This window comes from Polyodon spathula, chromosome 3 (genome assembly GCF_017654505.1).
Source record: "Polyodon spathula isolate WHYD16114869_AA chromosome 3, ASM1765450v1, whole genome shotgun sequence".
Lineage (NCBI taxonomy): Eukaryota > Metazoa > Chordata > Actinopteri > Acipenseriformes > Polyodontidae > Polyodon > Polyodon spathula.
This window is the reverse complement of record NC_054536.1, coordinates 54631652-54920009: the sequence shown is the minus strand read 5'-3', so window position 1 is coordinate 54920009 and position 288358 is coordinate 54631652. Positions and strand designations below refer to the sequence as shown.

General features: G+C 38.1%; 7 protein-coding genes and 1 pseudogene across 14 annotated transcripts; 4 read left to right on the top strand and 4 right to left on the bottom strand.

Moving 5' to 3' along the window:
* Positions 1-4880: 4880 nt before the first annotated feature.
* On the top strand, positions 4881-20362 carry LOC121313194 (nibrin-like). The gene is made up of 16 exons (XM_041245498.1): positions 4881-5116; positions 5924-6057; positions 7205-7353; positions 9275-9434; positions 11198-11301; positions 11653-11770; positions 12633-12823; positions 13442-13539; positions 13669-13801; positions 14943-15254; positions 15606-16074; positions 16427-16516; positions 16622-16774; positions 17216-17329; positions 17551-17600; positions 20313-20362. The coding sequence occupies exons 1-16, from the start codon at positions 5083-5085 to the stop codon at positions 20344-20346; spliced, it is 2343 nt and encodes a 780-aa protein (XP_041101432.1). The 5' UTR covers positions 4881-5082; the 3' UTR covers positions 20347-20362.
* Positions 20363-21757: 1395 nt separating this feature from the next.
* Positions 21758-36816, bottom strand: LOC121309125 (annotated as a pseudogene).
* Positions 36817-61048: 24232 nt separating this feature from the next.
* Positions 61049-79073, top strand: LOC121313192 (GTP-binding protein 10-like). Of its 2 annotated transcripts, none has more exons than XM_041245496.1 (10): positions 61049-61252; positions 62938-63131; positions 65676-65767; positions 66230-66374; positions 66670-66743; positions 67039-67091; positions 71151-71258; positions 72541-72618; positions 73978-74101; positions 75502-79073. In XM_041245496.1, exons 1-10 carry the CDS (start codon positions 61220-61222, stop codon positions 75696-75698), a joined length of 1098 nt encoding a protein of 365 aa, XP_041101430.1. In that variant the 5' UTR covers positions 61049-61219; the 3' UTR covers positions 75699-79073. The 2 variants fall into 2 exon arrangements, with proteins under 2 accessions (XP_041101430.1, XP_041101429.1); XM_041245495.1 differs by having other exon boundaries at positions 75478-79073.
* Positions 79074-79176: 103 nt separating this feature from the next.
* LOC121313191 (disintegrin and metalloproteinase domain-containing protein 22-like) lies at positions 79177-178303 on the bottom strand. Of its 5 annotated transcripts, XM_041245491.1 has the most exons (31): positions 178165-178303; positions 176315-176391; positions 150580-150646; positions 142465-142547; positions 137638-137701; positions 128351-128405; positions 128084-128151; positions 126254-126328; positions 125700-125771; positions 123846-124012; positions 122451-122535; positions 117644-117734; positions 117234-117285; positions 108731-108830; positions 107265-107336; positions 106728-106820; positions 106191-106271; positions 105189-105239; positions 105023-105086; positions 104780-104885; positions 104064-104183; positions 102524-102692; positions 99496-99592; positions 96673-96763; positions 95053-95070; positions 94154-94261; positions 91884-91984; positions 91107-91173; positions 88740-88826; positions 79911-80034; positions 79177-79248 (listed from the first exon to the last, which is right to left on the bottom strand). In XM_041245491.1, exons 1-31 carry the CDS (start codon positions 178231-178233, stop codon positions 79228-79230), a joined length of 2595 nt encoding a protein of 864 aa, XP_041101425.1. In that variant the 5' UTR covers positions 178234-178303; the 3' UTR covers positions 79177-79227. The 5 variants fall into 5 exon arrangements, with proteins under 5 accessions (XP_041101425.1, XP_041101424.1, XP_041101426.1 ...); XM_041245490.1 differs by lacking the exon at positions 88740-88826 and having other exon boundaries at positions 94061-94261; XM_041245492.1 differs by lacking the exon at positions 88740-88826.
* Positions 131198-134678, top strand: cldn12 (claudin 12). Its single transcript, XM_041245497.1, has 2 exons — positions 131198-131351; positions 132445-134678. The coding sequence occupies exon 2, from the start codon at positions 132475-132477 to the stop codon at positions 133225-133227; it is 753 nt and encodes a 250-aa protein (XP_041101431.1). The 5' UTR covers positions 131198-131351; positions 132445-132474; the 3' UTR covers positions 133228-134678.
* Positions 178304-184290: 5987 nt separating the features above from the next.
* Positions 184291-198214, bottom strand: dbf4 (DBF4 zinc finger). Of its 2 annotated transcripts, none has more exons than XM_041245488.1 (13): positions 198120-198214; positions 197616-197711; positions 197106-197281; positions 196523-196717; positions 196365-196415; positions 191826-191895; positions 191376-191449; positions 190477-190522; positions 190275-190320; positions 189519-189644; positions 188674-188818; positions 188382-188497; positions 184291-185717 (listed from the first exon to the last, which is right to left on the bottom strand). In XM_041245488.1, the coding sequence occupies exons 2-13, from the start codon at positions 197659-197661 to the stop codon at positions 184634-184636; spliced, it is 2175 nt and encodes a 724-aa protein (XP_041101422.1). In that variant the 5' UTR covers positions 197662-197711; positions 198120-198214; the 3' UTR covers positions 184291-184633. The 2 variants fall into 2 exon arrangements, with proteins under 2 accessions (XP_041101422.1, XP_041101423.1); XM_041245489.1 differs by having other exon boundaries at positions 188674-188815.
* A 1088-nt stretch (positions 198215-199302) lies between these two features.
* Positions 199303-236527, top strand: slc25a40 (solute carrier family 25 member 40). Of its 2 annotated transcripts, none has more exons than XM_041245487.1 (11): positions 199303-199595; positions 199836-199947; positions 200496-200555; positions 200637-200743; positions 206193-206260; positions 206718-206842; positions 209578-209751; positions 210196-210305; positions 210882-210963; positions 211568-211648; positions 236445-236527. In XM_041245487.1, the coding sequence occupies exons 2-11, from the start codon at positions 199851-199853 to the stop codon at positions 236447-236449; spliced, it is 909 nt and encodes a 302-aa protein (XP_041101421.1). In that variant the 5' UTR covers positions 199303-199595; positions 199836-199850; the 3' UTR covers positions 236450-236527. The 2 variants fall into 2 exon arrangements, with proteins under 2 accessions (XP_041101421.1, XP_041101420.1); XM_041245486.1 differs by lacking the exon at positions 236445-236527 and adding an exon at positions 215789-216482.
* Positions 225123-287694, bottom strand: rundc3b (RUN domain containing 3b). Its single transcript, XM_041245485.1, has 11 exons — positions 287093-287694; positions 260192-260307; positions 250749-250882; positions 247847-247932; positions 244912-245001; positions 238575-238655; positions 236521-236689; positions 234323-234480; positions 231758-231904; positions 231353-231474; positions 225123-228006 (listed from the first exon to the last, which is right to left on the bottom strand). The coding sequence occupies exons 1-11, from the start codon at positions 287287-287289 to the stop codon at positions 227843-227845; spliced, it is 1464 nt and encodes a 487-aa protein (XP_041101419.1). The 5' UTR covers positions 287290-287694; the 3' UTR covers positions 225123-227842.
* Between the last annotated feature and the right edge of the window lie 664 nt (positions 287695-288358).

Below are 288358 nucleotides of genomic sequence, written 5' to 3'. Positions count from 1 at the left end.
AGTCAGACGAACCAGCGTAAGAGAGAAAAGAACCTCAACGGGCACAAGCCTGGAGCTAAATGGCCAAGAGCTTGTGAGAAAACAGAGTGTGACACAGTAAACATGGACCTCTGTTTTGTGTTGGAAAGGTTAGGTGGAACAGTCGTAAAGAAGCTGGATAAATCTGGGGATACCATCTACACATATGGAAGTGAGTTTGGAGTAGAATAAAGAAAGGAGAAAGTACAAACTATTTCTGTAAACTCTAGATGGCTACAAGAGATTGGGTACTTAGTTAGAGAAAGGAGGCAGCTGAAAAGGCAATGGAGGAGAGCAGAACAAAGTCAGAAGGAGGCACTAAATTTATTACAAAGGGTCATAAAGATTAGCTTGCAATATTGTGCTGAGCTGAGCGCTTAAGGACACACTGCAAAAATAAGTGTGCAAGAACTAACTTTTATAAAGACCCATTCATATTTGCAAAAGAGTTATTCACCAAGGAGAAAAATGGCACACTAAAAGCAACTAAGTCTGAGCTGAGAGATATCTCAATACAAATTTAAAAAGGCAGGAGCCTATGTCGATTCCTTCAGACGTCCCGTCTATCAATCCACCAGAATACCAAATGTAGGACTGCGCACCTAAGTGAAAAGTAGAGCAAGGGCTTAATCATCTCCTGGGCCTAATGGAGTTCCATACAGAGTGTCAAAGGGTGCCACTGGTGTTCTACAAATCCTATGGAAATTGATGAAAGTAGCATGGGAAAAGCAGGTTATACTAAGAACAAGGCATCAAGCAGGTGGGGTCTTTCAAACTAATCAATAACATTGAATGGGCACGATTGCAACCCCACTAAGTCAAGGAGCATCTCTATAATTAAAAGGTAAAGTAGTGGATAAGAGGTTCTACATTAATGGTGAGGCAATGCCAACAGTGTCTGAGAAGCCTGTGAAAAGTCTTGGGAGATGGTATGATGGGGACCTAAAGGACACAATTCGTGTGGGAGAAGTGAGACAAGCTTTGGAAGGGTTGAAGAGCATAGACAACAGCGCTTTACCGTGCAAACTTAAAAACTGGTGATTTCAGTTTGGTCTACTGCCTAGACTTCTGTGGCCAATCACTGTGTATGAGGTTTCCTTGACAACAGTAGAGAAGCTGTACACGTTAATCAGTTCAGAGTGGGTCTGTATGATAAAGGGATACTGTAGCTGCCAGTCTCAGCTCTAACTGAGGAGTTTAAGTGTGCCAAGGTTTGACTGGATATGACATTGATAGAATCACACGACGAATGTGTGAGGGAGGCAGCACCTGTGTTGAAAACTAGAAGAAAGTGGGCGGCAAAGGAAGCTGTGGAAGATGTAAAGGCTACCCTTCGTATCAGTGATATTACGGGGCAAGTACAGCATGAAAGAGGAGGCCTTGGTCTCAGTTCAGCTCCTCCTACATGGCACAAAACAGCCCGAATTCAATGGAGGAAGCTTTTAGCCAATGAGGTGCAAAAGTAGGAGGAGGGCATGAGATATGTAAAGGCAGTTACCCAGGCCAAGCAGGGAGAATGGACAAGTTGGGAGAGTGTGGAACAACACAAGATCAGCTGGCGTGATCTATGGACAATGGAACAGAGCAGGGTCAGTTTCCTCATCAGCTCAACATATGATGTTCTCCCATCACCACAGAACTTTAATCTACAGGTAGGAGAGGATCCGCGTTGTCCTTTGTCTTCATCGCCAGCTACATTAGACACATTTTGACAGGATGTAAGGTGGGTCTTAGCCAAGGACGGTTTACTTGGCGTTATGATAAGGTGCTGCGATGTTTGGCCTTAGCATTGGAAGACAAGCGCAGCATGACCAACAGGTTGCCTCCAATGCCAGCAATATGTGACACACGAACATTCCTCCGTCCAGGGGAGTAACCTCCAAGAAAATGTATTAAAACCAAAACTTATCTAGGACAACTGGAAGCTGCTAGAGACTGGCAGATTTTGGACAACGGCTTATTTACCACATGAGATTGCCACCACAATACTTCAACATGATATTGTCTTGTGGTTTGGATCAGCAAACCTTGTTCACCTGGTAGAGTTACCAGTGCCATAGGAGGATGCTGTGGATGAGGCATATGACAGGAAGAAACTTCACTACTGCCTGCTGAAGCAGAAAAGCGAGGATGGATAGTCCAGGTTTACCCAGTGGAGGTTGGATGTCAAGGATTTTTGGCACAGTCCACAACAAATAACAATCAGAGACATTGGATTCAGTGGTCAAGAGTTGCAACGCATAGTGAAGAACTTATCTGCAGCAGCAGAAAGAAGCAGCAACTGGCTCTGGTTGAGACAAAAAGATTCTGGGTGGGGACCTCAAACATAGTAGAAAGAAAGCAACATCAACGTAAAGGAAGGTTAGTAAGCTGGGCTTAGCTGAGTGGGGGACAGGAGGGGTGATGCTGGAACGCCAGAATCACTGTTGAGCCCTCTTATGGTGTTGTGGGCTAGTCGACGAAACCCCACGGATGGAAGGTGCCCACTTGAAGACCCCAGATAAGTACCCTGCTCAGCTCAGTCCAGGGAGGCCGCACTGTGGTTAATCCCTGGAGCCAGCATTACAGCCGTTGTGTGTGCCGATGCGACAGGGAGGCAAAATAGACTGAAGGATAGCTACATCATCAGTTGGAAGGAAACGCAGATGGATCACATTAGTTTACAGTAAAAGAAGCTATGTCTTAGTTGGTGCTTTTCTTGGCGAGAACTGAGTCCAATATCAGCATGAAGTTTTAACACCAACTCTCATGTAATGGAACTCATACAGCAGGGTCCACAAGAGCTCTCACCTCAGTGTAGCGAAAGTGACATTTGTTACCCACCTGCTAGAAATCACACACGCTGCATCCAGACTGGAGAATGTTGTTGTTATTGCCTTCCCCAGCTCTGTGCCTCCATCTATGATGAAGGCTACTTTATTCTTGAAAGCCTGAGGTGGCAACATAACTCCATCCACAGGTGGAAAGAAACTAGCTTGGGGCCGGACATAACTTTGACGTACAACCTGTGTTACACTGCCAAAAATAAATAAATGAATAAGTATGAGGAAAAAAAGCAATAATTGAAAACGCTTGTTAAAAAACTTTTGCTTGTCAAAATGTTGGATATAGTAGTACATAACACAGCGCGCTGCTATCGAGACAGAACAGCAGCTACAGTGACAGCCAAATTGTCCACAATAAAAGCTACAAATAAAATCTGAAATACAGACAATGGAAAAAACTAGCACAAAAATATCTTATGCTGGTTCAATTTCTAATCATTTTAATTTCACTATCACTACAACTAATCATTGCTACTCTCTCCCTCCACCCAACACCTCGCCCTTCAGGGGAAACAGTAACCAAAAAAATGTTAATAGAATGTCCTGTTTTTGCATTTTGAAAAGCTCACCCTACCTAGACCTAGTCTGTGAGTGTATAAAGTATGCATGGAAAGTACTTTATAAAATACACAGGGGTTAATTTTTATTATTATTATTATTATTATTATTATTATTATTATTATTATTATTATTATTATTATAATAATAATAATAATAATAATTTTCAAAACGATTTAAAAACTTGGCACAGTAGGTTGCTGGGACACTATGGGCCAAAGACAACACTGACTTGACTTTGAACTTTATATTAGCATAGCCTACGACCTTACAACAAGTTTAAATTGTTAGAAACCTTCAGTTTTCATTTTTTTGGGGGAAGACGTAACACTTAAAACGTACATTTTTGTTAAGGGTAATTCTTAATCCTGACATTTAATGAACAACTCGGAATACTTCCAACAACATCGCTGCCATGATTTTAAACTTGGTTGTACTTTACGACTGACTCTTCCCAGGACACTTCAAAAAGCCTTCAGCAACACCGATGAAGCAAGACAAACAGCTTAGAAATAGTATGCTTTGCACAGCTGTAGCAATATTTGATAAGTGAAAATAACTGTGGAAACGAACAAACTCAATAAGGTGTAAACCTTAGTGCAGTGGCATAGACATGTTTAGAAGTGGCGCCTCCTTATGGTAGAACATTTAATACAAAACCTACCTTTTTGGAAACAGTAATGTGTCTTTTACAAGAAAATCATGGTTGCATTAATTAAAATTAGTTTAAGATGTGTTTATAGCTTAGTTGATTTCTATGGTATATGCTCCCGCTCCATATATATTAGCTAGGTAACCAATAACTTTTGTTTTTATATGTGTATAGGTATCAAATTAAAGGTATATGCTTTCAATATCAAGGCATGTATGAATTACATGAAATAACGTATTCCTTTATGCTCTATTACGCCAAAAAGCAACTACTGTACAAAAATAATATACTTCACCATTTGGGTCTGTGCTATGCAAATGTCCCACAACTAGCTAATTTAGTTGTTTCTCGGCTAGTGTAATAATTTTAGTCTCTGAGTTCGTTTGTTTATATTCGCCAATAGTTCTTGTTGAAGTGACCTATATTTACCAAGATCCTCATGCAAAAGACCTTCTCCTTGCGTTATAACTTGCAGCAGAGAACATTGCTTCCAGAAGCTATTATTATACTGTAGCCGACAAGCAAAACACTATTAAAACTGAGTATTATAACAAAATGTAACCTTTATTGTTTAAAAAAAAATAAGTGTTTACAAAGCAAGGCCGCCAGCTACTCGGCACCAGAGACACGTGCCTCGGTCATCCACGCATTTTCATATTAAAATATTTTTCTGTTCTTCCTGTAAATCTTTTTTTTTTTTTTTTTTTTTTTTGTATCCGTACATACAATTGTGCTGACCCTTTCTTGCAGCAAGCGGCGCTGTCGAATTAGTACTGATACTCTTGACACCACAGGAAGTAGGAAGCCATAGTAGATAGACGAAAGAAACCAGAAAGCTCGCGGCAGAATTACGGACGCTCACAACACAGTGGTGGTGCATTGTAAAATGTATTACTTAATTTAGTGTTACTGTAGTCAAATACGTGGTGAAGCGATAAACAGTAAGTTGTTTAGCAGAGCAAAATATAGACATACAAGTATCTGAGCTATACGAGTACATTTCATTTGGAAAATCTGACTGTGCAAGAAATGTGGCAATTGATTCCTTTGGCCGCAGATGGAGGTATGAGAAAAGATTAACCAGCTAATTAATCTTGGCCTCGCCTCTTATTGCAGGTGGACCTGTGTGTAACTTTAAAAGCAAGCATGCATGCATGCATGCATGTGGTAACCATCCAAAAGCCATGAGGTTGTTTCATATCTGATAACACAGATTGAAATCTATATAGTGTTATGTTGTTCTTTAGAGGTTTTGTAGATCTGTTTATTATCAAGCAAGAAGCAGCACCTGCAGAATCCCCAGCGACTATGAGGTTTACAGTTGTGTACAGAAGTGGAATTGCACCCACCACCCACAGGCATGGTGGCATATTTTAATTTCAGTGGTTTTCTTAGCAATTCCAGAAACTGATGAGACTTCGATGGAAATGTTCAGCAATGCAACCACTGCAGTGAGGGGAAAAGTCAGTTGCAAAGACACATTGTAGCCCTTGTGATGTTATTGAGATCCTTCAGTTTTTAATATTGTTGTTGCTGAATAGTTGCACAAGCTCTTTTGTATAAGCCAGGTGGATCACATGACACAGAGGGGGCTCAAAGTCAACAAACAAGATTTTCACAATTTCTGGATGGCTTAAGGATTTTTAAGGAATGCTTTTGTAGAGTGTTTATAAAACAGTAAACAATGCTTTGAAAAATTAGATCAAACTAATAAACCCCTTTTTTAAAAGTGTAAACTTATTTAAAACAGACCTATACTCGTCAATATCACTTTCATCCAGATGCTTTGTCATGTTATTCATTAAGTATGTAAATCCTGTACGTCTGAAATCAGTTTTACAGTCTCTTTTGTTGTTTGTTTTCCTTACAGGAGAGCCCTATTATTTAACAGTGGGGGTGGAGTATGTGGTTGGGCGGAAAAATTGTGCAATCCTACTTCAGCGTGACCAGTCCATTAGTCGAGTGCATGCTCATCTGACAGTTAACAGCCCTGCTACCATCCAGGTGATTGCTGAATTGTGTACTCCTTAATTACAATATTAATTTCATAATTAATGTGTTTCAACACTTAATCTATCAGCCTAATAATAATAACTTGTATAGTGCTGTCAAAAATACTAGGGTATGTACTATTCTTAGTTTATACCAGTCATGTGACAGCATTTCCATGAGTTATTTTTGTGTTCATGAAAAGTTAAGTGACCAGATTGTTTAAATAATGTGGATGTTGGATGAAGTGCTCGTGGACACTATGCTTTGGTTTCTCACTGTATGCTTGTAGTGACCCACCCTAAAGAAGCAATGAGTCGATTTGCTAAAACCTATTGTCCGATTAGGGACACTTACCCTTGCTGTTGTTAAGAGGAAATCTGCCACTGGAGATCTTTGCATCCTAGAATTTCAATACATGCTGTTAAAACAAGAGCATATTGACAGACAGTCCTCCCTGTCCCATTCACAAGGTGTCATTGCAGCCCTACTTACTGTATTTGCAACCTTGTTTTGTTGCTATGTCCACTAACACAGGGGCTGACATATTGTACAGTATTTCAAAATGTCAAATGTTGAGATTTTATTTAATACTAATTTGTATACTTATTGTAGAAGTCTTCGAGTATAAAAAAGGTGGTTGTTCAGTTGACCACTTTACAATGCCCCAATCTATCCGATTTGAGGGGTGACACCCATCAAGAGGTGTTTTCTGGGTCCCTGTGAAAAGCCTCAGCGATGGAACCCTTTAACAAATGGTGCCTGTATTTAACAGTTCTAAATAATAAAAGTGAGCACAGGACCCTTTATGATACTCACATTTCGTTCTCCTTTGAATAGTTGTTGCATTGCGAAGGGGCCAATTGTCTCTCTATCCGTCCTGCACATGTATGAGTTATTCTACTGCAAACAGTTTTGTGCCAGTACTGGATTACAAGCTGCAGATAAATATGGAGGCAGTGCCAGGGAAATGTTTCCAAATGAGAAAGTAAAGTGGGTTCAACATAGTATGCCATCATTCATTTTAATATTTTATCTAACGATATTTTCATTTTGTATTAGATTACTTGGTAATTTTTTCACAATTTTTGGATGTCAAAATTCTAAATGTGAAATTTCAAAATTACAATGATCCTTTTTTTTATTATTATTTTTGTTTAAGAGCCAAGCTTCACCAACACCTACATTAACACTAAAGGACACTTCAAAGTATGGAACATTCGTGAATGAGGAGCGCCTCCAGAATGACACTCAAAGGATATTACAGCCTGGAGACAGGGTAACATTTGGAGTCTTCCACAGCAAATTTCGGTGAGAGGCACTGCTAGTTCTTCCTGTGATGTGTGTGTGTATGTATGTATGTATGTATATATATATATATATATATATACATACACACACACACACACACACACACACACACACACACACACACAGTGCCTTGCAAAAGTATTCAGACCCCTGACCAATTCTCTCATATTACCGAATTACAAATGGTACATTGAAATTTCGTTCTGTTTGATATTTTGTTTTAAAACACTGAAACTCAGAATCAATTATTGTAAGGTGACATTGGTTTTATGTTGGGAAATATTTTTAAGAAAAATAAAAAAAACTGAAAAATCTTGCTTGCATAAGTATTCAACCCCCGTGCTGTGGAAGCTCCCAGTTTGCACCAATGAAAGAAATTGCCGTAACGAGGACACAATTACCTTACCGTTGGCCTCCACCTGTGAACCATTAAAGTTGCTGTCACATTTTCTGGATAAAAACCCCACTGTTGAAGGATCATTGGTAAGGCTATGAATCTGAAGGAAAATGAAGACCAAAGAGCATTCTACAGAAGTTAGAGATAAAGTAATACAAATGCATAGATTAGGGAAAGGGTACAAAATAATATCCAAGTGTTTGGATATCCCAGTGAGCACAGTTAGATCAATAATCAGGAAGTGGAAGCTGCAACACACCACCCAGGCACTGCCAAGAAAAGGCCGTCCCTCAAAACTCAGCGCTCAAACAAGAAGGAGACTTGTGAGAGAAGCCACAGAGAGGCCAACAATCACTTTGAAGGAGCTACAGAGTTCAGTGGCTGGGAGTGGAGTAATGGTGCACCAGTCAACCATATCAAGAGCTCTGCATAACTGTCCTGTATGGGAGGGTGGCAAGAAAGAAGCCGTTACTCAAAAAGCACGTCTGGAGTTTGCCAGAAAGCATGAGAGTTATCCAGCTGCAATGTGAGAAAAGGTTTTTTGGTCAGATGAGACCAAGATAGAGCTTTTTGGCCAAAACTCAAAGCGCTATGTGTGGCGCAAACCTAACACTGCCCATGCCTCAAGACACACCATCCCTACAGTGAAGTATGGTGGTGGCGGCATCATGCTGTGGGGATGCTTGTTATCAGCAGGGACTGGGCATCTTGTTACAATTGAAGGAAGAATGGATGGAGCAAAATACAGGAAAATACTGCAAGAGAATCTGCTTCAGTCCGCTAAAAAACTGAAGCTTGGGAGGAAATTCACCTTTCAGCAAGACAATGATCCCAAGCACAAGGCCAAAGCAACATTGGAGTGGCTCAAGAACAAAAAGGTGAATGTCCTACAGTGGCCCAGTCAAAGTCCTGATCTCAATCCCATTGAGAATCTATGGCATTATTTCAAAATTGCGGTCCACAAGCGTCGTCCAACCAACCTGAACAACCTGGAGCAAATCTGCCAAGAAGAATGGGCCAAAATCACTCCGACACTGTGTGCAAAGCTGGTACATACTTATCCCAAAAGACTTAAAGCTGTTATTGCAGCGAAAGGTGGCTCTACCAAATTTTAATGTGTGGGGGATGAATACTTATGCAAGTGAGATATATTTCAGTTTTTTATTTTTCTTAAAAATATTTCCCAACATAAAACCAATATCACTTTACAATAACTGATTTTGAGTTTCAGTGTTTTAAAATAAAATATCGAACAGAATGAAATTTCAATGTACCATTTGTAATTCAGTAATATGAGAGAATTGGTCAAGGGTCTGAATACTTTTGCAAGGCTCTGTATGTGTCTGATTATATATTATATATATATATATTATATATTATAATATATATATATCTAGTATATATATATATATAGAAATTAAAGCACAAAATTAGATCACATGATTACGCAAATAATTCCCCCTCCCTGCCAACACTAGCCATTTCTCATTGCTATTAAAGTATAAAATGTTTCCCTCCCTCCAGAGTAGAATACGAGTCTCTGATTGTCTGTTCGTCCTGCCTGGATGGTCAGGGAAAGATCGCACTCAGCCAATCAGTCCAGCAGCTTGGGGGTTGTGTTGTTAACAGCTGGACACAGGACAGTACTCACTTAGTCATGCCATCAGTGAAAGTTACAGTTAAGGTAAGGGAAAATAAATCTGCGTTTGTTTTTGGCACACGTTCTTTACCAGATTCTTTACCATAGGGGTCAGAGTGATGCTGCTGCCGAAACATCGGCCCATCTGTCCTGCTGAACGACTGGGTTCAGGCAACTAAGTGACCACCTGTGGCAAAGTGGTTAACAGTGTGCAGGTGATCAATAAACAGACAGACAATTATAATCCAGGTGCAATGTTGTTTAATGGTTGTAAATAATAACAGTGTCATTGAGAAGCAATACAGTGGCGTGTATTGCTTATCTGTAATCCGCGGGTTGGCCCCGAAATAAGTCCCGTTTTAATTCACCCACACGTAACACAAACACTCGTCCACAGTGCGTGCTCTTGTGCTCGTGGTGAAAATACAGTACTTTAGTGCAAACAAAGTGCAGTATTGTCCAGGTTTGTGCTGGCCTTTAGCGACAGCTCCTGGATCGTGTTTCGCTGTCTAAATAATCACAAACAGTATTATTTTGACACGACAATAAACAAAACACAATTTTCTCCACACAACGCAGGTCCTTTCAGGTTGTTCTCTAAACAAAACAAAGGAACAGATTGCGTCGCTCCGTCCCCTACTTATACCTTCACTCATGACCCCTTGGTAAACGATTGCAGCCGCTCCTCTAATCCGCGGCTGCCACATCATTTCCCTTCTGGGTCAATGGAGGGAGGGAGTTTTACCACCAAGAATCATTGTCTTTCTGTCACACCACCTCTAACGGTGGTCGTGTGTATATGCGAGGTTGGGGTTAGGTGAACTGCCCGAGGAACAGGGAGTTAATTTCGGGATAGTAGATCCCACCCAGTATAGCAGACAAGTGTGGAAGCACAACCTCCATTTTGTTAGCGGAGTAGCTTGAGCTGTCTAAACTGCACCTTTGTAGTTTTTGTACAGTGTTTCATTTGCCTTTTGTACGTCGGGCTGTATGCCCCATGTGAGGTACCTTTGCTGGTAGCGTCACGTGGGGTTCCAGTATGTTATGTAACATATGTAAATAAACATGCACGCCTGCAGGGCGTGTCAAGCCCAACCTTCTAGTCTCCATCTCCTGTCAATCACGCAGCGATCACACATCCAGGTCATCTAATCAGTCATCCTTTAGCCAGGTGGAGTAAGAACCCTGTTACACATGGCTTAAGTGAAGTGTAAAACTCCAGGGTATTACAGTTGGAGGTGTGTCCCAATTTGTGAAAGTCCTAAAAGAAATAACGGTTAGAGCTGTAGGCTTCATAATTGATACACAACTGTATCCTATGTCGTAAAAGAAAGTTTGTGGCTGTAATTGTACAAAGCTGACTCCACCACCTTGTTTCTGTTGAAACCATCAAGTCTATGTTTGAAATAACCTGTAGTTTTCTAGCCCACATGTAGCAATTTGTCATGGAGACAATGTGTGCATTTACCTTTATGTGACGCCCTTCCATTAGGAAAACTTACAATAGAAATGTAAAAAAAATGATCGCGCTTTCCATCATGCTGCTTAACCGTTCACCCAGGTCAAAACATAGACTTTCACATCTTCTGTCCCCAGATCACTCTGGTAGGCTATGAAAGTAAGACTGACATGGCAAGAAATAATACACCAGGAACTTTAATTTCTAAAGCAAGACGATGTTCAGCACAAACAAACAGACATCAGTGGTAATTTGTAAGAATTTATTTTAGGGCTTAAATTAAGGAGAATAATACAGGTAGCTGAACTTTTTTTTTTTGTGGGTTAACACAGCATTTTCCATATTTCAGACCATCTGTGCCTTGATTTGCTGCCGGCCAATCGTGAAACCTGAATATTTTACTGAACTCCTAAAAGCTGTGCAGTTAAGACAGCGCTCACCAAAGACTGATAGGTACTATATTGTTTGTTATTGTCATAGAAATTTAAATTCCATAGTTTGTCTTAAAACAGCATGTACACCCTTTAAATGCGAGTTACATATGTTGTTGTAGGAATTTTTTTTTTTTTTCATCCACATCCTAATAAAATGTAATATATAGTAATAGAAATATATTCTGAATGGGGCATTGTTTTCATGCTGTAATTTACTCTAGGGGATAATTTGAAATACAAAAAGTGTAGTTTTATGTGTTTAGTATTATTAATTCATAAATAGCTGTTGTAAACAACGATACGTGTTAGTATGTGTTAAGTGTTGCCCTGTGAACAATAACAAACAGTAACAAGGATTCATCTTTCACAGTTTTCAACCTCCAGTTGATGAGCCCGGTATAAATTCAGAAGACCTAGATCTAAATGCAAGGCCAGTCCGTAGAACTGTCTTCAGGGGGAAGACCTTCCTTTTCTTAAATGCCAAACAGGTAAGAGAGGGTTTGTTTTGTTTTTTGTTTTTTTTTTTCAACCAATTGGGACAGTATCTCACAAACCTTTTATTGCCTTCTTCCAAATAAAACATTTTGTATTGCTATGTATATTTTTAAATTGTATTTATTTATTTTATTGTGTGGTAAATAGTCCTGTCACACAGAAGCAGTAGTGCATGTGGTGGCTTCTTACACTGTTTTATGATTGTTTTGTTTTTAATTATCGTTGTCATATTTTATTTGCCTGCCATCTGTCCACGTTTGCCAAATGGGAACATTTGCTTCCCAACAGGTGTCCATTTTGCCAAAGAGAGGATATGACATACAGAAAAACTCTCCAAAACCATTAAATTGTGGTGGTCCTGTTTAGTTTTTCCTTTTGAACTTTTTTTGTTTTTCATTAATAGAACAGCATTAAAGCATACTGAACTGCAAACTTAAACTGTAGTAGAACAAGGAGTCGGAAGAGTAGAGGTTAAATGGAGCAGCCATTCTGCAATAGGAATGGACAGGGGTTTTGGTTCTTTGCTTTTATTTTATACTTCAATATGCAGATATATGTAAGACAATGCTGTAGATGAAGTTGCTGCATCTTTGAACTTTGTGTGTTGTTCAAACTCACTTCAGTGGTCTAGCTGCAGTCTCTCCGTGTCACCTACAGCAAAAGGCACAGGAATGCAGCAATTTATCCATCGCATTGTGTTTGAAAGATTTCCTTATGCTAAACATAATGTATAACTTTTTTTTGTGTAATTATTTGCGATGGTGCAGTCATGAAAGGTCCTTTTCAAAAATCTGTATCTCTGTAATAGAGAAGCTTCTGAAATGCATCGCCCTGATCTGTCCAATTTGTCTCCAGCACAAAAGACTGAGTTCAGCAGTGGTCCTGGGGGGAGGAGAGGCCAAACTTCTCGATGAGGGCATTTTGAATACATCTTTACTGGAGTCAGCAGGAAGCTGCGTTGTTGACGTGGGAATGGCACACTCTCAGATGCTTGTTTCTACTTCATTAAATAAGTGGATTGGTTCTGTAACAGAGATTGTACAGAGGTACAGTAGTATGCTTAGATAGCAACATTTCAGTGCAATTCTAGATCGCTGATTTTCATAACTGTGTTGTATACTTAAATGAGGAGTTTACTGTTCTCTTGGATGTGTTTCTCAGGTACAGTGATGAAATTACATCATTGTTACAGTCATAGACAAAAACTATTGTCACCCTGCGCTTGTTATACCTGAATTCAAGGTAACAGATTTCATTGCGAGTGTAATTCTGATTGCATAAACAATATGGCCTGAATTTGTCTCCCAACCTCCTTGTTCTAGTATACAGTTCAGTTATGCACCTTGAAGAGGTTGTTATCCATATTAGGTCTATTCTTGGTTTGACATCAAGACTATGCGAAGGATCGATTGACCCAATGCACAGTGTATTCTCTTAATTTAGTACTATGTTTTACAGCATGAATAATTGAATTGAGTATAATAGTTAAAAATAAAGGGAATGAATTCAATACATTTTTTGTAGTTTTTAGCAATGTGTTATACAGTAGTGAAGAAACAACTGTATTATTGTTATAATATTAGCCCCCTCAGCTTTCAGTTAAACAGCACAATGAGTTTGCCATCAAGCACTGCAGCTAATTTTAATTACTGTGTTTCAAACAGAAAAGGTCTAAGGCTCATATCGGAAGCAGAAATTGGACTAGCGGCCATTTACATGTCGACAGATACTTACTGCAACCCACTCTCTCAAGTGGATACAGGTGGGGATATTCCTGAATAAACTCCTCAAATATGTTTGTGTTTGGAAGTGTAGCATTTCTTTGCATACCATATGCTAGCAGTTGGGTAGTAATATTGCAGTAACATTGTGCTATTTCATTATTTTATAGAAACATCCAGAACAACCATTCCTGGTGCAACACTTTCCCAGAGCACTGCAGTGGAGGAAACTATAATGCCTGCAGCTACATTAAACATCACCGCCTATGCACCTGACACTGAACCTTCACAGCAGTGTACCAGGTAACCCACAGCTTGAACTGCATATCATTGTTGTTAAAAAAGAGAAACAAAGGCTAACACACATACTTTCAAAGGGAAAAACATGGATTTGTTAATTAAGATTAATAGAATACATTGATTTTTTGTTGGTAACATATTCAAGTCACTTGACCTGTATTTTCTCATTAGGGCAACACCTCGCAAATCTGCAATTCATGTTTCATTGTGCAGTCATTTTTTATTTGTTTTCATAATTTTTTAAGGACTCCATGTGTGGCAACTCATATTTTTGTTTTTCCATTGATTATTTATCCCTCCTGTTATGTTTAGAATTTAGGTACATCTGTTATGTTTTGGGTCATATTGACCCGATGCAATTTCAAACTAATTTAAACAGCTTTAAATTGAATAAATATTTTTATTTCCAAAGGTTTTACTCTTCTATGCTCTTTTACTCCAAGAGCTTTGATAAAACTTCTTTGACTGCCAACCTGGGAGCTCCTCGTTTTGGAGTGTCTTTACCAGTGAGATGCTGTTGCAATACTGACAGAGAAAATTAGGCTCTGCCTTGTAGTGATATATTGTTTGTTTTTTTGTTTATAAATATCTCCAGACAGGTGCAGCCATTTTCAGAAATAATAATACAAATATAATAGTCAAAATAACAAAGAAGTTTGTTTTATTCCTGCACACAAATCTACATAGATAAATGCCACTGGTCACAGTGACCCAAAACATCTTATTTGTATACATGACCTGTTCTAAAAAAATAAACAACTCAAGGGTTCTGTTTTCTGTTATAAGTTCATGACCCCAACTTAGGAAAAGTCATAAAATATTATACAGAAAATGAAAAGAAAAATAGTATTTAAGCTAATTGGAAACTAGAGTCGGTTTCAATTGGAAGGTTAATATATTTGAAGGGGTTTATGTACAGTATGTGTAAACATTTATTTATATTTAACCTCCCTTCCTAAACTACAAATCTGTAGCTATTTTGGCTGTGATGCAGGTTAATTTCAAATGATGGTAACAAAGGTTTCTTTATGGACCCGTATAACATTTCAATACAATTTAAATGCTGTTGATAATTGAGCATGCCTATGATGAGAATCCTGTACAAATGTAAGAAATCTACAATCATACTTTTCTTTGTCTCTAGAATGGAAACCAGTGGTGTAAGGCAAGTAAACGAAACACCAGAAAAAGACTTAAGAGGCCGCAGACAATCACAGGTGAAGGAGACTTTTATTGGTACGTGCACAGTGGCAGAGACGGCAGCAACATTGTTCAGCACTGATTGTGGCTCAAGCAATGTGAAAGAGAGAGAGAAGACAAGAACTTCAACTAAACTGGGCAATAAGAATCAACCATCTGCAAGCAATACCGCTGTGACCAGTGGAAACAAAAAGCCGTCTTCACAGCAACAGTCAGATTCCCTGGCAAATTACTTTCAGCCAGTGAGTAAAAAAAGGTGAGCGAAAAACAGGACACCAGGCTCTTGCTAATCTGAACAAGTTGGAAACAGACCAGGATCAGATCAGTGATTTGTTCAGAATACTGATCATAATTTGTATCATACTAGAAATGCCTCATCTGGCCTTTATGTAAAATAGGTATTGATTGTTGTCTTAGGGTTACACAAAGGTTAACCTGGGTTCATTCTATTTCTGTGTACTGCATTGGAACCCAGGTTCATCAATCCTGACGGTTTATAAACTATGCAAAAGTAACTCCAAACAAATTTGGCAATATATCAAATTATGCATAACATACACATATTAAGCTATTGTATACATTGGTATTGATTTCCATTTTATTGCAGGGAAAGAGAAGAAAATGAAACGGTTGACTTGTCTCAGGCCAAGCAAGCAAGAATAGAAGAAAACAAAAAGAAAGTACCAGCATGTCCAGTGTCTCAAAGAAGCCTGACCAGGCCAACAACTGAGACAAGACAGTCGCAGATCCAGTTTCCTGTGGAAACCTCTCGGACGAAAAGCATCACAGTAGCAGAACACTCTGGGATGGTCAGTACCAGTATGACAGAGCTGACCCGTGCCTCTGGGGATTCCAGCCTGAGGGACACATCCAAGAAGAGAAAGGAAATGGATGAGTTGTTTGCTGAGACAGTAGCAAGGATTGAGGACCTTGAAGACATCACATTTCAGCCCATGGAGCAGGACCAGGAAGAAGCACAGAGTGTCAGTAAGAAGAAACGGATAGAACCAGCTGCTGAAGCAGTGCAAGTCAAGCAGGAAGATGTAACTCTAAGTGAATATGGAAACATGCCAGTGGTAAGCACATCTCGTGTCTGCTGATGCATGGGAATTCTCTTTTTAGTTTAGTCATTTCCTCAACGTGAATAAAAACAATGGGACAAACTATAAGGTCTTGGTTCCCAAATAAACTGAATAACATTATAAAAGTAGTCTTTTATTATACAACCAGACATTACCTTCTGCGAAATCACCTGTTGCTGTGGCAGCCGTGGTTATTTTGCAGTTGGTATTGCATGAATATTGTTCATAAAACAGTCAAGTTTCTGCACAACCTTGTCAATTTTCCTATAGATCAGTAAAACAGTTTAACAAGCATCTTGTTTTTTACACTGTTTATTGTCAATATTTATATTTTGTTTCCACATAGGGTTCTATGAGAGAAACTGCTAGTCAAACACAACAAAAAGAATTTGAAGCCAAAGAGAAAATCCCATCATCTCTAAAGAAAGAAAGTGGTGTATGTTATGTTTTTTTTTATTTTTTTTATTTTGTATTTATGTAACATTGTGCTGTGTGTTGTGACTTCATTCAGATATAACGATTCTAGTTTGGTCTGTTCCAGCGGTCAGGATTAATGGTTAAAAGTGATGACATGGATGACACCCCCCGCAGCCTCATAGTGACAGAGTTCAAGTCCTTGGTTGTTAGCGTGTCCGCACGGCCTACTGCAAGGTCAAGCCAAGCAAGCGTAAAAAACTTTAAAAAGTTTAGAAAGGTAAGTCCTGGCTGTCTCACAAAAGGTAGGTGCCTGTCATGTAACATGTTGTAAGATTGATTCGTAATTTTACTCCCACATAGTTCCTAATAATGACCATATCCTGTACAATGTAATTTTAAATAAACAACATTCAGACATTTCTCTGGTATTTCAATGTTAAGGGATCACAATAGATAAATCAGTGAATCATGTGACTACTGTTGCAATCTATAAACATCAATGTAATGGCTGTTTTATTACTGGGAGAATTAATAACTTCAATATAAAAGCAACGGCAATACTGACGTTGGTGCCGGTATTGTGGGCTTCATAAAATCGAAGTGGCAGGATTTATTTTGCTGTTCATAAAAAAAAAAAAATTTAAAAGGTCCCATGGTAATAATTAAGCAAAGCAATGTATAGATTACACCATCGTAATGAAATGCTCTTGCATTGCAGATCCCTTTTCCTGGAGCAGTGGGGCTCCCCAACATTATTGGAGGCTCAGACTTGGTGGCACACCAGGCAAAAAAGAACTCTGAACTGGAGGAGTGGCTAAGGCAGGAAGCAGAGGTGTGTGCTGTGCGTGGGGTCGGGGGAAGAAAAATACAATTCAGGTTTTTTCCCAGTTGCCCATAATATCTTTCTTGGAGCAGGGTTCCAGTGTTAAGAGTTGTGTAAAATCTTAATATTATTGCTCTGAAAAGGCATTGTGAGCAACTGAAAGTCTATTCCAGTGGAAAAAAATATCAGGCATATAAAAGTAAATACATTTATATTGTTTTTCTTTGCAGGAGCAGAGCCAGTATGCTAGAGAGGACTCCATTGCAGATGATCTGTTCAGGTATGGTTTTCAGTAATCCTGTGTGGAAGCTCAGACCTGTTCTGTTTACTACATTTGTGGCACAAAACCCTTAAATCAGAAAGCTGCAAGATACATTTTTAACCTCTTTCAGACTAATACGTTCTTAAAAATAGATGGTAACTGCTCTATGTGTGCTAAAACTGTTCCTCTGTTTATATGAAAACCTTTTAACGATGTACGTATAGGCTTGAAAATGTAAGCAATTCTCCACTATAGTGTATTCTGGTCACCGGGGATATGCATCTGCAGTGAGGTAGACTAAAATGTTATGCCTTCTATATAGAGAGAATCATTCCATTGTGTTACAAAAAAAATATGGATAGAATGAAAATCCTACAGCATGTTAAACTTTCTTAAAAAAAAAAATAAATAAATACAAACGAAACGCATGTAGTTTATTATTATAAAGGTTTAGTAATTGAGTATTAGAGATTTGAGATCCAGCCATGCTCAGTGAGTAGGACAGTATTTCTATTATACAAAGTTACTTCACAGGGTATTTTTAAAGCTGTCTTGTCTCCACCATGCAGACCATTTTACATTCTACATATGGTGGCGCGACAGCATGGACAAAATAATTGGGGCAGACAGTCTGGTTTATCCAGACCGCAGTCATTGGGGCATAGAATCAAACCGGGTACTAGGACATGCAGCTATGGACTGCATTTCAGTGCACTTTAATCTCTTGTTGCAGCTCTTGTAGGGAAGCTAACTTCCATGTAGCAGATATTTGAGGAGATCACTTATTTCTCCGGAAGGGAAATGTCTTTGTTTTTTTATGCTAAAAAAAAATAAAAAAAAATGTAAACCCCAAAATGATTTTGCAGTAAAGCTTGTGTGATTGACTAGAGCATTTGGTGGAATCAAAACACCAGAATCTGTATCCCTGAGTGGCTCAGCAGTGGTGTGCAGGGTGAGTCATGCAGTCAGGGGAGTGCATATTTGTATCCAGGATGTGCTAAGTTTCTGATCCAACTGGGCCTGACACTCACAGAGTTTGAGAGGGAAAACCAGCAGGGGCTGCTCCACCTCACAGTGATGCATCAACCCCATGCAGACCAGGTGTGTGGTGAACTTGAGAGGACACGTGCATGGCTGGCCTTTGTCCTCCAGTGTCCAGAAGCTCGCTGCCATCTGCTTTTGAGCTCCTGGGGTTAAGGAGGTAATTGGCTTGGTGGGGATTGGAGGACAGCCGCTAACTTTGTTTTCCTGTGCCCCTGTGAAGAGTAGCAGTGGAAATAATATAATTTGGGTATTTTAAATTTAAAAGATTTGGTTGGACACTGAAACACGGTTGCATTGTAGTTGGAAATACAGTATAAAACAATTGATTAAGGTGCTATGTTATGTTTTTTTTGTTTGTTTTTTTAAGTCAGAAATAACAATTGCATCCTAGTATTCTAACCCTTGTATACATTTGTCCCGGCCCAGATTGTCACTTCAATTGAAATAACAACACAAAAATTGCCACTAAAAATCAATTCTCAGAGTAGTAATTTGCTACACCATTCAATTTCATTCATAAATAAAGGAAGTGTAAGTAAGCGTCAGCCATGAAATATTCCTGAAGAACATGTATTCCATTTCAAACAATAAAAACTAGGTCATTTCACAGATACCTGTAACTAAAATAGCTACTGCAGTAATTGTTGCTTTTTATGTTTGTAGACATGTACACTGCACTGATTTATTTGTACGCTTATCCTCTACTACTAATACCTTTAAGCAGATGCTGGAAAAATTGCTAGCTACGTACATGTGATTTCTTCCTGTTCTATGGGTGATAAGTGAGAGTTGCCTGGAGACAGTGTTGGCTTACAATTGGAGTTCCAGTTAGACAGTGATTTAATTTGGCTCAAAAGCAGTGACATTTTCCTGCCTAACAAAAACACGACTGGTGAATGAGATCTGATTTTAGCGAAACAAAAATGTTTGATCATTGAGTCGTTGTTCCCACCCATTCATGCGTGAAGAAAGAACGTAACACAGGAGTTTCAAAGAAAAACAACGTACTGTGTTTTTGTTTTTGCAGATAGTAAAAACATTTCAGACACTACTGTCTTTGGAGGGAAGACCTTTCTTCCTAAACCATCAGCTATTTAAAAAGAAAAGGTGTTTTAATCAATCATTTTGCTTCTAAAATAACACATTTTGACCAGTAAACCTTTTTTTTCATGTCAAATTTACAATTAACTAACTAAAAGTAGACCAACAATTTGGGGTAATGATGCTTTTACTTTTCATTTAAATATCTTATTAGGCTTACATAGTAGATATATAGTTGATATCTTTCCCAAGAATTATTGATTTATCAACCTGGCAACTTACACAGTTGTTTTCATGTTTAACTTTGAGCTGGAAAATGATCTTTGTGTGTTGGAAAACCTCACAAACATGCACAGATGCACACATACATGGAACATGTGTTTGGAGGGGGGGGGGGGGGGGGGGGGGGAGGGGGGGGGGGGGAGGGGGGGGAGGGAGGGGGGGGGGGTGGAAGACAGCATCAGATCAGGTGACATAAAAGAAAGGCCAAACATATAATTAACAATGTGTAAAATGTTATTACAACAAAGGTTTTTTTTTTTTTTTATCAAAACAAGTTCACGTAGGTCAGTTTATATATTCATTTGGCAGTTCATTTGATGGCCACAATTTCTATATTAATTGTAGAACTCTTTTTGTGTACAGGTACAACCCCAAATCAACAAAACGAAGAATATAAAGACTAAATGGCCCAGGCAACCTGGTCAGAAAGAGAAAAGTTTTTTTTTTTTTTTTTTTTTTTTTTTTTTTTTTTTTTTTTTAAGATGTTTTATTTGTTCATCACAATAATTAAAAAATATGTATACAAAACAAAGTGTTTCTTATTTTAGCATGTTGCGGTGCCCTTAAAAATGAAACGTATGACATTTTTGTCATGACTTTTAAAAAGTACTCTTGTTGCAAAGCAATATTGGTAAATTAAAAGCTTGTTAAAGTATATTACGTGCTTCCTAAAAGGAGAATTTAAGATTTCCAATAATAAACTGATTTTATGCACCTTGTCTTGCAGTTTTACTGTCTTTGTTAGATTTCAGCAAAGTGGTTATGTATACTGTTTGGCTTGGTAAGTGTTAACCAGAACATTTATATGGACAAATGGCACACCTCTACAAGTAAAACCTTTTTGGGTATGTAGATTTTTTTCTTACAATAATGTCGGAACAAACTTCTTTTTGGATTAAATGAAGCAAAATGGTATGGATGTAGGAAAAGAGGCATTATACATGTATATTCAACATAATTTTGTTAATTACATCAAACCATCAAAATTTCAGTATTTTATTTAGTTAAAAAAAAAATACATAAAAAATTTATACATATATATATATATATATATATATATATATATATATATATATATATATATATATGGTAAGTATTCCCCATTTATGAAATCCACGTCAATATGATATTTCTAGTATAAATATATATTCAATTTGTTGTTAAAGTTGTTAATAGATTTTGCATAGGAAGATTATTCGGTAATTGTTTGAAGCACTACTACTGTCCATTTTGAATGAGTAAAATTGTATAAAATATGTGACGTACAAATACATTGGAGCACTTTTCAAGTGTTGACAAGTTTAAAGATATTAAAACACCAACATGACATACTGGTTTTATATTGTTATGGCTCAGATCAGGTTTGATAGACTTTAGTTAAGCGTGTAAATCAGTTAAAAGATCTAGAATTGAAAACAAACTTATTTGTTTTCCTTTTTTGTATTTCTAAATAGTTTGTGTTTGGCACCTATATTTTCAGTTTTGTTTATTACAGTTTAGATAGTTGTTCATTGATATGTGTTAAACAAACTTAACTTTTTCATTAACATACTGTAGCAATTACAGTATGGTTTGGTTCCGATACATCTTTGAAATGATCAAATAAATGTATTTGAAAATGGCACTTTTCATGTATTTTTTTTAATAGCAGCTGAAGATAAACATGTTTTAATGCATGTTTGTCCCCATTATTTTAAGTCGGTGAACAATTAATAAAAAAGTAAAAGTGCTGTAAAAAATACAGTATAGCTTGTATCGCTGAGTGCAAGAACATTACGTTGCTGCAGTTTACTGTGATCAAGTATGCCTCATGAGTAGACAAGAGTGCAATTGCCCTTATGCTTTTCCACACTGCCTCCCCCATCTGCAATCAACTTCCCCTTCTTAAGCCTTTTTACCAAACAACTTTCGATTCCCAGTGCACCTCCTGTAAGAAAGCGTACAAAATTAGCCCCAGTCAGTGGGTGAAGTAACTTTTAAAAAAATTATGGTGATTAAGTAGATTCAAGAAAATGCACTCCTTTTCTTCAATCAGTTGCCAGGTTTATTGAAATATGCAGGGAGTCTGGTCCCAGGTACAGAACAAACAGAATACTCTTCATTACAATGTTTGCATGACATTAAATACCTTTCTGTATAGATGGTCCACCTCCTCTTTCTCTGACATTAACCAATTGCAAAGGTCATTTAATTTATTGTGTGTGTGTGTGTATGTGTGTGTCCGTGTGTGTAGTCCAGTGTGACAACCCCTGAACTCAATGCATTCTTCACACTCCTGGAGACAAAAGGTCCATAAATCTGCCTTTTGTTATCTTGTTAGCTTGCAGTCAATGTTGGGCAAGAAGCTTGTAGACGCAACGTCTCTATCAATTGTTAGCAGTACATGCAATTTGAACCAAACAGTCTGCTATCTGCAATATTAGTCTCCTTACAGAAAAGAACACCAGTATAGCTCTGCCAGTCCACATGCATAGCAAACTGCTAATCAATTCTCGATCCATGTTTTCCAACAGCGGGCCCATTGAGAAAAGATTTGCCTCTTTTGTGCACTCAAACGTGTAAGGATGAATGTCTAAGGGATTATTTTTACAAGAAATTGCCTTGTTGGGGTCAAGGCCCACGTATTTCCCTTGATCTTGCATGAAAAACAGGTTGGGATGGGTGCCGATCAGCACCAAGGCCATGGAGATCTTGAACACCTGGCACTTTGAAGGACACACTTCATGTTGGATTGAAATGAGACCACGCAGTGTTCAGGGAAGCTGCTGTAGTCTGAATATAAACGGGAAGCGGCAGCAGGAGACTGCGTGTGGTAGACCTTGTGGTATTCTGGATAGAGTGTCTGTGGAAGCTGCTTGAAGATTAAGCTGGGGTTATCCACCGGTTTTCGAAAAGCGTGAAGGATAGAGATGTCATTGTTGTAGGCACATAATACTGCATCTGCTGCGCTGAGTCCTGCCCCAACAATCAACAACGGATCAGAAGACTGGTTTAGACTTTTTTTTGCTAATGGCAGCTCCCAAGTCAGAGCTGCAGTGGGATATAAAAGGTAAGTCTTCCCCTTCTACATCCAGCCTGGCAGGAGAATCAGATGCCTGTTGCAAGGACGCACATTCTCAGCACAAAAGCAGAAAGGCATCTGTGAACCAATAGCCACTCACTTCCCAGGTGTTCTGAGAGAACTCTGTTGGGTCATTCTCTTTCTCTGCCAATTGTGGTTTGGACTCGACTGCTTCTCCTCTCCCTTCATTCTCAGTTTCTTCCTCCTGACCTCAAGATTTCAGGATAGACGTGACATAGGTGTTGTTCACAAAGTTCTGGAGATCCATCAGCTTTACATAGTTCTTATAGTAAGATGAGATTTCCTCTGGAGTTACTGTGTCATTGGTTACATTTCTACAAAATAAAGCAAGAAAGGATTATCCTTTAAATACATATTTATCTTGTCCCATAACAAAAGTTCACAGGCTTCAAAAATAATGTTGATTTGCTAATACATGAATAATTGTTGATCTGAATAATCCATACAGTACAGTGTTTTAAAACCTAATTTCATGTCTCCTTTCAAATACCCAGTAATTTAAATTATTTTACTAAATAACTAATCTATTCTGTTTTTTTTTTTTTTTTTTTTTTTTTCATTCTTACAACAGGCAACTCCATAAATCTAAATCTTTTGTCTAAAAAAAGCTATTGCACTATTGCTCTAGGAGAATGGCTTCATGAGAAAATATTTTTTTTGATTTATGGTGCATGACTTTAAGGCAAAAAGGTTGTACAGATAGGATAGGCAATTTAAATACAGGTTTCATGTTTTTCTATTATGATTTAAGTTCCTGCTGAATACCATATATATATATTAATAAAATGAAAGATTTTTTTTTTTTTTTTTTTTTTTAATTTTAACCAAAACACTAGGAGGCAAATACTATGGAGCGCCATTTGTACCAAAACTATCCAGCCAAATTCATTTGGTTGATTGGAAATTTGCAGGTCAAGCGCCGAGCAAATGCTTCAAACTAAAGTCTGTACAGCCTTTTGTATTAATTAATTGACAAATTAATTATTAGATTAATTAACAAATATGTTTATGAATTAGTGTATGAATTGATGATTTTATGGACAAATTGATGGACAAATGGACCAATTCATAAACTGACAAACAAATTGACAAATGAACTGGCAAATTAATGGCTGGATAGTTTTGGCACAAATGGCGCTCCATACCGTACAGTACTTGCAATGGCAGATGACATCTGAATCATAGCTTTACTGATATGCTGGAAGGAGATTTTGACTAGAAAAAAAAAAAAAAATCCATCAAACAGTGAAAAAAAAAAGAAAAAACATTTGGGACAGAAAATAAACTGCATCACTGCTGGATAGCGTGGAAAATCCCTTGACTCTAATCTTATTAAACTAAAGTTAATCAAAGCCAGTGTTGTTGGCTGTGTGGTACAGGAGTTGTAGTTTTCTGTTTAATTGAAACACTTTTCAGCTTGTACCAGATAAACTACTATTCCCAGAAGACACTGCACACTTGTATGTCTAATGCGAATGTGACACCGGTGTAGTGTTATTTTCAAGTGCGCACTAAAAAGTGGTACGCAGCAAACTGTGCTTGCTCGCGCATGCCTAAACAACTTCCACTAATAAAGAAGGTCAGTGCCATTCAAATCTGGTACGTTATGCTGTTTTCAGTCTTTTTAATTGAATTTATCATATTTTCCAATCTCTTACATAGTTGTTAATGTAATTTATAATATTTTTTCACCACTAAGAAAATAGTATGTGAATATTTGTCATGTGCAATACATTGGGTTTTGTACATTTTTTTTTTTTTACTTCTTATTTTGTCTTGTTCATCGTGAATTGTTTTTTCTTTTTAGAGAAATTGTTTCCAGTTTAAGTTTGCATAATTAATGGTATAATGTACCTCTGTTTGACAATAGGAAAACACCTACCAGATCACAATTGATTGTACCTGTACCAAAATATGACAGCGTACCACTTTCAATGTGACATGTACAACTTTCTGACATTACAGGGGTAATGTTTTGGTACGTGTACCTTATTCTGACGATGTACCACTTTCTAACACTATACCGGTAGCATCTGTTAATGTTTGTCGTATTTATATTATTTTAGCCATTCCCCAGCAGTGTTTGTTTCTTTTCCCCAGCGCAGACACAACTTGTTCACTCTCTTTCTGCCTGTATGGTGTATAATTATTTTGTTGTTCATTTATTTAAGTTTAGCAAATGAAGTCGATAGGATGTGCTTGGCTTTTTATCTGCCTTTCTCCTGCCTTAACCACTTTGTTTCGAAAATGTTGTATTCAAAGTATCTTAGTGACGTGGTCTTGAAATCGAAATGCTATATAGTTAGATTTCACCGTTACTTTTATTAGAATAAACTATGAAGGTCTACTGTTTTTTTTACTCTGTTGACTAGTGAAGAAAATGTGTTTAACAGCCTAATTGGGGTAAAACCTGTTTAACTTGCACGTGTAGATCTCTTGATCTACCCCTAAGCACTGGACTTACCTAACCTAACCATCATGTTACTGGATCCTCAGCTGATGCACTATCCTTGCACTAGTAATATGTCATTGTAGATGTAACTTATTGTAATTCTAACTTGTTGCATCCTAGCTCATATTGTATTTCTGTAGTATTATTTGCACTTACTGTACAATATACTGTATTTAAATATTAATCTTGCATTTTAACCCTGTAAGTCACTTTGGTGAAGATGTCTTCCAAACAAATAATAATAATAATAATAATATGAAAAGTGTTATCAGTCAGAATACAGTAATAAGATTCTATTTCTTGCTGGGGGCTTAAGGGGACCACAAGCCCTTTGCCCTTTTTCTGCCTCCCCTGTCTTTAGGGCCACCAGTTGCCACTGCCGTGGTGGTATAAAATTTGAATAGATGAGAAAAACTTATCATCCTTGTTTTAACAGACCTGTAACCTACTTGGCATTGCAATACTGTTTTGGTTAAGGCAGGCTTAAAATGTATATGCAGATGGAAACACAATGCTACATCTCGGGATGTATTTTTAGCAGGTAGCAACAGACTGATGACAGTATAAATGTATGAAACGCTTTAACGCTTTAAGGTTGTTCTGACAGGTCTGTTTCTGAAACTCAAGATACAAAACATACACAGCTACAGTGTGAAAAAACTCTTCAGCAGCTGCTGTTTCTGAAATCCAAAATGTGTGTGTTATCCCTGTTCCATAGTGTTTTCACATACATTTTAACAATAGTTTGATTTTATGTGCGTGTAAAATACTTCAACAGTGATTAAGAAATGCAATGTGTACCGTGGCATAGCAGGCGCCACTAACACTCTAAAACTTAAAAGCTCATGAAGGGTTATAACTGTACAACCGCTACTGTACCTTCGTTTTCCTTGTGCCAGGTCTCTGTAGTTGAAGCCAGGGAGCTCCATCCAGATACCCAGACTGATGGTCAACATGGAACCTTCCATTGCCTGCAAACAGAGAATTGTTAAATTACAGCTGTAACAAATGCAATTCTGATGATTTTTACCTACTAAGGGGTTGGATTAAAATCCAGCCTTGTTTTATGATTTCCATTTCTCTGTTCTCTGAGAAATTGTGGACGTTGCTTCAAAAGTTTCCTGCTGATTGGATTTCACACCTGCTACTGTTGCTAAAATACATTGAACAATAATATAAACGCAACATGTAAAGTGTTGGTCCCATGTTTCATGAGCTGAAATAAAAGATCCCAGAAATTTTCCATACGCACAAAAAGCTTATTTCTCTCAAATTTTGTGCACAAATTTGTTTACATCCCTGTTAGTGAGCATTTCTCCTTTGCCAAGATAATCCATCCACCTGACAGGTGTGGCATATCAAGAAGCTGATTAAACAGCATGATCATTACATAGGTGCACCTTGTGCTGGGGACAATAAAAGGCCACTCTAAAATGTGCAGTTTTGTCACATAACACAATGCCACAGATGTCTCAAGTTTTGAGGGAGCGTGCAATTGGCATGCTGACTGCAGGAATGTCCACCAAAGCTGTTGACAGAGAATTGAATGTTCATTTCTCTACCATAAGCCGCCTCCAACGTCGTTTTAGAGAATTTGGAAGTAAGTCCAACCAGCCTCACAACCGCAGACCATGTGTAACCACGCCAGCCCAGGACCTCCACATCCGGCTTTTTCACCTGCGGGATCGTCTGAGACCAGCCACTCGGACAGCTGATGAAACTGTGGCTTTGCACAACCAAAGAAATTCTGCACAAACTGTCAGAAACCGTCTCAGGGAAGCTCATCTCACGTCGTCCTCACCAGGGTCTTGACCTGACTACAGTTCAGTGTCGTAACAGACTTCAGTGAACAAATGCTCACCTTTGATGGCCAATGGCACACTGGAGAAGTGTGCTCTTCACAGACGAATCCCGGTTTCAACTATGCCGGGCAGATGGCAGGCAGCGTGTATGGCGTCGTGTGGGTGAGCGGTTTGCTGATGTCAACGTTGTGAACAGAGTGGGCGGTGGGTTATGTTATGGGCAGGCATAAGCTACGGACAATGAACACAATTGCATTTTATCGATGGCAATTTGAATGCACAGAGATACTGACGAGATCCTGAGGCCCATTGTCGTGCCATTCATCCGCCGCCATCACCTCATGTTTCAGCATGATAATGCACGGCCCCATGTTGCAAGGATCTGTACACAATTCCTGGAAGCTGAAAATGTCCCAGTTCTTCCATGGCCTGCATACTCACCAGACATGTCACCCATTCAGCATGTTTGGGATGCTCTGGATTGACGTGTACGACAGCGTGTTCCAGTTCCCGCCAATATCCAGCAACTTCGCACAGCCATTGAAGAGGAGTGGGACAACATTCCACAGGCCACAATCAACAGCCTGATCAACTCTATGCAAAGGAGATGTGTCGCGCTGCATGAGGCAAATGGTGTTCACACCAGATACTGACTACAGTGGGTATTGTTATTGGGTATAATTGTTATTATATCTTCCTGAAGTTCAGACCATTGACATGTAATCTACATAACTTTAAATGCAGTTTTTGTTATTAATTAATATGTCATAGTGAAAGTTAGAATGGAATTTTGCCTGTAAAATTTTACTGCAATTTTTGTTTTTTATAAACATCTTTATATCTTACCTGATCAATAATAGAAAGATGTTTAGCTTCTTCAAGTTTACTCAAGAGAATAGGGTTTGGATGCACAGCTCCTGCAGCTAAATAGGGCCGGTATCCTGACAGCAAGTAAGCCTATTCCTGATGGTCCACTGCCTTGAGAAGAAAAAAATATGTATTTTAATTGTATGCACCAATTATGTTGTTTTACCTGAAGCACTTTAAATAGACTTTAGAGAAGTTCCTAGAAACAGTAAAAAGAAAGAAATAGAGATACTATGTACTGTTGACAGGTCTTCTCTGGCAACTCCCAGACAGACATGAATTTATATTACTAAACTACTGAAATGCTGACTACACTAAAACACTTCCCATGGTAACACTGAGATTAACATCTTTTTAAAAGTGATTACCCAGCAAGACTCTCTATATACCATATGCAGTACATCAGTTTTTTATAATTCAAATGATTTAAATGTTAGCTAGCGTAGTTCAGGGAACGTGCAGCAGGGGGCTTCCAATTTCCTGTCAATTAGTACCTATTCTCTATTTAAGCCCTGGTCACTTGCACCATCGCTGTCTAGTGTTTCATTTTTGTAGCAAACGCTCACACTCCGTCTTTTCATGCTTCACCGCTAATCTACACTTCGTTGCCTTTCACTGGAGGTCAATTCTCTGTGCAGCGTTCCCAAGATATTATCGAATATTTTCTTACCTGCTCCGGTCTTTCTAATCATTCAGCTTCTCCATTCGGTTGCAGGAGCTCCAGCGTTAGTCTTTCCAGCTCTTTCCAGCTTCCAGCCCAACAACAGCACCGTCCAAACCGCAGCTTCATTACTCAACTTGTCCGCGTCTTTATTAGACAGAATGGCCCTCCACTAAAACCACCAAAGCTCCTTCAACAAGACATCGACATTTCTGTCATCAGCATTTACCTTGCCATAGCGCCTCTATTTAAATCCACCACAAAGCTCTGTCAGCTGAATCTTTCTTTACTCTTCACTTGCAATCCAAACATTCCCTCCCCCGCTCTCAGAGCCAGCACAATTTACCGTTCCTTCAGAAGATTCTGCCCTGGATTTCTATTAGCTACGTTCAACGTTTTAAAGACCTATCCAGTCCATTTTATACTCCATTTCAACCGTGGCAGCTTGTGCTTTCGAATGGTCACAACATGCTCCAACAACAATGCTGTTCTGCAACTTTCCACCGGCGTCTCTGTCCATGGTTACCACGACAACGCCGTCATTGAGTGACTGCGGGGAGTGGTAAATCGCTATGTTGACCAGGCAGCTTCATCCGGCACTGCAAGCTCCGTGCCTCAGTACTGCAATCTTCTGCCTTGCTGCTGCAGCACTTTCACAATTGTCCTCCCTCCATTTCTCCTGGCTCTCATCGTCCGTGCTAGAGATTCTCTCCATCTCCCTCCAGTCGCTCCATACCAGCATTCCTCCTGACCCTCTGTGGAATTCTTAAGAGCTTTCCCCCTGCCTCACCTTCCTGTCTGTCTATATTAACATACATTCACCATTTGCTAATTTCCACTCTTCAGAAAAGCCGCTTCTCCCCCTACAAGGATGTACCCATGGAGATCAACTGTCTCTCGGCTGCCTTCCATGCTTACTCCATCACTTGGCTGCATACCTCAAGACAGATCAATTCAGCGCAGTCCGTCCACTCACCCGTTAAGTATCAAGTCCCCTATTACCCTTTTCAAGGTATCTCCCCAGCAGGAGCCCACCCACCCACTCAGACCCTCTGTTCATTGATTCCTGTCACTCCTATCATCACCTGCCTCCGAGCAGACCTCCCTCCTCTTCTCCAGCCTTGCCTCCGAGCAGGCCTCCCTTCTTCCTCTACTCTGGCCTCCCTCCTCTCCACCCTCGACTCTGAGCAGGCCTCCCTTCTTCCTCCACTCTGGCCTCCCTCCTCTCCACCCTCGCCTCCAGAGCAGGCCTTTCTCCTCTTCTCTACCCTCACCTCCGAGCAGACCTCCCTCCATTCCTCCCCCTCACCTCTGAGCAGGCCTCCCTCCTCACCACCCTCGCCTCCAGAGCAGGCCTCCCTCCTTGACTCCACCCTCTCCTCCAGAGCAGGCCTCACTCCATCCTCGCCTCCGAGCAGGCCTCCCTCCTCTACACCCTAGCCTCCAGAGCAGGCCTCCCTCTCGACCACCCTCTCCTCCGAGCAGGCCTCCCTCCTCTCCACACTCGCCTCCAGAGCAGGCCTCCCTTCTTGACCCCCCCCCCCCCCGCCTGATCACAAATGTGGGGGAGATGGTCCTCCTCCACAGTGGATTCCTACATTCATTCATCCTTCTCCGATAAGGTTGCTGTTCCTTCTAAAATTGCTAGCATGCCCAGAGCGGGGGCTACCTGTCTGCCGAGGCCACTAGTGATTTTCCCCTAATCAGCCTCAAGGGGTTTTTTCCTCTCCACTGAGCAGCAGGTATACACATAGTCTAACATCCTCCTGTTTGTCCCATTTGTCCTTCTAGTCTTTTGTTTGTTATGCGCTGGCATGTGCTGTCTTTTGCTCGTCTCACGGTGTGGGAGATTTCATGAGGAGCCGGGGGTCCATCCTTTGGGGGGCAAGTGAGTCTCACTTCCCCAACCTCAGGGCTAGGCATCAGCCTCCCTTTACCTTCAGGTGGGTTCTCTCCATGTGAGTCAGAGCGGACCCCCGGCCACACTCTGTCCTTTCACAGTTACTGCGCTTACCTTGCCTCACTCAAGGCTCTCTTCCATACTCAGCCTCAATTCGGGACATGGCTACTCGTGCTCGAGTCCCATATTAACCTTTATGCCTTGTTCTTATCTCAGGTCCCAGGCAACGTGAAGTTTCGGCCAATTGGGGGTCTAACGAGCGCCCCTTTAGAGAAGTCTCAGACGCTGGGTACCTCTCCCTCTCTATCTCCTTTTGTGTCCCGGTCTTCTGGGACCATCTTCCTCCTGAGGGGAGGCTCCCCGAGTCATAACTCTCATATGTTTTCGGTTGCTGGGTCCTTTGCCCCTGGGTTGTGTCGGCATCACCGCCCTCAGTCAGTGACCCTCTTTCTATCCGGTTTTGGTTGCTGGGTCCTCTGCCCCGGTGATGTGTCAGCATTGCCGCCCTCAGTCAGTGACCACCTTCTATCCTAGCTGGTCTGCTATTAGAGTGGGCCTCGCCCGTTCTTCTATCCTAGGTCCGGTCCTTTCTAGCCGGCACTCTGTCCTACTAACCGCTCCGTTTATGTTCCTGTGTTGGCGTTCATTAACCCAACCGTCTCCCTGTGCTCTTTAACAAAGTAATCTGATCTATCAAGACGCAGATCTTTTAAATGCACGTGTCCCATTGTGCCATGACAGAAACAAATCCCTGTGCTCACAAACTGATTTGCTGAATAATCCTCCCAGCTGTGTTTATTTCTTTTTTCTTTTTAATGTAATGCTGGCGCGATGACAGTTTGCACAAACCCAATGACAAGTGTTTTTCTTTGCCCAGTTTAGCTTTTTCCATTCAAAGGGCGAGGCTGCTGTACATGTGGAAATGCTTGGAACTGCATTATCCATAATTATCTAATCGTAAAATGATTACCCCTAGATTCAAATGAGAATAATGTGTATCCAATTTAATAATAAACCCAATTCTGCAGTGGTATGATGTATGCAGTATTTCAGGTTCTAGAAACTGGATGAAAAAATAAATAGATAACTAGATAACTGGGTGAACTAACCCCAACCAATAATACTGTCTCAAATGACAATGAACGATTGCACCCTTGTATTAAGAACCTCAAGATCACAATTTCAATTTGTATAATGTTTTTCACTATTTAACATGTAACTATAATACTGTATTGATTTGACCTGCTATATTGGGACAAATTAGTGGGAGGAAAACCAACAGGGTTGATTCTCTGAAACATAGTTGCAAAGAAATAAAAACAAAACAGTACTGCAACAGGTAAAGCTCAACCACGTGATTAAAAAGTAACCAGCTTCAATTCATTCCTTTTTTTTTTTTACTTTACTTTTGTATGAATTTTGCTGTCATTCTGATTGGTTCCTATTGTGTGTTATATGTATACTGCCTGCCACATACATATGCAACATAGGCTGGATCAGCCAAATGTGTCTTTATAGAAATAAGAACCAGCGCCATCTAGTGATCAGCTACTTTGGATCAAGTTTCCCTTTGTATTGCTGGCGATATATAGCGGTGCTTAAAGACACTGGACTAGCCTGTTACATATGTCAAGACCTTATTCACAGACTACATTAAAGACAATATTTGAGTATGTGCAATAAGAGACGCTCATCGTACATGTAAACATCACACAAAGATAATGGGGCAGCAATTAGAAGCTATTTACTCTTTTTTAAGCACATATTTGTTTTATGAATGTATAGGTTGGTGCAAAACCAAAACTATAGTACTAATCTTAATAAAAAATAAATAAATAAATAAATCCTGTTAAACGTTGCATTGTCTTAAAGGTGTAATATTAATAAAACATTACATCTTACCGTTCCTTCAGAAGATTCTGCCCTGGATTTCTATTAGCTACGTTCAACGTTTTAAAGACCTATCCAGTCCATTTTATACTCCATTTCAACCTGTGGCAGCTTGTGCTTTCGAATGGTCACAACATGCTCCAACAACAATGCTGTTCTGCAACTTTCCACCGGCTTCTCTGTCCATGGTTACCACGACAACGCCTTGTTACTACCTTTTTGAACGCAGTCATTTATTAATTGGGTTCATCTTAATTTCAACACGTCCCACAGGCATTTTTGCATGCAACGTTTTAAATTAGTTTATGGAATAAATTATTAAATTATTTGGATTTGTTTTTTAGTATAGCAAACTAGTAGTCAAGTAATAATAGTAGTAATAATAATAATAATAATAATATAATAATAATAATAATAATCCAGAACGATTAACAGTCAGGTTAAATTGTAAATTTTCTCTATATTTGTCTGACAAAACAAATATATTACTTTATAAAAAATTTATTTTGCACGTGTGCACCGTCGCATATATATATATATATATATATATATATATATATATATATATATATATATATATATATATATATATATATAATATTCTATAGATCCTCTACTAAGACAGGTCTGTCCACTTACTTTTTTAATATTTATTTCCAAAACTCAGGTATCCTCTCAAACTAAGCCCCTCATCACAAATTCTAAACTGCATAAACAGACACAGTCATTTTAGACACAGTCAGAGATTGTTGTTACCGCCGTGTGCAGCACGGAAACTTACAAATTCTTAAACCACAATATCAAACAGAACCAGGGGTTCAGCGATCCAGACACAGGCATTAAAGAAGGTCAGGGGTCTGTATGACCTGATGTACGAATACAGAACCATTAACACTGGGATATGGTGCTTTAAATGCAGTTGGTGTTTCACCAGCAGGCACCAAGCATGAGCACAGATTCACAGATCTCAGTTGTGGTACTGCAAACATCAGTGCAGGGATGTATTTGACAGTTGATTTGTTTTTATCAATCTTGGAGACTTTTTGAGTTCTCACATTTAATTCTGCATATTTGTCTAAATCCTGTTAACATTTTAACTATCCCATCTAACTGATGGACCGGTGTTAGTATTTAATTTAATACACATAAGCGTTTAAACATAAAATAACCAGAAGCCTTTTTAAGTAATCCAGGAAAACGTCAACATGATATGCAGGAAAGTCTGCTTTCGAGAGGAATGTCCTATGTAGTTATACCATTCTTCCTTTAATAATAGCAGACTGGTGTGTGGAAGCACCTGCTAACCAAGCTCCGTCCATCAAAATCTGTCAGATCTCCACTGTGACTGATATGCAGAAATCCACCTCTTGTTATAGGCAAAACATCAGCTAAGTGATAGTACTTATATGCCCATGCCTTGAACCACAATATAATAAAATGGTTGCATTGTTTTTGGTTAAATGATAATGAATGAGAAATGGAGCAACCTCACTAATTTCCATTAGATGGCAGCAAAGAACACTTCAGCATTAAACTTCTTCAGACCCCTCGGGTCTCCACAGCTATGGCCAAAAGTTTTGCATCACCTCGATATTTAGGATTTAGACATCTTTTTTTTTTTTTTTAACAGTATGATTACACTTTTTATGTTTTATCTATTGTATAATCTCTGGTGAGCATTTCATTCCTGCCAAGGTTCTAAAGTTCTGTGTTGCTCGTTGTGGAAATCCTTTGTTTGGCAGCTCACTCTGGGGTCGCGCTCTGTTGCTGGTGTTAATGAGCGCGTGCTCACAACTTATGTAAGCAATAACACCCAGCAGGGTGGGCAGTATTGAGAAATACCGGGCTGCCCCAAGGCGTAATTAGGCCCGACGTCCCAAGAAGAGGAACTTATAGCCTGTGGAAGGTTCGGTATTTCCCAATACCACTCATCCTGGAGGGTCTACCTGAGATTAGAAAATGGACAACTGTTAACCCTCCTATTAGGTTTCGGATCTATATGATCCAACTCTAGTTTCCTATTAGCTTAAATGCTATGTTTCTTTTCATTTTCTGTTTTTATGACTTTTCCTAAGTTGGGGTCATGAACTTATACACAGAAAACTACCATTACCATAACCCTGGTTCCTTGAAAGAAAATGACAACCATTACCGAATGGGAAAGAGCCATCTCTGACCGTCAATCACTGAGCATATATAAAAAAGCTGCCCTATCAGGGCCCTGCTGTGAGGGGCCTCCTGCTGAAGAGGGACGTCCTCTCAGTAACATATCACCATTTTCTTTCGAAATCAGAGGTCAGCTGGGGACATGACCTCGAAGGGTAATGGTTGTCATTCTCTTTCAAGGAACCAGGGTTATGGTAATAACCTAGCGTACAATCAATGAAATGACAACCATTATTGAACAGGAGGCTGTACCAAAGCTATCATGGCTCCAGATTACCGACAGTACAGACTCACGACGATAGACACAGAGCCCACAGGAAACTTAAGAGCATGCCGTCTGCAACACCCTAGAGCCCAGAGAGGGTCTGGCTCAGTTTACAACATCAAGGCGGTAAAAACGCACAAATGTCTGACTACTTGTCTATGTAGCAGCATTGCACAGCCCCTTTAAGAAATTGCACTGCCAGGAAATGTGCTCCAGGGGACACCAAGTCAATTTTGTTGTAGCACACTGGTATTGCTGCCAGATATTCCTTTAAAGTGGACGCTGATTCCCCTGCGTCAAACAGGTGTTGCAAGAAGGTTAATATCATCTCAATAACGCAGGTCACAAGATCGTGACCTTTGGCAATGCACCAGTCTTGGAAAACTTTCCATTTGTATGAGTACCGAGCTCTAGTGCTTGGCACACTAGCAAACTGTAGTGTTTCTACTATCACATCTGGACAGAACCTGTGCTCTCTCCACCCTGATGCTCTCTAGTGTCAGGTGTATTAATGGTAGCAGAGGGAACGCGTACAAGAGCCCCTGTGGCCAGGGGTGAGCTAGCGCGTCTACTCCTAGGGGGCCCCCTTCTCTCTCCATGGAGAATCAAAGGGGGCAATGAATGGACTCGGCTGTGGCAAAGAGGTCGACTCATGCAGGTCGAAACCTCTCCCAAATCTGTTTCACCACTTGAGGATGAAGTCTCCATTCCGAGCTGTCTGGAGCTCTTCTGGACAGGAGGTCTGCTGCCTTGTTGTCCACACCGGGGAGGTGAACCGCCCTGATGGAATGCAAGTTTCTGTGCGTCCAGGACAGGAGTCTGTGCGCTGCGTGGTGAAGGCCCGGCGAGCGTAGGCCGCCTTGGTGGTTTATGTAGGCTACCACTGTAGTATTGTCCGTCCGGACCAGCACATGTTTGTGCACAAACTGCTGGCGAGAATGAGATAACGCCAGGTTCACTGCTTGCAGCTCTTGGGAATTTATGTGCAGTCGCTGCCAATGTCCCTTCCACTGACCTCTTATTCCTCTCCCATTCCAGACCACTCCCCAGCCCGGGCTGGAGGCGTCTGTAGTGACCACTTCCCTTTTGTGAGGGGATCGGCGGGGAGATCCAAGGTGCAGATTGCCAAGGATGGAGCCATCACTCCATTGTCTTCCGGCATTGTCTGGACACTCGCACCAGCCGGTACTGATCTCTGCCTTGAAAGGCGAAGCGCAGATATTTTCTGTGCACAGGACGGATCGGGACGTGAAAGTAGGCGTCTTGCAGGTCGATTGATGTGAACCAGTCGCCAGGTTGGACGGACTAGAGGATATGCTGTGCTGTCAACATGTTGAACTTCTTCTGTTTGAGGAAGGATCCTGAGGTCCAGAATTGGTCTGAAACCACCGTCCCTTTTGGGCACCGGGAAGTACCTGGAGTAAAAGCTGCTGAGGGCATCGCTTGGACTTACCAAGCACACAGGGTTCTTCTGTTGAAAACTGGCGATCTCCTGTTGAAGGAGCAACGCCCTCGCTGGTTCAACGGTGGTGTGGAGCACACCCTTGAAGGGTGGCGGACCTATGCGAAATTGTAGATCGTATCCGTGTCTCATTGTCAATAGCACCCAGCCGGAGAACCGGTTACCCCTGGCCGGCTGTGGTCCCTTGCCGTCAGCTCTGCCTCTGCCTGCTTGTCTGCTCTGGGGTGACGGGCAGTGTTCAGGCCCTTTTGCCCTAGCAGGCTGTGAATACCTTGGGTGCTGACGGTAAGCCGGAAGGCTCGAGAATTTGAAGGCAACATCCGTGGCCTTGTGGGACCTCTCAAGGCTCACACAAACGGTCCCCAAAATGTCTGCCACGGTGTAATAGGGGCATCCACTAACGCCACCCTCTCAGTCTCCACGACCTCGGCTTGCATCAGTCACAAATGCCGGCGAGCAGCCACCATGGCCGCCAGCGACCTCCCTGATGCCTGGCCTAACTCCCTGTAGCAGGTGGAGATCTGTGCTGACTCTGCTGGCGTGTTTACGGTGCTGCAGGAAGAGGACGGCAGTCGTCCAACAACCGCCTATGAGTCAGAGCGAGCCAGTGAGGGCGGGGAACCCTTGGGCAGACCCCGGAATATTGTAGCCGAGCAGGCTAGTTAGCCGGCAGCGTAGGTCGGTGATCCGGGTCGCACGGGCCGCGGCGACCAGGATATTGCTGAAAAGTGCAGCACCTTTTCTTTGTAGTTTTGTTACCGTTTTATTTTCCCTGTTTCTTTGTGCCTTTGATTTTTGCATTATTGTTTTGAAGCACCTGCGAGTGTGCCTGGACTGTTTACTATTGCTTGGTATTCCCGTGGTTCTGTTTACCATAGTTGATAAGCAGACCAGGGACCCACAGCACCCTCTGCGGGCTAAAGAAACCCAAATACCCCTGAAATAAAACTGGGCACCTATGCGGTGTTGTCAAGTTCACCTGTCTGTCTCCTGAATCAGTAAATTACCCACCGTCGGGCTGTAGACGGCTCTGAAGCTATTCACCGGTCCAGAATCAGTCAGTTCTGGGGTCGGTGTCAAAGAGGACGCTGTCGGTGCAGATTCAATCAGTGCTGAGGTCGGTGCCAATGGGTAGCACAGTTGGTGCTGGGCTGTAGACGGCTCCGAAGAGGTTCACCAGTGCCGAATCAGTCGATGCCGGGAATGGCGCAGAGGAGAGCGCTGTCGATGCCGAGTGGTCGGTGTCGAGTCAATCAGAGCCGATGTGTAGAGCGGTCGCCGCTGGGCTGTAGACGGCTGTGAAGCTAGTAACAGGTGCCGAGTCAATCGGTGGCGGGATCGACGTCGAGGAGAGCGCTGTCAGTGCCGAACAGTCGGTGCCAAGTCAAACAGTTCCGAGGTCGGTGCCGATGGTAGGCACAGTAAGCGCCGGGCTGTAGGCGGCGCCGAAGATGGTTACATCGGTGCCGAGTCAATTGGGGCCAGGTAGGCGCTGTTTTTCTCTGCCCAAGAAAGAAAACCGCGGTTGATGCCGAGGTATGCAGCCGATTCAGTCGGTGTGGTCGCCAAGGGCAAGCGCAGCCACGCTAGGAGAGCCCGAGGTTTGAGAGAGGCGCTAGGCCTGAGCTGTTTTTTTTTTTTCTTTTTGGTCGCTGTGGCCAATTAAATCAGCACAGAGGATGCCGCCACGAGCCTGTGGCGTCTCCTCACAGCACCTGAACAGCTCTCAACACGGTATCTGGAAACTACACAAAGCCTTGTGCAGTGAAAAAGAGAGTAATGGTCGCTTACCAATCCCCAAGAGGGGTCGAAACCAGCTCTAGTCAGTAAAGTGACGTGAGAATAATGTAGCAGCACTCTCAAGAATGCTCAGAAGTGTGATTCTACCGTGGAAAAGTGAAATTTGATGGTAAACACCGACAAACCAGCCAAATTCGAGCAAAGAAAGCACAAGGCAGTGAAGTGAGAGAGAAAATGACGATGTGCTACTGTGAGGATGTCCCTCTTCAGCAGATGGTGGGAGGGACTTTCCCCTCACAGCAGGGCCAATAGGGCAGCTTTTTTATATATGCTCATTGATTGGCGGTCAGAGAGGGCTCTTCCCATTCGTTAATGGTTGTCATTCAATCGAAAGGGAACTAACACAGACCCATTTTTCTGAAATACAGGCTACTTGAAAACAAAAAATAGCAAAAAGAGGAACAATTCTATTTTTCTTATTATAATTGTGATCATGTTGAGTATATGTCTTTGGTTCTTTTTTGATCAAAAAAGAGGGGTTGTTTTAAAGAAGCAGTGTATGGTTTTATAGGGTACCTCAATATGTGGGAGGAGATAATTTAATAAAAAAAAATTACCACCCATCAGAAAACCCTCTGCAAAAGATAACTGTATTAAAACGCATGTTTTATTTAATAGAAAACGTACTTATCATACCTATTTTAAATTATAATTAACAGGAAATTGTTTTTAAAGGCCTTGGTTACCAGGGATATGATGAATTTGATAAATGTATGTTTATTCTTATAAGTAGTTGCTCAGTTATATTTCCCTTTGATGTACAGTAAACAAAAACATGTTGCTCTGGCATTTTGCCTGCAAAGTGTGAGAAAACGACCAGCACAAGATGATAAGAGCTTTCAAATGATACATTGTTTTTAAGTGTTTTCCAGTGAAAATGCATAAGTGATGTCGACGTTGTGTTTTAAATAGTTCAAAGAGGAGTTTTATAAGAAAATACGACCTGACCACGGTGGAAAAAAATGGTAGTATGAATGCAGATGAGATTATATTATCCATTTTTTGGAGGAGTAAAAATAATGATCACATGTTGTACAATGTGTTGTAGCTTTTACAAAGCTTTGTAATTTGTTCTAAACATGTTCCATCATAAAATAGATGCCAAGAAACATTTACTCTGCTCTTACCCAGAAGAGGAAAAGGTGGTGTCTTTACAGTGCAAGTGCAGCAGTGATGGATGTATCTGAAAACATGAGGGCAAAGATTTCCTATATCCATGTCGTCCCCTACTAGCCACAACCGTTCAAGCAGCTAATGGATCTTCAAGCAGTAGGGCACCTGTCCTGTCTGTTCGACTTTGTCACTAACACTCTGTCGCCCAAGTCCCACAAGCACTCCATTCCCCTTCCGCCTTTGCAGGTGTTCCGTGAAAAGCATGGAAAAAGAATGGCAAGCTACAAATTGCAAATTCAGCAAAACATATGCGTCTATAAAACCCTAGTCATTATATTAGCACTCATATTACATCCCTTGTTTGCCCTCTCTATGTTTAATCTTAAGAGCCAAATAGCTGTTTGTAAACTTCAACAGAAATCCATGATCTAGCGCTCTGCAGTACCCTGAGAGCTCAGATCAAGTTTATTAATGCACACTAAAATACAGCTGCAGCTTTCTGCAGCCGGTATACAGTAGGATGATCAAATCTATCCCTTAGTAAGCTATCGTTTTACAATTTAATTTAAGAAGTTAAATAGTGTTAAATAAATTTATATAATCATTGTGTGACTAAACAAAGGACAACACTGTGCCATAATAACTACTGTATCTGAATCTTGACTTTTAAAATTGTTTTCAGGGTTTGAAGACCTGGCTGGTTTAACAACAGAAGAGTATATGTGTCACACTTGCTATCATAAACATATATCTGAATTTTAAGGTAGTATATATGTTATGCCATTGTGTCAAATTAAAGTATGACTATAGCAGCATAAGGTAATACAATTCTCAATGAATTAAATTATTGCGTGCACTGTACATACTTCTGGTTGAAATGCCTGCATTTTTCGCAATAACTGGCAACAACCTTTGCACTCAGTTTACTAACTTTCGCAAGTTATCATAAATATCAACCTCAATCGAGACTCAAACATCTCGAGGTAAAGTTATCATTTTGAGAGCCTTCTTGTAAAACATAAGCATATTTCCGCCTGTCTTGCAGCTGATTCTCTGATTTCGTGCAGAGCCCGCTTGGGTGCCGGCGAATCTATTAAGGAGGGCCAAGCAGGCGTCTGGTGATTCTGCCGCTACGTGTAGTGTTGGTCGGTGCTGCTAGTGAACTTTGCGGTTTTTAACTTGTCGTATAATTGAATACTAATCCACGAAGCACAATCTTTCTGCATTATTTCGAAGTGTAAATACGCCGTGTAAACAGAAATAAAAACAACAATACTCATACAATGACAATTTCAGAAATATCATCATCTCAAGCGTTTTTAAACTGGTAAAAATGTAATCAAAATATTAATTTAGAGTAGAAAATACACATGTAACGATAATAACTGAAGAAACCAATGTGCGTTTTTTTATTTTATTATTATTTTTATTTTTTTGCAAGTTCAGCTTATTCTCATCATGTGATTTCACTCCCGTATCTTCTGCAAGTCAGTAGTAAGTAAGCCAAATTAATTGCGTGTTTAATTATTGTTTGATGTATTTATTTCCATGCTACCTGCCTTTAATAAAGCTATAATTAACAATACAGTATTAAACCATGGCTGTTACTTAAATTATATTTTCTGACGATGAAGAAACGAGCTCAAAGATATTTTTCTAGCTACATGCCTTATGAGAAAATGATCGCTTTACTGTACTGTAGTCACTACACTACACACATTTTGTTGAGAAGGGGTTGTAGCATTCTGCGGCCCGCTCAGCTGTGATGTCACAGTTCTCCGGACCCCTCGCTGCCGCTGTTATATTCTGATTTCACAGTTGTATATTCATGTTCTTTATGACTAATTATTGTTTCATTTTCTCATACTTACTTTACAGATGTTTATAATTAATGCAACTGTTTATATCTAATAATAATGGACAACTCAAGCTGTTCTCATTCATTGTCTGTGTAACTTCCCAGATGTCCCTGGGACCATTCGTATGCTGCTGTTAGGCTAGATTATGATTTCTCAGTTTTATTATTCATTTTTCTTTCAGCTAATTGTTGCTGCATTGTATTCTACTTAATCTACAGTGATATAGTTAATGTACATGTTTATGTTTAATAATAATGGGCTAGGGGCCACTGCAGCAGTTGCCAGTCATTCATCCATCACTTGGGGCTATTTAATAGTGTGAGTGGAGCTGATTTTTCAGTTGTAGGCAATTAGAAATTAGTAGAAATTTTCTTTTTTCCATTGGGTAAATATCATCATTTTTTTAAACCAGCTGGCTATAAAAGGGTTGTATTTCCATCACAAAAGCTAAAAATAATAATGTTTAATATAGACATGAAAGATTGGCTTTAATGGGTTTAACCATAGACACACTCGTCTAATTGAATGGTTCGTACACTGTTAAAAAGTCTGAACTTGATGAAAGAGATCAAGCCTTGTGTATTCTATATAACTTGTTTTTAAATCAATATACAAACCTCTCGCACTTACGAATATTTGTACAAAAGTTATTCACAAAAAATATGTGATTTAAAAAATCACAAAACACAAACATGTTAAGAATGTAAAATGACTGGTCAGTATTGTGGTTGCACAGTTTATTTAATTTCCTTTAATGTTTACTATTCTGTCTTTTATAACTTTATTATGCATTGTTCAATTATGTGACAGTATATGTTAATTGTACCATGTCACTTATAATGTAGTGTGAGATCCCTGTCACCTCCCAGTAAAGACAACACAGCTCAACACAATTTAAGGCCACATTTTTATTAGATTAAATACAATTAAATGAACATAAACCCTAAAACTCAACTATATACAGAAATACAACAATATATTGTTTTACCACAAACCAGTGAAGCAGCTTCAGCCGTGTATTTCACCACCTTTGGAGCGTGGTATGGTCTGAGATAAATTATTGTGCATGGCACTGATATTGCTGAAATGGATGAGGTGGTGATATAATTTTCCTCTACTACAGGCCTAGCTGTTATGCCAAGTATGCATGCTGCTGTATTAAACCACATACTTACCTTCAATCGTGCAAGAGACCCATGAAATTGCAGGCTAGGGGATAGAATGGTACTGCACCAACTAATGATATTAAATCAATCTAACGTTGTGCAATGTTTTTATTTCAATCACAGTATATTTAAGATCTTTCATATTGGACCTGCCGATGCTAATGCCACTTCTGACTAAAATCTGCAAAATCCTTCATGGGTTTCTAAAATTTTGATTATGATCTAAAGAAAAATGAAAGAATCAGTATTTAGTAAATTAGGTGTATTCTATGTAAACAACTTCAGCATCATGCATATAGTTTTCACGGATCATTAACAATAAAACTTTTTTTATTATTATTGAAGAATGACATTGTTAGTTTTCACTTTATTTTATTAAAAAAACAAGGACCCTTAAAGTCAATTATAGAGAGTGATAATCCTAGCGGTATTCAAAATGCCACATGTAAAATGCATAGTCATATACTATTTGTGATATTTCTATAGCTTTATTCTAATATATTTCCTAATCTATTATATGTAATATGAGCTCATAAAAAATATTGGGACATATTTAGATGTTTATCTTAAAAGAAACACATCTAGGAGTAACAAAATATTCTGAGGATTCATTTCCCTCTTCAAGGCACTCTTGATATTATCATAATGAGCAATTGTCTGTAGAAAAAAAAAAAAAACATTGGTGCCCTTTTCCACTTTTTTCTTTTGCAGTAAAATACTTACCATTTATTAAATCAACACAATGAATAGGATGCTTTGGTGTTCCATGCTGATGCAGAGCATGGCATCACAAAAATGCATGACTTCCAAACCTTGCTTTGCAGGTATTGCATTGCAATGGTTTATCTTGTGTGAAGGTTTTTTTTTACTCCAGGACTGATTTTGGTGTCTCTAGGTTCATTTCTCTTTGGATCTGATGTTTTTAATAAAAGAAATTACAGTCTTTAATTATGATACACTTTGTATGACAATATATGTTGGGATGCTCTACTCACATGATAGTTTTGAAATTACATTGTGCTTATTTTATCAGCATGTCCTAGCTCGCATTTTTAAAACTGTATTTCCTAGTAACTATTTTCTAATAATCATTGAGCAGTTGAACATTCGATTTCAAGTATGTTCAGGAAGGTTTAAACATCTTTTGCATATACTGTGAGAAATTTGGTGCTCCACTAAGTAACAGAGCACAGATGTCAAGAGTGTTTGGGCTTGGGGACACTCACTCAGCCCCCAACTCGCAAGTGAAGCAAAATATGCATTCCTGACATAGCTGTTAATGGTCAGAAGTCCATATGACCAAAACCATTGCATAGAAAGCACCTTTTGGTAAAAATCAATGTTTGTGATCAAGTAGAATGAAAGTGAAAGAGAAGATTACATTGGTTCAAGAAACAGTCAAATTAAAATGCTTATTGTGATGATCAATCTTGGCTGGATTTCAGTCTACAGATGAAGTACCTACTGCTGTGGATATTTGGTTAAATACTGCAGTTAATGCGAAATGAGTATTATAATCACCTATCAAGACATTGGTTTTATGTTGGGAAATATATGTGACTAAGCCATAACATTGACCTGATATTACTGACTGAATGGCATACTTTTAGTTTACATTTTTGTATCCTTAACATAATAATCTGTAGTGGTAAAAGGCTTCTTTTTTTTCTTGGCTAAAATTGAATGCCTTTTCTGCTTAGTTTCTAGATTGAGAAGTGCCAAGACTAGCTTACAGGGTTTTGTGGATCCACGATATTCAGCCGATAGAACCATGTAAAAATGTGGGGCATAGCCCATACCGCTGCACTGTAAATGTCTGACAGTTGCGCCTTGGAATAAAGCCCACAAATTTGCCATGCCTCTGCAAGAAGGGGTTGTGAGCATCTCTGGAGGGGGCAAGTTGGCTCGATCGTATGCAGTCTGAACCGTATTTGTGATCTATCTTGATAGCCTCTGTTTAGACAGAGCTTTCCCATGGGACTAATAGATAATAGATCAAAACTGTTCAGGCTGCCTCCAACTTTTGGTCTTGTCCACATAATACGCTAGTGTCTGCCCTGGGCAAAGCATATGGAGCCGCCGCTCTCTATCAAACTGGAAAGGAGGCAGATGAAAAGCCTCAAGCTCCACCATCTGGTTCATGTGGAATGAGATGGTCAGCTCTGTCGAATGCAAAGGCTTAAAGGGAGGCTTCATAAGGCTTCCAGCACCACATTAAGCCTCCAACGAGGGACAATGTCCTCTGCCGAGCATCCTTTAAAGTTGCCCAGCCAGGAAATGAGCTCCTGGGGAGACTGAATCAATTTTAATATGACAAGCCGAAATGGCAGCCAAATAAATCTTTAATGTAGAGAGGGATTTCCCCTCATCAAATAGGTCCTGTAAAAATTGCAGTTAAATGCTACAGGACAAGGTTGTAGGGTCTAATCCCTTAGGCAGGCACCACACTTGAGAAACGCCCCACTTGTACCCATACTGGGAACGTGTGGATTGCGCTCTGGCATTCTGTCGAGTGTCAATGACTCTATTAGAAAGCCCCAGATGGCTCAAATAGTGCATTTCAGGGGCAAGACCCAGAGCTGCAGGCTCAATGGGTTGGGATGCCACAACGTTCCCACGTCTGACTGAGCAGGTCACTGTGTTTCGTTAGACTCCACGGCTGGCCTCTGAGGAGCTGTATCAGGGTTGAAAACCACAGTCTCCTGGGCCAATAAGGGGCTATTAATAACACCCTGGCCTGGTCCTGACTGATCTTTTCTAAGCACAGCGGGAGCATGGCGAGTGGAGGAAAGGCATACAGAAGCTGTCTCGGCCACTGGTGTGCAAAGGCATCTATTGCCAGCCGGTCCCCGGCTTCAGTTATTGAGAACCAATGGGGGCAATGGGTCAATTCTTGTGAGGCAAACAGGTCGACCTGTGCTCTCCCGAACCATTTCCAAATGAGGCTCACCACTTCTGGATGAAGCCTCCATTCTGAGGCACTGGGCACTGTCCTTGAAAGGAGGTCAATTCATCACCCCGGGAAGATGTACTGCCCACAGTGAAGGAGGTGATGGTGTGCCCAAAGCAACAGCTTACAGGCAACCCGGTGGAGACTTGGGGACCTGAGGGCGCCTTGGCGAGACACTATCAGCAGACGGTTGAAAAACCCTGCTGTTGTACCAGCCTTGGAGAGGGCTCTTGTGCTGAAGACCCAAGGGGAGCGTCTGGGAAGCTGCTGTCATCAAGCCCAGAAACGTCACTACTGTGAGTTTCTTGCTCAGCCGAAAAAGTTTCAGACAAGTGGCTATTCTCTGCACTCTGTCTTCCGACAGAATGGACAACATGGTCCTAGAATCCAGACACACGCCTAAATAGGTGGCTGTCTGTGAAGGTGTGAGTTGACTTTTTGCATTGCACTGACAGACCTAACTGGAACAGGTGATTTGTGACGAGTTTCATGTGAGCCCCTGCTTGAATGGTCCTGACCGAGCTCATTATTATTATTATTATTTATTATTATTATTATTATTAGTAGTAGTAGTAGTAGTATATTATATAAACACTTGCATTCATTATATCACTGTACATAAAGTACGAGACAGTGCAACAATAATTAGAAGAAAGGAAAATAAATAATAAAACTGTGAAATCATAATCTAGCCTAGCAGCGGCGTATGAGTGATCCCAGGGACCACTGCGCAGTACACAGACAATGAATGAGAACTGCTTGAGTTTTCTGAAGCCCTTTATTATTAGATATAAACAGTTGCATTAATTATATCACTATAAAGTAAGTATGAGAACATGTGAAATCAACTGTGAAATCAGAATATAACAGCAGCAGCGAGTGGTACCAGTGGTCCGGACCACTGTGACATTACAGCGCTGAGTGGTACCAGTGGTCCCTGTGGTCCCATGGAGTGGTCCGGACCACTGTGATGTCACAGCGCTGAGTGGTCCAGACCACAGGCTACCGAATGCTACAACTCCTATTGTGTTTGTTTCATAAAGACATTCTGTCTGGTGACACACCTCTTGTTAAATTTAGCAAATAACAAGGCAGAATTAGCAAAGAAACAATTGGGAAGATTAATGATGCGTTTACCTTAAAAGGGGAGCTTTTTAAATTACAATCATGTAATACACAGCAGTGAACCTGTTTAGAGCAACGTCAACACCCTTTTTTTTTGTTGTGTGTTTCATATTTTGTCCTGGTTATTGTAATGTCAGTAAAATGCTAAACTTAATTTTTCAAGTACTGTAAATAGGATTACTCTCATATGACATTGCTGGACTGTTGCAAAACTGTTTAATATTTTTTTTTTTTATTGTTATTGTAATGCCAGCGATTGGGTAATATTGATTAATTTACTTATTTTAACTATCAACATTATGTTTATGTTCAAATGCCATGTTTAATTATTATTATGTTGAACAGAAATAGTGTGTGTGGGGGGGGTGGGGGGAGGGGTGGAATTAGACATTGTTGTAAAATTAAATTGGCTAAGAATGGAAAATCAGTAGCCCTATGGTTGCAGTTGAAGGCAGTGCAGATGCCAGAGTATAAAGCAATTCTATGCAGGCCACCAGTTAAGCATGCAGTCTATCTAAACATATATAAAAACACATTAAAAGACCAAGTTCTGTCCCAGGCTGACCAGTATGTATACAAGCTTCAGATCTATTTAAAAGATTATTATTGTTGCGAAAATGTATTGTTCAATCATTAATATGTTTTCGTTGGGGCGCTGTGGCCACTTTCTAGGGGGGCGCTGGGAGTGTTCTAATAATACAGTAATTATAGTAATAATTACAAATTTTAAAATGTACACAAGTCTAAATATGGATTGTATGAACTTTTTTGTTGGTTTTTTTAATTATTTGTTTTTTGTTTACCTAAGATATTGGTACTTATTTAGTCTGGAAAACCACGCCTAAGAAAGCAGAGACCCAATTACTGGTGATTTTGTGTAAGAATCAGTGACACTTCTTCTGTACATAAAATGAATTGGATTGTGGTACGTGAAAAAAAAAAAATAGCGATGGTGCAGGTGCATCACCTTCTAAAAAACTAAAACATCTAAATATGAACAAAGTTGCTTGGAAATTGGATTTACCTTTGTTGGCAGACGAACCTTGTCCTCAGTGTGTCAGCTATGGTGATGTACTGACTAATGGCAGATTATTTATTTAAAAAGAGTTTAGCCAGAGAAGCATGTGTTTTTAAATGTTTGTAACATTTCCGGTAATATTTTCTTTGAAAAAACTATTGTCAAGTTTAAGACAGAGTGATGTTAATAGGATCGTCCATTTTACAAAAGATACAAGGTATGTTTGTTTTTGTTTTGTTCTAATTACAAGGTATGGTGTAATTCAAAAAAGGTTGAGTACCCTTGATCTACAGGCAGTTAGCACTCCCTAAATCTCACTTCAACTTACAGTACATACTGTAGGTGATGTACAGACAAAAAAGCAACTCATACCTATATGTTGGGGAATTTTAGGATGCTTTTATGGATACAAGTCTGAAGGAGAAAGCCATAGAGTCATCCAAACCCAAGATGAAACAGTAAGATGCAGTTTTTCAAGATACAGGTCTCCATATAGTAAGTGAATCATATTGTGACTCAATCTTGTGCATACAATCAACTCTCCTTTTCTGAAGAGTGGCATTTGCAACCAAATGAGTAGGAATACATTTTGATTTGTCTAAATAATGATAAATTGCCAATACACTACTTTTCAACTCCCAATAGCATTGGAAATGTACGGTACATCTATGGTACTGAACCTGACAGGGAAAATATTAATTGTCTAAATCTTGGTCATGATAATATAAATTCAGTTTTATAGACAAATGAACACTAAATGGTATGTTGCTTTCATGCTACATTTAAGTTTTATGTAACTGTCACAATTTCTTCCTTCTCTCATTTTTTTGAAAAGTTTTGTTGCTTCAATTACTTTTTAGAACATGACACAGTGCCACATAATGTCAAACAATACCATCTGGTGTACAGCCAGGTCTTTTTCTAAAGAAAAACGCGTCACCTTTGGTTCTTTGGTTTTTCACAAAGGTAGTTGATGCATGATTAAAAAAAAAAAAAAAAGAAGTTTCCACAGCACCTGACTGTATCAGGTACCACACCCACTGCTGTACAGGGGACATTTTACATAGAACCAACCTTGCACACTGAAATTATTTTGAGTATATTTGAGAAACAAATCATAGTTTGCTGTTGAAAATAAAAATCAAGACCAGTTCTGCGAGTGAATTTAATTGGTTTGCCTTTCAGAATTTCTGTGGCCGCGTGGTAACGGTGGACAGCATGCCAGCCCAGCTAACAGGAGGACCTTTGGCAAACACAGACCTTGCACTGGAGCACGCCTCCACCAGAGGAACAAGAGAGTTGGCGCAAAACCAGATGCGTTCGATATCTGTCAAATAAATTATGTATTAGAAATCATATAATTCCTTAGTGTTATATATCTTTAAGTACTGTATTTTTGTTGTCTTACTTGGCAGTGCTTAATGAATCTTTAATACATTTGTATGGAGTGCGGTGCATGTCATTGTCAGCAAGGATGGGTAAAGTAGTAAACTGTTCCAGCTTCTAGCCAGATATATTCTTGGACAATGTGAAGCTTTACTTTTTAATTTGTGGGATACTTTAAATAGCTTTAGTTTTGCATAGAACATTTTATTAATAAAATAAAGTGATGTAGTCTCACTGCATTTACATGATACTGTCTTTGAAAACATAAAAAATGACAGATGCAAATGCTTACCTCATTAACAAAATATACATTTTTACTTTGAATTGAGAAATACATCTATACAAAATATGTTGGATCCACATTACAATGGTCGAATTACAGTATAAAGTTAAGCTCAAACAAGGGAATGTCTGCAAATAATACTGCTGGTATAGTTTAGTTTCAACTTTGGCAGGTTTCCGGAGACATTATGTCTGCCTCAAAGTATACAAAATGTGTGGTTTTTAATAGAGCTACTTAAAGGGCAGGATAAGCTTGCATTTTTGTATTATTGATAATAGGTAATAAAAAATAAGTAATGCTTTTAATACTGGTATTCACTGTACACTTGATATTAATGGTGTGCAGTACCATCTCAGGACTACTTTAATGAAAATGTATGGTGTCTAGTCTACAGTCCCTTATTTTTGAAGCAGACAGTCATCCTTAAAGAACATTTATTTTTACTCATTTATTTCTTAAGTATTTTCTTCACTATTCCGACCATACGTTTCCCAGTAAAACCTTTGAAATCTGAAAAGAGAAAAGGAAAAATCAGGTTAGGGTTACTTTTAAACAATTGCTAATAATGTATGTATTTCAAGTGGTTCATCTCAGTTTCTTATATAAATAATTTAATTAGCTGAAGTAAATTAGACTTCGAAACCATAATTAACTAAACCTGTTTCCTTTAATATAATTAACAAGCTAGGGTCCTCTTTTAGTGATTTAACAATTTAATAGAGAGCCCAGATTGTTTAAAGTGTGTAACTAGTGTAACTATACAGTAATATAACTATATATTTTTTAGTATGGTGATATTCATGGCCACATTTTTTACTGTGCATTTAATACAGTTTAAACTTAAAGTATCAGGTGCCAATATTGTTTTTGTCTGGAAAGTTGGAACTTAAGAGAATTTCAGTATTACAAAAATTAGTGCACCTACATACAGGGGTCCTCATAATTGCAGACTACATTCATCTATTTACAGTAGGTTTAACATTTCAAAAAAGTATTACATCAGTTTATCAGATTATACCCAAATGCCATAAAAAAGGTCTATAGGCTAGGATTCTCAGATAAAAACGTTCACCATTTAACTGTTAGACAGAGAGACGTACAGAATCAGTGCATACTACTGGCCTACATTTAAAATGAGGCCCTAAGTTAGGTATGTACTAAAGAAAATCATAGAAAATAAAACACATACTTTCTTTAAAATTCTGTGTATATTTTGTGTATTTCTTTGACACAATGTATCGCCTGCCAAGTCCATGGGACCTAGATAGAACACAATCCACATAGATATCCCAGAAGAGCTGGGCGAGGTCATTGAAGAGGGCATTATGCTTTGGATACTCGGACAACCTCAGGAAGATCATGAAGTCCCAAAGACCATTGACAGAATCTGCTACTCTGAGTTTCTTCACTTCAACAAGGGCAAGAGATGAGGAATCCCAACACTGTGGTTCGATCTCACCCAAGCTTCCTGGGTTATTGCTTCCTCCTGCTTGGTTACTTTTTAAAAATCCTGGCTTGGCATGTGCCACAGCAAAGATCAGCATGCAAACGAGCTGAACGTACCACCTGCATCTCAGAGATTTCATGATGTTGATGGGTAACGCTAGGAACAAAAAGAGCAGGAGACAGATTATAGATTATCTGGATATAAGTAAATAGCATACTTCAAGAAGCAGTTCTTATTACACTTAATTCCTAACCTCATTTCTGGAGGGTGAATTTAAATAACTTCTCCTTGGGTGCACATCAGCCAAATTAAGTAATAAACATGGGCTATTTGACAGAATGAATGGGATTCATATGTGATGCTACTGAAGGGGATATGCCTACTATACAACTACACTTGTTATAAGATTTTATATTGTCGTTTTCTGTTAATATTAACACAGTTTTATATATATTTAAATTTTAGACACACTTGAGGGGTTAGTGTACACCATTTGACCTGAATGAATAAATATGACCCTACTCTGTTCCAACTTCCTCCCAGCCATCAATCCCAAGGTGTAGTTTTAGTTCCCCCCTTCAAAGTAATTAACTTTTTAAATTGGATTTGACCAATTCCCAATTAATTCTTCCAAACTGACTTTAACTCTGCATAACAGATTCTGTAACAAACATCAAGAATCAGAGGATTATCCTTAATGCTTTCTCTGCTATGACTGTGTGGTAACTGATTAAATCATGTTTTTTAAGTGAGGGGTGGTACTCATCAGTAAGCGCATAAAAGAATGACAAAAAACACATGATATATACATACATACATAGAGAACTAGGAGACGGGTTACAGGCTGAAAAAAATAGCTTTGATAACTATTTTTAAAAAATACCTTTGTCAAAGAATATAATAAATAAATATAGAAGACAATTCCTTAATAAGTTTTGGATTTATGCAATTCTTAAATATAATGCAAATTAATTTGCAGAATAATGATTTTCATAGTAATACTGTACCTTGCGATACCTGTAAAACAAATGAGGTTTCTAAATTGACTATAAACAAACATTGTATCAATCACCTTGTCAAATGATAGTGAAACATGAGTAAAAAGGTTTTACTTACTGTAGTGTCCGTGTCTCCGCCGTGTGGTAAATAGCACCAGCAGATCAGGAAACTAGCGTTGCATGAAAGTTTGTCTGAAAACCCGGTTACTCCACACTGCTAGTCAAAATGTGTCATTTTAACTGCCCGTGTGGCTTTATAGTGGCTCACGCCCACAATCCCACCGTCACAGTATGAGCAACGGGTGGAAGTTTATCAAACAACAATCGCTGAAAATAAAGTGCAGTTAATTAAAAAAAATAAATAAATAAATAAAAAACGAAATAAAAACACGTAAAACTGATTTGATTAGCCATTTTAACGAGCTAGAGCCATTTCATGTGCTGTGATTCTAATAGGATCGAACAGAAATATTACAAAGGCATTTGTAATCCATATTAAAGTTAAAATTACTTGGCAAAGTCAATGATGAAAGGTCCACCATAACTTTGCCAGGGTGGTGGATCATACACAGAACACGAAATATATAGAGGAACTATACATCCGATGTTAACTACTTATCTTTAAGTATGTTTATTACAACGCCTAAATATCCCTCTTCACAGACGAAAATAACTCCAACACAAAATTAGAGTTATCACGTCTAATAGTTTGCCTTTTATCACTAACGGACAATTTAAGTGAACACCTCGCACTGTGTATATATATATATATATATATATATATATATATATATATATATATATATATATATATATATATATATATATATATATATAGACACACACACACACACACACACACACACACACAGTTTTATCGTGTGTTAGGATTCTCACTATATAAGCAAAAACACCTAAAACTGTCTTCATCCAATGATGCACTTGATTAAACACGGTACCTATCCTGGTCCACCTGCTCACTTTTTAGAAAAAAAAAACTAACGCTGATTCAAGGTAAACAAAACTAATGAGATAAACGCATACATTACGACAGTGTAATGCGTTCTTTTCAAAACTGCAGAGACGTGTCCCACCACTAGTGTACGCCCAGTCTTCTATTTTATTTTTTTAAAAGTTTGTTTTCAATTTAGGGACACAAGAAGCTTCCTCCCTCAAAATCAACTTCCCTAATTCTGTTATCAAGTTTTATTTTTTTTAAATTGTGATTTTTTTGTTATACTGATAAGATTTTACTTAAAAAGGTGCTTATTCAATTTGGTACCTATATTAACTGTGAATTGCCTCATATCATGCGTGTATCTTGTTTCAGGAAGTTCTTACCTCACAATTCCATGTCGACAGTGTTAGCTATAAAGGAGTTCCCTTTCAATGGAATGACAACCATTACCAAATGGAAAGAGCACTCTCTGACCGTCAATCACTGAGCATATATAAAATAGCTGCCCTATCAGGGCCCTGCTGTGAGGAGGAAGTCCCTCCCATCACCTGCTGAAGAGGTTCGTCCTCACAGTAGCATATCGCCTTCTATCTCACATCACTAAGATCGGTCGCAGATTCCCTTATGCATCTTTTTCTGAAATTTGCTGATTTGTTGGTTCTGAACATACAAATTTTTCACAAATACATGGTAAAATTACGCTTTCGAGCTTTTGTTGAAGTGCTCTTGCCTTAGTTTCGCGTCAGTTTTCTGATTAGAGCTGGTTTCGACCCCTCTGGAGATTGGTAAGCAGCCATTACTCTCTCTTTCACTACCTACACTCGGTACCGATCCCACCTGCGCTAACTGAAGCTCTGCACCGAGGCGCGCCATGTCAGTGCGCTCCACAGGGTCATCAGCTGGTTTCCACCAGTGTGAGGCAAAGCTTCCCGGGCAGGTTGAACATTCATCTTGCGCCAGATGCTTGGGGCCAGACCACGCAGCCAAGGCACTGGCGGGCGAGCTGGACTGCTCTCCATGCATAAAGTTCTCAAAACGAACTAAACACAGGAGAACAGCCCTCTCCCCAGTAGAGTCTCTGTTCGGATCAGGGGAGATTGAGATCTGTGGTTCAGGGCCCTTCACAAAAGGTCCTCTAGGACCCCTCCCGTTACTGTGACCAGGGAGCTTCCCATACCCCTGGGTCACCCTCCCCTTCTCCACCACCGGTGCAGAGGGACGGTTGGCAAATTTGCACACATTCCAAAGCACACGCTAAGGCTAAGGCTCTCCATACATCAACAGAAGAGCAACTTCGTACCGTCTCAGTCCAGTGTTCCTGGGGATCAAACTGAACTCTGTGAGCATGCTTGCCTCACTGTTGGAAGACAGGATTCGGTCATTGGAAGTCACGCTATCCCAATTCAGAGAGGATGCACTTCTACAGGTCAGAACATATCAAAAGGTGGTTGGGGCTGATGGCAACCACCTCGAGAATCCTTCCACAAGGGTTGCTGAGAATGCACCGTGCTTCAAGCCTGAGTAAATACACTCAAGGTGCACCAGGTCCGAGATCAGCACTGGTTGGTGCAAGTGTCCAGACAATGCCAGAAGACACTGGAGTGGTGGCTCTGTCCCGGCAATTTACTCCTCTGATCTCCCCTCGGGCTCCCCTCACAAAAGGATGCCTCCAGCACGGGCTGGGGACATGTCTGGAATGGGAGAGGAATATGAAGTCAGTGGAAGGGACATTGGCAGCAAGCGCATATTAATGCTCAAGAGCTGCAAGCAGTAGCACAGACGGTTTCTGATTTTTGCCAGCAGCTAGCGTACAAACATGTGCTGGTCCGGACGGAGAACACTATGGTGATAGCCTACATAAGCCACCAGGGCAGCCTAAGTTCACCAGGCCTTCACCACGCAACGCACAGACTCCTGTCCTAGACGCATAGAAACTTGCGTTCCATCAGGGACATTCACCTCCCATGGTGTGGACAACAAAGCAGCAGACCTCCTGTCCAGAAGAGCTCCAGACAGCTTAGAATGGAGACTGCATCCTCAGGTGCTGAAACAGATTTGGAAGAGGTTTTGTACTGCACGAGTCGACCTCTTCGCCACAGCAGAGTCCACTCATTGCCCGCTATAGTTATCTATGGAGAGAGACGGGGGGCCCCCCCTCTGAGTAGACGTGCTAGCCCACCCCTGACCACAGGGGCTCTTGTATGCGTTCCCTCCGCTACCATTATTACCCCTGACACTAGAGGATCAGGGTGGAGAGAGCACAGGTTCTGCTGGTTGCACCCAGATGGCCGAGGCGCCCCTGGTTTGCTCTCCTCTCTGACACGGGTCAACCGTGGCAGCTCCTGCTACAGAAGCACCTCCAGAGCCAATTGGAGAGGTTATTATGGCACTTGAACCCAGCCCAGCTCCAACTCTGGGTCTGGCCATTGAACGATGCAGTCTATCCAGATAAGGTTTGCCAGATGCAGTGGTAGAGACACTACAGTCAGCCAGGGCGCCGAGTATTAGAGCCCAGTATTCATATAAATGGAAAGTTTTCCAAAACTGGTGCATTGCTGAAGGTTATGATCCAGTGACATGCCCTACTGAGACAATATTAACCTTCTTACAACACGTTAAGGCTTTGAGTAAATTGTTGATGCTCACAATGCATCAGAGTAGAAAAATGCAACATTGATGCGGGAAAATCCGCTTTCACTCTTGACGGTATACCTGGCAGCAATATTAGAGTGCCATGACAAAATTGACTATTTGTCCCCTGGGGCACACTTCCTGGCAGTACAATTTCTTAAAGGGGCTCAGCGGCTTCGTCCTCCCATGAAAAGCATGGTCCCCAAGTGGAATCTGGAACTGGTATTGCAGGTCCCTATGGGTCTCCCTTTTGAGCCCATGGCATCAGAGCTGTCTCCTTGATGGTGGCCTTTTTAATAGCCATTACGTTTTCCAGGTGAGAAAGTGAGCTTCATACGCTGTCCATCGATGACACATGTATGGCTTTCACTGGAAATGACTCGCGGGTAACATTATGAACGAATCCAGCATTTTTGCCAAAGGTGGTCTAATCGTTCCATATTAACCAACGGGTGGTTTTGGAAACTTTCAGACCTCCCCAGCACGAGTCAGAGGAGGATCGTAGACAGCACATGCTTTGCCCAGTCTGGGCTCTGAGTGGTTACCTGGATGGGGCAGCATCCAGGAGACAGTCCAACCAGCTGTTTGTCTGCTATGGGTCCCGCTCTAGAGGTCAGGCCCTATAAAAGCAACATCTCGCGCACTAGGTGGAAGATGCTATACGCTTGGCGTATGAACAGACAGACTCCCCCTTGCTGGGGGATATTACGGCTTATTCTACCAGGGGCCAAGCAACTTCCTGGGCTTTCCTTCATGGCGCCTCCCTGGATGAGCTTTGTAATGCTGTTACATGGACAGGTAGTCAGATATTTGCGCGTTTTTACCACCTAGATGTTGCAAACAGAGCGAGGCCTTCTCTGGGCTCTAGGGTGTTGCATAGGCGCAATTAAAATTGTGTTTGTTTTGTATTGTATTATTACAGACTACAGATTCATGGTACAGTCATATACATGTATTGTACAGAAGCCAGCATCGCTTCCCTTCTATCCAATGAAACCATTTGCACAGCTAACCAAATGTAACCAATGAAAACCACATTTAGCTGACAAAATGCAACCATTTAAAACTATGTTTGTAGGTGATACCAACATTTTTCTATTTAGAAAAATACACGGACTAGTTTAAATTGAATCTGAGGAAAAAACACTAATGTAATTAGCCTTATTAGAAAGTTAAACATTTGATTTTGCAGTTGAATTTTCTTTCGAGCTCAACATTATCTACTGCTGAGTATATCCTTACTGCATAAAAAGTAAAAAAAAAAAAAGTCTTAAAAGTTAAAAGCTATTAATCGAGTCAAAAGTGGGGATAAACAACTGTTTGTTGTTCATGACTTAAGTTGGCAAAATGCGAACCAACTGTGAGAGGAAGGATAAAAGCGTTTTGTCCCAACATTCGTGTGAACAAGAAAAAAAAAAAATAAAGCTGAAACAAGTAACTGAAATTACCCCTGTACACCGCCTGACTGACTAACAAGTTAGTCACAAGTCACAGGTTTTATTTATTATAAGAGGTATTCTTAATTTGTAAAGAAAGAGGTGCCAGCGCAAGCAATGAAAATAACGGCATCCTTTAGAACCACACATTCAAAATCATAACACGTTTGAGTATGTATTGTACGAACAGAAAGGTAAATGTTCGAGTCCAATCAGAGCCCCGACCTTAATCCTATCAAATCTGTGGCATGACTTGAAGATTGCTGTCCATCAACGCTCCCCAAGGAACTTGCCAGAGCTTGAACAGTTCTATAAAGAAGAATGGTCAAATATTGCCAAATCTAACTGTACAAAGTTGGTAGAGACCTACCCAACAGACTCACAGCCGGTTTCCACGAAGGCTTTCATAATTGAGTCGTCAGCAGCTCTGGAAATTTTGTGTGTGTGTGTGTGTGTGTGTGTGTGTGTGTGTGTGTGTATATATATATATATATATATATATATATATATATATATATATATATATATATATATATATATATACACACACACACACATTATATATATAAATATATATATAATATATACACATACATATATATATATATTATATATATATATATATATATATATATATATAATATATATATATGTATATATATATATGTATATGTATTATATATATGTATGTATATACATATATATACATATATACACACACACACACACACACATATTTATATTTTTTTCTCAAAAACTTTTTTCTCCTTAACATTGTGGTTTAGGGTGTGTAGATAAGTGGAAAAAAAATCCTCATTTAAATGCATGAAACTCTGAGGTACTGACACAACAAAATGTGAACAAAGTTCAAGCGGGTGTAGACTTTCTATAGGCACTGTATATTGTAGCAACTTGAGGGACTGCAGAGGGTGCTGGACCCTTAAGGGACTCTTCTATGTTGTTTGACTGTTTGTTATTGAATAGGTGCATGTATTGTCCAGGATGGGACCATGTTGGGGGGGGGGGGGGGGGGGGGCACTAATATAGGGCCTTCCCTCTCAGTATAGTTCGAAGGGAGTATGTGTGTCTGTGGGGAAGGTTTGTGAGTTTATAGCAGTCTAGTCGAATCACCCCCACCGGTGAGGAATGGTGCAGCTTCCACAGTTGCCAGGCAGCTGAGGAGTGTGCTGCAGTGATTGGCGAGAGAGTGGGTCAGGAGGTGGGCTTAGGCTGGGGGTTATAAGGTAGGGGAATACATCAGAGCAGTAGTGATGAATGGGAACAATTGAAAGCAGACAGAAAAGTACAATTGCAGTAAATAAGCCTATGAGCGTTAGCCAGAACGAGAGCTGGGTAGTGGCTGTGAGAGTGTCTGGAGTAGGAACTAGAATAGAGGGAGCCGGTACTGACTCTAAATTATATAAGCAAAGTGGCTTTATTGTTTTGGTGTTATATCAGCCCATTGGGACCGACACAATGAAACAAAAACAAATGCCTATTTCCTTCAGAGCACTAACTAAATATCTGCAGGTTCCCTGAATAACTCGCAGAATGGCTAAGCCGCTTACCTGACAAATAACAAAACACGGTACCTTTGAATACGACTGAGCAGACTCATCAATCAGTCTTCTTCACACAGCAGAGCTTCAAATGAACGAACGCTGGGGTTTATATGCCCAAGAGAACAAGTATAGGCAGCTAGCACCAATTTACAATTATTACCAACTGCCAAAACAATTAACAATTTACAAATACAATAATCAAAACAATTAACACACGTTTGCATGTGTATTTTGGCAGGGATGTGAAAAAATTGGAAAAGGGACGGTTGGTTTTGTCCATGTTGCCCATACTATACAATAATATTGACGCACCTATATTATATATCTAATATATATAAATATATATATATATATAATATATATATATATATGTACTGTATACACTGCTGTGCAAAAGTCTCAGATATGTTGCATTTTTCTACTCTGATGCATTGTGAGCATCAACAATTTACTCAAAGCCTCCACTAGTGTTTTCTACTATCATAACAACCTTGACTTGCATAAAGAATAAAAATATTGAGTGAAATAGTTTGCATCACTCAATTTTTTAAATGTGGTATCCGAAGCATAACACTATGTAACACAATTTTTGTTCCTGGGTAGTAAGTGTTATTTCCTAATTGCTTATGCCTCAAAAGTATAGAAAATGGTTATTATTCCCCACAAACTTTGCTTTTGTGACCAGGACAGTGATATTTTGAAATTTACCTATTTCCAATGAGAAAACGGTCTTTTCGTTCACATAAAGTCAGAAAAAAAACAACATATGAATCCAAATTAACATGTATTTATACTAAAGTAATACAAAAATGACTACACAAGATTTAGAAGTGAGTAGTTTTTCAGGATTTACGATTATACTGTAAATCACTTTCACGAATCAGCCCCCAAATGTAGTCTCCCATCATGTTCTCGTTATACTGTCCTTGGTAGCGGTGTTCAAAGTCCAGTATATCCTGGTGGAAGCGCTCACCTTGCTCCTCCGAGTACGCTCCCATGTTCTCCTTGAATTTATCAAGATGAGCATCAAGGATATGGACTTTGAAGGACATCCTAAAGCCCACTGTGCCGTAGTTCTTCACCAGAGTCTCAACCAGCTCCACATAGTTTTCGGCCTTGTGATTGCCCAGGAAGCCCCGAACCACTGCGACAAAGCTGTTCCAAGCCGCTTTCTCCTTACTAGTGAGCTTCTTGGGGAATTCATTGCACTCCAGGATCTTCTTTATCTGTGGTCCGACGAAGACACCGGCTTTGACCTTTGCCTCAGACAGCTTAGGGAAGAAGTCTTGAAGGTACTTGAAGGCTGCCGACTCCTTATCTAGAGCTCTGACAAATTGTTTCATAAGGCCCAATTTGATGTGCAGTGGTGGCATCAGCACCTTCCGGGGGTCCACCAGTGGCTCCCACTTGACGTTGTTCCTCCCCACAGAGAACTCGGTCCGCTGTGGCCAGTCCCGCCTGTGGTAGTGCGCCTTGGCGTCCCTGCTGTCCCGAAGGCAAAGATAGCAGGGAAACTTGGTAAAACCGCCTTGGAGACCCATCAGGAATGCTACCATTGCAGCCTCTTGATGCCATCTCAGAAAAATGCAGATATGTATCCACTTAGGCAGCTGGAACTAAACTGAACTGGTGGGCTTAAGGCCCCTGTATTTATACTACTATTACTGGAAAGTTCTAGAAAGTTCTAGAAGTTACTCCAAGTTTACTCAGCACTGAATCTATCTGGAATGTTCTGGAAAATAGGTACATTTCAAAATATCACTGTCCTGGTCACAAAAGCAAAGTTTGTGGGGAATAATAGCCATTTTCTATACTTTTGAGGCATAAGCAATTAGGAAATAACACTTACTACCCAGGAACCAAAAATAAATTATAAAATAATTTGTTACACGGTGTAATCAACAAGTACAGAGAAACATCATCTGTATGACAGTTGTTAAGAAAGGGGAACAAGACTAAAAGGTAAAATATGCACACTACTCAGACTCAATACAACATGGACTTTACAACAATGGTACAAGTCCAGATAAATTATAATAAAAAAGAGTAAGGCCACAATAAATAAATATGTTATTAATAATAATAATAATAATAATATATAATAATAATAATAATAATAATAATGTTTTCTCTATGTGTATGTCGTTTTTCTGTTTCTAATTATGTTAGGAACTATTTTCCTCAGCGGAATGTTACCTGGCGAAATATGTAAAGTTCAAGGTAAATATAGGTTTTAAAGTTTTTTTTATGAGAAAATAAAGCGATAAACTTTATTTTTCTAATAGCGACAGAGCCCGATCGACGCTGGTTGTACCGTGCAGTAGATGACCTTGACTTTCGTTAGCGCCCTCGCCTACGGCTCAGGATGTATAACTCCAGTCGCGGTTATGTACCACACATCGCTTAAATAGAAACCCGCTAGATCGACCTGATGGACTAACCGACACACTCAATGTTTATATATATATATATATATATATATATATATATATATATATATATATATATATATATATATATAGTTTGTACATTTTGAATAGTTAGTGAATTAAATAGTGACAGGATTGCACAGAACAAAAGTTAACATGATGGTGGCACAGCAGCTTTAAAATCAGAGTTTTGCTTTGACTCTGTCCAACCAGTCACTGAAAACACTACTACAGTAGCTGCAACAGTACAATATAGCGCTGTGTCTTTAAGTATAACGTAAAACCATTTCACTGTATGATGCTGTAACCAGAATATGCGGTTGGTGCGTTTAGCTGGGATTGACATCCTTGTTATCCAATAGAATTTCGTTGAAATGCGGCATTTCCTGTTTCTGAATCAACGTGTTTTGGGTGTCATGCGGTAACATTTGGAGATGTAAACCTTATTTCAAAAACTTATTTTCAAAGATCGTTATTATTAGTTATCTTCAAGTGACAAAATACTGCTTTAATGTGTTATTGACACACGGTAGGTGTGCTCTGTGTTGCAGGTGCATACAGCATGGTTTGGTGCAGCAGAGTTTTGCACAGGAAGGTTAGTAGTTTTGTTTATACAATGATGTGAATTAGTTTGTGCTGAGGTTAATAAAGTTACGTATTCTGGCTACAACGAAGTTGTCGGATCAAATACATAAGAATTAGTGGCATGTAACTAGTTGTGGCTGGCAGTCATTCGCTGAGGACATAAAATATAACGGAAAAAAACAAAACATTAGAATCTAATTTAATTTTAATTGTGCAGCTGTGGTTGCGAAGCCCTGGAAATATTACGCCAATTAAATAAACGAGTTGGATATTTGAAATGTTTTAATGTGTACAATATTAATGATGCCTTTTGCATCGAGTAGTAGGACGGGTGAAGGTCAGAACTTCTGTGGTAGGGTCGGTCATTTCATTTACAGCTCAGTTGTGTATTTCAATTACCGAACACGTGGAAACCGTTTGGACATGTTTTGAGATTTTGCTTTGGTAGGCCAATTAAAACACTGTGCAGCTACACCTTTCAGTTTCACTCAGGATGTAGCCTCTGAAGACTACAATATTTAGAGACTAGTCTACAACAAGCGAGTTGATGCAGCAGGATTTTAACAGAGGGAACACATGACTTTTGAGATACACATTTAATATGTGCGAAAATGTGTTGTTGGTGATGATTCCATATTTAAGTTTGCTGCGTTGATATTTTGTTAGTTTACATGTAGGCTTTACATTTCATAGATGGGTATTCTTATGATTCTCTCGAACTTCATACCGGGGTTGTATGTTCCATTTTACGTTAGATATTGGATAATTTCACTTGAAATAACCGACATTTTTGGTTATTTTAAATTTAGCATTCTTACCTGGGAAAATAAAATAAGTAAATCAAACATTACATGTTTTTTGTTTTTTTTTCATCAGAATGTTTAGAAAACAAACAGTTGTCATAGAGATGCAAAGACCAGTGTGTAGTGGATTTTTTATTTTTTCCAAATACAGATTAGCATGATTTAACATCGTTTTGTAATAGCAATATCAGCCTTGCTTAAAGGCAAAAGCGCATCAATGTTTAAATCCCCAGCTTTGGGGTTAAAGTAGGTAACCTTATTGAGAGAGTGAAGCGTTGCTCTTGGGAGCCTGCAGGAGGTAACTTGTTATTTTACAGTAACAGCAACCATTTAAAGCCCAGGGTGACAACTCTGATGGGTTTTTCTATTTATTTTCCAATTTACTTTTTAATGCACCGTAGTAAACCAATTACCACAGAGATTGATTTTTTTTAATATGCTAAAAACAAAAGCTATTCAATATTCTGTACAGTATGGTTAGTAACCAGCCCTCAGCAATTAGCTTTGGCGATGAGCACTTGTGCAAAGCTTGCAAATTAATGTGAGTAATGCTGTAGAGCCCTGTTTGCTTGGTGGACTGCTAAATAAATACAAGTTTCTAATTAAAAAGAAACACATAAATGTTAACATTTTTTATTGTCAATGATAAAAAATATGTAAAGCAGTAATGACTAGTTACTGTTTTTATTTTTGTATCCAGTAATATTACAATATAAATATTTAGTTGGGAGAATAAAGACAATCAGGTTCACTCACCTCTCACTGTTGAAAAGTTTTTGTGCTCATAGTCAAAGGGACTGACCATGAGTTTATCGCTGACCAGTACCAGCCCTGGGTCTGACCATTGAGAAACACTGTTGTATTGTAGCTGTCTGTTTTCTCTTTCTTGCAGTATGGAAACTTTGTGGATAATCTGAGGCTCTATGTCAGAGGTGGCAGTGGTGGCATGGGGCTGCCACGACTGGGTGGACAAGGTGGTAAAGGAGGTGACGTCTGGGTTGTTGCCAAAGATGGTATGTCCCTGAAGAAAATCAAGGACAAATATCCACAGAAGAGGTTTGTAGCTGGTGTTGGGGCAAACAGTAGGTAAGTAGGCAATGTTTTCAACTTTGTGGGGCCTCTTCACAAAGGGTTAACTCAGGAGTTATTCAGACAGTGTTTTTATGAAGTCTGCTTTTGATTAGTAAAATAGTTTGATATTCATGAAAGTGTTGTAGGCTGTTAAAGCCTTCTTAAAAAGCCAGTGTCAAATCCAGTTAGGTTGTTACTGTACGAGTAACATGTATTGGACCTTGCTATGCTGTTTCCTAAAAGACTTGTAAACACAAGTTTTGAATTATCAAAATATTAACCATCTCTGAAAAATGACCCTAAAAGTATGTGCAGACTAAAATTATCTTTTATATTTTGTTTTTCCCATATCCATCCTTTTATTCTCAACTGTGTCCAGGACCGCAGCTCTTGTAAATGCTGTGCTTAACAAACAATTTGAAAATATTTATGACAAACACGATTTTAAGAAAAAAGTTAACCAGCGCTCCATTGACACGGTGGCAGTATTTGAATGACAGGTTACTTCTATGTAGTGAATCCTACAGCCTTTTGAAAACAAATTATTTCAAGATGCACTTTGATTTCTGGAATTTAAATCGAAAATACACAAAGGATTCGCTTAGGTAACCCAGCAAGAAGGCTGGTCTCTCTGAAATTGGAAAACGAGAGAAGGGCAAAGCACAGCATGAAAACTTTGTAAGCTACAATTATTTATAATTGAAGTAAACTACATGTATAGCCCGATTCACACAGGACAAAAAATCACTGCATAAACGGGATGTTTCTGAATTTCTACCGACATTGGTAAAATTTAGTCCCGTGCAAACTTTCCATTTCTTTTTTTTATACCAGGTAATAATTCTCAGAGGTCCTCTGATTGTATTGCAGGACGTCAGGACCTGTAAAACATCTAACACAAGCGTCGTGTGTCTTTTTGCTCCCGTGTGAATCCACCAAGTCAGTGTTTTGTTAGAATTTATATAAGCATTTACGGAGTATTCGCCCTGATTGGTACGATCTGCTCTGAGATTCTAAAGGAAAATGCTACGGTTGGCCATAAAACTGGGGACGGGCGAAAGTACAAAACATAATTTGCGACTCTTAAAAATGAATGCTTTGAACGATGAAGACATATATAAAAATACAGATCACTCAAGGGACGAAATGGTTAGCCTTTGGAAAAAGAAGGTACAATGAAACGAAAAGGTGCTCCGTTAATACGCCTTGTTCTTACTCCATCTTTGGTGAGTTATTTACATCTGATTCATGTAGAAGTCATTCACAAAAGTCCCTTCTCTGGCCACAATATCATATTTCATTTTTAATTTACCAATTTTTCCCTGATGAAAGTGAATCCCCGTCTGGGAGGTTACAAGACGCCCTGTGCTTTTGACCAAATCTGAGGACAACTGATTTTTAGTCCTGTGCAAATCATACTTCTGACAGTTAAACTATGATACTTGAATAGAAGAAAGTTTCATGAAAATCATACAGATTTCTATTAACAAAACAGACTTTATGCCGCATTACAACCTGTGAATGGCAGTTAGTCAATTTATAGTCCTTTGAGACTTTTGTCACCCGTGCTGAACTTGCATTTCAAATGGGCTTTTTAAAAAATTCTATGCGAGTAGTTTAAATAATTAAAGCTAATTGGCTAATTAATCCCATAATGTTTGTGAGTTTTGAATCTCAGGAGGATTAAATGATGTTGGGAGCACATATAAAATAACATTTTATTGTTAGTTTTATGCAGCTGGTTTCACAGACCCTAATTGTCTGAGTAACCACTTGATAATAGTTTATTGTTTACAGCCTGTCTTGTTAAAATGTTATGCTATCTTGAAATTGAGGATCACTCATACATTCATTCTAAACTAGGCCTCAGAATGTAGCTCAGTGTCATTTTTCTTTACAGTTGAGTCAAGGCATTCTCGGTGAGCAAAACACAGTACTTCATGCTGTGCATTTTTGCTGATATAAAATGTGTTTTTCTGATGGTTGGTGTTCAAGTGTTCAGTGAAAGCACTGTTTTCTTAGAAATGTCTGCTGTTTTGTTACATGTGGTATTCTTTATTATTCTCTAACAATTCTCTAAGCCACTACAATTGTCACCTCGCTGACAATTGACAGGAGGCAGGCGCTCTTCATTACCTTGCTCCGCTGTTGACTGAGGGAGTAAATGATCAGTGAAAATTACATCTTAAAAAAAAAAATAATAATAATTACTAGGTATTGTAAGAAAATATCCAACCACTTACTGCCTCTGTACCAAAACAGACATTATCCAAAAGTTCATGTAAAATGTTTTGAACATTTCGGAGATTGATGTTTTAATGGGTTGATTAAGACTTCCTGTAGCTTCAGAATCTGGGGCTAACCAATTAAATTGAGAACTGAACCAGTTGTGATAAATACTTGGTTACCCCCTTCTTTGCCATAGTTACATACGGTATAAGAATGTGGGGATATATGTAGGAATTTGTCCATATTATTGTCACACCTACATTATTCTGTACGTAAAGCGGTCACGGTGATAATCTTTTTCATAATAATTGTCATTTCATCTCGTTTCAGTATCCGAGCTCTGAAGGGAGATAAAGGACAGCACTGTGAGGTCTATGCTCCATCTGGCATTTCAGTCACAACCGATGATGGAAAGGTCATAGGTAGGTACTATAATAGCATAACATATACTTGGTTAAATTTCACGAGATATTACAGTTATTTGGAAACTGTACATACATTTAGGAATGCTAACTAAGATTTTCAAATCTTTTACATGCCTCTTATCAGCACTGTCAATATTATTCCTCCTCTCTTTTGTTTCTTTATTTGTATCTTATGCAGATGTATCAAAGACAGCGCTGTAGGTGAAAAGTTGCTACTACTTTCTTGTACCTAATCACTGAACGTCTTGTAATTCAAACTCACTCCAGTGGTCTAGCTGCAATCAGACCAGCATACCAGGATGCAGCATATTTGATATTAGCATGAAAAAAGTGAAGGATCAAAATATTTTGAGCGAGTAAAACGTGGGATGAGTAATACTGTTAATAAAGATAATTGAGGTAAGAATGTATTTTAAAACTTTCTTCGCTCTCATTTCAAATACTGATTAATGTTTTCAGGTGAACTGAATCAAGATGGTGAGCGGGTACTTGTAGGACAAGGTGGCTGTGGTGGATCTTTTGCAACTGGCTTCCTGCCCAAAAAAGGTCAGGCAAGACAAATACGATTGGACTTGAAACTCATCGCAGATGTGGGCTTAGTGGGGTAAGTGACTGTTGAGTTTTTTGTGTGTGTGTGTGTGTGTCTGTCTATATATATATATATATATATATATATATATATATGTGTGTGTGTGTGTGTATATATATATATATATATATATATATATATATATATATATATATATATATATATATATATATATATATATATATATATATATATATATATATATATGACACACACACACACACACACACACACACACACACACACACATATACACACATACATACACTTGGATTCAAATTAAGTGTTGCTTTTTCCTCTTTTTATTTAGGTTTCCAAATGCTGGCAAATCATCTCTATTGAGTTTACTTTCACATGCCAGACCTCAGATTGCAAGCTATCCTTGTAAGTACAAACTGCATACAGATCCAGTGCTTGCAAGATCATGTTGTCTTCAGCGATCCCTGCCAGTCGGGCTTCACCTCCAGGGTTCACTCGAGTTGCTTAGATTCAGTGGCTGGAAAGCTGGAATGGAGGCTACTTGTTGATTTATATAATGATTTGATTTACTCTGTTATAGTAGATGATACAACTCACAATGTATTGTATCATCTAGGTGATACAACTGTATTATGTTATGGTCAATAAGGTAAAGAAAAAAAAGATGTGTGCATTACTGATATGTGATGTTTTTTTACAGTCACAACCTTGAGGCCAGAAATAGGAAAAATAATGTTTGAAGATTACAAACAGGTTGGTATTTTACAGTGACTAGAATTAAGTTTTGACCCTCGACAGACAGACACCAATACCTTCTGAGGCACTTCCTTCTAGCTAACGCATCTAAAAGTCATTATTACCACCCAATGCACAGTAAAACAGTAAGAACTTTAGAAATTGAATTTCGGTTATATGCGTAATTAAGTACTACGCATCAACAAGAAGTAATTTACAACCTGTGTTTTGCAATGGGGGTGAAAGACTCATCCTTTGTTTTTTATAGAAAATACTGTAGCAAAACTCAAACTTTTATATTTGCTGAATAGACAGAGTGAAATGTTTGTTGCTTTAACTTTATAAATTTTATTTTAGCATCAAAAATCTGCTTCTGCTTCCCTAGGCTGTTAGCTTGAAGTTTACTGTAATTATTACAGTATAATGTATCTAAAAGTCTCCATTTGACAATCGGGTGTGCCAGTTGACATGGTGAACCGTGATATTTTTCTTGACGTTACGATTATCGATACAGTGAGCCCTGTATCGATACACTGTTGTGTGTGTGTGTTTTTTTTTTTTTTTTTTTTTAAGTAAAATTTAATCTGTTAAATCTCAACTACCAATCGCTGTGTTCATGGTGTTTTTGTCAAGCCTGTCGGCAGCTGAGCGAAACGGAAGCTGAGTGGAGGCGGGTTATTAATATTTATAATCTCATCAGGGTGATGGCGAAATTCAACCTGCTCCGGCCGGTTTAAAATCCAGTGGATTTTTGTGTACCAGAACATGTAAATCACTTAACTTTCCTCAAGCAAAACCTCAATATAAAATAGTTACGTTTGTTTTAAAAATAATTTCCATTTGGAGAACTGCTTTTTTTATTGTTGTTGTTGTTGTTATTTACATGGCTCCAGGTTGCAAATGTGGCAAAAAAAAACTAAAAGTTTTTTTTCACGGTTAGGTGCAACCAGTATTGTATCGAAATTGTGGTATAGTAACGAGAGCTTTATTTCAAACAAAATGCATTAATTAAATGAGTGCTTAGAAATTGAGTCGATGAGGTCGTTAGTGAACTAATTTCTTGTTAAAAAGCTTAATTGTCGCAGGTCACGTACATCACTCCCTTTTTCAAAAACTAAATAAGGGGGAATTTGTTTATCAAAATGCATGTTAACTAGATCAAAAAAAATGAATGGAAGCATATTTCGCTGTTATGGAAAAAAATTTGATGGAGTTTGTAGATAGATAAGCTAAGAATCTATCTGTATTGGTTGGAATTTATTTTCTTATGTTGACATCTACTTTTGTAGTATGATTGTAGGCTATAAATAAATTAGTTGGAAGTGTCATTTGTGTTTGTAGTTGTTAGTTATTATACATGATACGTAACGCTTCATTATACATTTATTACGATTTTAAAATTACGATAGAACTCCCAAACCAAATCCCAGTTTGTTTATAGTTAATTGCTCGGTGAATTCCTCTAATCATGCATTTTCTCTGGTACTGTTTGCTCGCCTCCGTGATAAACTCAACATGAATATAAGTAGATATGGAACATTTTCAGTATTATGAGATGTTATAATACGTGCATACAGACGTGTGGAGGTGAGAGTGTACACTGTACATACAATGTGGGGGGAGTCTGACAACATTACAGATACGTTAGGCAACATCCATGCCAATGATCTCGATCACATTAAGTATGCCATTTATGTCTGTGGCGATATCTATTGAAAGCAAGCCCCATATTGCACTTTAACTGTTAGACAAAATGTTTACAGCATACTTAACAACTATTCGGACCATGAGGCATGATTTGTTTATTATTAATAGCATTATGATTAAACTATACCAAATCACGTTTTTATTTACACCGAAGGGAAAGTATATTTTTGGACGATAGGTTACCTTCATTGTAAATAAAAAAACGTGATTTGGTATAATTTAATGATAACGATATTAATAATAAACGAATCATGATTATAGCAGCAGATTTTAAGTATTCTTTAACTATTTTATCATCATTAAAAAATACAATGTGGGACTGTCAGGTCTTGTTTTCAAAAAAATATTGTCACGGACATTATATACCAACCAGTGGAATACCATGTGTGTATGTATGTTTGTGCGCGTGTTTAATAGAAAATACAAGCATGTCTCCAGTCATTTGGTTTTCATGATCACGTCACCTTAAGTTTTAGCCAAAATTGTAGATATTTATTACTGCCATAGCCTTATTTTTTCGCCTATTGATTCGCCCCATTGCCATTGTACTTTATGCATCCATGCATCCCTTCCTGTGATGTCATCAGGCATTGTGTTCCGGGCTGAAAGTTACAAATTATTAAAACAAGTGAACAAATCTCATTCATAACCACAAGTATATAAAAGTCTAAAATATTTTCATAACTACAAATTCGGAATTATCTAGGTAGTCTCTATTGTCACAGCCGCGGTCTGTTTCAAGGTGAGTTATAGTCTTTTGTTAATTAAAACCTTCCTTTTCCAAGTGAAAATTCCCACGCAAACAAAAGAAATAGTCTCAAGAAGCCCTGCTTGTTAAAATATTAACATAATTTCAGAAATCACGTTAGCATGATTATTTAATAACGAGATAGGCATACAACCTCTTGAAAATGCCAACATCAATGCTGCATAACGATTTGTTGATTAACACTGGAATTATCATTTACAAACTTTTGAAAATCCTGCCCAGTAGGTCATTTTAAGAACAATAAGATGAGGAAAATACCAAAATTATGAATTTATTTATGAACTATAGGTGAGAACATTAATTAATGCGTATTACCTTTGTGAGTATTGGATGTTGTAGCCACTAGAGGCCGCTAGAGGTTGCAAAAGAACTATACACTTAACTTGCACGCTCAAAAACACAAAATTCTACCAAATTTCTCATCCTTGAATTTTTATTATATTAATTTAAAGAAAAAAAAGCGTAAAAAAAATTATTCTACAGTTATTTACAAAAATATTGTAAAACAAAATACAGCTGTACCTTTATAATGCGTACGACTACAGCTCTCGTTGTGCTCGCACAGCTGCTTTTATTCTTTATCCAAAAACTGAAAAACTTCTTCAACAGAACTAATTGAACTAAACGCCATGTTACTCCATTCACCTTGCCTCATTTACAATTACTAACACCATTTATTTCTCCACTGGCAACTTCAGTTCACACCACATCATATGCGACTTAGACCTAACCCCTAAACTTAATCCCTAAATCTAACCCCAAACCTAATTCTACGCCTACCCCTAAACCTAACCCATAAAACTAACTAACACTGTCAAACTAAATTTTACTATTATTTCAACACCGTTAGCTTTGCACCCTCTCTAGCGGTCTCTAGTGGCTACTACAGCCGACGCTGACCGCCTTCAACTGAAAGGTAATACGCAGTAATGTTTTCACCTATATTTCATAAGAAAATTCAACATTTCTGCATTTTCCACACTTTATTGTTCATAAAACGACCTATTCAAGTTACGTATTTGAGGACTCAATTCCAAGACCCTTTATGCATCCTGAGTTCAAGCAGGAACCTGTGTGGGATTTTAATCAGATTCCAGTTTATAGGTTCAGAAGCATTAACTCCTCCGAACACTTCGAGTTTCTCACGTCAGCTCTGTACATTAATTTTTTTTGCGAGTCAATAGAATTCATTACAGATATTTGTATATCTGTATTTCAGTATTGTTCTGTATTTCAGAACAGTATTTCATATTTTGGAGTGCCTTGTAAGACTGGGCTATTTTAAAATTCAATATAGTATTACTGCTAATAGTTTAAACACACAACATATCATAGTAGCTGCTGTATTAAAGGGCCTATATTAAGAAATACTAGAGAATAAAATAGTTATGGGCATGCTAGTATTGTATACTTGGTTAAAAAGCACAGCAAATAACGTTTCTGCATTCCTTTTGAAGTTATGTTAATTTTGTATCAACTTCACTCGTACTTTGGAAACAAGAACATTCATTAAACTAATATTTTCAAGCTAACATGGAAGTGACCCTTTTCCAATGTAAAGCTCATTCATGCTCGTGTTTACAATATGTGTTCCTCCTCAGATATCTGTAGCTGATTTACCAGGTTTGATTGAAGGCGCCCACATAAACAGAGGAATGGGTCACAAATTTCTCAAACATGTTGAGCGAACAAAGCAACTGCTCTTTGTGGTGAGTAGAAGCTGCCGTTGATTCTTATTTTGTTTGAAATGACAAAATGACTCCTCATCAGGAGTCCTAGTTTTCTGCAATAAAAAGAATACAATTCTTCAATAAAAAAAAAAATTAAAATCCCTGTTAGTCTGCAATTAAAATAAAAGGCTAAAAGTGAGCAGCCCTTCCCCGTCACATTAAGATAAGCAGACAGCACTGCTGAATATCAGTTAACACAAGAAGTATTTATTGGTACACTTTTAAATTCTAAGTTACAAGCTCACCAGTGCCATCAATCAACAACATAAACAAACAAACTAGTTTACTTAAACATTACAAATGCGTCTGTGTAGTAATAATTAAAAAAAAAAAAAAAGAAAAAAAAGAAAATGGCGCTAATGTTAGTTTATCTCGGATGGCTATTGCCAAACTCATTGACCTGCTCGTTTTCAGCATCTTTAAAGCTTGTTCATTAACAGCAACGCACGTCTGGATAGCTGAAGTAAACTGCAGCTACGATTCAGCATGAATCACAACGAGGCAGTTCAACCTTGAGCTCTATTCACCAGAAGCAGTTTTATTGAACAAGAATATTTACAGAAATTTAAAGCACAATTGGCAGTGTTGATGGTTATAGATGATAAGTGTATTGATTTGGTTATCATCCCCGCCCCAAGTGTAAAACCAAAATCTTTTCCGCCAGCGTAGAAAATTCACACTATTCCGCAGCAAGCAGATTCCCAGGGTCCCTGCTCATCGTCGACATCACTTGAATTTGGGAATGACGTGGCGGTACTTTTATAAATCTGCCACCTGTCTTTGACATTAAACTCATATAGAACTCATTGGTTTTTCAGCACACTCTGAGATACTGTCTTTTCACTGCCAAATGAACCTCTGGCCATATCGATGGCAGAGAATTTCACATTAAAATGTGCCATAGGGAATGCTTGCTTTGTGTCCTTTGTAGAAACCTAAGATTGGACAGGATGTTCATAAAAAAAGGGTGAAAGGATAATTCGCTGCTGAAGCACGGTTGTACGTACGGAATTCCTTTTTTTCAGTACGGACAAATTGGGGTTACTTTTTATCTTACCGAGATCTTTTGAAGGCCACCGTGTCATTGACCACCAGGGTCATAACACAACATTACAATAACACAGTGCTACATTGTGTTGATTCTAGAAGTAAACTAGGCCAATGACCCTTTGTATTCAGGAAATTGTTACTACAATTGAGAAATTCAAAATAGAAAGCAGAGCTGATAAGTTAAGATTGTTTCATTATGTCTGTATTTCAGGTTGATGTAAGTGGATTCCAGCTTTCTTACAAAACACCATTTAGAACAGCCTTTGAAGCTGTACAGCTCCTAACGAAGGTAAGATGGTTGATATATATCAACTTACAAAGATTTATCATTCACTTTAAACATTTTAAGCCTGATCGAGACCCTTACAATACAATGACAATAGAAACCAGCAGAATGAAAATAGGGGAGTAACTGAGTCCATTTGAGAATGATCAATCCAATGAACGAGGAAAATAACAGGCAAATAGTATTTCTGAAAGCAGACAATACATGTAAGAATAGCAGTGAGGCAGACCAACTAGACTAAGAAATGTTTATACGTAATTTGGGTCTGGATGAGCAAATCCACCACTTCACTTCAAGAGCTCAAACAATTTCCAACTTTTTGTTGGAGAAACAACCGGCGCATTTTGCTGTTTGTTTACATGCCATTTTGTACCGATGAGGTCCCTCAAAAGACTCTTGCGATGACAAATCACTTTTTTGAAAAGATTTAAATCTATTTTAATTAAAATTTGATGATGATGAGTTATCAGGTTACAAAACAGAACTGTATCAGTTGTGTTCAAATTGCTGATGGTGCCAAAAAGGTGCTCTTTTAAGCAAAGTTCCTGTTCCTTTCGGTGGAGCACTTAGTGGGAAAAATCAGTTTCATGGCAAGGTTATTCTCTTAGGAGGTGTTCCTATACACGGAGACTACTGTACATAAAGCAACTCAATAGAAGTCTTGTATAAATCAAATGTCATGGCCATGGGCATAGGTACCCCACCCCCCTCACCAGGAATCTGAATTTACAAAAAATCTATAGTTGTACAGTGTTTTTCACTAGTCATGCCAATCAAGACTAAGGTTTAGCAATCCAGCAGCTGGTTATAATCAGCAGTCCGAGGACAAGGACATTCATATGGTGAGGTAAAAATGTTATTTCACGTGACCCTAAACATGACGTGACATCTGCAAAGTGTGGTGCATGTTTATTTTCCAAACAACTTCAATACAAAATAATTAAACGTAATAAACGGTCATGGTGGTCTGTTGTTAGTTACGGTTAAAATAATGTACATTTGAAATCACCTTGGATCATTGTGTGCATCATAAGTGTTATACCTGTTCACCTTCTCTGTTTTGTTTAAAGCACTGAAGGATTTTTAGCATGAATAGATTATGCTCCTAAATGCATTTGGGTCACTTTCTTATTCCATCAATGCTGAAGCTGTGTAATCTGCTTTAATAGTGGCTTTGTGCCCACTTCTGAAGCAAGCTAAGCGTTGCGCTGCACAGTTTTCATCTTAGTAAAAGCAAAATGCCTTGTAAATTGCATGTAAACCTACGCCTTTTACCGGGCTATATAGGTATTCCCTTTGAGAAAAGGAACGCCTGGTTTTAAAATTCCAGTTAAAAGTAAATGTGTCCCGTTGTGTGTCCAGGAGCTGGAGTTATACAAAGAAGAGCTGATGTCAAAGCCAGCCCTCCTTGCTGTGAACAAAATGGATTTGCCAGACGCTGAAGAAAAGCTAAAGGAACTTGTAGAACAACTACAACATCCCCAAGGTATGGTAGTAAACAGCCTCCTTTTGTGCAGCTACATGTAAACCACCAGATCAACATGAACCCCTCTGCAGCCTCCGTCAACGGTTCAATTCCCTAGATGTCTTTGGGTATTTGTTTTATATCGTGTTTATTTTATTTTATTTTATTTTCTTGTAGTAGTGTCCAAATGCTAAGGTGGGCATGATTAATACTGTGTATTTTACAATAGTTTGAATATCTTGGGTAGGTATTTGACACTTAAGGAAATGTTGGAGTTTGTATCAGTTAGCTAGTTGTTTAGAATTTCAGATTCTATAGTGACATGTTTTCCATGAGTTCTGACCTCTGACAGGACACCATACATAGGCTGAAGCTCAACTGTCCCTTGTCCCTTCATTCGTCAAGCTGAAAAGGCATGCTATATGTTTACTTGTCCAAGATACTGACCTGTATTCTGCTTGTTATGCCTTTGTTGAGGGGTATGTTACATTTGTTGTTCTTTTATTCAATCACTCGGTCATACAATTTTTGGTAGAACTTTGGATTACTGGGCTAACATAACCATGTAAGAATTAGGTACCTTGCTGGTGGATTTACATGTCCAACTACATGTAATCACACAATGGATGCAGTGTAATACAGAAACCATTGATAATAACCCAGTTATGTACAAAACAAAATCATAACCACGTTCCCTGTAATCTAAAGTGCTACCGAATTTTCGGTATCTTCACCGAAACCTTTTTCTATGGCATTTAGGTGTCTGATATAAAACTGATGAATGGCCTGTCACTTTTACACATTTTTAGACACCATTAAAGCATCTTTTTAAAAATGTTTGTAAAATGCCAACTTCAGCGGTAATTGTATGCAGTGAAATACCAAATTGTGAGCTGAGGTCAGAACCAGTGTTCGCTTGTCATCTTGTGCCCTTTTCCTATCCAGAAGACTGGTCATTCCATACTGTCATTCCAGCATTTTGCATAGGCTACCCATCTATTTATTCATTCATTCATTTTTTATGTTACGGTAATGTTAGTTTAATGATAGAACCAACTCTGAATAAAGTCCCAGTGTATTGCGACAGCAAGAAATATAACAACAGCATTTTACTTCTTTTTTTTTTCTTCATAAATGTATGGTGGAGGTGGTTGTTGATATTAGGACTACAAAAATAAAATAGCTGTCACTTTGACTAGTATATGTGTTGACTAGATTTTATATCCAGGAGCTAAATTGAAAATGCACAAAATATTTGATCAGGTAACCCTGCAGGTGAGTGTCTGTGAAAATGAGAGAACGGCAAAACACAGCACAGAAACTTTTAAAATGAAAGTAAAATTGTTTATAATTAAAACAGAATGCATGTACAACATATGAACACATTTCTATTCTAGATTTTGCACACTTGTTTCCTGAAGGTGCGGTTCCAAGGAGCACAGTGCACTTTAACCATATCGTCCCAGTCTCAGCATCCAGTGGATATGGCATTCAAGAACTAAAGAAGTGCATCAGAAACTCACTTGATGAGCAAGCAACTTCACAAAATGAAGAGGACCACAGAGAAAAGCTGCAGGAACTTCACAGCTCAAGTGCTTCCAAAGCTGTGAGGAGATGAATGAATGTAGAAATGTACAAATTGCAAGCCCTATGAAAAGAAACTAGAAGAACACAGGATTCAGTAGAAGCAACTCTGTGTGAACTACTAGATCAGGTGTGACCTTTTTGTGATGTTTAATCCGCTAATGTGCTGTCTGAGCTTCTCTTTTGTAGTTTCAAGCTGTGGGTTTATGTAACACAGGCTAGATTATCCTAAATGTCTTTATGTAAACCCCAGCGCTGTGTAGCAAACAACGACTGTATTGTCAGGAATACCAACAGCAACTCTGTGTACAGTATGTGTTCACTAGATGTGAATATCATCTTACAGCTCTTTTGTAATCTTTGTACTGTTTGTTTGTCTCAGACTCGTATCTGAGCCGATGGGAAAAGTCCTGTTTCAGGGTTAAGCAACTGGCCCCGAAGGGCCTTTCCAGACTTCAAAGGTACTTTTGGGACTGGTGAGGGGTATGATTGGTTCAATTTTATAATTAAGTACATGGTTGTAACAAATGGTCTATTTGAATTCCCAAACTATTTTAAGGAGTGTGAGTGAAGTGAAAGGAGCAGTCTTCCACAATGTAAACTAAAAAGACAAATTGTATTGATATAATTAATAAAAAATACTACACATTTTTTATTAATGTATTTATTTTGGATTAGCAATGCAAAATACAGGAGGGGAGTTCGTGGATGCATGAGGTAACAAGCTATGTATAAGTGAGTGTGATTTGATTAACTGGTCAGCACACTGTTTCAAGGGAAATTAGGCACAGCAAAGAACAGAACTGATGACAATTTTTTAATTTGGGCACCAGCAGCCTGAAGCTTGCCAGAATCCCCCCCAGACACACACAAACACACACACACTCACTTATGTTATCAAGGGAGGTTCAAATCATTTTGTTAACACATGCACTGTATTAAATTACATCTTTTATTTATTTTTTTTATCAGGATCTATAAACAAATATGCAGTAGTGGTGTTTAATGTAAAGTGAGAAAGGGTTTATTATTAAACCTTTATTTTACTAGGAAATCACATTGAGATTAAAACCTCTTTTGCAAATGAGACCTAGCCAAGAAAGGTAGCAGCAGTACGATAAAACGTATTACAGTACAAAAATACAAATACAGAAATAAAACAATTTAAAACACAGACAAGTCATACTCAATATAATAAACAATCCGTTAGTGACAATCAATTAGTAATAGGTGTAATCAACTACATAAAACAAGCACAACTCTCAATTAAATAATCACACAGCTTACTCTTGAATTGTACTAAAGTTAGTTGGGAATGCAACTTAAGTTTAGACTGTAATTAATTCCAAGACCATGGAGTAAAATAAGCAAATGATTTTTTTTAGCAGCCTCGGTGCATACTTTAGGAACCATAAAAATACAAAAGACTGTAGATACTACCAGCTTGATGGTGCCTTTGATTAATGGGGGCTCAAATTTCCATGTGCAGTAGCTGAGTAACTTTCTGGGTAAGGATTTTTTTTAAATTAAAATATGTTTCTCAGTCATAGTGCATTAGGGTGTCAAATAAAATATAATGCAAGAGCCAGGGTGTCACTGAAAGGTAATGTTTTATTAAATATATTACAAGATTAATTAATATTTCAGAAAAAACATGGCCATTGATTTACAGTGTTGCTCTATTTACAATACAGAAAAAAATAAGGTTTACAGTTGCAAATCATGTGTACCTAAACAAAATAAAAAATGCAAGTCAGCAGATACTAGCAAGTTAAAGATGCAAGTGTTATTGCAGCCAGTCACTATGGTGAAAACACTTTTCAGACTTTGTAACATGAGTTTAACCCATTTGAGCTCGACTGTTCCATTAAATTTCTTTTTCTTCTAACAGTTTATGTGAAGTCACTCGCTTGCATGGTAATGAAAAATGTTATCAGGTCTTTTAAAAAAAAAAACGTCCTCTAAAAAACAAGTACAGCTGTATTATTTCTAATACTGAAAAAAAAAAGCAATTGGTAACTTACTCTCAAAAATAGAGCAGCAACATATTTAGAGTCCATTATAGTCATTTATACTTATAAAGCAGCACTCAGTCATTCAGCTATTTTTTTTCATGTTTATATATTTGATTTAAAAAAATTACATTTAACAGTAATAATATTCATAATGCTATCTTAATCTATACACAAATCCACATTCTTGTGGAACTGTGCTATAAAGCATATGGTATTATCGATAGGATGTACTTGATTTGTAATCTGTTGCCATGTTACAAAATTTGTAACAAAGCCAGTCCTATTAACACAGGTTATCTGCATATGTTGTGTATTAAATATTATTTCAAATGCTCTATTTAAAAGGTTGTGCAGTAAAACGACTATTCTATGTGTAAGTGCATTCACTATCTGACCGTGCAAGATGTTTAGCTAACCCAGGCAATAGCATCAAGAAATAGGAAATTAATTATCTTTCTTATAAACAAGATAATGCTGATTCTTTTACCAAATATGTATTTTGTTGTCCCATCAGATTAGAACTGTAACCCCTCCTAGCCAGTATTGAATATGTAAATATCTAATATGATTCACTATTCATTTCCATTACATAGCTATAATTTAGATCCCGTTGCACACTTTCCATCTGAGATCCCTGTTTCTTACAGTACTGTGATAAATGTTTTGATTCCCCAAATAATTAGTTACATGCATAAGGGGAAAGCATAAAGCAACAAGCAGTAATAGTATACAAGCTTAGTAATACTGTTTTTTCCAGCTTTTAGACAAAGCCCCTAAAGTTGATATTGCCAAATTTTGTTATCAAAGTAAGACATTTCTGAAAGTAATCGTTAAAAAAAAAAAAAAAATATATATATATATATATATATATATATATATATATATAGTAACGAATGAAAAAATCCATCTGATGATTGTTTCAGAGCTGTACATATTTATAATTCATTACTGATAGCAAAACAAAACATTCAAAACAACAACGCAAGACTACAACAGAACTGGGCTCATATCTTGCCTGTAACCGCTGAAATGAGAAAGACTGTGTTGAGTATCACATTAGTGAAAATATACATTTTGTTTAAAATCCTACATCATTTCCGTCTCCCACGTGCTACAGTAATGCATTTTGTTCTTTAAACACTACAGAAACTGATAAACAGGTTTCATGCATACAGTTTTATTTCTACAGTGATCACGTGCTTCAAAACATTAAATAAATCCTTCTCACGGTGTCCTGTTTTAATCGCATTCGATACAACACCAATCAAGAGAACCCCTCAATATTTTTTTGGGGGGGGGGGCTTGGTGGTGCCATGCTGATTGTTTTTTATAATGTATTTATATTTATGTATAGAATGTATATGTTCTGTTTCCTTCGGATATGCATTCTGAAGCTGAGAATGTGCTCATGGGGGCACGTCCTCTCAGAAAGGTTCATTGTAATGAGCAGGTCATTCTTGGAGTTCCACAGTGTGATCCTGGGTTTTTTTTTTTTTCTATAAAAGTGGAAGAAAATGGAGTCTAGTAGTTCCGGAGAAAAGAAGAGCTCTATATTGATGTCTCCCATAGCTGTGTGGGGGCAACAAAAATTAAATACTATTAAAGAAGTCAACACTTCACAGGAATTGTGCTTGGATAGGATTTACTGGCATTTGAAGTGCAGGCTCTGACACTTTGGCTATTCAATGTGGTAGTATTTTACCTTTAAAATAACAAGAGATATCTAATTACAAAATTGTTGAAGTTAAAATTGTTTGAAGTGCTTTAAAACAACAGATCATAATTAGATATGGGGCAACAGCTAGAATCAGGCCTTTGACAAAAGCATATTCAGTATATTAGTTTTTGTCAACTGTCAGCTTCTTATTTTTTGTGGGGTCATTTTAGATATATTTCTTGCAGCTTTCACTTTAAAAGATTTAAAAAAAACATAACCAAGCACTTTTTAAAAACACGTATTAATGTTTTACCTGGATATATTTAAGCAAAAAAAACCTGAGGGCTTTACCTTCAAGCAGTTGACTGCATTGAGTCTGTGGCAAGGGTTTTCTTGCAATACAAAACCAGTAGACATTGTGTATATACTTTGAATCTTAACCCTGTGTATTTCGCTTTGCAATGTTTCGCTTTCATTTCATTTTTTGTTTTTCTTTTAAAACTAGACATTGTATCTAAATGGGGTAGTGTCCTGGAATAGAGTTCTGAAGTTTGTATATACGAAATATTCTTACCCGGGCACTTTGCCTTTTAGCTTTCCTCTCCTCGTCTGGAAGGGGTGGCATGGGGTATGGATACTTCCTACTTGATGCAATGGAGCCAGTCGACGAAGTAGGGGATTTGGCTGGAGATAATGTCCTAGAAGGGATAAAGAAACAGTGTCACTGAGCACTATTGTACACTTCAGCAATATAAATACCAAGTACATCATAGCCACAGCACTGGTCTGCTACATGAGAGCATTGTTCAATGTGTGAGGATAGGCGCAGTATGAAACTGTGCAGTCTGCAATGATTAACCATTGTCAGATGGTAATATTATAAGAGAACTATATACATATTATTAATCCTTGTAAACCCGCATTTGAAATAAACGTGCATCGAGCATGGTTGTGTCTGATAACTGCAAACTTCTATACAAAAAACCTAGCTCCCTCACAATGTATCTAGTTAAGCACGTGATATATGATAAACATGTAAACCTAATTCACTTCCTCCCATGTCAGGGAATAGTGTGATTAAGTCAAGCCCTAAGCCTGCTGGTGCTGTAGTTGTAGATAACCAGAAGTCTTCCACCTACTAAAAGAACATGTCGCTCTACAAAACCATTATTTCAATGTATTTCACTACATTTAACAAACTGTGTTCTGCTCTATTATACGTCACGTTGGGTTAAAAATTAAACACTAATTGGCTGTAATAAAATCCCATTGGGTTATGTGCCATTAAAGTTTTTCTTGCAGCTTTCTCAAGACATTAAATGAGACATGTACCTCTCTTCGGATCTCCATTCCCAAATGCTCACAAAACATCAGCTGAAGTGGCTGGTCCAATTTTAAAAGCTGCTTTGTTTCTAGTGGGGTGTCCATCATGATGTTTTATGTAGACCCACTGAGGTTTATCCATTAACCTCCTAGTAGGTGATAGAGGATACTGCATTGTTCTTTATGCACTGCAAGTCTAATGAGTGCACCATGAACACCCATGAAGGATTCTTTTCACGATTCTATCACAACTACTGTTTTACTTAAAGTTCCTTTTTTAACCACGTGATACTCATTTGTGGAACACATATTGTAGTTGCAGCAAAGGTTTTTTTTATTTTTATGTTTTCTACAAAGACATTTTCCATTTCATGGCAAAATATCAAGATAAACTAATGGTTGTTTTTCAATGAAAATGTCAATCCTACAATACTGTAGGTTTAGGTTGGCTGGGGAATCCTAGGCTTACCGTGCACCAGCGACCCCTGTGGCTGGCCGGGCGCTTGCAGGCCTGCCTGTGTGCTGTTCAGAACTGCGTGGTCCTCCAACGCTTTAGTTCTGTAATGGCTTCACGGCAGGTTTGCAGAGCGAAAAAAAGCAGGTGGCTGACGGCACACGTTTTGAGTTAGTGCAGGGGTTTCAGCAGCGAGCCGGCTTGAATAATCGGGGGTAAAATAATTGGCAATTCCAAATTTAGAAGTCACCGCCAATGGCGTGTGATGTTATGCAGGAAAGCAGGCATGAACAAAAGGAGTTGGTGCAAACTTGCATTTTCATTAAGAACAAGCACAAAATAAAAAGAATAAAACTACATACACTACTAATAACTACTGTCATCTAAAGTAGCAGACAAATTAAAAAACAAAAATAATAATTTAACTGCATCAGTTGGGCTTAGTATAGTAAGGCTTTAAGCTATCCCTTGGCTTCTCTCACTCCGACTGACCAGAAATGCCAGCATTTATACATGAAAAGGTATAAATGATTAAACCAAGTGAGTGGTTGCTTCTATAAAACTGTTAAACATTTAGAATAAATAAATACATCCAATATATTTAATAAATCCTAAAAAAAAACATTATAAAACAAACACACAAACATGCATGTGTATCAAATATATAATAATTTAGCACAAGACAAACAATTTAAAAAACACTTCCCCTTTATTTTTACCTAACAGTGCTGCCCTGACTACAGGAAGTCAGCACAGAGGTAAGTATCAAAAGACCCCTCACCCAAGATCTTGACTTCCTCCCACAAAATGAAGGACAGCACTACTCTATGCAACTCAGGTAAGTTAAACAGCGCATGCAAGCATATATATATATAAAACTTGCACACACTGAGTGTACAAAACATTAGGGACATCTGCTCTTTCCATGAAATAGACTGATGAGGTGAATCCAGGTGAAAGCTATGATCCCTTATTGATGTAGCCTGTTAAATCCACTTCAGTCAGTGTAGATGAAGGGGAGACAGGTTAAAGAAGGATTTTTAAGCCTTGACACAGTTGAGAGATGGATTGTGTATGTGCCATTCAGAGGGTAAATGAGCAAGACAAAAGATTTAAGTGCCTTTGAACGGGGTATGGTATAGGTGCCAGGCGCGCCGATTTGAGTGTGTCGAGAACTGCAACGCTGCTGAGTTTTTCATGCTCAACAGTTTCCCATGTGTATCAAGGATGGTCCACCACCCAAAGGACATCCAGCCAACGACAGGCCAGTGGTCGAAAACGGCTCATTGATGAAAGAGGCCAAAGGAGTCTGACACAAATTGTGCAGAGCAACAGACAGGCTACAGTTAGCAACTGACAGTCCAGTACAACATTGGTGCCGAAAGACCCATAAAAGAATGCACAACTCGTCATAACTTGACACGAATGGGGTATGGCAGCCGATGACCTAACAACAAAACACAAGAAACTGGTTGCAGTGGGCTAAGGAACGAAAACACTGAACACTGGAGGATTGGAAAAACATTGCTTGATCTTTTCCTGCTGTTTAACGCTGATGGGAGGACTAGGGTATGGAGAAAACCACGAGTACATGCATCCATCATGCCGCGCGTCAACATTGCAGGCTGGTGGTGGTGGTGTAATTGTGAGGGGGGTGTTTTCAATGCACACATTGGGCCCTTGGTAAAAGTGGAGCAACGTTTGAATGCCACATGATATCTGAACATCATTGCCAATCAGGTGCATCCCTTCATGGCAGCAGTGTATCCATCTGCTAATGGATTTTTTCAGCAGGATAATGCCTCATGCCACAAGGCTAGGATTGTCCAGGAATGGTTCCACGAACATGACAGTGAATTCAACTTACAGCAGTGGCCTGCCCAGTCACCAGATCTCAATCCAATTGAGTGTCTGTGGGATGAGATGGAACGAGCTATTCGGAGTAGAGATCCACTACCAGCCAACTTGACACAACTGTGGGAAGCACTGGAGTCAACACGGGCCAGCATCCCTGTGGAATGCTTTCGACACCTTGTAGACTCCACGCCCTGAAGAATTGAGGCTGTTCTGAGGGCAAAAGGGGGTGCAACTCAATACTAGGAAGCTGTCCCCAATGTTTTGTACACTCAGTGTATGTGTGTGTGTCTAATATATATATATATATATATATATATATATATATATATATATATATAAAATCATAGTAAAGTATATATAGTATAGTAAAGAAAAAGGTTTGAAGGTTTCCAACAACTAGATCCACGCAACACACTGAAGATGTGCACCTTTCCAGTGTTAGCATCTCAAAAGTGGCAAAACCCAGTAACCCCTTTTCCTTCTTTCCAGAACACTCTGCTGCAGGACAATGAATTGCACACAACAGGTAAGTAACAAATTTGTTTCTTTTTTCTCTTGTGAGTGCAGTTATATATACTTTTTAAAGTTACAGTATTTAATTAAAGTACAATTAAAAGAAAAATCCAAACCAGTCCATTGCTGGTTTTATAATGTGAAGGACCTTGCCCAATCACACAAATAAAAAAAATTAAAAAAAGAAATTTGTTATGAGATAACAAGTTAAATCCCTGGTAACTTGACCTTTCAAGATCACAAAATAAATGACCTCAAGTACATGATCTCAGGCAGCATTTCAGTGTAAAAATAGGTATTTCACAATTAAACTTAACAGATTCTGCCGAGTCAACGCCCCGGTTTGAATGGTTTTGGAAATCCGTAAGAAATGCTTAATGCTTCTCCTGCAGAGTGATTGAAACACAATAGCTATTTTTCAAGAGCAGCCATAGACAATGTATGTAAGGTTCTTTAGTTATAGTATAGCATAGGTACAACACAAAGTGTTCTATGTGAAACACATAGTCCTAGAGATAAGTAATTCCTACTGAGTTCTCAAGCAACTTCCGCCTTGCTCTAACACCAGAAGCCAAGCCCGCAGTCAACCTAAATGCAACACTTTAATTTGTAATTACATTGATTATATAGATAACTCCAGGATCACATCACTGCACATTATAACACAGAACATGGTCAATAGCTAAGGTGTATCACCATGCAAACTGGACAGAGTAAGCACTGTCAATTTCCATAGAGAAAATAACTAATAGAAAGAGAACATTCAAACCATTCATCCACAACTTCAAAACTAAGAATAGTAGCCTAACCTTTCTGCCAGATGTCCTCGTTTTTTTTAAATCAGAGTGTTGAGCCACACTTACCTTGAGATTTACAGGTGTAAAGAGTATAACAGTAATAGCTCTCAAAGTTGATGTCGATTGAATTCCTTCATCATAGCATACTTTTTCAAAAGAGAAGCATGCAATAATGGTTTAATATAAATTTACAGTGCATATGTTATAGCATGGTAAGTATCAGAAAATAACTAATTAGGTCAAAAATAAAGGCTTAGTTATCTGCCATATATAAGAAATATAATACTGTTTACAAAACAGACTTTGTTGGACAGTTTCTTTGCTTATATCAAAGTTATGCAGATGTTTTAAGTGAGGGAATTTTGCTGCCTTTTCAAATTGACACATTATATACTGTAATATACAAACCACCCATGTGGACTTTTCACTCAGCCATACCAACAAGTAATGAAACAAAAAACACAGAATGATGTTTGTCGATTGCTTAATGTAGCCAGACATATGTAAAGTTAGCTTATCAAATGGATGTGGCAAACATGTACTCCGAACAGACCAGGCATGTGAATACTTGCACTTGTTGACTTCCAAAAGGTGTTGACATTCTTAAAACACCTTTGAAGTCTGACTGACACACATAAACACAAGGAAAGTGAGCTTAACAGACAGAGGCAGCCCAGGTAAGCCACAGTGGTGTATGGATTTAGCTGGCAATGATAGCATTAAAGAAAGCAATTCAATAAACCATGCACACACTTGATAAGAGCTTATACAACATGAGCCACAGCAACCAAAGCAGATGGTAAAAAATAAAATAAAAAAACAGTAACAATTGTTCTGTTTTTTTAAAGAGGCATGTACAGTACAGTGACAAATCACACGCTTTTATCTACATTAAACTTTCTAAAAAGTAAATGCAATTGTTTACAAGACTATACAATATAAAATAAGTCACTCCTCTATCTATTTACTCTACAGTTTTATAAACAGGTAACCTCAATTTCTCATTTTTTAATGGTAATTTAATCATCTGCATGGAAAATTACACCTGCAGTTTAATATTAACATTTTGTTTAATTGCTATCTGACTCACCCAGCCAATTTGCTAGGTGAACCGTTTTCAATCCAAACAGCTTGTGGTCAGAATCTTAATAGGGTACGCAAGCTGAAACTCCAACTGCATAAAGGTCACTACTAAAGGTTCAAAATACAACTGCTCACCCAAACACAAATACATGCATTCAAATTATAAATGAAATAACTAATTTGAAAAAAAAAAAAAAAAAGGCTTACAGAGAGTGAACGTGTGTTCTATCTCATATCGCATAGACAGTTTATTCCTTTATGCTGAATGGCTGGCAGCAAAGTTATTTTACATGGTATTAAATCCTGATATGAAGATAAACTGACATACAAATAATTAAATGTAGTTTGTATATTTTTGTATTTGTAATTACGAAACAAAAAATACCCAATTTGTTGCATGTGTTGTAGGCTAGAGTACAGTAAAGTACAAAATGAAACGTTAAAAAATTCAAATACATTAACATAACGTACAGATTTAGTATTTATTTACTTATTTTATTTAGTGGTCGTCAATTACTTTTATTGTTTTCTCCCCAATTTAATAATGTCCAATTATTTTTACCATACCATCCCTGCGCTGACTCAGGAGGGGCGAGGACGAACACATGCTGTCCTCCGAAGCGTGTGCCGTCAGCCGCCTGCTTCTTTAGACACAGCGGACTCACCATGCAGCCACCCAGAGCTACAGCATCGGCGGACATTGCAGCCCTGGGCAGCTTACAGGCAAGCCCGCAGGCACCTGGACAGACCACAGGGGTCGCTGGTGCGTGGTGAGCCAAGGATACCCTGGCCGACCTAGCCCTCCCTCCCCCTGGGCCAATTGAGCGCCGCTCCCTGGCGATGTACAGACTATACGGCGTATCCTGCACTCCACGTGGAGCGCCTTTACTGGATACACCACTCGGTATTTAAAATAGGATTTTTTTTTTTTTAGAAACACAGGCGCTGCAGAAGGCCCTTGCATGACTGAAGGGATGTTTAGCCATCTGTGTATTAACAATCTCAATGATTTTGTGCATGTCCAACTGATCACTTTATGGGAATCTTGTTTAAATATTCGAGGAGAGATGCTTCAAATGATTTGAATGCTAAAACTGCATAGGAAATTAATCAAGTAATATGAATATTAAACAAAGCAAAGTTAAACTTCCACGCCTATAAACAATCACTTTAAAGACTCTATTTTATCAAGAGACTCCATTCACATGTAAGCATCTTGTTAAGTATCCTGTTCTAGGATCAATTCTAGGATCAATTCCCAGTGGTTGGTGTAGTTCATCTAGGTTATATGTACACTGCTGTGCAAAAGTCTTAGACATGATGCATTTTTCTATTCTGATGCATTATGAGCATCAGCAATTTACACAAAGCCTCCACTAGTGTTTTCTACTATTATAACAACCTTGACTTGCATAAAGAAGGAAAAACATTGAGTGAAATAGCTTGCATCACTCGATTTTCAAGGTGTGGTATCCGAAGCATAATCAACAAGTACAGAGAAACATCATCTGTAATTGACAAACCCAAGACTTGAAAACCCAAAAAGCTGTCTAACAAGGATGAGCAATACTTGCAGATAATATCCTTAAGGAATAGAAAGAAGACAAGCATTGAATTGACAACAGAACTGACAGAAGGCACAGGTGTTGTTGTCCATCAAATTAACAGTACAAAGGTCACTCTTGAAATCAGGACTTGCAGAATGTGTTGCAGTAAGCATTCCTCTGTTAAGAAAGGGGAACAAGACTAAAATATGCACAAGAACACAGAAATTGAACTATGGAACAATGGTCTAAGGTGTTTTGGATGTTGATGGATGGACAACGACACCTGTGCCTTCTGCCAGTTCTGTTGTCAATTCAATGCTTGTCTTCTTTCTATTCCTTACAGATATTATCTTCAAGTATTGCTCATCCTTGTTAGACAGCAGTTGGGTCTTCAAGTCCTGGGTTTGTCAATTACAGATGATGTTTCTCTGTACTTGCTGATTATGCTTCAACCACACCTTGAAAATCAAGTGATGAGAGCTATTTCACTCAATGCTTTTCCTTCTTTATGCAAGTCAAAGTTGTTTTAATAGTAGAAAACACCAGTGGAGGCTTTGAGTAAATTGATGATGATCATAATGCATCAGAGCAGAAAAATGCAACATGTCTAAGACTTTTGCACAGCAGTGTATTTAATTATCCTCAATTATTTTAATTGATCTCCATCCCACCACAGCTCTGTTCTGCCAACCCCATTTGCTGGCATTTGTCTCAAACTTTCACTTCACGGTAGGAAAAATCTACTTTTGGTCAGGTGTTATCTTTTAAATATCAAAACCAATATTAATCTTGATAACAATTAATGATATTTGACCAATCTTAATGTTACATGGGCCAGATTTCAAACTGATAAAATCTGCTCATGACTAATCATTTAGAGGAAGACAAATCCCAAACAGATGGTCTTTAGATTAAAGAACTAGGATACGGCACTTAATTAAGAGATCTTGGCTTCCACTACAGCTCAAGCAATACCACGTTGTTTTGTCAACTGTTAGACCCTAAGCAGTATGAAGTCAAGGATTTGTTACGTACTTTCATGCACTACACCAAGGTATACAGTGGGCAGGATCGTACATATGGTAGCATCTTCTCTAAGTGTGTGGGAGTGTTGACGAAATTGCAAAGGAGAAGAAAACATGACCTGATTAATCATTTAGTATTTGATCCTTCTATAACTTCAAACACTCAATACAAGTCGCGCTAAAAACTAAATAAAATCAAATAAATACATGCAAAATTATGCAAAAGTTCCAGCAAAAAGTGATTAAAGATCTCTAGTTGTAATATACTGTACCCCATAACTTCACTGACACAGAAATAAACTATATTGTATGTCTTGGTCTTTTTTTTTTTTTTTTTTTTTAGCTTTGTGAAACTTATGGATTCATTATTTTAATTCACTTTCTGATTTTACTATGTACCTTCCTTATTCTGTTGATTTAAAATATGATGGATTGTGGATAGAGTTAAGTTATGTGATGGGCTTCCATATTTCTACATTAGCTACCCACAAGACTGCAGATGAGGGTTGTAACTTCACGCTGTTAGTGGCAAGTGAGTCACTTTTGGTGTTATGCAGAAAAGCCAAAGGCAGTTTTTAGGGGAAGCATGCTTCATTTTAAAAGAGGGCAAGGGGGGGGTGGGGGCTTCAGAATATGGTGCACATGAAACCAGCACATGATCCCAGGACCTTGTATTTGAATACAAGACAGCATGTCCAGCAATATTAGTATATGTGCTGGTACTGTTCTGGCTAAAACAAAAAAAAATAAAAAAAAATAAAAAAAATAAAAGATATATATGTATATATATATCTTAGGAAATACCTAATATCTGGTCCATCAGTGTTTTTATTCACATCTTCTACCCACTTAGCTATATTATATTCTCTTTTGAACCATGGGTTTAAATACCTGCAGAAAGCAATGATGAATACAGAGAAAGAAGAAGTTGTAGTAGTAGGGTTCAGAGAATCAACAAAGCTCAGCAAATAATGTCAGTTTCTATTAATTTTTTGGAAATAATCTTCAGTGGTTTAAGTGGTACCAACAAAGTGCGAATAGTTCATTCAATACATCGTGAGTACAAATTTTTTAAAAATCAATAGGCAAATTCATTACATAGAGTGTGTGATGGTTTTTAATGAGGGAGGGATTCTTGAAGTACAGAAACACAACATTCTCAGAATTTTAATATGGGTTTAATGGGGCACCATTAGGACATAAATCCTTCTCTGATAACAATTTCTCCTCTACATTTGTTTTTAAAAACTGTAAGAGGAACCCTACTGCAGACCACACATGAAAGGCACTGAAATCACCATTTTCTTGTTCTGTATTATTCATTTTAACATTAGACTCAATAGCTGCATTAATTCATTTCTGTGGTATTCCATGATTACATAAAAAAAAGTCTATTTGCGTTCATAAATGAAACCAATGCTTTTGACAGCATATCATTTTTAAAAAATCTACAACTAATTGTGTTTTTCTTTTGAAACATCTGAGCAGTTCAGTCAAACCAAAAACCTTTAGCTGCTACTGTAATTAGGACAAAAGTTACAACACGCTTACACAGAACTTACAGAAACTCTGGTAATTAGGAAGATCATTTCCATTCTGGTCCTTTTCAAGCAATGCTAGTGCGGCTCATCCATAAAATAAGAAGAATTTCCCAATGACAGTGTTGTTAAAAAGAATCTCACGACAAAAAATCTTGTATGAAAGCTTGGTCATTTGACAAACTCTTGTGAAGAACAGAAATTAGCTAATTTATTCTGCGTTCCCTTTCAAATATGTTTTTACATGCATATCTTAGATACACATTATAATGTAATTCTAGCATTTTGAGTATACGATTATTAATTTTATGCATGTATGTACATGTAGTAAAGAACAGAAATTTAGGCTTAGCCTTCAGTTGGGCTACATGTTTGTGTATTTGTGTAAGTTTCAGTATTTAAGTTACCATTAGGCCCTAACATTTACTAGCGAAATAAATAAAATACAAAGTTTTACTGTAGTAATTAAATATATCTAGTTGTCTGCAGTATGTGTTAATCCTGATCGTCTTGTTTGTCCAGTATCTTGTTCACAGAGTGTGTTCATAAAGTCAAAGCCTCCTTCTCTTTGCTCAGATGCGATGTGCCTGTGTTGTTACTGTGATATGCGTAAATAAAGTTGCTGAAAGTAAATCAGACTGCTTCAAGTTCTTTGATTTCAACTCGTCATTCAAAACAGGAGACTAGTTGATATGGTGGTTACTCCATTGTCGCTGACAGCAAACACTAGTTTTGCTTATTTATTTATTTTATAATTTATTAGCTGTACTAAATTTAAATAGATAGGACAGCAAGGATGCAGAATAGTCTTTTTTGACAGACAACATTCAGCGTGTACAATTTAAGAATGGAGATTTTCTTTCAACAATAAAAAAAAAGTAAAATACATGAATACTGTATTTACGTATTTTCAGGTGGGTTTACTAGAACAGTGATTAAACACTGTTAGTTTGAAAGATAACACTTGTGGCCCTTTATCAGAGATTTTAGCCCTCGTATTGACCAATCAGGTTAAAGAAAATCTCTGACTCTTTTTTCCAATGTGTATTAATGCCCACTATACTGATTGGCTGATGATACTGAATTATTTTTGAATACATTTTAGAATGTGGAATGTTTACCTTCATGTTCCACTTTACTTAAAAACAAGTCATTGGTAGAATACACTTTTACTTTATAGACTAAAACCTTCAAACATTGTTTGAAACATTGGTTACTTTCTTTTAATTCTTGAGTGCTTGAATAAATCTGGACACTTGCTCTCTTCTGCGATGGCCTCCACGGGTGATGCAGTGTTTCTCTCACCTAAACTAGTTCCATTTCAAACACTACTACAGGAATCAAAAGCTGTAGTTTATCACACATATCCTACAGCAAACAATATCATTATGGAAATTAAAACAGGAAAAAAGGTGTTTATCTTCAAACTGCCTTGTTAAAAAAAAAAAAGAAAAATCAACAGCTGTGATAAACAGAAGCCAGTATATGTGATGCACACAAATTTGCCTTAGGTTGATTTAAAATACAATTGAATTTGGTCAGGCAGATCTAGAACTAAAATAATTAATTAGCACTCAGAAATACTCTTGGCTATTCAAAGCAAAACAATTTATAATTAAATATTTATACTTACTCAGTTGAGTTTGAGCGTTGCCTGCATTTTTTTCCTTTGATTTTCTTTCGGTTGCCTCCTAGGTTTCCTAGAAATTGATACTGGAGTCATATTCATATATATATATATATATATATTATATATATATATATATATATATATATATATATATATATATATATATATATATATATATATAATATGACTCCAGTATATATATATCACAAATAAACCCGCATTAATGAGTTCTGAATGACATCTCTGACATGTATTCCGTATTATAAATCAGAAATCAACCACAGTGAAGTATTTGCCAAAACTTCAAGTACATCTTCTCCTGTGTACAGATGCATTCCATGCATAGAACACCACACTTAATTCCAATGTAAAAAAAGTTATGTTCTTTCAAAATAATAATAAGAAAAGTTTTAAAGCTATTCCTGACTATAATCTTAATTTGTGAGGTTTATAATAACATTACATGTAGTGTGCCTCTTATTATATCAACTTCGTCTCGCCGTCCTCTCGTCCAAACTGCATGAGATGACATTGGTCGTACAATAAGAGACACCATACACAGGTCGTATTAACCGGTACCGCTGAATGTATTACCCGATACCGCTGAATCTCTCTGGTGCAAGTCAGTGTGATCATGGCAGCAGACTAAGCTTTCCTCAAGGAATTCGAGTATTTAATTACTGAAGAATCACTAAAGTGTACCTCTAGACTCCCTATACAAAGTGCACTGGCAGGTGCTTCCGTTTTGGTTTTGTAATACAGTAAAAATAAAACAATCACCTTGCCAGGAGTTACTTCGAGGGCGTCCGTTTTCACAGATGTCAGAGATGTTTTTGGAGTCTGGGATTCTTTCACTCCATGAATGAGACAACCCATTTGATCTACAGTAAAACAGAAAGCTCCAGTCAGTTTTATGTGTGCATAATTAAATGTAGTCGACATCACTATATATTTTTTATTAACACATTATCTACAAAAAATGTATTGTTTTCCTCTACTCATCTTTCAATATCATCCTCAGAATCCATGAAATTACAATACTTTTGTCATCAGATACATTCAAATTAATGTAACTTGTAATATTTTTTTTTTTAATACAGTGCTAAACTTAAAAAAAAAAAAAAAACAACAATAGTATGTGTGTGTTTATAGCTGCTTTGGCTGATATGGTTTTCAACAGATGAACAGAACATTTAGTAGAGTTGACCTTTTTTGAGAATCGCTGAAGTTCAGAGCAAGTGAAAAATTCACCTACTTGGGGCGTTATACATAATCCCATTTCAATCAACAGCTTTTTTTTCTGGGTTAGCGACTGTTTCAGAAAAGCAACTGGTTTGTTTTCATATTATTTGCTTCTGAGCAAGCAAATCTAACCCCAGAATCTAATGTGGTACATTTGTTTTTGTTTTGCTTGTCCTAAAACCAACAGCATGACTACATTATACTGTAGAAGACATACCAACACAGTCAGGTGACAGGAGGACAGTGTAGGAAAGCAAAATGAAATACTGTATAACAAGCAGAGAAGCCAGAAAAGCCCAATGAATAGCATAGACATACATTAATGTTTCTGCACACAGATACACATTTGCCATTCCATTCTTTCAATCCGTTTAATGTAATGGTACATAAATTAAATATATCCAGGATGTTAAAATATAATGGTAGACAGTCCGTTTTTTTTTTTTTTTTTTTTTAAGTATTACTAAAAAGAGAGTGCCAGTCCCCTATTAAATTTACTCTGAATTTAACAGATTTATTACAGGAGTTACCCAACCCATAACTAGTCTGACCTGATGTCAGCCAAATGACACATACCTTATCATTTTAGGAACATTTCAACAAACGGTTAGTAAAAACACATGGTGAAAGTAATGAAAATTAAATAAGGAATGACAATTCATTAAACGTTAAATTTAAGCACGTATCGAATATTGAATTTTAGCATCAAACAATAAATACTAGCATTAAATATTAAATTAATGTACCAAATGTTAAATTTTAACATCAAATAATAAATTCAAGACTGAATATTAAAAATCAGGACTGTTCAGTCTTTTACTGCTTTTCACTGTCTTCTCAAAACTGACTTATTCAATCTTTAATTTGTAAATTCCTATTTGTATATCTTTTTGTATTTTCTTTATTTCTAATTATTTTGTATATATTGTTTAAGTGTGTTTTGCATTTTTAATGTCTGTAATTTATATACTTTTATATTTTGTTGCATTTTCTGTAAATTGCTTTGGATAAAAGTGTCTGCTAAATAAATAAATAAATAAATACATACATACATACATACATACAAAGGCCCCATGGTGGCTAATCAGTAAAGGTCTTTAAATGTGACTTTGGGAGATGTTCTAAATTTTAATTATTAAAGTAATGTTTGGATTGAGAGACTCACTTGCCCCTGACGTCAACATCTAAGAAATCTGTAGTCAACACATTATCACAATCTTTTGAAAAATACTGTTGTATTTCTAAAAAATAACCTTCTCCAGCCACATTACTGCAGGATTTCAGTTGTATAGTAGTCAATAAAATGTGATTTGGTCTTTCATTAGGAACTATCACTGGTTTCCAAAGCTTCGTCTCATTATCAAATAACATACTTTCTTTGCAAATGTGTATGGCGAACTCCAAGTCTAGATCATGCTGTTAAAAAAAACACATTCCATTAGCGAGAAGCATTCCTTTTTCTTGGTGTGAGGGTGTTCCATAAATGTGTTAGATTTGCTCAATAAAGGCTTTTAAGCTTTGAAAATAGTCCCAATCTTTACTATTATGCAGGGGTAGTTGATGAATAATAAATAACTGCACTATCAAACGTTAATTCTTAGACACACTTAGTACTTGACTTGGTGTTACAAGAACCAAGATTCAAACCCAAAGAGCAAGAAAGAGGGATGCTTTTGGTTTCAACTCACAAAACAAAAGGGAATAAATGCTCAAACCTGAGGCCAAACAATGAAATGTTCTGACTAATGGAGGGGATGGAACGAGTGAAGGAACAGGTATATATCTGAAAATGCGACAGACAAGCAGACCTCTTCTTAGAACTAGATGCAGAGTTTGTGCTGACTCCAGGAGGCATGTCACTATAGAAGGAGTCGGCTTCCCCAGGCTTTTTAACATAGTCGCCAGGTGGCATTTGTCTACAAACAAGTGAAAAGAAAGGACAGGAGAAGAGACACAGATCAAGACAGAGAAGCCTGAGACAGACAGTTACCCTCCTTGAAGAGAAGGCATTTGAGCTATTTCCCCTTAGCTATGTTTAAGCTTCTTTTCATGTGGAAAATAATATAACCCCTTTAATCAGAACTGCTTTGGGGTAATGAAGTACAGCAGTTTGTACAAAGGAGAGTTTACATTACGACTGGACTGCAAGTTTTACTTTGAAAATCAATCACCATTCATTGTAAAAATTTGAAAGCACCAGATTGATTTTACTCCACATTTGCATGTAAATAGATTCCACCAAAATGTCACCTGATAATGAAGAACATGCTTTTCAAATGGCTTTCAAGAGTGTCGTTTGGATAAATGTGGTTTTATTCTAATTTGTAGAATAGGTACTAGTTTTGGTGTTCATATATAAATACTATGTATTTTTTATTCTGTATTTTATTTTTTTTACATTTCATATTGCTAAGGGGGATATTGATTGACGGAAAATCCAAAAACAGTTTGTTAGCAAACAAACGAAAAACTATGTTATACACATTAGGGCCGTTAGTAAATTATTACATTCATGTCATTTTGTATAACAGTCAGACCAAAATTCTTTGAAACTGCTGTGAGAAAATAGATGGGATAATATAATTGATCTGGAATAAAATAGAAGGACTAATTTTGATAGTACCCGGAAAGACACCTTGTTAACCATTAATTCTCAAAATCATTCAAACCATTTTAAATAAAAAAAAACATTTTCCTTTGTACGTACCTTCGTGTGCGATAGTTTCTTTCCGAGTTGGAGAACAGAAAAAATAAGAATCAGTTACCAATGTAAAGACTTTTGAGAGGCTCCTGCATTAATAAAACAGTGTTAGTGCCATGAGCATGATTTCTATCTAAACAATTACTAACTGGTCATTTAGCCCTGAAAACTATGGTCATGCAAAAATATCCTGGAGGAGATATTTTTTAGGAAATGTTTATGCAGTTCACGAAACCCTTTCCAAGGGTTTGAAGCATCTTCATGTTCAGTTTAAACAAATGTAATGAAGCTAGTGTTACATGAATGATTCAGTTCACTTCAGTGCTGGGACAGCAGGAGCACAAACCCATTTCCCACACTTTTATTGAATGTTCTAAAACAAATATAATACATTGACTTCTAGGAAGGTTTCATGGTTGCCCAAGACAAATAGATGAATGTATTCTTTTGACCTGTAATAAATATTTCAGAACACTTTTTTTATACAATAAGTTAACAAAAAACATATACTTCAATGTATATCTAATTGTACTGGCTAGATGTTAATTGGTTAGAATGTACTGACTATACAGCACATTGCAGAAAATGAATAGTATAGTCCAATTCATAAATGCTACCATTAAAGGACACAATGATAGCGTTTACATGGACAAGTCATGACAGTTTTCCTGTTTTTGCTGTACTTTTCAGGAAATGCGTTGCTATGCTGTTCTGATTTAGGAAAAAAAAAGTCCTCTGTGCCAATGCAGCTTCATGCACTGGCAGTTCTATAAGTGGAGTACCAGGCTGAGCATCCTAATGTTCCTGTGCACATCTGCCAGTCCCTATACCCTGCCTCTGCTCCGAGAAGCCAGTGACTGCTGCTCAGCAGCTGCGGTAGAAGTGCTAGGCGCAGAATCCGCTTAACACACACATTACAATGAAACGTGGATATCTTGTAATTTTACATAGATTCAAACTAAAGTATTTATTTAAAGCAATAGGGTACATTTATGTTGTTTGTTAACTATATCCATTACTTAATACACAATATGCCAATTGATGTTAATAATTCATTCCAGTTCTGTGCGGTGGAGCTCCTGGTTTGAGTTGTTCCTGAGACATCTTAAAAGGTTTACATTTGCAGTGTCTTTTGTGTTCTTTCTTGTGTGTTCTTTCTTGTCTGTCTCTGTGCGTGTGTGTGTGGTTTGGTACGGCTTTGCCGAGGAGTAACGTGAGATTCTGCCAGTTAAACGGGATCTTGACCGCTGAAATCTTATGACACACAAGCACGATTCTTGCTCCGGTTTACATGGGTTTTACAGCTATTATTATTGTGAGAAAGCGATTGACCCTGCCCTTAAAGTCACTCTGACCAAAGGACATTCTTTTGCTGTTTCACGATGTATTTGTCATTCATACAGGGCTTGATACTATTTCTATGACCTACATTTATACGTATTTTAGATTTTCACTGATTTTAGGAACATCCTTAGCAATGGACATTTTTTTATATTTTAAAATGTAACAGCATACGCTTTCTTGGTGAGTAAAATATTAACTAAAATGAAAAGTATGCTTTAGTGTTTTCCTTTAAATGACAGGCCAGGCTGTTACATAGCTGAACTTACAGCCTTTTTTACTTACTTATAACCCCATGCTGCAATTCCTAAAATGAGAGCCAGCACCAGGATGGTACCTGCAATGGCACCGATGATGATATTTGTGCTGCCGACACCTGTGAGGAAAAAGGGAAAAAAATCTAAGATTTATTTGAAGCAAATGCTTTGACTGGACACACATGCTAATAAAATGCTATCTCAACACCCCTCGTTTCAAGACATGCTCTTCATTTTCTCACTAATAGACGATTATGGTGGCTCAAACAAATAATCTCTGTCTGTCGATGAGCCCTTAATGCAGTTAAGGCCCCCCAAAATACATCAACAAACAAAAGTGTTTTAGAAAGCTATATACTTGCGGTGCTAATCTATTTATCTTTCTATCTACTTTTTGGGTATCCTTCTGTTAGGAACGTGCATAAAATGTAGATTGAATTTTTCCTTTAAGATCGTGCAGCATATTGTTTAGCTACCTGCTGGCATTGCATGCTCTGGAAATGCCATAATAAACACTGTACAAATTAATGAAAACAGTGTAAAATCAATATCAGCCACAATATTCTGTTTTAAAGCACACATATGTTCTATTTTTTTAATTTCTAAGGTTTGTCCACTGAAAGAAATCCTGACAACACATCAAAGACTCCACATAAAAAAACTGTGCAATTTCTATAGGTCAAAATGATCAAGGGGACAAGAAAATCACATTGCTTAATTATTTTTTTAAATAATTGCACAGAGCATTTTGCATTACAATAGAAACTAAAAGGATATTAACCGTAACATAAGACATGAACGTTACAGACAAAACAGCACAATAAGCTCACAGCAAACAAGAACTTAAATCTAACCTCACTTTTATACCACTCAAGAATTCCAACAAAGACAAGCCCCTGTTAACAAAAAATGTATGTGAAAACAGTTTTAACAGAAAGCAAAGCAAAAAAAGTGATACATAATTCTGCACATCTGTTAAAATAATTCATTGGCAGACACAATGATAATACAAATGGGAACTGAAAAATGGCTTTTCATCAAACTATGATATTTGTGTTATATACACAAACACTGTGTCAGTAGTACCATACAACTGAATCAGAATACCGGACCCTTTTATCCTTTCTATTGTAAATAAAACCCAAACAAATTAAATTAAACGCCACCTTTAGCTGACTTATTATCATACTGCTATTGAACCTCTTGAGATCCTCAAAATAATTTCATTTCAGAATCATGTCCTTGCAGTGGAAATCAAATAGGTAGCAGCTCTGTTTATTGATAAAGAAACAAACAACTGAACTGATTTTAAAGGACTATTAGTTACTAGACTGATACAGTATGTTTTAACATTACGCAGCACTAATTGGTTATAATGCTTCTAATCATCTAATCTTACACCTCACTTTATTTTGTGTTGCGGAGTGGAAGTGGTCACTTGCTTCCCTACACAGACACTTTGACCTACTGATCCTATTACATACTGTGTGAGTTACCATAGGTGTTTACATCATAAATGCCTGTGGCCACAAGAACCAAAGCTTTTCAATAGTGGACCCTTTCCTGACATAAAAACAGATAAAAAATAAAGCAGCTCTAGGTTTGCTGTCTCTCACAATCTTATATATGCAAGGTACAAGGTATCAGTAGATTTTTTATTTTGGTTCACCAAAGATGCACCTAAACCATTTTTGCTGCTTAATTAAACTTAAGGGACTCATTTTACAAAGCTACGCAGGGAAGTAGCCTCAACTGGGTCAACCTCAGGAAGAAACTTCAAAAAAAAGGGGTAAAATAGCTATGGTGTGCAAGGGGCGTTGTCCAGGCAAAATATTTATATATGCATGCGCTCAAGCTGAACAAATATGCAATAGCAAGACACATTTAATTTTGAAAATCAGGTCAAACCAGCTTGATGCTTCAGACATTCCCTTTGGTTCTAGTGCAAGTTATTTTAAACTACTGTAACTTTTTTTTTTTTTTTTTTTTTACTGCGCATTATTTTGATATCAATACCCTTGTGTTTATTTTTGCCTATCTACTGCAAATATTCGATAAGGAAACTATTTTGCATTTATAATTTTAAAAAAAAACTATAAAATCAAGAAAGAAATTAACCATATAGACCTGGGGTCTCCAATCCTGGTCCTGGAGGGCCAGTGTCGCCCTGGTTTTTGTTCTAACTGTATCCTAAATTACTTAATTGGTCCAATTAAGTGCTTATTAGAAGCTTAATTGGTCCAATTAAGTAATTTAGGGTACAGTTGGAACACAAACAAAGGGGGACACCGGCCCTACAGGACCAGGATTGGAGATTCCTGATATAGACAATAGCACCCTGTAGATCAATGTTTCTCAACCCTGGTCCTGGGGGCACTGTCTGCTAGTTTTTACTCCAACTCAGCTCTGAGTATCTAGCTACGTGACAATTTCAAGAAAGACCGAATTAATGCTACATTGTAGCGTGCTTCAATAATAACTGCATACTTTACAAACTCTACTTTCAACAATATTTAATTTCTTACCTGTTTATTATCATTTTGTGTGTTCTGGATTCTCTATGATTGTTTCTGTTTTGCTAGTTAGTGGTCTTGTTGTTTCTGAAAAGGCAGATTTTTTGCAGTCCACACAATTCTGTGTATACTGTTTCATGTGTAAAATATCCCCTCTGCTTTACAATGTATTTTGATAGCGCATATTACTTCCAAAAATATTTAATGGTGGATCTGCAAACTAGAACATCTGTAGATCAGTGATGTTTAGCATTAACCAGCTATAGTTTTAGTATATGCTCAGAAGTTTTAAAAGTAAATATACAGATTATCAACCATACTTAAAATAATGTACCTACCTCTGGGTGCAACTTCTTCATCAATGGGGGAGTAAATACCACAGTCATCCTCAGTCCAGTGTCTGTGACAAACACACCTCAGCTCATTACTGCAAATCTGGAGCACACATTAAAGTATGTTAATAATGGCTGTAAATTCAAAAATACGATGATAAAGATGATGATCATGGCATGATAATAAGAGAGAGACAGTAATAGTATGGAGTAAGGGCTTTTTATTTTCTTAAGGGACTGAACAACAGAGGGAACTGGACAGATGGTGTGAGAAGAGATTTTAAAACTAAACAGTTATAAGACAATATTGTGGGTTTAATAAAAACTATCCATTGCCATGCGGAAATTGAAGATATTTCAATGTTTTTAGTTTTTTTTTTTACCCCTTAAGCTGCTTCTGTTTCCAATTTTTACACACAGGAATATATCAATTGTATAAAATTAATCTGTATAAAAGAAGCTTTCAAAGCATATATTTTATTGTTCCCCTCAAATTGTTCACAACCCAATACCCAAAACAAATAACACCAGAAAGTGAAAACGATGATTTGGTGCGGTCAATAGAAAGTCAATTGAAAGACCACCCTTACACTGGTAAGGGTTGAGAACCTCAGTCGATGATATGTGTACCATACGGTACGAGGGAGGTATCCTTGCTAATGAAAAGCATATTAGCAATCTACTTCGTCTTTTGATGTTAATAACAGGACAAATGAGCAATGCAATATTTCTGAAGATCAAACCAGTCTGGTTCGGTTTGTATACCTAATTGGCAGCCAATTAAATGCAGTTCAAACCTGACATCACAGAAAATCATAATTGACCAAGCAAAGCAGGTAAATTAAAAATATATATATATATTAATAACAGCCCAACAGAGGACACAGGATTAGTGAAGACACAAAAGCTAAACACTTAACAGAACCTTGATCAAGGAGCAACTTAGGTTTGTTTTCTAAATTAACAGTAGCTAACATATAGTTTCTTCAGAATGCCACAGATGGTATTTATATTCCAATTTGATACAATATTTTATTTCGCAATTAAAAGAGCGTACAATTTGAATTTCCTTTGGGGCCTGCTGCAACCTGTATTTGCTGTTGCTTCAAGTATCTGTAACTGTCAGATTGCACTTTAACATTTAGCTGGGGTATAATACGTAACAAAATACATGTTATTATATAAAATTACTACATGTGCCAGTACCAGCATTTGAGTGTAGTATTGATAATGAATTGTGTACTTTACAGCCATGCCCTGCCATTTGTCTTGGGCTCCAGTAGGAGCACAGAGCACCTAATCCTCTACAGTTCATGAGTTATCACATGTGTTAGATGGAGAAGGAGAAAGAGAAGGCTGAAAATAGCATTTCTTCCCTTGACGGGCTACACAGAAGTAATCATTTGTCCCCAGAAAAGTCATTTTACTGTTAAGAAATAACATGCTTTAAATTGCACGTAATGCATCTGCATTGTAAGGTATGATGTCTGTACATTGAATACAGTAGTTCTTCATGCTGTCTCATTTACCACTGCACTTGAGCCACAAAAATGTTAGTCAAAAGCATTTTTTAACTATGTATTTCCAACTATGAGCGGAGATACATGTCTGAATTAGTTTCAAGTCATTTAGCTTTATATGACTGCACTGATCAGGTCAGAGAAGTTCTTAGCCCTTGTTGACACCACTAGCTTTGTTGACATGTACATTCTTTTAGGTTTCACAGAGAATAATTTTCAATCAGATGTTGCATCTCAGAATACTCTGCCAGTATTATGTTTTTCTTCAATTTAGAATGAAGTACAGTAAAAGTTCAGTCAATAACACTGCTTTACACATCACCTGGGGAAGAACTAGGATTTTGTTTGGAATGCTGTTTGCAATATGTCAAGAACACCATAAGAAAATGTAACTTGCTTAAGAAAAGTAAGCGCGGGGGGTCCCTGAGGGGCTCATCCAGTTAAAGCACTTCTGTGGGGAGCGCAGGATGAGTCAAACAGCTTGAACAGTGCCGGTTCACGTCCGGGCTGTGCAAAGAGGCTGAACTTTTCTGGGGACTCCGAAGGGGGCATCACATTGGCTCTGATGGTAGGGATGGGAAACCAGCAGATATTTATTCTTATCGTGCAACAGCTGACCTTACTGGCCAGACACAAAGCATATTCAGAGTGGATAAGAATCAGGGCTGATCTTTGTCTTCCAGGATCGGTAGCCCACCCAATTCTGCTCTAGATTGCTTGGCATAAAAATGATTCTGGCTTTAGGCTTGTGAGATCAGAGGATGCTCACACACCCTCAGAATATCCATGCTACGTGGGGACTCGCTGCGGTGAGGAGAAAAAACATAACTGGACATTTCAAATTGGGGGAAAATAAATAAAAATAATAAGTGGTCACTCAATTAATTTTTTAAAAAAGAACATTTTCAATATTTTGTAGGCAGTGTTTATGAGAGAAAGCGGAGCAGAGACTTAGTAAAGAACAGCCTTTTTTCACAAAAATAAACCGTCTTTGAATTACTCATGAGCTGCAACTTCCAGTTAGAAAAGTAGCTGAAAAAAGCTTATTCAAAATATGAGAAAGAAACAACTCCAAACCTCTAATTACGTCAACTATAGTAGGTGGCTCTTTTAGCTCATTCCAAACCCAGACCTTGTCCTGAATTAAATCAAAGTGCTATACTTAATAATGGATATGGCACTGCCATAATTCTGATTTAATAATTCCCTTGTTCCAACCAGATCTGATTATGTAACTGAAAACCTAGGTTCAATTAAACAATTAAAGACTGGGTTGGAATGTTTGCTGTTCTATCCGATAATTAACTATAGTGTGTATATAGCCGTGGTGCAAACAAGGGCCATTCTAGCTCAGATATAGCCTTAACTACTTCACAAACTAACTGCACCTCTGTTAAGTTTTTCATACATGAATTATTACATTGATAACCTGTAAAACCAGATTTGTGCATTTAAATTATTTTTCTTTTTTTTTTGTAAAATACAACAGAGTATTAATAGTATATTAAACATACCCCATGCCCTGAACAGATTCTCGTATCAGAGGTACCAGGGCAAGTGCTGAAATTAAACGCTTGTACAGAAACACATCTGTGGTCAAAACACATCTTATCAGCTCCACAAGGTGTGCCATCTTCCACATACCCCAGGTCAGTATCACCCTCAAGCATCACATGGCCACCACTGTAGAAACAGAATGGGGGAAAAATTAAAATGTATAAAATGATCTCATGAATTACATTTCTTTCCTTGTGTAGTCTCTTATCGTTTTAAAATACAACTGTGGTTGGTACATAATTGCACGGTGTATTACAATGCTTTATTTGGGACTGCTTTTGTGAGGGTACAGTTTATAGAGTTACAACTGAATCTCTCTGAGCAAAAAGATTAAATACGGATTCTAAAACGTGTTTAGGTAAATACTACTACTTACTGGATGATAATGCTTTTTTCAATACTGGCAATCTGCTGGATGGCACTGACCACCTAGATTTCGGGGTCAACCCGGGATAACCATTGGTAAGTGGTAGATGCAACCCAGGATAACCATGGGTAAGTCATACATGCAATCCAGGGTGATTACCCAATGCTCTAATTAAATCCAGCTGTGATCCGGTACAGTACAAATTGATCAAATTACTTAGAAGCAAATGTGTCTGTGTCTTAGTGTGAAAACACTGTTGAGTGAGCTTGTGGCAGGGTGAAAGCCTTGCGTGTTAATAGTGTGCTATTAGGTGTAAATTAAGATATACTATTTTTTATTTAAGTTTGGCAGGGATGGGGTTAATTCCACCCCTGCCAAATGTGGAACGTGGCTGGGTCTTGATTGAATAACTGATCAATCAGGTTCCTGTCACATGGTATAAAAAAGATGCCAAATCCTCTGTTTGGAACAGGGTTCAGTGAAGGCAAATGCCCAGCCTGAACAGGAGGAGTTTGGAAGAGTTTTGAACACCCTTTAGTGAAAGCCACTGACCAGTTTGAAGGTACCTATTGTTATTGACTTGTGTTTGGTTTGAACCTTTTTTTTTTTTTTCTTTACCCCTGTGCCTTGTTTATTTGTTGTTGTGCTGTTTGTTCATAAATGTGAATATTAGTGCTTTAACTGCAGCTTCCCAACCGAGTCTTCTTCCTGGTGGTAACCAGCTGCAATGCTACCCTTTCACAGAACTATATATTACTGTTATGTTACAATCTGTTCTAATTGTACAGCTAATAACTTACAATAAACAAGCTGTCAAACAACAAATCGATAAGGAAAGATCTCAATGACTTGGCTTAACAAGCCATTTAAACTTATTTATAATGTATTTCTTAAACATGATCTAAATTATTTGAAAACAAATGAAGACACAATTGAACTCTCTCTCTTCTATAATTAGTGACTCGTGTAGATTAGCCAAATTATTGTCCGAAAACAGAAAATGCATTTTTCTGAAAAGTTATAATCAATCTGTTACAAAGCTTAATGCACTTCACTGCAGTAACGAGATATAAACAGGAACTGTAGAACAGTGCTGCTAATGCTTTCCAATCTCAATGAAAGTTAATTACCTGCAGTCCAAAGCTGTGCTTTGTTGTACTACTGAGAAGGAAGTCAAGCTGCCCTGAAGCTCCCCCAGTCTGGGAGTAGGGGAGATATTGGAACACAGGAGATAACCACAATGCACATCTCTACATTGCAAAAACAAAACAAGATATTGTTTTCACTAGGTTTGCTTCACAATACAGAGCAGTATGAAACACTTACTACAAATGTTCATTTAAACCAATATAAAAAAAAAGGTAAATGATGTCACAAGATTGAAATAAAAAAAACTGGGGATGTAGTAGAAGCCAGGGTAAGTTACCAAATATTTATTATCTTCATGTAAAAAGTTTCCTGTTTAAGATCTTGTACAACACAAAAATACAATACAATACAATGATTAATATATTTTAAAGCTTTGTTACAGAAGTATCACAATACTCCAGTAAACTCAATAACATCATGGGCATGGGTTAAGGGGTTTGTAAGCTGACCACACACCTGCTAATGTTCAGGCCCGGTAAAAAGGTCTGGAAGTTTTAAACAAAGGTCTAAAAAGACAGGTAACCACCTTCTTTTAACCAAGCTGTCTGGATCTGAGCCATGAACATGGGTGGGCCATGCAACCCAGGCAGATAGTGTTTCAGGCTAAAAGAGGCTAAAAACCAATTACTAGATGTTTATACACTGTTAAAATTGAAGACTTATAATGACATTTCATAATAGGAGAACCATTCCTTACTGTTTATTGCACTGAATCCAAGTGTCTTTGTCTTTGCCACAATTTCCTTTTTCTGTCCCTTCTACATTCAATTTCTCGTAACAAAATTTGTCTGCAGATGTTGCTTCTGAAGAACAAACAAAAAACAACGTGTCTTAGAATTCAAATGTACAACCACATCCCAGCAGACACTGACATTTTCTAGGGTTTTTTTTTCTAGAATTAAAGACATATAATGAATATACAGAAGGCTGTTGTACTTACTTTCACCCCAAATATATTTGCATTGTCGATCTTTAGTTTTACAACGCCCTTTAAAACAACGACCCTGACAGAAAAAGGAAAATGTAATTTGTGTACAAACAGAAATATCTGCAAACTGCCTTGAAAAAACAAGACGTATAATTAATGAGTATAACATTAAAATTACCTGATCTCTCTCACAGGTGTACCCATCCATTTTATGAACATTTGCAGGACACTATAAAACAAAAACATATACCATATATTACATTCTATTATTAAAAACCTTGACTTGGAAAAGCCACTCAATACAATTGATGTTCCCTATAGTTACCAGTAAAATAAACAAAAAACAAACAAAAAAACAAACAAATAATGAGAGATTTGGCTACAAATGAGTCAAAAATGAAATCAAAGGGTTTGGAGAGACCAAATGTCAAGTCAGTTGTGAACTTTATCCCAATCTCCCACTTACTGTATATTACTGCTTTGTGCTAGGCTATCCTTATAATTTAATATACAGTACAACTTATGTGTTTGTTCAGTGGTATAGAGTTTTTATTAGTCATCATGGTTATTTTGCAAGTTACAGCAGAGACGTTCTATAAATACTACTGCCTCGATCGATGACCCACACGGATTGGCTAGTGAGGTGGATAAATCTCAGAGGGGCTACCGGTTGACTCATTACACAAACAACATTTGAAAACTTCACTCCCAGCAAACTGTAACTTATTGAACTATAACCAAAAAAAAAACAGTCCAGGCTCAATTTAAAACCCAGCTATCATTCTACATTTTCTATCCTATGCTAGCAATAAAATGTCCAAGGTGTTTCACGAACTATGCTTTATAGGTACTGTAAGTGGGCTTTATTCTCTGTGGTATGCAGGTGACAAGTTTAAAAAAACCACAAATTTATTCCTGACTGTGTTTAGTTCTGCAGTCAATATGCAATCTTGCCCCCAAAGATAGCCCATCTGTGCAAGGCACAATACAAAAGGCTTCAGTGTTTGAGAGGCGCCGATAGCGTTGTAGTTATCCAGTGATTGAGAATGTGCTTATTGAATCGACCAGTGCTTCGTGTACAGTATGCTCCTGGAGTATTCTGTTTCTATAACAAGTACATTGTGTGTTTAAACCTAAAAGAAACTCAATTTGTGAATCTGTGTCTATAAAAAGCTATCACCTGGCTTGAATTCCCAGTGCAGTTCTCTGGAATGTCACAGTCGTTCACAGCGTCTCGGCACACAGCCCCCATTCGTTTCAGCTGCAACGAATAAATAATACAATTCAGTGGAAGATTGTTCTGTTATAAAGCAGAACCATCCCACAGTATAATAGTTTTTAGTTACAAAGACCAGAGAGCCAGCATTAAGCTTAGCACCAATTGCAACCAATTACTAGTATGCAATGAATATATCAAAATAACCATTCTACCGAGAACTACACTACATGGCCATACTAAAAGAAACTTATGACGACATTGAAAAAACTTCTAATCCAAATGTAAATATCTTTTAGTATTACTATGCATACCAATGGAAGCAACCTTGTGCTGTAACTGCCTCTTAGAACTAAGACCCTTAGAACTGCTATAGTAGTCCTGCTACAGTACATTGCTATTGATAATCAATCGGTAAGGGCATTGTCCAGGGTATCCTAATGTAGTATGCTATTCACGATTCACACATCACTATTCTTGGAACTGGACTTTTAACATTACCTGGCAGTTCTTACAACAGAGGCCATCGCTGCATGTTGAGCCCTGTGTTAGTGTGCACATTTTGCAGCAATCTCCTCCTTCCTTCAAGCAATCCTGTAAATGAAAAGAAAGTAATGTCTTTGTAAAGGAAAGTCACTGAATAGAAGGCTTGTAGAAAATCAGTTAATAACTAGGGGTGTCCCGAGTCCGAGCACAAATGAGTACTCAAAGATTTTGGTCATCACCCCCCCCCCCTCCCCCACTATCCCCCCCAAGGGTTCGTGTTTTGCTATTATTCGTTGTTTAGATAATTAAAATAAATAAATAAATAAATAATTGAATCAGCTCTGGGCTCCAATAAAGCAATGATGACTGTCAATCTAAAGTCTAGAGATAGAGAGAATCCTGGGGGGAAGGAGGAGGAATCAGTGTGATACAGTCTGACCCAATGGAACTAAGCCAGAACTATTCAAAGTAAATTAAATAACAAATTAGATAGGCATTACAGGTATGTGGTAATTAGGTATTTGATCATTTTGACATATGCATGGTCCTTACCGCAGGACTACCACAGTCACACTCTTCCCCTGGTTCAATGAATCCGTTACCACATTCAGGAGGGTCTAACAGCTGCAAAGAAAAACATTTTTATTTACTGCATGTTGAAGTGTTAATAAACAGGCTTGTAGGATATAAAACACAAGCATTACTTTCCCTAACTTTTTGTTTTGTTGTATGTGTTCCTGCAATATCATTTTCAATATTTAACACATTAAGATATATGTTAATACAAATATAAAATCAATTGTGGTTGTTGAAAAATATGTTGCAGGAATACATACAACAAAGCAGAAAGCTAGGGAAAGTGATTTGTAGTGTTTTAAACCCTACAACCTGTTCAGAAACATTTTGAGTCGATTCTGAAGACACTCAAACAGTGCACCTAATTAGATAATGAAGGCAAAGGAAACCCCAGATTGGAAGTAGGGCCTACTATAGCATGTTTACAGCTTACATCTTTTATGCCAATATTTTTCAAATTTGGAATGAAATTCAACAGTGTTTTTTGACCGAACACAAAAATTACATAGAAAATCCTTATATGTTAAAATTAAAGAAACTCCCTATTCATCTGAAGAAATACTATAAAATGTTTCAAGTTTTGTTCTCCAACATGACATATTTAGAAAACAAGTTTTGAGACAGAAAAACAACAAACTTGTAACTGTTTTGAAAAACATTTTAGAACAGAGATTCTATTGGCTCAGATTTTTTCATATGTTTGAAGATCTGATTATACGTTTAATTAGCAAACATTTCTAAATATTTTCAGTACACATAAAATGCAATCACTATTTCAAGCTTGTAGGACTTTGTTGATTCATTGCAAGCACATATTAAATATCTGCTTCCAATTAATTTGCTTTATGAAAAGGTTTATCTAAGGAATCTACTATTGAACAGGATCACCAGAGTTAAGCAAAACACTTAAACCTGGGTTTCTCTTTGATTGGGCTAATGGCATACTGATTAAATGAAGTCTCTCTCTATTGATAAGAGCACTTACCAGAAGTTTCTGTTATGAGATGGACAAAGGGAGATGTTGCTAATTGCCATTAAACATTCCTTACAAATGCAACCTACAATCAACAGTAGGCTGGTATTGTTCTTAGGCAAATTTACTTCTCCTTCCATTCCATATTTAGATATTTCTGAATACAGCCTAGTTGAATCAGTCTTAACTAACTGTACACAAGTAGTTAAATGAATCATAAGCCCACTTTCCATTTTAATAACTGTCACAAAACGATTTACAAAAAAAACAAAGAAATAGCATCTGCCTTCCAGCTATACATGAAAATTAAGAATATATACACATAACATACACTACAGTATACGGTACAAAAGAACCCTTTTTATCCACAGGGTAAAGGCAGGTGGGGGGAAGGGGGTGGATGGGACTCTGCCGAAGTTTGGACAGAGGATTATAGGAGAATTGGATTTTAAAGTACATTTTAGTTTACCTTTGACGGTTTATTGAAGAGACAGGCCCCGCCTCCACTGTTTAAGAAATTATTGTATTCTTCAATGTTACACTGGGAGAACGTTTTAGGAAGGTAGTAGCTGTTACGAGCAATAAAAAGATAATCTGGTAAGCAAATAACATTGCTGGTTTAAAAAAAAGGATCATAAATTAGAACAATATGACACTCAAACTGTGGCTCTGAGTTATTAAACTTACAAAGTAATACATTTCACACAATTCAAACATATTGTAAAGGCCTGAAGACTTAGGAGTCCATTTACATAGCACGTGCTTAAAAGACTGTATAGCAGGGAAAATGTGAATGCTGAAGAATAATCAGGGGTCATTTCGGACAGTAAAGGCACCACCCTGCTGGTGGGAACATGAGTCAAACGTTCAGAAGTTTACTGATCTGAATCCTGGCCATGCTGAGTTTCTGATCTTGTCTGGGGTTCATAGAGAGAGCTGCATTGGCCTCCTGTGCTCCTGTGGGTTATCAAGGCATAGTTCACCTCACAGCTCGTCAGCGACCCTTACTGTTCAGGAACCCCCAAGTTTTCCATGCAGTGGATCCAAAGCTAAAAAACTGGTCTAACCGCCTTAAAAATATGTTGGTTTCCTACTTTTTTGATCCAGGAAGAGTAAGAACAATACATTTCAAGTGAGCAAAACAGCTGCTTGTCAATCGGTGCATTCATTGGCGTACTGGAAATGGCGCATCTTAAGGTGCAAACATTAAAATAAAATATAAAAACTTACCATGTATCACAGTGCATATATAGAGAACTCAAAATCAAATAAACAGAAACTGAACAGTACTGACCATGCACAAAAACTGAAATTTGGTATTAGTACATTGGTGCCAGAAAGTGGTAATGCCATTTTCTCAGTGAAAGCGGCATCTGCATGTGTTGGTTAAATTACTGGACATGCAACTTATTTGTTATGGTGCCGTTCTTATATAGTAGATGTTACTGCAGCACCCATTTCATTCAGCATGTAATGTTTCCACACAAGGCAATGTCGAGTTTGAAGAGCCTTCTGGCACTTAATTGCTGCTTTAATTTCTGAATTATTTCCTTTACCAACTGGTGTAAAAAGTTTTATTACACATGATCTCCAGTTTAATAAATTACTCTGTGAATTAGGTTTAAATCTCTACAAATGGAGTTTCAGTTGGGACAGAAATCACAGCTGCACATCCCAAGTGGACATTTTTCAAACCATTTCTGCTTTTAGAAGCGTTTAAAAAATGGAAGTAAAACAGAATAAATAACAATCTAAGAAGGAACAACAACAGAGAATGATGAAGAGAACACATATTAAAGAGATAATTAATTAAATGTTATGAAAAGGTACAGTGACAGTGTCCCTTTAAATTGCCAGTCGCACACAACAGCCAATTGGTTGCTTTGAAATCAGTGGTCTGTGACATGGCAAATATTTACCACATTTTAGTTGTTTTTTTTTGATCCTCTAAATAAAAATAAATAAAAATCAGCAACTTACAAGCTCTATCAAAGCAGCACATTGACCAGAAAGTACTTAATACCTTTGTTGTTCCTTTATTATTTTATCTGTTCATAGAAATAAAAAAAAAAAAACTTAATTGCTGTCCTTCACTTCTTGACAATGTGTTTGAAATATGATCAAACCACTTAATGTAACAGTAATTAATGATATTATTTTAGTAAAGGAACATAGTGCTACTGCATTTTAGCTTGTTTACATGCACAGCATGAACTACAAAGACAAAAGGAATTGTCAGAAATTTGTTTTGGGGAATTTTTTTCTAGGTTCTCCAAAAAAAAAAAAAAGTTGTACAGAAGTTTGCAAGTTTCCTTAGTATACTGCATAATAATAATAATAATAATAATAGATGGATAGAGGGTCTCAGAGGATACATTGTGTACATTTTTTGAGGTTTGGGATTTTAAATTTCCATTTTGAGGGGTAGCCATGATTAATGTGTTGAACAAAGTCTGTCAGCTGGAGAGAGGGTAGCATAACTGTATGGTTGTTATACAGGTCAGTTCAATCACGCTAAAGACTCGGCAGTCATCTATGTAGGGAGAACCCACCTGTTCAAAACAGAGTCGTTGCACCTACCAACTAGCTACATTATTATCAAGATCATTAAGAAAACTAATGAACCGATGTATTTAAATCATGTACATTATTTTATTATCACATCAAAATAATAGACAATTGTTTCTGTATTTGTAAAATATTAATCTAGTCAATTGATACTTAATACTCCAGCTTCAAAAGATTTACTTTATTGTTGTATAATAAATGTTTTCTTAAAAAATGCTTTTCAAATAAAAACAAAACACAGAAATAGATATTACCATATTTTTCTTCCTCCCGTGCATTATAATTGTTACATGGTTATTTTGTCTTTAAATTTTAAACCACTAAACACAGCAGTACTTGCTGGTAAAAACAATCTGAATCCTGTGCCAGAAATTCACAAATAGGAGAGATATATATATATATATATATATATATATATATATATATATATATATATATATATATACACACACACACACACCACAAAGTACACAATATAATGTATATAGAAAGCAAGACAAATACCATCTTAGAAATCTGTTTATAAAAATGGCTCTAGTCTATTTTTTTTTACCACTGTTGTCTGTTTTACAGACTATTTGTTAATTATTGTTATGCTGCTTTCTGAGAAATAAAATCTGTATTATATTAATGTATGAGTGAAATAATTGTTGTAATTCTACAGAAAACTACAATAATAATAAAAATGGAGATGTTCGAAAACCTACCTCTGGAAAGAAAATATGACTGCACCTGTTTTGTATTCTCAATATTGAGTGTCACACTAATGGTTGGCATAAACTGTATTTTCTGTGTTTGTCTAAAAACTAACTCAGGCCTTTTGTGTATTCAAACTGTAAAGCAAAATATGGACAGCAGCTTGGCAATAATTCTGTTTTAGTTATTAAAGCTTACAAGGTCTGTCTGTAGTACAGTACAAGACGACACAGATGACCACGTTCTTTAATTTAGTTGGTATTAGGTAAGTGGAAGAATACATTAAAGGAAAGATTCCACTGGCATTTATTTCAAAGTCAGCAAAGCAATGCATGAATACCATCTTACTATAAGATAATGAAGAGAAAATCGAAAGAACTGAAACTTGGGGTAAAAGCAGCATGGTTAGCGATTACTTTATTACACAGCAATAGCACAAACCCAGTTCACTCATAACTGTACAGACCAGCAACCATATACTTACTTTACCCTGCTAAATTGTAATTACAGTGCCGAGAAAGTTTGTGATTTTCACATATTTCAAACCTAAAATTAGATTTTAATCTAAGTATTAATAATAAAGATAACCCGATTAAACAAATGACACAAAAACATGATACTTTTTCAACATTTATTTATCCACAAATGATTAAACATTCAATAGCAGCAATGACTTCAACTAAGCGTTTCCTGCAACTGTTGGTAAGTCTCTGTGGCAGGCTGGCGAGTGGATAGAGGCCCAGAGACAGTCTGTAGTTCAAAAAAATTACTATTTTATTATAAAAACATAAAAATGAAAGGGCACAAGGGCCAAAATAAAGGGATTTAAACACAAATAAAGCAAGACAAAAAGCAAAAATAACAATTTCCAGGCTGGGCAATGCCTTCACTGGATTCAAACTTTCAAACATACAAACAAAACACCAACCTGCTTCCTCAGCTCCCTCTCCCCAAATGAGAAGCAGAGGCCTCCTTTTATGTCAGGTGGCTGGGCGCCGATTGATCGTTAATTAAACTAATCATCTAATCAACCCCAGCCACCTGAACACAATGAACCCAGGCAGGTAGGGGAATTTAACCCCATCCCTGCCAATTTCTAAAGGGCAGAGCTGTGCTCTGCCACACACCTCCCCCCATGTACAAGGTACACCGGCCGCAATCGGGCGGTGCAAGGCAGGCATCCTTGGGCCATAGCTTCTCCCCTCTGGGCTCTGAGAGCGGCAGCTCCTCCCCTCTGGGCTCTGGGAGCGACGGCTCCTCCCTCTCAGGCTCTGGGAGCAGCGGCAGCTCCTCCTCCCTCTCTGGCTCTGGGAGCGACGGCAGCTCCTCCTCCCTCTCTGGCTCTGGGAGTCTCTCACATCGCTTTTGAGGAATTTTGGCCCATTCCTCCTTGGAGAACTGCTTCAAATCTGTGACATTTGAGGGCTTCCCTGCATGGACAGCTCGCTTCAGGTCCTGCCACAACATTTCGATGTGGTTTAGGTCCAGACTTTGACTAGGCCATTCTAAAATGCTGAATTTCTTCTTCTGCAGCCATTCTTTTGTAGATCTGCTTGTATGTTTAGGATCATTGTCTTGCTGCATGACCCACTTTCGGTTCAGCTTCAGCTCACAGACGGATGGCCTGACATTTTCCTCTAGAATATTCTGTTACAATGCAGAATTCATGGCTGTGTCAATGACGGCAAGCCGTCCAGGTCCTGAGGCAGCAAAGCAGCCCCAAACCATCACACTCCCACCACCATGCCTGATGGTTGGGGTGAGGTTCTTCTGTTCGAACGCAGCGTTTGGTTTTCGCCAAACATAACGTTTTTATAATTGAGACCAAAAAGTTCTACCTTTGACTCACATGTCCAAAGAACATTGTTACAGAGTTTTTGTGGATCATCTATGTGCTCTTTGGCGAACTTCAGACTGGCAGCAATGTTCTTTTTAGAGAACAGTGGTTTCCTCCTGGATATCCTTCCATGAACACCATTTTTGTTCAGTCTTTTTCTGATAGTAGATTCATAAACTCTCAAATTAGCCAAAACGAGAGTGGCCTGCAGATCCTTGGATGTTACCCTAGGGTTCTTTGACTTCCTTGATTTTAAGGTTTGTTCTTGGAGAGATTTTGGTAGGACGACTGCTCCTGCGTAGAGTGACTGTGGTCTTGAGCTTTCTCCATTTGTAGACTGTTTGATAGTGAATTGATGGAGCCCAAAATCCTTAGAAATGGTTGTGTAACCCTTTCTAGACTGATGAGCATCAATAACTGTTTTCTGAGGTCCTCAGAGATGTCTTTTGATCATGGCATGACGTGTTTCCACACACCTGTATGGTGAAGACCAAACTCACAAAGTTTCTGATTTTTATATAGGGTGGGGCCTCCCTAACTCACCCCTGAAGATCTACCTAATTATTTAAACACCTGATTCTAATTATCCCCTTAACTGGGCTGATAAAACCAGAGGTTCACTTACTTTTTCATATACCATGAATCTTAATTACTCATTGTTTGTCTAATTTATACTACATTTTGTTTCAAAAGACACGGAATTGGTTAATATAAACCCTACTGAATATTTAAGAAAAGACTGGTTTTGATTCAAGAAAGCTATCATGGTAAAACTACGGAATTTTCATTCATTATCATTGGGGTTCACAATTTTTTTCTCGGCACTGTATATATCAGCCAACAACCCTGAATGACCTTGCATCAAAACGGAACTAGAAGTCACAGCATGTCATGGTTTATCTACTTTTGGTTATTCCAAAGCATTGTGTAAACACTTTGTTTTTTCTTGGTTTCATAAACACACAAAATTTATCAGGTACTTTCACTCATGGCTACAAATGACAAAGGTTTGTTACTGTAGGTTGCGGTTTTGAGGGTTTAATAGTTGCAGGAATACATTTTCTAAGAGTGTAAAATAATCTGAATGAGAAATGATAATAAACTACAGAAAAGGGATATTGGTTTTGCAAAATCAAAACATATGATTATGTTTAGGCAACATTTGTCTCTTGTGCACCTTGCATCCTTCAGCTAGAGCTTGTGTCACATTAATAGATGAATACAAAATGACCAATTTTTTTAAATCATTTTTATGGATTAGCCTAATTTGCATGTCCAATTACAACTTGATAGACAATTATTGTCTTTCTGTCCACTGCATGTTGATTAATGTGCCCCCCAAACTGTTCAATTACAAATCGGACGTGTAACTGGCACCTAATTCATTTGTCATGTAATTTGTAGTGTTGTGCTGCTCAAGCCAACTCTGGGTCTAATTCACAAAGCTTTTTCAACAGCACAAAAACTTGCATCTACAAAAATGTATATTCATATTAAAAATTAAAAAAAATAAAAAACTACAATGCATAATTCAGATCATCAAGAGGACTGTAGAATTGCAGATTGCCCTGCTGCAGAAATGTAGTACATTGGGATAGGTTTGTATTTCAGTACATACCCCGAAAGGTTGATGCAAATCTATTATGTCCATTGAAATGTAATACTTTATTATAATTAGATGGTAATTTTATATTAATTGGTTTAAGGAATCTACTTTAAATCTTTATTATTATTATTATTATTATTATTATTATTATTATTATTACTACTACTAATAATAATAATAATAGTAATAAATACATGAACTCTCATTTTCAAAGTGGACCCAGGCACCAGGAGCTAATCCCCTTCACTTTATAGACAAAGCTTTGATATCTTTTACATACATATCTGTATCTCACCCAAATTCACTGTTCAGTGTACTTGACACTGTGCAGTGTCTGATTCCTTTTGTGCCCATGCTGAGCTGGGATATAAACAGCCTGCATACTTGAGTTGATCTTATACAGACCACTGTCCTTGGTGCTGGGGTGGGTGAGTAAAGGACTCGGATGACTTAGTTTGCTGCCAGGAAGTGACACTCCATAATTTGAAACAAGTGCAAGGCAAAGGCACATTTTCAGAAAGATAATTGTAATAGAGTAAAGAACAATAACTGCACCACTTCTTCTAGGTTTTATACTGGTACGATAGGTTTAATTTCTTTCAGAAATGCTGACTTTGCTATTTGCCTGCTTCAAAACAGGGCCCCGTCTGTGAGGAAGCTGTCAGCCCTAAAGTTAAGTGCAGATACTGCCACGTTGTGGGGATTTAACAGAATTACAACAACATAAAATCCGTTTACATTTGTCATTTCATCACCTTGTAACTATAGACATGTTGAGCAACCAGGAATGAGCATTCAGACCAGCAATATTTCCTAACACAACAATGAACCATAGATAATGTCAATTCTTGTCCCAATCTTGCTCCTGTTTCACTGTCCCTCCCAAATGAAAATGGATTTCTAAACTGATTCAGTATCCAGTGACTCAACCCTAAATTAGCCAACATTGCAGATTGCATCAACCTGATGTAAATGAAGAGTAATGGAGCTGGCTCAAGTGTCATACTGGCTACTCCCCATAATCATAAACAGCAAAAGAAATTATTAAATCTGTTCAGCCTTATAGTCATTCTCTCGTGTGCCTTCAGCCCAAGAAAATAAAATTAATAAAAAATACAGGACTATTGACTAGCCCATATTTTTTCGTTAATAAAAACAACATAGCAGCTAGGCAGAGCAACTATCCGTGTTCTAACTCTAGTTAATGGAATGAGTGGTTGGCATGATGCACCAGTCCTGTTAAAACAACACGCTCAAGCAGTTGATAAATCAAGCTGCATGAGGAGAGTTTCATAGCAATGCTTCCGCTCACCTGCTGTCCCATTTAGGATTTGGGGAAAAGCAAGAGGTATTATTAAAACAAACAAGGAGAAACTGTGGTGAAAAAGACAAACATATACTTAGCAATTAGAGGCTAACATTTAACTTTCATATATACCTGACTGGACAACCAACATTCAAAAACACAATGATTAATTTATTATTATTATTATTATTATTATTATTATTATTATTATTATTATTATTATTTACTGGCAAGGTTGTTTTGCTACTGTTGGGTTTTATTTATAAAGCTTACAGTAACTCTTTCAACACTGAGCAATTCTGAAAAACAAAACTACTGCCTACAGTACTAGAACTTATTAAATTAAGAAAATTAAGTCACACAACGATGACAGACCTGGCGCGGTAACTGGTCTGTAGTGTTGAGTTTTCTAGTTTTATTACATACTGCTGTATTTGACAACAAAATCTCTTGCAGCTATGCAGCACTCAGTACTTGCTACAGCATGTACAGTACTACCAGTACACCTATACCAATTTAAAAGTATCTGCTGACCTCATGTGGTTGGAATTATGAATCTTCAAAGTCTAGGACAATGTTCACAAAAAACTAATCTGTGTTTTCAAACCTACTTTTTACAGGTGTTTTTTTTTTTTTTTTTTTACTAAAGCTTTTCTCATTTGAGAAAGTTTGGGTACAGTGAAATCTGTATTTCTCTCAGCTACTTATTTAGGGGTGCTTATTTAACTCCACATGCAGTGGTTTATAAAATACTACCTATGTGTAAAAGAGTTTCAATGTTTTAGTTTTTTTTTAGTTTTTTTTAACATGCATATTTTCTATTTCTCAATAAATCGTGGAGCCATTAGTTTTATGCAATCATTCCGTAAAAACAAGACAATTGACATTTTTAGACAAAAAGGACCATAAAAATGTGCATAAGCTGTCACTATGGTGATACATTAGATGTAAAAACTCACCCAATGTCTTCCATTATGCAGCCAGACCATGCATCTTCACACTTGCATTCTCCTGTGAAATTTAAGACATAACAGGTAATGGATGACATATTCACCAATGAAATATCCACCAACTAATGACATAAATCTCTACCAGATTATTTTAAAAGGTATTATTCACACAAAATACTAGCTATTTGACATTCTTAAATGTTATTAAAAAAATGTGTATACATGGGACTTTATTAAGTGTAAAGTAATAATTTCTAACTGAAATAACCTTTTGTGAACCTAAATAAACTTAATTATTACATATGCCCAGCATTGGAATTTCCATTGCTATTTTTGACCAGCCAGTCAAGCAATTCATGCCATGGGCTTCATTTAAAAATCACGTGAGAAACATTTTGGGAACTTCCACAAACACGCACCATTGATCATTTTTTTCTTGTCTGAAAAGATTCCAATGTTTTGCCCCAAGGTCTGTGCCAATGTAATAGCCATTTCATCTGCTTTTCCATACTGAAACAAAACACAAAACATCCATTTATTGCAGATACTGTAGTGAACCGGGGGAGGGGACAGCGACTCCTCCCTTGTGTTATCGCGCTAAAACATCTGTCAGTCAATATTTAATTCCCTGTCGGTCACCCTATTTAAACCATAGCCAGCTTATTAATTCTCGTCTTGCTTTTCAGTTTGCGGTTACCATGCAGACTTGCAGGCCCAATCTTAAAACAAAACCTTTGTTTTCTATCAGAACAAAATGACTACTCACCCAAGGCAGCTTTCATTTTCATCTGACTCATATAAAGAATTTCTCTCTTTCTGACTGTCTTCCTCCAACAAATTATCCACCCAAAAAACTTTCAAAACAAATCCGCCCATCCTGCTTCTCCTCCATCTGACAATGCTGCTGATTCAACCACTGCTTATCCAGCTGTGTCCACTGCCATTCACTCTTTGTCGCTGTAAACGCACCAGAACTCAGGATGATTCTCCAACGCAACTTTACTAAGATTGGCCCATCAACAAACTCCTGAAAACTCTATTTAAAAAAGTGAATTAGGAAGGGAATCGGGGTGATTTATTAATTTCATACTGCAATTCCATATCGGTCTAGCCTGTTTTTACCCTTCAAAAGGCACAGCAGAGATCCTTACTTGTCAGTTCATGCTCCGTCCCCACAGTGCAGGCTCCATTCGCTTCTGATTCAGCTACCACACCACCTCAGCTCTCAGTTTCTACTGATCCTTCCTCCAATTTTAAGTTTTCAGATTTGATGATATCAAGCAACTCATTTGTCCTCTTTCTACCTCCATTTCTACAGTTTCTGATTGCCTTGATGTGCTTGATGATAGAATCACTTGCTTAGAACCAGCAGCCCTTTCATCCTCATCAGGGACACCAGCAGCAGTGCTCGTTTCTCCCACTGCTTCAGCCACGCCCACACCTGCCCTCGAGCTGCCAATCTTCACTCTAGCAACTGCCTCTAGTTCAGGATCCGCTTTTGCTCCAGTTGTTCATCACAACTCTCACTCTCCTCAACTGAGACCCAATATTATTGATGTTAAAGACGTTAATTTGGTTCTTTGTGAAGTTTATGCTCACCGACAACAAGAACTGGACTCATTTACTTAACACTGTTACTCTCTCAGTCAGATATGGTAGTACCATTTTTTATGAGTATCATAAAGCCTTTTCAGCCAAAGCAGCTTCTCGGTTAGCATTGAACAATACATTGATTGACTGGTCTTAACCTGATCATGACCTCTTTAACAGATTCTTCAGTGGTCTCCGTGCTAAAGCTTGCAGTGTTTGTGCTTCCACCGGCCATTCTACCTCTCTGTGTCTCTTCTTCAGTCTCCTCATCAGCCTCAAACTATTCTTCCCTACTCTCGACAACACTTTCTTTTTTTTGGAATCATGCATCTGCAGCTCCTCCCATCTGTTCTTCTGCTCTGCCTGCTTTCTCAGCAAGCAATGGAAGACCCATCAAATATTCTGGAGGCAGACAGCTGTGCAATAATTTCAACTCGTTATTATGAGTTTCCAAAAAAATGCATTTTTATCATTTTTTTTCATATGTGCAGTTTCTGTGGCGATGCTCATTCATGTCTCCATCCTACGCTTGGCTATTCTCTATACACTGGGGTGGCCAGAGTTCCCTGTATATCTACATACGCTCCCTCGGGCTGACTTCCTCAGCCGTGCTTGCCTGTTTCGTCCTCTCTTCAACCGCTGGCGTTCCTGCCTGGTCTATGTTGTTGAAGCTGACACCCTGGGATCCTTCAAGAAGCTGCTTGATGAGATTTTGGGATCAATAAGCTACTAACAACCAAACAAGCAAGATGGGCCGAATGGCCTCCTCTCGTTTGTAAACTTTCTTATGTTCTTATGTTCTTATGTTTACACCAGCCTTCTCGGTCAGCGTCTCCGTGTATTCACAATCACGGCCACTCGAATGCATAACCAAGTACAGTACTTATGGGCCGAGCAATCCCCCAAGGCCCGCCTCTCACAGAGAGGGAAAGCCAACATACCCTCTTCCCCACCTCTCTGTGTCATCACCATAACTGACAGGCAGATCTTATGAGGCTGCTGCCCTCGTCCTGCAGTACCATGCATGAGCCAAACAGTCAGCACAGATCTCCTTTCCCTCAATCCCGCATTAATCCTATTGGAGTAGCTACAAGGAAAATGTCAAGCGCCTCATCATTAATCTCTCTGCCCCTCGCGGCTCTTTTATCAGCAGCATTAATTCTCTCATTCCCTTGGATCAGTTTTCTCTTCGTTACATCACCATATATGGTGCTATCCATTCCATCAAAATATCAGGACGGGGTTCCTGGTTAGCTAAAGCAGGAACACTTCCAATGCCTTTAAAGTCATGCCTATACTCCCTTCTCTCTGTCATCTTTTTGGTATCTGTTGGAAGAAACTTTTACTTAGCTTCTAAATTAATTGTTCGTTGCTGAAGTAGCCCTCGGATCTTTGATTTACTCTCCGAAGCCCTGTGCTGGATTCTACTCAATATTAATCGCATCCCCTTTCTGCTGCACCTATTGGACGACTTTCTCCTTATATCTCCTCCATCAGCCCCTCCAGCTGAAGCAGCCTTAATACTCCGGTCTCTCTTCTCAGCAGCTGGCGTCCCCCTTTCACAGGAGAAAACCATCGGTCCAGTTCATTCGAGTTCCTAGGCATACTATTCGATTTGAAGCCCAACTGCCTCCCGATAAACTGGAACACATTCGCTCTCTCATTCAGTCTTCTGAGATCAACCATTTATAACAACAATAATAATAATAATACATTTTATATAGCACCTTTCAGAAATAAATATTGCAAAGCGCTTAACAAAAGTGAAAACAGAAAATAAATAATTAAATAAAACACAAAATATATTAAAACAGTTGGAGTTAAAAATGCAATGACAGTAAAAGTCATAAAAATTTAAATAAATGTGTTTTGAGGCGGGATTTAAAAAATAGACAGAGACTCAGAATCACGGATCTCAGAAGGAAGTGTGTTCCACAGCCTAGGAGCATAGCAGGAAAAAGCCCTGTCACCCACTGTACGCAGTTTAGTCAGGGGAACAACCATAAGGCCGGCATCGGAATCTTCTTTCACTCCTGGGGCATTTCAATTTTGCAATTAGCATGTTACAGCTGAAGCCAGGAAAGACATTAGGTTGCGGTCCTCTTTCCTACAGCACTGGAACGACCTGTCTTTGTTTTACAATGTTTTAATTTCTGCCCCCTGGCCCCTTCCAGCTCAACCTTTCCCACTACCCATTCCTCCATTCAGCGGACTGGTTTTCAACTGAAGTCATACATTTCGCAATCTTTTGTCTTCAGCTCATTTTAAGCTGTCCTTCCTCCCCAATTGCATTGTCCCATTCATCCATATAGGTGTAGCAACATCAGCAGCCAACATTAAAATCAACCAGTCTTTCCTCAGCGGTCGAATATTACATTCAATCTTCTCTCCTCGATATTATTCTACTAAACAAAGAATTGCTAGCATGCCTGGAGTGGGGGTTCTCTCTCCACCAGAGATTTCCTCCCACAAGATGGGGTTTTCCTCTCCGCCGAGCTGTTAGATTAGTTAAATAAAAAAAAAAATCAATATAATAAATCAATAATCGTAATTAATATTTGTAATTAATCACAAACTTTCTTTTCTAACTAACAATTTTCTCTTCCTTGCATTGGTGGTGCAGTTGCGGGGAGCCAGGGGTCCTCTTTTGGGGACAAGTGAAGCTCAATTCCCGACCTTACAGGTCGACTACGTCACATTGCCCTCCAAGAGGATGGTATCCCGTTGGCCAGAGGGGATGCCCAGCCAAATAACTGAACTATATTCTGTCTTCCATTTTCGTGATAATCTATTAATTTGCACCCATGACTCCAAATGCTTGCTCCCAATTTTTGAACTAGTCAATTGACTCATCTTATCGAAGGTGGCTCTTATAGCTGGGGGGGGGAGACCCCTGACCCTCTTTATGTGATTATTTATTATTCTCTTTTCCAGTGCTTTTGTTCTCCTTGCATAGATCGAGGCTCTCCATGCAACCTAGGAGCGTCAGCAGAGTCTGACTTCTCTAAGCCATGGAGACCTTGGTTTGTCCTCCTATCCTTCATTAGTTTCTCCTCGGGGGAAGTCCGTCTCTTCCTGGCCTTGGAGGTCGATCGGTTCGGCCTCACCTCAGCAAGGGCGGTTCTCTGAGTAGTCAAGGGGAAACCCCTATTCTATTACTAAGTCACAAGCACTTTGTCTTTATTCTAGTAGCATCTTTACAGAGGCCTGGCTCCTGCCTTGTGAATATTGTATTATTTTACATTCAAGGCTGGGCTATTGAATGGTAACCAAATCCTTTTCATCCAATGCTCAACTAATTGTACCACTCCCATTTTAATTATAGGACATTGACTGACATACAGTGGCCCCCTTATAATTAAGTAAACACTGTTCTCCTGTGTGATGGATTCCTTTTCCTTGTTTCCTGGACTACATTTACCTGTGTTCCCTATGTGTGATTGAGGCCATCTATATAACCATCTCCACCAGTCCAGCGGCAGCAGCGTGAAGCTGTGCACCAAAGAACTCTGGTACCAAACATCAACAGACAAATTTAAAACTAAAAGTACCCTTTTTTAAAAATATATATATATATAATAAGATTTTACTCAAAGAATATAGAGAAGTGTGTGTCACTTGCAGTGATCTACGTACCTCATTGACTCCTCCGCCTTTAGTTAAAGAGCAAACGCCGCCCAGGTATGCAGCCCCACCCAGACTGCTATGGAATCGGCTTCCTCTATTAAGCAAATAAATACCATTCAATGAACAGATGAAAAACATTGGGTTCAAGCTTTACAAGCCTGTTTTGAGTTTCATAATTGTGAAGCTATATAGACTGCTGGTGGTTTCCGTGAAGAAGAGTTGAATGCATTTAGAGCTTTATTAAACATATTATCCACTCTGTGCTAGACACCATTTTGTATGCTTTAGCAGCAGCATAACTTATAATACTGTACATGCACTGCCATAAATTAGTTAAGTGCAAATCACAATAGGATTAGTGTGGTCAAGCTGTAAGTTACACTTTACCATGCACACAATGCATTAATACAGACAAATGTATAGTTGACACAGTACAGTATGGTAAAAAATAAAATACAAGGAGGCAAATTGTTGCATCACTGGGGGAAATATATAGCTTCAATAGGAAGCATGGTGTGTGTTAATCTGTGCATACAATGTAAACTTACAATATTGGCAGGTTTATTCAGAAATTTTCCTTTAACGTCGAATTTCTGGCAACTACACACTCATAACATATGCCCCAATTAATAATAACTTCAAAAGCAATGGACATAGACAAAGAAACCATCTAATCTTAATCCTTATTATCTGCATGCTAGGTGTCCCATGGCAAGTAAATTATCTGATTTAATATCAGACTACATTTGATAATGCTGGCAGGATTTACCATTTTTTTTAAAACCACTTAAATGTAATTATTAAAAAATATGACTACAGTACTGGTATTGGGTTAAACAAGAAATGGCATGAGCATATCGCCTAAGAAAGATACAAATACTATATTCAGTATTTACTGCGGTATACCATGGTTAAACACAGGTGCTGTATAACATTAGCAAAGCAAAGCATGGTAAAACACGGGCAAGCACAGCAATACACAGATAAGTATTGTAAAGCATTGTACAACCAATGCTTAACCATGACAAAGTAAAGAAACTCATAGTTCAGCCATAGGAAAATCATGGGAAAAGCTTTGTAAAGTAGGTCTGATCTGATGTGTAGTAGGTCTTGTTATTTCACAACTTGATAATTCACCAATGTGGTTAATTCAGGGTTGGGCCAGGTTGAAACTCCATTGTACTGTACATGCACTCTATCAGTACTTTACCATCTAGAACTATTAAACACTCCAAAGTGTTGCATTTAGAAATATTAAAAGCAACTAAAACTGACCCTTATTTGTACTGTGTTGATTTCTATACTTTGCAATGGGGTGCTGCATATTACTTAGACACGCTGTCCAGTTTTCAATGTAAAGTCCCTTGTACGGAAGGCAATTCGCAGATGTCCTCAGTTACTTACGAAAACAGATGAACAGAGTCACACTTTTCTTTGATGAAATCTCTTCTGTATTTCATGAATTCCCGCAAGGTTATGAGTGGATTGTCATCAATGTTGAATTTATTGTCAATAGTCCAGGTGACAATGGAAACTAAGACAATCCTTGTGTTCAGCTGTTCTTTGAATATCTAGTATTCAGTAAATAAAAAGGAGAACAAACATTCACATATTAAGGGTAAAAATAGATAGTATTATAAGTGGTCCTATATATATACACACACACACACACACACAAACACACACACACACACACAATGCAGAGAAAAAGTTTGTGAACCCCTTAGGATTTTCACATATTGCAAACCTAGAATTTTATTAGATCTTAATCTAAGTCCTAATAACAGATAAAGATAACCTGATTAAACAAATGACAAAAAAAACATGATACTTTAACTTTTATTTATCCACAAATGATCCAACATTCAATATCCATGTGTGAAAAAGTATGTGAACCTTTAGATTCAGCAACTGGTGGCACCCCCTTGAGCAGCAATGACTTCAACTAAGTGTTTCCTGTAACTGTTGGTCAGTCTCTCACATTGCTTTTGAGGAATTTTGGCCCATTCCTCCTTACAGAACTGCTTCAACTCGGTGACATTTGAGGGCTTTCTTGCAAGGACAGCTTGCTGCAGGTCCTGCCACAACATTTCGATGGGGTTTAGGTCCGGACTTTGACTAGGCAATTCTAGAACGTGGAATTTCTTCTTCTGCAGCCACTCTTTTGTAGATCAGCTGGTATGTTTAGGATCATTGTCTTGCTGCATGACCCACTTTCAGTTCAGCTTCAGCTCAAGGACGGATAGCCTAACATTCTCCTCTAGAATCTTCTGATACAATGCAGAATTCATGGTTGTGTCAATGATGGCAAGCCGTCCAGGTCCTGAGGCACTCCCACCACCATGCTTGACAGTTGGGATGAGGTTTTTCTGTTCGAACACAGTGTTTGGTTTTTGCCAAACATAACATTTCTCATTGAGGCCAAAAAGTTCTACCTTTGACTCATATTTTCAAAGAACATTGTTCCAGAAGTCTATGTGCTCTTTGGCGAACTTCGGGGACGAGTAGTAATGTTCTTTTTAGAGAGCAGTGGTTTCCCCCTGGCTAGCCTTCCATGAACACCATTCTTGCTCAGTCTTTTTCTGATAGTTGAATCATGAACATTATCATTAGCCAAGGCAAGAGTGGCCTGCAGATCCTTGGATGTTACTCTGGGGTTCTTTGTGGTTTCTTTGATTATTTTCCAATTTGTTCTTGGAGAGATTTTAGTAGGATGACCACAGTGACTGTGGTCTTGAACTTTATCCATTTGTAGACTGTCTGACAGTGGATTGGTGGAGCCCCAAATCCTTAGAAATGGTTTTGTAACCCTTTCTAGACTGATGAGCATCAATAACTGTTTTTCTGAGGTCCTCAGAGATTTCTTTTGATCGTGGCATGATGTGTTTCCAAACACCTGTATGGTGAAAACCAAACTCACAAAGTTTCTGATCTTTATATAGGGTGGGGTCTCCCAAACTCACCCCTGAACAACTACATAATTATTAAAACACCTGATTCTAATTATCTCCTTAATTGAGCTGATAAACCAGGGGTTCACTTACTTTTTCACTACCCCGAATCTTAATTATTCATTGTTTGTCTAATTCATACATCATTTTGTTTCAAAAGACATGGAATTGATTAATATAAACCCTATTGGATATTTAAGAAAATACTTTCGATTCAAGAAGGCTATCATGGTAAAACTATGGAATTTATATATACATACACACAACACACACACACAAACACACACGTAAAAATGCTTATACTTACTAGATCAGCCATGTTCACAACTGATTTGGCATAGTTATTAGTATGACCAAGAGAGAGGCGATGTTTTTTAAACTGCAAAATATAAGAAAGCTGTTTTAAAGCATCTACTTTTTCTGCTTGGTTCATTATTTACCATGGTTACTACAGCAGCTATTCCAGCATAAATATCCCTTTTCAGACAATGGAGTTGCTTTTTAGAAGCAGACTCCATGGTTGGAAGATGACATTGGTTGGTTAGCAAGTCTGTTAAATTAGGATCAAAGCAGAAACAACTACAGAGAATTATACAAAGCACATATAACAGTATAGTAAACAGGTAAGACAAAATTACCTTAAAAATGTAGGAGAAACGAAGTATTCAGAAATGCCATTACAACAACATTGACTTGAGAACAGCCTGATCATTTAGCAAGTGATTACCTCCTACCTCCCACCCCCATGGTGGGGGAACATTATCCACATGTTTAGAGAAATCGCATCATACAGTAAAATCCAAATCACTGTCTTCTCTGTCCCCGGTGGGACTGTAACAGAGATATACATTCTCAGCTTACCATCAGGTGATCATTTACAATCATTAACTCAACATATTTCTTCTCATCCTCAACATTGCGTGGAATACGAGACACCTGCAGGGCAGAAATAAAAGCCAATATATCAGCTGACAGTTTAAAAAAGTGCATGAAAACTAGCAGACAAGAATGGGGTAGGGGATGTTAGGTTACAGAATCTCTCAGCTAGTTTGAATAGAGCAGGTTACAGCTCGATCTTCAAGTAACTGTCACCAGAATATACAGGTTTTTAAGTTATGGCGTCTATACAGAAGATTCAGTTGTGGCAAAGAAACGCAGGGCTCTATATTTTCTCCTTTCCTAAATTTGTAGTTAGGAAACTCGATCTCTGAAGGCAAGATAAGATTGTTACTTAAGCCCCTTTCACACTAGCATGCTCTACCCGGATCGGAACTACACAGGTCAGGACTGGGTGTTATGAGGGTCAGGTTCGGGATTTCACACTGCTTTTGACAAAAAAGGGTTGACCTGGGTAACAGATGCAAGACAATGCGTGTATCAATGCCCTGGAAGCAGCTTGTTACAGATGCTTCCATCCAAGCTTCTCTGGAATGAACCATCAGCCCAAATGTTGACTACAGAAATGCTTCTTCATCCCTGTTGCAATCTGGCTCATGGTGTGTCTCAAGCAAAGCGAATAAACAAAAATGTTCTTGCGGAAGTGAAACCTTCACGCAGGCGTGGCTGTTTGTTATTTCGTCCGCCGTCATGCATTTTGTCTCGCTCAACCAAGGTCAAAGAATCACATCCTGAGGTGGGTCGCTGGGTCCCAGGTTAACCCAGGTACGATCCAGGTATGTTGTTTCACACTATGCAGAATTGTGACCCAGATAGGCAGAACCTGAGTCCGGATCCAGGTAGGAGTGCCAATGTGAAAGGGTTTTAGGATAGTTTCATAATATGGCCCCAGGACAGTATCGAGTGTTTTAATGCACTATTAATTTTTCAAACACCCTGGGGAACATTATAAAATACTTGAGAAACCATACAAACTTTTCCTTTTTTTTTTTCAACACAATGTATATATACTTTAAGTATTTTTTATTATGAATTCTGCTTAGAGATACATGTATAAAAACATGTTATTCTATGACTCGAGGGACCTTACAATACTTCCTGAAAGTTTTGTTGAAAAATATTGATGTTTCACCTGAATGACTGCAAAGACAATCACATTCATTCTCAGGGTCTTTATAAGCAATAATGGATACTACTCTCGATTATTTTGAATTCAGCTTATAAAGAAAGAGTGGAAAAAACAGGCAGAAGCTATTTTTATATTTGAATAAATCCCAAGTATGGCTTTCTATAGTTATACTCTTAGTATGTTACTTAAATTTACTAGCAAATGCGTTCCAAACTGCACTGAAAGAAACATTTCCTTAAAGTATGGTATAAATTTGTTGAGGTGAGGTCGGGTCACGGGGAACCTTTTGTGCATCTTGAAGAATTTATTGAACCCGTCAAGTTACAAGGCTTGACCCGCCCCTGTTAATCACTACTCGATTGATTGTGTTCACCATTAAATTAAACCAAAATCCTACAACTTATATTCTACTTATTTTTTGTGTGTTTTGTGCGACGGGGAGAGGGCAGGTATTTTGAAGAAAGACAAGTAGATTTTTAAGAAGGATGAGTAGATTTTTCTAACTTTTTATCCCTTGGACAACAAGTTTTTTAGGCCACCCCTAAACTGTTACCTATTGACTTTATTAAATGTACCAATTAATATTTGTATATCTCTACAAGGTCTGCAATTTTAGGGTGAAGTAGAGCTATTAAAAAGAAATGTGATGTTGCAGATACACTTACCTGTCTTTTCCTCCTTAAGTGTACAGGTGTAGCAGAAAATGTTGGCTGAGTGTCATTACTTTCAATATCTAGAGAAAAGTATCACAGGTATAGGTAAATGATTGATTATTAAACTTTTAGAAGAACAGAAGGGATGACATATTGGTTTCTACTCCTGGCTAAATATCAAATCAAGTAAAACAAACTAGCAGGGCTTTGCCACCAAAGTTTAAATATTTGCAAAGATTAACAACTATCAAATATTTGTCTTATTGCTGGAAATCTTACCCAGCGGTACGTCTAAACCAGCTGTTTTGTATACCATGTGGAAATTAGAATCCCCCTGAAGAATGAAACACAATATTAGTATAAAATCAATGGAAAAATGCAGTTAATTCCCAGTTAGACCACAGTGAGAGTAAATTGTACTATACTTTGTGGGGACTTCACTAATTCTTTAATCTTTCAAAAAAATTTGTTAAAGTCAGATAGTGAAATAATAATAAGGGGCTAACTTGGGGAATTAAAAATATTATTTTAGAACTTTATTTGATCATTACATAATTGTTAATACTGTTCTTTTTTTAACATTGTTATGGACTTTTTTTCGTTAATCTTCAAAATGTGTGATATGATTCTAAAGTCCTATGTTGTTCTTTTTTTAGCCAGAAGGGTCAGTATAATCTAAAGAAATATAAAAGTACAAAATTCCAGTACAGTAGTCTCCGCCTATAGAAACATCTCCTAAGAGCACACTTCGCCCGTCAAGAACATCCTTGTCGCCAAACTGATCCCCCCCATTGTAAATGCTCTGCCTAAAGGAACAGGAACTTTGCTTAAAAGACCACCTTTTTGGCACCTCTAGTGATTCATGCACAACTGAAACAGTACTGTTTCGTTACTTGATAACTCAAATTTAAATTCAAATTGTTTATTCCATGTTTTCAAATGTGACTTGTCATCGCAAGAGTATGCTGAGGCACAATGACTAGGTTATTCAATATTTCCACCGTCATATCATTGCACCATTTTGTATTCTGATTTCCACGAGTACACCTCATTGTTACAAAATAGCATGTAAACTTTTTAAGGAGTTGTTCCTTTCCCTTTGTATCACATGTAAATGCTGTAGTAATTGTCTTCTGGGATATTTGCCACTCTTAAAATAGTCCACAGTGGCTTTTCTATTTGCAGTTTAAATCCGGGGGTACCAATTCATGACTTGTCAGACGCCAACTGTTGTGTCCCTTTAAAACTCTGACACATTTTTACAACCAACTAATTAACAGCTACTGTACACAGCACAGTCACTATCATCACACACAGCATGTAATGACATTGCACAATGACATGCCTACTTTGTTTCCCAATAGTTCTTAAAGAAGTGACCACACTCAGCACCTACAGTATTAAAAAGAAAAAAAAAAAAAAACACACTTCATACTATTAGACTCTCGTTATAGTTTGAATAGTTCAAACTGCAAGTACAGCAAGCTGCTGTGATCTTGGCCTGCTAGATAATAAGAAACTTAGAAGCTGAGATGAGTAATCTGGTAGAGGAGCACAGATTCACTTATTCCAAATCCTCAAAAGCATTCAAATAAGACTGACAAGTGGATAGAGGCCCAGAGACAGACTGCAGCTCAAAAAAATTATACTTTTATTCACAAATAAACACAAAATAAAAGGACACAAGGGTCAAAACAAATGTATTCATACACAAATAACAAAACACAAAGCAAAACTTACAAAATAAAGGTTTCCAGGCTGGTCAATGCCTTCACTGGATCAGAAATTAAAACACAAAACAGCAAGCACACAAAACAGCTTGCTTCCTCTGCTTCCTTCTCTCCCTAATGGCAAGCTGAGGCTTCCTTTTATGTCAGAAGGCTGGGTGCTGATTGATCGTTAATTACTCTAATCAACCCTAGCCACCTGAACACAATAAACCCAGGCAGGTAGAGGAATTTAACCCCATCCCTGCCAATCTATACAGAGCAGAGCTCTGCTCTGCCACAAAGACCTACAAATTAATCATCTATATATTCCCTGGTCCCCTCGTCAAAGTCTCCTCTAATATACTCATCTACTGTGGGTTACACACCGTATCTTAAATAATTATTAGTGCCAAACTATCTGCACTGCAAGTACACACAGCTCCCTTTATGAATCCCTATCTTTTGACTGGATTCTGTGGTCACTCACTCGCTCCCCAGATCTGCAATCACACTGTTCCAGCAGGGTAATGGATGAGCTATAAGACAGCAGACACACACTGTTTAATATAACACAGTTTCAGCAGGAATTAATTAAATACTTTCTGCTAACCAAGTCAGTCAAATACAATACGAAGAGAGCAGGGTGTGCTTTACAGCAAAGAAAGGTTATTGAACAAATTTTTATTTGAGCTAAACCCATCCTCTTCAGAATTGTTATTTAAATATTACTGTAACAATACAGACATGGAGAGACCAGGGTTTCTGCTTTAAAACTTATTTTGAATGGCTAATAAAGTCCACATCATACCTTATATTTTAGAAGCACTTACTGTGGCCCTAGTCCCTTTTCTTTTTTCAAAACATAGTTGATATAAATAGATTCCAATTAGCTAGAAGTGTTACAGACTAAATGCAGTTGACCTAAATGTACGATAAAATACATGCGGTACATCTACTTTGGTGTATTTTAATCACGATTTTATTATAGTACAGATCTTTTTAACATGTGAAAATCTTACTTTCCAGAAGTTTAAAGCCCTGGGGCTGATTTGAAAACCTGCAAAGCTCAGTCTTGTTCTCCATTACAATTTGGCTCCTCTCTACCTTAGGCTGTACACTAAACCCACATTACATATATATATATATATATATATATATATATATATATATATATGTGTATTTGTGTGTGTGTGTGTGTGTGTGTGCGCTGCAGTTTATTTGGGTAATCTTCACATTTATAAGGATGTTTACTACTGACTAACTTCGGGGTGATTGCTAAGAGAAATTATTATCATTTTATACAGCTCCTCATGTGAGTGTTCCTCGTTACTTAGCAACAGGGAATAAGGTGGTCCCCATCTCAGCTCTATGAAATATACAACGAGAGAGCGCGCTTGACGTCACACGTTTTCAGGGAAGGACGCTGTTTGAAACAATGGGATGTGCCAGACCATGAGTATATTCAGACGGGAGCTACGGAAATGCAATAGTTTTATTACTACGACGACTAGTGCTGGGAATATTTCAGGAACGTTGCAACAGTACACAACGTCTACATTCAGTGATCAGGGGTATGTATTTCACCCTTTACTACGCCATGGACTAAAACCAAGTTGTGTTTCAGTAGCTAATCAGGACTAGAAAGGAAAAAAAAATGGAGACCAACAGGTAGGAATATCTCCTCTTGAACGGAAGGTACTGAAGAAAACTACAGTAGCCTACATTTAAAAAATAAAATGAGTCGTTTGTGTTTTCTTAATTATATAACCTAACCGGTGTCCACAAATAATTTGAGAGTTGGTTTTTATACGATTATTCGGAAGCTTAAGGTATAAGGTTTGTTGTTTACATGCTGAACTTCCGGATACGAATACGTTGCCAGCTATGCAAGTATAAAAACCAACACGTTGTCTAATACGACTACTCTTTAGGTAAAGCGGTTTTCTTTAGGCAAAAAAAAAAAACAGTTGGGCTATACCTACTTACACCCCCAATCTCTCAAGAAAATATATTCAGTGTTGCCTTTGATCGCGGCGCGGCAGGAATAAATTAAACAAATAAAGATGTGATGCAAGTTAATACATTGAACCAAAACAGCAGCCTCTGAAAATACTAAAATTGACGTTAACTATTAAAATGTAGTTTGTTGGGGTTGAAGAAGCAATTTAGGTAGAAACCCAAACTGCTAGTGTAGGCTACTAGGTTAATGTTAGCTTTACTTATAATAATATTAACATGGTGGATTCTGAGCGTGTACATTCAAAGTTTGCACATTGCTTCAACTTAGTTGATAACTAAGAAATGTGCAGTATGCTTCTGATATTGAGTTTTAAAAAAAAAATTAAAAAGTTAAATACCAGTACAGTATGTTTAACGTGTTGCAGCTCTGGCTCTGACAGTTGCACAGTAAGGTCCGCTGTCTAGAATTAATAAATTACACAGAGTAGAATTAAATGAATTAATAGCTTTTTACAATAGTATCTCTGGAAATACAAACTATGTACAGTTAGGACAATTCACAGCTGTCTGTAAATTCAGCAGTACATATTTAAAACCTACTAGTTAAAGTAACACATGTTCACTTTTGACTAAGTTTAGTCACTTAATGTGTTTTCTCGGCTTCCATTTCCCTTTCTCATACATATATTTCCCCCTCATCTCAAGATACCACTGCAATCAAGATTTTAAGCTAGAATGGCTTGCCGCAACATACATGCAATGACAGTATTTGCATTTCTATTTGGAATGGCATCAGTAGGAGGACTCATTGCAGCTACCCTCATTCCTCAGTGGAGAATTACAAGACTAATCACTTTCAACAAAAATGCCAAGAATGTAACAGTCAACGATGGACTATGGGTGAAGTGTGTTCGACTGGACGGAAGCACAGCCTGTCTTGTATACGACAAGGATTGGTATTCCACAGTGGACCAGTTGGATCTACGAGTTCTTCAATTCGCCCTTCCCATCAGCATTTTGATTGCCGTCTTTGCATTGATGTTGTGTGTCATTGGCATGTGTAACACTGCTTTTGGCCCAGAAGTCCCCAACTTTAATCTTGCCAAGTGCCTTGTAAACAGTGCAGGGTGCCACCTCGTAGCTGCTTTACTTTATCTACTGGCAGGTGCCTTAAGCATAATGCCTTCAATCTGGGTCATTTTTCATACTGCCAATATGAGCAAGAAGTTTGGCCCTTTGTTTTCCCCAGCTATTTCTGTTTATTTGGCAATTGGCAGTGCAGGAGGAATGCTTCTCACATCATGTCTTTTGCTTTTGTGGTACTGTGCTTGCAAGGCTTTGCCGTCGCCATTCTGGCAACCGCTTTATTCACCACCTGCCAGCGTCTATAGTTACCCAGCTCATTCTTACGTTTCTCCTCGTTATTCATCGCGCTCCAGATTGTCAACTATTGAAATAGACATCCCAGTTGTCACACAGGTCCCTTAAAAATAATGCAGCCTTAAGCCACTCCTTAGGTCACAGTTAAAAAAAAAAAAATGGGAACAGGACCAAGGGGATTTCAGTGTCTGCAGAAAAAGAATCATAACCTGGAATCTGTCCCGCTGTATTCCCAAAAGAATAGTCTTCAGAAATCAAACTTTGGCATGCTGCCATAATCGCTGTTCAACAACTGTAGCAGTTTCTAGTCTGATATGTGTAGAAACCCATAAATAATGCAAAAGGTTATTAGTTATCATAATTCAGAATAAATATTCCCTTGAATTCCAGAGGCAGCCTTCTTTTACATAAAAACAAGTTATAAAAATGTTCCCAAAAGGAGTAAAGCCTTTTCCACAACAGTCCACAAATGCCAAGTTTGAGTATAGTTACGGTGCTGCTCTGTAGGTTCCCAGACTTGTCACAAATCTTTTAAAAGGGTTATTATTTAACATAGAAGCTACTGGGTATCAGAATATCCTAAGACTCAATTATGACCAGCAGCATTTTGACTAACTAATTCAGGCCATATGTAACTTCAGATAGCATTAGTAGTTTACTTTGTAACAAGAAATGACTTGTGCTTGTATTTTAAAATACCCTGCATAATACAGTAACCTGGGACCAGGTCTATTACAATAGACTTAGTTATGTAGTGATTGCTTTTTTCATGTTACTGAAACCAGAAGTTTTATTCTGTGGACATCTGTCCAACTGTTATATGTTTCAGTGTCAATAACTTTAGCATGTTATTTGTTCCAACTAAATGTTCTAATCTAGTGTTAAATCATTAATGTGTGTCATTGATATTTGCTTTTGCCTTGCTCCTCCAGCCTGTTTACTATTGAATTGCTGTTAATTCCGTCTCTATTGCTTTACTGCTTTTTAACATTGTAATCCACAGTTTTGCTTGACATTTATTAACATGTAGACAGTATTTTTGTATGGATTCATGGGAAGTTCATCCTAAAAACTAAAGCTTATAAACACTATGATTCTAAAATGCGTAATGCATGCCTTAGATGTTAAAACACGATGCAAATATATTTGTATATGCATTTATATAAACACTGTAAACCTTGATGGAATAACATTGTACTTTGAAATACATAGTACTTTTTTTTTTTTTTTACTATTTCTTAAAAGATTTACATTTGCAGTTGTCCTTGCCTTTTGATTTTTGTCAGTATTTGCATTGTAATGCCCGTATAGGGGAACACTACCTTTTTATTGTATCTGCCAGTATGCATTTTACTGTGTGGTATGATGCGCAGTAAGTTACCTGCTGTATTTATTCAGTTGCAATTAAACTATTTAGTGTTGGGCAAGCATAAAATGATTATACAGCTTCAGGGAATTCATAATCTGTAATTCACGGTTTTCCTACATGAAGAAAATGTTTACTGTAAATAAAGGGAATAAAGATGCATCAAATTAGTGCTATGTGCACAGCCTACATATACATTAATTGTTCTCCTTTTGTTGCATAGTTTTAATACATTTTACCCAATTCGAATGTCGCCTTATTGCCACAACTCATTTACTAATCTGGAGGAGTGACCAATATTTGACAACCTCCATTCTCATTCAAGCCATTTGCCTATTTTCACCCCCTCAAACCTAAGTAGAAGATTTCTCAAAGCTTCCTGACCATGGCAGCAAGAGTCCAGTATGGGAAGTACCTAAACTGTAGTGATGGCTGGAGCCTATCTAACCCAGCAGGAGCACAGTCTAATCCAGGACTCACATTGCACTAAGACATCAATTATTTACAGGTGAGACATGGGGGACCAAACTTAAGGGCATTTTTTTTTTTCAAACATAAAGAAAGTGCTTTGACTGGTGGAGAAGTTACATCTTCTAGCAGTTCGGGACTATATTTTTTAAATGCAAATCATGAAAAAAAAAGTGAAACGTCTCAGCAAAAAAGTTCAAAGAATTCCCCAAAATTTGGAGGTTTTTATGTCATTAGATTGTCAGATCACATTTTCTAAAAGTAAATTTTGCAACACGTCCCAGAATAATCTAAAAAAAATGTTTTAATGTTAATGCATTTATTTGATTATTACCACCCTTACAAATTAATTAATAATAAAAAATAAAAAAATCCTATAAACATGTTCATATTTTAATTTGTTTTGGCAGAAGAATGTCTGTTTACTTATAAAATTTCTTATTTCTGTAACTTATAACTAGTGATTAAGAACCGTTACATAATGTGTGTGCAGTGGGATGGTATCATGGATGCCCTGCAGGCTTATGAATATAAAACAGGAGAGGCTTCACACTGCTCTGTATGTTCTGATGCTGTAGAGGCAGGCTCCGATATTGAAAGCACTCCAAAAACCAGTGGAGACTTCGAAGTTGCTGTAAATACTACTTTCAACTTGTTAGCAACCAATATTTCTATGGTAATCCCTAAGACAGAAACTGTAAAGCATCTAACATTGTTATATTTTTTTATACTGAAGCCAAGACTTTCCAGCTTGTAAAAAGTAGAAAATGAAAGAAGTTTGGAAGCATTATATTTAGCTTTTTCTTTGCCTGCAGGTGTATAGTGCAGCAGTGTAATGTACAGCTGCATCTCATGCTGTGCTGAAGAACATTTTTAGCTCTGTCACTTGATGGATGTAGTTTGTGGAGGCATGATGTCTTCACAGTATGGAAGCCACAATGCAGCACAGATATTGCTTCCTTCTGCATACAATAGTGTGAACAGGAATAAGTTAAATTACCAGCAAATCAGTTAACAGGGTTTCTTAGTGTGGCTCAGGGCATCAGTGAAACGAGACAGCCACACTGATAATAAAGTTATTTAGTCACAGTAGTCAAGTTTTAATAAAACATAGGTCACTATGTTTGGCAAAATCACATGTACTGCACTGACTGATCAACAGTGAAGTCAATAATATTACTACCATGTTGCAGGGTAACATGCTTGGAGTTCAAGGAATTGGTTTACAAAATACACTGATTTGAGTCAGAACTGTTTGTACGGAACATTTCTGTCCTGGATAGCACCTTCTGAATAATGTATAAGAACCAGAGCCCTAAAATATGGAGAGCCTGTGAGGAGGGGAGGAGGGGAGCAAGGAAACGGGGTAAATAAGCAAACAGAATATCACCATAGCAACTGAGTCATTAAAAACAATTCCAGCATGTATTTGGGTCTAAATTATGTAAATTAAATGGTTATGTACCTGAATGACTGACATACATAAATAATCATGTTAAAAATATAATTAATACTGTACTGCCAATATTGTATGTTTTGAAAGCAGGACATACTGTAGAAACTGTCAATAACGTGGTAAACAGAACCACTACAATTGAAATTCATCATCATTTAAAACCAAATCATAACTTTAATCTTTGAGAGTTAACGTGGATAAAGTAAAATAGATAATATTCTATACAGAACTTTCTTTTGAATGGATATGAAAGCCATTTGCTCAGTCGCTTCTGCTTAAAATATTTTGCACTAACGTTAGCCAGACCATGTCAATAGATGTTCAATATTGTTGATACAGGGCAATTGTGATGTTTTGTCTTAACTGTGAAAGTACAGTAAGAAAGTGTACTGTAGGGGGCAGTAACAGTAATGTTCATTGAGAACTGCAAGCAATTACACCGTGTAACAAATTTTATTTATTTTTTTTGTTCCTGGGTAGTAAGTGTTATTTCCTAATTGCTTATGCCTCAAAAGTATAGAAAATGGCTATTATTCCCCACAAACTTTGCTTTTGTGACCAGGACAGTGATATTTCAAAATATCACTATTTCCAATGGGAAAACGGGCAAATGTGTGTCTTCGTTCACATAAAGTCAGAAAAAAACAACATATGAATCCAAATTAACATGTATTTATACTAAAGTAATACAAAAATGACTACAAAAGATTTAGAAGTGAGTAGTTTTTCGAGATTTATGATTATACTGTAAATACAGTATAATCGTAAATCTCGAAAAACTACTCACTTCTAAATCTTTTGTAGTCATTTTTGTATTACTTTAGTATAAATAGTATAATCGTAAATCTCGAAAAACTACTCACTTCTAAATCTTTTGTAGTCATTTTTGTATATGTTGTTTTTTTCTGACTGTATGTGAACGAAAAGATACACATTTGCCCATTTTCCCATTGGAAATAGTGATATTTTGAAATATCACTGTCCTGGTCACAAAAGCAAAGTTTGTGGGGAATAATAGCCATTTTCTATACTTTTGAGGCATAAGCAATTAGGAAATAACACTTAAAAAATTGTGTTACATAGTGTTATCCCAATTCATAGATTTGTGGATAAGTTAGCCAGTTTCCAAACACAAGAACAAACTTCAAACTGACTTTATCAAAGGGTCCAATGGGTGTACATAGCAAAGAAGCGTTAAATTTGACTGCAAATGCAAAGTGAAACTTACAGTTGAGTCGTTGCTTTCACCTGGCTCGATCATATAGGTGTGGTTTCCATCAAAGAACATCCCGCTGTTGAAAACAAAGAATATTCGGAAAATGCTTTTTAAAAAAAAAGTTTTTTATTTTACCTGAATAAAAGATGCAATGCCATATATTGAAAATCAATCAATGCCACCTCCACCTGATGAAATTGCACATCTTTTGTACATAACATCAGTACACATTTAACAAGATAACAATTCAGTTGATATATGAAGAAAACAGTTCACTGAATGACACACCAGCTGGAACTCTTGTCTACCGCATATGCAGAGAAAAGCCTGGTGTGTTGCTACTGGCATACATAAGCCTTAATGGTTTCTCATATTGAAAAAGTGCACTTCAGTGACCACCTCCAGTCTATGGCTGAATCTAGGATTGTTTTTTTTGTTGATTTTTTTTCAATTTATGCTTGATAAATGAAGAAAAAACTAGGTCTAAGGTAAATGTAAAAAAAAAAAAAAAAAAAAAGTCTCTTCAGATAAATAGCTGTTAGTTTAAGATGGCTAGCATGATCTCTGTGATATTCGTGCATAAATGTCTTGAATATGCTTTGAGTGAAATAAATACTGCAGCATTATTTTTCATTACATATGAACAGTCAGTTTCCTTCTGAATGTTTTAGCTTGTGCGCTATGATAACTAGAGTTACTGTTGAACAGTAAACTATGTACTGCAGTAGAGCTGAAGAAACTGTAAAGAAGTGCTGTGTGTTATATTGGTGAGGGATGACCTAAATATTTGAAAATTGTTTTAACAGCTACAAGATTTAAAGCTTTTTTTTTTTTTTTTTTTTTTTTTTTTAAACTAAAAACTGCCATTTCTGTTTTTTTTTTTTTTTTTTGTGCTTTTGTTTTTTTTTTTTTTTTTTGTTTTTAAAACATAAAAACTGCCCATTTTGCCTGCTGTGTTCAGAAAATGTTTGGAAACAGATTACATAGTAAAACCTGTCCTCCTTTTTAAGTGACATTTGACTGCTAGTCATCATTTGACCATTTTGTTGTACAGGCCCACGGCTTTTACTTTCACTTGTACATAAATCATACTGAAACTCATTCACCTTAATCATTTCAGTGCTGCCTTTCTCCTCCTGCCTAATTTGTGTTAAATATAATTTTGAAGATGGCCTGTGAGACTAATTCAAAATAATGCCAGCAAACCCAGTATTGTGGTATAACTGCTCTGACCAAATAAGTGTTTTGAGCAGATTTTGGATATTCCTGATGTCGCAGGATTTCCTGTGCAGACAAGGGAGTGATTGACAGGGAGCCCCAAAGCACAGTACTTTGTAACCACTGTAAAAAAGATCCAGTGCTTTCATTTGAGAGCTTATATAGACCTGGTCTATTTATTTGTGTGCATTACTGTACCTTATTTATGACACAGGGATCAGTCTCCAACTCATCTTACCCAGTAAGACTTCCTTCATTTCATCAGTAAATACATTAAAATTCATGTACCTGGATATTAAGGGACAGCTAGGCATATTAGTAATAAAATACATTGAAATGATAATCAAGACCTTACTATGAAAAGGGTAAGAATGTACTTTTAGACTACGTACTTAATGAAAAAAAGACAGGCCTGTAATAAAGACAAATCTAGTTTTAGGTACATAAACCTATACTGGCACGCCTGCCACCCAATCATTGACAAACAGATTCCTCCATACATCTCTAGATTGCGACAGCCTCTTAATCAAGTTTTATCACCAGGATACCAGTAAGCAGTTCTCTAGATACAAGTACAAATGGAAATGTAACAGAAGACGTCACAGATGTCTCTAAGATTCTGAAAACATGCCTCCATGATATTCCTGTTGCCACAAATACACACATATATACTGTAAAGCCATAAATATTTGCCGAATCACGCCCATAAACCTATTTTGCTCTAGAAATGTTGCCGACCTGTTACAATATACAAAGTATTTATTGTTAGTGGAAGTATTTATGGCTTTACATACATATAGTTATTTGGGATTTTAATCGATTAATCACACCGGTGGGCTTTGATCAATTAAAAACGAAATACTTGATTAATCATGTCTCCCTGAGTGTGGTATCAAAATACAATGCTTACAGGAAGGTATACCCAGTATTTCACAATATTTCAGAATGAAGGAAAAAACATTTGCTCATCAGTGCTTTGCTTTCACAGCAGTACTACAAGTTGATCGTATCATCGTTTTTATTCAATGTATTTCTTTCAAACAGTATCAGAAAATTAACATTGAAAAACGTTTTTTGTCTGAAAAACTGTTTCGCTGAGTGGTTTAACTGCAGTGTATATAGTTGGTGCTTAATGTTAGGAGCATTAATAAGTATGTTTAAGAAAGTTAAAGAAATGTCCAATGCTGGACACTATTATTATTATTATTATTATTATTATTATTATTATTATTATTATTATTATTATTTACTTTTAAATGTTTCTTTATTACACTCAGTCAAAAAAACGCAAATTAATCAATTTTTAAAAACATGCAAACAAGAGGAAGTCAAACAAATATCTTGACATTCTAAACAATAATACTTTTAGCACTTACACTTTTTTTTAACCCAGCACCACTGATTAGACAGAAAACCCTCCACTTTTAGTTATCCCTCTCTCCCCTTCCAATTAAACGTTAAAATTAAAGCCATTAAAACACCATAAACAGCAATTAAAATCCATGTCAGCATTTTAAACGACTCACTTTAGCTAGCTTCCAATTGCATGTTATGTAACCAAATATGTTCCAACTGTCAAATGACATGTAAGTAAATATATGTATATTCAACATTTGCTGGCATTATGAAACATTTGCAGTAAACAGTGTAAGTGACATATCATCTAAAAGCTAAATCCAAAATGTTATCACTAAAGCACATTTTGTATTATAGTTGTGTTACTGATTTATAATTGCGCTGCCGTAGCTTAAAAGAGGGGGGGATGTTACGTGCCGAAGTGCTTACCGGGACAGTGGAGGATTACAGTGCGTATAATCGGAAAAGCCATTATTAAGTTACTGTATATCCAGGGGACACAAGAATAAAACGTTACCTGGATTGGTTTCACATCTAGAAGTAATTTTCTTTCACCGTTTGGACGGCTACAATAACATCGTTTTACGGCAGTACTTTGTAATTGTTGTACTAGTACAAGCAAACAGGTGTGATTAATTTATTGGACGACTTATCGAACATTAAGGGCAAACTGGTAGATCAGCAAAACAAACAAAAAAAACAACTCTAGAAAAAACAAAACAAAACAACGATCCTTAAAAAGGGATATCTTTGGCAAATTTGACAACTCATTTTTAAAAGCTTCTTTTTTCCCCCGTCAACAGAACTAATTGAACTAAATATCATGTTACTCCACCATTCACCTTACCCCTAAACCTATCTCTGTCGTTAAAACTATTTCACACCCTCTAACGGCTTTTAGTGGCTACTATATCCGACATACACCGCCTGAACTGAAAGGTAATATACAGTAATACGCAGTTATATCTTAACCTATATTTCTTAAATAAATTAACAATTTATGTATTTGCCTCACTTTCTTCTTCTTGACCTATTAAAGTTTAACGACAAAAGTGGCAATATTTTCTATTTTTGATTGTGTGAGTTAAATGCAACCTGTTATTCCTCTCATGTTGTATCACTTTAGTACAGAGCAGCTCCACAGAGGTGTAAAAAAAACGGGGTGTTAAGCTCTTCTGAAGCTGAAATAAGCTGCTTATTTGGAAACTAATTCAATTCCTGACATGTTAAAAAACAGATTGGGTGGTAATAGATTAAGGGCCCAATTTCAAGCAGCAGCAGCATAATTTCTATAACATTACAACTGGAGGAGAGAATTACAAGGTGATTTTCATGGCTGTGAAATCCTCTTTAACATTAGGCAACTCTTACTTAAAAGCAGTAGTGTTTATTATTTAATGGTAACAGTAAAAAAACCTCAAACTTAAAGCTGTGGGAGAGTTATAAAGGATTAAATTCAAGGCTTTTCTAATCTCTCTTTTTGTACTCCACAGGGAAAGGCTTGCTAGCCAAAGCTGGTGACGGTGGCTTTTAAGTTTTTAAGCTGATGTTTTTAAGTATAGTTGGCAGAAATGTCTGAAATATTATAACACAGAGGTCGGTCTAACCACGTCTATCACTTGGCAGTCTGCCCACTATAAAACTACTTTATACCTGTTCCACAAAACCGTATTTCAATTTAGAAAATGGCAAGAATAAAAAGGGAACAATCTCATTGGTTAGTGAGTGCTCCAACCTGTGCAAATATGTCACCATACCAGCACAGCCTGGAATTTTCAGAAGCACTGCATGAGTCATCTGACAATCATTCACTTTGGTAGGTTAGGATAGGGTGGGGGTGCCATTTTCTAAGTGCAAAAAACACACTCCAGGGTGATTTAAATATAGTCCAGGCCTAGACTATTTAACATCCTTCAGATATTATACCATTTTTTAACACTCTGCTGTGTGTTATTGCTTTTAGCGAATTGTATAGTTATGCAGAAACCAGTCAGCTAGTTTAATTATCAAAATATAAATATACTCTCTTTTGATTTATGTTGTTCTATAGAAATAAACTGAATGTAGTAGTCTGCTACCTAGAAGCACTTTGTGAAACTGAAGGCACAGGATTGGCACAGGACTGAATGTCGGGAGATGTTTTTTTTTTGTTTCGTTTTGTTTTATGTGGATGCCTTTTTAAATTGCTGCAACAATCATTATTGTGAATAAATGGACTAAACAACTGGAAACAAAGAGCAGAAATCTGATAAATAATAAACTCACTGGAGTCCATGACATGTTGAAAGAGCCACAACCGATCCTGGCAGCCCTCGGATTGTGCCTTGATAGTAACAGTGCTCTCCACCCTAAAATTGGAGACAAATAACATGATCAAATAAAAGGATACATTTTAGGGCATTTAAACATTCTTTCATTGCTCAGTTTGAAAAGCATTACTGAGGAATGGATTTACAGCTCCTTGTGTCTGACCTGGTATTTCAGCACTTCATTTTTCAAAAAGGAATACATTTACAGCTCCCTGTCTCTGAATTGGTACATCAGCGCTTCATTTTACAAAGAGGAATGCATTTACAGCTCCCTGTCTCTGATCTAGTATATCAGGGCTTCATTTTACAAAGAGGAATGCATTTATAGCTCCCTGTCTCTGACCCGATACTTAATGTTACTGAATGGTTTTGGGTTAACTGTTGATGCAGTTTCATATCGTAATGTATGGAATGTCTCAGTTCTCAAAGAAAAGGCAAAAACGCTATAAAGAAAAAAAACAATCCTTTCCAAGCAACTATGCGATGCATGAGTACTTTGTTTCTGTATCCTTCAAACATATTCACTTAAGTGAGATTTATTCATACCCATTTAGGATAGAAAATTGGGATGCCAAGACCCGCCCAAATGTCCAACAACCCTTCTAGGCTTCCTGAGGTAAAAGACTATTCCTAGAACCCACTACCCATTCCCCCCACAACCAACTCAATTAATATTCTTACAGTAGGACACAGTTTGGGTCAGTTTCAGCCTTGACTGTATTGCTGGGTTTGAGTCCAACTGAGCCGATCATAGAAAAGCACCGGGTTGTGGAGAATAAAGTGTAATACAGTCATGCTGCCCACCAAGGACACAGCTTTAGCTGGCTCAGTATAGAGCAAAGACTATAACCTTGTCCAAGGATAAAGCACAGATCTGTAAGCTACTGTAAGAGGGCAAATCCACAAAATAAAAATGTAAGAACTGTGTTTAAAATGCAGAAGCATGCATTGCAGTCTTACTTATTTATTGCCAATTTGTCCTTAGATTTGACCAATATGAATTATATATTGTGTGTTTGTCAAAACCACACAATTCCTTGTTGATAGATAGTGTTTTTGCAAAGTTACCCATGCAAAATTGTGAATGTTCTTTTAAAATAGACGCACATACAGTACACATGTTCCCCATCATCTAGAAACAAAGTCACAAGATAGCAATATAGCAAATATAAAATCTATAGTGCTATATGAGATACTGTCAGTGTGTTAGAGGTGGCTTTGTTCATAAATGCATTTTATCGTACAATAACCACCATGAACTTGATCAGGAGAACCAGAGAAAACAGTTATGTACCAAACGAGAAACACATATCTCAAAAAATTAGGCCAGAGGTCAAAGTTAAGGTCATAACCACATTTTGCCCAAGTTGTTTCTACAACCCTGTAAATATGAAGTCTGTAGCCCAAAATGTGTTTTCATGTGGTTTTATGAATACCAAACTTTGTTAAAAGGATCCAATGGATGCAGAAGTATTTTTGTAGAGTAGTAAGAACTCTGTGTTAGGAAACACAATTTCCATTTGATTGTTTTGCCGTTGATCCTTGACCTTTATATGGATAGATCCTGATCTCAAAAGGATTTTCAACTGCCCCTTGTTTTTTCTTTTAAAGTCTCCTCAAAGTACTGTACAAACCAGGCCCGGCCTTGCTTCTAAAAACAGGCGAGGGCAAGGGCAGAGAAGATTGATAGAAACCTAAGTATTAAAGTTATTTTTAAACACAGTAATCTTTCTCAGAGACCATTACTGGGTTTACATCATAAACATGCTTTACTGTTTCACACACCCCTGGTGAGTTCTAGGTCAATCCATGTCTTTTCTGTCATTTCTTTTGTAAAGCCTATTTAATAAGAAAACACCTTCTTAGAAAACAGCATTGGCTTCCTGTTGAACACAAACAACTTACTTAGCTCAAAGCTTTCCAAGTACATATTCTGAAAAGTGTGTTCAAGGTCAACAAGACTCAACCTTGAACGAGAGGAATGGCTCACTTTCCACCACACATACTGGGAACACAAGCTACATACTAAAACTTAAGAGTATTAACTGCAGTAGAAGATGACCTCAACCCACTCTACTCACCACCACAAAAACATATTTTTGAGTTATTGGAATTCAAGAAACAAAAAACCTTCTACTGTCATGGGATTTATATTTTTGGCAACACACTCACAGCTTTCCTGTAAACAAATAAATCCCCTGCTGTGTTGTGAGGTTCTGTTTGTTAAATGATAATCACAAAATATTGTGCATTTACTGGAAACCATGTCCACTCTGTCATCTCCTGACCTTCGAATAAATAATGTGTAAGTTCAGGGCTCTGAATAATACGCAAAAGGGAAAATAACTGTACTAAAGCTGTGGTGCACTCAGACTGAAGTGAACTGCTCTTTCATTTCAGATTACAGAATGATAATATTTCTGCAGTTAAAGTGTATTTGTACCTTAGTAGTTTCTTATATTATCCTTTGTAATAACAGTTGCAGTTGATGCAGTTCAATTGTGGGGGCAGGACAAACTTTGTCCACAGGGTATACATACATTTACATGGCTTATACCCACGCAAGGTTGGTAATGAACTGTTTGTTTGTAGAACTGGACCAACAAACAAAAAAAAAATGCTTGCGCACAAAATAATAGAAAACTGTCAATATGGTGTAGGGCAAACATACATAACTGGATGCGGTCAGTGAGAATATATTGTAGTACATTTGGTACAGGACAAATAGATCAACAAATGAAACTTAGAGCTAAGTAACGTCTAACAAGTACATCATAACTGCTGTAAATTCAAAATTATAACTATAGGTATGATGGAGAAGTTGTTGTATGACCATCACATATATCAACAGTATGTCAATAACTTCATGGTATTTTAATACAAATTTTTATGACCACTGGATAAGTGATTTCCAGATATATGCAAAAATATTAGTGTGACATGCCAATGGCCAGATAGACAGACAGGCATCTCCATAGATCCCCAGAATCTGATGTTCTTTTTAACATGCTATATGCAGTTCCATGACAATTTGATAAGCAGTTCACTACATATTTGGAAAAAAATGTGTGACAAATGTATGCTTGTACAACCGCCTCCACTAAAAATGCAACCTAGCCCCCTGTTATTCAACACACATTCCTACTGATAACCATCAATGACATCAAATATAGGTTCTCACTTTGTATACCATTGTACCAAAGATTGGGAAGACCATCAATGTTAACTTTATCCCCCCCCCCCAATACATTAGTATACCATTATCACCCCCAGGGCATTGCTTGCTTGAGTTGTAAGCTATGCCAAACTGCTACTGCTCTAATTAAAATCCACTAGATTAAACATAATGACAATGTGCCTTATGTGTGCCAGGTAACTCATAAATATTGCAGTTCACTAGGAAAATTAGAGAACCATGCTGATTTTTTTTTGGAGAAAAGAAATAAAATGTGTGAATGGCTGTCTTTATCCTTCCAACAGCTAACAGTTTTACAAGCAGCGAATAGGAATAGAAATATGTTAATGGATAACGATGCCACTCTAAGAAACACTGGTGATCTGCAATGTGCAAACTCCACCTCTGTTGTTTAACCACAATTTCATTGAAACACAACTTGCAACTACATTCAAAAAGAGGATTCTAATAAAGAACATCTATGTGTTTGTAATGGACACAAAGAGGAACATAGGGCTGCCTCTTTTGGGGGGGAGATCTGAAAAGATAGTTCAGTTTACAGAAGAGTGAGGCAATAAAGTAGATCCTGAAATGAATGATACATTCCCATTGAATTTATTCAAGAGGACAAGCCTGTTCTAAAAGACTGCTATTGTCATAAAATCCAACATGAATATGTTCTTTCAATCAGAGATGAACACCCCCACCCCATAGTACATTTAAATATAAAATTAGAGCAAACAGCAACATAAAAAAGCAGATCCCTGTAACCTACTTTACATCTATTGCATGTACATTGTACCTCACCCCACTGAATTAAATGGAGAGGCAAAGGCTGGGCACAGACTGGTAACCTCACTGCTCAAAGACAAAAGTCTTGCCATCCAACTTAATATCAAGCTCTGTAGTCAAGAGGTAAGGACTTGCCTTGTGCTAATGTCAGTATTAACTCATAAAAATATGTGTCATACTGTACAATACATATGGATATCCAGACTCACTACATCACAGCCTCCAGTTGCCAAGAATATGCATTACCATGGGGAAAACAAAACATAGGCATACAGACAGGAATAATTATGAGAGAGACACAAAGACATATTTTGCAGAGAACATTTCTATCACTTTTTTTTTTTCTGAGCAAATGTAATTTTTATTTTTATTTTTATTTTTTAACCCAATTAAGGAATAGCTGAGCAAAAAAGAAATACAACATGCTTGAACATTGCTGATTAAAAAAAGAGCTTACTGAGAATATTAGCAATGTGTAGAATGTGAAAGCCCAAATATGGATGAACCCAGGAATATCTGATATATTATGTTGCCATCTTTCCACAAAGAAATAAAGACATTTGGGCTCTGAAAAATATTATCTCCTGATGCATACTTATGCACAAATGCATGATTTACAGACGATGGTTGTACGGACAGTCTGATCTGATTTTCCAATAATGTACGTTAAATATTGTGAATACCAAGTTTCATGACAACTGAAATAGTGCTTCTCCAGAAATATGCAAACATTAAGTGTAACATACAGGCAAACAGATATTTGAACAGACAGACACCCTCTTATACACCCAGATTATGATATTTTCAATATGTTAAAACCTATTTTTTTCATGCTATATCTCCAGCTATATGTAACAATGTGAAGTGTGACATATGTACATACTTACATGAGTATGACTGCCTTTTTAGTAACAGACGTTTACAGTTCTTTTCTCAACCGTACACTGACATCAAAAATATGTACTGTACAATGGTGATGACCCTGAGGACAAATCATTGACCTAAATAGCAATGAATCTTAATATCATCACTGTTAGAACTATAAAAAGGCTCTTTGTGTAGAAAGGATGTGAAACCAGCATCTCTTAACAGTGCGGTTGGAGTCATGTGTATTTTTATTTTCTTTGCAATTGTACCATCCCCATTTTATGAGAGCTTCAGAATCTTTGTTCACCCACAAGCACAGTTAGTAGTCTTATACCATAAAAAATACTTTCTAAGCAGAATGTTCAGTGCAGATCCATAAAGAAAATGTTCTATGTTCTATGTTACAAGAATATTACAAGAAATGCTGGAAAGGGTAACCAGGATTCCCCAGTGAATGATATCCTGTTACCTCTATTGATTAGCCGACTTGCAGCATCATCTTAATCTCTGTGACCTGCCTAAGGAATAGCATACAGAGGAATCGATCAACAGGAAGCAGGAGCAGCCCTCCCCCTTGTTTAATGCCCACACCCACCATTTACTGTTCCATTAGGCCCTTGCCTTGGAATTGCTTCCTCTGGGGATGCCTAAATGCAACTATGTTAACCAAAGAGGAAATACTGTGCTTTCCTCTTGGGCTAATTATGTCAGTGGTCTGCCATTAAATTCCACTTCTTCCTTTTATTTATTTGATGAAAAGTAGCCCACTGCAGCTGAGGACACCTCTACTCTACATCTGACAGAATCAGCTCCTTCACAACTGAGTGAGCCAGCTTCCATTCACTTCACAGTCCCTCTGACAGCAGCAACGTGACGGAAAAAGACATTTTCATTCTCTTTACGGACGAGCATTGTGATAGCTACCTCTGCCACAAGAGGCATAGACTGCACAGGCTTGCTGTTTGAGCACACCTATTGAGGCCTATGTTCCTCTAGGTTCAATGAGTAAATGGAGGTCAAGATACCACTAGGAGGGGACTTTAATAAAGCAAGTCCAATATAAATATACCGTCGGTCTCTATTCACAAAGCTTTAACTCGTGAGTGAGGCCAGGGGCATCTACAGCAAAGGGACGGATGCAATCAACTAAAGCATGGCACAAAATGCTTTAAAGGTTAGAGATAAATAGTACTTCATACAATCCTCCAGTAAGTAAGCAAGCAAGGAAGGTGGAATAAAAACTCTGCAAAACAAACATGTTTCTATGGTAAAGAACATTTGGGCAAGTACATGGCTAATTTGAATACAACAAGATTTTTAACTTCACTAAGTTTAAATCAATACTTCCACACTGTGGAATGATTCTGATTACCTCAGTTTATGGTAGCATAAGCATGGTATTTAGTTTTTTATGCAATTGTTCCCATTGTGACCGAGGGTTGAGGGTACAGTTTAACAAGGGAGTCCCATTATTACCTTGTAACATGCCAAAATAATGCAATTTCCCATATATATATATATATCATTGGCCTGCTACCATTCCATCCTAAACCTTACAGTACATGTATACCACCTTGAACCTGGTCAATGCTTGTGTGTGAGATCTCATTAGAACACCTAGGGTTATAGAAAGACTCAGGAGGGAATGTTCTTTCAGGTAGAGCTGGATATTAAAAATCCCAAGGCATTTAACAAATAACTGTATTCCAATTAGAGTTAAACAATTGTGGCTTAGATAAGCTCCCAATTCCCCAGCTAACTGAAGTCTCCACAAACCACAGCCCCCTATAAAAGTGGATTGGAAGTCATTATTAAACAAGATATTGTATCTCACTGGACAAGCTGTATAGAATGTTAGGTATTCTGCAGAAGCAGCTGTGTGTGGACCCTTTGAAGATCACGTGAAGGTCATGGATTCCTTCACCACCTCAGACAGTTTGCTAGGACACTATGTGCAAACTAATAGGTTCCTGGATCACATGTCTAGCCATGGGTGGGGAGTGAGCTGTTCCTGCAAAACTGCTGACCAAGTGAGGAGGGTTGATTAATCTTAGAAGATATTAATGGAGAACAAATCTCATTAAAATGTGGATGAGGGCTGATGGGCTTCTAGATGAAAATGTATAAATAATTATATATAATTTTAGTGCAAAATATAACCTTCATTGGCATAACCATAAGCTTATCACAAGCTACTAATCCTGAATGATACTCTCAAATGTCTATACCACCAAGGTTATAGGATCTTATAATTAAGGAAGAGTGATAGCATTTGAACTCTGCTGTATGTGTAATATTACTGTGTGTTTTATTATAAATACAGTTGCAAGTGAACTTTTAAAAAGCATATATTGCAAATGAACTGCACCTGAAACCTGAAAGTCCCATTCTGATCACAGTCATTTTTAAACCACAAAATCCTCAAGATCAGGGTATTGAACAAATCAGAAACACTGATGACTTGCATCCACCGTTTTGCTGTTCACAAGGCTGTATTACGGTACCCCAGTTTTTCAGAATGGTTGACAAAGTGTTTGCAGTAATGTTGAAGCAATCTGAAGCAACATCTTTTTCTTTTACAGTGGTGCATTATGCACCGCTTTCAAGGATAGTGTATGTTTTTTGTGCTGCTTCATGGAAATGGCATTGAAACGTGCAACGGCAACTCAAAATGCATCATAGGATCAGATGTCCCAAAACAAAATACAGAACACAGACGCTAATCTGGATGCAGTGCATTTCCCAGCATTGTTTAAACTCAAACTAAGGCAATTTCATTTTATGAAAAATATTCTTCCCCACGAGGGGTTCCAAAATAATTTGCACAAACAGGAAATTCGTGTTAGGTGAATTTGTAATATAAGATGCAATTTACAATAAGCAACTGCTAAATTTGTCTGGGACAATTTAGAAAATGAGTATAAATCAGAGCATGTTTTAATGAGATATACTGTATGTGGTCCTCCCAGCAGATCTGGTACCTGAGGGAAACATCTTTAATGTTTTATGCTAATGATAAGTATGTTTGCTATACCATTTTTATTGAAAAAAAAAAAAAAGATTTTTAAATCCTCCTATGTTATTTGAGATTTGTACTGCACATTTTTAGATGAACACCAAAGGCTTGTCCACTGACAGCAACACCATATACAATACTTAATCAATTCTCATATCCATCATACAAAAAACTCTTATGTCCAAAAGGTGGGAGGCTAGTAATTCTTAATTCACCCTTACCTTAGAACTTACAGACTTTCCTCCTTCTGCAATATGCCTTTCAACATACTTGGAAGAGAGCAAATCACTAAAAGACAAAAACATATAACAAGAAAGAATTACACTTTTTTTTTTTTTTTTTAAGAATAACTTACTGGCAGATTGTTATATGAAAAATACTAATACTCATTTTTCACACATTTGATGTATGGCAATATGCTAATAAAATATAATGGTCTCTTAAAATTACTAAAATATTAATGAATCATGTAGGACTAAGGGGTCATCAATTCTGATACATCAGCAATTTTGCAAAGTGTTTCTTTCAGCTTTACAAATTTCAGTGGAGCTGAATTGTTGATTTTGACTTTGACTATTGCCAAAGATGTTTGTGACCTTGAAGGGATTAACTTTACTGTCATGAACTAGAAAACAGGCAAGAAATACAAATACATTTAAAAAATACCACTACTAAATGTGTGTTAAGCAGCCTATATAAAATGTCTTGGTTTCCTATAAAAAATGTCTTGGTTGCATAATACTAACTCAATGCATCCCACACCCATGTATTATTACTGCACAGACAACAGGTTACGTTACAAACTTACCACTCATCAAAATCAACTAATACAGAGTACAGTATTACAGATTTAAGGCATGTGAAGGCCAGTACAAGACAGTAATGTGTACAATGCAGCAGCATGATTTAATTGGTTTTATCAGTAGCTTGTAGGCTAAAGTAAAAATAAAGTGTGCCAGATATTCATTTAATTTTACTATTGTACTGTATAGGCCTACTGTACAGATTTATGTTTTTACATCGTGTAATGTGTACAGAGAACACATTTATGTTATTTCAGTGCAATGGTTTATACATTTCAAATAAATTGAGTACTATAAATGTATGTGTGTGCACTTTTTTTTTTTGTAAACTACACACCTCATTACGTGTCTGTTTCCTGCATTGCCCCGTTTACTATAATTTCACTGAGCACAGAAATGCAGTTTTAGTTTCATAATCCATCATTTGTTTGTACCACTCCTTAGAAGAGAATATCGACCAATTTTAAATCAGGTTAAAGTTTATCTGATTTACATTTCATGAAAGTCATCTTCAACTTTGAAGCTGATACCTTTGCAACATTTGCTACCCAATAGCTATAGTGCCATTGCTTATCATTGGGTCTGCCAATTCTGCAAGGGAGACTAAAATGGTTCCTGATTAATCAATCTTTAATCCAATTTTGACTTTAAGTATTAACGAAGAAATGGTCCAAAAAAGATATCATACTTAGTCAAGGTATGTTTCAAATTCAGTTTTGACATTACTGCACTGTAATTAAAGCATGTGGTAATCCCAGTCAAATGAACACAATTACAACTCTTGTCAACAGGTGGAACTGTGAACTTTTTAGAAGCGAACACTGAGTCTGGTTGTCTGACTTTACACAGTTACAGTGAACCATATCTTCAAAAATTTACTAAAAAAAAAAAAAAAAAAAGTGAAGTAAGTTTTAAAAGACTAAAACTTAACACCAAAATACAATGAAATCAAAGATCTGACTTCAATAGAATATTGGGTCACAAAGTGGCACCAAATAAGTCTGGTACGCAACACTATCTTAACAGTGTGTTGATTTTAGCCACACATTGATCATTTTCTGCTACAGTATATTACACTACAGTACAACAGTATTTCCATGCATCCTTTTGTACTGCATTATGTTTTTGTAGCTCATATTGGTTCAATCATTATTACACCAGAGTAAATATAACATCACTCAATTACAATTTCAATGCATTTCAATTGATTTATTTCACAGATTTAAACATCATGCACTGCTTTACATGCCTTATCCAAACAATTACATGGGGTAACTGCAGCAAGTGAATGTGTACCTAAAATGTGCTGTTTATCACTTTACAACAGCGTGTGGAAGATGTCTTGAGCCTTTTTGTTGTTCTGTCTGGCCTGTGCAATTATTTATGTTTAATAGAACCAGTTGGGCTAAATAGGCTGCAATTGTGAATCCCTATCAGCACTGCTTACAGTAAGTGCAAGATGCAAATACAATGTTTGAAAATGTAAACTCTATTGAGATAGACACCAGTGATCGTTGCAATTGACAGTTGAGCTATATATATATATATATGTATATATGGCTTTTTATGACCCTTTATGACTTTAACTCAGGATGGGGTAGGCTCCAACTCATCTGCACTCTTATAAGCTCAGCACTTGACGTCTTCTTCGTATCATTTTTCAATATGAAGATTTTAGCGAAAAAAGCAAACCTAATTAAGAGAAATGCGTTTCTCAATGAATTCATTATCACTATATAAAAGCACAGGCTTTCATTAAGAAACTGAGATATATCTTCAGAAGAGAGCTCTATAAATAAAAACAGATAAACCTATCTTTCTGTCTGTGCATAAACAGACCTCAGCTCAGCCTGCCGTTCTATAATTCTATCTAATATACAACAGTGGTATAATGTGTGCAGCAATCGTTTGCTCTCTTTACAACAAATAACTGTCCTAGTTTTATGGAGCTCCAGAGTGCTGAACTGTATGTCACTGCTGTCAGCAGTACTGTAGAGTGTTGAATTGTATGTCACTGCTGTCAGCAGTACTGTAGAGAACTGAATTATATGTCACTGCAGTCAGCAGTACTGTAGAGAACTGAATTGTATGTCTCTGCAGTCAGAAATACTGTAGAGAACTGAATTGTATGTCTCTGCAGTCAGAAGTACTGTAGAGAACTGAATTGTATGTCACTGCAGTCAGCAGTATTGTAGAGTGCTGAACTGTATGTCACCACAGTCAGCAGTACTACAGAGAAACAATTATGATCATTTTCCAATAAATGGGAGCCAGGCACTTCAGCAGTTCTTGCATTTTTAATGGTCTTACATAACGCTTAATGGTGTGGGTCACTACTGGTGTATGCTGTGGATACGGCTGATTATGCAAAACCTACAGAGTTGTTGACCTCTTTATTTTTAGAATGCATTACCCAAAGCAAACCTGTACAAAAAAAAACAAAAAAAACATGCACTACAATGTTACGATGCTTCAATTAAATTAATTCTGCTTAATCTAGCATTTTATTATAATATTGTGGCGGCACAAAAGCCCTTAATGCAAAGAGTGTGTGTGGAACATAAGGTTGGCAGGGATAGGGTTAAATACAAGTGTGTTTGGTATGTATGGTGTCTTATTCCATACTTCTGAAAAGCTTGTGATTGTTTTCTACGGCTGCTGTGTGGGGAAAGCACTCCTTGTCAGTCCAGTAAATAAAATGTCTCGAGTAGTTCCCGATGTAGACATGCAACAATCTAGCTCTTTGTTTTTTTTTTTTAACACATGAGCATTGGGGTTATTGTGGCACACATTCTTGGTATCCTCATACAATCTGTGAAATTCAGATGTACCTTTAAAGTCTTGGTTTTCAGTCCATGTTTCCCACGCTGTTACTAGGTCAAAGAGAAATGCAGTGATGCATATGAAAACCCATATTACCATGACGATTATCGTCTGCTCAAGAGCGGCATTCGTGCACTATATGACGCAAATCATCAATCAATGAGATCAAATTGTAATTAAACATAGACACTCAGCCTCTTCATTTTCTATGTGAATTCCCCAACAGAAATTCCACTAGAATTTTTTCTTTTTAAGAAAAAAGAAACGTAATAAAAACGCATTTCTTCGTGTCTTTTGGGGCAGCAACTGCCCCCTGCATTTTATCCCTTTTAAATGCTAATTGATATTCGGCTCGCAAAGCTCCATTGGGAGTATTGAACAATAACCTTTTGGTTTTCACTGAATCGTGTGAGAAAAGAAAGGTAAACAGAGGCACTGAATAAAATAGGGTAGCTGCTTTTAGCTCAAGCTCTTCATCAGTCACTGGCATTAAAGAACACCTATGACCGTTAGGCTTTGTTCTGCTATCACTTCAGAAGCAAAGACTGCATATGATACACAAACTCCTTCAAAGAGTACTTCACTGTAAAGAATAGCAACTAAACTTGCATATCCTGCAAACAGAAAGGATGTAGAGGACCCCTGAAACCTGAACAGAATGCATTTAACGTCGTACCGTATTCAGCCCTTATTTCCACCCCTCTCCCACTCCGCACTGGCTAGCTGAGGAGTTAGTAAGGCACTACTCCATTTAACACGTTTCCTACACCCCTCATTAAATACAGACTTCAGCACTGCAATTGTTTACTGCTCTTTGATTAAGCTTTAAGTTCTGTTTATATTGGTATGTCAATTACTTTTTGGTGACTAGCAGAGCTATTATTTCTCTAACCATTTTTAACTTTCTAATGTTTGTCTTCTGTTTCCTAAAGCTATATCTATATCGGAAGGGATGTTCATGAAAAATTTCTCATTTTCAACAGTTTTCTTAAATAAAATAGGGAGGAGATACCACTTGGGCAAATTAGCTCAGAAATTATTTATTTAATGATTTATCCTTTAATTCAGGAATGCCTTTATAGTTTAAATGTTCAGTTCAGTAATTTATCTAAGCCAGAGTTTATGACATGTTTGGGAACTGCATGTTAAACTGGAGTTCACTGGCAAATGGGACCTGTTTGTGCTCTCATTCTCTCATCCAAGGAGTATTGCTTGCCATGGAAACTGTTCCAACATGGCTTCAATAGCAATGCTCTTTTCTAAAGAGTCTATTGTGTAGGGGAATAATTGCATAGAACCATTCCTGTACCTGTTTGTTGCTACTCTGTACTACCATTATTCACCAAGTTATATACTTTAAAACAATTTGAGTTTATGAAATGTATTAAACTGCAGGTACATGTCACTGAAAACTAAACTGTGGATGGTGTGACAACTGAGCTGGCTCCAGCTTATCTGTTAATTACCCCGACTGAGCTGGCTCCAGCTTATCTGTTGATCTTTATTGTGTTACCTCGTAAATACCTGTCCCCCCTGTTGTTGTTCCCCCAGCTGAGCTGGCTCCAGCTTATTGGTTGAAACGGAAACTACCCTGTCTCTCTGTAAAGGTATAATTACTGTATGCTAACTCTGTATGGCAGAACACTGCTTGGGCTTCCTAACACTTCCTAACACTGATGTGTTGAGCTGTTCGTTTGTGCAAACTAATAAAGCTTTATATCTCTGAACACCTGGTGCAGTTGGCTGTTTAAAGTTGCGGACCTGAAAAGTTCCACGACAATTGGCAAGCCTAGCTAACTGAATGCAACATTTGTAGGAGAAATGGTAATAAAAAAACCTCTGTGGATCACAGATTTGTACTTTGTTCAATTGCTGGGTCGAACACTTTTGATAAAATGCGCAAAAAGAAAAAAAAAAAAATATATATATATATATATATATATATATATATATATATATATGCAAAATAATATTCCATTATTATCTTGTGATGCTTTTATTTGAAGGATCACGGTGTAATTCTAGCATGCATGCAAGCAGGGCAGGTGCAGCCCCAGAAAGCATGAATTCAGCTGCAGATGAAAACCTGGCTTATTGAATCCCAGTTTACTACTGGGCGAGACTGTGAACCAAACAAGTAAACCTCTTACAGCAAGCTAGACAGGTCTCACTGTGAAAATGTTATCCCGGAGAGATAAAGTCATGCATCTCCATCTCGAGTGGTGAAATTGCTAAGGGAGGCATTTTCGAGTTCTATCCCCTTCTATCGTCCAATGTGGAGGATATCTCCAGCCAGGGATGCCCACCTGGACTCGTCTAGAGAAACAGAGAAATCCATCTGGCAAGAAAAGCCATGTACCGCAAGCAGCAAGGTTATCTCTGTAAAACAATTACACAGGATAGCCCTTTGAGAATGCATGCTCTTCTCCTGTAGACTTTCTTGCCAAGTGAGGTGTGGAATTGGAAGTTTTTTTTTTCAGAGGAATCAGGTTAGGGCAACAAGGTTAGTACTGCTGGACTATTCAATCTAACGCGTGAAGACTCAGACAGCCCTCAGTTTCACATGCCAAGGCAACAGCAGAGAGATCCCTCGGGAATGCATCACAACCAAGCATTTCAGGGAGAACAAGAAACTTTAAAGAGGCCCACAACCATAAAGCCTGATTCAACTCATTTGGTTTTTTGTGTTAAACTTTGTTTTTCTAAAATATTCCAAGCATGCAATTTAATACATTTTATACCCAGAGGGCTACAGATATGAAAGAAGCCGGTTTTCATGAAAAAGAGACGAGCTGCAAACTGTTTGGGTTTTTTTTTTGTATGTTGTATAAGACAGTAGCTAAATTTATATTTGTTTACGACTTTGATTGATATAGTCACCTGTCAATCAAACTTGGTCGATACAGCACCGTCAACCGGCAGTAAGTTCAACCAGTGAAAAATGTAAAACAATGACTAAACAGGAATTTACTCCCTCACAAAATAGACAACTGTAGATATTCTACACTGTTTAAGTAACGTACCTGTAATTTTTCTTTTCGTTGTTAACATCCTGACAACCTTTAATACTAATAACTTTAAAATCTGTTTCAAGCTCTTTTCAAAATGGCCTCTCTAGTGCACTGGGGTTTCAGAGCTGTCCTCTAAATCAGTGGTGCATAAACTTTTTATATGCAGCCCCCCTCCTGCCCCCTCGATTTAACCACAAAAAGTCCAGATTTACCTAACTACATAAATGTTACCAAACACATTATTACATGTTTTGATTGTACTTTCAGATATAATTTATATAAATCTTGGCGAGAGCTGAGTCCAATATCAGCATGAAGTTTTAACACCTAGTCTCATGTAATGGAAATCATGAAGATCTGGATACGTCCAGTGACTACTGTGAATAGTGCAGCTGGCGATGAGGAAAAGACCTTGTGACAGCCTGGAGAGACAGCTGACAGGAGAAAATAGACCCCATTGGGGCTGGCAAGGGTTAGCCACCCTAGCTGGCAGTATCCATCTCTGTGTTTTCAAGTGGAACAGGATGCTGGAGACACCTGCCTAAGGCTTCTAAGAAATTAAAGAGAAAAATACCCCTAGAGTCTGCGAGAGTGGAGGCAGAAGATGACTCAAGGTTTGACAACACGGATAACGACTTAGGAAAGGAAACAGATATGAGAACGGAGAGTACTTTGCAAAAGACTAGCTCAAGATCTGCAGTTAGCAAAGACATGAAGCTCCAAGTTTGTGTCTGCGGCTGGAGGAAAGTTAGGGGTTTGAAGATTCATCAAGGGAGAATTAAATGCTTGAGGGAGAAGGGACAAGAGCCTCGCATTGATCAGTACTTTTTATGAAATCAGTCAAGTCAGTCGAATGAAATCCAGCGACAGGAAGTAAACCACAGTTTGCAGGATATCAGCACCCTTGTCATAGATGAGAGAAGGACTTGCATAAACACAACTAGTGATGAACCTAATGATCCTTGTGAACAAGGTCAGAACTAGTGTAAGAGAGAAAAGAACCTCAACAGGCACAAGCCTGGAGTTAAATGGCCAAGAACTTCTGAGAAATCAGCGAGGAACACAGTAAACACCAATTAGAGCATACATGGATGACATAACAATCACGACTACAACAGTAGCCTGCACTAATCGGTTATTGGGCAAACTAATCAATAACATTGAATGGGCATGAATGCAATTCAAGCCCACTGAGTCAAGGAGTATCGCTATAACTAAAAGGTAAAGTAATGGATAAGAGGTTCTACATTAACAGTGAGGCAATACCAACAGTGTCTGAGAAGATTGTGAAAAGTTATGGGAGATGGTATGATGGGGACCTAAAGAACAGTTTGTGGGAGAAGTGAGACAACATGCAGTGCAAGGGTTGAAGGGCACAGACAGCAGCGCTTTACCGGGCAAAGTTTCAATGAGGAGCAAAAGCAGGAGGAGAGGATGAGGTGCGTAAAGGCAGTTTCCCAGGCCAGCAGGGAGAATGGACAAGATGGAAGTGTGGAACAATGCAAGATTGGTTGGAAAGATCTATGGACACTTGAACAGAACAGGATCAGTTTCCTCATCAGGTCAACATATGATGTTCTCCCATCACCATAGAACCTAAATCTAAGGGTAGGAGAGGATCCGTGGTGGCCTTAGCATTGGAAGACAAGCACAGCATGACCAACTGGTTGCCACCAATGACAGCATTATATGACACACGAAGAACAACAGTCCTCCATTCAGGGGAGCAATCACCAATAAAAGGTATTAAAACCAAAATTCGTCTAGGACAACTGGAAGCTGATAGAGACTGGAAAATGCTGACAATCCGATTTCTCAGAGACATAGGATACAGTGGTCAAGAGTTGCGACTCATAGTGAAGAACTCTGAAGCAGCAGAGAGGAGCAACAACTGGCTCTGGTTGAGATGAAAAGATTCTGGTTGGGGACCTCAAGCATAGTAGAAAGAAAGCAACATTGATGTAAGGTGTCATGGGCTAGTCGACAAAGCACCAAGGATGGAAGGTGCCCACTTGAAGACCCCTGAGAAGTACCCTACTCAGGTCAGTCCAGACGATTGTCATGCTGATGTGCTAGAGAAGCCCCACTGTGGTTGATCCCTGGAGCAAGCATTACACTTCAGCCACCAACACCAGGCAGAAGGATAGCCACATTATCAGATGGAAGGAAACACAGATTGCTCACATTAGTTTACAGGAAATTATGTTATGTCTTAGTTGGTGCTTATCTTGGCGATAGCCCCAGTTTTAACACTTACTCTCAGTAATGAAAATCGTTATAAAATATTGAAAACGCAGATCGTAAATTCAACATAAAAAAAGTCTATAAATCTTTTTCAACTTGTCGAGTCAATATTTAGCTAGCATTTCTAACAAATAAATCAATAAAAAAATACACACAACTTAAATCTTTTTTTTTTTTTTTTTTTTTTTTTTTTTTTACACACTTGTCAACATTTGCCTAACAGATACATCTGAAAAATATTATCGTTCAGCAATTGAATCTGAAAAAATAAATCTGGGTTTTCACAAAATAAATATTTATTTTGCCAGCTGAACCTAAATGAGCCCCCGCCCACTGAGCTGCCCTTACACTCTGAAAGCCAATGTCTCTGTTTCCCTGTCTCCTCATTGACAAATACATGTATACTTTTTAAAACTTTGAAGAATCTGTTTGCTAACATTTATGTATTAAGCTAAATCAGAATTTTTTTTGGTTCCAAGAAAAAAAAAATACACAATTGTGGCAAAGTGCCCCGCCCCTGGGCTACTTATTTGTGTTGTGTTACATGTGGTGTGTTAATGTTTGTGTATAATCATTGGTACATGGGAAATAAATGGGTCTGTGTAACACTAGCTGTTTAAAATGTATATTTGTATCTAGGCACGAGGATTGCACAGCACTTCATGTCCAGGTAAAATGTAATAATATGCAAGCATTGGGAAATGCACTTTATTAATTCACTTGTAGTTGTACCGAGATTCCAAATGAATGACTGATTAGCAATCAAGTCTCGGTACAGCTGCATAAAAGCTGCATGTTTTCACCCACTCGGGGTTGTGTGTTCGGCGAGTGGAGAACGGGATTGGAGATAGAGGTTATAATAATCAAAGTAAATAATAGCAGCTCACCGTGTTTTTCTGTGTAGTTCGTTTTTGTTTGTCTCTTTGTTTTGGCTGCCAGTGCCATGTCCTGTGTTTTGTTTGTCTTTACAACCTTTTATTTTCGATTATTAAATGCTGAGCGAAAACAATCACTCAGCTTCACCAAACTTCACCTCTCTGTTTATTCTGTGTTGGTTCCTGTTTCTGGTCCGACATCACCCACTGCAGCCGTCTTTGTGACAACGATTTACATTAAATCCAGGAAAAACACTTAAAATATTAGTGTTTTTTTTTTTTTTTTTTTTTTACACTTTGTGCATTTTGTCTCTGTCAGTGACACTGCAGTGAACAGTCACCACTTCAGATATAATTTCTCCGGTTCTACAAGCCCTAGAGCAGTGGTACTCAACTCAGGCCCTTGAGATCTATTCCAGTCATGGTCTTTATTCCACCAGGTCTTAAATTAGTCTTTTTCTTTGTCGTGTCTCCAGTCCAACCATCTATATGGTCTTTTCCCAGTATTCTGCACAGGCCACAGCTTCTGGCGTTGGTATTGCCAAATCTTGTGGAGTGCACTTTGGAGCTGCAGGACATCTCAGGAGATGATCCATGATTTGATTCTCCTGACATTCACAAAGGTTGCTTGTGTACAGGCCCTATGATTTCACAAGAAAGTTGCATTACTACATTAGAACCTGCTTGGAGTAAAAACTTGGACTGGGCTGGACCTTGAGGGACAGTACCACTGAGTGATCATCATTTGAAAGATAATAACTTGGACTAATTAGCTGTCATTTATGTATTTATTAAAAATGCCTTTCCTTTAAAAAATTATATATATATATATATATATATATATATATATATATATATATAGAGAGAGAGAGAGAGAGAGAGAGAGAGAGAGAGAGAGAGAGAGAGAGAGAGAGAGAGATTATACAGAACTGCATCTGCATTCTTATGTCATAGTTGTGCCCCCTTTACTGACTCATCCCCCACACTGCTCACCACTGCTCTGAATCACTGCAGAAACAGTAATGAAAATAACAAGTCCTCTGTCTTTTCTGTTCCGTACCACATCATGAATCGTTACTGCTGTGTTACCTGTTTGATAATGTGGGCTATAATCCTTACACTATCAGTGTACTAGAGCAGACATTTTGAAAAGAGCTTTGAAAAAAAGTGTAAAAAGTTGTCAGGATGTTAACTGTCATGTTAACTGCCTCCAAACTGTGGAATTCAGGAAGGCAATAAGCAAATAGGCCTGGACCAGCAGTTTAAATGAACCAGTAGCCCAGGTCATATTAAAACCTAATCCTCCAGTGCATAGAGGAGAACATTAAGATCACAGAATCTCATTAGTCAAACCATAAACGTGATACTTCCTACCCATCATCAATTATGTACAAAAGCACCACATTTATTACAGGACCTCTATAGACGTCTAGACCTTTTAGAAGTGTTTAAATATATTTATACATACACCGTTGTTAATGTATCTTGTTTGGGCTGATTTAAAAGCCACTGCAGAACACAGCAGCATTAATTAAAAAAGCACAGCATCAGCTTATCTGAAGGTGAACCAAGAACAACAGATAACTTATACATGGGGGTGGGATAGAGATGGCGAGGATATTGAATGATCGTTCGTCATATACATTTTTTATTCACTCTGTCGGGGCTGGTGGTTTATGCAAGGACATCCTCCTAAGGCAAATTAAAAAAAACTTAAATACATACCAAGAGGAATCGTTGAATATTCTGTTTGTACCACAAGTTTATTTTTGAACTAAAGAACAATAAAAATTGTACACTTTTTATATTAAATCAATTAATTCAGGGATTATTTTACCTGGCGGATCTTTACTTTCATTTTCAACACACTATGCTTTGACATGTTTTACTTTTGAACCCTGTTTATGGCCTTGTGACAGGGTCTTGCTCGTGTCACATGTGTGGGTAGCCGCTGATTAAGCATGTAGAGAGACACAATGGAGGTGGAGTTGAAAACACCAGCCCGGGCACGCAGGATTTATTCACAACAAACAAAAAGTAAATAAAGGTGGTCATGTGACATTACCAACAATGGTAACGTAAACAGGACACATACAGCAAATTATACAAAAATGCAAAATAAAACACAGTTTCGCTTCTGATCCCAGGTCACTCTCACGGCGATCAGGATTATGCAGCCAGGTCTCCATGTCCGGGTAGCATGGACGATCTTCAGCACGTTGTCCGTGGCTTTGCAGCAGCCCCGAGGTGAACAAACAGGACTTCTTTATACCTGATGCCGTGCTGGAACACACCTACCTGCCGATTATCCACAGCTGGCAATCACACACAGCAGGCAGCCTATCCCAGGAGCATCAGGTACTTAATTAAAATATATTGTAATACTGACACCAAAGACAAAAACAAAAAGAATAACAGATACAAGTAGCCTAATAAAAATTGCTAAAATTAAGAACATGATTAAGAGGGCATATAAACTTATACTCTACAACAATCTGCCCAGCCTGACCTGTGTGTGTAGTTTTGATTTTGTTTTTGTTTAAATGTTTTGTTTAAATCCGCGAGCAAGTGTTTTTGAATAAAAACAAGGCGCTCGTTCACAAAACAAATTTATAAATAAACATAATAAATTTATTTGCTGCGTCGTTCACAGAAAACGGACGTCATGACGTCATGTCAGAAAGACAAGGACGTAGATTGACTGCAGTGGTGAGTCGTAAGGACAGTGGCCGAAGAAACACTCTTGTTTGTTTGTTTGTTTGTTTGTTTGTTTGTTTGTCACTATTTGAACCCTGTTGTAGTGAAGGCAAGTGCCCAGCCTACCAGGAGAATGTTTTGTGTAAACCTTTTGTTTGGCCACCGTGCCGTATTTGTTTTGTATTATTTATGTTTACTTGTTTAATAAACATGCACATGCATGCTTCCATTGCAGCTCTCTGACTCGGAGTCTCTTTCCTGCCGGTAACCAGCCTGGGCCGTGACGCTAACCTGCAACATTGAGTTATTCATTTGGTTTCACTACTGTATATACTGTATAAGTCTACTGTACAGACTTATATTGTTTACATAATGTAATGTAATAAATTGAGTTACTAAATATTATAAATTTATTTGACTTGTAATTTACACACACACTAATAACAAGGGACTAATATATATATATATATATATATATATATATATATATATATATATATATATATATATATATATATATATATATATATATAGACACACACACACTGGCAGTGTTATTATCATGGAAAAGGCATATAATGGTTAGTATCATACCCTATTGAGATGAACAACGACTGACAAAATTAAGATACATTTAAAATGTGGGACATATAGAAGTTGTCTCTCTGTAAAGACAACTTCATACATCCCCACAACGTGATACTCTCAATAACTAATGATAAATGATGAAGAGTGAAGAGAGAAAGAGCTAAAGAGAGACAGGGTTAAACAGTGAAAGAGCTAAAGAGGAAGCTGACTTGTAGAAGCGTGCGCTGTGGCTGACAGCAGCTTTGTTAAAGCGATTATTAAGGCTAAAACAAATAAAGTTTTAAACCTTGTCTTGCGTTCTTCTTGACAACAATAAGGTTCTGTTTACTTGGAAAGAAAAAAATATGAATTCCAGTTTTAAAAAAGCTAATCCAGCCGTTTTGCTTTTGGATTTTAGGATGTGTTGCCTATTTTAAATGTGTTCGTGGAATGTTCAGTAAACCGTTCAACTAGCCTTCGACCCCGTTCACACTTGCGGTTTAGGCTGGCCCAGGGCCACCTTATCTCATGTGTGAACGCTCCAAAAATGAAAAGGCGGCCCTGGGCCGGGTGAAATTTAGACCAGCTTTCTGATGTGGCCTGAAGTACCAATGCCGCCCCAGGGCCGGCCTATCTGCATGTGTGAACCCAACGCAGGCCCTGGGCCGGCCTTAATGCGTCAGTGCGGTGACATAGCTCAAACCACTCCCCTACTAGGTTGAGCATATTAGATCAAACAATGTCAGTTTTAAGATGTAACAACTGGGATGATGCAGAAATGAACCCTTAGCGGTCCATTTATTCAGCGCTTGTCAGACCCGTCAGGTCCAATTTATTTTCACACACATTTTTTCCCAGAGTAAAACAGGTTTAAAATGTATTGAATCACAAAAGGACAGTCCTGCATCTCCAGCCAAGCCCCACCCCTTGTTTGCTGTATTTTTCACATACCTCTTTATAGTCGTGCATACTGATAAATCCTGTCTTGATCACTAGTTTTATCACCAAACTCCTCAATAATGTGATCCAAGTCATTATTTTATTACTATAACATCTCAAAAAACTCTGCAAATGTCTGTGACATTCTTTGAACGCCGGATGCAGAAGCAGCTGTATCTCCTTTATGTCCGTGTTATCTCTGTGGTGCAAGGGGCGATCAGATATGCCCTTTTGAGTGGAGTTCAGAGAAAAACTCTCGGAAATACTGAGCACCAGGCCAGAGCTAAACCCACCACAGTAACCGACTGCACTGTCAACACACCTTAATCGTAGCGGCTCAGTAAGTGTGAACGGCGTCTCTCACGCAAGCAGCTTCCTGCTAATGACGTACAAAACCAAATGCTCCACGCCCTCTACCTCCTGGGGTCCCTAGTCCTAAGTCAGAGGCATCAGTCTGTGCAGGATAAAACGTATGAATCATGATCAATTTACGCATTCACTTACTTCAGTTTTAGGGCCAATTTAAAAACCTGTCCTGTCTCAAATGTGCACAGTATGCCTCTTTACATTTTAGAAACTTTCCTTTTTAATTAGGGGGTTTAAGCCCATAGCGTTTGTTTCTCTCCCTTTATATACTGCACGGAAATCATGAAATTAGCCCAATACTGTGATTTTTTTTCAATATTCTTAAGAAATACATTATTTCATAATTATATATTTGTACTTTAAACAAACAAAAAAAAAAAATCACATTAACTAAACTGTACAGCTCTGCCGTGTGCCTGCGTGTACTTTTTGCCATGCACAGTGCTTTGCAGCAATTATGTCATGTGACTACAGTATATGCAATCTAGGCAGGAAATTAAAACACTACACACTGTAAACAAAAAAATGGATGTCTCTAAAAATGCGTCTGCAACAGATCATGTAAAGCAGTATGCAGCAGGAGTTTTACCCAGTGATGGAGGTAAGCTCTTCTGGATGTCCTGCAACGTTACTGTAGATCACTACAGAGAATCGGCTGTGTTGACAGACATTAAGATTCAAGTATTCACCGAAAGAGAAAGGCAGAAATCCAGAGCAGTACCACAACTGCTTTACTTGCAAAGAAACAAAAAACTGTGACTTCCAAGTTCCAAAAGTCCCCTGAAAACCGTGAAGTCTGAAAAACACATTACATTTTGACCTCACAGAGGCGTTTGTTTGCGTAAATATCCCTCTTGAAAAATTGGACAAACGAAAGTTACTTAAATTCTTCAGACTGAGTGTAGCAAATGGTGGAACGATTCCTCACAGCTGAGATGTGAATACTTACCTAAAGTTGCCAAGTATCACAAGCAGGAGATTATGGAATTGGTAAAACAGTCTGGTTGCCTGTCAGTGGTCACTTACGCATTGTATTTGTTTTGCAAGGTCTAAATGGTGAACATGCACTTGACATAGAACTGAAAGCATACAGATACACTTTACATATCAGCTGTTAATTACAACACCGTTTCACAAGCTATTGTGCATAGGGCCCCCACAATATGGGTTAGTGTAGGGCCCCCTCATCCTTTAATCCGGCCCTGCTAAGGACATTATTCTTACAAATTGTTTAGAACTACAGTGAATGTAACTATGGAGTTATAACAAAGCACCCTAGTCAATAAGCAGTCTATGCCAAATATTGGTCAATATTTGATACAGAAAAAAAAGCAGCAGACATAATTTTACTTTTATGAGTGTGTGATTATCTGAAATAAAAGGTTGCTCAATTATGTAAGCAATAAGTCATGCCACAGGGTAGAGTCTTGCACCGGGTCGGTATCTGGGTTCAAGTCGGAATGTGAACGTTTTCGCCATTTGCGGTTCAGTGCGGGTTAAAAAATGTAATTTTCAGGTCAGGCTCGGGTCTGAATTTTAATGACCAAAAACATTTTCTGTCCTTTCATCGTACTTGTATGTAACCCTTTCCCAAATAACTTATTAGAAGGCAAATGTACTAGTATTTCCTGCACTAAAGCAGGAGACGATTAGTGAGGGTTCAGCTGAAAGCAGTGTTCTCAGTTTGTTTTGCCGCTTGTTTGCTACGGTGAAACAAAAGATTTATAGGGTTTATATCATGTAGTGCAAAATAGTTTGAGCGGTAAATCAGAAGTGTGGAATTCTTTTGGAATCACAGCTTATGAAAATAATGACCATGTGACTGGATTTGTTGCTTGTCGTTCCCTTTCAATTCGAAGATGGCCACCTAAACATCGTTATGGGATATACGCCTGCCTATTGGTAGGTGTCACTGAGCTCTTTCTATCAAAGCTGCCGAAAGACCCCCTCCCCTCGGTGACCCCCTCGGTCCCGCCTACCGAGGGTACATAACCGTCATGGAGGGGGGCCTCACTCTCTTTTCGCTTCTCAAGATTGGTACTGTAAGACCTCTCTGTTGCATTGAGTCCTTTTTTCTTCCTAAAAAGCGCTGCGTTGAGTTGCTGCTGGTTCCCCTGCACTCCTTGCTGAAAGCTGGCTCCACCGCTTTCCAGGGATCAGTAGCTCTTAATTCGTAGCCTTTTTTATGTTTCCTCTATCAGCACCTGTTCACTCCACGTGTCAGGGAGCTTCTCTCTGTCTGTCGTCTTTTAGTCGACTGAGAAACGGTAAGTATTATTGTTAAGAACTGTGTGTGTTTCACTCTTTATTTCTTGGGAGAGCGCTGTTACTCCACAGGACTGGGCCTGCCCTGTCTCCGCTGTTGAGTTACCCACCAGCCGCCAGTGGGCCGCCAATCGGGCCTTATTGTTTTGATTATAGCTGCGCATCCCCGTGCTTACGCAGTGGACTAGATGCAGCGTGGTTGCTTACAGCCGGACCAGCCATATACTCCTCACTGAGGCTTGCCCCATTGCTGAGTTGAGACGTACGCAGGCTGTGTCAGTCTTGTGTAGGCTTTCAATCCAACAGACAGTGTGCTCTCCCCCATCTGTACTGTAATATATCTTATATTATTGTATATTGATTTACTGTGTTGTACCAGTCAATCACCTGCCGCGGCTTCGGCCCTGTCCCCCTGTTGCGCGCTGCTCAGGTTTGTGACCACGCAGTTAGGGTAGGCACCATGCACAGCTGCCCCGGTGTTTTTTAATACCACGGTGCATAAGACTCAGCCCGTGCTACTTAGGTACCACGGTGCGTAGACTCAAAGTACCACTACAGGCAAGTGTGCCGGTGCTGCACAGTACTCTGTGCATGTGGTGCACGTGGTACTCTGCGTACCCCGTGTGCATTATACTTGGTGCGACATGGCACTCTGTGCACACGGTGCTCAGTGCACGCTTTACCTGCTGCCCCGTGCTTAGTACACTTGCAGCACTTGGTGCACATGATGCACATAGTATCCAGCGTTGCACGGTACTCGGAGCATTTGGTGCACAGTACATGTTGCACACAGGCTTGCAAGGTCAAGCAGAGCTGGTTTCCATGCCTGTGAGGCTTGTGGGACTTATATCCCACAGGCGGACAGACATGCCATATGTGCCTGGTGCTTAGACCCAGAGCACGCTTCTACAATCCTACAAGGCTCTTGTGACATCTGCGTGGCTTTTCAGCCACGAGTGCTCGCCAGTCGCCTGGACAGAGACGCACGGGGGCGTTCTTCATCCCACGCAGCGGGCCCAGCCAGTTGAGACAGGGTTCTAAACTGGCCTCACTGGAGGGGACGGAGAAACTGGGCCTGGTGGGGTTTCCCCCTGTAGACTCCACCATCGCAGACTTGGCGAAGGCTCCACCGATAGGAGGTATGTCCAGGGACCCTATGTGCCCGAACCTGCAATTCAGGGTTACGGAGACACACGTCCAAAGGGCTTATGTATCGGGGGCCCAGAGCACCTGCTTGGCCAACACATCCAGTATGCTGGTTGCATATATTGATGGACGCCCCTCTCCCAGATCCAGTGGCCACGGAGTTGCGATTGCTGTCGCACATGTTGCTCCAGATCTCCGGCCTGCAGGGGCAGGCCCTAGCGGTCATGCACAGACAGCTGTGGCTGTCGCAGACTCAGGCACCTGATGCCGATAAGGCTGCGCTTTTGGACACACCTATATCGCCAGGCCATACCTTTGGCCCAGCAGTGGAGGAGATCCTACAGCGTTCTGTTCAAGAGCGTGAGGCGTCTCGGCAAGTCGCCGTGTTGCTCCCTTCCCCAGCTCCGGTGCGGGGTAGGTCGAGCCCCTGGCACTTGCTCCCGACATGGACATTCACCTGGGTGGTGCCAGTTCCCACAGCCCCGCTGGGTGACCTTAGGCATCGCCTACAGGCCTCATCTCAGACGAGGAGCAGAACTCTCCCGCAATGTGGAGGGTGCGGTCGTGGCCAGCCCGTGCAGCAGCGCCCTAGAAGGCGGTTTCAGGGCACTCTCCCTAGGCAACCGCCTCAGCCAGCACTGACCCAGTTTACAGCACATCAGCTGCACTACTGGCGAGTTTGCACCGATGCGTGGGTGCTCGCAACTGTACAATATGGTTACGCACTTCAGTTTCGCTTGGGACCCCTTCCTTTTCGCGACGTCATGACTACGTATGTGATGGATCTGCTTCAGGCCTCGGTGCTCCAGACAGAAGCGGAAGCCTTGCTGGACAAGCACGCCATTCGTCTCGTAGAACCCACCTCTCTCAGAGAAGAGTTCTACTCGAGATACTTTCAAGCAGCGAAGAACGACGGTGGCTTTCGCCCCACCCTGGACCTGTGGTTCCTCAACAGGTTTCTGAAACAGTGGAGGTTCCAAATGCTGACTCATCGTCACACTCCAATCTGTCCAGCCAGGCAACTAGTTTACCACAGTGGCCTTGAGGGACGCGTATTTTCATGTTCCCATTCGTCCTCAGCACAGGAAATATTTCCGTTTCACCTTTCAAGGCAGCGTTTACGAGTTTTCCGTGCTGCCGTTCGGCCTCTCCCTAGCTCCCCGTACATTTTCAAAGCATGGAGACACTACCCTCGCCCCCTTGCAGCTACAAGGGGTAAGAGTGATGAACTACGTCGAAGACTGGTTGATCTGTTCCCAGTCGCGGGAGGCCCATATGGCGCTGGTGACAGAGCATCTAATGAGGCTGGGCCTCACCATCAATGATGCCAAGAGTTGGCTGACGTCGGTGCAGTGCATAAAGTATGTGGGGCCCCGGCTGGACTCCACTACGATGAGCACATACCTGTTGGACAACAGGGTAGCAGCTCTCCAGCACCACGTTTCCCTGTTTCGACAGGGATCGAGGGAGCCCCTTGTTTTGAGCCAGCAACTACTGGGTCTGATGCAGCAGCAGTATCAGCCATTGAGCTGGGTTTATTGTGCATGCGCCAGATACTGGAGTGGCTCAATGCATTTCAATTGCATCCCAAACGCGTCAGGCACCGTTGGCCTACAGTGTGCTTTGCGTGTGCGCCGGCCTTGCGCTGGTGGAAGATTTCCTCTCACCTGAGTCCGAATGGGAGTGGTCTACAACCGCAGGGTGGTGACGACAGATGCCTCCAACTGTTGGTGCGCAGTCTGGAAAGGCAGAGGAGTCAGAGGACCCTGGTCGGGTCGTTGGACGTCACCGCCTGAACTGGCCAGTTCAGGCGGTGTTTTTTGCCCTCCAGCACTTCCTACCCGTAGTGCGGAACAAGCATGTGCTGATCCACATGGACAACACATCAGTGGTGGCGTATGTCAACCAGAAGGGTGGCCATCAGTCCCCGGGGTTGCATCGTCTAGCCTTCAGGCTCCTGATTTGGGCACAACGGAACCTGCTGTCCCTTCGGGCGACACATGTTCCTGGTGTGGAAAATAAGGCGGTGGACCTTCTCTCGAGGGATGACCCGCATCCTGCGGAGTGGCGGCTCCACCCTCAGTTGGTGGACACTGTTTGGGGATGGTTCGGGAAGGTGCAGGTTGATCTCTTTGCCTCATTGCCCCCTGTGATACTCCCTCCAATGCTGCGGTGGTCCACTCGGCATCGACGCCCTAACCCACGTATGGCCAAGAGTGCTCCTTTACGCGTTCCCGCCTCCGCCATTACTCCCGGCCTTTCTCGAAAAGGTCCGGTCAGAGCAGACGTCAGTTCTCCTAGTGGCCCCCAGGTGGCCCAGGAGAATCTGGTTCTCAACCCTGTGCCAGCTACTGAACGGCCCACCCTGGGAGATCCCACCGGGCAGGCTCCAGTTATGACTCTAGCCCATGAAAGGGACCGCTGGTCAGTCTTAGGGCTGTCGGACGCGGTTGTGGGTACTCTGCTGAATGCTAGGGCGCATTCCACTAGGTCGCTGTATGCCTATAAGTGGAAATCTCTTGTCCCATGCCTGTCATCTTGCAGTTTCTGCAAGATCTGCTTGAGGCTGGTAGATCACCTTTTACACTGAAGATATACCTAGCAGCTATTTCTGCTTGCCATGCCCCCATTGACTGAGTGTCCCGGGGAGCACATTTTCTGGCTAACCGGTTTCTCCGAGGCGCTCGGCATTTGCGCCCTCCTAGGAGGGCTACTCTCCCCGAATGGAGCCGGGAGATTGCACTGGAGGCTCTTACGCAGGGCCCGTTTGAGCCTATATACTCCATCGAGTTGAAGTATCTGTCCATGAAGACAGCCTTCCTCTTGGCTATCACCTCCGCAAAGTGGGTTAGTGAGCTGCAGGCGCTGTCTGTGCATAGCTCCTGTATGTGTATTTGGGATGATGGTAGCAGTGTGTTACTACAGCCTTCCACATGAATCAGTCTGTGGAACTGGAGCCCTTCCATCCTCCACCATTTGCTTCGGCGGAGGATAGGAAGTTGAACCTTCTCTGCCTGGTTCGGGCATTGAGATGTTATGTGGATAGGACAAGAGCGCTGCGTCAGTCTGACCAGCTCTTCGTCTGCCACAGGACACGGACCCTGGAACAGCCCCTCTCGAAACAGCGACTGTCGCATCTCAGCTACGTATGATGGTGCCGGCTTACCCCCACCTGGGCAGGTAGCCCCACATTCTACGAGAGGTGTGGCTACATCATGGGCCCTCTTCAGAGGTGCCTCCATGGCTGAAATCTGTGATGCGGCTAGCTGGGCTACCCCGCATACTTTTGCAGGTTCTATCGCCTGAATGTGATAGATCCCTCATTGCCCTCTATGGGCACTAGGGTCCTTGAGGTTGCACGCTCACACCACTGACTTTGGTCAGGCAGGGCTAAGGAATCCCTCGTATGCTGTCGTTCTTCTCTCCCTTGCGACGGCTCTGGTACTTGTTTTCCCATAACAATGTTTTGGTGGCCATCTTCGAATTGAAATGGAACATTAGTTTACCTAACGTAAGCCTGGTTCCCTGAAAGAGAAGATGGCCACCAACATCACGGTTTCGTCGTGAAAAGAGGATGTGGCTCCCCTGCGTGACTGTTATGTACCCTTGGTAGGTGGGACCGAGGGGGTCACCGAGGGGAGGGGTCTATCGGCAGCTGCGATAGAAAGAGCTCAGTGACACCTACCAATAGGCACTTACCAATAGTACATCCCATAACTATGTTTTGGTGGCCATCTTCTCTTTCAGGGAACCATGTTTACGGTAGGTAAACTAACGTTATGTTTCTGTGCACGACAGCTACAAAACTGGTACCTCTCTGCGAAAGCACAGGTGTAGCTCCCTTTCAACTGCTGGCACGAAAGGAAGAGACAGGTATTTTATATTAAAGTAAGTAGAGTCTAAGATAGATAATATATTACAATGTTAAAATATATCCAGAGCACTAGAGAAAGCTACCATGCTGTAGACCTATAGCGTATTGTATAAACTCAATCTGGAGAATGGTAGATAGACCTCTGTGTGAATGTGAGAGGCAGTCGACGCAGGCAGTAAGTAAAGGACAAACACTTGCGGGTTCATGTCGGGTTGTAGGTCTTATTAAAGCAGGTTGGGTCGGAAGCGGGTCGTAAAAATCGGACTTGCCCTATGTCAGAGTCATGTGTATTACCAGGCACCATGGACCGTTTGGGTAATGGGGCCACTCTTCAAATAACATGTTATTAACAAGGTTGACATTTACTTTAAACTGTTACAAATAAAATTGTCCCAGTCATATTATTTGATTTGTTTTTGTGATGCGGTTACAAACATTCCAAGGGTACGGTAGGGATCTCTTACATCCCACTAGCTCAGCCAATCAGAGTGCATGGAATCTTTCCATGGAAGTATAAATGTATATAATTAACCCAAAACTTGAATTCTACTAAAACTTGGGAGACATACTGTACAACAATAACTAGAGATAAAGCACCCTGAAAAGGAGATGTTTATGACTGAATTAACATGGTTATCATTACATGAAAAAAATGAATTTTTTTAAATATGTGTTAACATACTGATCCATAATTTCTTCTTACTGCATTACAGGAATTAAATGTACAGTATGTAAGCACTTCCAAGAAATGCACTTCAAACGCATACTCATCTTAATGTTACAGATTTTACATTTCTCTTCCATGTACTTATAATGGCATACAACCGGAAACATTAAGGTCACTTATTGCTTTCAGGTTTACTAATTTACAATCCAGTAGACAAGGCAATGAATTATGCATTCCAATATTTTTCCATGCTAGTCACTGAAAATGTACAACTCTATTAAATTTTTTAAAAAACCCTATTGCCCCATAATGCCATTACACTAACACTAGTATTCTCGTTATAAGGCGGAACACAAACACGGTCTCTTAACTATGGCCCCTGAAAACAGCATTATAAAGGGGGAGCAATGTATATTGCTTAATAAAAATAGTTATCGTTGTTTAAATACATTGTCAAGAAAATATATCATGACAGTTTAACTTTATTGTTATCCTTTTCGAGGGTAAAATACATACAGAACACGTTCAAATGCCTGCTGTTCACACAGGTCCACTTATCTGACATGTAAATTGATTTGAATGTATTTTATGCGTGCCCACACAAAGTGGGGTATAGCCCCTGAATTTTTTGTTCTGTCCTTCTAAGCCCCCAGATCAGGGAAAGTCTGGCGCCACCACTGACTGTATGCTTCTTCCTTATTAAAAATCTTTCAAATATAACAACTCTGCAACTATTTTAAACCTCGTTTTTACCAAACACTGGAATATCTGCGTTATTACCGATTTAGCACATCAGTCAGCAATACAAATGTATAATTTTCCACCACCAACAAAATAATCATATTTCAGTCTGACAAAGTCACAATCCATTTTAAACCTTACATTATGACAGAATAACAAATCAATTTGTTAATTGTGTAAATATTAATACTGAAACAGGAAAGTAATGGAATGAGGCATGCTTCCAGGGTGTTGGTTTTGGAGTTAAAGTAAATCCTTTACCAGTAGTTCTAGTTAAAGTGATTGTAGCCAACAAAATAGAATGCACCACTTGGGCATTTCCAAATGTCAAGTTTTGAAACAAACTCCTAATACAGTAAATGTGTATTTTTTAATATCTATTGCACAAGGGGATATAAATATTTGCTTGCAAGCCATGCTTTTAGTGTTGCATTTATTTGCTTTCCACCAGAAATGTGCTTTGACCCTGAAGACACTGTTGAGGTGAATGACCCAAGAAGTACAAAAGTAACAGGTTTCCTGTGAATAAGGCAAGGAAACTGAGATCAGAAAGCAATCTCTTGTCTTTTTAAATCTTCTTTTGTCATATGAGAATTACATGTACATTTTAATGGAATATAAATACGGTTTACAATTTTACATTACAAACTTTCAACTAGGAGTAGGACTTTATGCCTTCAAAAAGCATGATATATACAGCTCCTAAATGTAAAAAAAAATACTTCACTTAAAAGCTGAAACTTGTACAGCTAAGATTCTATATGTGTCATTCATACAATATACCAGTATGTTTTATCTGAACCCATTTTAACATATAAGACCCTCAAAAGTATTTATGACATATAGGGACCTATTTAGCAAATATGTGCGCAGCAGGTTTCGCTAGGGCAAAAAGGACAGCGTTAGTGAACTGCCGCAATAGCGTGCGAAAACGTGATTTAGAAGTCGGGTCTCATGCGTGGGCTAATGCATACGAAACAGTGAATCAAGCACCCAGCCAATCAAAGCACAGTGGGGGGGTAAGGTTACAACTAATAAGGTTTGAACTTTCCCTTTAAGAGCACCTGGGCGACTGTGATAGTGAATGGATGGCATTTTGAAAACCAAAAAAAGAAGACACAAGCACTTAAAAATTACAAATGTCCAGAAGGCCAAGTGAAGAGGATTACCAAGCCCCTCAAGCAAGGCTACAATTTATTTATTTATTTTTTAGAAGCCTGGAGGTGGAGAGCAAAATAAAAAAGTAATATATAAGGCTTTGTCTGACCTGCCTCGCACTGGCAGCATCTTCAGCCTCCAACACTGGGGCTTCAGGTTTAGCATCTGCTTCCCTCAAACCCTGTAATCTCTCCTCTGTTAGTTCAACATCCATTATGGAGAGCTATGTTATGTAAAACACAACAAGCCAGGATGATATTGCTAACTTTCTGAGGAGTGTACTGTAGTTTTCCCCCAGAGACATCCAAACATCGGAATCACATTTTGAGGATTACAATTCACTCAATTACACTACGAGCACTTTTAAAGGTATGGTTATACCTCTGTTCGGCAGGGGTTGTAGGGATGAGCTGCAGTCAGTAGACACCACTTCAGTGGATACCCACTGTCCCCCATCAAACAGCCTTTCAGACTGTCACCCCGCTGAAACATAGCTGCCATCTGCAAATTAGCGTGGATAAACCTCATGAGCGAAGCCAGGATGGTTTGCATACACATTTGTGATGTAGCTGTTGTCATCACAGATCACACACTTCTTGCACGTTGACAGTAGGTCCCCTTACAATTTATGTAGAGGTGCCTATTCTGTGTTGGTGCGCGTAGCTGCACGTGTGCAATCGATGGCTCCCAGGACACCCATACCTCCGAAGAAAACCCTGTTTTACATTTTGTTGCAGCTCGTGAGAGACAGGGAAATGAATGAATTCTCTTGCCCATTACTAAAACTGCAGGTACATCTCACACTGCACAGCCAACTGGCTCATGTCTGCAGTATACTGAAAATATATTTACAAGGCTTTAATTATGAGTTTTTCATGTATGAAAAAAAAACCCACAAACATTTTTGGCACAAAATCTAATTCCACTAACAAGACATACTTCATATATTGCAACATATAGTCAACATTTCTGTAGCAAAACAGGTTTTATGATTCGCAAAAAAATTTGGTCACAAATGTTTATGGCTTTACAATAAGCCACAGTATGTTGGAACGAGCCAGTGGCATAAAATGTTAGTGCAGCGGGTCCCCTTAGTGCTACAGGCACAGTGTGCTCTGAGTGAGTCTCCTTCCAGGTCAGCCTGAAGCAGTTGGCAGATGTCAGCGATTATTTGTATGTTGAGGCAAAATTGCTGCATACATTGTCAGACAGGCTCAGAAAAGACACGTGACTTCTAAATATTTGGGGACGTCTCCTCCCCCTCTTCCTTTGTCTGGCTGTGTAGAAATCCAGTGCACACTTCATATTTCTTTTATTTCAATTTTCTTCTCTCTCTTTTCTTTGCCTGCTTCCCTGGTAGTTTCACTGAATATTTATAGTTGACCATGTTATTTGCTCACAGTTTAGACCTGGTTTTCACAAGCCAACTGAAACGCAAACGCTAACACCGTTGATGGTTTGCTAAATCGCTATATTTGTACGTAAATGAGGTTCAGCCCATGTCCAGCGCTAATGCTGACATGCTGAGTGGGCACTAAAACACAGTTGCTAAATCACATAGGTGGGCAAAGTCTGTTTGCCCACACATGCGCCTGATTTTGGTGCGCTAACTGTCCACAGAAGTGTTTTGCGATTGCTCATACCGTTTAATTTTTTTCACGTGACCAACATATTTATTCATTTTTTACTTTTTTGTTAAATATGGCCTTCTGCTTGAAGAAAGTTGATAAATGACACATTCATTTGCACTATGTACATGATTTTAAACCCACATACTTACTGGTTTAGTTCCACATCTAGAATAAATGTTGACCCAAACGCGTGGACTTGAAAGCTTGCTTGTGCAACGTGTGTTGACTGGAAAAATAAACAGAAAAGAGCTAAATGTATTTAAGATGGCTTATAAGTCAGGTTACAAAACAAGTTTAAGGAAATTGTATTTCACTTTTGACATAAATAACTTTTGGATAATCAGATGTCTACTTGCAGCATTTTAAAAGCATTCCGCTCACTTTAGTATCGTTTATTTATTTCACTGAGCATTGTGGAGCTAAAAGTTTTTTCTTTCGAGTTTGACAGAACAATACTGAAGTCTCATATTTGTGAATGAGCAGGAAGATTTAGAGTGTGTACTGAACACTGAAGGCACATGAGAAGAATGAGAACAGGCTCTTTTACTCACTGTTAGAAGTTTAAGGCATTGAAAAATGATTGTGACATTTATTACATGTAAGTTTGTACAGTATATTGTATGAAATAAAAGTCTGTCTTGTCTGTAGATATGTATATTATGATACAGCATGTCTCGTACACATTCAAATGGGCTGCATAAGTTGAATTATTTTTGGTTGGTTGTATACAGTAGTAAAAAGCTATACTAAGTTCTGAAAAATCTTTACTAACATACCCTGCAATTATCAAACCATAAACTCATTAAAGACTGAGTATAGTGCTATTTAACATCGAAAAACATTTCCGCTGATCCTCAATTTAGTTTTTTTAATGAATAAAATTGTTTGACACTCACAGCACTGTTCTAGATTGAAACCAACAGCAAAATAACATATTTCAGTTTGATGATCTTTAATAATAATAATAATAATAATAATAATAATAATTCTGAGACGCCATGCTGTTCACACTTTATGAAGAGGGCCCTGTATGGCAAAAAAGCTCATACTGGTATGTAAATGAATCCTTAGGCAACATGAACCCAGCACTGGTGTAAATTCAATGGAAAGTACACAGACAATATGGAACAGGCGGTTTCATCTCTGTAATGTATGGTGATTTCCATGTCTTTGCTTCCCACCTGTCACAGTTCAGAGCCTTATCAGGTTTTATGGCTGTGAAACAAAAGCTGTGATTTTAAAAATTGTGGGATGAATGAGAGTCAAGTATTAGTACACCTGCTACTGATTGTAAACAGACTTAAGCAACAACGGTGATGGCATGCCAGTGGCTTCTCATGGGTTCCAAGTAGCTCTGCATGGGAATTTGGCAGTTTTACGTGCTTCGCCGTTACTAGGTTTGTCGCTGTGCTTTATCACACCATGACATGATTTTACCAATAAATAGGTGCATCAATGTTATTTTTTTCCCCTTTTTTTATTTAATAGTCTTTCCGTTCATTCATTTTATTGAATACCATCACATTTTACTCCTAAATTAAAGCAATTATCTTACTACTGTTTTGTAAAATACTAAAACCAAATTTAACAGTAAGAACATTTCTCAAAGTCAACGCTGTTTTATTTTGCTTTATGAAAAGTGCAGGTCTGTTGTATCCAATTCTACACACCAGGGGAGCTATACACCGAAATTAAATAAATAAATGTTTTTCTTTGCAGCCAACATGGTAAGGGCTCGTATACTTTTAAAATATGCAATCCTATGGAACCACGTCATTCTATAGCAGTTTTGAAAAATTCATTTTTTAAATTTTAATTTTAAATACAGCTCTAATTATATGTTGCCACCGTGTCGATATGCCTTGAATACATGTAGTACTGTGTTTAAACATGACCAGCATACAGTAAAACGTCTTCAAGAGAACTGGCAGCAAAGGCTAGGTGTTGTACAGAATTTGTGCGCATGGATCTGAGAGGTGGTGATAATAGATACACATACCTGTAAGGCTGAACTTGTTTTTATCCTGGTATTCAGTGTATGGTGCGTGGTTTGGCTGTCGTTGTCCATGCGGTAAATTAAACGGAGAGGGAGGGTATTTTCCCTTCCAATGAACTTGCTGTCATTCCGACTCGCCTTTCCGTTCCCTCTCCGGCAAGGAAACTTTCCTTTACTTTACTTGTGTAAATACATAAATGGTACATATCTCCATATTATATATATATATATATATATATATATATATATATATATATATATATATATATATATATATATATATATATTAATATACCACACCACCACTATGACAGTTCCCCTTCCCTCAAGGGAGTTTTTTGTGTATAACTTTACAATTGTTTATAAAATAAAAGGTTTTATGGAGTCAAATCCAAAATGGATAAAGGAAAAAAAAAAAAAAAAACAATAAAGCAAAATACTGTAATTCTGAATGTGTACATGGCTTATCTGCTGCGAATAGCGGTCCTTTCAAAGTCAAGCGCCCATCGTGCTGTTATGCAGAATTGTGTTTACCTATTTGTAGGGTAGGTCTGCTTGAATGGACGAGGTACATCGCTCCATAGATGCACAGAAAGGAAATCCCTCTTTTCGGAGACATCATAGCAGGTTCTGTTCTTGAGCAAAGAATCCAAAATTAATATCTTATTTGCCTGGCTAGGGAAAAATTTTAATAAAATACATCCGCGGACGATCGCTGTCTGTGTTGTTAATAGTGCATTCTTCCTCGCTGGTTGCCATTAGGATGATCATGCAGTCTCCGCATTGGGATGCTGGTTAAAACGCTAAGTGCATGTTAGCGCTCTCTCCCACAGCCAACCAGAGAGACACCTCCTTAAAACACATCAATATCCAGCTCACTGCAGAAGCGATTTATACATATGCATGAGCAGGGATTCGAGAGACCAGGCAGGATGCTGGGAGCTGTAGTGTTTTTTTTTTTTTTTTCTGTAGGGGAACCTTTTGAAGCTGAGACTGCATTAATTACCTGTAGCACGAGTGTGACGGTGTAGTAGGCAGGCTTCAGGGACTTGTGTGCTTGCAGCTGAATCACATTTACTGGCTTAGAACTTCTGCCCCCAGCACCAATGTGTTAAATTTTCACCTTTTGTTGCAATATAGCCTGGAATTATTTTTTTTTTTTTTCCATTTATCTACACATCCTACCCCACCCCACAACTTCCTAGTAAAAAAATGTAGAAAATTAATTTAATTGGATAAGTGCCCACCCCCCCTTGTAATAGCAATTTTAAATTAGCTCAGGTGTAACCAAGTTAAGTGGCCTCCACCTATGTTAAATTGTAGTGATTCACATGATTACAGGATAAATTCAGCCATTCCTGTAGGTTCCCTCTGCTGTGTAGTGCATTTCAAAGCAAAAACTCAACAATGAGCACCAGGGTGCTTTCAAAAGAACTCCGGGACAAAGTTGTAGAAAGGCACAGATTAGGGGATGGGTATAAAACATATCAAAGACCTTGACTATCCCTTGGAGCATGGTCAAGATGATTATTAAGAAGTGGAAGGTGTATGGCACCACCAAGACCCTGCCTAGATTAGGCCGTCCCTCCAAACTTGATGACCAAGCAAGAAGGAGACTGATCAGAGAGGCTACCAAGAGGCCAATGGCAACTTTACAAGAGCTACAGGCTTTTATGGCCAAGACTGGTCAAAGTGTGCATGTGACAACAATTTCCCAAGCACTCCACAAATCTGGCCTGTATGGTAGGGTGGCAAGAAGGAAGCCATTATTCAAGAAAGTCTACCTTGAATCTCATTTGAAGTATGCACAAAAACACTCAGGAGATTCTGTAGCCATGTGGCAAAAAGTTTTGTGGTCGGTCTGACAAAACTAAAATTGAATTTTTTAGCCTAAATGCAAAGTGTTGTTTGGTGCAAAACCAACACAGTGCATCACCCAAAGAACCCCATCCCTACTGTGAAGCATGTGGTGGCAGCATCATGTTATGGGGATGTTTCTCATCAGCAGGGACGGGGGCACTTGTCAGGATAGAAGGTAAAATGAATGGAGCAAAGTACAGAGAAGTCCTTGAGGAATACCTGCTGCCCTCTGCAAGATAACGACCCAAAGCACACATCTAAAGCTACACTGGAGTGGCTAAGGAACAAAAAGGTAAATGTCCTTGAGTGGCCCAGTCAGAACCCTGACCTAAATCCAACTGAAAATTTGTCCATCAACGCTCCCAAAGGAACTTGACAGAGCTTGAACAGTTTTGTAAAGAATGGTAAAATATTGCCAAATCTAGGTGTGCAAAGTTGGTTGAGACCTATCCCAACAGACTCACAGCTGTAATTGCTGCCAAAGGTCCTTCCACCAAGTATTATCTCAGGGGGGTGGAGACTTACCCAATTATGATCTTTCAGTTTTGTATTTTTAATATATAATTTTTTTTTTTGAAAAAAAACTTTTTTCCCCTTAACAGTGTGAAGTATAGTGTGTGGATAAGTTGGAAAACAATCCTCATTTAAATGCATGAAACTTTGAAGCACTCACACAACAAAATGTGAACAAAGTTCAAGGGGGTGTAGACTTTCTATAGGCACTGTGTGTGTGTGTATATATATATATATATATATATATATATATATATATATATATAGTAGCCTTGCGTGGAAATGAAGGCAGGCTCACACCAGCTACCGCGGTTTATTACAACAGCGACTCTACATTCAACATGTAAAGCGTGCTGTTTTACCAGCCTGTGGTACATGGAAATGTAAATCTTGTCAATTTCAATGAAATGGTCACCCAAAGCAAAGGGATTTCAGTCTGAAGCCCAAGTCAATTAAAAGTCTGAAATGTGTATAACATAGTGTTAGAACATTGGCCTAAGTATAAAAGTGTCTTTGTTAGATGTTCGTTGAGTTAACTAGCATGTTACCTAATTAACCTTTTGTCACCAATTATTGTTAACAGATGAGGGTCCATGATTACTATAAATATAGATAGGATAGGCACAAGTTTTTCATTCCTGAATGTAAGGGAGCAGAAAATGGAAAAATACGCTCAGTTAAGCAAAGACAAAAGACAGTCTGTAATTAAGAAATTAAGGTCAATCTCTAAGACAAACGTTTGCAAGTGTCTGTAACTGTTGTGGCCAAGACCATCAAACGATTTGAAGAAACTGGCACTCATGAGGACAGAACAAGATCAGGCAGGCCAAGGGTGACCTCGGAATCAGAGAACAAGTTCGAGTCACAAGTCTGCGAAACCGGCGATTAACTGCTCCTGAAATACTCAGCTAAATGCTACTAGAGGTACAGATGTTTCAACATCAACTGTTCTGAGGAGATTGCATGAAACTGGCCTAACTGGAAGAATTGCTCCAAAGAAACCATTGTTAAGAGTGCAGAATAAGAGGAAGAGACTTGTCTGGGACAAAAAACACAGAAACTGGATATTTGAGGAGTGTAAGTCAGTCTTATGGACCAATGTGTCAATTTGAAATATTTGAGTCCAACCGTCGAGTATTTGTAAGATGTGCATGAGTTCTGCATGTGTGGTTCCCACTGTCAAGCATGGAGGAGGCAGTGTCATGGTCTGGGGTTGCTTTGCTGGTGAGAGTTGGTGATCTTTACCAAGTCCATGGCAAGCTCAACCAGCATGGCTATTATAGCATACTTCAGAGGCATGCCATTCCATCAGGATTACGGCTAGTTGGGCAGTCCTTCATTCTTCAGCAAGATAATGACCTGAAACACACCTCAAAGTTGTGCAAGAACTATATGGGGAGGAAGGAAAGTGAAGGACAACTCAATCTAATGACCTGGCCTGCCCAGTCTCCAGACCTCAATCCCATAGAACTTTTATGGGACGAACTGGACAGAAGAGTCAAAGCAATGCTACCCACAAGTACCCTACATCTCTGGGAATTGCTGCAGAAGAGCAGGGAAGACATGTCAGGTGATTTGCTGCTGAAACTTGTTAACTGAATGCCTCGTGTTTGTGAGGCTGTTATTAAGGCAAAGGGTGGTTATTTTGAGGAATCCAAGATTTAGAGACAATTTTCAATTTTATTGAACATTGCTTTGATACTCCTTATGGTTTGTTTTGTATATTGTAAAATGTGTTTTCATTTTCAAGTATTTACAGAAACGTACACGACGTAAAACATTGTCAATTATAAAAAAAAAAAAAAACTAGTTTCCAGCAAGTGTACTCAAACTTTTGACTGGTACTGTATTATGCAGTGCTTTAACACATTGAAAGGAACTTAATATGTCAGCAATATTATTCCACCTCATATAATGTAGTTATAAGTACAAGTATATTAATGAAAAGTTTTGTTTTATCCAATCAACATACTGTATCTGAAGTCATTATGTCTATTGGCTTTTTTTTTTCTCTCAGCGATGTTGGCTATATTAATAGAAATGAAAATCAGTCTTGTATTGAACACACACTTCTGTAAAATATAACTGTATGAATGGCATTGTTTACATTTTTTTAAAGCAATTACAACATATAATCATTTAAATTCTAAATACACTATTTTGCAAACTACAGCACTACATGCATGCATGTGTGTGTGTACATATATATATATATATATATATAGTGAGCAGCGAGAGGGTTAATTTCCTCCCTGCTAGCAAAGATGTATGTATAATTGTTCGTTGTTTAATTATTAGGTATCCCCCCCACACCTGGTGTTTATTGTAAATTATAGCCAGGTGCAGGGTATTTAAAGAAAGCAGCCAGTGTGCTCAGGGCTGCTGGGGTGTAAAGGAGCCCGGTTGATGGCGATTTCAACCGTAACAAAGGTAGTGTGAAAAAGCCTTTTTGTGTGTTCTGTTTTGTTAGTTTGTATTACAGGTAAACAACTTAGCTGTCCTGTACTAGTTAGGTTTCTGCATGTGGTAATTAGTGTTCAAGTGAGAGCTAGGTGTATATTTTGTGTTTGTTTATTTTGTTTTTGAGTTATTAAAAAGTCCATGTAAGCGCTTAAAACTTCCATTTCTGTGTGCTGGGTCCTGCTTTAAAGGAGCAACGAACTGTGTGGAGTGCAAGCAATGACTCATTTTTTTTTTTTTGTTTATATATATATATATATATATATATATATATATATATATATATATATATATATATATATATATATATATATATATATATATATATATAAAATATTACACACACAGATAATGTACATATACACACAGTTTCTTTCTGGTACATAACAATTTCCTGTGCTTTGTTGCATGAGCTGATTGTAACTGAAGTGTAAATTAAACAAATACCAATTTATATTAAAGAACAAGCAAATAATCGGAAAGGTGAAGTGATAATGTTAGTGTCACACTTTTAAGATCTCTCTTAATTGTGTACAATCTGCTTTTTTCTGGCGTCACATTTCCCCAACAGACCAGTTATTAAAAATGATACCTGATTACATCTGTGGTTTTCATGTCAATAGCACAATCTGGAAGAAAATCGCATCACAGCCCACACTATGTCTGTAAGCCAAAATATCTGGTTGGAGGTACATTTAAATCCAACAATCCCAGATTTTTGGTACCAGAGGGGGTAACTATTTTTGCACACTCTGGTTTGCAAAAATAAATGCTCTTTTGATTGGAGTTTGCTAATCTATACAGCTGCCTATACCAATCAAATAGGTAAACTTGTTTTTAGTCAAATTATTAATTGGCATTAATACTAGTTATTTTAGGAGATAGTGTTTCAAATGGTTATTGATTTCTACTATGTCTGTGGTAAATTACAGATTTGCAAAAAATATATACTTTACTTCAATAATCCCATTCCTATCAACTCAAATTTAACAATAACTATGTAGAGGAAAGTAGAGATGAAAAACAGCCCTATACCACATCAGAACAATTAGTCAGAAAATTCCAGTTTTATTGTTTTATTTCAGGTTTAAGAATTGCTGATCACTGCTTCTTACCCCCAAAAATATGAAGTTAAATTTATAGATTTTATAGAAACCATTAATGAAAATCCTATTATTCAGATGCAAATGTGTTTTGTTAAAAAAAAAAAAAAAAAAAAAAAAAAAAATATATATATATATATATATATATATATATATACACATACACATACATACATACATACATACACACACATATATATATATATACACACACACACACACAGCAGGTGTACATTTAATTACAAAGGATACAATATAAATGCTAAAAAGATGTATCCAGTAAAAAAGGATAACTTAAGAATTTTATACTGTCAAGTTAAATATATGCTTGGAGATTTTAAATTATACCTTTCAATCCAGCACAAAAATCGCTAAACATACAAAGCCAATGCCAATTTATCACAAATAAACAGCGATGGGCATAAACTGGCAGTTTTAGCATCCATGGCAACTCCAGCTCAGCACATTCCACACAGGGGAAGGTTACACTGTGAAAAGTGTACTTGTTAAGGTAATACTATATTTCTAGTTACAATCTAGAAGCCTGGAAATGTTGATGCTGATGAAGCAGCATCTGTGAATAGTGAAAAGAGTGCATGCTTAGGTTGCCATTCATCAGGGACAGATTCAGAAGATGATTTTTCACATTTAGTAGAAAACGAAAAACCCGCAAACTCATAGTCCATATCTTCACTGGTTTTGAATAGCTGCCACAAATCTTCAGTGGCAGGACTCAACATACATGCGTTCTGCCTCAGCAGATCCTCCTTTTTCTGTTCGCTGAACACGTGTTGTGTTTGTTTCTCATTTCTCTTTTTAGTTCTTTTGAGTACTTTGACTTTCCTTTGTAATTTTACAGAAGGTGAAGAACGTGTTCTACTAGGGCTGCAACCAATATCTGTTGACTGTTCTTCCACAACAGCTTCTTGAACTGGATCTCCAGCACTCTGAATGAACAGCTCATTTTGCATTTTTCTTTCCACAGACTCTGTATCAGGAAGACCAGTTGTAGACATTTTGAGGTATTTGGTTTCATTTTGAGAAATATTCTGCTTATGCTTTTGTTTTGGACTGCTTTCACATGCACTTCTTTTCCTAGTTTGTTTATTTAAACTAAAAGCAACATCTGTCCTACAAAGGCGTACATGGGCTTCTGAGAATTTTCCAACATAAGCTGATCCACAATTCAATACTGTTTCTTTTTCAGTTTGAAAATTTGCAGTATCCTGCCGTTTTGAAATCAAGTTATTTGTTTCTCGTTTTGGGGTGTTCAACTGATTTTTAGTCAACAGATTGCTCCGGCTAGGATTGTGAAACTGCGCAGATATTTGCGTGTCAGGAATGTTTTTTTCAGGAATCATCCTTATAAGAATGCTTGAATCACATGAGTGACCGTTACTTGTTGCATGTACAGTGCTGTCTGCAGTGCAAGTAACAGATTCAGCAGTAGGATTCCACAAAGTTGATGCACCTGCTGTGTCTTCACAGCAAAAATCTTCATGAGTTAATGAATTATGCCTCCCTTTACTTTTTGCAAATCCAGTGATGATTTCTTGCCTTCCATCATTATTTATCCCAGCTGTTGGAGTCTGAACAGAAGCACCCAAACTGCACTTCACCCTAGGCATAAGAAAAATAAAGTTAAAAACTATAAATAACAATTGTGAATACTGGGTACAAAAGGAACCATGTCCCTATTTTTACCAAGCCTTAGTGGCACCATTAACCTTGACAAAGTATAAAACATTTGTTAAAAAAAAAAAAAATACAGATCTCTAAACTCTGTACTCCGGGAATGTAGTTAAAAACTACAAATCCCACACCCTGCCAATTTCACTCATTTATCAGTGCAATGGCTACTTGTTTCCATTTTAAAACCTTGTCAAATGAAGATGAGGAAAATAACAAATTATTTTCATGTGATTGGAGAAGTTTCAAAAGAAAACCGCAATGAACAAATTTCACGTTTGTCAGCGTCTTTACAAGAAATGAGCAATGAAGGTATTTTTTATTATTTCAATGTTCCAATACTGAAAAAGGTCACACAACTCTACAGATTTGAATGCATGTGTATTATATAGTATTTAAAGATGTATCGTCCACTTAAAACATTATTTTACCTGTTTGGATTTTTTTGCTTTTTTTTTTTTTTTTTTTTTTTAAATCATTACCTGAAAAAGATCCAGGTACTCAGGTATTTTTCACAGCAGGTACACACATATATACACAGCTTTGCAAAAGTCTTAGACAAGTTGCATTTTTCTACTTTGAATCATTGTGAGCATCAACAATTTACTCAAAGCCTCCAGTAGTGTTTTCTACTATTATAATAACCTTGAATTGCATAAAGAAGGAAAAGCATTGAGTGAAATAGCTCCCATCACTCGATTTTCAAGGTGTGGTATCCAAAACATAAATCAACAAGTACAGAGAAACATCATCTGTAATTAACAAACCCAGGACTGTCTAAAAAGAAAGAAGACAAGTGTTGAATTGACAACAGAACTGATAGAAGGTAGAGGTGTTGTGTATATATATATATATATATATATATATATATATATATATATATATATATATATATATATTAAGCATGACACTGGGTAGAAGAATTCGAGTTGGTTCTAGGACTTCTAGGAACCGGGTTACCTGATCCCTGGAAAGGGTTAATTACACCATTTTTGCCCCTAAAGCACTACGAAATAATGTGCACGTGTTTGTGACTGTAGGTTGAAACAATCAAGTTATAACGTCGTTGTACGTCATGGCCAGAGCAGGGGAGAACTGAAGGGAATGCAAGCCAGCTGACCACACACATTTCTGTGTGTTCTGCTTTCACATTTTTTAAATGGTCAGTTTGAGAAATAAACTTTGTTCAACAGTTGGACCTGCTTTAGTACAAAGCACATGCTACATACTGGTAACGTTACTCTTAAATTATTGTGGCTGATTCTTTGGCTGAAGAGATATTATCAGCTCATCATCGAACCATAGAATCCTGTCCAATTAAATCACTTAAACTCACAACGGTAAACAATGCAACAAAATCTACTGGGATGCAAGAGACGAAAAAAATCTGTCTGTTGACTCAAAACGTTATTTAGGCACTCTACGATCTGACTGGTGAAAGATAACATTGGTTTATTGAAGTTCACAAAGACAACTTGTTTCAGGTTTTCATGGCCTTGTTTGTTTAAATCTTGCTCTTTTTGCTGCATTACAGCTCTTCATTAATTACGTTATGTCTTCACGGCATTTTGTTAATGGCACGTGTGAAAGACACAAACCTTAAGTGTATTTTGATTTGTTGTTGTTCTACATTTCCTAAACAACTGTTCATTTTAAGCTTTTTTTTTTTTTTTTTTTTTTTTTTTTTTACACAACAGTACTCACATGTTTGGTCACTATCACAACTGATCACAACTATTGCAAGAAACTGGGGTTCATGTATTCTGCTGGTGTTAATATACCTGATGAAGACATGAGTGTCAAAATGTGTTGTTTATTTTACAACTATGTCCTTTTTTTAAAAATCAATAAAGAGATTTTGATGAAAAATATAACCGAGCGGGAGTCAAGTACTTAAACCCCTTTGAAGCAAAATTATGAATTTAAATAGTTTGGCTGAAAGAAATTTGAACGCTTGCATTGCCGTAGAGACTCTGTGTGTGTGCATATATATCAGACCGATGTCATCTCACATTCGTAAATATTGACACTTGCTTTTAAAGGGAGATGTGGCATTTTTGTGCCTCACCCCTGAAAAAAGTTGTCAATGTTTTTTTTTTTGTTCTTGCATTTCTAACCATTTTAAATCGCAGTCTATAATGTCTCATTTCTCTATGCTTCAGTGGTACAAACAAATTAATACATGATGGTGCGATGACAAAGCATTGTGTTTTGAGGAATCATGACGTCATAAAGAACGGTCAGCGCACACCAGTGACAAGCCTATCGTATACCAGTAAAGGTACGCGTACCACAAGTTGAAAAACTAGCCGGTCAAGTCGAGTGGCTCCACTACAACAGGTCGCTTGGAAAACAGACGTTCAATTTTAGCAAAATGGGATTCGAAGAGGAACTTAATCCTGAAAATGGATTTGGGTAATATCATGAGTACGGGTAACTCAGATACTCAAGTACCCTATGTCATCCCTAATAAATATAAAAACATTTTTTAAAGCCACAAACAAGAACTGGTGCAGTTACAAGGGTTGGGTTCTAGCAATAATGCAATATAAAAAACAATTCATGCAACTGTTCCTTCATATACTATATTCTTACCTTTTCTTTGGCTTTTTGAATTCAACAAAATCACAGACGAACTGGGAGATCACTTTATCCACAACTTCATACTCTTTGCTTGTTGAAAATGCCTTGTGACGCTCACTTTTAATATGCTGAAAAGGAGAGAAATGTACGCAATAACAATATGGTTGCACTACTTTTCCCACAAATTAACTAATTAGAAAAGAGCAACCAGTCCTATTGTTTACAATTAACCTATTGCATGCACAGATATACCTTTATATCCTAATACAAGCTTGGTGTTTTTTCTAAAGACAAGAACACTTACATCATTCATATCTTCATATTTCAACACACAACATTCACAGAAGCCTTTCTTCTTTTTTACTTTCAGGTCCTGAGCTTTGATTTTGACCTTGGCCTTTAATTTCATACCGCAGTCTTGATCCTTCGCCATTTTGTTGCTTTTGCTGCTGTATAAAATAAAAGATTTTGGTAAAAGCCATCTTTAAAAGGAAATACAGGCAATAAAATAATTACCAACACAAAATGTAATAGTATTTACATTAAACATGGGCTTCTCCAAGTGACATAAGCTCCCAGAAAATGTATTTTCTATATTTTCAGTTTCATTTTATACAGCTGTGAACACAGGGTTTTATATTTCCAGCTTCTTTTCACACAGGACTCATCATTACTGCAGGATGCATGCAAGGCTAAATATAAAATATATTAATAAATATAACAAATATCCACGATAAACCATAAAAACATGGCTACTGGATAGTTTCTGGTATCAATACATCCTTATATATGTATTGCTATTAGTATCATTTTCTATTTAAAATTTCAATTTCTTCATTTATTGTATAATGAAATGTGCACACCCTAATGAGCTTGATATAGAAAAAAGCTTACTCAGATTAACGCTTCAGTCTTGAGCTATCATGAGCACAGTAAAATGTATTTTGTTTTTCCTTTCACCAATATGTTTTGCAAACTGCACTTTTATATTAAGGCCTTCACATGAGTTTGGTATTGCCAATGCCATTCAGTTTACAGGAGGCGATTAACAAAAAACAAACAAATAAAGCCTTACTATTTAAACTTTTGACATGAATTGTACTGCATAGGTATCTTGGATTTTAGCTATAATAGGTAAGGAACACATACTCATGTTGATCTTTTCTGTCACCTTCCTTGCTTTTTTTCTCCAAATCAAAAGGACAACAAGGAACTGAGTTGCTGAAGTTGATCTCTGGTAAATTAGGCAGCAATTGGTATATTGGCCTGTAGTGCCTGTTATGAATACAGAACATGTTTACAAAATAAAAATGATTTGTAAAACGAATCTGAAAAAATAAAATATCAAATAAAGATGCATTACAAAGATACAACCTCAGTTATGCATATAAGAAAGTGACATATGGAGGCAGTTTGCAGCTGTCTGCCATTAAAGAGCATTACAGTTATACACCGCTTCTCATTTCTGGTCGCGATTACTTGCACCTGTTTTTCTCCTTTTTTGTGAATTGTGGTAAAAACACTTAACACCATGACGAACCGTACAACTAGTCGTAAAGGTTAACCAGGTTCGACCATAACAACAATCTTTTCTCAACATTGTTTTGGACTTTATTATATTCGAAGTTAGGGATTATTGTGAAGAAATAACACTTCTTAGAAAATGGCTGCCTGTATGTCATGGATGATTTTGAGATCGGGCAGTAACGTTTTGGTTCGTCTTTTCTCGGCAGTAAGTCACGTTGCTGTTTGTGTACTCGGGCAGTTATGTCTTTTGTTGGCGATTCTAATACACACATCACTATACCTCTAATTTAAGACGTAGGACACTTGAAGAAAAAATTGTTTCAAAACCATGTCTTAAAACTCAAAAGGAATACAGCATTTTGAAAGATGAAAACTTACCTACTTCTATCTTCAACCTTTAAAAATGGCTGTGTTAGTCTTCCAGCTAAAGAAGCAAAAACAAAACAAAAAAAAAGCATGTAGTAAACAAGCAAAGCCTCAGCAATGGTACCAATGTTTAGATATTTCAATCTTCACCCCAATACCTTACTTATCATTTATTACAAGGGTACTCAGCAATCCGACTAGAAGACATACACACCTTTTACTTTGCTAGCAGCAGGTTTTTCCACAGGGGTTTTCTTGGCCTATTCAAAAAGTCAAATTACAATGTATCCTTAAAGTATTAATAAATATACTCAGACTGTAGTAACTGCTTTATCAAAAACAAAAAGCAAGCCTATATATTGTACAGATGCTAAGATTTGACATTGTTCCATTGTTACATAACTGAAACTTTAACACAGTTGCTGCTGCTTTATCGGGACGCCTCGGGAGAAGTAGAAATATTCAGAATAAGCGGCTGTCCCAATTAAACAAGGTATTTGAGGACGACCTTAGTCACACTTATTTCTAAATGAAAACAAAAACATTACATCACGTTATGATTAAATGTTAAATGCATCATTTTAAATACATTTTTTTTATTCCAAAACAAAATCGTTTTTTTATTTCTACATGAAAATGAAAAAATAACAATCACATCTTATCACAAGGTGAAACACCTGCCATGTTGGCACGCCAACTTTCTTTGCGACAGCAGCCTGAGAAACCACAGGAGACTCCAGCTCCTTCAGAGTTCAACCTAGTAAATCTCACATAATCACTGCACTGTGCTGTGCTAAGCGAACCTGTCTTGCTCTGAAAAGCAATCTCCGTTCATCATTTGAGAATACTGTATACCAATTAAACAAAGTGACATCCCAATTAAACAACATAAATAACATTGGGAAGAACTGTCTCCCACAGTTCTATCCCATTTAAGCAGAAATCCCGATTAGACAGCGCCGACTGTACCAGTGAACTGACAAACCTTGAAACAGATGCACAGATTAATGCCCCTGTAACCCGTGCTATCAAAATAGATTGAACTATTTGAGTTTTCGGAGAGAAATAATTACAGGAGCACCAAAATATAAAAGGAAAAAATAAAATTCTTACCGTCTCTGTGCGAACAGGATCCTTGTAGAGTGTAGGGAGCTCTTTTTTCTTTTTTTCAATATACAATTTTATATCTGGCATTGTCGTCAAGGTCTAATAGAACATATTCAAATAATATTTGCACTATGCATTTTTTATCCATACATGGACACACACACATAGCTAACAACGATAACAGTAATGCATTAATAAAGTATTGGGAACATGTTCCCTATATTTCTATGGATAGATCTAACAGCAATGCATAATTCCTGCTTAAGGTGCAGTAGTTGTAGAGGACTATATCTAATAATAAAAACAATTACAAAATAGCACACAACACTTTCAAACCTGTTATGCTTGTTATAACTAACCTGGTTGGTATCAATATAGTATATGATTATTTTTTTGCATGCTAATGCTCTTGGTCCTTCATAACAAAAATAAATAAATAAATACAGAAAAGGATACCATCGATATACAGTATTTTGACTCCCCAGGCCAGGGCATTTGACAAGATTCTATTGGCTGGAATCAGTTCCTGAGAAGAAGTTTGAGTATCATATGCATTATATTAAAGCAAACATTTACAAACATTTGCCATTATGTGATCAATATTTTAATGCAAGTAAAGTAGCTCTGAATGAGACATTTTAGACAATGTCATTATCTTCCCATCTTATTAAAAAAAGATATAAATAGACTTTATGGAAAAAGTAGCAGGACTGTCAAACAATATGCATATAAAAAGGGCAGGAACTTAATTTGTAAAATACTAAGTCTGATGTACATGCTGAAGCCTCAATGCTCCCTTGTACGCAAGAATAATACACTTATGTATATAAACACATATTACTTTAATATAAAATTAGGCTTAACAAAACAGAAAATTCAACAAAGTTTACCCAGATGGACCACCACTAAAGAGCACTTGGAGGAACGAGAAGAAAATACACCTACATTATTTTTTACAGATAGGTTTGAAAAGAAGTATGCTGTGTGTACAAAAATGAAAAAAAAGTTTTTTGGGGGGGATGTACTGTACAAAAAAGGTTTAAATGATTTTAAAAAGTATTTCAGGACATTTTGGTTAAAAGCCATTGAGCTGTATAGAAAGAAAAGTAAGCACAGTGCAGTAAAATTATTTATTTTCAAGAACACAGGATTTTTATGTTTGGATATTCACTCAATTTAAACATTCGTTCATTTTCAAAAAGTACTACAAGCTATTATATTGCTTAGAATGCAGGCAAAGACAGTATAGCAGCAGGGGTAAGGGGGCACAGCCCCTGTGTGTGTCACTATTTTACAGCAAGACGTTACAATATGTAACACGTTAAAGTAAAAAAATATCCCAGGAGTAAAGAATACGTTGTGTAGGCCTTGCTTTACCCCAGTGAATTAACTACAAAACAAAGGATGCCAAATAGCAGTTCAAGTTAAACGTTGTTTTGTTTATTCCCAAAATAAATAGTGCATAAAGCTGACACTGCATTTTAGTTATTTATTTATTTATTTTTTCCATTCCTTGCCATTGCTTTTTCTTCACAGTAAACAGTGGCCATAGACTAGAGAGTGACATTAAGACGGGACACCCACGGTACAGGAATGCATTTCTCTTTATGTTTGCGGGAATGGATGGAAATGGAAATGAAACTGGCAGGAATAGAAGGGACTGGGAATAAAGAGTTTTAAATATCATGGGGACAGAACCGAGGGCTACGGGTAGGGATGGGACAGGACGGCATAAAATTTGTACGGTATGATAACCGTTAAAAAAAATACCGTGGTAACCTTAATATCACGGTATACAGTACATTATGCAAGTTATCAAAGCCTCAAAAGAAGAAAGACTAATGTAAATCACTTAAATTACCGTAATCCACAAAAATAAAACCAACAAAACACACTTCCTTTCACGGAATGATTTAAACATTTCGTATTTAGTATTTTACTATGCCAATCAGATTAATAATTAAAAAAAAAAAAAAAGTTGCACATTCTCAACGTTATACTACAACAGTATTAAGATTTACTATTTGCCCAACATGACGTGGTGCTGTACTTAAAACATTTTAACATATAAAATTAAACAAACAAACAAACAAATAAATAAATACTTTGTTTAGCTGATGGCAAATAGAATTGGGAAATGACCGGTCTTTTGCTTAAAACACAAACATGTACCACGGGTTATTATTTAAGACCAGAGATGAGTCGTTTATTTTTTCAACAGGATAAACAAAATTAGCAGTTTTGAAATGTTACTGCGAGAGGCTGGCTGCAGCTGTGAACCAAAGGGACGAAGCAAAGATCACGAGTGACCTGCTAATCGTAATGCAAATAACCACTAAAACTACTGCTGCCACCTTGTTAGCGAAGGCGAACGACATTTTATCATTATACAATGAAGCCGTGAACAGTCTTGTAATCAAATAAAATAAAAAAAACATAACGTACATCCGTGATAAGTGATTTATCATTTTACAACAAAGTTCATGTTTATCCATTACATTAAACTGACTTTTAATAATCCAGACAAATGTAAAGCAAGTTGAAAATGTGTGCTACGCTGCAAGGTTTGGAGAAGGCGTGTCTCTAAAAGCTGCGTGTGACATCACAAAGACAGCAGCCGGCGCAGCAAGCTCTGGGTTAACAGAACGCAGCAATTGAAAAGTGTATTCTGTGTCATTTACCGTTTCCTTCAAAACCAGTACCATCACTTGATTTAGAAGAAGCATGTTGAACAAATGCGTTAACTGGTGTATAACCAAATCATGATAAATAAATTCGTACCCAGGCTTCTGGGTATCCATATATTTACCAAGAGAAACACTAACCCTTGTATCAACAACACTCATTTTAACTGACACACCCCATTTAATCATGTCACTGGCCCACCCATTCAATTCAACCTGACTGCATCTTGCTATTGTTGATTGCAACCAACATTTACAGTAAAACTGTAAAGTAACCAATATAATTTTAAATGTAAACCTTAATTAAACTTAAGGAGTTCAAGTTGTAGTGAAACTCAAAAGACTATGGCCCTGTTTTTTTTTTTTTTTTTTTTTTTTTTTTTAGTTATCAACACATTATGCATAATAAGGGTTGAAGTTGGTTAGTGTGGTTCTTGTTATTCTTGTATTAGAAAACGATTGAGTGCGAACAGCCAAATCAGCTTCCAGCTTTTATTTAGCATAGATGCCCGCTTGAACGTTGAAGTGCTTAACTGTGAATTAAATTTTAAATCAACCTGTTCACAAATACCGTCTTTTTCCCTTAACATTCTAATCTACAACTAATCTGACACATAAAAAACTACTTAAACATTGACCCTTTCTGACGCTGGTCTAGAGACAAGGGAAATCATGTCTGTGAAAGGACACCGTAACGAAGGCTCAATTCGCAGCTACTGGACACTAAATCAACAGGAAAGACACAAATGGTCCACAATTCTGTCAGAACTGGATCCAAAACCAGCCAGTCAAACTTCCAACCCTGTTTCAGTTCTTTCCGCACCAGCCAATCCTCTCCCTGCCTGCTTGAATGATGCTCCGTCTCCAACAACAAGTTTCGAGTCAGACTCAATACTACACGTTGACTATTCAACAATTGTACAGTTATAATTTATCTGGCAATGTCCAGATAAATTATAAAAAGAAAGAGTAAGACCGCAATAAATAAATATGTAAGCCAAATAACAAAACGTTTTCTCTACGTGCATGTCGTTTTTCTCTTCAAATTATATTAGGGACTATTTTCCTTAGCAGAAGGTTACCTGGCAAAATATCAGAAGTTCAAGGTAAATATAGGTTTTAAATTTTTTTTTTAAAGAGTAAATAAAGAAATAAAATTGTTTTTTAATAGCAATAGAACCCTCTCGATGCAGGCTAAACCGTGTGGTAGATGACCTCGACTTTCATTAGCGCCCTCGTCTTCGGCTCGGGAAGCATAACTCCAGTCGCAGTCATCTACCATACGGTACAGCTCTATCACTTAAATAGATAATATGGCAACAGTGAATGACAATTTAAAAATTCAACTGTGAAAAACACAAGAAAGTGTAATCCAAAAAATATCATGGAAAGGTATGACATACAGCAAGAGGTTAAAAGAAACTCTCTTCTCTTTCTCAAATATCACAGGACGGGATAGGACAGAGCATTTTTTGACAAGATGGGATGGGAATGAAAACAAATTCTATGTATGGAACAGTACAGGATGGGAAACATTCTGGTGGGACAGGATGGGAGGAAAAACTACATTGAAACATTTCACGAGATGGGACAGAAAAGTATGATGGGACAGAACTTAAGTTTCATTCCTGTATCACTCTCTACTATAGACACATTTTCATAACATGAAGTTTACATCTTTGCTGAACAAGCAAAACAAAAACTGAAATGTAACTTTAAACACTTTAAATAAAACAAATGTAGAGAAATGGCGTTGTAAACCGATGGGGGGAAAAAAACTTGTCGTTTTGGTTCTCATTTATTACATTCCACATGACAGTCACAACAAAAAATTATATAATATATAACATCTATTTAAAAATCACTGCACAACATTTCCAGCAAGTAGGGCACAGTTTAAGAGACGCATTTCAGAATGACGTGCTTGCCTTTTCTCTGTCCTATGAGATTCAAACTCGCACTAATGCAGCACAATTCATTTTTGACCCAGATAGCCTTCCATAGATATCACTATGCATGCAAGCATAACCTGGGTTGGTTTTTTTTTGCTGTCTAAAACTTTTAAAGAGAGGCTCAAGAGGTGCTGTGTTGATCCGGTGTTTTTTTTTTTTTTTTTTTTTAATAATCTCACATATCACACAGAGCTCTTTTTTATTTGCTATTTTATAAACTGTCACGCAAATTCTGGTGAGGTGGTAAATAAGTGCAGGGTATTTTTGACATTTCTAGTGCATAAGAACATCTGATTTTTGTACAAAAAATTGGATATTTGTCCCATCACTAACAATTTATTTATGTATTTGCCACCTACCTGTTCCTTAATTACTTTTTTCACCAACGATTTTCCTCTACTAGTTAGTGCCTGAAAATAACAACAACAAATGTAAATGGACAGCTCTATAAAAGGAAAGACTACAGAAAAGATACCAAGAATATTTAGCACTGAACATAAAACAGAAACAAACTCACCGTGTCCACAGCACTATGGGAGCTCCCTTTATGGCTGCCTCTTCGACTGCTGGGATGAGGAGAACTGTTACCTGCATTGTTAGCAGAATCTGGGCTCGGTACAGGGGAGTTTCGTCCAAGGGACTGTGCAAATCTTGCCTCCTTTTTGTTAGAAACGAGGTAGCGGATGTCCTTGCTAAAGAACCTTTCTATTGTCTAAAAACAAACAAACAAACAAAAAAAAGGATCAAACATATTTTAACCATGAGCAAGAGTGAAATTTACAAATTGTTATTTCAAATAATATTTTAGAATGCGATCAGAGTTAGAATTTTAAAAAGGAACTACACTACACAGCATTGTTTTCATATAGTTTCTGTGATTCATATTTATTAACACTAGTCACATTTCTCAAGATGTTCAGCAATAGTTTGCACTTCTACAGTACATAAGGATAGCCTTTTTGCTTATCATTTATTACACCAACATGAGCCATTTGAGTAACCTTGTCCATCAGTAGATAGACATGTTATGCTCACTTGGTGTAATCTAGAAATACAATTATATATAATAATGTAATACAAGTGTTAAGAAAGTCACTTACCCCACCAAACCCCTGAATATCTTTCTCCAGTGCTTCTGCTGTTTTTTTATATGGAAGATCTAAATAAAACACTTTTCCAGCAAACGGTTTGGATTTTGCTTCTGAATACTCAGCAACTCTTTCTGTATTTTTTACTGTCCCTTTGTTTTTTTCTGTTTTTTCATGGATACCTGCAGCTGAAATATAAGATAAAAAGGCACACTACTGTAAGATTGCTATTTAAATGAATTTGTTCTTCTTTTCAAATATCAAGCATACCAGTACTTGGTACTGTTTACACTGCCCCTTGTGTTCAAAGCAAGTGCATTACCAAGATAATATTTTCACATTCAGGTTCGCTTTTTAAAGAACTGTTGCTAGGAATTAGGCTTGTATGATGCTTTATAAATCGGTAACAACACCGTTAAGTACATTTTACATTTTTTTGTTAAGGAATATTTTATATATGGCATACTGACACGTTAGGTAAATTGGCTCTTTTGAACAAAAATTTGACCTCCAGTACCGTACCTTTTGACTTAACATTTGCATCATGAGACACAAAACCAGGTTTCATTTTCCGTAAATATTACATCCTTTGTAATACAGATTTACTTGGGGCAGTGTCTGCATAAAACAAACAAACAAAAAAAACAAACAACAACAAACAAAATCATTAAGTAAAAAGTAACTAGAACAGATTATTGTAGCTAGTGAAGTGACCGATTTTCACGATTGCAACAAATAAAAAACAATAAAATAAAAACATTAAAATATAAAAGAAACTTAGTTAAAATTTAAGACAACAGCTAGTAGAATCAGCGTAATCCACTGGAATATTTATGGTTGAAAAAAACCGCCACATGGTGTAAGGTACTTCCACATTCAGTAGAAGAAACATTGTCCGGCGATTTTTGTTTTTTGTTACAGCAAATCTGCACATATAAAGTTTTTATATTTTAAATATTTAAATAAAACATGAAAGAATGTGCATTATAGAGTTATTCTTATACATTTCGATAAACAAATGCTTACCTGCAGCTTTTGTAAAATAAATATGCTGAAGCTCCCGAAAACGATTCTGTAATATTTCTTCTTCCCGCCTTGCGCAGTGTCTGTAGTGTAGTATCCCAGAACCCCTACAGAACAGTGAAAAAGCCTATTTGCACATTCGGTTATCGAGTTTCAATACAGATTTTGGGCGAGAGGGTTTGCCTCTGTGAAGCCGTATTCCCACCAGTTTCTCTAAAAAGTAAAATCTGCCAGGCTCATTGTTTGCAAGTAGATGTTTTTTTGCAATGGTAGATTTTTGCCACGTAAGTTTAATAATAAATATTCGCATATTATATATATAGATTATATATATAATATATATCTATATTAGCTAAACAAATGCATATATATATATATAATATATATAATATTATTTTAAACTTGTTCCAACTGAGTACTTACATTCTTTAATTTGTTCGGTAGTTAAGCCATAAATATTATTTTAATCTTATTTAGAACAATATCATATGTTCAAGTTAACACAAAACAAAACAGTATGTTCACACACACACACACACACACACACACACACATATATATATATATATATATATATATATATATATATATATATATATATATATATATATAAAATGTATATATGTTTTTGTTTTTTTTATATATATATATATATATATATATATATATATATATATATATATATATATATATATATATATATATATATATATCTATATATATATATATATATATATATATATATATATATATATATATATATATGTGTATATATTCACACCACACTGTTTGTGTTAAACATGATATAATATAAAACAAGATTTATTTAAATAATATTAAATACATATTAAAAAGAATGTAAGTATTTGTAGTCAATTCTGACATCAGTTGACAAATTTAAAAATTAATTAAATTATATTACAAAAAAAAAAAAAAAAAAAAAAAAAAAACGATTTTGTATTTGAAATCAAGATATTTATCTTACCTGGCAGTTGAACTTTAAATGAACTTATTTTAAACAGGAAGTTGTTTTTAAAATAAATAAATAAATAAAACATTTTTTTTTGCCAGCACGGTGAATTTGTGTAGAATGTGCTAAAGGCAAACACGAGGATGATGAGTGGGGGAAGCAGTGACTTGCCTTCAGCGCAATGCTTGTTTGCTCTTAAATTGTGTGAAAGTAGGTCCTAGAGGGCAGAATATAAACAGTCTACCTGGGTTAAAGTAAATTAAAGGAAGGAGAGGTTTTTATTCTGTGATTGTATCAAATTGATTCATGGGTATTGCTTTTATATATATGTATGTATGTATGTATATATATATATATATATATATGTATGTAACTGAGCTACAGGTTTGGTGACGGGTATGAGCAATTAATAACTTGAATGTCCATTTACAGAATTTATTTTCGAATTCCGTTTAAACCTAACTTGAATAGTTACATTGCAATCGCCTTATGTTTTGAGGACATTTTAGGTAAGTTGCATCGGTAATTAACGAAAAAAAGTACAGTGTTGTAAATTCCGTATATCCTTTTTTTTTTTTTTTTTTAATGTATTTGTAAAGAGATACTTTGCAACTGTTTATCTGATAAGCATGGGTGAAACAATCAACCGCAGGTGTGTGTGTGTTCTGTGACTGTATATATGTATAATCTTGTGTTAATGAAAGTTATTATAATGTTTTTTTTTTTTTTTTTTTAATGTATTGTAACAGGGCAAAAAATTAAAAATGAGTGCAAGTGGACCAGCAATTGAGCTAAATGGAATCACACCTTTCCAGCAAATGGTGGCCTCCTGTTCAGGAGCTTTGCTGACTTCATTGTTTGGTAAGGAAGACAATATTTTAGAGGTGGCTTCACAGACCCCGATTAGCGCTAAGCCTGGACTGTCTTACCCAAAGTAACGTTATATAGTACACGATTGTGAAACTTTGCCTGTGAAACTTTAGGAACGTTTTTTTTTGTTAAATGTATTTATTTTTAAACTGACCCCTTACTTTTTTTTGTAGTTTTTATTCTGAGTTCTTCTTATTGATATTACTCCTTTTTTTTTTTTGTTTAATATAAATCTGAAGCTGATAACCGGTTGGGAGTGCTAGATCTGGTTTGAGGTGTACCAGCAGAGCTATAAGAACATTTAATGAATAAGGACTTTACAAAAATGAAACTGCACTGAAACTTCTGGAATAGCAAACTTTCTTAAAATAACTGATTCAGTGATGTATAAAAATACACAGCACTGAGAACCATTCACAAATCAATTATAGAAAGCTGCTATAGCTTTAACTAACCAACTCAAGAGGCTAATGATGGTAAATGCTATGTGAATATGACCCTATGTAATTTTTATTTATTTATTTTTATTATTATTTCAGTTACACCCTTAGATGTTGTGAAAATAAGACTCCAGGCACAAAGCAGTCCATTTCGTAAAGGTAATTTTGTTTGACAAATATAGTTTTGTTTTGTCTTTTCTGTGTAAAGAAATACCAGTATTTTTATACTTGTCCTTACAGGGAAATGTTTTGTATATTGCAATGGACTGATGGACCATATATGTGTCTGTGAAAATGGAAACACCAAAGCCTGGTACAAAGCACCTGGGCAATTCAAAGGGACTCTGGTAAGCTTTTTTATATGTATTTTTGAAGGTATTAAATTCACACTGACTCTGGATGAAATGTTGCTGCTGCTTCCTGGTACCTAATTAGCAAATATGTGCGCAGCCGCTTTCGCTAGGGCAAAAATGACAGCTTTAGCAAACTGCAGTGATAGGTCTCAATGCATTTCAAATAGCAAGTCATGTGCCCAGCCAATCAAAGCACAATGGCGGGGGGGGGAGTAAGGTTACAAACAACAGGGATTCAACATTGCCTTTAAGATCACCTCTGCATCTGCGATAGTGAACGGAGGGCATTTTGAAACCCAAATAAAAAAGGAGACAAAACGGTAAAAAAATTAAAAAAAAAAAAAAAGTCTGCAGCCCGTGAGGAGGATGACCAGCCCCTCAAGCAAGGCTACATTTTTTTTTTAGCAGCCTGGAGGTGGAGAGTGAATACTTACCAAATAAAAAGTCATCTATAAGGCTTTGTTTGACCTGCTTGGCACTAGCAGCATTTGCAGTCTCGACCACGATTTATGTAGAGGTGCCTATTCTGTGCTGGTGCGCGTAGCTGCACGTGTGCAATCGATGGCTCCCAGGACACCAGGACACCCATGGCTCTCAAGAAAACCCTGTTTTATATTTTTTTGCAGTGCGTGAGAGACAGGGAAATGAATGAATTCTCCTGCCCGCTTTACTAAAGCTGCAGGTACATCACACTGCACAGCCAACTGGCTCATGTCTGCAGTATACTGTAAAGCATAAATATTTGCAAGTCTTCTGTTATGCATTTTTCTTGTATAAAAAAAATAAATTTTTGGCACAAAATCAAATTCTACTAACAATGCATACTTTGTATATTGCAATGTGTCGCCAACATTACTGGAGTAAAATAGGTTTTATGGTTGTGTTTCGCGAAATATTTTGGTTGCAAATATGTATGGCTTTACAGTGAGCCGTAGTTTGTTGGAACGAGCTAGTGGCATAAAATGTTAGTGCAGTGGGTATCCTTAGTGCTACAGGCACAGTGCACTCTCCGCATGTCTCCTTTCAGGTCAGCCTGAAGCAGTTGGCAGAAGTCGGTGATTGTTTGTATGTTGAGGAAAAATTGCTGCATACATTGTCAGACAGGCTCAGAAAAGACAGGTGACTTCTAAATATTTGGGGACGTCTCCTCCCCCTCCTCTCTCTTTGTCTGGCTGTGTAGAAATCCAGTGTGCACTCTATTTCTTTTATTTCTATTTTTTCTGTCTTTCTTTTCTTTACCTGCTTCTCTGGTAGTTTCACTGATATTTATAGTCGACAGAGTTATCTGCACACAGTTTAGACCTGGTTTTCACAAGTCAGCTAAAACGCAAACGCTAACACTGTTGATGGTTTGCTAAATCAGTACATTCATATGTAAATGAGGACACTCCCTTAAAGTTCAGCCCATGTCCAGTGCTAATGCTGACTTGCCAGGTGGGCACTAAAAAATAGTTGCTAAATCACATAGATGGGCAAAGTCTGTTTGCCCATGTGTGTGCTTGATTTTGGCGCACTGTCCACAAAATTTTTTGCGATTGCCCATACTGTAAACATTTTTTTGCGAACGTTACATAATAATGTGTGCCCATATATATATATATATATATATATATATATATATATATATATATATATATATATATATATATATATAATGAGCATCAAAAGAAACTTATCACTTATATTTTAATAAAATTCAGTAGATGTGATCGAAAAATGAGAAACTCTGTTTTGGAGCAGGTGCAGTGACTTTTTATTGTGCTGATTAACAATTAACATCACAAATATGCTGCAAAACTATCTGTGGACCTTGGGCAGGTGTTGTGACTCTTGGTCTCCCAGTTCATGGCCTGTCATTGACAGAGTATGTCTGGTTATACCATCTTGCTAGATTTGAAATTGCTGGCTCTGTGAGCAGCCAAGACAGCCAGCCACAGTACGCTGCCCTAGTCCAGCCTCCAACATGCCAATTGCATGAAGGCGCTGCTGTTTGGCAAACGTGGTATATTGTTTTTTTTTTTTTTTTTTTTTTTTTTTTTTTTTGCTTAGCTTTCTTTATTGCTTTTATTCAAGCTTGCAATTCAGCAGCTGAAATCACTCCATATCCAGTGTCCAATCAACTGTCTCACTAATTAGGTGATTAGGTGCATATGCTTCAGGTCAAGGATGAATGATCGAGTGATTAAAAAGAAACCGAAAACATTTCATCAATGCCCAATCATTATTTTTTTTACCTTTTTTTTCGAAAATAAATGTGTTATAATAGTGATATTTTTCTTTTGATGCTCGTTGTGTGTGTAGTGTGTATGTGTATATAATAACATATATATTGTCGTAGATGAAGAAAAAAAATAGCAAATATATTAAATGATTACTTTTCACAAGTTTTTACAAAGGAAGATACTGACAACATGCCCCACATGTCATCCACTTTTAAATAACTTTAGCATAACTGAGGCAGAAGTGTTAAAGGGACTAGGAGCTCTTAAAATAAACAAATCCCCTGGGCCGGATGAGATCCTCCCAGTGGTACTCAAAGAAATGAAAGAAGTAATTTACAAACCGCTAACCAAGATCATGCAGCAGTCTCTTGACACAGGGGTGGTACCGACAGACTGGAAAATTGCAAACGTAATACCGATCCACAAAAAGAGAAACAAAACTGAACCAGGTAACTACAGACCAGTAAGCCTGACTTCTATTATATGCAAACTTATGGAAACTATAATAAGATCCAAAATGGAAAATTACCTATATGGTAACAGGGTCCTGGGAGACAGTCAACATGGTTTTAGGAAAGGGAGATCGTGTCTAACTAACCTGCTTGATTTTTTTGAGGATGCAACATCGATAATGGATAATTGCAAAGCATATGACATGGTTTATTTAGATTTCCAGAAAGCTTTTGACAAAGTCCCACACAAAAGATTAATTCTCAAACTGAACGCAGTTGGGATTCAAGGAAACACATGTACATGGATTAGGGAGTGGTTAACATGTAGAAAACAGAAAGTACTGATTAGAGGAAAAACCTCAGAATGGAGTGTGGTAACCAGCGGTGTACCACAGGGATCAGTATTAGGTCCTCTGCTATTCCTAATCTACATTAATGATTTAGATTCTGGTATAGTAAGCAAACTTGTTAAATTTGCAGACGACACAAAAGTAGGAGGAGTGGCAAATACTGTTGCAGCAGCAAAGGTCATTCAAAATGATCTAGACAAGATTCAGAACTGGGCAGACACATGGCAAATGACATTTAATAGAGAAAAGTGTAAGGTACTGCACGCAGGAAATAAAAATGTACATTATAAATATCATATGGGAGATACTGAAGTTGGAGAAGGAATCTATGAAAAAGACCTAGGAGTATTTGTTGACTCAGAAATGTCTTCATCTAGACAATGTGGGGAAGCTATAAAAAAGGCTAACAAGATGCTCGGATACATTGTGAAAAGTGTTGAATTTAAATCAAGGGAAGTAATGTTAAAACTGTACAATGCACTAGTAAGACCTCATCTTGAATATTGTGTTCAGTTCTGGTCACCTCGCTATAAAAAAGATATTGCTGCTCTAGAAAGAGTGCAAAGAAGAGCGACCAGAATTATTCCGGGCTTAAAAGGCATGTCATATGCAGACAGGCTAAAATAATTGAATCTGTTCAGTCTTGAACAAAGAAGACTACGTGGCGACCTAATTCAAGCATTCAAAATTCTAAAAGGTATTGACAGTGTCGACCCAAGGGACTTTTTCAGCCTGAAAAAAGAAACAAGGACCAGGGGTCACAAATGGAGATTAGACAAAGGGGCATTCAGAACAGAAAATAGGAGGCACTTTTTTACACAGAGAATTGTGAGGGTCTGGAATCAACTCCCCAGTAATGTTGTTGAAGCTGACACCCTGGGATCCTTCAAGAAGCTGCTTGATGAGATTTTGGGATCAATAAGCTACTAACAACCAAACGAGCAAGACGGGCCGAATGGCCTCCTCTCGTTTGTAAACTTTCTTATGCTCTTATATATATATATATATATATACGGGATGCTACCTTTGCAGTGAAGTCAACTCTTTTGTCTTAATAAAAAGCGCACGCTGAGTAACTGCCTCTGAAACTAAAATTGTTTTATGTTGCAACAAAGCTGGAAACTATATTGATTGTTTCAAAAAAGCAGTAACGCAGTGTGGAAAGGTGGTGGGTAATTCACTGACTCAGGAGACAGACAGGTGAACTTGAAAACACCGCACAGGTGCCCAGTTTTATTTTGACGCAATGATTTCTTTTGGCCCGCAGAGGGCGCTGTTGGTCCGTGGTCTGCTTTACCAAATAATGGTAAAACAGTTCAGGGTGCAAGCGCACTCGCAGGTGCTTCAAACAATAATTCAAGAATAGAAGGCGAAAAGAAAAAGGGAAAATAAAACAGTAACAAAACTACAAAGAAAAGGTGCTGCACTTTGCAGCGATATCCCGGTCGCCGCTGCCCATGCGACCCGGATCACCATCCTACGCTGCCGGCTAACTAGCCTGCTCAGCTATACTATTCAGGGGTCTGCCCAAGGGTTCCCCGCCCTCACTGTCTCGCTCTGAAACTCAGTTTCTTTCTCTCCGACTGGTTCTCGGTCGTGGACCAGCACTTCCGCACTCTCGGCGCGTTTAAAAGGGCAGACCTGAGGAAACAACAAAGCGTTAACTTATAGGGCTAACAATCTCCCCAAGACCCGCCTCTCAGCCATTCAGAGAGGGGGAAAGTCCACACACCCACTTTCCCACCTCCCCGTGTCACTGCCATGATTCACAGGCGGTTGTTGGACGACTGCCGCCCTCGTCCTGCAGCACCGTGAACACGCCAGCAGAGTCAGCACAGATCTCCCCCTGCTACACGCAGGCATATCTCTGTCGTGAATTCAGGTTGTCAAAAAGCACTGTTTTTTGGCTTGTGCTGCAACATTTGCCGCAGAGCAAAATTGATTAAAGAAAAAACAAGAAGAAGAAAAACTTGAGGATCTGATTAACTTTTTATGTCGGGTTGATTTGGAATACAAGCTCAGTTTGGGATTCTTGCATGTTGGATTGAGATTTGGTGCACTTTAAAACAATTCATGTCAGATTTGGAATAAATCCCCTTTGATATAACGAACAAAAGGTTTTGACCCCAACAGGTTCGTTATATTGAGGGTGTACTGTACAGCTAACAAGAGGTTGGGAAATTGATTCCTATTTAGTTTAATCCAGGTTTTATTTCATTTAAACACGATTCTTTGGAAGGATATTTTGTTTTCACCTTGCAGAACCACTGCATTTGAAATCCCTTCTTTCCATTAATGGTGTGTAATTTACCCAATACCAATAACAGAATCCAGAGAGTAACACTGATAAGAGCTCAACACAGAGTTAATAAATATTCAGTTTTAAACACATAATTATTTTTTTTTGTTTCTGTTTCAGGATGCGTTTGTTAAAATCATTCGTAATGAAGGTCTGAAGTCATTGTGGAGCGGGCTCCCACCAACTCTGTACGTTTCAACAAATAAACAACCTTATCTATTACTTGGCTTAAAACATATGTACTGCCTATTATTTACGTATGTATCGCCTATTATTGTTATTTTTATTCTGTATTGTCCACATTGTAATTTTATAGTGGTTTAAAGAGAAATGATCACATCATATTTCTGTCTCTGCTCAGACGCTGGGCTCCTGAATGCACTTTGAACCCACCTCAAACCTACATCAATATCCAAATTAAATAGATGGGCTTTTTTTAAAATACATCCTTATCCAGTTTTTTGTTAAAAAATATTCTTGCTTCTGGTGATTGTTGTTTATTTTGATTAACTCGACTACCACAATAGCATTAAATGTTTTCTTGATAGCCACAGTGCTATATATATGCTCTTGCTATATAAATATTACCCTGTTGTAGATATTCTTTAAAAAGTATTGCATCAACTTATCCATTTTTTTTTCCAGAGTTATGGCAGTGCCGGCTACAGTTATTTATTTCACATGCTATGATCAGCTTTGTGCCTTTTTGAAGCGCAGCCTTGGAAGTAGTGCTGACAAAGCACCACTTTTAGCTGGAGCTTTAGCTCGAGGTGAGTCATTATAATGTATAATATAAAGTATTCATGTAAATCGAATAGGAAAATGAATGCTCGGCATTATGTTGGTGATGAATGTATTCGATTCAGAATTGTCATCCTCTAATAAGTAAAAAGTAGCCAGAAGTAGCAAATACACCATTTTTTTAAATGTATTGGTAGAGGAAACTTGAATCCCTTTAACTTTAACCCCTCTCCTCCTACCTTTTATAAATAGCTGCTTCAAAAAATATTATTTCACCCCAGACAAGAATCATTTTCAAGGGAATCTTGATGAAAAAACACGTTATTCACATCACAATCAGATTATATATCCAGTATAGTTGTATAAAACAGGTAGGAATTAAACTACCTGCAATAACAGCGAATTCAAGAAAGGGAAAACGAAATGGCTAACAGCTGTTCACTGCAGTGCTCCACAACGGCCAAAAGCCCTAACACAGGCACATACAAAAGTATTGGCTCCCTACATTAATAGAAGATAATTCAAGAAAACGTGTTAAATTCAAGCATTTACTGAACATTAGCCACTAATTAAGAAAAAGACTAAAATGCACAATTTCTGGTAGTTTACGTGTTTATAATAAAAATTAAAAAAAAAAAACAATTGGCGCCCTGCTTTAGTGTTCATGTGTCCTCCTTTTTGCTTTTGTTATGGCTTTCAGGCGTTTAAGATCATTCTTAACCCTTATTTTACATCTTGTTGGTGAAATCTGGGCCCATTCTGTCTTGCACATTTCCTTCAGCTCAGACAGACTGGATACACAATCCTTGGCTGCAGCTTTTTTCAGTTTAGTCCAAAGCATTTCTGTTGGATTGAGATCTGGTGATTACGAAGGCCATTCCAGAACTTTTTTCTTCACTTTCTTCGAGAATTTTAGGGTTGACGTAGCCGTATGCTTCGAGTTGGAAGATAAACTGCCTGCCAGTCAGCTTATGAGCAGATGGTATCATTGTACTTTGTAGCAGAGGTCTGCTTGGGCCTAAATTTAAACCCGACCCAAGCTTGAGATCTTTGAAATAGTTGCATACCCAACCCCTACCCGACCAGACCATATCCACAAATAAATTCCAGACATATGCTATTGAAACTAAGTACCTTCAATGGAGAGTATTCCCGGTTTCCAGTTAAAACATAAGTAACTAAAGAAAAAAAATTCTCAATTGATCATGTCTCATTTACTTCCTTTCCAAGTAATCCAACACTGCATGATTTAACAAAGACAACAACAGGCTTCTTCAAAAGCCTCTTCAAAACTTTGTTACATGAATAGCCATACAGAAGATGGTCTTACAAATTCGCATACTCATTTTGGACAAGCCTATATCATATCAAACCACTAAAGTAACGTTCAACAACAAATATTACACTACAACTATGGCTTTTAGCAGCTACAGGACGAATACATCCCTTTTCAGTGTGTCACTGCAGAAATTAATTTCCTGTCTTTTTGTTGTCATATTTTAGTAATATTTTTCAAGATTTGCATTCTACATCCACATGGACTTGTAGTTTTGCTGAATATAACAATGTTGTAATTTTTCCAAACCGTGGGTTTAGACGTACACTTTCCAGCAACGGAACGTTCCACTTTTTTACTCCATCAGCCTATATGCAGATGACAGCCTGTATATAATGATTGCCATGCAGGCATAATTCGTGATATAAAGTGGGTCATGATATAAACCGGGTTTCAGGGAAGGTTGTGAGGGGAAAAGATAGAAAGAAAACTAACGTTGCATTAAAGAGCAATGTTTTAATTTTGTACTTTTAATCGTTCTTTACATTTAAACAAAAGTATATAGTTTACTACAGGACAAACAGGTTTTGTATCATTAACTGGAACGAAACAGTTTGTGCCATTTGACAGGCTACACAAAATGTCAGTTTATTAGCCAAGGTGATTATTGGTTGTTAGTTGGAAATTAATTATATCCTGTAGTAACTTAGTAAAGCCTGGTCACGCAGCATTTGACAGGCTGCACAAAACATATAAGCAGGTTTAAGAGATCATTTCTCAAAGAACCTATGGTGCAGTGGTTTTCCAAAGTTCGTGAAGGAGGAACTGAATTTAGGAAGTTTGCATAAAGAGGAAGAAAAAAAATACTCGCTGATTGCACACTAACCCTATCCGAACCGACCCGAGTACTAACTGTGATATATTAGTGCTGGCGCGAACAGCAGGGGGCGTGGCCCGTGTGTGTGATTTTATTTTACAGCAAGACGTTACAATATGTAACACGTTAAAGTAAAAAAAATAGCCCAGGATTAAGAATACGTAGTGTAGGACTTACTTTACCCAAGTAAATTTACTACAAAACAAAGGATGCCAAATAGCAGTTCGTTAAACGTTGTTTTGTTTATTCCCAAAATGCACAGTACATAAAGTTGACACCTCATTTATTTTAAATTTTTCTTTTTTCATTCCTTGCCATTGCCGTATCTTGGATATGTTTTGAGGTTTGCTTGTGCCTTTTTGTAGCTGATCAAGCAAACGAAACCTGAAATTTAACTTTAAACACTTTAAATAAAACAAATGTGGAAATGAGCTTGTAAAGTGAAGGGAAAAAAATAAAAATTACCATTTTGGTTCCCGTTTATTACATTCCACATAGTCACAACATATATAATATATACAGTCTATATAAAAATCACTACACAACGTTTTCAGGAAGTTGGAATTTTTGTCTGCTATTCATGTGAATTTATAACTGTCAAATTTTCTCAGTGGGTTCAGCAACCGTCATAAGTCCTTTGGAATTAGTGAGGACCAAGATGCAGTCTCAGAAGCTGTCTTACAGGGAGCTACATGTTTGTGTCCAGTCTTCTGTGGCTAAAGATGGCTGGCTGGCCCTTTGGAAGGGCTTGGGTCCGACTCTCCTCAGAGATGTGCCCTTCTCGGGTAAGTTACACAAAGCTGGCGAGAATGTTTAAAGAGAAATGACTACTAGTAATGTTTAGAAATGTCATCAGATATTTAATTCTCACATAATATACAGCAGCAGCTTGGAAGTTTAAAAAAAAAAAAAATATAAGGCAAACTTTTAGTGTTTTTCTGGTGATTTGTGCTTTAGTAAAAATATAGTTCTCTAAAGCTATATTGAAGTGATTTGTAAGTGTGAACTTACCTATGTATTTTATTTTATTTCTTTAAATATTTTTGTCAAAGGCCGTCTTTAAAATGTCATGGCTATGTTTAAAACATCATTTGGCAGGGCAGTGTATATTAAACATAAGACTGGTCAGGTTAGTGCTCTAATTGTTTTTTTGTTTTTTTATACATGATAACGCAGTGTGGTAGTGGCAGGTTTATGGTAGATTTTGCTTCAACTGTCTGTCCCCACAGCGATGTACTGGTATAACTATGAGCAGGGCAAGAAGTGGCTGTGTGAGAAGTATGGCACGAGAGAGCCAACATTCATGATCACATTTACATCGGGAGCAGTGTCAGGCTCTGTAAGTCCACCTGTAGTGACCTCATCCAAAACTGGTGTTTACTCATGACCAACAAAAACAATTTGGTACTTGGGAGAGATCTCTCTTTTGGGTAATAAAACAGAAATGGGGCCTATAGACTTACAGCAGCGAGATTGTATTTGTGTCTGAATAAATGAACAATTCAGCTATTCTTTTTTTAAGAAGGTGGCAGCTGTATCACACGAATCAAAACAGGAATGGCAATTAATTTTCAAACTACTTTACCTTGAGAGAAAATGAGGTGTCAAGAATATGATTATTGAAAGTGTTTATCCCATAAATTTACATACCCTGATTAGCGCTGATCTTTTTGACTGCCTTACCTAATTTAATTTGAAAGAATGTGTTGTGTTAAAAATTCTTTTTTTAAAAACATCTTAGACATGTAGACTGTTTTGTCTTTAAACAAGTTGAAAATATGAACAACATTAGTGGCCTTCTCAGTAACACTTGCTTGGATTATCAGCACTGACATGAAAATACATAAATAAAGCTGTACTGAACTGATTTGTAGTGTAAACCTTTACTGATGTTATCAATATTTCTTTTCTTCAGATTGCTGCTGTAGCTACTTTGCCATTTGATGTGGTAAAAACTCGAAGACAGATTGAACTTGGGGAGCTGGAAGTTTTGAATAGTAGGTGTTATTGTAAACTAGAGACAATTCTTACTTATGGCACCCTACATCCCTACACTATACTAAACAGTATAAGAATTGAACACGTATGTTTTAATATTAAGGTAAAACAATCAAGGTATTCACCAAAATATTAGTCTACTTGATTTATGAGGTTGATTTGATCAAACTTCCCTGCTGAGATAAGCCACAGCTGTATTTTTATTAAGAGGAAATTGGCCTGCGTTGCATTAAACACTTCGTTGTGGGTGTATTCCAGGGACAATCACAGATTGGTCAGCAGCTATAAAAATGTCTAGAAAATCCAGCTATGGCTTATCCTGACAGAGAATTATGTCTTCCGGTCTGCTGCAGTTTTTGTACAGAAATATCTGGACTGTGCCTTGCAGAATGTGACCTACTTATGTGACTATTTAATGGATTTCCTTGACCATGAATGTAAAACAAGTTTGTACTTTACTGTGTAGCAGATTGAAGGCTTTCCATGGCCCTTGTATGTCACCTCATTTACACGTGTTGTGTGACAGTGGTCTCCATAGTTTGGATTATATCTTTGTGTTTTGAATTAGTTTCCTGTCTAATAAACCTTCACCATGTTTTTCAGTATCTCCAAAGAAATCAACCTCAACTTTTCACATCATGGGAAGAATCATTACTGAAAATGGCATGTCTGGATTATTTGCAGGTAGTGTAGTGATCTTATCCCTATTTAGCCTTCCACATGATTATTTGTGGGCATGTGTTGCATAACATTGTCTTTTATTAAAAGCAGTCTTGTTTTGTAATGGGATCACTGTTAACTTCCCAGAAGCCACTAGATGGCAGCAAAGGATTTGCTTTAAAATATGTTGTGACTAATCCCTAATACAAATACAAGCATCATGTTCTAGAATATAATGTATACAAAAAAGAGCCGTGTGTGTGTGTGTGTGTGTGTGTGTGTGTGTGTGTGTGTGTGTATATATATATATATATATATATATATATATATATATATATATATATATATATATATATATATATATATATATATATTAGGGATGGGCAACGATATGAAAATTGTATATCGATAATATCGAAGTCTTTCAAAACTCAGAAATATAATAACACAATTGCAATGTCAAACATATATAGACGTTAACTGTATTTTACAGCAATAACTTACTTTAACTTAGTGGTGCTTTACTTTACAATATCCATGGAGAGAAACAAGGTCTTGTTATATTGTTTTACTATTCCATCCATCATCACCCACCTCAAAACTGAAATATTTCACACTTCACTGCGCGTAGACTTTGTAGCCAATCTGGAAGTAATTGAATCTCCAGCTGCTCTGTGTGTGCGTCATGCTGACCCACAAAACGTTGCTCTGTTAAACTCTTTCAGTTGGCGTATACTGTTCATGTGTCATTATAATTACATTAGTGCATAGTCATTTTATAAAAGTACTGCTACATGCTTGTAGTGTCAACTAATGGCAAGGTGACAGCAGAAATCAGCTAAAGGCTCAATGGCAAAAACTTTGTTTAATGTTGTTTCGTTGCAAAAGTCCAAAAGGTTAGGAAGTTGCAAGTTAAGGTAGCCACGCAACCTTAACTCTGCACCCTTATGTGTATGTTTCCTGTCACATTTGACATCACATATGACATCATCAATGACATCACTAAGCACATGACAAATTCTCCTTGAAGACAGACCATACCGACATAACATTGGGAAATCGCAGTCCTTGTGATTGGTAACATATTCAGTAACTGCATTGGCATTCCCACAGTGTTTACTGCCAATGTGTGTTTTAACCAACAACAGAATTCCTTGTAGTCAGAATGTGTAATTGATGTTGAGGTATGTAGTGATGAGTACTAGGTTTTTGGAAAGGAGTATATGTATAATTAGTGCTGGGACAAACATCTGAATATTTTAACATATATATATATTTTTTTTTTACTGTATTCGGATACAAAAATCAGATGTTCGTATTGTCCACAAATGACAAAAATACCTTGCACTTATTTAACGTCTCACCTGAATTTGTGCAACAATTTTAAAAAATGGCAAATGAAAAAGAGCTTTCTGTGATATGTGAGATTAATATATACAGTCTAACCTGTATTCAGAGACTACTCAAGGGACAGTCAAATAGTGGCCTCTTAACACGGTGATCTCTTAAGAGGGCTAACTATTATACCCTATACTTAAATCCTTTGCAAGTTTTGTTGCCTGTGTCTGAATCACGGGCCCAGATACAGGTACGTGTCAGTTCATTGCATCCTGAACCCAATGCCAGCACGAGACATTGATTTCTTCATTGCCGGTTGCTCTTTTTAAGTCTTTTTCGATTGGCGTGCACACTGTTTTCGTACTGTCTTATTGGTTCTCTCTATCGTTTCAAAATGTTCTGTATCTGCGTCTTTCCAACGCCGAATTTTTCAGCAATTTTTCTGGCACTTTGTCTTTCCAAGTTCAATAACTTGAATTGTCATCTAGTGTGAAGGACCTTTTGTTTCTCAATTATTTCTCTCTTGTATTGTAGTTCTTGTACTGTATTCCCGCTGTTCTACTGTATTTCCAATGTACTGTAATTCTGCGTGTGTGTTTACATGCTGTGTGTGTCTACGGGGGGGAGCAAAGATATAAGAAGGCGCTGCACGGCGTTCAGTGTTGTTGCTGTTGTGGTTGCCATGGTTCATGTATTGCTGTATCCTGTGAAGCTGGCAGAGTGGTGGTCTCAGGCGGGTGAGAGAGAGTGTCTGAAATGAATGATTACTGGAACCAAGAGTGTCTGTTTTCTGCTGCCTATTAAAATGTTACAGTATATTTGTTGATTACAGATAAAAGCCTGCTAAAATTGGTAGTTAATTACAATTTGAGTCCATTGTTGGGTAAGAGAATTGTGGTCACTGGTTGCTATAGACAGATGGTCGCTTAATATGGTTAAGTAAAAGAACAGATATCATTGGGAGGAATTTAAAGTGCCACTTAGACCAGGTGATCGCTAAATAAAGGTGGTTGCATGAGCAGGTGTGTGTGCGCATATATATATATATATATATATATAGGTGAATTCAGGTGAATGCTATGATCCGTTACTGATGCATTACTGACCGTCAATCAGCGTAGATAAAAGGGAGACAGGTTAAAGGATTAAGCCTTGACACAATTGAGACATGGATTGTGTATGTGTGCCATTCAGAGGGTAAATGGGCAAGACAAAAGATTTAAGTGCCTTTGAACAGGGTATGGTAGTAGGTGCCAGAAGCACCGGTTTGAGTGTGTCAAGAACTGCAACGCTGCTGGTTTTTTCACACTCAGCAGTTTCCCGTGTGTATCAAGGATGGTCCACCACCCAAAGGACATCCAGCCAACGGCAGGCCAGTGGTCGAAAACGGCTCATTGATGAAAGAGGCCGAAGGAGGCTGACACGAATTGTGCAGAGCAACAGACGGGCTACAGTTAGTCAACTAACAGTCCAGTACAACATTAGTGCTGAAAGATTCATAAAAGAATGCACAACTCGTTGTACCTTGACACGAATGGGGTATGGCAGCCGACCACCTAACAGAGTTCCACTTCTTTCAGCAAAACACAAGAAACTGCTGTTGCAGTGGGCTAAGGAACGAAAACACTGGAGGATTTGAAAAAACATTGCCTGGTCTGATGAATCCCGGTTCCTGCTGTTTCACGCTGATGGGAGGACTAGGGTATAGAGAAAACCACGAGTACATGCATCCATCATGCCGCTTGTCAACATTGCAGGGTGGCGGTGGTGGTGTGGGGTGTGTTTTCATGGCACACATTGGGCCCCTTGTTAAAAGTGGAGCAACGTTTGAATGTCACAGGATATCTGAACATCATTGCCAATCAGGTGCATCCCTTCATGGCAGCAGTGTATCCATCTGCTAATGGATTTTTCCAGCAGGATAATGCCCCATGCTACAGTGCTCGGATTGTCCAGGAATGGTTCCACAAACATGACAGTGAATTCAGCTTACTGCAGTGGCCTGCCCAGTCACCAGATCTCAATCCAATTGAGCATCTGTGGGATGAGATGGAACGAGCTATTTGGAGGTCCACTACCAGCCAACTTGACAACTGTGGGAAGCATTGGAGTGAACGTGGGCCAGCATCCCTGTGGAATGCTTTCGGCACCTTGTAGACTCCATGCCCTGAAGAACTGAGACTGTTCTGAGGGCAAAAGGGGGTGCAACTCAATATTAGGAAGGTGTTCCTAATGTTTTGTACACTGTGTATATGTGTGTGTGTGTGTGTGTGTGTGTGTGTGTGTGTGTGTGTGTGTGTGTGTGTGTGTGTGTGTGTGTGTGTAATATTTAAAAAAAAAAAAAAACACAGAATTGACACAGCAGCTCTTGAGCCTCTATTTAAAGTTTTAGATAGCAAAAAGTAAACAAACCAGATTATGCAGACGCACGCATAGTGTTCTCTATGGAAGCATTGTGCTGCTTCAGAGCGAGCCAGAATCTCACGGGACAGAAAAAAGGCAAACGCGTCATTCTGAAATGCCTCGCTTAAACAGTACCCATCTTCCTGAAAATGTTGTGTAATGATTTTTATATAGACTGTATATATTATTTATTTTTCTGTTGTGACTTTATGTGGAATGTAACAAATGAGAACCAAACCAGTGAGGTTTTTTTTTTTTTTTTTTTACCTTCACTTTATAACATAATTTCCATGTTTTGTTTCATTTGAAGTATTTAAAGTTAAACTTCAGTTTTTGTTTGTTTGTTCAGCTACAAAAAGAACAAGTGCCCCTGGGTCAAGTAGCAGATTAATAATTCAGTCTTTACCCTTGTATCTTTTGCAGGATTCTTGCCTCGGTTGATCAAAGTTGCTCCAGCTTGTGCTGTGATGATCAGCACATATGAAATTGGAAAGTCATTTTTCCGCAAACTTAACGCTGATAGGGAACTTCAAAAATCATCAGAGCACAACTTCACTTCAAAATAATCTATCACTTTTGGAGGATGACATAGCTGGATAATTTGGGATTCCACAGTGATTCAGAGCACCTAGTTGATACATATCATGAAAATTGCACATCACAAAATGATTTATTTTAAAATAACACAGAGTATTTGTTTTCTAATCCCGGCACAACTGAAATTGTTTGTTTCTATACATTGCTGTCGGTGGGGGGGTGAGGGAATTGTTGTCAAAGAAGAATGATGAAGATAATGGTCATTTTTTTCAAGGTAAACCTTACAAATATCTACAGCTATATTAATTACTGTATGAATGAGAACTACACACAAACATAGCTAGTTTATCGCATGCGATGGAGGGGTGAACTCAAATGTAGATGTGAAGACAATTTCAAACTTTTAGAACATTTCTGATAAACAGCACTATGTTGTCAGCATTCAGCTATGGGATTCTAATCTCTGTACCTGGTACTATGTAGAAAAACTAACTCCCCATTGTGGCATGTTCTACAGTATATTGACAGTGAATGCTAATATTATTTATATGTTTTTAAAGATGAGTGTTCATTAATTCCACATTCATGCTATACTGTGTTTTCTTTCTACACAGCTGAAGGGCTTTTGTCCAAAACATCATGAAATATAACATTATGTAATAATCATTAACCCTATTGTGTACACCCTCATTTATATATATATATATATATATATATATATATATATATATATATATATATATATATATATATATATATATATATATATATATATACATATATATATACACACACACACACACACACACACACACACACAGTGCCTTGCAAAAGTATTGAGACCCCTGACCAATTCTCTCACATTACTGAATTACAAATGGTACATTGAAATTTTGTTCTGTTCAATTTTTTTTTTTTTTTTTAAAACATTTAAACTCAAAATCAATTATTGTAAGGTGACATTGGTTTTATGTTGGGAAATATTTTTAAGAAAAATAAAAAACTGAAATATCTTGCTTGCATAAGTATTCAACCCCCACACATTAATATTTGGTAGAGCCACCTTTCGCTGCAATAACAGCTTTAAGTCTTTTGGGGTAAGTATGTACCAGCTTTGCACACAGTGTCTGAGTGATTTTGGCCCATTCTTCTTGGCAGATTTGCTCCAGGTTGTTCAGGTTGGTTGGAAGATGCTTGTGGACCGCAATTTTCAAATAGTGCCACAGATTCTCAGTGGGATTGAAATCAGGACTTTGACTGGGTCACTGTAGGACATTCACCTTTTTGTTCTTGAGCCACTCCAATGTTGCTTTGGCCTTGTGCTTGGGATCATTGTCCTGCTGAAAGGTGAATTTCCTCCCAAGCTTCAGTTTTTTTTAGCGGACTGAAGCAGATTCTCTTGCAGTATTTTCCTGTATTTTGCTCCATCCATTCTTCCTTCAATTGTAACAAGATGCCCAGTCCCTGCTGATGAGAAGCATCCCCACAGCATGATGCTGCCACCACCATACTTCACTGTAGGGATGGTGTGTCTTGAGGCATGGGCAGTGTTAGGTTTGCGCCACACATAGCACTTTGAGTTTTGGCCAAAAAGCTCTATCTTGGTCTCATCTGACCACAAAACCTTTTCCCACATCGCAGCCGGGTCACTCTCATGCTTTCTGGCAAACTCCAGACGTGCTTTCAGATGGTACTTTTTGAGTAACGGCTTCTTTCTTGCCACCCTCCCATACAGGCCAGTGTTATGCAGAGCTCTTGATATGGTTGACTGGTGCACCATTACTCCACTCCCAGCCACTGAACTCTGTAGCTCCATCAAAGTGATTGTTGGCCTCTGTGTGGCCTCTCTCACAAGTCTCTTTCTTGTTTGAGCGCTGAGTTTTGAGGGACGGCCTTTTCTTGGCAGTGCCTGGGTGGTGTGATGCAGCTTCCACTTCCTGATTATTGATCCAGCTGTGCTCACTGGGATATCCAAACACTTGGATATTATTTTGTACCCTTTCCCTTTATCTCTAACTTCTGTAGAATGCTCTTTGGTCTTCATTTTCCTTCAGATTCACAGCCTTACCAATGATCCTTCAACAGTGGGGTTTTTATCCAGAAAATGTGACAGCAACTTTAATGGTTCACAGGTGGAGGCCAATGGTAAGGTAATTGTGTCCTCGTTAGGGCAATTTCTTTCATCGGTGCGAACTGGGAGCTTCCACAGCACAGGAGTTGAATACTTATGCAAGCAAGATATTTCAGTTTTTTATTTTTCTTTAAAATATTTCCCAAAATAAAACCAATGTCACCTTACAATAATTGATTCTCAGTTTCAGTGTTTAAAAATAAAATATCAAACGGACCGAAATTTCAATGTACTATTTGTAATTCGGTAATATGAGAGAATTGGTCAGGGGTCTGAATACTTTTGGCACTATATATAAAAAATACAATACACATACATACAACCTTCTGAGGGAATACAGTTTTATTTTGCATGGATGTAAAGTCCGTGAACCCAAGTGTCCCTTGTAAAGAAACTTTAGAAGCTTTTCAACAGCAGACATGCTGAACATGATCAGCATAGTTTTATAAAACAGTTATTTTACATTTGTTAAGAATTGCAAACAAAACGATGGTACAGCAATAAGATCTAAAGTGGGAATGCATTTTGTTGGTTGATACATGGGGAAATGGTAAGAACAATTACTAGAAAATTGGAAACAGAACCTTTAGACTATATTTGGTTTGTAGATTATATTTTTGGTGTTTGAACACATGGAGAAGAATCTCTTTTCCAGTTTCATGAAATATACAGCAATATTAAGGTGGACCTTCGATGGACAAGAAAATTAATATAATTTTTAGATACCGTAGTAAAACTTGAAAGTTCAGTTGAGACTGAGCTCTTCTGTAAACCTACTGATATGCACCAGTATTTACACATGTCCTCTGCACATCCAATACACACTAAAAGGACAATCCCGAAGGGTCTAGGAATAAGAATGGGAAGAATACGCTCAGAAGAAAGTGACTATGTAAAACTAAGAAATGTATTAAAACATCTTCAAAAAAGAGGATACAAAGAAATAATTATAGAAACATCGAAATGATGGGCAGCTGGCTCTTTGAGCTATATATATATATATATATATATATATATATATATATATATATATATTATATATATATATATATATATAAGAAATGAAGTAACGCCTCATTCAGATATCAGACGCTGTCCTCAAATAAACACTGCTCAATAAAGAAATGTAAATGTTTTTTTTTTTTTCTACCCCTGATCAAAAAATAAATAAAGAAACCTGCAACTCTGTCTATGTGCATGTGATGCACCTAAAGAGACTGCAGCCATAGTCCACCATGTAATACAAACTAATGCCACACACCTTAGTTAGCACATTGTATTTTCTGGTACAGTTCCGACAGACAACCCAAGATTAACTACTTACACACACTGTGTGTGTGTGTGTGTGTGTGTGTGTGTGTGTGTGATAAACTTGATTACTATTTATGAGAAGATTTAGTTTTGGCTTCACTTACGGAGAAATTGCAAACAAGCAGGTTGTTGATAAATTAAATGGTAGCCGTATTAGTCAAGAGATGATAGACGAAGGATATGTGATACCTTTTATTGGACTAACTAAATAATAATTACAAGCTTTCAAGACCTCAAAGGTCTCTTCAGGTGAAAGTAGGAAAGAGAGATTGATGTTTACATTCAAAGGTTGCATAGGAACAAGCAGGTAAATTACAGTGAGAAAGAAAAAATAACCGAGTAGGATATATTTTAGTTTTAACAGAAATCAAACCAATATTCAGAGGTAATATTTTTCATTAAGAAAAACAATTGCATCACACTCAACTACCGTTCTTTCTCCTCTTCTTGTCCCGCCCCATAGCAACCAATACACACTCCTGATTCACTAGTACAGTACTCCCCTGACTTCCCACCTAATATGCTCTGTTTAACTGCCAGTAAATGTACTGTATTCAAGCCCCAAAAACACAAGTGCATAGTGCTGCAGATCTGAGCTTAATTGAATACGGTGTGTATAATTAATATAATATATATATATATATATATATATATATATATATATATATATATATATATATATATATATATATATATATATACACACACACACACACACACACACACACACACACACACACACACACACACACACACATACAGTTGTCAAAGTTTACATACCCCAGTGAAAATTTATAATTTCTCGAAAACAAAGAATTTGAGGAAAAATCTTTTGCAGCAAAAGTTTGTGGATGAGGAAAAAGTTACGAGGTGCTAGAAATTTCAATATGATAATGCAGAACCTAATTCTAGAAAATGCTGGATTGTAGGTGAACATTCTTAGAGCGTATAAAAGGGTTAGGTATGCCATTACAATTTATATTGCAAGTCAATATGGGAAAATGTAAAGCGCCACTCTTAGGAAAACACAAGGACAGTCACTTAATTTGTAAAACGGCATTTGAATGATGGATATGAGTTGTGGTCAAAGATTTTGTGGAGTGATGAAACAAAAATCGAGCTATTTGGTCACGCTGATAGTTTGGAGAAAGTCTGGTGAGGCGCACAAAGAAAAGAAAACACCATACATATTGTCAAGTATGGAGGTGGCTTTTATGGGGCTGTTTTTCCTCTTAATGGCACAGGACATTTAGTTCCAATACATGGTAAAATGGATTCCATAGCATACCTAAAGAAATTGGCTAATCATCTGAAACCCTAAATTTATTATATCAATGGGTAACAAGAAACTTTCCAATGTTAAAATAAGTGATGTTCTCAATACCTCTAGATATCTGACTGGTCGCACAGACCCTGATTAGCACTAATCTTGAACAACCTGGCTTATAGAGATCTGTGAAACTATCTCATTACAAAATAATAGAAACTTTTTATTTTCCATTTTCCCAATTTAAAAACATTAAGGATCTAGATGGGGTTTTTTGTTTGTTTGTTTTGTTTTGTTCGTTGATGGAATTCTCAGACTAATTGTCAATGTAAAGCTGCCTATGATAATGTCACCATTTTCCTGTGTGGCAAATCTAGTGTATGCAGCGATAGCAGTTTTACATAGAGTAAAATCCGAGTCACAGATTTTATGCTGACAAGGGAGATGGCTCTTATTTTAAAAACGCATATAGCATTTATGTAACAAAAGCTTATAGGGTAATATGTATGCATTTTTTAGATACTGTATAGGCCTATATAGGGAAAGTGTAGTAGTATATTTATTTCAAATTAATGAAATAATTTGGTTCCTTGTGTCTCTGCAATTTTCTAAATCTGGAATGCTGGGGTGTAAGGGAGTGCGTGCTACCTCATCTGTGGGGGCTTGAAATGATCCTCAGCCATAGATATAATCCTCTGTTGAATTGCTATATTGTCAAAATGCAGCAAGCCACAAATATTTTCCAGACAATTTCAGATGAATATTGCTGTACAACCTCTGGATTTGTCCAAACACCTATTAATATTTGCATAACATTTTTGAAACATGAATGCTAAATTGGTAACTAACGGACACGAAAGTATCATTTTCATTGACTGAGCATACACAATGTCAAAGACATTCATACATCTCAGTAATCTAGGTAAAACATGCAAGTACCACAAAAAGAGGTATTTGCAAACAAACTTTTTTGACTATGGTGCTTTTGAACTGATTTTAGAAGTAGCAGTTCCAGTGCCAAGCCAGACGAATGTAACACAGGCTTGATCAGCCAACATACCTTACTGTTAGTAAGTGCCAACATCATCTACTGAACGATTACTCTGTTCTGCCAGCCATTCAAAGGGCACTCCACAGATGCTGTTAAATAGCACTGGAGCCTATTTACATAAAGACCACCTGATTAAGCCTGTGTTACAGTGGCTCTCAAAAGTATTCACCCCCCTTGGACTTTTTACACAAAAAAAGTCCATAAGGTCAAAGTGAAAAATATAATCTACAAATTGTTCTAAATTAATTACAAATATAAAACAGAAAATAATAAGTATTCACCCCCTTTGCTATGACACACCTAAATAAGCTCTGGTGCAACCAATTGTCTTTAGAAGTCGCATAATTAGTTGAATGGAATCCACCAGTGTGTATTTAAGGTGTTTCACATGATTTCAGGTTAAATACACCTGTCTCTGGGAGGTCCCACAGTTGGTTAGTACATTTCCTAACAAAAACTACATCATGAAGACGAAGGAACATTCCAAGCAAATCCGGAATAAGTTTCTTAAAAAGCACCAATCGGGTAGGGTATAAGAACATTTCCAAGGCATTGAATATCCCCTGGAGCACAGTCAAGTCCATTATTAGAAATGGGGAGAATATGGCACAACTGTGAACATGTCTAGAACGGTATCCGGGCGAGAAGGGCACTAGTCAGGGAGGCCACCAAGAGGCCTATGGCAACTCTAAAGGAGTTACAGTCTTCCACGGCTGAGCTGGGAGACATTGTGCATATGGCAACAATAACCCAGGTGCTTCACAAAACTAGCCTTTATGGGAGAGTGGCAAAAAGAAAGCCATTGTTGAAAAAAACTCACATCAAATCTTGGCTAGAGTTTGGCAGAAGGCATGTGGGAGACTCTGAGACCACGTGGAAGAAGATTCTATGGTCTAATGAGACCAAAATAGAGCTTTTTGGCCTCAACACTAAGTGCTATGTTTGGTGCAAGCCTAACACCGCACATCATCCTGAGAACACCATCCCTACCGTGAAGCATGGTGTGGCTTAAAAACATAAAGGTCAATGTCCTTAAGTGGCCCAGACAAAGCCCGGACCTCAATCCAATTGAGAATATGTGGAAAGTTGAAAATTGCTGTTCACCAAAGGTGATAAATTTCACCAAACGCATATTTTTTTTTAATGTATTGAGTAATTTATTATCATATACAGTCAGTCCGTTGTGTATCCGACTGCTGTGGTGCCACAGTAAGGGCAGATATTATAAAAAGGAAGGGGTTTGGCAATTGCCTCCCACGTAGTTGTTCTAATTGGTGCAACAGAACGACTGACATTGGGGCGGGTTTCATTCTGGGTCGATCTAATGCTTCATTGGTGTACTCTGTTTTTCATGCTGTAGTAGGTGTGGTAGGGTATCCAGTCCACAAGGGGTAAGAAAGTTAATGACAAGCATTTCTTCTGACATTTGTTATATATTTTCAATAAAATGGCATCTCTAAACAAAGGAATGAGGCGAAGCCACGTTTGGAAATATTTTGAGGAACTGAACTAGAAAGCCACGGTATGTAAATAATTATGCCAAACAAAACTGCCGTAACACAAAAACACAAGCTCAGTGCTTCACCATTTGAAATTAAAACATTCAGAAATTACTGTGGATGGAGTTACTGATGACAGTAAAAAGCAAACATCCATAAACAGAACACTCTAGATGCGACTGACATTTATTTAGCCCTTATATACTTGTGAATACGTACAACACGATTTTAAAAGGATGTTGTTTTTCAGTATTCATTTAGAGAATGCATAATTGTAAATACATTATGTATAGGCTTTAATTTACCAGTACACTTTGATGCAAATCATTTAAAAAAAAATAAAAAAACCCCAAAAAAACAGTCCTTGATATCTATAGCCCCTTTCACACTGGCATGTTCTACCCAAGTAAGAACCTACCCATGTCAGGACCCAGTGTCATGCCGGTCGGGTACGCAATTGCACACTGCTTTTCATAAAGCAGGGTTGACTTGGGTGACAGACGCAAGTGCACAATGCGCGTATCAATGCCCCGGAAGCAGCTCGTTACAGACGTTCCTATCCAAGCTTCTCTGGATTGAACCAATGGCCCAAATATTGATTAGAGCAAATGTTTCTTCGTCCCTGCTTCAATCTGGCTCATGCTTAACAGAAATGTTCCTTGCGGAAGTGAAACTTTCACGATGCACCTCACATCCTGAGGTGCATCGTCCGGACCCGGGTAGGAGTGCCAGTGTGAAAGGGGCTTACGTAATTTGTCAAAAAAATAATAATTTTCCGTTTCTGGCACCAGGTTAATCTGGGTCCCAGTGATACTATATCATACAATACTATACATATTTTTATCAACCAATCATATCATTGACCACTTGGGTCCACCTTCCTTTTATTACCTTAAGTGAATTTGACATCAAAGCCTCTTTGATGTTTTCCACAGGAAACCATAATGTAAGGAAGGAGATTGTAATTATTTTGAAGGTTTTAGCTCCAGAATGTTATTTCTAAGAAAACACAGGGTTCCCTTTATGTTGCATTTCAAAGCTTTCTCCATTGCCATTGGTCATCATGCTCCAGTCATTAATATTAAACCCGAAGTTGCCTAACTAACTGAAACCCAAATAGTAATTGACTAAGAATTTGGGTCAATTAAAACATTTGATATCCTCCAATTATTACCTTCGACACAAAAATAATATAGTAACAAGAACTCTCATATATATATATATATATATATATATATATATATATATATATATATATATATATATATATATATAAAAGTTTTTAAGTTTGGTTTGTAAGTTTTAGTTTATTCACTTTGTGCCCACAGGGCCTGCACTGATACATCTCAATAGTGCAGTACAAATACCAAGAGAGACATTTACTAAGATACAAATAATAATACAAATGTTTTAAAAAGACCAAATTCCCATCAGATTTATCTATTTTTAGATTCTGTTGATTTTTTTTTTGCTGCCCTTACAAAGGTAAGGCGCCATTCCCCTGTCAGGGCATTGCACTCTGATTGACTATCATGTTATTGTTAATAAAACGATAAATAATCCTCTCCCTACACCAAAACCCTAACCTTAAGGTCAGTAGCCTATACTGCAGTCTTTACTCATCTAAAGTAGTTCACCTTAAGCTGCGAATAAGCGTTTTTGTTACTTAAAAAAAAAAAAAAAAAAAAGGAACAGGAGGTGTGGACTTCCTCAGTTGTCCTGACAGGAAAATTTCATGTTACCTTTGTAAGCACATTGTTACCTTTATTAAAAATGTGCTCTGATTAATCTACTGATTAATCAACTAATGCCCATAAATTTATCAATCATAAATCTGAATTGAGTGGCAGCCCTAATTTCAATATACACTTTGGTGTGTACGTGTTTTTTTTTTTTTTTTTACTTTGTAGTTAAGTGTTTATGATGTTAAAACGTTATTTGCTTATTTAGGGTTTCTTTACTTAGGAAATACTAACCAGGGCTGTCGGTATACATCAGAATGTAATATAAAGAGTGTGTGTGTATGTAGCTATGGTTTAAACGCTAACACCTCCATAGCATTTAAACGTTCATAAAAGTGTACCAAAACCACATCCATATAAATGATACAGAACTAATACAGTACTTGAAAAAACAATACACAAAATGATTGCAAACATCAAAAAAGAATACATATTAACAAGTGGGTGTTTTAAAAGCCATATTGTGTTTCATTATAATTCCATACCCCATGTACTAGTATAATGTATTTTTGGTTGTGAATAAAAGGCAATTTTAATGTGTTTTGAATTTTACTCAATCCATAAACGTACTGATTTTATAATCCAGATTACTAATATGAGACACAGGCCAATCTTCTAGGGGAATTCAGAATCCACAAACTTATGTTTTGTCAATTTTTACATAACAAAACCAAATAGAATGCCCTTGACATTTACAAAAGGTTCGATATTTTAGACATTCATTCCTAGCGATGGAGGCACCATTTCATATCCCCAAATGTCATGAATCATTGAATAAACTTGTAGCTCAGTGACAAGCTGACATCTGATTTCCTGAGCTATCCCAGGCTCTATCTTGGGAACAGTTTAGGTGCAACTTTGCATCAGATTTGATTTAAATATTATGATCTTAAACGTGATGTTCTTGTTTTGTCTGCAGAAGAAGCCATACCGCTTTCATTTTAAGCAAGTGCAATAGGGGCTGAAATCTTCAGACAAAAACTAAAAGGAAACCATTGTATCTTAAGGGAGCCACACTTTCAACTAGTCTGGTTTGTCCCTACAGTAGATAGGAATACATGTTATAATATAGGGGTTAAAAGCAGTTCAGATTCTTAAGTTTGCAGATAGAAAAAAGTTTTTTTTTTTGCGCATGCAATTTATTTTCAAACACACATACAGGAGGTCAGCAATCAGGTTATCAAGACAAAATCCACATGTTCAGGATTGCATTCATGAGATCTGAAGATTCCAGAACACAATCTAAACACTAATGTGGGACAAGAAGAAACACCATTTACAGTACCATGCAAGATCAAAATAGCATCTGCTATTGAAAGACATTGGAGCTGTAAGCATGGTATAGAAATACATTTGTAATAAACTTAATAGTGAAATGGCAAGGAGCAGCTCATTGTAAATGATGACTAACTCCAGAAATCCACTCAGAACCTGCCTGGGACAAAAACGCTGGATTTAGCTTGCAGCCAGCAAGACAAAATGAGAGATGAAGTTAATATGGGAGCTCTGAAACACAGAACTACTCTGTACATTTGAAAACAGGGTAAGTGGAATGTGTGCACCAAGTAGCACATAGGACAGCTGAATGAAGCAAGAAACCACAGAAATCATAAAGCTGCTGAAAAAGAACAAATAAATATTGAATTTACATAAAAGTACAAAATTGACTTCAAAATAACTACAATATAAATATAGATTGTGAGGCGGCTAAGCCTTAAAACAAAACAACTTTTGACAATCATTATGTTAACGTTGTTAATGGTAACAAGATGTACTGCAGGGAAATTTGCGATAGCAGCAGTGAAGAAATCCTTGCACCAGTGTGAGGTGATCATAAAATATATTTTAACCCCTGGTGTATGAAATTAAAGAATACTATAGGTAACAGTATGTTTATCTAGCAGCTTTAGCAGAGACACAAGTGTTGCTTTTCCAAATTAAAACAGAAATCAATGTAAACTAACAAATGTTTGATTGGGTAGGTTTTGAGCTTAAATGTTCAACATTATTAAAAGGTGGTCCAACCAATGCAGAGATCTGATGTTGGAAAAATCCAAAAAGGAATCAACCCCCAAAATAGCAGAGACAACAGCATAAGCTTTTTTTTCTTTCTTTTTTTTTTTGCATGCTTTACAAACATGCCACTTAAAACTGTAACACTGTTGGTCTATTTTTGCCATGTTGTTTTAGTGTTGCTGGGAGTGCATGGATGTGCCTGAAGAAGACACATGGACAAGTTCTGGACATAACGAGTGGCTTACTAAGGTGCTAGAATTGACCAATAAAGAATTGAAATTGAAATTAGACTCATAGCTTGACTGAGGCCTTTATTAAATACAAATTATGGTAGTGCCTTAAATCATTATAAAAGTACACATATGGCACTGCCTAAGCTTTAGTTCTGGTCTGGGATCTGAATTAGATACAACTTATATTTAAATTAAAATTGATATAGTATAAATAAATACATTCAATTAAAGTTCAAGGTAGCTAAAAAGTCACTCTGTGCTACTGCTATTGAGAGAGTTTTCAAAAGCAGAGCAAGTGAACTGACAGGAACAAGACATTGGACCTATAAAACTACCATCATGGGTCTAAGGGTGCTTTAATCAATGCACAATAGTGAAGGAAGGCTTCCATCCTTGGGATAGCATTTAAATGATATATAATCATTGACTGCAAATCTGTATTGCTCTGTGATGAATGTTCATCCCACAGCAACATTTCAATGGCCGTATAGCCACCCTGTATGGTTTTGCCAAGACTGGTCAAGTTCAGTAAAAGCAGCAAATAGGACTTTGGTCTTGGCTCCAAAGACCGCTAGGTTTAAAACAGAAAGCAATGTCTCTCCCAAGCTTTTAATTAGCCGGTTGTGTCTTTTTATTTTTGGCAAGTGGAGTAATGGAATGTTGCCAGAAAATATATGGTCTGGAGCATCTTCAGGAAGGCAGGTGTTCTGATGAGGGGGTGAGGCCCGGGCTGGTCATTTCTGTGGTTGGGCTCGCAAGGCATTCGTTTGACTTGAGGCTGGCTAGAGACTTGTAGCTAGCAACAGATGTCAGAGAGCCACATAAACCCAGCAATGAAGGCGTGTCTTCCTTGCCTGGGGAAAATAAGGTACCAGGGTTTATTTGAATACTGTACTGTACATGCACATTTCACTCAAGTTTTCCAACTGAAACAACAAAACACTGAAAAGTTTAAAAGTTTAAGTAGCCAACAGCAAACATACTTGTTTGCAGTTTGCTTGGTTTGGGTATTGTGAATTTCAAAGCAGGACCTCAGTGACCACTTGAAAGTGCCTTGTTGACAAGACCAATGAAACCATCTCTTTTTAAAAAGCAAGCAACACATTCAACTATTAAATTTTTTTCAGTAAGTCTAGTGTCAAAAATTTCTTCATTATTTTCAATATCTCCCTTGAACAATCCTGCAGCATTTGCTCATGTAATAAAATGCAACTCATGTATTTTCATTTAAGTTGTCCCACAACACCACTGCCATAGTTGAAATTACAAAGTTCAAATTACTCAATATGTCTAAATATTAATAAGCGGTTTCACAGCTCAGATTACATGACATTAAACATTGTGGTAAAAATTACCAACTCAAAAAGTAACCTATGCGTTTTCAGATTCCTATAAAAGCAATGTTTTTTCTTTATATTTTTAGTAACAAAAAAAAGGTAAATTTGTTCTTAATAACTGTTTCCAACACCAAAGTAAAACATCTATGGCTAGAAACACCATTATCAAGAACAAATAATGCATACGTTCTAGTTTTCAAAATATACCGATTTTGTTTTTATATCCACTAGAAAGTTCTGTTAGTCTGACAAACTGATGCTTTTGGAATTCAATTACAGGAGGCCTTATGAATTCATCCTCCTCGAATGGGGGTTCTACCTGCTGTATATATAGTCCAGGATTAGTGTGAATCAGGGTTTGAGAAACCAGATGCACACCACTGAAATTCAAATCTGAACTTCTATTGAGTTTTATTATGCCCTCAACTAAAATATTCAGATTTGAGTGTTCCTATAATAAGCACATTCTAGAACCTGTTACCACCTGGCACAGCTTTGATGCAGTGGAGTATTTTTAATGGCACTTGTTGAAGTGTGAGATTGCTTTTTGAAGAAAGTTCCTTTCTCAATTTTGTGAATCCATGTGTGACAGAAATTCACCAAGTTGTGTGTGTTCACTTATAAAGTTAACTACTGTAAATCTGCATTGTAATTTTGCAGTTTTCCCCATAGTTTAGTATGCATTTATCAGTTTTCATGTGCTTTACCATAACTTTCTGGGCTTTACAATGGTCAACTATTCTTTACAATATTTTCAACATGCTTTATTATTGTACACTTTACTATGCTTTTACTATGGGGAAACTTTAAGGATTTGTTTATTTTTTATTAAGATACATGTTCAGGGACAGTCCTGTTTCAAGCTCAAGAGTTTCCAAAAACAGACCAACAAGGGTCAACTCCCTAACAAAAAACAGTGAAGGGCCATAACATCTTTTCTCTTTTCCCACTGGTAATAGACTCATATTAAAAGTTTAAGATGAAGAATTTGCACAATTATTTTGCAGTTTACCTGGGTAACCTCTGCACATCTAATGCATTGTGTAGCGATAATTTCCTGTGTTTATTATGCTTTCATGATACATTACTACTTTCCTATGCCTTGGATAAAAGAGTCTGCTAAATAAACACATAATAAATAATAATGTACAACAATCCGTCGCGTATCCACCTGTCACATATTTGCCATGATCAACCTCTCAGCAATGAAGGTTTATTATTGAATAGAGAAGATTAGTTCAGATATTAGATCCTACTAAAATTTGTGTACACTGTGCTGATTATGATTTCCATTACATGAGAGTAGATGTTGAACTTCATGCTGATTTGAACTCGACTCTCACCAAGATAAGCACCAACTAAGACTTAGCTTTGCAGTAAACTAATGTGATCCATCTGCATCTCCATCCATTTGCGTTGTTTTCCATCTGTAGATATCCTTCTGTCTGGTGTTGATTGCTGAAGTGTAATGCTGGCTCCAGGGATCAGCTCATTTTGCCTCCCCAGCGCATCAGCACACACAACGGCTGCGATGCCTGCTCCAGGGATCAACAAGTGCGCTCTCCCCAGTGCATCAGCATGACAACCGTCTGGATTGAGCTAAGTAGGGTACTTCTCTGGGGTCTTCAAGTGGGCACCTTCCATCCTCGGTGTTTCGTTGACTAGCCCACGACACCTCAAGAGGGCTCAACAGTGATTCTGGCGTCCCAGCATCACCCCCCTCCATCCCCCACTCAGCTCAGCCCAGCTTACTTACCTGTACATCAGCATTGCTTTCTTTCTATTGTGCTTGAGGTCCTCATCCAGAATCTTTCCATCTCAACTACAGCCAGTTGCTGCTCCTTTCTACTGCTTAAGATAAGTTCTTCACTGTGTGACACAACTCTTGGCCACTGAACCCGACGTCTCTGAGAAACCGGGTTGTAGAGTGTGCCACAAATCCTTGACAACCCACCTCCAATGGGTAAACTCGGACCCTCCATCCTCGCTGTTCCGCTTCAGTAGCTAGTTGAACATACCAAAGTTTCTACGCCTCATCCACAGCATCTTCCCATGGCAATGTTAACTCTACCAGATGAACAAGGCGTGCTGATCCAGACCACAAGACAATGTCTGGTCGAAGGTTAGTGGTGGCAATCTCAGCTGGAAAAATAAGCCGTTGACCAACATCTGCCAGCAGCTTCCAGTTGTCCTGGACAAGGCTTGGTTTTAACACCTTTTCTTGGAAGTTGCTCTCCTGGATGGAGGAATATTGTCTTTTGTATGTGCTCCGTGCGCTGCCATTGCTGGTAGTGTCATGTGAGCTGTTCAGTAGGTTGATATGCAAATAAATCCTGTTCACCTGCAGGGCGTATCATCTTCAACCTTCAACCAGCTTCAAAGTCTGTCACTCAGCAGCGAATGCACACACCCGCATGGCAGATGGCTACTCTGTCCCAAGCATTGACACCCTGTATCTTACTAAACAAGGGATTTGGGGGGTTAGCTCCCTAATAAAAGCTGAATCTGAAAACAATAAGTGTGTGAATATAGTAATTGTTACAGCTGTGTATAATGGTATTTATAACAGGATTCATTCATCTGACTTTTTACATATCTGCCCTTACTCTGGTCCCACCGCAGTCGGATATGCGACGGATTATTGTATTTAACATTTAATCATGATGTAATAAAAAATAAATCATTTAGAAACAAAAAAGGTGACACTAAGTTCCTCTCAAATGCCTCTCATTTAATTTGCTTATTCTGGGTATTTTTACTTCTCCCGTGGCATTCCGATAAAGCGGCGCCGACAGGATACCACTTTGTTAGAGTACAGGAAGAGGAAAGCTAACAAAAGTAAACCATTAAAGAATATACCTACCTTCACTTTGTGAGTTTGAACCTTCCAGTTTACCATCAGAGTCCTGTAAGTGAGAAGGATCCAAAGAGCTCTGAGACAGGCTGATATCTGCGGAGAGCTGTTCTAGACTGTGGAAACTCTTTCTGTCATAAAAATATAAAAAACAATTTGCACCCAGCAATCAAAACATCAAAGGGCATACAGTGCTGCTCACAAACTAAGTAATGTAACTTTTACAGAATGTTTCACATTTCGTAAGTCCAAAATTTTTCAGTACGAGTGCACCATTAATGCTTCAATCGTACACAAGAGACATAATTCATACAGTAGTTATCCACTGTCTCAGTGTCAAAGCTACCATCGACTAAATGCACCTGAACTTCTATACTACTTTCAGATAGAACAAAAGCGGAGTGGAATACATACTCCTCCCACTGTCCAGTGTGCTTCCTGTAGAGCATCGTATCCAAGGCAACAGCATTTGTATCCAGGACACCAGGCGAAGGCCACTGATTGGTTAGGTGGGCTGTTAGCTCCTGTCGTGATCTCAGGTCATGGTTCTTTAACACAGTCCTAAGAAGAAAATGCTGTACATGAACACAGGAATTCTTGCATAACTGGTGTGTTTTTTGTATACCCTGAATACGTTTTTTAAAGCCCTTGTTAGTCCCTTTTAATACTGTCATCACTTTCTAACATCCTGGAGCCCTTTCATTTGTTTTTCATCTCTTTTGGTAACTATGATAAGTCTCTTATTTTGGTCAAGCTAACTTCTTCGGTTGCAACAGTGCACCACATCTCCCTTTGAATTGCGTGAATCCCATGTATCTTGCCACCACTGTAGATTCACCCCCTGTGCTGCATACAGGTTAGGACCCAAATGGACCTCAACTAAATTACTATTATGAACAAAGTGAGAGTAAAAACAATTAGCATCTACCAATCAGAATATTAAGGTTCATACTTGTATGTTTTTCCTGTAGACTAAAACAGGCTGAAAAAACTGATACAATATGTTTAGCTACATTTATCCAATTCTACTATGAAACCAGTGTTGGTTCACCTATAAGATACTCCAAATCAAATCCATTGTACATTGTTTTTGCATAATCTTTAGGGGTATAAGCTATTGGAATCATAGGAATTCAGCTGTTCACACATACTGACATTGTATACTGCAGTAACTAAACTGCATGCTGTTCAATATGCTGGGGTTTTTGTTTGTTTGTTTTAAACAGATAATGTTTTCCCAACAAACCTCTGCTATCTACAGCTATGGCCAAATGTTTTGCATCACCACAAAGAATTAATACATTTTGCTTCATAAAGTCGAATGAAACCTGCTGAATAATATTACGTTAACATATTGAATTACATACCGCTTTGTAGTTCCACATACTTCGCAAAAATGAAAAAAGTGTGACTGTGGCCGAAGCCCTGCCCGTGTAAATTGTGTGTGTTTTGTTATTTTTGTATTTAAGTTAGGCAGGGATGGAGTTAATTCCATCCCTGCCGAAACCTTGTGCAGAATGTGGCTGGAGCTGAATTGATTAATCAAGGATCAATTAAGACCGCCATATGCTATATAAAGAAATCTAGATCCTTTGTTTGGACAGCAGTTTTGGTAGCGTGTGTACTGTGCTTGTGAGGCTGTGAGCGAAGGGGACTGTGTTAGTTTAATTTTTTTTTTTGTAATTACAATATATTCTATGCTCAAGAGCTACTTGACTTGCTTTGGCCCACTGCCAAGCTTGTAGCAATGTTCAATGCCTTTTTAATTAAAGGTGTTCTACATTTTCAGATTAGACTGTGATCACATTGTTCTGCATCAATTAACTGAGAAGCACAGTACCAAGTGATGTTCCAAATCAAAGGAATACAAAGCTTTTGGTAGGGCATCGTCTTTTTTGTGTCTTATGACAGACAGTCCGGGTGGAGATTACCAGCTTTATCCAGGTACAGCCAGAGAGGCGCAGTCCTATTCTCAGCACGATAGCTTTAGAATGGTTTATGTCAAATAAGAACATGCAGTGCCAAGTAAAATAACTGTTTTTTCAATAAATCACACTGGTCTGTAGTGGTTCAAGGTATCATTTTGAATAAATCAAACATGAAAGCATTTTTACACTATATCTGTATTGACTTTGCCCTTTTGTGCCAAAACAATTTCTCAGTGATTTAAATAATATGCTGCTAATCGTCAACATGGCTTGTTTGAAATGTGAATAGGGTTAACATGGTTGACTCCTGTTAGTAGCCTATTTAAAACAAGTTTAATGAAGTGTCCCTGTGATGGAGGAATCTGTCGCTGGTTCTGCTGCACTGCTGCTTCGTAAACAAGGCGGCTTGCACAGAGCTGATCAGGGGGGTTCCGATTGGCTGGGGAGGTAGCATGACCAGGGAGCCTACCCGTTTAAGAATCTTGCAGAACTAGCATTCAATGCAATTGCAACGCCATAGCTACACAGACGGGTGCTGAGCGAAAGCTTGCTTGTTGTCATCAAGAAAGACAGTGTCCGCTCCACGAAGAGAACTACCACATGAAACCCTTGACTCCCAGACGTGCCCATGAAGGCAATGCCGTCAGCAAGAGCCAGAGTTGCCGTGAGGATGCCGGGAACAATCGCCCTGTTACAGGCCCCTAGCAGATATTTGTTCTAAACTAAAAATAGTAAATTCCCTCAATTTATCATGCAAACTTTTTGCCCTGGTTGCTCTTTACTGGACGCCCTCCACAGCGGCTGTCTTTTTATGTTTTATGTATTCTAAGTGCAGACACACCACTGCATTATCGTTATATAACCTCATCATAACCTGCCTTGATTTGTACTCTACACTTTTGATTATATAGTCCAGCATTATGTTAGCTTAATATCATAGTATGATTGTTCTAGTTCAGCTACAATTTGTGTTTATTACAACCCTGTCTCTGCAGCAAATGTCCTTATTATGCAGTACTGGATGGGGAAATCAAATTCTACATTTACTTACAGCTGGTCCTGCAGCTCCAGAACAATGTATTCAAGTTGTTCTTTTTCTAGTTTGTGTTTCACATCTGTATCCTCCAACCTCTGGAGAAGGGCTTTGTTTTGAGAGACAGACTCAGACAGTTGTGCTTCTCGGAGACGTACCAGCTCTTCTAGGTAACCCTGAGAAAACCAACGAGAATCTGTCATCTACTGTAGGTGTTTCAAATAGTAGCAGATTCATTTAAAGGTTATGGAATAAAATTAGGATTTTGTGGACATTTTGTGTACCTGTTTAAACATTAAACAAACCTAAGTAGACAATATTTCAGAGCACTATAAAAGCCAACAAATGGTACTTGCTTCCTTTCTAAAACAGAGTGCTGTCATTTGTTAAAGACAAGCATGCAACATCCCAGCATTGCTGCAGACATTCTTGTAAAGACTTGCCCATACATTGAGACTGCACGCCTGCATCCATTGAATTGGTTGGAAGTGTAAGGCAAAGCTTTGCCAAGTTATACAGATGTGGAAATCAATTAGAAACAGTCCCAAAACTTGGTTACCCAAGGGCATATTGCATACTTTAATAAAGGCTATATATGCAGCACGTCCACTGTCATGTTCTTTGTCCCATCCAGGAATTTATTTTATTAGTAGAGTCAAAAAAAGAAAACGCGCCTATTCAGGTCTAAAATTCTAACTGCGTTAAAAAAGTAAGCAGAAGACTGTTTGAAGCGAGATGGCTGTGCTGGATCATACCTGCAGTACTGATTTAACTTGTATATAACTGACAGGAATACCTTTTGTTTTCTGAAAGTTGTTATTTGTTTACATTCTGTTTAGCAGCCTCTGAAGTAGTCTTTGCTTAATGTGTGACTCTGAAACTAAATAAAGATCAATCGTATTTTCTCCAAAGGCACATTACATGTACATTAGATGTACAAAACAATTTCCCTCCATCTGCATGTAAAGTTTATTTGGGAAATGTCTTGAAAGCCAAAATATACTACTAGATTTTAGCAACCTAAATCAAACTAACAATACAACACTGACTTTGTCCCACCTTTTACTGTACAAGCCAGTACAGGCACACAGACAGGCTTCTTTGGAGTATTTTATTTAAATGTTATTTGTCCAAAGACATTTTTATTTATTTATTGCCTAAGTGCACTGCACACACGATGGCGAAGGAATAAAAAAAAAAAGCCTATCTACAGAATGAAGATACTATACAGTTGTGTTTTTGTACTGTATTCCCTGCTGTCTATTTGTGTTTACATGCTGTATGTTATTCCCTCCCTGCTGTATTCTGCCGCTGCTTTGTTTACCTTTTGTGTGTGTATGCCTGTTTGTCTTCCCTGGTCTGTTCCTATTGGTTGTTATCTGTCTGTACTCATTGGCTGTTGTTTGTCTGTGCCCGTTGTGGTCCAGTATACGGCTGAGGGCCAATGGGATATGTCTGAGCCCTGTTACCCTATTTGCATAAAAAGGGGGGGGGGGGGGGGGGGGGGGGGGGGGGGGGGGGGGGGGGGAGGGGGGTTTCTCTCCGTACTAGTCTGGAACGCATTGGCCCCTAAAAAGAGGTACATTTCGCGGTGACCCCTCAATTTACTGATTTCTGCAAATTAGGTAGACACCTGCTTATGATGAGAAGGCTTGGGAGTACTGTAGTTTAAACACCTCAGGCTGTACATGCCATCCAAGTTTGACCTCCAGAACCTAGGCTTTCAATAAAGTAGTTCTGATTCTCCCAGTGGAGTTACTTGTTAACCATTTTCTGAACACAGGCACTAGTTGCTAAATCTTTGTTTAGCTACAAAATTTGTGCTTTCTTCAGCGCAAAATAATCCATCGCTTATAAATACGGTTTGTTTTACAGACACCAACTAGTGTAACTTTGCACTACACTACCTAAAGTGACATCAGGTATTTCAATAGTACTGCTGATCAGGGTCATTGAAACCAGCATATATGGTATTACAGTATATAAAGAGAAAATTTAAAAAAAGGTTTTAATCAAAGCATGGTATTGATTTCAGAGTCAAGTTAAAAAAAATTAAATAAAAAAAAAAAAAAAAAAAAACAACTTTCCAAATTCAAGAATTACAAAACAAAACCATTGAATAATATATTTTTCTTCACAGGGTAAAACAAAAAGAAAGAAAAGGACACACACAGAGGACCATGCAGCCAATATGAATGCAGCTATATCCCAGTTACCTTTTGCTCCAAGGCCAGTCTGTATTTCTGTTCTACTCTCTTACACTTGTTGTACCAGCTGCTCTCATCCATGATGAGAGGAGGCCCCTTGTTCTCAGGGGTGCTGCTCTCGCTCCCGCTGCTACCCAGAGTCCTCAGCTCCTCCTCGTCACTACTGATGCTGTCAGAGCTGTGAAGGAGAGAGTTGTGGACACTGAAACACTTAATGTCCTGATAACAAAGCAGACAGTAATATAATGGTTTTGGAGAGTGTTTGAACGCACAGGGTTTTCAACCGGGGGTATTTGTACCCCTAGGGGTACAAAGGGTCATAGGGTATGCAGAAATGCACAAATAAATATGAAAGTACAGTCTGACTATAATTTCAAAATTATCATCCACCTGTACGCCTGTGCGATTTCAATTGACTGTTTCCACACTGATATGAGTTGTGGATGAATTTTAGTAACAGCAATAGCGGCTGCTTGAATTGTTTTCAGTGTTTGATAAGAGTGCATTCACATTACCCTGCGTATCATTTCGAGTCAAAAATAGATACATTTCTTACTTGCAAAAGAGTCTACGGAAAGTGTAAAGTTTTATTGTTGTTAGTTATTATAGTTTTATCATGAGGTTCATGTTTTTGATATTGTAAACATTTTAAATGGCACACAATTATGCTGAAATGGGAGTAAATGGTAACATGATAAACATTTACAGTGCACACTATTTTTTATTATTTATAACGACTTTGCCAAATAGAAAGCAAACAAGTGAATTTCCAAAGAGATTCCCAAATACTGTGTTTTGATTCTGTGCAACCAAAGACTTGTAATTAAACATTTGGTATTCTGTCCAGAACCAGCAGTCTGTTAATCCCAAACTGTTGTGACATAAATTATAAATTAAATAAAACGGAAAGAAATAACTCAACTGTAATCAGATTATTCTGCCTTTTATTGCAACTGTGGAGTGAAAATTGCAAAGGGGTACTTGAAATGAAACCTTCAGACAGAAAGGGTAAAACAAGTTTTAGATTGTCTAGATTCTTACATTTAAGGCATCATATGCCAAATGCATTACCTTATTTAAAATACTGTTACCATATTATCTGTTCTGCAACTCTTATAACCATTAACCATGTTTATGGTAAAACATTTGAGTTGAACTTGACAGGAAAATGTATGTCACCACTGTATTTATGATTTAGCTGGCAATTCCACTTCTATTGTAATTTTTTTCCATACAATTAACATATAATATGAATCTGTGTATATAATGTCTAATGTCACAGTTCTGGTCTCTTTGTTAATTTAATATCCAATGCTGTACTTTTCATTTCCAGTTTTGATAAAATTGTGCTTTATATATATAATATAATATTATTTTTTATTATTATTATTTTATTTTTTTTTTTTAATTTTTTTAAAAAAAAAAGTTTTGTTCATACTGTATTAGATCTCCGGTGTCCACTTTTAGACCCTGGGGACCAGCACCTTTCGTGAAAAATACCGTTACCGCAATCTTGGTCTTAGAGGTCGGCACAGAGAAAATCTGGGACCTTACCTGTCGTGAAAAATACCGTTACCTGGATCTTTTTCGGGTAATGATTTAAAAAATAATAAAAAAATAAAATCTATATTAATGTTTTAAGTGCATGCTAAATATTTAAATACTACATAGTACACATACATTTAGTCCCTTCAGATCTGTAATCTTTTTCAGTACTGGATTAATTATTATATATTATTAAATATTATTAATATAATATTAGTTCATAATAGTATAGTATTAATACAATAACAACAACAACACAACAACAACACACAACAACAACAACAACCACAGTTTGAATACACTTATGTCAATTACAAAAGATGTAAAACTCTCATTTTGAGAGTATCAATTAGTTATGGGTCCACACACACATTATATATATATATATATATATATATATTATATAAATATATTTACATTATGTGACTTGACAGACACAGATTACATGTATGGAAACGTACATACCTTTGCCCACTCAGATATTGTCGTCCCGTATAACACAATTCCGGGATACATACCTTTGCATGAACTTCAGATAGGGTGTGTAGTCTATAACAGCAGGGCAGTTACCATTAAGGCCCTCACCCTTCAGACAAAAACTAAAAGAAAGAAAGAAAGAAAGAAAGGAGTACCATTAGAACCTAAACATATCAGAAGCTTTGTGTAAAACAGCGTGACTAAAAAGTTACTCATTTAATCACAAGCGGATGACTTGATCAACCTGCTAACTAGTCATAGTATTTTATAATTAGGGCTTCTGATTTTCAATTTTTACCGATAAAAAACAATACAACACCTCCGATACAAAAAAATCTGAAATTGGTGTATAAGCCAATACACACTGGAAAAACACTAGAAATGGTTTCTCAATTTACATTTAGTTCACTCCTTTCCCATTTAAAAAACAAAAATCTAATACAAAAAAAAAAAAATCTTTATTCGTTCTGAATACTTTAAACACACCCCAACTACCGAGTGGCAGCAAATTCCTACATTTCTATTGGAGACTCCGCTTGTGAGATTTAAAACGAGATTACAATTAAGAATGGAGCCTTGTTTGCAAGATTTAAAGCTATATTACAGTTAGATAGTGAGAACATAAAACAGAATTTCAAATTGAGTCGAAAAATGCCTATACAGAAAAACCCCAGAAGAATGTGCCCGTGACCATAAGGATTTAGTTGTGGAAGACAGCAAAGGAAAGAAGGTAAAATTTAAGTGTGCAAATACTGTCGAGTTACTACTATACATATTTTGACAGAAAAAAAAGGGTCAAGCATTTTGGAAAGTAACTGAAAACACTAATTTCATATAGTATATAAAAAACAAAAAGGTCATTAAATACAGTACTTAACAAAAGTAATAATTAGGATTAGGCTATTGAATTTCATAAAACTGCATTTCTTTAACACTTTCAAGTGAAAACTACAAACTGCCATGTAACAGGGAGGACCCTGTCACTGGTCCAGCTGCACAGCTGCTTATTAAACAGGAAGACTTGCCCACAGCTGAGCTGATCGGGAGGTCCTGATTGGCTGGGGGGTGTGGCTGGGGTTCCTATGCCTGTTTATGAATGCAGCAGTGCCCGAGTACGAGGCTACTGCTCGGCCAAAGCCACACAGACAGGCACAGAGTGAAAGCTTGCTGTGTTAACATCGAGGGGGAAAGTGTCCTCTCAGCAGGATAACTACCAGGGAACACTTCAACCATCAGGAAGACCCAGAGTTGCAGAGAGCAATGGGAGCAACAGCAGTAGGGTTAGGGGATTTCATCCCAGGACTAGGTATAGAGAGGGTTTCATAGTGTAGTAGTTTCCTGTACTGGGACATCTCTTTTAGTCAGGCTAGTGCTCACCTTGTGTGGCAAACTTTGAATTTTTAGCTTGGTTTTGTTTTCTTTTCTTTATTAAATCCAGAACTAGGATTACCATTGTTGGTACCCTAGCGTCGGGCCTGTGTTTATTAAAATCGCCGTGTCAACACCCACTGCTGTGTGTCTGACTCAGTATTATTCAATGACAACCCACGTTTGTAACATCACCCAGCTACATGCCATAAAACAAGATTTTTAAAAAAATCCAACGGAAAGGAAAATCATTTCTAATTACATTGGTGCTTTAATAAACGACGTGGTCTGTTATAGAATGGGACAATGACAGCTACCCATTATTGTACAATCAAAAGGTACAATAAACAGAATTCTCTAATCCTACAGAATTAACATTTAGCATTTTCACCAACATATCACAAAAGCTTAAAGTATTCATTATAATTTCTGCATTGTGCGAACCAGCACTGCCTAAAGAAAACACAATCTGAGCTACGCCTCATCATACAGTACTTCCTCACTCTATCATAATGTCACTGAACCTTTCATTCCAGTCTTGCAAAGTCACTTACCAGAGACTAAATAAAAGCCTTATTGCTTATTCACCACCCACGACTCAAATCCAATCTTTGACCAAGATCTGAAAGAGTTTATTTGAACCTCCCCTCACAGGAAACTGGCTGCCCAGAGAGTCTCTCCAGGGGTGACAGTAGATTCATTATCACCATTCATATTGGGATCTGTCCAGGCAGGCAGTCATTCAGGAAGTGAAAGGTCAACATGGGAAACAGCATCTACATGTGCTGCTTCCTCACTCCACTTCATCCCACACAGTCCCTGTCACTGAGATCACTGTTAGTTCATTTTCTCTGCCTAATTTGGACTTGCTGTTCAATGGGTATATGTAGCAGGCAGTGCTGTGTGATGCCGTTGTAAGAAAAGCTCCACAAGCACACCTGCAGTCATGCATTGATTTTTTCCTGTTACATACAGAACCTTTACCCATAGTTCAGGTCATGCCCCTGCCCTGCCTCCCCCTACCCAGTGGTTCTAGGTAGTTTCTCCAACGCAAGGTATACACACATACAGTGGTTTGCAGAAGTATTCATTCCCCTGCAAAGTTTTCACATTTTGTTAGCACCTGAGCATACTCCACAGCACTTTCAAATTAGACTTTATATGTCGAGTCTTCACAAACTACTCCACATTGATAACGTTAAAAAATGCGCATAGAATATAAATAAGTAAGATTTACAGAGAAAAACGGATTAATCTCATTTGCAAAAGTATTTAACCCCTTTGCTTCTGCAATCCTAAATCAGCTCGGGTGCAAATGATTTGTTTGAAAGGTCACAAAATTAGTAAAATGGTTTCAGCCTGTGTGCACTCAAAGTGGTTTAACTTATAGATAATATCGCTGAGGTATATAAAGACTTTCAAGCTGCAACTCGCATAGTGATCCAACAAAGCAACCATGAAGACCAAGGAGCTTTTGAAACAAATCAGGGATAAAGTGTTAGAGAGTCACAGAGCAGGAGAAGGGTACAAGAACATTTCAAAGGCACTGATTATCACAGTGAAGTCCATCATTAAGAAGTGGAAGATGCATCATACCACCAAGACACTACCCAGATCAGGTCGCCCTCCCAAACTGAGTAGTCGGGCAAGCAAGAAACTGGTTCAGGATGTCACTCTGAAGCCAACAATGACCTTGAGAGATCTGCAAAGTTCTGTGTCTGAGATGGGAGTCAGTGTTCACACATCAACAATAAGCCAGTCCCTACACAAAGCTGGCCTGTATGGACGGGTAGCAAGAAAGAAGCCATTACTCAAAAAGCCTCATCTGAAAGCACGTATGGAATTTGCGAAAAAAGCATGTAGGTGATACTGCTGGAAAAAGGTTTTGTGGTCAGACAAGACAAAAATCGAACCTTTCGTCTAAATTCCAAGCGTTACATCTGGCGCAAGCCCAACACTGCACATCACCCAGTCAACACCATCCCAACTGTCAAGCTTGGTGGTGGCAGCATCAAGTTATGGAGATGCTTCTCTTTAGCAGGGACTGGGAAGCTTGTCAGGATAGAGGGGGGAATGGATGGTGCAAAGTACAGACAAATCCTTGAGGAAAACCTGTTTGAGTCAGCCAAGAAAACTGGGGAGGAAATTCATATTTCGGTAGGACAATGACCCGAAGCACAAAGCCAAAGCCACACTGGAGTGACTGAACAAAAAGAGAATTAATGTTCTTGAGTGGCCCAGTCAAAGTCCTGACTTGAATCCAATCGAAAATTTATGGCGAGACTTGAAGATTGCAGTTCATCGTCGATCCCCAACAAACTTATCAGAACTGGAGCAATTTTCCCGTGAAGAATGGAAAACATTTTCACCATCCTACTGTGCAAAGCTAGTAGAGACCTATCCAGAAAGACATAGCAGTAATTGTTGCAAAAGGTGCTTCTACCAAGTACTGACTTAAGGGGCTGAATACTTATTCAACCAGTAAATTTCATTTTGTACACTTTCTTTGAAAGTTTTGCTGACATTTAACCTCCTTCTCATATAACAGTGTTCAGTTTAACCACTACAGCTTTGAATAAAAAAAGTTTGTTTAAAAAACTGTGCATACATTATTTGTAATTCATCAAAATGTGACATTATTAGTAGGGGGTGAATACTTCTGCAAACCACTGTGTGTGTGTGTATATATAAAACCCTAACTATCTGGCTTTGAGCTTCTCTAGAGAATCCTATGTGCCGTCACTGAGCAGCCTTCCTCATTTCAATAATCAGGCAAGTGTGTGCACTTTGCTAGCCCCGCCCACTCTATTTAAGTAGACAGCGAGAGAGTAGGTGGGGCTGGCAGTTTTAGGGTCCCATGGCTAAACAGATTATGAATGAAATGAGGAAGGTTGTTGAGTCCAGGCCTTTAGCATTTTTCAGACAAGTTTAACCCTTTGTGGTCCTACACCAATATTACAATTTTCTCTTTCCAGTCCAATGTCGGATCCTGTCCGACATCATCAAAAATACGTAAAGCACAGGTCTCTAGTCATTTTTTCTCTGGAAAACGCGAAGAAAACCTTTCAAATGGCCGAGGTGAGACCAATAGGAGCAGAATGAAACCGAAAAAGAAAAAAAGGCCAGATTTCATAGCCCCATGCATTACAGAGATAACACGGACATAACAAAGGAGGTAGCTGCTTCTGCATCCAGCGCTCAAAGAGAAGTTTGGTGATAAAACGAGTGATCAGGTGAGGATTAGTATGCATGTCTATAAAGAGGTATGTGAAAAATACAGCGAACAAGGGTTGGCTTGGCTGTAGATACAGTACCAAGTGTCCTTTTGCGATTCAATGCCTTTTAAACCTGTTTTACTCTGAAAAAAAAAAAATTAAACAGCGCGTGTGAAATAAACAGCACGTGTGAAAATAAATTGGACCTGACACGCCTGACAAGCGCTGAATAAATGGACTGCAAAGAATTAAAGCAAGTTTAAAGCCAGGTAAAGGCTGACGTAGAGAACCACACCACCACCAACAACAACAACAACAACTCGAAGCTGGAGAAACAGAACCCAGAACACTCAGAATGTTTGGAAAGCAATGACATTTGAAACTACCTACTCTAACAGCTTGATTTTCAAAACGCATTCAAAACAAAGGAAGCTGTTCTGAATATAAAAACAGGCATGTCAAAGCTGAAATTAGACAGAAAATAAAAAACATTTCAGAATGTGTGTGGAAGTGAAAAAACACTGAGGATGAGTTACCTTTCCCTGGGTATTGACAGCCTGAAGCCACTGGGTGTTCCCTTGTAAAAACACAGCAACAGAGAGATCCCACTTGTTCAGATCATTATGTTCCTACTTTCCTTACCATTAAAAAACATTTGTTTATGATATGAACACATCTTTTCAAAAATAACCCCAGCAGGAATGTAGTGCTTCTTAACTGAGCACTGCAGCTGTCTTATAGCTATAGACCTTTTTGAAAAGCAGACTTGGCTTCAGGATTATAACAACCTCAGATGATTAACTCTTACAGTGCAGAGATGTCAGATTCAGTGGTCAAGAGTTGTGCTGCACCTTGAAGAACTTATCTGAAGCAGCAGAGAGGTGCAGCAACTGGCTGTGGTTGAGACGGAAAGAAACGTTGATGCACAGGTAAGTCAGCTGGGCTGAGCTGAGTGTGGGATTGAGGGGGGCGATGCTGGGATGCCATAATCAATGTCGAGCCCTCTCGAGGTGTCGTGGGCTAGTTGACGAAACACCAAGGATGGAAGGTGCCCACTTGAAGACCCCAGAGATGTACCCTACTCAGCTCAATCCAGACGGTTGTCATGCTGATGCGCTGGGGAGACTGCACTGGGTTGATCCCCGGAGCCAGCATCGCAGCCATTGTATGTGCCGATGCGCTGGGGAGGCAAAATGAGCTGATCCCTGGAGCCAGCATTACACTTCAGCCATCAACACCAAACAGAAGGATATCTACATCATCAGATGGAAAACAACGCAAATGGATGGAGATGCAGATGGATCACATTAGTTCACTGCAAAGCTACGTCTTAGTTGGTGCTTATCTTGGCGAGAGCCTAGTTCAAATCAGCATGAAGTTCAACATCTACTTTCATGTAATGGAAATCATTACACTGGGTTGATCCCTGGAGCAGGCATCACAGCCGTTGTGTGTGCTTATGCGCCAAGGAAGCAAAATAAGCTGAACCCTGGAGTCAGCATCACACTTTAGCCATCAGCACCAGGCAGAAGGACATCAACATCATCAGATGGAAGGAAATGAAAATGGATGGAAACGCAGATGGATCACATTAGTTTACTGTAATGCTACATCTTAGTTGGTGCTTATCTTGGTGAGAGTCTAAAATCAGCATGAAGTTTTAACATCTACTCTCATGTAATGGAAATCATAATCAGCCATGAAAGGGGAAATTGTACGGCCTGTGGTCTGCTTTACCACAAAGATCAGATATGAAGAGCAGGCCAAAAGCAAACAGGTGTATTTGAATGAGTACCTAAAATCGATGGCATTGAGTCCAATCAGCATGTCGGCGAGCAGGTTTGCTTCCTCTCCCAGCAGAATTGCTCCATCTTCATAAAACCTCCTGTGGGGAGAGAATTCGTGTTCAGCTCCTGCATGTGACAGTCGGTTAGGTATTGAATTGATTTCTACAATTATTCGATTTTAGTGTAAAACTGAGTAAGGCTGCAGGATGGCACAAGATTCAAGTAAACACAGACATTGCATAATTTGTAAGGGTATATTGTGTACAGTAGTTATAAAAATATATAAAGCTGTCTGTATCTTTTTGATAAGCACAACTATAAAACAAAACCAACATCAACAAGAATATGTTTACTAGAGAAATACTGGTTTGTCTTTTGAATTTGACATTTAATCTAATTAAAAAAAAACATCTGTACTTTACATCCACTTGTATTGGTTTAGATCTACAATGGCTAGTGACATTTTCACATAATGCACGAGAGAGGCTCGATCAGGGATACAGGTTCTGCATTTAACTAAATGCTTCTGTATTTTGAAGTCAAGATTTTTTTTTCTGTGAATCCCTTCAGGAAATAGAAATAGAACAAATTCCAAAAGTTCTAAAAGGTATTTACTTTTTATTCTGCTTCTAACCTTTCAATGATTCAGCTCCCTCGTGGAATGTCATTACTTTTAAATGCATACAACGTCAACACTATTTTATATTTATTTATTTATTTATATTTTTCTACCGGTCAGAAGTTTTAGAACGCCCCTATTTTTCCAGTTTTTATTGAAATTTAAGCAGTTCAAGTCCAGTAAATAACCTGAAATGGTACAAAGGTAAGCGGTAAACTGCCAGAGGTTAAAAAAAAAAGTTTAGGTTACCAAAAACTGAAAAATAATCTACATTTCAGAGTTATACAAAAAGGTGTTTTTCAGGGAACAAGTAAGGGGTTGATACTAACAATTCCTACAGGTGTCCCAACTTATGTTGATTACTTACAAACCCTCTGTCAGTATAAAAGCAGTGTTGGAACAGACTGTGTCACTACACCCTCTTAAGCATTATTTGGACAGCACTGTACTGCAGGAAGTAGTATATTGCTATCATAATGGCGAGAAAAAGGCAATTAACAAAGGAAGACAGACAGACCACTGTAACCCTTAAAAGTGTAGGTCTTTCCTTTAGAGAAATTGCAAAGAAAGCCAAGGTGTCAGTGAGTACATTTTCCTACACCATCAAAAGGCATTTGGAAACTGGAGGAAACTCTGACAGGAAGAGGTCTGGCAGACCCAAAGCCACAACAGAATCAGAAGACAAGTTTCTGAGAGTCAACAGCTTGCGTGATAGGCGACTCACAGGACAACAGCTTCAAGCACAGCTTAACACTGGTCGAAGTAAGCAAGTCTCAGTTTCAACTGTGAAGAGAAGACTTCGAGCTGCAGGTTTGACAGGTCGAGTGGCAGTAAGAAAGCCATTGCTAAGATGGCAAAATAAGAAAAAGAGGCTTGCCTGGGCCATGAAGCACCGCCAGTGGAGTACTGAAGACTGGAAGAAGGTCTTATGGACCAATAAATCAAAATTTGAAATCTTTGGTTCATCACGCGGGGTTTTTGTACGCCGTCGAGTAGGCGAAAGGATGGTTCCTCGGTGTGTGACACCAACTGTCAAACATGGAGTAGGAAGCATGATGGTCTGGGGCTCTTTTGCTGGATTCAGAGTCGGTGACTTGCACAGAGTGAGTGGCGCCCTGAACAAAAACGGCTACCACAGCATTTTGCAGCTCCATGCAATACCCTCTGGTATATGCCTAGTTGGTCAGGGATTCATCCTACAGCAAGATAATGACCCAAAATATACCTCCAGGCTATGTCAGAACTACCTTAGAAGAAAAGAACAAGATGGTAGGCTTCAAATCATGGAATGGCCAGCACAGTCTCCAGACTTAAACCCCATCGAGCTGGTTTGGGATGAACTGGACAGAAGGGTGAAAGCAAAGCAACCTACAAGTGCAACACATTTGTGCAACAGTGTTGGGAAGAACTTTCCGAACAATATTAGATTTCCACTGTAGAAAGAATGCCAGTGTGTTCGACTGTTATATTTGCAAAAGGTGGCTACTTTGAGTCAAAAATTTAGATTAAATTTTGTTAAACAAAAGGATTCTATGATTTCTTTTTTATCTCCAATTGTTTATTTGTTCTATGCTTTAATTTCAGAGTACATTGAGACATAAAACTGCGTAAATTTCAATAAAAACTGGAAAAATGGAGGTGTTCTAAAACTTTTGACTGGTAGTGTATATAAGAAAAAAAAAAATTATATATAATTTTTATAGGAGGTGGAAAAATACATTCTGCAAGTAAGGTTATTAGCGCTTGACTGTTCGCCTGACAATGGCAGATTGAAGTTGTACAGTCAGGGGATCTTTGCCTGGGGCTCGGATCGGCTTTGGCATCGCGATCGCCACACTGAGCTATAGCACAGCGGGCCCTAGTGACCAGGGGCCCATTGAGCTTAAGCAAACACCTGCAGGCCTGGACTTGTGTTCTTCAGGGCCCCGTAGCTTACTGACATCCACTGTCAAGCTCCTGGGTTATTTGGATGAATGTTGGGATTGGAAGACACCCAGCTCTCCCGAGCTGTTGTGGGGAGGCAATGTAATGGGGCATTCTAAACTGAGGAGTAGAAATGGTGGCAAAAATAACCAGGCACTCTGAATTAAAAAAAAATAATAATAATAAAAATTTAAAAAAAGAGAAAAAAATTGAGATTCTGACACTTTCATAACCACTTTCAAAAGGTGCAATTTTGTTCATCCAGTAAAAGAATAGCAGAAATGGGAGAGACCTGAGCCACAGCAAGGGTTAAACTGTATTAGTAAATGCTGAATTGTGTGCTTCTAGATCAGTAACCAGAATGCATGAGACTCGCTACTCATTAGAATTAAAGTTGGAACCTGGTTGTCTTGAAGTCCCTCAGGGCTGTTAAAATGTATTCCGAAAGCCGTTTTTCCATTAGTGTAACCCTGATCCATGCTCGACCCTGAAACACAAAGAAAGGCAGGTTACCAGCAGGTATCGCGAGTACAGTAATACTGTAGGTAATCCTTACTGTACTTAAAATGCATGAGCACTGTAACCAACTATGATGTGTAGGTATTTAACATTTAAAAAAAAAAAGTTGTTAGCTTTTAATTAAAAAGAGAACCCTATTAAAATGTATTAATTATACAACACGGAATTATGCTTGCTCTCTTTATTTGCATTTCTTAGTCTGTCCTATTATAAACACTCTTATTTTTTATGTGATTTGTCTTATCTTTTTTCACTGGGATATACAGTGTCTTGCAAAAGTATTCAGACCCCTGACCAATTCTCTCATATTACTGAATTACAAATGGTACATTGAAATTTCATTCTGTTCGATATTTTATTTTAAAACACTTAAACTCAAAATCAATCATTGTAAGGTGACACTGGTTTTATGTTGGGAAATATTTAAGAAAAATAAAAAACAGAAATATCTTGCTTGCATAAGTATTCAACCCCCACACATTATTATTTGGTAGAGCCACCTTTCGCTGCAATAACAGCTTTAAGTCTTTTGGGGTAAGTATGTACCAGCTTTGCACACAGTGTCGGAGTGATTTTGGCCTATTCTTATTGGCAGATTTGCTCCAGGTTGTTCAGGTTGGTTGGACGACGCTTGTGGACCGCAATTTTCAAATAGTGCCACAGATTCTCAATGGGATTGAGATCAGGACTTTGACTGGGCCACTGTAGGACATTCACCTTTTTGTTCTTGAGCCACTCCAATGTTGCTTTGGCCTTGTGCTTGGGATCATTGTCCTGCTGAAAGGTGAATTTCCTCCCAAGCTTCAGTTTTTTAGCAGACTGAAGCAGATTCTCTTGCAGTATTTTCCTGTATTTTGCTCCATCCATTCTTCCTTCAAATTGTAACAAGATGCCCAGTCCCTGCTGATGAGAAGCATCCCCACAGCATGATGCTGCCACCACCATACTTCACTGTAGGGATGGTGTGTCTTGAGGCATGGGCAATGTTAAGTTTGCGTCACACACAGTGCTTTGAGTTTTGGCCAAAAAGCTCTATCTTGGTCTCATCTGACCACAAAACCTTTTCCCACATCGCAGCTGGGTCACTCTCATGCTTTCTGGCAAACTCCAGAAGTGCTTTCAGATGGTACTTTTTTAGTAATGGCTTCTTTCTTGCCACCCTCCCATACAGGCCAGTGTTATGCAGAGCTCTTGATATGGTTGACTGGTGCACCATTACTCCACTCCCAGCCACTGAACTCTGTAGCTCCTTCAAAGTGATTGTTGGCAACTTTAATGGTTCACAGGTGGAGGCCAATGGTAAGGTAATTGTGTCCTCATTAGGGCAATTTCTTTCATCGGTGCAAACTGGGAGCTTCCACAGCACAGGGGTTGAATACTTATGCAAGCAAGATATTTCAGTTTTTTATTTTTCTTACAAATATTTCCCAAAATAAAACCAATGTTGCAATGAAATCAATTTGGTTGGGTTAGAGTCTGCATGATCCTCGCTTATACCTTTTCAGTAAGAGAGTTATGCAGTGCTACCACATGCCTTTGAAATCTAAAGGTATTAATCTAATTTCCATACTCTGCTCCAGTCTGCTGCACTTGTCATAACATCATGATCTTACTCCCAGTCCCCATGGGCAGCAAGGCTCTTGGTTAAAAAACAACACTCATGTTCTGATTTAACATTGAGTACAACATAATAAGTACATGGATATCACTCTAGAACATAAGCCTACAAACAGGTCATTTATTTCATAGCTAAAATCTACAAATATTTATAGTATAAAACCTACACTACAGTCAGCACACGAAGCCAACACATTTGTATGTCAGACCATTTCTAAGTAAGAACCCATGATAGTGGAAGTTTATTACACACATTCAGGTCAAACCAGAAGAGTTCCCATACAACCCTTACAGGCAGTACACAGTTGCAGACAAAAGTATGGGCACCCTACACTTATATCATAATTCAAGGTAACAGATTAAGCACAAGCATTTGGTAAACTTACACCACTTTTTAATAAAATAAAAAGCAAAATACAATTTCTAGAAATTTAACAAACACTATCAAAAAACAAACAAATGTATTTAAGTATTCGTTCATGACACAATGATTGTATTTTGTGGGTCCTCTTTTAGCTTTTATTACACCTTCTAGACATTTATGATCATTCTTAACCAGTAAGTTACATCTTGTTGGTGAAATCTGAGCCCATTCTGTCTTGCATATTTCCTTCAGCTCAGACAGATTGGATACAGCTTTTTACTGATCAGTCCAAAGCATTCCAGAACTTTTAGCTTTGTTTCCTTCCAGTATTCCAGGAGTTAGCTGTATGCTTTGGATCAGTGTCATATTGGAAGATAAAAAGTCTGCCAATCAGCCTACAAGCAGATGGTATCATTGTACAATGTTCTGATACATGGCTGCATTCATTCGATCTTCAATCACATGAATGTGTTCAGTCCCTGAACTGCTAAAAAACACCCCAATATCATGATCAAACTAACCCTATTTATAACTGTAGGTATACAGTTTTCTTCATTGAAGGCTTTCCCTTTTTTCTCCAAACATCCGATTTTCTTTTACTGTACTATATCTATTGAATTGGAATTGAGACAGAAGTAGCTGGTTTGGTTTCATGCCGCATTCATCATAACTCTCTAATGGTAACACGTTGTACAATTAAACAACCGCATGTCATTAGTATAAAACACCATGGTATGGTGGGTTTTCATGATAGCATGATCCAGCTGATTGTATCAGCGGAAAGCTCAGCAGTTTCTCCTCACCTTTGCCCTGGAGGAGCCCACATTCTCCATGCTCTCAATGCTGCTGATGCAGTTGTGTGGCACTTTGCTGCAGGCCACTCGCATGTAGTCCCAGAAACTGCGAAGGCTTTCGTAGCCAAACCAAGTGATCTGCCCTGGAAGAGGAATCAAGAACCCAAATGTCAGTATACAGAAGCCAGGACAGTCACAACTAATGACTGTCACACACACTATTATTATTGACAACTGGTACATAACAAACTGACTATGGTGATGATATACCAAAGTCAAGATTTAACCCGTTTCTTGTCTGACTGTTTGTTTACAAGGCTTCTTCCAACTTCACTCATGTGCCAGTGATTTCTAATACATGAGTAGATGTTAAAACTTCATGCCGATCTGAACTTGGCTCTCGCCAAGATAAGAACCAACAAAGACGTAGCTTTACAGTAAACTAATGTGATCCATCTGCATCTCCATCCATTTGCGTTTCTTTCCATCTAAATTATGTTTATATCCTTCTGCCTGGTGTTGATGGCTGAAGTATAATGCTGGCGCATCAGCACACACAATGGCTGCGATGCTGGCTCTGGGGATCAACCACAGTGCGGTCTCCCCAGAGCATCAGCATGACAACCGTCTGGATTGAGCTAAGTAGGGTACAACTCTAGGGTCTTCAAGTGGGCACCTTCTATCCTTGGTGTTTTGTCAGCTAGCCCACAACACCTCAAGTGGGTCCCCCACTCAACTCAGCCCAGCTTACTTACCCATACATCTGTGTTGCTTTCTTTCTATTGTGCTTGAGATCCCCATCCAGAATCTTTCCGTCTCAACCACAGCCAGCTCCTTTCTACTGCTTAAGATAAGTTCTTCACTGTGCGTCACAACTCTTGGCCACTGAACCAGACATCTCTGAGAAACCAGGTTATATAGTGTGCCACAAATCCTCGACAACCCACCTCCACTGGGTAAACCTGGACTCTCCATCCTCACAGTTCCGCTTCAGCAGTAGGTTGAGTGTACCAAAGTTTCTTCCTCTCATACGCCTCATCCATAGCATCCTCCCATGGCACTGTTAACTCTACCAGATGAACAAGGCGTGCTGATCCAGACCACAAGACAATGTCTGGTCGAAGGTTAGTGGTGGCAATCTCAGGTGGAAAAATAAGCCGTTGACCAACATCTGCCAGCATTTTCCAGTCTCTAGCAGCTTCCAGTTGTCCTGGGCGAGGCTTGGTTTTAACACCTTTTTTGGTGGTTGCTCTCCTGGATGGAGGAATATTGTCTTTTGTGTGTAATGCTTTGATGGAACTTATTGGTCAGGTTATGCTTGTCTTCCAATGATAAGGAAAAACATCGCAGCACCTGGTCATAGCGCCAAGTAAACCGTCCTTGGCTAAGACCCACCTTACATCCTGTCAAAATGTGCCTTAATGTTGCAGGTTACTAGCACAAAGGACATGAGGGATTCTCACCCACCCAGAGGTTTAGGTTCTGTGGTGATGGGAGAACATCATATGTTGATCTGATGAGGAAACTGATCCTGCTCTTGTCAGCCATACTTGCGTTGTTCCACACTCTCCCATCTCATCCATTATCTCTGCTTGGCCTGCAAAATGGCCTTTACACACCTCATCCTCTCCTCCTGCTTTTGCATCTTGTTGACTACCAGCTTCCACTGTTGAGCTAGGGTTGCCTTGTGCCAAGTAGGAGGAGCTGAACTGAGACCAAGACCCCCTCTTTCATGCTGAACTTGTCCCATTAATATCACCAATTCAAAGGGCAGCCTTAGCATTCTCCATGCATTTGTTGCGTGAATCTACTAATGTCATTTCCACTTAAACTCTTTGGTTAGAGCAGAGACTGGTAGCTCCATGTGAAGGGTTGGCTTTGCAGGGGTGATGTCAGACCAGAAACAGAGCCAAAACAAGTGAATGGCAGGGCAAAACTGAAGTGCAACTGCACTCCATTTTATTAAAAAAACAATAAAACAGTTTGAACAAAACACTGAAAATACAGGGCGTGTTGGCCAAACAAATAAACAAACAAGTATCATGCTGGTGTACAAACCAACACGTATCGCAATCGTTTATCCTAGTTTACTACCTCTTCCACAGACTTCCGTCTCTCCTCTGACACTCTCCTCCTGACAGAGACAGCTGCATGCTTTTATACAGGTGACCACGGCCACCTTCTGCACGAGGTTTTCGTGAATGGGGACTTTAACCCCATTCATGTGACTATATTATGAGACTGGCTTTTCACCGGTCTCACTACAAAAAACAATATCGGACGGCTTTCGTCATTTTATAATATATATATACACACACACACACACACACACACACACACAAAACACTGGCTTTTGCCACCGTATTAACACATAAATCATAATACAAAACAATAATAAACAAAGGGGCGAGACACTCCGCCAGACTGCAGTATTCTTTTACCATAAAGACCCACTCTGCTGATGCAGTGTAGAACTCCCAACCATTTCCTGACATATGAACTGATTAAAGCTTCCAGCTTTTCAATTGTTGTCAAGGAAACCTCGTACACAGTCAGTGGCCACAGCAGTCTTGGCAGTAGACCAAACTGAAAGCACCAGAGTTTCAGTTTGTCCGTGGAATACATTTCAGATACAGTACAAAGATTTTGTTAAACTGCTCCAAATAATCAAATAATATTGGTGTGTGTAAATTAAGCCCAAGTTGACAAGTACTCATTTCCAGTACGTACAATCAGTACAAAGCCTATGTTAGTGTCCATGGCAATTATACTGAGGGCATGTATTTACCATGCATAACTAGAACCCTGTTTCCCAGCATATACTGTAATATTTGTCTATAACAATCTCCTGATACCCATTTTGTTTTATTAATAACATAAAAACATTTGTGAACAAGGAGGACTTTTGACTCATCTAACATCATCTGGCTCCTAATAGCCAATTGATCTCAAAACTGTGTTAAGTTTGGTCTTAAAGGATCCAAAGGATTCTGCCTCAACAACAGGACTAGATAACCCATTCTATACACTTGCTACTCTGTGTCTTCTTTGTGTCCTGGCCATCTCCACATAATTTCCAACTGTGTCTTATGGTTTCTGTATTAGACTTAAGATATTGGTTAGGGTTAAGTATGTTATCTCCTTTTAAGATTTTAAAAGACTTCCATCATATTGTTCTAGGGTAAACAGATTCAGTTCTTTCAGTCTATCTTTGTAGCTTATTCTATTAAGCCCTGAGATTAGTCTGGTTGCTCTTTGTTGGCCACTATGTCCCTTTGGTGTGGTGGTGAACACAACCGGAGCCCTGAGGCACCCCAATGTGTACATGGCCCCATCTTGTGTTTCCCTCTTACAAATACTCTCTGATTCCTATGTCTCAACTACTGTATCAAATGACTTTCAAGGGGTGTTACACTTTTTTTTCGATACCGCATTTGGGTATTTATTACACTTAAAAATATAAATCTCTAAAGCTATGTTTCAATTGGGACGGAGCCCCAGTTAGGGGTCTGAGAAAAGTCGGTAAACTTGATTTCGTGCCAACGGTGGACGTTACCTAATCAGCTTCCAACAAGAAGGATGCGAGAGGCAGAATGAGGTTTGTGAGTATATTTTAGTCAGCTAAATACAGGGGGTTGTTGAATTAGTCTGTAAATAGCAATTACACAAAAAAATGATCTATACATACAGAAGTTTGTATAATATCCTGTTGCAGACTGGACTGTAGACTGCAGCCCCAGTTTTTATTGGAACGAGGCATGATTGAGTTTTACAGAAATAATCCTTTAATTGTATGGAGTAGAGTATGTTTTGTTGTTTTGTACAGTAGACTGTTTAGATCATCGAACAGTATTTACTGCAGTTAGTAGCCAAGCCATATCAGAAAATCTCAATAAACACTTCTCAGAAACTTTTATAATGGGAACCCTTTATATATATATATGATATATATATATATATATATATATATATATATATATATATATCTAAAAAAAGGAAAAGGAATGGAGTTGATTTCTCTGCTCCACTTTCATCCATACTGACATGGGGGTGGCAATTGATTGTGAATGTTCAAGCAAAATCTTGTAATTTGCTTTATTTCCACTGTAATGTGTTTTCCAAATGTTATGTACAGTATCACTGGATGAAGCTGCATGATAAATTGTACAGCTTTCAGCTGCTGTGTGCATCATTCTGCAACTCTCTAGCAAAAAGTATACTCAAATACAGCAGAATTCAATGTAAAACTAACAATTGCACAGTATGACATCCATATTAAACTTTGTATCAAATGCCAAGGTAAAACTGTTTTTTGTTTTTTTACACATTTCACATTAAAACTAAACTGGTAAAACTAGACTTGTGTGTTTTTAAGGAGCAACCAACAGTAATGCAAGGGCACCGAAGAACTTTATCATAAAGAAAACCAGCTCTCACATTATATTTATATATACAGTGCCTATACAAAGTCTACACCCCCTTGAACTTTTTTCACATTTTGTTGTGTCAGTGCCTCAGAGTTTCATGCATTTCAAAGAGGATTTTTCCCCCACTTATCTACACACTATACTCCACACTGTTAAGGGGGAAAAAATTTGAGAAAAATATTATATATTCAAAATATAAAACTGAAAGATCATAATTGGGTAAGTCTCCACCCCCCTGAATTAATACTTGGTGGAAGCACCTTTGGCAGCAATTACAGCTGCGAGTCTGTTGGGATAGGTCTCTACCAACTTTGGTCAAATATTGCCAAATCTAGGTGTGCATTCATCTTTACAAAACTGTTCAAGCTCTGTCAAGTTCCTTGGGGAGCACTGATGGACAGCAATCTTCAAGCCATGCCACAAATTTTCGATTGGATTTAGGTCGGGGCTCTGACTGGGCCACTCGAGGACATTTACCTTTTCGTTCCTTAGCTACTCCAGTGTAGCTTTGGTGCTGTGCTTATGGTCATTGTCACCTTTCAGCATGAACTTCCGTCTGAGTTTCAGCTTTCTTGCACAGGGCAGCAGGTCTTCCCTCAAGGACTTCTCTGTACTTTGCTCCATTCATTTTCCCTTCTATCCTGACAAGACATCCCCATAACATCATGCTGCCACCACCATGCTTCACAGTAGGGATAGTGTTCTTTGGGTGATGCACTGTGTTTGGTTTGCACCAAACATAACCCTTTGCATTTAGGCCAAAAAGTTCCATTTTAGTTTCATCAGACAACATAACTTTTTGCCACGTCTACAGAATTTCCCGAGTGTTTTTTTGCATACTTCAAACAGGATTCAAGGAGGCTTTCTTGAGTAATGGCTTCCTTCTTGCAACCCTACCATAACAGCCAGATTTGTGGGGTGTTTGGGAAATTGTTGTCAAACCTTGACCAGTCTTGGCCATAAAAGCCTGTAGCTCTTGCAAAGTTGCCATTGGCCTCTTGGTAGCCTCTCTGATCAGTCTCCTTCTTGCTTGGTCATCAAGTTTGGAGGGACAGCCTGATCTAGGCAGGGTCTTGGTGGTGCCATACACCTTCCATTTCTTAATAATCGCCTTGACCGTGCTCTAAGGGATATTCAAGGCCATTTTTTTATACCTATCCCCTGATCTGTGCCTTTCAACAACTTTGTCCCGGAGTTCTTTTGAAAGCACCTTGGTGCTCACGGTTGAGTCTTTGCTTTGAAATGCACTACCCAGCAGAGGGAACCTACAGGAACTACTGAATTTATCCTGTAATCATGTGAATCACTACAATTTAACACAGGTAGAGGCCACTTGGTGTGTTATTTTGAATGTGACTGGTTATACCTGATCTAATTTAGGATTAGTATTACAAGTGGGGTAGACACTTATCCAACCAAGCTATTCAGATTTTATTTTTAATTAATTTTCTACAAATTTGTAGAATATTTTTTTCACTGGGAAGTTGTTGGGTAGGAGGTGTAGGTAAATGAAAAAAAAAACAATTTTAATGCATTTTAATTCCAGGCTTTGAAAGGCAACAAAAGGTGAACATTTTGAAAGGGGGTGTAGACTTTCTTTAGGCAACCTAAATGTGACATACAGACATGTAAAGATGACAGGGTGCATGTGTATGGATGTCTTCACTCGATATGCATTCACAGTATACAAATATAGCTAGATCTGAGCTCCTAACACAACATGTTTTATACAAACATTACAACCATCAATGATATCCCTATCTGCTAAACACGAAGGCAGTACTAAATGCCACTGGTGGGTGACAGACTATTATGTGAAACTTTACAGTACAGCAGGTTGATTGACAGGCATAATGGGAATAAAAAAAGATAAATTTTACTGTGTGGATTCCAAGGCATAACATCTGCTAATTATTCTGAATCGCTCATTCGTATTAGCTCTATGCATTAAATTCAGTTTTCTTTTGCTGCCGCGTGTAGGTGGTAAAACATTCCTCCAGCTAGTCGCATTTTCTGTTCTAGTTATATATTTTTTAAAATTTATATTATATATATATATATATAATATATAATATATATATATCTATATATATGATTAATATATATATATATATATATAATTCCGAGGTTCCAGTCACCAAGGTCAGTATGATTAATGGTATATAATTCCAAAAATTTTGTACTATAAAGGAGCCACTTACAAGCAAATCATGACACATTATTTCAACTGCACTTTATTAATTCACGTGCAGTTGTACCGCGACAACTGAACGACTGATTAGCAATCAAGTCTCGGTACAGATGCATTAAAGCTGCATGTTTTCACTCACTCGGGGTTGTGTGTTCAGCGAGTGGAGAACGGGATTGGAGATGGAGGTAACAACAATAATAATAATAATAATTAAAAAAAATAGAAGCTCATCGTGTTTTGTCTGTTTAGTCCACTTTGTTTGTCTGTTTGTTTTGGCGAATGTGCCGTGTCCTGTATTTTTGTTGTTACAACCTTTTTTATTTACTGTTCTGTTAATTCATTAAATGCTGAATGCAAGCAAGCGACCAGCTCCACCCAACTCCACCACCTCTGTGTTGTTTATTTCCTGGTTCCTGTTTCTGGTCTGACGTCCCCCACTCCAGCCGTCTTTGTGACACGTGGCGTCATCGTGGGATTACCAGCGCCTCCTAGACGCAGACCAGAGCAGGAACCAGGAAATAAACAGAGAGGTGGTGAAGTTTAAAAAAAAAAAAAAAGTCAGACGACACCGTCAGTTTGAGTGGCTGGATCCAGGACAATGCTGGCCTGGAGGCCCAGTCCATGCCCATAGCCATCCGGGTCCTGTGGCTGATGGACAGGGAGTGATGGGAGGCGTATGAGAGGAAACACACCAAACTCCCTGGAGGAAGGGGTGGAGTTGGTCCTCTGCGACCTGGAGGCAGCTATAAATAGAACAGCAGCCCAGGTAGCAGGGTCTCCAGCGCCCAGGCGGGGGGACCGCGAGAGTCCAGCACCCAGACGGGGGGACCGCGGGATCCAAAGCCCGAGAGGGAGCTGTCCCCATCTCCACCAGCAGAGGGTGAGTGCCTGCTGGTATCACTTCCCCTACTGTCACTACCTGGAGGAGCAGGTGCTTCCTCGGCCTCCATCACCTTCCCCTGCAAGTGAGGGAGAGCCGCACCAGTCCCCTGCAAGTGAGGGAGAGCCACACCAGTGCCCTGCAAGTGAGGGAGAGCCACACCAGTTCCCTGTAATAAGGGCAGACTACACGCCTCCGCCACCTCCGCCTCCAGGAGCAGAGCAGCAAGAGCTGCCTCTGCCTCCGCCACCAGCAGAGGGTGAATGCCTGCTGGTATCACTTCCCCCACCATCACGAGGAGAGGAGCTGGAGCTGCCTCTGCCTCCATCACCATCAGGGGGAGAGGAGCAGGAGCTGTCTCTCCCTGCACCAGAAGGACCAGGACTAGATGCTGGCGGTCCTCAGCAGCCTGTGCATAGGTTGCTGAGGGAAGCACGGGGAAGAGGGCCACCACCTGCACCCCAGCTTGTCCTGACTCCCTGTCTCGCTTCGCCCAAGGATGCTTGTTGCTCCGCATCGCCTGGGATCGCTGGAACTGCTTCGCCAGGAGACGCAGTCAGCTCTGCTGAGCCGCAGGGGTCAGCGTGGCCACAGCCCCACCAGAGGGAGCTGCCAGCTATGAAAAAGGGGGAGAGGTCAGGAGACCACCTTCCCCCGCAGCTTTTCTGCTGCTGGACTTGCCCTGGCTGAAGGAGTCAGTCTGGGAGCTGTCAGCATGTGTGCTGACAGCCGCACCATTGATAGCATTTCCGCTGCCAGTGGTACAGTGGGAGGAAAGATTCACCCCACTGTCAGCATGTCTGCTGACAGCATGGCCAGTAGCAGCCTGGCTACTGGCAACTGGCAACATTGCCGCCCATCAACCCCTTAAAGCCCCTGTTCTTGGCCCAGGACTTTGAGTGAGACTTTTGGGATTTTAAGGGGGAGGTGGCCATTGAGGCCATGTGTGCTTTGCACAAGGGGGGGGGTATATGTGGCAAAGTGCCTGCCCCTGTGTGTATTTTGTGTTATATGTTGTATATTAATGTTGGTGTATAGTCATTGGTACATGGGATATAAATGGATCTGTGTAACACGAGTGTTTAAAATGTATATTTGTATTTAGGCACAGGATTGCACAGCACTTCACGTGCAAGTAAAAAGTGTAATATGTGAGCACTGGGAATTGCACTTTATTAATTCACGTGCAGTTGTACAGAGACTCCAACTGAATGATTGATTAGCGATAGTCTCGGTTCAGCTGCATAAAAGTTGCATGTTTTCACTCTCGGGGTTGTGCGTTCGGTGAGTGGAGACAGAGGTAATAATAATAACAGTTAAAAATAGAAGCTCACCATGTTTTGTCTGTATAGTCAGTTTTGTTTGTCTGTTTCTTTCGGCAAATGTGCCGTGTCCTGTATTTTTGTTTGTTACAACCTTCTTTATTTACTGTTCTGTTAATTCATTAAATGCCGAGCGCAAGCAAGCGCTCAGATCCACCAAACTCCACCATCCCTCTGTCGTTTATTTCCTGGTTCCTGTTTCCCCACTCCTGCCGTCTTTGTGACATGGTCTTATCACTAGTTTCTACTCTAATGCACTCTTTAGTTTCTGATGGATTCTGCTGGCGGGTAATTATGTTCAATAGATTTTGGTTTACAGAGATTAGCAGTTCAGTGGTTGTGATACAGAGAAACAGTGCAAGTGAGCAAAGGGTAGCAGAATCTATGGAAGAGAACCAGGCTGTTGAAGACAGAACTCTGCTTTATCTTCGAAGACTAGGAATTGCAAGTATTCTCAGACTTTTTAAAGAGTTGTTTAAACTGTCAAATACCCTGATCAAGTTTTAGGAAATTAGGCCCAAAGTAACAACTATAAACATCTTTACTGCATATCTCTCAGTGAGGCAAATTACCTGCTTCTCAGCATTAAGAACAATGGCAAACCCAAAAATTTATAAAATGGCCTTTGTCACCTTTCAGCCGATGACTCAGAATTTGCTCCAAGATAGACACAAAATTTAGTAATTCGGGAGAGGAGTCGTCAATGGTATCTAAACAGGAGCGGTCGATGAGGGTCTTGACAGAAAACCTGCAGTGGAAACAGAAATGTTCATGTAAATTGGTTTTAAAACAACAACAACAACAACAACTAAAAAAAAAAAAAAAAAAAAAAAAAAAGCAGCTAGGAGCACTTCGTTAAATGTACCTGCAAACTTTAGCTTCTGTGTTTTGCTCCTGGGCAAAAGTAGGTGTTGTACCTAAAACTGAACTCCAGATCAATCATTTAAAAAACAAGTGACTTTGGGTAACCCATTTTGTTTACCCATTGATGAGTCCCTTAACTTTACTGTATGCTTGTCATGTTTTAGTCAAGACAGACATCGTTGAGCACAGACTTACATTGAGATTCCTCTGACCAGCTTAACTGAATATTATTAGATCAAACAGCTACTATGTTAACTCTTAATGTAACTTTTCACAATAACAAAAATAAAAAAATCCATAAGACATAGATATAACTAGTGCAGTTATCTTTCCAGGGCCGTAAGAGCCGTCATGGGCCCCAGGGAAGGATTGGTATGTGCACCCCCTCCTCCCGGAAAGACTGTTTTAACAGTTATGTCTTGCGGAACATGTGTTTATAATGCTCTAGCTTTATAATGCTTTGAAATAAAATTACAACTGGAGTTTGCACACATTTTAGGTTCTGTTGCAGTCACTGTTTTTGTTTCTATTTTCTTTGTTGATCTGTGTTTAATTATCATTATATTTTTTACGTAACTTTACTGTTTTAAAAAGCAGAAAAAGAAGCCACAATGGTAGTATCAGACACAAATGGTATTTAACCCTATTTATGACCACACCTTTCCCAAGACATGCACTAGTTTCAACCGTTAAACTAATCTGTATGCTTTTTGCCAGTTTCGTTGCCTAGTATATAAAAATAATTTAAAAATGTGCAGGTAGCTTTTCACAAAATGTAAAGAAACAACATTTCACTAAAAATCTGGTTTGTGAAAGTTATCTAACAGTTACTTTTTAATGAACTTCATTCCCGAATTGTCTGTACTCATATAATAGCCACACACACTACGTTGCTATTACATTACCCACACAAAATCATGATTAAAAAAAAAATATATATATCCGATTTAAGAATATTTTCAAGCACTGTATAACTCTTAACCTGGGAAATCAAGTGAACGGACAGGTCATTGCAATAACAGAGGTGCTCTGCTTTACACAAAGATAGGTCATTGCAAAAAGTGTTTGCTTGGCGTTACACAAACTTGGTAATTACTGGAAACATGCTTCTAAACCAAGCAATGATACTTGCAATCGTAGCAAAGTGTCTGAGGAAGATCTTTTCAACTGATACAGTATTTTGATAATGGTTTGAAGGAAAGTGTCACCGACACCTAGATGTTTCAATATCCCAATTAAAACCTGCAGCAGGATAGTTTACTTTCTCAAAGTAGTTATGTTTAAGTTATTTACAGTATTCAAACTTGTTCTTTTGGTAGGTGAACAACCTCTTTTTTGTACAAACCCCACATGTAATAGTCATTAATTGGAAACTTACTTAACATCAAATAACACGTTTTTAGCATTAAAATATATTTTAATGGTGTTGCTATACACTATTTTATTTATCCTGTGCCAAAAATAAACCACTTATCTCTGCTCTTAACCAAATACCAAGTATTGGTAAATATACAGTAGATGTCGCTTATTAACAACCTTGCGGCTTGCAGCAAAAAATTCTTATTAGCGTGCAGGGTAGGGGTTAGGGCTGGTAGGTCGGCTCTTTTGTACAGCAGTATGGACGCTTTGCTTCAGAGCGGGAGGTCCCAGGTTCGTGGCCGACACTGTGAGAAACTCCTGCCTACGGGAACCCGAGAACGTTACAATACTATAGTTGTAGAAACAGCACACTGAAATACATATCTTGGTTCATTACAGTGTTAAAAAATAAACATGAAAAACACTAAATAGCAGAACAAACAACTGTTTACTAACACTACACATGTGCAAAACAAAAAGTATACTCAGTACTGTATTGTACACTGTACTATCAATATCCTTAAAAACAGTACACAAACTTGGGATACAGTACTTCCATTTAACATAGAAGCATAATTTTAAAAGTAGTTGTCCAATGGTGTTTTTTTTTTTTTTTTACGATTCGCCACCTCCAGCTGTAAATCGACCTCAATTTCGCGTACAGCTTCGTAGCCAATTTCGGGATACAACAGATTTTGAGAAGCCAAACTTTTCTGCTATCCGTACTTGTTTAGCACCGGGTTCACATACTGCTTCCAGAATCCGAGCTTTATCGGCTATAGAAAGGTCTACACGTTTTGAAACCTGGATGACACACGACAATCAGACTCAATAAATAATGTACATCTGCGTTAAGAAAACTGATACATAAATAGACGCTGTGATGCGTGCGCGTGACAGCCATAGAAATTGTAATAAATAAATAAATAAACAAACAAACATTGCCATTAAGCTGCAAACGGTTGCTAATATCCAAAATCCACCAACATTAAGTCTATGGGATGTGATTGGTTCCCGTGGAAATTTCGTTACTAACCTTAAGCTGTCTTTATCAGGGTTGCTAATAACTGGCACCTACTTTTAGCATTTTAAGCAATATAAACGATCATTATCGAATTGTGTTTACCATCAGCTGAAGAAAGTAGTTTACAGGATAGAATTTTTCAGGTCGTGTCAAACAAGACTTAGAGCTTAGAATTAATTCTAGATTTTAAGTATGACACCATATATGACACGTTGAAATCCCAACAAAATTTCAAAAATTTTTTTTACAGTTTTTAAAATTGATTTTAAAAAAAAAATTATATATATATATATATATATATATATATATATATATATATATATATATATATAATTGTTATGCCTTTTTTCAACTTTGTGGTGTAGTAAAATATGAACTGCAAAAGTTCATTGCATGAAAGGCAGCATTTGACACCACCTGCACTGCCACTGCATGCACACTCAGTACACAACAGATGCACATCGAGTTGGTGGGCAGTACTGGAGTTTTCATTTTTTTTTTTTTTTTTTCCTGTGGTGGTGGGAATGCAAAGGGCCTTGTGCAGGGCTACTTGTTTTAAAACATAAAAAAAAAAAATGTCCCCTTCGCTAGGGCTCCCTTTGGGGCATTCGGCCCTGGGCCCTGTCCTCTCTGTAGGCCTGGATATAGGTCTGCAGTGTTGAAATAGTTGAAGGGCGGGGGGATTTCCTGCCTAATCTATGCCCCCTACAAAACATCCTTTTCTATGATTGTTCAATCAAAAGCCAAAGATTAACATCAGAAGTGAGTCTGACATACAGTGCATAATATAAGGAAACAGCAATTTACACTTTTAAAATCTATAGAGCTACATAACAATACTCAGAATGGAGAGATCTTTGGCTCATGAGAAGGAGCACCAACAGTGTTTCTACTGCTGTTAACAGGTTAGAAAATTGACCTTAAAGACTTGATTAGATTTCAATCAATCAAAACCTTTATCCAGATGAGTCAACTGAGAACACATTCTCATGTACAATGACGGCCTGGCAAGTGACTCACAACGCCACAGCAAACAAAAGCTCAGCAGCAACTTAGTAGGTACAGCCGTCAGTGAGCAATGAGTCGACCCTACGGCTAAAAGCAACGTCAGATATGAACTGTTCGAATTTGAACTTTTGGTGTAACTCATTACAGCCACTGGTGCTGCGAAGCTTCCTACAAAAGCTGCTCATTAATAGAATGATTCTTAGGAAATCTATATTGTTAATCTTTTAAGTTTTGTTTCAATTAGGAGACATAACTCTAATGTCACATTTATTTGGCGACTAACTGATTTTTAAGACATCTTTTTGGCATTATTTATCTTGGTATGCGCAGATGAACAATTCAGCCTTTAAGTTTGACAGTTACGTTTTAGAAGTCTGTCACTTTTCAGTCCGCAAGAAAGCTTCACAAGTATGAGATAGCGCAAGAATTGGCAACTATGGCCCTTCCAGCCCAGGTCTTTGTTTAATCCATGTTCATACTTGTTTAATTGAACCAATTAACAACTCCATCAAGGACAGCCTTAAAAGTAGTTTGCTATACCATTATGCATGTTAAGTCTTGTGTGGAACGGGCCTCTGGGACTGGAGTTTTGCAGTTGTGTGTGTGTGTGTGTGTTAATCAAGTGTTTTCTCAAGTCTCAGATCAATTATTTAAACCTAGGGTTAAACTGTGTTTCATCATTACATTCAAAAAGATTATTTAATCTCTAAATATTAAATATATATACTGCGAAGTGCTGTTGAGATCAACATGTCACTTATAAACCTAGCAGGGGTCTTATTTTTGGTGTTATGATTGGTCTCTCATATTTACACAACTATGACTACAACACTAATTTATGATGCTAGTGGAAAGGCTGCTTCAGAAAAAAAGCCTTCATAAGCAAAAATGAATTGGAGTGAAGGATGAAAGTATTATTTTTTTATCCATGCTGTAGGGGGTAGCTATTAAGAATATGTAACATCTAATACTTTAACCATTTTAGTATTTTAATATACTTTTAATAATCATTTAATTGACTAACTCTTTCTTGCTGAGAACTGAACTTGTTCCATATATGTTATGTCAAGATTGGCCGAGACATATTCGGGATCCGTGTTGGAGAAAAGACAGATAATGGGGTAGATGCAAGTATAGACACAGTGCAAATAATTTCGAATGCAAAATTCAACTTGCATTGCGGCAAGGCAATTATTTTGCACTGCGCCCTATATAAGCTTTAGAGCAATGCAAATTGTTCAACATGCACAAATAATGATCCATAATTATGATAATGAGGGTCTCAATGAGCGCATCTGTATGACATTTGTTGAGCACAAAAATACAAAAAAAAAAAAATGTACCGCGGAAAACAGAAACATTTTCTGTGGAACTGAGAGTCCTTATGGCCGAGATCACTCGGCATGAAACTGAGTTGTTGGGAAAAGCCTCAGTTATGCTAGTATCCTTAGGAAATTATATGTATTGGCCTGCCCTTTTCAGCATGATATCCAGAAATTTGCCGATTGGGCTATCCCTCAGACATTCCAACTGTGGTTTGAAAGGAACCAGAGGCAAAGTGGTGCAGAGAACACAGAACTTTCATATATGCAGGCATAGCGGCCCCTAGATTGGTGTTGAGGTCTAGCTTATCCCTCAATTCAGCTATGAGGTCAAGGATGACCTGATGAGTGAGACGATAATGCTTTGGCACCACATCTTCCGGCATCCCAAACAAAGTGACCCTGGGAAGTGTCGGCGCATCAGGACGTGTACCACAGCAGCCATCCTGAAGCCAATGCCAGGTCTCTGCAGGTGTGTGCTTTTATACAGCTCTTTGTTACTTGCTTCTACAATAGTTTACACCTTGTACAAGAGGTTGTGACAGAAATACAATGAATCTTGGTTGTAAATCTCCCTCCCAACCTGTGAGGGCGCTAAGCAGCGATGATGGGCTGGCCTGACGGTTCTTTCCCAGGGTCGGGAAATTGGTCGGTCTGGAAGGCGGAGAGACTCTGTTGCAAGAATGTATTGACCCGGAAGGGAAACGACGAGTCAGCCACAGATTACAGAGGAAGTTACACTCGTTTCCAAGGAGTGATGTGTGACAGCATAAAAGGGGATGGAGAATTGTAATTTGTTCCTTCGCTTTGTGTTTTGTATTTAACCTAGAAGGACTGCGAGAGACCCTAGTGAAATGTAACCGAATTGTGAGTGTTTTGTTTGTTTGCGTTGTTAGTAATTGTCTTGTTTGTGAACCACCAGATGGGTAACACATATCCGGAGCCGTCACCTTGGGCCAGCACAAAGCTGGAACAACATCACACCAAAGTCACAAAATAAAAATAAACATTTATCACCCACCACGAGCACTACCGCATGCACCCAGGACTGGTGACCGTGTTATTATTATTGTGGGACCTGGAATAAAATAAAACAACCCTTTCCAACCTGATTACGGTCTATGTTCATTTCATTCCTGCACTGCATCACCTCTGCACCTGTGTCCGCTCAGCTACCTTGTCACAGAGGCGTAATGTTGCTGGATGATCAGCAATTGCCTAAGTGCAAGGCAAAATCCGTACATCACATTATAATGTCTGTGCCCACTTAGTATCAGGATCCCACCCAATTCCATGCTCTTTTCTTCATTTGCATGCATTTCAATATATTTAATGGATTAATGATGGCAAAGTGCAAATTTGATAGCAGGTGCAGAACACCAAGTGAACACCATTCTTTACATACGCGGCCGCTAAAATCCAACTGTATGGCTACTAAACACGATTTACGGCATTATGGGGGTTTTACACCGCAAATCACTATACGTGTATCCTTACATCTATCCCAATGAGAAGGCCTCACTCTTCTTGTCTGGGGAATGTGTGGGTTGTGGCAAGCAGAGGGTGGGGGTTAGGATATATGTATTGTTACACTGTTAAACTCAGCAGAGTTGGAAAAGGGACTGTCCAACTGTCGGGAGCCAACAGCTTTGGGAAAGTATTACCCTATTATCTGTTACTCTGTATTAGGGTTTGTTCATATACTCTAGTAGTAGTGAATTTCTCTGTACACCATTACTTGTATGGTGATAAAACACGATTATCGTGGCTTGTCTGTCATGTTTGGTGCTTTACCTCTCGGTGTCTCTGGGAAATATTAAGGAAACAGTAGGCCTTGTTTTCTAACAATGCAATAAAAAGTCCAACATCTCAGACTAATGTCTGCTTATTTCTGCAGCTACCCACTGTAATTAGGCAGTTTAAAAATGTAATGTCCCACAAAGGGTTATTAATGGGATTTCCTATCTAGCACTAATTTGCACAAAGCCTCACTCAGACAGCATTGTTATTTGACCTAATGGTTAGAGCAAAGGGTAGTAGCTGGTTATGACATTTTCACTGTAGTCTGATGATGCATGGTGTTGTTTATAAACAGCATGTTATTTAAGGAGTCAAGATCAATAAATCCTCAGCCTCTCTCAGTAGCTTCCAGTGCATATAGTTACAGCAGTCAAAGTGACACAATGCAAAGTTGTTAGCTAATGCGTTAGTGTGGCACAGACATACATAGAAAATGACTGCTGTATAATACCAATGCGTGACCTACAAAGTAACGCACTATGTTAAGTTTTCAAATACTTTTAAATGAAGAAAAACCAAGTACAGTAGGCACAATGGCAATATATTCGAGTATTTTACAATACCCTAGATTGTTATGGCCTCTAAGCAGGGTTCTCCCCAGGAATTCTGTACAGCGGCAGAACATTATAGCTGGGAACAATTTTAACGGAAAAATAAACTTGCCTTACCTTAAATATATGATACGACAAAGAACTTGAATAATGTGTTGTCTTTCGTTGACTAGGTCTGGGTGCTCTTTCGTGTTCTATATTTTCTTTTTTATTTACCGTTTTTTATTATGGTTAATTACTGTGCCTATTTAGACACGCTACGATTTGACTGGGGAAAGATAGCGTAGGTTTATTGGAGTTCACAAAAAAAACAAAATGGTAACCTTTTCATTTCCTTTTTAGCTTAATTACTGAGCTTATTGCTTTCTTTAAACTGTTTTCTTTGTTAACTTTTCAGGGCATTTTGTTAATGCATGTCTTTGTTTTTCGCTGTTCAACATTTTTTGAATGTATCTGTTCATTTAAATTTTATTTATTTATTTACACAATAGTACCCACACGTTTGGTGATTATTGCTTGAAACCAGACTAATAATCCAGCACCTCTGCACTTTAGCATTTGTATGTCAGCTGACAACAGCTAATATCCCCTCACGCCTTTCTTCTTAAATGCGTAAAGCCTCTATACATGAACCCCATTCATTTTAACCTCTCTAAGTGCTTAACACAGAAAACCCATCCTCTCAACTCTCTGATTGGTTAAATGCTGTGTCAAGACGTAACGCAGCTGTCGTGTGGTTCCAAGATTATTGTTTCACCTAGCAATGTGCAAGTGAGCTAGTCTGCTAGAAGCGCAATCAATCCTTGTTGTTAAAGGCACAGCAGCATCTGCAAGAGGGGCAGCTCAGGTCTTTTCAGCCGGCTGACGACAGCCACTTCGCCAAGCGGCTCGCCAGGCTGAAACGGTATGGGGAGAACCCTGCCTAAGGATTTGGGCAGGGGACCCTGGAGATCCTTGGTTTCCATCAACATTCCTCAGGGAAAGTCTCTTCACCGTTTTTAGTGTAGTACAATAGCGCCAAGGCTAAATATTTAAATCAGTAGCATCACTGTACATGTACAGATCAGCAGGATGTGATAGAGACTACCCCCCTCCCCCATCTCAGTTAAGTAAATGATTAGCAGTCAGTCACCACAAATCTTGTTTGCAGGATTACTGTGTAAATAAGAGACATTGGCAGGGATTCACTGTCACAAGGTGGAAAATGACAGCAGGCAGACATCAATTTAACATCCTTAGGGTAACAGTAGAAACCATTTGTTGATCTGGGACCAGCAGATTTCAAATTTAGATAGGGGGTAAAACTATTTAAGGTGTAGCACAATAAAAGTATAAATAATAAAAACATTGAACCCATTGACTGAACTTAGAAAAATAAAACTTCTAGCAGCCAACGAATGATAAAATAATAATTGAACTCAAATTTTAGCTCAATTGTCAGATAAATGTGCTTATTTATGACTTGCTCAGCGGTTTCTACTGAACCTGGTTGAAAATAACAGCATGTGGAATCTGTTCACGATCTAATAAAACAGAACAGAATATTATTAACTGTAAACCTGTTTGACACTTTATACACATTTATATAAGTATTACTGGTTGTTTAAAACTTTATACTGAAGTGTTGCCAATAGATTTGGTTACAATGCATTCTATAATTTCAAACAATGAGTAGCGTGATTGCTTCTACAAGGTAGTATGTTCTCACTTACAAATACATTTACATTAATCCGAACACTATAAAGTTCATACTGCAAACCTGCCAGATCACACTGAGAGCAGAGCTGTCGCTACCCTATGGTACCTCTAAGCTAATGGGGCTTTAGTGCTTTGAAACTCTAATTTAAATCAACAGTAGAGCACGGGTTCAAGCTCAGTTCCTTGAGGGCCGCAGTGTCTTCTGGCTGTCGTTACACCCGTGCTCTCAATAACTTAACTGGTCTAATTATTTGATTTCTCTCCAGGCCTCAATGTGTTCTAGGTAGTGTACATTGAATGAAGTGCTTTTTAAAAATCATCAGCTGACCTTGAATTAGTTCTGTACATGTCCAAATAAACAAATAATTTGATCAAATTAGTTAATTGAAAGCTTAAGTTGGAATGAAAACCAAAAGACCCTGCGGCCCTTGAGGACTGGAGTTTGACACCCCTGCAATAGATGCATTTAGGGATTAGGCTACATCTCAAAAACCATCTGATATGAGGAGTCAACAAAATGAGTCACCATCTTAGTATTATTCTTAATACCTTGTGAGTTAACCCTAAATACAAACGTTACAATATTCTTCAAAAGGGTAATGTTATTTTATTATATGGCATTTTATTACAATTTTAAAAAATGTATAATATTGACAGTTTTTTGCAAGCATTGAGGCATATTCAAATGCTCAATTTGACATTCCAATATAAACAGCTAGTGCAAGAACCTTTAAACTTTGTATTTTATTTGATACATAAGATTTTATTATAGGCGAGGGCCAGCACAGCTCTTCTATAGCAATGTACAGCATTTCTTACTTTGAAATCCCATTCTCATATTGTCTTTTGAAAACTTTTCACTTAATTGGACCAAGCCAGCAACTTTAGTACACTGTCCATAAATAAGTTACTAGTCAAACTGGATGTAATGTGAGCTTGAATAATTTATCACTGTGCTATTCTAAAACAAACATGATCTATCTTGGGAAGTGTAATGTCATTTTGGGGGATTTATATAGTACATGACAAAGAAATAAATACTGTACATGATGTACTCACATGCAAGACATGAGGTTCTGACACAGCAATGCCTAAAAAAGCTATTTATACCTGCAGGAAAAGTTATTATGCACACTGTATTATATTAGCCATTATAATCTGATCAAAGATTTCTCTGGTGTTAACAAGACAAAGCTACTTAAACACTGTTTGTTGTACAGGTGATCATTGTATATTTTAAAAACCCAGAAGAACAACTGTTTACCCTCTAAAATTTTCCTAAGTAGTGGCATGAGTCTTAAATCAGTCCACTAATATCTTGTATTTCTATTGTCCTTCAGTGTTTGGAAAACACTCAGAAGAGCTATAAAAAGTTTCGTGAAAAACAAATAAGGGATGGAACGGGCCAAAATGAAATAATCAGATATGCGTCACATGAGTTTAACCCTTACAGAAGGTAATTTTATATGGTTGGATATATGAATGCTGACTGTATATGCAAAAATATACAGGCAACTGTGACATACAGACAGATAGTTGAATGGATAAACAGACACCCTTCTTTATCCCCAGGATCTGATACGTTCACTAAAAATTAAAACTAAACCATGTTAATACCAAGTTTCATGACAACTGGATAAGCAGGTCCCAAGGTATATGCAAAAATGTAAGGGTGACATACAGTACCATGAAAAAGTATTTGCCCCTCTGATTTTTTTTTTGCATTTTTTTGACACAATGTTATCACATCTTCAACCAAAATCTAATATTAGATAAAAGGGACCCTGAGTGAACAAATAAGTCAAAATTTTGATATTTATTTAATTTACTAAAGAAAGTTATGCAACACCCAATGCCCCTGTGTGAAAAAGTAAAAGTAAATCGCCCCTTAGACTCAATAACTGGTTACTCCACCTTTAGCAGCAATAACTGCAACCAAATGCTTCCTGTAGTTATTGATCAGTCTCTCACAGTGCCGTGGAGGAATTTTGGCCCACTCCTTCATGCAGAACTGCTTCAACTCAGTGACATGTGTGGGTTTGAGCATAAACTGCTAGTGTCAGGTCCTGCCACAACATCTCAATGGAGTTTAGATCTACTTTGACTAGGCCATTCCAAAACTTTAAATTTCTTGTTCTTCAACCATTCTGATGTAGACTTGCTTGCGTGTTTTGGATCATTGTCTTGCTGCATGACCCAGATGTGCTTCAGCTTATGGACGGATGGCCTGACACTCTCCTGTAGAATTCTCTGACACAGGAAGCATAAATTCTTGCTTCCTTCAATGATGGTAAGTCGTCCAGGTCCTAATACAGCAAAGCATCCCCAAATCATGACACTACCACCACCATGCCTGAACGCTGCTATGAGTTTCTTACTGTGGAATGCTGTGTTTGGTGTTCACCAGACATAACGCGGCCCATGTTGGACAAAAAGTTCCACTTTTGACTCATCTGTCCATAAAACGTTGTTCCAGAACTCGAGGATCATCCAGGTACTTTTTGGCAAACTTGAGACGAGCATTCACGTTCTTCTTACTGAGCAGTGGTTTCCGCCTCGCTACTCTGCCATGAATCTCATTTTTGCCCAGTGTCTTTCTGATGGTGGAATCATGAACACTGACGTTAGCCGAGGTGAGAGAGGCCTGCAGATCCCTGGATGTTGTTCTAGGGTTCTTTGTGACTTCCTGGACGATTTTACGCCTTGCTCTTAGAGATTTTGGCAGGACGGCCTCTCCTGGGAAGATTCACTACTGTCCCAAACTTTCTCCATTTGGACAATATGGCTCTGACTGTGGTTTGGTGTAGCCCCAGAACCTTAGAAATGGCTTTGTAACCCTTTCCAGACTGATAGGCATCAACAACTTTTTTTCCCGGAGGTCTTCAGGAATTTCTTTTGATCGTGGCATGATGTGCCTCTAGAACCTGTGTGCTGACAACTTCACTCTGATGGTAAGGGCCAAGGTTAGTCAGACTTATATTGGGCAGGGCTGGCCTAAATCAGGCCTGATTGTTAAGCAAAATATTCAGACAGCTGACCCTAATTATCCCTTTAATTGGGTTGAGTTAACTAGGGGGGCAATAACTTTTTTACACTTGAAGATTGTATGTTTGATTACCTTGCACACCAAACAAGTGAAAGAAGCACCAAAGTTTGGTGTCATTTTTTCTCTGTCTCCTTTTATATACTACTACAACCCACCAAAAGATCTGAAAATTATTACAGGTGGACGAAGAGACACTCCCCCACCCCCACTTCTCCAGAATCTGATATATTAAATAACACATGCCAAATAACGTTAATACCAAGTTTCATGAAAATTGGGTCAGAGGATTTTCCAGATATATGGAGACATCTACTGACTTCATCCCATGGGGGATAACAATACATACCTGTATCTTCTGGTTTAAAAGCCACGGGACCCTTATTTATGTGGGGCATAAATCTACAGTGCTACGGCGAGGTGTAGATGGGCCAGTTGTTTACACCAAGAGAGTGCCTTTAAACAGCGATTAGACACTGTCAATAGGCGATTGAGGTTCAACGTGGACAAATGTGCAGGAGACCCAATGGAAGGGTCTGGGAAGCTGCTGCCATCAAGCCCAGAAGTTTCTGGAACATCACTACCATGAGCGATCTGTTGAGCTGAAAGAGCTCTAAACACACAGATAGTCTCTGCACTCTGCTGTCTGACAGAGTGGACAGCATGGCCCTGGAGTCCAAGCACGCTCCTAGATAGGAGGATGTCTGAGGTGTAAGCTGACTCTTCACATGATTTACCGTAAGGCCCAACCGTTAAAGGTGGCCATTGACAAGCTCCATGTGGGCCTTTGCCTGTGCTGGAGACTGGGCACAAATGAGCCATTCATCCAGATAATTGAACACTCTGATGCCTTTGAGTCTCAGTGGGGCCAGGATAGCTGAGGCCACGTGAAGAGACAGGAGTCGCCGCAAGAATGTTGGGACTCCGGGAGCCCAGAAGTAGGTTAGTTAAGGGCATGCTGATCCCAAACAGTGTATAGAGAGGGTTTTCATAGTGTCTCATCATTATCCAGCAACAACCCACACATGTAACACTTCACCCTGTTACAGGGTCCTACAGCCCTTTTCTGCTACCTCATGAGACACAACAGTGCTGTCCTGTGGGTCTGTGACTGAAGTTGCAGTCAAGCACTGAAAAGGAGGGGGACCATGCTTGAACTGCAGTGAGTAGCTGGTCTGAATGGTAGCAAGTACCCAGATATCTGTGGTACACTGACACCAATAGTCTAGATCAGCGGTATACAAACTTCTTGTATGCGTTGCATCCCTGATACTGATATTAAAACTTACCTTTATATTTTAACAGGTGGTCCCCCCCCCGATTTCATGTAAATCATGTATTTTTTCCTAGATTTAACTCCAGTAAGTCCAGTCAGCTAAACACAGCTAAACAAAGCATATCACAAATTCAACATTTAAAAATCGGTCTAGTTTTTTTTGTTTAGTTTTTTTTATTTTTCTTTTTTTTTAAGAGAGTGAGAATTTGGGTTTCTAAATCTGAATTTAATTCTCTTTTTTTTTTTTACAATTGGCAAGTCAACATTTCTAACAAATCCGTGAAATTAACATTTTATATAACATGCATGGTTGATTTGGTATTGCTGCAGAGTTGCTGTTACACTCCGACTTTTAAGCATGTGTTTGTTACCATTTATGTATTTTGCTAAATCTAGACTTTTTTTTGGTTACATTTAGGGGAAAAAAAACTATTTACATTAAATCCAGGCAAAAAACAGCTGTTGAAACATTAGTGCTTTTTTTTTTTCCTCCCCTAGAGTGACAGTCAACAGCTCATTTGAAAGGTAAGAACTTGGACAAATTAGCTGTCATTTATGTATTTATTTAAAATGTTCTATCCTTCTAAAAAAAATTAATAAATAAATTTAGCCCCTTTAGGTCATAGTAGCTCCCCTCTTACTGACTCTCCGCACCCCACACTTTGCACAACACTGGTCTACATGGCTCCCCAAGAAGGGACCCTGGGCCTGTAGCAGCAAATTCCTAGGCCTGCAGCTTCTGTCTCTGTGCAGGGTGGCAGAATCTACTAAAGCCTCCACGGCCAGCAGCCGCAGGCCTGTTCTACCTCTGGTAGCGGGCGCAGCCAGCATTGCTGGGCTTTAAGGCTGCTGCGGCATACGGAGAGGGTCGGTGACCTTGGTACTGGTACTTTATTGCGGGTGGCAACGTACAGGGATGCCCACTTGTACAAGCCACTGGCAAAACCACTCAGTCAGTACCACACACACACACACACACACACACACACACACACACACACACACGACTGAGGGAAGCCTGTTAGAATGGTACTAACAGCCTTCGTAGTGGTGATGCTAAAGCTGTCATCAAAACAGCAACAAGATACTGAGGAAGAGATTGCAAGCAATCACAAAGCAAGTATCTTGGTCCCAAATTTCCCACCCTCAAATTTGAGGAAAAAATAGAACAAATAAAATATGCATTTATAAAAGATACAACCTCAATTACGCATATGCAGACAGTTTGTGGCCGTTTGCTATAACACAGAGCATTACAGTTACGTGCTGCTTCTCATTTCCAGTCGTGATTACTCATACCTGTTTTTCTCCCAATTTGTTAACTGTGGTATTTGCTTGGCATGTTGAAAAATACAGGGGTCTGATCAGCCTTTCTGATCTAGCTGGTGCTGCTTGTAAGAAACGCTGAAATTGTAAGTTTCTTTGAATTCCTCAGGAAGCTAATGATGCTTCTTTGAAAACGTCTGCCTGTATGTCATGGATGATTCGAGATCGGGCAGTAACGTTTTGGTTCGTCTTTTCTCAGCAGTAAGTCATGATGCTGCGCTCTCTGGTCAGGTCAGTCTTGAAAGGAAAAATGGCACCGATATGTGTGATTGCAGTCCTCTTGTACCCTCAGGGGAGGGGCATGACTGCGCCACAGGCTCACGGAGCAGCTTTGGGATATCTTATTTACTTCTTTATATTTTGTATCTCTTAATAAATCTTACAGTAACAGTTGTAAATATCCAATCACTCTGCAACTCTCAAATGCGACGTTTGGAAAGACGCTAAGGGGCTGATGTAAGGATTGGCGTACTTCAAACAATTGTCCAAACAATCCAAATTGCCTAGCGACCAGGCAATTATTTAGCACTGCGGCCTATATAAGCTTAAGAGCAATGCAAATTACTCAACACTCACAAATAATGAGCTGCAATCATAATAGAGGGCTGGAATGAGCGCCATCTGTTCATCGGGGTATTGAGTGGCCGCACTTACAGTCCCGAGGCGAGAGGGGTTGGGAGTACAGAGATTAGTAGGTGCTGTATGAGATTGGTGGAGCACAAAAATCAAACCAAACAAAAAAATAAATAAATAAAAAAATCAGAGGAAGGGCAGCAAAGTCTTCTTGGCACATGGAAAAGAAAAGGAAAGTTTTCTCAGGAGCTGAGAGTCTGTAAGGCTGAGGTCACTCAGCATGAAATTGAGTTATTTCGAAAAGCCTCAGCCAACATCAGTTATGCTACCAAAAGAGGCCATATGGTCTGCTATATTGTAGAAAGTTAACGCTGTCAGTGTTCCCAGGAGGACAGTCAACCAGGTGATAAAGGTGTAACTCAGCTATTAGGTCTAGGATGAACTGAAGAGTGACACGATAATGCCTGACCACTACATCCTCCGGCATCCCAAACAAAGGGACCATCAGTTAGAATAGGCAGGGTCTTCCCTGTCTTGCTCTTCTCCTCTGAAGGTTTTCCTGCCTGTCCTCAACAAAAGCCAAGCGTCGCTGGAACAGGAAGCGTACCACAGCAGCCATCCAAGGCCAACAACAGGTCTCTGAAGGTGTGTGGTTTTATACAGCTCTTAATTACTCGCTTCTACAACGGTTTGTACCTTGTGAAAGGAGCTGGAAAGTTTTTGGAGGGTCAGCTATATCATTTAAATGGATTAAAGACAGCAAAGTGTTAATTTGGTAGCAGGTGCAGAACGGCAGGTGAAAAACATTCTTTCCATACACTGCATGTTTAGTGGCCGCTAAATCCCACTTTATGGTCGCTGACTTTAGTCGCAATATGGGTGTTTTGAAGCCGCAAATCACTTTGCACGTATCCTTACATCAGCCTTTATATGTACAACTCTAATGTTTAATTTAAAAACATTAAATCTGACACTACACGTAAACAAGTTCAACATTTCGTTTACATCATATCCAGTCTCACAGTAAGATGTCCCTATAGATACCCAGATACGCAATCGAATTGTTTAACTTTTTGATTTGGGATCCGATGTGTTCAGGTCAAAAATGCCATTCAGAATCTTTACAGGACTCGCTGGTATCACTCAGCAAGATTGGCGCTGACTTGGTAGAGGCTAAACAAGCGACAACACTCTATATGTGATTGCTGTTATTTTGTATTATGAATGTTGTTTTAATAGTGTTTATTATTAGGATTAGGGATGGGAATTTCAAACATTTTCCTATTTGAATACACAGGGTGCAATGTTTTTGTGTATTCGATTTTTTCTTTTGTTTACTGAATTAATACACAGAACTCAATTAGCAGCAACGTCAAAGTGCGTATCTCTTCCAATTAAAACAACCGTAGCATAATATTGAGCAAACCACCAAATAATAATTGTTGCTGTAGTGTATTCAAAATAACACCTATCATATAGCAACCTATTATCAAATAATATTTATAACATAATCTTAGTGTAAATATTATAACCTAGTCAAAATAGAAAATACACTCCAACATTACAATAGTTTAACATTACTAATTACAACTAGCCATCAAGTACTGACATCAGATGAATCAAAGTCAATTTACTTTGTTTATTCAATAACCTGTAAATAATTCAAAACAAGGGCACCTGGTTGTACTTTTAATGGTCAGTGCAAATATTGCTGTTACTCAATCCATTCACAGAAAGTCAACAGTAGATGTTTTACATTGAACTACAGTCCAGAGTTTAAAAAATAACTCCAAGTATCTTGCATTTCTTATAGCCACTGCATTGTTTTGCTTAACATTTAGTATATCTTTATATTCATCATAATGTTAAATTACCTTTCTAATTTCAGTGTTATCCAAGTTTGGATTACTGTACTTCTTTTAGCCCTTGCTATAAACATGTTTAATGGCTGAAGTAACATATATTGAAAGGCTTCTTTTAGCCACTTTCTTTTGAGATGTGGGCTCTTTGGTTACTATACACAGTTAGAAACATACTGAAAATAAAAACCATCATGAAAAAATATATAACTATATTGGGCCAAACAAAATTGCATCCGGGCCAGTAAAAACACTAGCTCAGTGGCCCAAGGGGCCAGTAGTTAAAAATCTAAACGTAGAGCCCTGTTTAGTCAGTATGGAATGATAGTCAGTTGGTTAATGACAGGAAATGCGTGGGAACAATTTCCAGGTGAAAAGACCAAGAAAGTGCAAGACCACCTGAAAGCAATCGTTTTTGCTCAAATACCCGTGATAATTATACCAGTAGACACGCATTTACAGAAAGTAAATCAATGGCAACAGTTACCATGAACAACTTCCTTTGCCCACTCAATCAGTACAGATGATGTAATGGCCTGCAGCACTGTTATGTAAGTTCTGCTGTCATTCTAACTGCACGCTGATTCCTTTGTTTTGGTTAGAGAAAAGAACCTGGAAGGACCTGTGGACCTGTGTTTTGTGTATCTGTATCTTGAGTGTTTGTTTGTCTCTAATTGTGTCTTATTAGTAGATGGCAAACACGTTCCAGAGCCGTCGCCAAGTCCAGCACAAACCCGGAAGAGCACTTCACTTATATCACAAATAACTATCTGCACCACGAGCACTAATTAATGCACTAACGGACTTGTGTATGTGTTTTGTGTGGGTGTATAAAGAACAGGATTTTGGGACAAACCCAGGGATTACAATTTAAGTAATACATGCCGCTGTATTACTTAGCATCATTTATTGTTTATTTTGCCATCAGGCACTGGACATACAAACCCATTAAACAACTTTGCACCTGGATTATAATTGTCTGTCTGTTCACTGATCACCTGCATCTGCACACTGTTAGCCACTTTGCCACACCCCGACTCTCTGGAACTCTCTCCCAGCTTTAGTGCGTGTGGCTGCCAGAGTCACTAGCTTCAAATCAACTCAAGACCCACTTGTTCTCTCTTACTTTCATTACTATTTAAGCCAGATATCTGTTACTAGCTGTTGTCTAAATAGCCATTCAGGTTTTTCACTCCATCTTATTAGTATGATTCTGTATGACACACGCATCCACAATGTTTACAATTCACATCCTAGCCATTTATTTAATGTAGTATGCCTGCATTTAATGTATGCACACTGTTTTTAAATATATAGGCTCATTCCATGTCAACTCAACTAGTGCTTCCCACCTCAAGATTTTGATTATATTTTGAACAGTGGAAGACACGGGTCAGATATGAAACCAGGCCAAATGTTTAAGCTCAACGATGAAGATTTGCTGAGATAATACCCCCTTTTGTTAGGGGCTTTTGCAAAGTTCTGAAACAAGCATTCATACAGATGAACGTTTGAAGGAAAGGACTAATTGACTTGATTATCGGTCTCCATTTGTTTTTACCAGTGGTATACAAAAAGGTATTTCTAAATTGCAGGTACAACTACGTGTGTGATGCAATGTCCTTGAAATCCTACCTTATACGGGCAGAACAGATGTCAATTTTATGACATGTTTTTGAATGAGTCTTGTGATGGATTGTGACTTACTGTCGACTGATTTAAAGTCTAGTGGTGGTGCCCCACCTGGACAGAGAGATATTAAAATGTGAGGAGACAGATTACCAAGTCAATTATTTCACCAAAGCCCAAAGGTCAGTTTGTTAACTTGTGTCCAACAAGGGCTTTCAGACCTCAAAGATGGGGCCATTTTCAATACTTTAATCCTGAAGCCCTTTTGTGTGGTCATTAAATCAGACAGTAAAGTAGGCAGACAGTAGCAGAGCTGCTACAGAAAGTCAGTTAAATTATGAGCACACCTGAGCAATTAGAAAGTGATCTCTCCTACTTTAGAAGGAATATGCACCAAAAATCACTCAGGAATTTGACAATTGGACAATTTTTCAATTTAAGGCCCCCAGCAAAACAGAAGTATTAAAAGCAGTGGTATTTATTTTGCATGAATTTGCAGAAGACCTACCTGGCTATCTATACAAAAGCACTCATAGGGTTACTGACATTCTAAATATCATTTTTAGATCCTCAAAATCACTCCAAAATGAGACGCGTTTCAAGTATAACCACCCCCCACCCCCACCAAAAGGGGGTGTACCTGATACACATCATCATTGAGTTTAAATATTTGGCCTGGAGGAGCTTCCCAGTGGCACATCCATTAAAGGCACTAGGCGTGGGGTGCAGGATGTGCCCTACAGCCTGGAGATTGCGGGTTCAAATCCAGGCCTTGTCATTTGCTGATCATGACTTCCCAGTGGACTTGCAGTGTGAAAAAAGACAGCTTTGCAGGGCATGTTTTGAGAGACATGTGTCTGCTGCCATTTTGCTAAGTCAGCATGGGGGGGTTGCAGCAATGGACAGATTAGTCCTAACCCTTTGCAGTCCTATTTCAGACCAGGTCTGACATTAAACTTTTTCCTGTCCGACATCAAAAAGGCAATCACAGATCCCTAGTCGGTTTTTGCCAGAAAAAGCAGAGAAAAGCTTTCAATGACCGAGAAAAGCCAGCAAAAAAATAATGGATCTGAGCAATATGCATAGTCCCTTCACCACAGACATAACAAGGACTTAAATAAGATATTGGCTTCTGCATCCAGCACGCAAAGAAAATCGCAGACATTTATAGTAATAAAATAATGACTTTGATAGCATTACTGAGGAGTTTGGTGATAAATCGATTGATCAGGAGATGATTTACCAGTATGCATGACTATAAAGAGGTATGTGATAAATCCAGCAAACAAGGGGTGGGACAGGGCTGAGTGTCCTGTTGATATGCAGTGCCTTTTAAACCTGTATTACTGTGAAAAAAATAAAAAAATAAACTTTTAAAACAGCATGTGTAAAATAAACATGCTTGTTGGAAAATAAATTAGACCTGACACGTCAGACAGACACTGAATAAATGGACCGCAAGAGGTTAATACATACAATTGGCGATTCCTAAATTCGGAGATGGGTTAAAAAAAAAATCCATTGATGTCAACTAAATAAAAAAATAATAATAATAAAAATATTTATATATATATATATATATATATATATATATATATATATATATATATACACACACACACACACACACACACACACACACACACACACTGCTCTGATAAAAATTACGAGACCACTGCAAAATTATCAGTTTCTCTGGTTTTACTATTTATAGGTATGTGTTTGGGTAAAATGAATATTTTTGTTTTATTCTATAAACTACTGACAACATTGCTCCCAAATTCCAAATAAAAACATTGTCATTTAGAGCATTTATTTGCAGAAAATGACAACTGGTCAAAATAACAAAAAAGATGCAGTGTTGTCAGACCTCGAATAATGCAAAGAAAATAAGTTCAGATTCATTTTTAAACAACACAATACTAATGTTTTAACTTAGGAAGAGTTCAGAAATCAATATTTGGTGGAATAACCCTGATTTTCAAGCACAGCTTTCATGCGTCTTGGCATGCTCTCCACCAGTCTTTCACATTGATGTTGGGTGACTTTATGCCACTCCTGGCGCAAAAATTCAAGCAGCTTGGCTTTGTTTGATGGCTTGTGACCACCCATCTTCCTCTTGATCACATTCCAAAGGTTTTCAATGGGGTTCAGGTCTGGAGATTTGGCTGGCCATGACAGGGTCTTGATCTGGTGGTCCTCCATCCACACCTTGCTAGACCTGGCTGTGTGGCATGGAGCATTGTCCTGCTGGAAAAACCAATCCTCAGAGTTGGGGAACATTGTCAGAGCAGAAGGAAGCAAGTTTTCTTCCAGGACAACCTTGTACTTCGCTTGACAAATCTGCCCGATTCCAGCCTTGCTGAAGCACCCCCAGATGAGTCCAATTTTCAGCTTTGCCCAACACCTGGTCGTCTAATGGTTAGACGGAGACCTGGAGAGGCCTACAAGCCACAGTGTCTCGCACCCACTGTGAAATGTGGTGGAGGATCGGTGATGATCTGGGGGTGCTTCAGCAAGGCTAGAATTGGGCAGATTTGGCATGAATCAAGCTAAGTACAAGGTTGTCCTGGAAGAAAACTTGCTTCCTTCTGCCCTGACAATGTTCCCCAACTCTGAGGATTGGTTTTTCCAGCAGGACAATGCTCCATGCCACACAGCCAGGTCAATCAAGGTGTGGATGGAGGACCACCAGATCAAGACCCTGTCATGGCCAGCATGAAAGCTGTGCTTGAAAATCAGGGTTATTCCACCAAATATTGATTTCTGAACTCTTCCTAAGTTAAAACATTAGTATTGTGTTGTTTAAAAATGAATATGAACTTACTTTCTTTGCATTATTCGAGGTCTGACAACACTGCATCTTTTGACCAGTTGTCATTTTCTGCAAATAAATGCTCTAAATGACAATATTTTTATTTGGAATTTGGGAGAAATGTTGTCGGTAGTTAATAGAATAAAACAAAAATGTTCATTTTACCCAAACACATACCTATAAATGGTGAAAGCTATGATCCCTTATTGATTTAACCTCCAGGCAGGTTAAAGAATGATTTTTAAACCTTGACACAATTGAGACATGGATTGTGTATGTGTGCCATTCAGAGGGTAAATGGGCAAGACAAAAGATTTAAGTGCCTTTGAACAGGGTATGGTAGTAGGTGTCAGAGTTAACTAGCATGTTACCTAATTAACCTTTTGTCACCAACTATTGTTAACAGATGAGGGTCCATGATTACTATAAATATAGGTAGCATAGGCACAAGTTTGTCATTCCTGAATGTAAGGGAGAAGAAAATGGCAAAATACGCTCAGTTTAGCAAAGAAAGAAATGAAGATCAATCTTTAAGACAAATCACAAGTACTTTGCAAGTGTCTGTAACTGCTGTGGCCAAGACCAAACGTTTTGAAGAAACTGGCACTCATGAGGACAGAACAGGGTCAGGCAGGCCAAGGGTGACCTCAGAATCAGAGAACAAGTTCATTCAAGTCACAAGTCTGCGAAACCGGAGATTAAATGCCCCTGAAATACAAGCTCAGCTAAATGCTACTAGAAGTACAGATGTTTCAACATCAACTGTTCAGAGGAGATTGCGTGAAGTTGGCCTAACTAGAAGAATCGCTGCAATGAAACCATTGTTAAGAGTGCAGAATAAGAGGAAGAGACTTGCCTGGGCCAAAAAACACAGAAACTGGATGTTTGAGGAGTGGAAGTCGGTCTTATGGACCGACGAGACAAAATTTGAAATATTTGGGACCAACCGCCAAGTATTTGGAAGACGCGCATGAGTTCTGCATGTGTGATTCCCACTGTCAAGCATGGAGGAGGCAGTGTCATGGTCTGGGGTTGCTTTGCTGGTGAGAGTTGGTGATCTTTACCATCCATGGTAAGCTCAACCAGCATGGCTATTATAGCATACTTCAGAGGCATGCTATTCCATCAGGATTACGGCTAGTTGGGCAGTCCTTCATTCTTCAGGAAGATCATGACCTGAAACACACCTCAAAGTTGAGCAAGAACTCAACTCAATCTAATGACCTGGCCTGCCCAGTCTCTAGACCCCAATTCCATAGAACTTGTATGGGACGAACTGGACAGAAGAGTCAAAGCAAAGCTACTCACAAGTGCCCTACATCTCTGGGAATTGCTGCAGAAGAGCAGGGAAGACATGTTGAGCAATTTCCTGCTGAAACTTGTTAACTGTCTGCCTTGTGTTTGTGAGGCTGTTATTAAGGCAAAGGGTGGCTATTTAGAGGAATCCAAGACTGAGACCATTTTCAATTTTCTTGAAAATTGCTTTGATACTCCTTATGTTTTGTATATTGTTTTGTATGTTTTCATTTTCAAGTATTTACAGAAATGTATACGACGTAAAACATTGTCAATTATGAAAAAAACCTAGTTTCCAGCAAGTGTACTCAAACTTTTGAATATATACTATATATAAAAACGGTATGCAATACCTTTTTGTATACCACTGGAAAACACAGATGGAGACCGAATATCAAGTCAATTGTTTCATCACAAGTGCTTCAAACGTTCATCTATATGAAAGCTTGTTTCAGAACTTTGCAAAAGCCCCTAACAAATGGGGGTGTTATCTCAGCAAATCTTCATGTTGAGCTTAAACATTTGGCCTGGTTTCATACCTGACCTGAATCTTCCACTACACCAAATAGAAGCAAAATCTAAATTGAGGCAGGGATTTTCCTGGATTTTGGTTGATGAGACACGGAATTACCCCATACAAAAACAAAGACAACTAGTCGACTACTGATTTTTGCAAATAGACCACCCCTCCAATTAACTAGTTGTCAATTGGAAGCTGATCATATCGGGATATTATATTATATATATATATATATATATATATATATATATATAATATATATATATATATATAATATATATATTTTTTTACATTGTCCTATCCCTATGTACAGCAGTGTGAACATTGTCAGAGCATTCACTCACTTGACTTAAACTGGATTTAACAACTAGATGCAAATGAGGGTATACCTATTGAAAAATGTAGTTTGTTTAGTTCCCATATGCACCTTAAGCCACTAATTAATAAAAGCTTATTTTCTAGGTTTTAAAAGGTCGGCAAAGGGTGCTTCTGTCTCCACTTCATTAGCATAGTCCACACAAAATTTGCCTGAAGTCAGATTGCACAATACCAACTCATCATTTTCCATTAGGTTACTATCCAATGCCTGCATAAATCAAAAACTGCTGACACAAAGCAGTATTGAAAAAAAAAAAAATCCCACTGATGCTACGAGGGTTTAGCATTTAGAATATAAAAGAACTACTGTGTGTAGGGGGGGAGGCTGGGGAGGGACTTCATGCGGATCAAATTCTGGAAGAAAAAACCTTCAAAAACACATGAAAATTATTTTAAAAGACTTGCTGAATCAATAGCAGGCATTTAGTGACAATAAATTAACTTCAGTTTCATTAAAGTGTTGTTAACCAGACTGTAAGGTTTACAACTAAACACACTGCAGAATTACCTTGTTGCCAGTTTATTTATTTATTTTTTATTTTTTTAATACAACACTCCTAACTTCCAAGCGGACAGTACTATTATAAAACTACATTGAGGAAGGAGGAAGACAAACCAATCTATTTACATTATCTTCAACATGTTAATCAAGACTACATTTTAATTTTGAACCCAGGCAGACAGGTAGGATTTCCACATGCAGAAGCAATAGTTGCTACAGTTTGTCAAAATATGTTATGAGTTGCCACCTAATCCCTGATTAAACCTGGGCTGGAATGCTTTAGTGAAACGACTCCTGAAACTCTCACAAACAAGTAATCGTGACTAATGAAGCTGCAAGAATACAAGCTGACACAGCCAACAGCTTTTTTTCACCCGGTGGTTGTACCTTAATGGTTTGTTGCCAGAGGGGATATATAAGAACATCTTTGATTAGAGAATGTCTTTAAAAAACTCACGCAGCATGTCACCTAAGAATCATGTTTGTTTTATTATTTTTAAAATTACTAGAAACTGGAGAATATTGTCCAACTGCTGTTATTCCCTTTTGCATGCAGCTTTATGAAAGTATATAAAAATAAAGGCTACATAGTAACAACACCCACTGATGCAGTCGTTCCATACATTAAAATTTTCCAGTCTGTCTCTAGGAGGATAACATAATCATGGATACACTTGTAGTGGACTGGGTGCTATATCCTGAATACAACGCCATCTGTGATTCTGACTGCAAACCTGTTTAGGATAAACAGATTTGAATGTACTTTGTTAGAGCTGGGAGGACTAATTATTTCCTATTGACTCCTTTGCGTTAATATAAACCACAATTTCACCTCCACAAATTTTACTATATTCTCGTTGTTAAAAAACATGAATTTCTTTTAAAAGTGTATTACGCCAATATAAAGACATATATCACCTTTAAACACACACTGTAGCAAAGGAAATGAACTCTTAAAAGAATTTTTAAAAAATCAGTTACTGGCTTTGTTAAATACAAAGCAGAATCTGTGCTATAACAGAAAACAAAGGAGACAATTGTAAACATAACGCAGCACAAAAGAGATTGATTAATTGACTTCTTGGTGTGTGTGTGTGTACACACACACACAAACTGAAAAATACATATCAAATTAGTCATAACCTCTAGTTATTCTACTTAACCCTTCTGCCTAAGGTAAGATTTAATACGAAAAGCTAAACATGGCAGCAATCTTGCTTTTATCATACCATTTCAAAACTACTTAAAATATTTTATAATAGCAGTACTACAGACTAAAAGCAGGCAATAACAATCAATAACTTACATCCAGTTACAAGTACATAACATTGCCACTTGACATGCACTTAGACATCAAGCAAATCACCCCCAGGCAACTGCAGCAATACTCTCCCTTCCAAACCAAATTCTATAAGATATGGATCTTCTAAAGTCCTCTGCAGCCTTTGGCTGTGATTTTGAAAATTAAAATCAACTGTTCTGTTTTGCAACAAGCAAACAGGTTGCTGCAGTAACATGTCTGAATAACTTAGTCCACTTGAGCTAAAAAGACCCCTAAAAAGGAACTGGAATAAGACCATTGCATAGCATTCTGAGCCATTCCAGGTTTTACTGGGAGCTTAAATCATCACAGCTGAGTTTTACTAGTCATAGAGGGGAAAAGGTCTTGTGAGCTTACCTAAGCTCACAAAGCCAATAACTGCTCTGTCTGCTATGGCAGGTGAATCTTATTTCCATCCCATGAAAGGCTTTGATTTTTTGGGGGGTTGTTGAGATATATTTCCCCACTATAAATTGTAGCTCAGGTAGCAAAAAGGTTGCTTGTATCATTCTTAAGCATGCCTCCATTAAACTTCAATCTTAACTAGAGACACTGGAATTGATAACATCTGCCCCTTGCAATGCACTTCTTTTTAAATTGTTTTTTTTTTTTTTTTTTTTTTTTTTTTACATTGAATTGGTTAAATATAGTTCATAAACATGTCATTCTAATATAACACTGTCATACTGCAACACAGTGCTTCAAATGTCACATCCAATTCACAGTTATGATATGCAATGCATATATAATAATATAAATTTAATGAACATGTTATGGTTGTGGCAAATCAGTATATTACACACTATCCATTAATAACCATTATCAAATATTCTTATTGAAAAAACAAGGTACTATGCCCAGGCAGCATCGTCATTTACTGATCACATATTGAGGAGAGATATTATTTTCGTTTTCAAAGAATTAAAAAAAAAAAAAAAAAAAATTGTAATTTCTTGACATCTACTAAAAACTTAAAGTGAGTTTTGCGTCATCGTTACAGCAATACTAGCCATATGAATACACTGCCTCAATTGTCTTTGTTCTTGTTTAATTTATGTATTTATTATAACTGACTCTCACAGAACGTGATTTAATTCTGCACTCACTGGGCGGACACTTCCCACATTTATTGTGTCAGGATAATAGCCATGCGTAGTTTTTGCTGCAGTCTCATTTTCTTTCAGAGTACAACAAACGTATGCGGTACCAATATCCTTTCCTGTAAGCCTTTTACAGTTTGTTTAAGTGTGGAACAGAGTCGTGGACTGGAACCATAAATTACTGTATGAGGCGCTGATAATGCATGCTACCACCGTTGGAACAACAGTATATAGTAATATAGTATACATTGAAAATATAGTTACAGTACCTGCAGACAGTGATTAGGTTTTTTCTTTCCACAGCTGCGTTCCTAGATGCACCCTTCCTTCGGGATAAATTCAGTCCCAGATTCAAAGATGCCATCTCTTGCGCTCTTCGGTGTCTTTGATCAGAAATAATAAGATAACGAGGCGACGCGGATTCTGCGGATTCTGCGGATTTAGTCAGCTTCACTGCAATTCCCATGCAGCGCAGTTAAGTCTACGGCAATGCTACTGTTACTACGACTACACACAAGACGGAATTACACTGTCGCTTGTGGCTGTGAGACGTGATCATGAGATTTGCCTTTAAAACACACACACAAAAGAGGAAGGATTGGGTCTAATGCAATCTCCTATTATGAATCACATGTGTGCAATATTAATAGCTCAAGAGCCATCCCAACGCATGATACATGTAGCTGGTCTACCTCAATTGTCACATTCCTTAAAGATCTCTATTATTAAAATTACGTTTGGCATGTTTTTTTTTTATTTTGTTGTTTGTTCGGATGTACGACTGTTAATTCCGAGACACGTATTTATTTTTATTTTTTTAATTTCTAACCTCACTACCTTGCAGTCGAACCGCAGGTTGCTTTGTTGATAAATTAAGTTTCCTTCTTTAGCATCACAAGACCGGAAGTTGACATAGTTTGCTGGTGTTCGTACCCAACGAGGCAAAACTGTACAGTGAACAGTCTTGTATTTTATAGCCAGCGTGTATTGTGACAAATAATTTGGAACACATTTTAAAGTAATAGTGGGTTTTATTTGGATTTCTAGTTAGTTCTCTGGATGACTCAATGAAAACTTGAAACATCCCATTAGTTAACTTAAGTGCCCCGATATGGGATTTTGAACTATTTAGAGATGGACTCCCCAATAAACGAAATACAGTAAATAAATAAACTGTTTATTCCTGTTAACGTGATCCCTCATTTAAGCAGCTCCTTTGTTATGTATATACAGTTTATATATTTAATGGGGTTAATCTTAAATCTAAGTTAATAAAGGGCACTTTATTTGGATAAATATCAAACATAACAATGCAGATAATTAGGGATGCTAAATTGCCACTTGGTCGAGGAACCAAAATTTACACACCTGCCTTTATTGGCACTGCAAGTGTGCCAACATTCATAGAACAATTGAAAATTGATTCCAATCAACAGGATGTCTACATTAACCTAATGAAATATAAGCCAAGAGGTGCTGCTGCTATCATTTCTTATAAATGTGAACCAGTTAAGTACTGAGAGGTGTTCAGAGAC

Excerpts from the sequence above, each read along its gene's own strand:
- LOC121313194 (XM_041245498.1), top strand. The coding sequence starts at position 5,083 with ATGTGGCAATTGATTCCTTTGGCCGCAGATGGAG. Across the intron at positions 7,354-9,274 it reads GTCTTCCACAGCAAATTTCG|AGTAGAATACGAGTCTCTGA; the intron begins GTGAGAGGCACT and ends CCCTCCCTCCAG. Across the intron at positions 9,435-11,197 it reads CAGTGAAAGTTACAGTTAAG|ACCATCTGTGCCTTGATTTG; the intron begins GTAAGGGAAAAT and ends TCCATATTTCAG.
- LOC121313192 (XM_041245495.1), top strand. The coding sequence starts at position 61,220 with ATGGTTTGGTGCAGCAGAGTTTTGCACAGGAAG. Across the intron at positions 67,092-71,150 it reads TGTTTGAAGATTACAAACAG|ATATCTGTAGCTGATTTACC; the intron begins GTTGGTATTTTA and ends GTTCCTCCTCAG. Across the intron at positions 72,619-73,977 it reads CTGTACAGCTCCTAACGAAG|GAGCTGGAGTTATACAAAGA; the intron begins GTAAGATGGTTG and ends TTGTGTGTCCAG.
- cldn12 (XM_041245497.1), top strand. The coding sequence starts at position 132,475 with ATGGCTTGCCGCAACATACATGCAATGACAGTATTTGCATTTCTATTT.
- LOC121313191 (XM_041245490.1), bottom strand. The coding sequence starts at position 178,233 with ATGGACAACGACAGCCAAACCACGCACCATACACTGAATACCAGGATA. Across the intron at positions 104,886-105,022 it reads CAAATATATTTGGGGTGAAA|AAGCAACATCTGCAGACAAA; the intron begins GTAAGTACAACA and ends TTTGTTCTTCAG. Across the intron at positions 80,035-91,106 it reads CAACGCTCAAACTCAACTGA|GACATTATCTCCAGCCAAAT; the intron begins GTAAGTATAAAT and ends TATCCCTTCTAG.
- dbf4 (XM_041245488.1), bottom strand. The coding sequence starts at position 197,661 with ATGAAACCTGGTTTTGTGTCTCATGATGCAAATGTTAAGTCAAAAG. Across the intron at positions 191,450-191,825 it reads CAAAATACTGTATATCGATG|ATATAAAATTGTATATTGAA; the intron begins GTATCCTTTTCT and ends CGACAATGCCAG. Across the intron at positions 185,718-188,381 it reads TTCAAAAAGCCAAAGAAAAG|GGTGAAGTGCAGTTTGGGTG; the intron begins GTAAGAATATAG and ends TCTTATGCCTAG.
- slc25a40 (XM_041245486.1), top strand. The coding sequence starts at position 199,851 with ATGAGTGCAAGTGGACCAGCAATTGAGCTAAATGGAATCACACCTTTC. Across the intron at positions 200,744-206,192 it reads GGCAATTCAAAGGGACTCTG|GATGCGTTTGTTAAAATCAT; the intron begins GTAAGCTTTTTT and ends TTTCTGTTTCAG. Across the intron at positions 209,752-210,195 it reads CAGAGATGTGCCCTTCTCGG|CGATGTACTGGTATAACTAT; the intron begins GTAAGTTACACA and ends CTGTCCCCACAG.
- rundc3b (XM_041245485.1), bottom strand. The coding sequence starts at position 287,289 with ATGGGAATTGCAGTGAAGCTGACTAAATCCGCAGAATCCGCAGAATCC. Across the intron at positions 234,481-236,520 it reads GACTGGCCTTGGAGCAAAAG|GGTTACCTAGAAGAGCTGGT; the intron begins GTAACTGGGATA and ends TGGTTTTCTCAG. Across the intron at positions 228,007-231,352 it reads TTCAAACTCACAAAGTGAAG|GCAAGGAAGACACGCCTTCA; the intron begins GTAGGTATATTC and ends TATTTTCCCCAG.